Source organism: Mytilus galloprovincialis, chromosome 9, assembly GCF_965363235.1.
Source record: "Mytilus galloprovincialis chromosome 9, xbMytGall1.hap1.1, whole genome shotgun sequence".
NCBI lineage: Eukaryota > Metazoa > Mollusca > Bivalvia > Mytilida > Mytilidae > Mytilus > Mytilus galloprovincialis.
Genome location: NC_134846.1, coordinates 71532010 through 71809017, shown reverse-complemented (window position 1 = coordinate 71809017; position 277008 = coordinate 71532010). Strand labels below are relative to the sequence as shown.

Below are 277008 nucleotides of genomic sequence, written 5' to 3'. Positions count from 1 at the left end.
TTTACACATAAAGTGATTTTTTAAGGATCACCACTTAGTGGTTAGAGCTAATAATGTGGCCAACCCATGCAAATCATTCAATTTTTGGGTGGCATTATATGGTTATACATATTGAATTTTACCTAAATCTATATGCGTGAATACAAATGGCATTTACATTTTGCACCTGGAAACAAATATGAATCAATTAAGCAATTTGACAGAAAAAGGGTTTGGGGGAAGGGGCAAAATTCTGGATGAGGCTTAGGTGTGGGTTGAAGAAATGCTAAAATTGTCGTATTTGGAAGATGAATAATACCCTGGTACGGTATATTTATTTATTTACATTCATCCATTCATATGGATGTGTTATACTCATGTTACGAATTTGATGTTTTGTTGAGATTGTATTGGTGCACTCTGTCTAGGAATGACAGAATTTCTTAAACTCAAGATATCAAAGATAGTTCAAAACCTATTAATATTTAATATGTGTTATTGATGAGCCTTCTATCATACAAGACAATTTATGAATGAAGAGGAATGTTATTTTTCTTAATCTCCACTTGCAGCACATTGGTCTTTTTTTGTAAATACACAGTGTGTTGATTGTCTATGAATGGTGAGATCTGTGATTGAATATTTAATAAATTATTTATTTTAATTTATTTTTTGTTTTAGTTTTTACTTGCATTGTAATGAAGCCAAAATATTTTGACTGCATATTCAAAATCTGTCCATTAACAAATATTATACTCGATAGTCTTTGAAGCGTTAATGCTTTCTCAACAATTATCAACTTTGTCGTATCCATTTCAATTGGCCTGAAAAAATGAAAGGCATGTTTCACTCAAGTGTTATGATCAAAAGTATGTCAGAACCTTTACTCTAATCAATACCAGTATCAAAATATTGAAAATTGTATCTACTTTTCAGGTCTTCATTTAATTTATTGCTTGCTTACTTAACATTAAAAGTGGAATACAAAAGATTACATAATGAACAAGAGAAAAAAACACTTTTCTCTTATACAGGTATAATAGACCACAAGAAAAGCAATGCAGCGCTTAACCATATCAAAAAATGCTCCTGCTCACTGAATGCAACAATTGAATTAAATATTATCTGTTTGTACTATGCTCTTAACTATAACAAGAGTATTGAGTCAAAACATATTAGAATTTCATGCATACTATGAAATTAAGTTCCAAGTTCTTAATCCCTTGATGAATTTAATTATATAATTCAAACTAGAATTTTTATGCCCCACATTATTTTTATTTGGTCTGTTTGTCAGTTCGTTTGTCCATCCGTAAGTCCATCTGTCCTGCTTCCTGTTAAATTTTTTGGTCGGGGTAGTTTCTGATGAAGTTCAAGTCCAATCAAGTTGAAACTTAGTACATAGGTTCTCTATGCTTTTATCTTTCAAATTTTAATGCCATGATAGATTTTTTGATGACCCAAATTTCATGGTCTACTGAACATAGAAAATGATAGTGCAAGTGGGACATCTGTGTACTACCTTTAAGAGTCTTAGTGCTACTTCATACAATCATTGTAAATTCTAGTATCCAAGTGTCCAATGTGCATGTCTGTGATTACAGTGGCAGAGTCAATATATGAACGAGGATTGAACTCTTCAATTCAGGGTTGGCAAAAAACCCGGGTATTAGGAGTATTGCCTAGCCCAGTGGGAAATACTTGGAAAACCCAGGTTTTACTGGGTTTTAGTGGGTAATACTGGGCAATACTGGGTAATATAAAATACTGGTCTAAATTTCATAGAGGATTCAGTGATCAAACACAAATGTAATACATTTAAGATATATATAACTTGTTTTAGTTGTCTAGATTGGTCAGACTGTAAATATAAAGCAAAAAAATCATTTTTTTCAAATAAGTACAACTCTTATTAAGAAGTAAGAAAAAAATACATTTAGATTTATGTATATGTACTGTCACTAATTAATAAGTAATTATTCAGATTACAACACAGATTTGTTTATGTAACAATAATCAGCCCTTTCAATTCTATAAATTTTAATGGCATGACCCTTAGGTTGTTTATTTAGCAATATGAATGTATAAAAATTAAAATAACAATTCACTTAAAAAATTGCATTTTTATCAAAGATTTAATTATCAAAACAATGCTTGGTAATTAACACGTTATCCTTAAATGTGCAAATCTTGCATTCTGCTTACATATAGAATTAATGAAGAACTAAATCAAATTGAATTTTTCATTCTTCTAGAAAGGACTCAATAGTTATCTGTATAAAAAGTATATATTGAGCTGTAATACTATGAAACTACACCAAGTCTTAACTATTTTGTGTTAAAATGAGCTTAAAAAATCATATTGCCCACTAATGCCAGTATTACCCATTTCTGGGAGTATTGCCCAGCCCGGGAAAACCCGTGTTTTTACACCCGAGAATTCACGGACGGCTAATACTTTGCCAACCCTGCTTCAGTTTCATACCTGGATCTCGGTAATGCTTTTGCAATTGATGGCGGGTTCAATTCTTTGTACTACCTTTATCTTGTACCACTTACTCCAGCTTCCATTTGAAGTGAATATATTTAAATGTGTCTGGCTGGCTCAGCAACATTTCACAGTTATTGTAAATAACCAAAAATTATTTTCAATAGTGTTTATATTCGGTTGGTCAAACTAGAATTTATTTGTTGAATCAGTAAGCTCTCACATCAGCTTTATTTAGTTCTAATCAAATAATCCCATCAACCATTTTAAGTAGTTGCTAAAACTTTGATTCAATGGGTTATGGTATTCTTAGTCTTCAATCAAAATTGGAAATGATTGCAGATTTCTCCTTGCTCAAAAATCATTTGTGGTAATGTCTAGAAGTTTAGTTTTATAACTAGAACAATATAGTAAGTAGTATATTGGTCTTATGTAATAACCTCCATTTCACAGATAATCATCTTTATCTCGAAATTGACATATTTTTTTGTTGATTGTTTTGTATCTTTGTCTTGTAGTCACATTCTGTGAATTGACATGCAAGCCATATACAAATTCGTTCTTCAGATAAAGAAAGATAATTCCTACCTTCGTTTCATAATTTATGATGTTGCTTTCATTTGCACAAAATCTAGACTCGACAATTTGATTTGTAAAATTCCAACTGCGTTTTTAGCTCACCTGGCCCAAAGGGCCAAGTGAGCTTTTCCCATCACTTTGCGTCCGGCGTCCGTTGTCGTCCGTCGTCGTTAACTTTTACAAAAATCTTCTCCTCTGAAACTACTGGGCCAAATTAAACCAAACTTGGCCACAATCATCATTGGGGTATCTAGTTTAAAAAAATGTGTCCGGTGACCCGGCCAACCAACCAAGATGGCCGCCATGGCTAAAAATAGAACATAGGGGTAAAATGCAGTTTTTGGCTTATAACTCAAAAACCAAAGCATTTAGAGCAAATCTGACAGGGTAAAATTGTTTATCAGGTCAAGATCTAGCTGCCCTGAAATTTTCAGATGAATCGAACAACCCGTTGTTGGGTTGCTGCCCCTAAAATGGTAATTTTAAGGAAATCTTACTGTTTTTGGTTATTATCTTGAATATTATTATAGATAGAGATAAACTGTAAACAGTAATAATGTTCAGCAAAGTAAGATTTACAAATAAGTCAACATGACCGAAATGGTCAATTGACCCCTTTAGGAGTTATTGCCCTTTATAGTCAATTTTTAACCATTTTTCGTAAATCTTAGTAATCTTTTACAAAAATCTTCTCCTCTGAAACTACTGGGCCAAATTAAACCAAACTTGGCCACAATCATCATTGGGGTATCTAGTTTTAAAAATGTGTGGCGTGACCCGGCCAACCAACCAAGATGGCCGCCAAAGCTAAAAATAGAACATAGGGGTAAAATTCAGTTTTTATACGACCGCAAAAATTTTAATATTTCATCGTATATTGCTATCACGTTGGTGTCGTCGTTTGCGTCGTCGTTGTCGTCCGAATACTTTTAGTTTTCGCACTCTAACTTTAGTAAAAGTGTATAGAAATCTATGAAATTTTAACACAAGGTTTATGACCACAAAAGGAAGGTTGGGATTGATTTTGGGAGTTTTGATCCCAACATTTTAGGAATTAGGGGCCAAAAAGGGCCCAAATAAGCATTTTCTTGGTTTATGCACAATAACTTAAATTTAAGTAAATAGAAATCTATGAAATTTTGACACAAGGTTTATGACCACAAAAGGAAGGTTGGGATTGATTTTGGGAGTTTTGGTTCTAACAGTTTAGGAATTAGGGGCCAAAAAGGGCCCAAATAAGCATTATTCTTGGGTTTCGCACAATAACTTTAGTTTAAGTAAATAGAAATCAATGAAATTTAAACACAAGGTTTATGACCACAAAAGGAAGGTTGGTATTGATTTTGGGAGTTAAGGTCTGAACAGTTTAGGAATTAGGGGCCAAAAAGGGGCCCAAGTAAGCATTATTCTTGGTTTTCGCACCATAACTTTAGTTTAAGTAAATAGAAATCTATGAAATTTAAACACAAGGTTTATGACCAATAAAGGAAGGTTGGGTTTGATTTTGGGAGTTTTGGTCCCAACAGTTTAGGAATAAGGGGCCCAAAGGGTCCAAAATTGAACTTAGTTTGATTTCATCAATAATTGAATAATTGGGGTTCTTTGATATGCCGAATCTAACTGTGTATGTAGATTCTTAATTTTTGGTCCCGTTTTCAAATTGGTCTACATTAAGGTCCAAAGGGTCCAAAATTAAACTTAGTTTGATTTTGACAAAAATTGAATCCTTGGGGTTCTTTGATATGCTGAATCTAAAAATGTACTTAGATTTTTGATTATTGGCCCAGTTTTCAAGTTGGTCCAAATCGGGTCCAAATTAAACTTTGTTTGATTTCATCAAAAATTGAATAGATATGCCAAATCTTACTGTGTATGTAGATTCTTAATTTTTAGTCCCGTTTTCAAATTGGTCTACATTAAAGTCCAAAGGGTCCAAAATTAAACTAAGTTTGATTTTAAGAAAACTTTAATTCTTGAGCTTTTTTGATATGCTGAATCTAAATATGTTCTTAGATTTTTGATTATGGGCCCAGTTTTCAAGTTGGTTCAAATCAGGATCCAAAATTATTATATGAAGTATTGTGCAATAGCAAGAAATTTTCAATTGCACAGTATTCAGCAATAGCAAGAAATCTTCAATTGCACAGTATTGTGCAATAGCAAATATTTTCAATTGTACAGTATTGCGCAATAGCAAGAAATCTTCAATTGCACAGAATTGTGCAATTGCAAATATTTTCAATTGCACAGTATTGCGCAATAGCAAGAAATATCTAATTGCGCAATATTGTGCAATAGCAAGAAATTTTCAACTGATTGGAGTTATCTTTCTTTGTCCAGAATAGTAGTTGAATCAACTTAAATCATTGTTTCATACAATATACAATGTATATTCACTTTTACTACCAACTGATAAATTAAAACAATCTTTACCATTCAGTGATAACAAGCACCTTTTGTTACATTTTATAATTTTATGATGTATTTAAATGAGTAGTTATTGTTGCAAACTCCATTAGAAATTTGAATTGAGATCAGTTTTGGAAAAAGGGAAAGGGGGATGTGAAAAAGGAAAAAAAAAATATTTTAAGTTCATAAGACCACATTCATTCTGTGTCAGAAACCTATGCTGTGTCAACTTTTTAATCACAATCCAAATTTAGAGCTGAATCCAGCTTGAATGTTGTGTCCATACTTGCCCCAACCGTTCAGGGTTCAACCTCTGCGGTCGTATAAAGCTGCGCCCTGCGGAGCATCTGGTTGGCTTATAACTCAAAAACCAAAGCATTTAGAGCAAATCTGACATGAAGTAAAATTGTTTATCAGGTCAAGATCTATCTGCCCTGAAATTTTCAGATGAATCGGACAACCTGTTGTTGGGTTGCTGTCCCTGAATTGGTAATTTTAAGGAAATTTTTCTGTTTTTTGTTATTATCTTGAATATTATTATAGATAGAGATAAACTGTAAAAAGCAATAAATGTCGGCAAAGTAAGATCTACAAATAAGTCAACATGACCGAAATGGTCAGTTGACCCCTTTAGGAGTTATTGCCCTTTATAGTCAATTTCTAACCATTTTTCGTAAATCTTAGTTATCTTTTACAAAAATCTTCTCCTCTGAAACTACTGGGTCAAGTTCATTATAAATAGAGATAATTGTAAGCAGCAAGAATGTTCAGTAAAGTAAGATGTACAAAGACATCACCATCACCAAAACACAATTTTGTCATGAATCCATCTGCGTCCTTTGTTTAATATTCACATAGACCAAGGTGAGCGACACAGGCTCTTTAGAGCCTCTAGTTTTTTTAAATCTACACACAAAAAAATACAACGACCATGATTTTCCATTAAAGATAAACCTCATTATAAATGAGACATGATTTATAAATACATCTTTCCCGTTACCAATTAAAATGTCCTCATTTGGACCTAAACACAAAATCCTCCGTTCTCATAGTTAACGAAAACCTGCATACTAAAGAATTGCATATTTCAGGTATCCTTGACTTTATCTTGACGATTCAATCGTTACCTTAACTAAATCGTTACCTTAACTAAATGATAATGTTGGTTTGTCAGTTATTTTTATACGACCGCAAAAATTGAAAATTTTTTGGTCGTATATTGATATCACGTTGGTGTCAGTGTCGTCGTCGTCCGAATACTTTTGGTTTTCACACTATAACTTTAGTTTAAGTAAATAGAAATGTATGAAATTTAAACACAAGGTTTATGACCATAAAAGGAAGGTTGGGATTGATGTTGGAAGTTTTGGTCCCAACAGTTTAGGAATTAGGGGCCAAAAAGGGCCCAAATAAGCACTTTTCTAGGTTTTCGCACAATAACTTTAGTTTAAGTAAATAGAAATCAATGATATTTTGACACAAGGTTTATGACCACAAAAGGAAGGTTAAGATTGATTTTGGGTGTTTTGGTTCTAACAGTTTAGGAATTGGGGGCCAAAAAAGGGCCCAAATAAGCAGTATTCTTGGTTTTTGCACAATAACTTTAGTTTAAGTAAATAGAAGTCAATGATATTTTGACACAAGGATTTATAACCACAAAAGGAAGGTTGGGATTGATTTTGGGAGTTGAGGTCCCAACAGTTTAGGAATTAGGGGCCAAAAAGGGATCCAAATAAGCACTTTTCTTGGTTTTTGCACCATAACTTAAGTACAAGTAAATAGAAATCTATGAAATTTAAACACAAGGTTTATGACCATAAAAGGAAGGTTGGGATTGATTTTGGGAATTTTGGTCACAACTGTTTAGGAATAAGGGGCCCAAAGGGTCCAAAATTAAACTCTGTTTGATTTCATCAATAATTGAATAATTGGGGTTCTTTGATATGCCGAATCTAACTGTGTATGTAGATTCTTAATTTTGGTCCGGTTTTCAAATTGGTCTACATTAAGGTCCAAAGGGTCCACACTAGATGTTTAACAAAATTAAACTTAGTTTGATTTTAACAAAAATTGAATCCTTGTGGTTCTTTGATATGCTGAATCTAAAAATGTACTTGAATTTTTTATTGTTGGCCCACTTTTCAAGTTGGTCCAAATCAGGGTACAAAATTAAACTTGTTTGATTTCATCAAAAATTGAATAATTGGGGTTCTTTGATATGCCAAATCTAACTGTGTATGTAGATTCTTAATTTTTGGTCCCGTTTTCAAATTGGTCTACATTAAAGTCCAAAGGGTCCAAAATTAAACTAAGTTTGATTTTTACAAAAATTGAATTCTTGGGCTTCTTTGATATGCTGAATCTAAACATGTACTTAGATTTTTAACCGGATTTTTGTGACAAAAATGTCGGTTATTGATTTGGGGATGTACGGCGGGCGGGCGGGCGGCCGGGCGGGCGGCAATCAAATGTTGTCCGTGCATTAACTCATGAACCGTTCAACTAAAGCTTTTAAAATTTTAATATGTTATTACTGACAACTATACGAAGGTCAAGTTCAATAATGGCGATTTTGACTTTTACCGTTCATGAGTTATGGTTCTTGAAAGATTGAAAAATGGAGTTGTCCGTGCATTTACGCATGAACTGTTCTACCAAAGCTTCCCAAATTTTAATATGTTGTTACTAATGACAGAATGGAGGTCAAGTTCAATAATGACGAATTTGACTTTAACCGTTCAGGAGTTCTGGTTCTTGAAAGATTGAAAAATGGAGTTTCCAGTCGTGTCCGTGCATTTATGCATGAACTGTTCTACCAAAGCTTCTGAAATTTTAATATGCTGTTACTGATGACAAAATGGAGGTCAAGTTCAATAATGACGATTTTGACTTTTACCGTTCAGGAGTTATGGTTCTTGAAAGATTGAAAAATGGTGTTTCCCGTCGTGTCCGTGCATTTTCTCATGAACCATTCAACCAAAGCTTTTGAAATTTTAATATGTTGTTACTGATGACAAAATAGAGGTCAAGTTCAATAATGACGATTTTGACTTTTACCGTTCAGGAGTTATGGTTCTTGAAAGATCGTAAAATGGTGTTTCCATTCACGTTGTTGCATTTACTCATGAACCATTCAATCTAAGCTTTTCAAATTTTAATATGTTGATACTGATGACAAAATGGAGGTCAAATTTGATATTGACGATTTTCACTTTCACCATTCATCAGTAATGGTTCTTGTGATATTGCCAGGACACAAATAAATGTTAATAAATCCGGTTTGCTGTCGTTGTGACAGCCTCTTGTTGATTATGGGCCCAGTTTTCAAGTTGGTCTAAATTAGGATCCAAAATTATTATATTAAGTATTGTGCAATAGCAAGAAATTTTCAATTGCACAGTATTCAGCAATAGCAAGAAATCTTCAATTGCACAGTATTGTGCAATAGCAAGAAATCTTCTTGATTGCACAGTATTGCGCAATAGCAAGAAATCTTCAATTGCACAGTACTGTGCAATAGCAAGTATTTTCAATTGCACAGTATTGCGCAATAGCAAGAAATTTTCAATTGGAGTTATCTTTCTTTGTCCAGAATAGTAGTTGAATCAACTTAAATCATTGTTTTACACAATTTATAATGTATATTCACTTTTACTACCAACTGATAAATTAAAACAATCTTTACCATTTAGTGATAACAAGCATTTTTTTTACATTTTAGTATTTTATGATGTATTTAATTGAGTAGTTATTGTTGCAAACTCCATTAGAAATTTGAATTGAGATCAGTTTTGGAATAAGGGAAAGGGGGATGTGAGAAAAAAATTGGGGGGGTCAATTTTTCTCATTTCAGATTTCTTAAATCGAAAGATAATTTCTTCAAACATTTTTTTGAGAGGATTAATATTCAACAGCATAGTAAAAAATAACTTCATTAGACCACATTCATTCTGTGTCAGAAACCTATGCTGTGTCAACTATTTAATCACAATCCAAATTTAGAGCTGAATCCAGCTTAAATGTTGTGTCCATACTTACCCCAACCGTTCAGGGTTCAACCTCTGTGGTCGTATAAAGCTGCGCCCTGCGGAGTATCTGGTTAATCATATATCTGCTTTATATAAAAAAGAAGATGTGGTTAGCAGATCATATATCTCTATGACATGGTCCAACTGACCATGATCTTACTTTATGGTCATTGATAAACAGTATGTTTTCATGATTATAAACTCATCATAGATACTAGTGCTGAGTTCACACGTAATTCGAATTAGTTTAATTCACATTCGAAACGTTTAACGTCCTAACGGCAATTCTAATTCGAATTGGAATGCGCGTCAAATTCACTGTCCTAAAGACGTTAACTTTTAATTCGGATTAACAAAAACGTATTTCTAATGCGAATTAGTTATTCGAATTAGCTAATTCGAATCAATCGAATTAAAAAAGTAGAGTGTGTGAACGCGATTAGCGAATTTGATTCGCATTCGATTCGAATTCAATTCAAATTAAAGGTACGTGTGAACGAGGCATCAGATTAAATTTTATATTTACGTCAGACACGCATTTCGTCTACAAAATACTCATAAGGGAGGCTCGAATAAAAAAATAAAAAAGTCCAAAGTACGAAGTCGAAGAGAATTGAGGACGAAAATTCCTAAAAATTTTGCCAAATACTGCTAAGGTTATCTACTCCTGAGGTAGAAAAGCCTTAGTTTTATAATCAGTTGATTTAGTTCAACTATATATAATCTTTAGAATCATTGCTATGTACATGTCTGTCCAACACACACGACCTGACTCTTACAGTAGTGAAGTAAAGATAAGTTATCTTTATTCAAAGTCGGGCTGCAATATATACTTCGCAAATAACGTTTTGCAAGAATTTAAAAAGTAAAATCACAAAAATACTGAACTCCGAGGAAAATTCAAAACGAAAAGTCCCTAAATGGCAAAATCAAACGACAAAACACATCAAACGACTGAGAACAACTGTCATATTCTTGATTTGATAATTGAAATTAACGGGGGTCAAACTTTGAGACCTCATATCTTTGAAGACAATGATCTGAAATTAATAGCATTCCTTTTTTAGCTCACCTGACCTGAAAGGAGTTATTACCCTTTATAGTCAATTTTTAACCATTTTTCATAAATCTTAGTAATCTTTTACAAAAATCTTCTCCTCTGAAACTACTGAGCCAAATTCAACCAAACTTGGCAAAAATCATCTTTTGGGTATCTAGTTAAAAAAATGTGTCCGGTGACCCGGCCAACCAACCAAGATGGCCGCCACGGCTAAAAATAGAACATAGGGGTAAAATGCAGTTTTTGGCTTATAACTCAAAAATCAAAGCATTTAGAGCAAATCTGACAGGGTAAAATTGATTATCAGGTCAAGATCTATCTGCCCTTTAATTTTCAGATGAATCGGACAACCCGTTGTTGGGTTGCTGCCCCTGAATTGGTAATTTTAAGGAAATTTTGCTGTTTTTGGTTATTCTTGAATATCATTATAGATAGAGATAAACTGTAAACAGCAATTATGTTCAGTAAAGTAAGATTTACAAATAAGTCAATATGACTGAAATGATCAGCTGACCCCTTTAGGAGTTATTGCCCTTTATAGTCAATTTTTAACCATTTTTCATAAGTCTTAGTAATCTTTTACAAAAATCTTCTCCTCTGAAACTACTGGGCCAAATTCAACCAAACTTGACACAAATCATCTTTGGGGTATCTAGTTATTAAAAAATGTGTCCGGTGACCCGGCCATCCAACCAAGATGGCCGCCACGGCTAAAAATAGAACATAGGGGTAAAATGCAGTTTTTGGCTTATAACTCAAAAACCAAAGCATTTAGAGCAAATCTGACAGGGTAAAATTGATTATCAGGTCAAGATCTATCTGCCCTTTAATTTTCAGATGAATTGGACAACCCGTTGTTGGGTTGCTGCCCCTGAATTGGTAATTTTAAGGAAATTTTGCTGTTTTTGGTTATTCTTGAATATCATTATAGATAGAGATAAACTGTAAACAGCAATTATGTTCAGTAAAGTAAGATTTACAAATAAGTCAATATGACTGAAATGATCAGCTGACCCCTTTAGGAGTTATTGCCCTTTATAGTCAATTTTTAACCATTTTTCATAAATCTTAGTAATCTTTTACAAAAATCTTCTCCTCTGAAACTACTGGGCCAAATTCAACCAAACTTGGCACAAATCATCTTTGGGGTATCTAGTTAACAAAATGTGTCCGGTGACCCGGCCATCCAACCAAGATGGCCGCCACGGCTAAAAATAGAACATAGGGGTAAAATGCAGTTTTTGGCTTATAACTCAAAAACCAAAGCATTTAGAGCAAATCTGACGGGGTAAAATTGATTATCAGGTCAAGATCTATCTGCCCTGAAATTTTCAGATGAATCGGACAACCCGTTGTTGGGTTGCTGCCCCTGAATTGGTAATTTTAAGGAAATTTTGCAGTTTTTGGTTATTATCTTGAATATCATTATAGATAGAGATAAACTGTAAACAGCAATAATGTTCAGCAAAGTAAGATCTACAAATAAGTCAACAATGACCAAAATTGTCAGAGAACTCCTTAAGGAGTTATTGTCCTTTATATTCAATATTGAACAACTTTTCATCATTTTTGTAACTTGTACAAAAATGTTCTTTTCTAAAACTATGGGCCAAATTTAACCAAACTTGGCCACTATCATTACTAGGGTATCTATTTTAAAAAGTGTCTAATGACCCTGCCTGCCAACCAAGATGGCCGACATCAGTAAATACAGTAACAGGTGAGCGACACAGGCTCTTGAGAGCCTGTAGTTTAGGATGTTGAATAGATTATAAAAGTAAACTACACACAATTTTTGGACGAGGGAAATGTTAGTTTCTGGTCATATATAATCGATCATGCCATCATATTCCGTTCGTTTGATGTGTGTGTGTGTGATATTTTGATTTAGCCATTTGATAAAGAGACTTTCTGTTTTAAATTTTCCTTTGAGTTTTTTATTTTTTGTTAGGTCACTTTTTTATTCACCAATTTCGTCAATTTTGCTCGTTGTATGTATTTATTTCGTTGAAATTGAAACTTTCAATTTTGACCTCTTCGTCAAAATTTGCGAAGAGTGTAGCTGTCTGAAGTTTGGCCAGCAAAACTGTAGTCAAAATAAATGATTGAAAATTAAGAAAACACAAACTTTTTTTAAAGATAAATTGAGGTTCTGTTTTATTTTTTTTTCTGTCAGATGTTGTGTTTGCTACACTTTTGTTGAGTAGTATAAACAAGTTAGAATACAATCTGAGCATTTAAGAGCTCTGTAATCGACTGATAAATAATATCGCTTTTTTGTGCATTTTTCCTTTGATCTTTTTTGTGATAATTTTTCATATCATGCTACTCGCTTAAGATGGAAAAATTATCGCTAGAAGATACGGAGGCACGTGTCGTTGCTAATGAAATTGAGATGAAATTGACAACGTCGTCATAGGTAAAATATCGATAAGCAGATTATCATTGATCATCTCAACTCAATTGCTTTTCTCGCCTTCGCCGTACCGATGAACGATAATCTATAAATATAAATAATAGATCATTGAATGGAAACAGATATATATATAGAACGTGTAATCAAAACAAGCAGTTACCTGCCTACCTAGTCCTTGTTATATCCCGAGACATGTAGGACAACGGCTAGATCGTTCAACGCATCTCTGTTCTAGGCTGGTTTTGTTTTGTTGGTCTTACGTGCATGGGCAGAATATCCTTAATATCTTTTAGGCAGCTGTTGATAAAACTGGTAAAGCATGTTGATGTCTTAACAGTCATTCTTCATCATTCTTCCCTATACAACAGCACTTATAGTAAACAGCTATTATATATCATTATTTTGGGTTCTTGCTGATGTTATTAGAGTTCCATATATGAAATGGCTTACAAAATGTAGTATTGGTGATTTTTTTCCTGGCTCGGAAGTGCATTCCGAATATGTCCCCCTTAAAGAGTCTCTAGGATGTTAAAAGTCATAACCTCGGATTTTTTATGTTGCTGTTAAGTCCAGTAATACTTATTTTTTTGTAATTTGGGGGTTTTATCTTTCATGTGTATTTCTCTAGATGTGACTTAAAATGTAAACAAATTAAAACGAGAAACTAAAGGCCTTATTTAAAATATTTACCTATTATATCTGTTTATTTTGTTCACACATGGTTGTCAATATAATGGAATTTGATGCGACTTTCATACAAGTGTGTTTATCTAGCTATAAAACCAGGTTTAATCCTACATTTTCTGCATAAGAATATGTGTGTAATAAATTAATGTATACATGCCAGTAGACAGCTATCACTCTGTAAATTGTAAATAACACGTAATATTATGTAGATTATAAAAAGTTTGCCAATGAAATCCCCTGGTTTTATTGGTTATTACCAATACTAGGCAGAACCTTAGTGCCATTTTGTAGCATTAAGAGGCTTTGTTAAAAACTATTAGTGAAATAAAGTATCTGAAGTTTGAAAAAAAGAAGAGAATATATCTGTACCAAGTCAGGAATATGACAGTTGTGATGACTGGTGATGACTGCTGTACCCTATTTTGACAATTTTACCTATTATGTCTGTTTTGTTCACGCATCGTTGTAAATATAATGAAATTTGATGCGACTGTCATACAAGTGAGATGTTTTGCGATATAAAACCAGGTTCAACCACCATTTTCTACATAAGAAAATGCATGTACCAAGTCAGGAATATAACAGTTATCCATTCGTCAGATTTGTTTTATCTTTTGATTAGGACTTATATCTAGTTATTTTCATTTTTTAGTCCAAGAGTTCCAAATAGTGAAGTTGCAATCATCACTTTATTATTACATTAGATGTATGTTTCATTATAATACGTTATTATGATTGGCTAACTGCACATCACGTGTTATTCCTTAAGGAATTGCATTACACAATAAAACTTATCATTCATGATAAGACGAGGTCCGACAATAAAGTGCACAGTTGAATTAAATAAAAAAGAAATGATAAAATTCGTGTTTTCATGATCCTATAAAAAATGTAATTATAAGTATTGAATGCTTCTTTTTGTAACTTCATTATAGGGTTGTAATAACGTTGACCGTACACACATTTTTAGAATGAAGCGCTTTCGCCCTTCATACAAAATGTACTTCGGTTAACTCTTTTACACTCCAATGAAGTTACAAAAAGAAGTATTCAATTCTTAAGTAAATTTTACGGACGCCATCACGGGCTGGTTGACCGTTGTGGAATATCCATTTCACAGATGATATCGGATATGTTCCTTCTAGCTGTCGTATCTACAATCCCGTTCCCTTTTCACGAATGTGACCTACCGAGTTTGTAAAAACATGAGCATCCCGACGGCTGTCGCGTGTTGAGCAGGATATGCTTACCCTTCCAGGGCTTCGAGATCAACCCCCTCCCAGTATTTACTGAGGTTCGTGTTGCTGTTGTTCCCCTATTTGTGACATTTTTACCTATTATGTCTGGTTGTTTTGTTCACACATAAAGGTCAATATAATGGAATTTGATGCAACTGTCATACAAGTAAGAGGTTTAGCGCTTCAAAACCAGGGTTTAATCCACCATTTTCCACATTTGAAAATGCCTGTACCAAGTCAGAAATATGACAGTTGTTGTCCATTCGTTTGATGTGTTTTATTATTTGATTTTGCCATTTGATATTGGTCTTTCCGTTTTGAATTATCCTCGGAGTTTGTAATTTTACTTTTTATGTACTAAATAATGAACGAAAAACAAAAATATTAACACAACAACAATCAACGAAATACTCTGGATTACAGGCTTCTGACTTGGGACCTGTGATCAAAGCGGGAGACTTTTCCAGGCAGTCTGTTCTTTAATGAACAAAGGATAATTCTAGAGAAGGAACAGAAATTTCCACACAAATATGAATAGATGGTACTTTTTTAATGAAAATATAAAAAAAAATTACCACTTTGTATGCAAGCAGACAACCTTTTTTCTACGACCATGTGCTCTTCATTCAAATATCTGTTTTCAACATTTTTAGACAACTTCATACAAATGACAGACACTTATTTTTTAATCCCAGAGACAATTACCTGTGATACAAATTCTAAACAACACTCAATTTGAAGTTTTAATATGTTTGCCTCATACTGATCGTCCTAAAAGGTTAAAGTAATTTGAACATTATCGATATTCAGGCAATTTGATTTTGCGTACTTTATTAAAAAGAGACAGCTTAGGGTGGTACTTCGAACAACTTGATTATCTGTATCGAATCAGATTTACTTTTAGCTGTATTTTTCTGCAGTTAAATTTCCGTAAAAGAACTGCTGGTGCCGATGTTTCCGGTTTATAATCGTGAATTGGTTTTTGTTTTATCAATTGGGGTGTAATTGCAGTATTTTTTGTATATCGCCTTGATCTGTTCCGCAATTTACTAATTATCAAAGAAATGTTGGATGACATTAGGGCCCATATCAGTTGGTACATCAAAGTATGCCATATCAAGGGTGCTTGACAATTATAAATTATTCTCAGACAATAATGCGTGGTAGTAGTGATCGTTAATATGACTATTTTGTGTCCGATTGAAAAAAGAAACACATTTTGCTCAACTTGTCGCCGTAAGAAATATGGAATACATGTTTCGGCTATCCGTTATTTTGAGTTTAGTTTTTGGTTACCTCTGCCGTGAGGGAATAAGGATATCGGGTAAACGAATGGTTGCTGATTCACAGATGGGCAACAGTCAGGTAAGTTGTTTATGCTCGATTTGTCTTCTTAATAAGAAAATTTGTTTTTGATATCTTGTAAAATTCTGCTTCAATGTTAAAAAAGCAAGAAAACGATTTTGATCTGTGGTCATTTCTGTCGATTGGTTTAAAAATTTGGTTGGTGATAGTTAAGTTGGTTCACATATAAACAATTTTTACTCGACGAGTTAGCGTTGAGATATACATTTTGTATTAAAAAAAGCAAAATCAACTTCACCTAAACTGAAAACAGGAAAATAAATGTTCTTAAATAGTAGTAAAGTTTTAAAAGTAAATGCAAGGTATGCAATCATCTGGCTTGTAATTTTTGGGTAAATTCATACTTCGTTGAAGCAACTCATTTAATTATAACATGAATCTCTATGATAGCTTATTTGTGAGTTACAATCATCATAAATATACTAGCTAGCTATAACATCAGGTTTCATCCACCATTTTCTACATAATAAAATGCCTGTACCAAGTCAGGAATATGACAGTTTTTATCCATTCGTTTGTTCTGTTTGAGCTTTTTATTTTACCATTTGATAAGGGATTTTCCGTTTTCCGCATTACAGAAAATAACAAACACTCTTGATTACCAAATTCAAACTCATCTGTCGTATTAGGACTTGTTTCATGAGTTAGGTTTTTGAAATAAATATAAAAATCATGAGACTTTGAATAACAATTAGCGTTCTTTTTTCCATTATCAAAGTCATTGAAAAACTGTTTAGGATTATGTTTTCGCCAATAGTCAATTTGAATCCCTCATATGTCATTCAATTTCATACACCGTGATTCATTTCTAGAATAATCTTCTTCATTTTACTGGGAAAGAAGATTTTTGTAGTTAAATGCACAGCAGGCTTAAATTAGCTGGTTTACTCTGAGTTGGAAGAGATATCAATGTTATTAAGTAAGAATGATACAATACATGTATTAGATTGTTCTATTAATGACGAGAAAATCTATTCTGAACAAAATCATACTTTGTGGTTTTCACACGACTTGTAGTTCATTTCAATCTTTAAGAATTTGGCGATTTAAATTATTTCTATTCCTAGAATTAGACTAGACTGATATGTAGTAGCGTTGTTTTCGGTTCGTTTGATGTGTTTGATACCTTTGATAACTATTTACACCACTGGGTGGATGCCACTGCTGGTGAACTTTTTGTTCCCGAGTGTATCACCAGCCCAGTAGTCAGCACTTCAGTGTTGACATGAATATCAATTATATGGTCATTTTTAAAAACTTCCTGTTTAAAGAAGTATGAATTTTTCGAAATACTAAGGATTTTCTTATCCCAGGCATGGATTACCTTAGCCGTATTTTGCACATTTTTTTTAGTTTTGGGTCCTCAATACTCTTCAACTTGTACTTGTTTGGCTTTATATCTATTTTGATCTGAGCCTCACTGATGAGTCTTATGTAGCCAAAAAACGCGTCTGGCGTATTAAATTATTAGCCTGGTACCTTTGATAACTATTTGAGCTTTTTATTTTGCCATTTGATAAAGGGCTTTCTGTATTGAATTTTCCTTGGAATCGGTATTTTTGTTATTTATTTTTTTCTTGCAAATTTATCTTGAAATTAAAAAAAGCTGAAAGAAATGATAATCAAAGTATAACCAGAACATTTAATGTTTTCCTGAATATTTTTTCCCGCTACACTTATAGTTACTACAGCAACGATTTTAGATGACCATCTTACCAACAACAAAAAAGTGGAACATTTTTCAAATACGATTGCATTTTTCACATTGGCAATATCTTGCAATAATTTTAGAAACAAGTGTAAGGGAAAGAGTCAGCATTTACTACAATTCCACTGATGAATTATGCACTGCGGAATGATATTTATGGCTTGGTTGGCTTAAATCAATTTTAACTAGGTCTATACTAACGTCAACAGTATCAATTTTATTTCACTGCACCAGATGCACATTTCGACATTTAATGTCTCTTAATAATATTCGGTGATGCTCAGCTCAAAATATTAAAACAAATTTATTTCAAACGTTAAAGAAGTGATAAAACAAAAATAGACCAAAACCAAATTTGCCAAGGATTCAAAGCTATTAACGAGGGAGGTCCATTCCTAGGCTTAATTTTAAAATGTTTTGCTAAAATTGTATAAACCCAAATTTCAATAAAACAGTATCCATTTAAAAGTCTACCAGCAGAGGTACTAGTATCCACCCATGCCGTGGTAATAATAACGTTAACCTTATCTTATTCACTGCATCAGAAATTGAGAAGTAGATGGCATAGTTATAAAAGATGTAGTTCAGTTTTCCATGGAAGTATGATATCAAAATTATACTTCCATGACTTAACATAAGATACATATGTTCGGTGTGTATTTAAAATTAAAGGCTGATAATCCTCATGTGAATAAACTGCAATTGGAATTAGAAAATAATCATTTTAAGTAATGTGTAAACAATAAAACTCTCAATTCAGTGTTTTTAATAAACAAACAAAAGTATGGTTTTCCCAAATTCCAATTCCTCTGCCAAAAATTTGACAGATTATTCCTATGAAAGGAAATTATCTTTATGTGTAAACGATACCAATATTTACCCCCCAAAATACGTTTTTATACGTTAAATATTTACAGACATTATCAAATCCAAGTTATCAAGCTTTACTAGAAGCGGCCAGTGATGGTTTCCCCAGTAGAGATGAGATTCAGAGATTTGCACCTGACACACCATCTCCTAATGACGTGGAATGTTATGTAGACGTTGAAACGGTAAGTTCACAAAAGAGAGACGAAGGATACATTTTATAAAGGGACATTTAAAATTCAAATCGAAAAAAAAATGACAACGCCATGACTAAAAAAGAAAAACACCAACAGACAAACAACAGCACACAAAACACAAAACACAATATAAAATTACAAAGACTAATGAATCTTAGAATTCTTGAAATATAAATTTTCTGTGATATTTATTTTTGTTTTTTCTGGCGTTTTTTTTTCCGTGTTTTTTTTTTATATATATTTTTCGTTGTTTTGCTTTTAGGAGGGGCTGCTTAATTGTCGATACCAACAAAAACGTCTTTGAATGAATTATTTGATATGAAACTAGACCATCGCAAACCCCGATGCATTGGCTCGAATGTACATGATAAATTGCTGGAATTTACAATCACAAAATGAAAATAGTTATGGTTCTTTCACAAGAATTACATATGAAACAACCAATCAGTGAATGATATCATAGCATAGACAACACCTTAAATGTATATGAAAAAACGTCAGTAACATATCTAATAACTTCTGTTGAGGTACAAAAGAGAGAATGCTGCTCTGATTAAATCCGGTTCTATGAACGTTATTTCTGTCAAATTTAAAAATGTAACTAAAAATGCACTCTATTTATATTATAACAACATGTATTGCAAAGATAGAAATAGGGAGATGCAATATGATTGCAAATGAGACATGTATTCATAAACAAAAAGGACAAAAATGAAAACAACATAAAGTCACGTACAGATTTCAAGATTAAAGCAAAACTTTTACTGTATAATTAAGGCATGACTTTAATATTTTTTCTGTCTATGAAGAAATAACATAAAAAATGTGGTGCACACTGAATAATGCGCGTTTACACATAAATCCATTTTAAACCGGAGTAAATCATGAAAAAAACGTTGATGACGTCACGGTCACATGACAAAATTATGTCTACGGGCTGATAAACAAAACGACGTCAGCCAATCAGAAGACACGTTACATCCAAAATTTAATTATTAAGCTATAATATCAGGTATGGCAGTATGTGAAACAATTCAAAATAGAAAACCAACGATCAGACGAACATTACAACAATAAACAAAAATCAAATATGTATACAACAATCAACGACAACGTCTGGATTACAAGTTTCTGTCTTGAAGTCTTAATTCAGTGTTTGGATTTATTGTATTGTTGGTTTTTTTATTCACATTGATGTCTTTCGTATTTACAGTGCCGAACACGACGAATTGGAGGACGCTGTGTAAATTTTGGAAGGACAACACTTAGAGTATGTCAAGCCGGAGAATACACGGGATTTTTGTTTAATAACCAGTGCAGTAGACAAAACAACACAAGCACTGACCCACCAACACCTTAAATCAATCAGTTTACTGTATATATAGAAATATACACAACTGACAATGTGAAATTTGCTAACAATCTATCTTAATGTAGTCATCGTTTCACTTTAAATATATTAAATGTTTATACAAACGATATTGAATTTAACTAAAACTCATACGTTTCAAAAAATATACTTTTGAATTTTGAATTAAATAGAGTTTTACACCACACAATCAATATGCTTCTGATGAATAACCTTACAAAATTAAAGGCTATATTGTCTTTCAAAAAATAAACATGGATTTGTAGACTTTCATAGAAATTATGAATTAAATTCAAGGAATCGTGTAAATATATTTTGTAAATAAAATTGAGAAAGGAAATGGGGAATGTGTCAAAGCGACAACAACCCGACCATAGAGCAGACAACAGCCGAAGGCTACCAATGGGTCTTCAATGTAGCGAGAAACTCCCGCACCCGTAGGTGTCCTTCAACTGGCCCCTTAAAAAATATGTATACTAGTGCAGTGATAATGGACGTCGTCATACTATTAAAACTCCGAATTATACTTGATTTCTACGCTGCTATTTATAAAGTAAGTTATGCAAGCACTAATTCTGTCTAGCAATTCAGATAACAATAAAAAAATTACTGTAAAATATGGAAACAACAGGTTATTTTATATCATTGTCTAACAACAAACAGCTCCTAATATTTTTAGTAGTGTACACAAAACGAATGTCAAGAATGAAACAATGTTCGCATTCGCAGCATTACTGCCTTTAGTCGCTACAAGAAAACTTGAAGTTACTGTTAGACTGCCATTGTTTGGTGCTGGTTTTATATCTAACAAATGACAGATCGTTGAATAGATATCGATACTTCTGAATGTGTCTGTTATATATTTTTCTTTGATATTTGGACCTCTAGCGAGAAATATTGGTTTCATACTATTTAGACGGTTATCATAACCATGAGCGCCTCTCCCACGATACAATGATGCTAATGTTTTGTTCTGAAATAGGAAACAACATGCAACATTCATTATCATATTATCTGAGATTGCAGTACCGGAACAAGCCAGGACTATAGATAGTCTTTTGTATTCATATTATTATACCCCCGCTTTAAAAAGGGGGGGGGGGGTATACTGTTTTACCTCTGTCTGTCAGTCCGTCCGTCAGTCCGTCCGTCCATCAGTCCGTCAGTCCATCAGTCCGTCAGTCAGTCCGTCCCATGAAACTTTCGTCACATTTTTCTCAGGAACTACACATCCACCCTTTCTGTAATTTGGTATCAACATTTATATATGTCAGTCATACCGTGTGATGCGTTTTCAGATTCATCACTTGACAACTTCCTGTTTACCGAACACTTGTCTGATTTTACACATGATAGCCAAGTTGAAAATTTTCGTCACATTTTTCTCAGGAACTACAATACAAGGATTTCTGAAATTTGGTTTCAGGATTTATATAAGTCAGCTACACCGTGTGATGCGTTTTCAGATTCATCACTCGACAACTTCCTGTTTACCGAACACTTGCATATTTTTACACTATTAATATTATCCACTTGCGGCGGGGGTATCATCAGTGAGCAGTAGCTCGCAGTTTCACTTGTTATAACTTTAATTTAGGAAAGGACTCTATCTAAGTTGTGATAATTTGTGTCTGATCCTATTTGTTATAGGCAATAAAATAAATATGTTTTAATGAACTGTATATAAACGTGGTGTCTTCTATACGTTTCAAATTTAAATCAAATATTGTATGAAAGCTTGATTTCATAATTGCAGGACAATTAATTTCAACTTTATTTTTAGTAAACAAAGCCGTTAATGTTCCTAGTAGTAAGTTGGTCATGATAAATATAGTTTATTCGCTGTAAGAGAATAAGCCATATCTAAGATACACTCGAGGAAATACTCTAGCATTGTCTTAATAATTTTTTGGTAAATAAAGGCAACAGTAGTATACCGCTGTTCGAATGTCATAAATCAATTGAGAGAAAACAAATCCGGGTTAAAAACTTAAACCGAGGGAAACACATCATCTATAAGAGGAAAACAATGAAACAACAAAAACAATGAAGTGCAACAAAAATCAAACGACAATGCAACATTACCTTAGCTGTATTTTGCAAAACTTTTAGGAATTTTGGTCCTCAATGCTCTTCAACTTCGTACTTTATTTGGCCTTTTTAACTTTTTGGATTCGAGCGTCATTGGTGAGTCTTTTGTAGACGAAACGCGCGTCTAGCGTAAATACAAAATTTGATCCTGGCATCTATGATGAATTTATTTACACACACAGAAACGAACTATAAGATAACAATTGTAATTTACTGACTTGGTACAGCACATATTATGAAAAAATGGAAACATAGACTTTTACACCACTAAGGTGGATATTTGTCTCTTTACCAGTTGATACTATATTGAACTCATTGTGAGACCGAGTAGAAGCAGTACAGACAGTCCCTACTTTTCAAGGAAATTAACTTTTAATTGCTCTTTTCTAAATGCCATATGTACCATCATAAAATAGTTTTACTTACTTTTGTGATTGACCATCCTTCTTCGGCAAGCAGAAATACTGGCATAATGCGTCTGCTGTTTCTGTAGTGCCAGTGATCGGGTATTTCTTCCTTCTTGAAAACTGAAATATGTGAAACCTTCCGAAGACTTCGGACACCATTATCTATCTGTCCTAAAATAGGTTGGACTTGCATTATTGGACCGTTATCCACAGTAAACTGTAGTTTGCTCATATCCACATGATCTGTAATGTCCACTACTTTGTTAGCAGTATCTATAGTTGTCATTCCATGATCGCTGGTCAATATCAAATTCACCTTGTTCGTGAGATTATGCGAGTCAAATTTATCCAAAAGATATCCTAAAATCTTATCCATAGCTTTAACCTTGTCAATAATCTGAAGCGAATCTGGACCATAGGCATGTCCAGTGGCATCCGGTTCATGGAAATACAGAAGTACAAGATCTATTTGTTTATCTGTCAACCATTTTATAGCAGTATCAATACGATTTTTGAAAGGCACTGATTTTTTATACGGCTTGCCTTCCAAATGTTTGGTCTGTAACCCCTGATTTCGGCCTCACTTCCTGCCCAGAAATACGTGGCACTTGTCAGGTTTTGACGACGTGCAGTTACCCATATAGGTTCTCCACCATTCCACCATCTCGTTTCGTGATTTCTCAAGTTGAAAGTGCTGTTGAAAACTGGATCATACATTTTATTCCCAATGATCCCATGGCTGTCTTCATATAGACCTACAATTTAACAATATCATTGTTTCAAAGACAGAACTTTGTCAACGAGTGAGAAGTTTAACTAGCTATAAAACCAGCCATTTGCTACCAAAAAATGCCTATACCAAGTCAGGAATATGACAGATCATATCCATTCGTTTGATGTGTTTGAGCTTATGATTTTGTCATTTGATTACGGACGTTCATTTTAATTTCAGTTTTTCTCGGAGTGCGGTTATTTTGTTATTTTATTTTTTTTTCCAAACATTTAGCAACGTCTAAAATACAGGAACATGAATATCAGTACAACTACAGATAACCATTATAATTCCAACAACCCACAAAGACCTATACTCTACAGATTAAAGTGTTCGCGCTAAGCTTCACTAGGAAAATTCAACAGACTTTTTATTTAGTTTGCATTCTTTGATTGGTATGATATGCATGTGTTTGCAATCTATTTATTTTTTAATAAGAGTAATACTTTCATGCCAATTTTGTTGCAATATATAACAATTTTAAAGGTGTTTCTTCATTCATTTATTAAAAGCACAGACACTTATCTCAGAAAATATCATATATACCTTAACATAATATAAAGGTATATAAAAAGAAAACAATTGAGACAAGTGCTTGTGAATAAAAGTTCACATTTAATACGGTTTATCTCATTTAAAAGATAAACCAATTTAATGAAAGAGCCTTGATTAATTGCGTTATTTTGCCGCCAAAGAACTATTGCATCATTCGGATCCGTATCTTGTTTTTTGCTATTTAACTTCAAATGACTCTTCAGCCTTACATTTAACTAGCCGCTCTTGCATGTAGACTAGTGAAAGTTTCAAAAATGAACTAGTACCAGTTTGCGCTTTAAACTGTTTCGTGACATCAGCTTTCGAAGTGAACTGTTGTCGTTATTTTCCACATAAATTATTTGTTTGTTTTGCTTTGCCTTAAACTTGATTCCTTAATCAAAATTAATCCTATTGAATATCGCTTTTCAAGTAGTAATTAAGGGCGTAATATAACAGTCGGAAACCAGGTTGAAATAGAACAAAAGAATCGAAGCTCTTTGTTAGAGAAGGCGATAAATGTTTACTGTATTGTTTACTATAGTGACAAACTTTTTAAAAGTTAATAGAAACAAACAAAATTGCAATTTTCTTCTCAATTACGAGGTGTTTTATTTCAAAAACACCATTTGCATAAGTTTTCAATTTATCTAGTTCATAGTTAAGCAGAACAATTAGATATCAAGTCGACGACATGGGTATCTTTCAAGTTGGATGACAAAAATGCATAACCTCCGATTTTTTTGAAAAAATTACTACGGACGGAAACCATATCAATCTATTACTTCAGTAATTTTCGTGTCTGCCCTTCCATTATGTGACTAAAGAAAAAAATTCAAAAATGGGTAACAATTGTATCGAAAAGAGAAAATCGAGTGCACCGTTTTATGTTAGGGCGTGTTTGAGTTGAGTATTTTGTCTTGATATCGTACAAAGCAAGAATATTTCATACATCGTCTCGCTTCAAATTCTATCATTTTTATACATTAAAGCTACAGGTTGACGTTAAAACACAAAAAAATCACAGTACTAAAAGATGAAATATATAGGTCAAGTGAAATACCTATCTAATGAGTCACAAAAACAGAGAAGGTGTGTTCGGATAGCTATTTTTTTACTGAAAGTACTTGACGACAGTCTTTCAAGTTGGATGATGAAAATGCATATCTTCGAAAAATTCCAATATTTTTGTGTGTGATAACTAGAGTTTATAGTCTTCATACACTAAAAAAATCTAGTCTGCCCTTCCACGAAATATTTATTTAGAATTTTTTTAAATGTTTATGAATTTTCGAAAATTCCACCTGACAACCGATCAGACAATAGTTTTAAGTTGAATCAATGCAGACAAGATTATTAACTGATGCTCATTAGCTAGTTGATACATTTGTCTTTAAAAATACAACTGACATATAAGGATCGTAATGGTGCAATATGGATAAATTTATCGGTTTCCAAGAGCAAAATTGGTAGCGCGTCATCCCTACAATGGCCTCCGTTTCTACGACTGTGAAAATGAACTGGCGTAATGGGGAGATAATTTTGACGAAGTAGGATCCTGACTGATAAGATGAAATAAAAAAAAATAACGAATTAAAAATTGATACTCGAAATTGGAAGAGCATTTGTTGCGGAACCAAATAAGCTACAAAAATATTGATAGGTTATGGAGCTCCTTTTCAAGTTTTTATATCTTTTTCTAAATGGATGGGAACAGGAAAACAGTTAATATCCCTGCTACAAACAATTTTCAGTTATGTAAATATTGCGTTAATTGCAACCTGGAACGTCATTTCAACCCCACGTATATATAAACACGTCGATCTTAACTATCAACATCGGATCAAGTAAAAGTAGGTTGAGGCGGATATTAAATCATTTTTGTATACGAAACAGCTGGACTGTTAATCAACAGTAATTTCCTCTGTGGTAAATATTTATTCGGTGATGTTTCTTTACATATGCTGACTTGCCATAATCAGAATAAGATTAAAAATTCTCGATAGAAAGCCGAAGCAGTTATAGATATAGGAAGATGTGGCATGAGTGCCAATGGGACAAATCTCCATCTTAGTCACAATATATGAAAGTAAACCATTATAGTCTAGTCTAGTATTATTTTTATTATAGAATTGGGATATGAGCAATACTAGGTCACCGTAAGCAAAATAAAACGTAAATTATAGCTTTAAATGTCATCGGCGTGACACAATGTGAAATAATTCACACGAAAAAATCAACGGCACCGTTTATGCTTGAATAAAAAGGCGAAAATCACTACAGGTATAGCAGACAGAAACCATGCATCGACAATCACTGCATTACAGATGTTTGACTTGAGATATGTCCAATTAGTTTATTTTGTAAGTCAATTGCTTTGAAGGAGTTATAATGAGTACAACAGATGAAGTCACGTCCAAACTTATCGAACAATCGAATTATCAATCAATTATTATTACTTTACAAGGAGTGTTTGTGATAGTTTAGTATGTATATGTGATACATATATAATAATGTTCAATAGAAACAAAGTAACTCTCGTTCAAAACTTACGACGCTTTTGTTTAACACTCCACAAATGTCAATACTGTAATTTTGAATATATAAGTCTTGTCACAGTATCAACTCTAAGTACACAGAACTGAAACGTGAGGTACAGAAACAAATACGCAAGGCATACTGGAGATATATTGAAGACAATCACATAGTCACACCACGCAGTGAAAGTAATGAAAACCCAAATTGTATGAAGCGCTTCTGGTCATATATAAAACATAAAAAATCTGATGGAAGTAACATACCACCACTAAAATCAGATGGCCTGCTTCACGAAGATTCATCTGATAAAGCCAATATATTAAACCAGCAGTTCAAAGATGCAGTTTCCAGTAATCAGAATTTACCAGCTCAGAATACAAACAGAGATGCAAAATGACTGGGAACTTTGAAACAGCAGCAGACATAAACATAACAGAAAATGGAATAAAAAAGCTACTGTTAGCACTCACCCGCTTAAAGCAGCAGGCCAAGATATCTTGACAGCTAGAGTACTTAAAGAGATGGCTTTACGTATAATAAGTAACCCCAATCGTAACAATGATATATCGAAGATTATATAAAAAATGGTACCAACGATATGGAAAACAGCAATGTATGCCCAATTTTTAAAAAAAGGAAAAAAGATTTGAAGCCATCAATTATAGACCTGTATCTCTTACCTCAATCTGCTGCAAAATTATGGAGCATATTGTCACCAGCTACATAATGAATCATGCAGATAGATATAACAAACATCCTATACAAGATGCAGCACGGTATAGAAAACAATTGTCATGCGGAACCCAACTAGTGGAGTTCATTGATGACATAACGAGGAACCTTGCAACAGACTACTTCATCATAGATTTCTCGAAGGCAATCGACAAAGTAAGCCACAGCCTCCTGATCCATAAACTTGACCATTATGGAATTAGAGGAAAAACAAATACTTCAATAAAAGGCTTATTCTCTGATAGAACACAGTGCGTTGTCATAGAAAGGGAGAAGTCTGACTCCATAAATGTAGAGTCCGGAGTCCCACAGGGATCTGTACTAGGACCAAGCCTCTGCCTCTTCTACATCAATGACATGCCGGAAAACGTTTCATCAACAATGAGGCTATTTGCAGATGACACCATTGCGTACCTCACTGTATCATCAGAAAGCAACATCCTACAAGAAGACCTAAATAAGCTAGCCACATGGGAAGATCAATGGATGATGCAGTTCCATCCTGACAAATGTGCTGTTCTGCCAATAACCAAAAAGAAGGACCCTTTACATAATAATTACATTCTCTACGGCCACAACTTAGAACATGTATCATCAGCCAAATATCTAGGAGTCACCATAACATCTGATCTAAAGTGGGGTTTTCATATAAATAACATTTCTCAGAAAGCGAATAGGACAATATGATTCCTTAAAAGAAACTTACATATAGCTAACAGTGAGATCAAGGAAAATGCATATACAGCTTTAGTAAGACCAACAATTAAATATGCGATTTCAGTTTGGGATTCTCACCTTCAAAAAGACAAGCATAAACTATACATGATTCAGCGAAGATCAGCAAGGTATGTAACAAACAGGTACTACAACACATCATCAATTGAATCCATGCTACACAAACTAAAATGGCCAACACTAGAAGAGAGAAGAAATAATGCTAGACTAACCCTCTTATATAAAATCTCAAATGAGGAAGTAAAGGTTGATGACGGCGACAAACTAATACCACCAGACAGATTATCAAGACATGAATGTTCACTCTTTCCAAATATCAGCATGCAAGTCCAGCATCAGGAAAGAGTCCTTCTATCCACGTACAATAAGAGATTAGAACACCTTGCCTGCCTCGGTGACCGATGCAGAAAGTCTTGACTCGTTCAAGAGCCTACTACATGCACGTTAAATTTTAAGTCCCATGTTTTTATTTGCACTATGTATAAATGTAATGTACAGCATAAAATTTTTCATTTTTGTTTAAATTATTTTTTAACTTATTAAGTTTGCAAGCACACACCAAACAGTGACAGGATAGCCAACCTAATGACGGTGGTCACTTAGTGGTCACTTAGTGGTCACTTAGTGGTAGAAGTAGAAGTAGAAGTAGAAATCACCATAACAGCTGTAAAGGCAGTAGCCAAAGAAATAGAAATATATGCAGATGGACATTTTTTATTGGCAGAAAATTGTTTTTACAGCTTAAGAGTGTATCCTAGAACATGTTGATGCGTATATATTTTATGTTTTCATCATGTAGTTAGCTTGTATCCTGCATGGCGTGTATGCTTATATGTCTAGAATTATAGAAGGACTGAAACATAAATTGAAAAAATAAAAAAAATGGAAAAAAATGAAGTCGATCTCCCAACAACCTCATGCGATCTTTTATCTTTAAAAGTCTTCTAATCAAATATCAACCTAATTAGAAAAACAAACTATTCTTTTAAATAACATTAAAAAAACACGTCTTTGAATAGTATTGGTGTTGTTTTAGTTCTCTCGAATATAATCCACACAAACACAAATTTTACACATTTTCCTTCTGAAACTCTTTTTGATTGATTAAGGATTAAATAATTCAATTTACAAAAAAAACAAACATTTACACAATTGATGAAAGTTCGATGACTTACCTTCTAGCCCAATGTTTCCAAATAACCCTTTGTAAAAGCAAAGATTGTTCTCAATATAACTTACCTGTAACTATAGAATAATGGCTGGGGAATGTCTTCGTTATAAAGGTGTTATTAATGTATCTGGCTTTAGTTCCATGTCGAGCAAGGCGATCAAAGTTTGGAGTGGAAACTTTCGTCAAATAGTCCCATCTGAAGCCATCCATAGAAACTAATAACACTTGAATACAGTTAATATTAATGACGAACATGGACGCAAGGACTAAAAGCACAAGTTTGTCCATCTTTGTTTCTAGTATACACGTTACCTTGAACATTCATTACATACTATAAACAATCATTACATATCCTATAAACATATACACTTAATTCAGATTAAACTGTTCGGTGCCATACATATTATACATACAGGAAGGATATCTTGTAGTTTTCGCCTCTTTTGCATAATTATGCAAAGTAGAAATGTGATGCGCCTTACATGACTAAGTGTTTCTAGTGCCGGGAAAAATCTTTTAACTTATTAAACATGTTCATTTACTATTACAAGAAGGCATTTTAAAAAAGAAGAATCGTTAACCTGCTAAAATGAAGTAAAATACACCAGACATAAAATACACTAAATAAAGGCAACAGTAGTATACCGCTGTTCGAAATTCATAAATCTATGGAGAAAAAAAAATCCGAGTTACAAACTAAAACTGAGGGAACACATCAAATATAAGAGAACTACGACACAACAGAAACACTACATTAAAATGTAACACACACAGAAACGAACTATAATATAACAATGGCCATTTCCCTGACTTGGTACAGGGCTTTTAAGATAAAAATGGTGGGTTGAACCTGGTTTTGTGGCATGCCAAACCTCCAGCTTTAATGGCAATGTTAATTATAACATTAAAATGGCAATATTACATTACAAGACTACAATACAAATAAATGGGAAAAAATATAGGACAGAGAAACAAACGATTAATAGCCAACAACCGGTGCCTGGTTAAAAATGTAATACGCTAGACGCGCGCCACGTCCATACAAGACTTACCAGCGACGCCCAGATGAAAAAAGTTTGAAAGCCAAAACAAGTACAAAGCTGAAAAGTACTGAGGACCAAAAGCTCCAAAAAGTTGTGACAATACGGCCAGGTTTATCCATCTGGGACAAGAACATCCTTATTATTTAGAATAATACATACTTTTGCAAACAGTAAATTTTATAAAAAGACTATATAATAGATATACTTGATTAAACAGAAGTGGTGACTAGCTACAGAACAAAAACGGATAAATTACAAAAATTCACAGCCTTGTTAGCCATAACCAGTGTTACGCTCAAAATGACGTCACATTTGAATTTCTAAAACGAGTTCCCAAAATTAAGAAAGAATTTGGATGAAGTTCAAGATTAGATTTTTATGACTTCTCTTACGTTTGTTATAAACAGTGAAAATTACAATACTAATTAATATCAAATTGTTGTGTAAATAGATAATTAATTGTATTATTTAGCTATGTCGGTGTTCTTCTGAATCAAACTGTAAACCAAATATATAGTGTAAATTACGTTGATCCAAACTAAAATCTAATAAATAAACTGGATGATCAATTGTCTTTACCATAACACACGAATACAACAGAAAAAATAAAATGTATAACTACAAACGTTAAAACATTTGACAAAATCCGATGACAATATCAAATATAAAATCAAAACTAAATAAATGAATTTGGGATGAAAAAGTACCGTGACACGTCTTATAGCAATGCGAATTCACACTCAGCAAAACAGTCACAATCGGGAATAAGTCACGTTCGGTAATAAAAAGATCAGACGACGTAATGACAAACCGCAATCTAACATGTAGTAAAAATGTCCATAGTTAGTTTGGACAAAGATACATTGTATGGATCAACCAATTCGTGATGGTGTCCGTAAAATTTGCGGAGTGTCATTTTTAATCTGTCCTCCTCATAACTTTGTTGGAGCAGTTTCTGCGTTAGGAGCACACTCCTGTATATGAAGTCCGTATAGTGTGAACATGCACGAGAATAACGTATCAATTGAGACATGTAAACACCATGAATGAACTCTGCTTCATACGAGTAAAAAAAATCGGCTAGTAGGGGTGCACAATAAGTACCCATTGGAATACCGACTGTCTGTTGAAATATGAATCCTTCAAACTCAACAAATATATTGTCGATCAAAAAGTCCAGCATTTTGATAATATCATCTTCAGTATATTTCAGGTTGATTCAGTGTGGTTCTTCACAAAATATGAATTATTGTAACCCAAAACAAGAAATTTGTATCTACGGTTCCAATTTTTATAGAAAAAGCTCTGTTTAATGAGATGGTGAAGTCAATCTTTCACATGAGCATGGGGAATAGTAGTGTAAAGCGTAGAAAAATCAAAAGTCTTAATGTTGCTGCAAAATTGCAAAGACTGTGATCGAAGATTAAGCAGTAGATCTTTCGAATTTTTGAGAATCCACATCTGGTTAACACCACTGGTAGAATATATCTCATCACAATATTTTTGAAGCCCATCTTTAACTGTAGAAAGAATAGTAGTCAGTACTTTAGAAAGATGTTTAGTCAAACATTTTGATGATCCAGCTATGTATCGTTCTTTATGTGGTGTTTTGTGTAGTTCTGGTATCCAGTATAATGATGGTAAATTTTCTTCGTTTTCTTTGATGTTGATACCAAAAGAAAGAAGGACAGATTTGTGATTTTGTAAAATTTCGTCCTTGGTAAATGATGTTAGAGAATATGTAAGGTTACAAGTTGTTCTATTTATTCTAAGCTGTGTTGTGATACATTGCAAATAATGGTTTTTACATATGAAGACAATGTTATTAGAGGCTTTATCTGCTGGAACAACGACATGTTTGTCATGCAAAGAGGATAAAGCATCCAAAACATCCGGATTCTTGAAAGGGTTCACGCTTTACCAATTTTCTTGCATAGTCGTCAACTGCATCCATCAGTAACTTGAAGTTCTTTTTCCAGTTGATGGGCTGGGGAATTCTATATTTTGGTCTCTTGGCTAACAATTCTCTCATTGGGAACGATGCCAATGTCACCACTAATAACATGACCAGCTGGACTATAATTGTATTGGGATGATGCCCACATGAGCAATCCGGAGGCTTGAATTTCACATCTTTGAGGTCAAAGACCTCTAAAACCCTCTTGTGGTTGAAAATCTTGGATGCAATAGACTTGGTGTAAGTATAAGAAATAACAGGTGTAGCTTTATTTTTGAAGTATCAGGTAAAGTTTTTTGTACAGATTTATGATGGGAAATATTGCTAATATTTACAGCATCTAAACCTTTATTGGCAAATTCTAACTTAAAAAAAATATGTTACTCCTCATTTTTTGATGTAGTTGATACTGGTTTGAATAGTCTATGGTTAGCAATATCCATGATTATTGCAACTAATCTATATAAAACAGAACGAAAATCAGTAACAGAAGTATTTTGGGCCTCTTGAAATAGTAAAAAAAGTTTTGACAATGGAATGGAGTATAATTTAGTTCTGATATGAATTCCTTAAGGTTTTTGAACATACGTTAACAGACTATCAATTGTCACGGTGTGCATAGTAGGTGGTATATATTTTCTGTGACCATGACTTCTATTCCGTCGAGCAGAAGTATTAAATAATTGTAATGTATTGACAGTACTACACCTGGGAATAGACAAAATATCTACACCATCAATTTTGTCATTGCTTCCATAGGAAATGGCTGTTTCCAACTCTCTTATCCAAAGGTTTTCTCTTTGTAAACGATATGGTGTACTCAATATGGGGTCATTTGTTGAATGATATATTTTCTCTATAATCCGGACTTTCATTGAAACAATAGAATGGTCAGGCTGATTGAAATGTTTATAGAGAAAATTGTTGTTATTAGAATCATTTACATTAGATCGATGATCATTTATTCTAAAATTGAGTCTTTGTCGAGTTTCCCCGACGTAGATCAATCCACATAGAGTACATTCAATACCGTACACAATGTTGGAAGCAGTGCATTTCAAATCATCATGACTGTGTCCATTGTAACTTTTGGTGGTTAAATTACTTTGAAAGTGGGTATCAGATATTAGTATATCACAAGTTTTACAATTTTTACGGTTACATTTGGAAATAGAGCAATATTGGTGGTTGTCATTAACTCTAAAATATCTGAAAGTTGAACAGTACAGGGCCGAATAAAATAAAGATAAACAAACTTGTCTGAACTTTTATAGTACAATAATTCTTATATGATTTGCATATCTATAAATACTTGAATTGGATTGGTCAATTAGAATTTTTCTCTAAGTTTACACTTCGATAAACCATGTTCCCGAAACTACTTTTGTAATCTATTCATGCGCGATACACAAGCTTGCAGTGATTCCAGGATTTTCAGCAATTTGAGATTTAAAAACAATTGCATAACAGTTGTGACTATTCTAGTGCAGATATAACCAAAAAAAAAGAAATAATTTAATTCACTAAGCTTCGAAAATGTATAAAAATAAAATTTAATAAAACTCCGCGAAATTTCATGAAGGATTTGGCAAATTTATGTCATGGCAAAACACGACGTCATGCGAATAGAAATTTTCAAGGGAAAGATTATTTCGTTACGTGTACGCTTCAAATTCAAATAACATTTAATTAAAATGAAGTTTTTGAGGTAGGTGCTATTTTATTTAAGATTCCGTTGTATTTATCTGACATTTATGGTTTTTAGAAAGTCAAGATGGCGACTTGCCATTGTGCTTTTGATGGTAATACATATAGTAGCCATCATAAAAAAAAAATGTTTATTAAATATCACAAATGTTTGGCTGAAGAATTATAAGGATTAAACACATTTTTTCTACAGGTTATTGATGTGTAAACCGGGGCTCTTACTCACAAACTCAACATAAAAGTCCTTCGGACTTTTATTCAGTTTGTGAGTTAATCGCCCCGGTTTACACATCAATAACCTCTAGAAAAAATGTGTTTAATCCTATAATGAGGATTCAGAAGACTGCACATGTGTTAATTTCTATACCATGCTAAAATTGTTACCCCCTTAATTTAAATAACATTAAGCAAATTAATTTTTTGTACATGAATATAATATTCATCAGAATTTTCATTCTTAATCGTACGTCAGTTACATCAATTGTCATAAAGAAAAAAATGCTCCTTCACCACGAGTTAGTGTTACAATCAAGGTTATGAGGATCCTTATGGTGATGTTATTACAGATACCTTAAAATCGTCGAAGACAAAAGGATTTTAAACTTGTAAATTTTCCTGAAAGGTTGTACTTATAGAATCCTTATTAATTTACAAACGGGTTCTTATGTTTATGTTGATGTTGTTTATAGACCTCGTACATTTAAAAGAGGGACGAAAGATACCAAAAGGGACAGTCAAACTCATAAATCTAAAACAAACTGACAACGCCATGGCTAAAAATGAAAAAGACAAACAGAAAAACAATAGTAAACATGACACAACATAGAAAACTAAAGAATAAACAACACGAACCTCACCAAAAACTAGGGGTGATCTAAAGATACGATCAATGTAGACTTATTGCTTTGTTGCGTAAGCTCGTTATACTCATCTTCGAAGGCACTTGTTTATTAACTTGAAGGTTTATAGATAAATTATTTTAGACTAGAATACTTCAAAGTTTTATTGGATTGTAACTTCATTTGGATATATAGTGATATACGCATGTATAATGATATTGATGTTGAGGTGACCATATAATTTGTAAAGGTCTTACTTACTAAAGAGAGATCGAAATATATGTGCAAATAAGAGCTTTGCGGACGCTTAACCAAACACTACATATATAATTGCAAACCTAATTGTGACGTATAATGAAAGGAACATCAATTTTGCAGTCAATAACTCAAACTTGGCTTTATAACTATTTTGATCTGAGCGTCACTGATGAGTCTTATGTAGACGAAACGATCGTCTGGCGTAATAAATTATAATCCTGGTACCTTTGATAGCAATTTACACCACTAGGTCGATGCCACTGCTGGTGGACGTTTCATCCCCGAAGGTATCACCAGCTCAGTAGTCAGAACTTTGGTGTTGACATGAATATCAATTATATGGTAATTTTTATAAATTTCCTGTTACAAAACTTTGATTTTGTCGAAAAACTAAGGATTTTCTTATCCCAGGAATAGATTACCTTAGCCGTATTTGGCACCACTTTTTGGAATTTTGGGTCCTCAATGCTCTTCAACTTCGAACTTGTTTGGCTTTATAACTATTTTGATCTCAGCGTCACTGATGAGTCTTATGCAGATGAAACGCGCGTCTAGCGTATTAAATTATAATCCTGGTACCTTTGATAACAACAAATACCTTAAAGATTAGGTTCATTGTTACTGAAAATAGACGGATTTTTTTTAACCAAAACTAGTTTCCGTATGCTTAGTAATGAAATAGGCACGAAATTGCATTCCTGATTGTAAACATTGTGATTTTTTATTAGAGAAAGTTCCATTTCCTATGTGCAAGGTTATGGTCAAAGGTTCTACAAAAATACCGAAATATACGGGAAAACTGGTTTCAGGATGCATTATATATGATTGCAATCTTACTTGGATATGTGGTCACATGTAATAAGACGATGAATAAATGAAAACTATAGCAGTAAACCGGTGTTCAAAAGTCATATTAGTAGTAATTCGATTGAGAAAAATCCGGTTCACAAAGCACTTAAAATAAAGCCTGGAAATCTTCATCTAATTATACACCAGTTTGAATTTCTGTTTAAAACCTGATAAAAAATATTGTTTAAGTAAGGTGAAAACAGTAAGACTCTCAATCAGTCGTTGATTTTTTAAACAAAGAAAAGTATAGTTTTCAAAAAAAAACTTTCTTAATTAAGTGTGGCCCTCGACAATAAGCTAAACATTTACAACGTAAAAGGTCCCGATAAGAAATAATGAAGAACAAGTTACAAGAGAAGACAAACGAATAGAAAAATTGCTACTACAATGAACGAAAAAAAAGGCAGACAGAAAACTAGTACAACCTCTGGATAAAGGGCCCTACCTTAAATGAGACAGACAAGGTTTAATGTCGTGCGTGTGTGTGTGTGTGCGTGTAAGTAGATTTTTCTTTTCCCCAGAACTGAACGCAATTGATTGGAGGACGTTGTGTAAATTTTGATAGGACCAAAATTAGAGTATGCCAAACAGAAGAATACTTTGTGCCTTTATTTGATAGCCAGCACATTCGGCAAAACTACACAAGAAATAAAACACAACAACTAATCTACCAACGCCTTAGTTCAACCAATGTATTGTATGATGAAAAACCTGTATACACAACTGACACTGTCAATCTGCTTAGCAATGCGACAGTCAAAATGCTTCTGATCTTAAAGCTTATAAAATATAAGGCTAAGATTTAGCTAGCTATAAAACCAGGATTTATTCACCTTTTTCTTCGGAAAACGCCTGTAACAAGTTAGATATATGGAAGTTGTTTTTCACTTCCTTGTTTTAAAGTTTGATAGCGTTTTATTTTTTTAGTTTTTATGAACTTCTCCTTTTTAATCTGACTTAGAGTTCAGTATTTTTGTTATACGTTTTCAATAGTTTACATATTGCATGGAATTCGATACTGCTTTGATGTTAGCTAGTTTTCTCACAATGCATCAATTATTTTAAATGAACCTGGTTCATATGATGTGCCTTTATTGATTTAGCATTGCTCTCTGTAAATATGTTATCCATGGTTATCGTAAGCACTTGCATTCAGATGAAAATTAATATTACAATTGTAAATTGTGGAAATAATAGTTATGTTCTTATCATTTTTGTAAATATACTTAATGTGTTTTACATTATTACTAGTAGTGTACATAGAATAAATGTCCAGAATGAAACAATATTTGCTGACGCGTCATTAGTACCACTCGTTATAAGAAAACTTGAAGTAGCTGTTAGACTGCCGTTGTTTGGTGCAGGTTGTATTCCCAGTATATTACAGATCATAGGATAGATATCAATACTCCTAAATGTGTTGGTTGTATAATTTTCTTTGATATTTGGACCTCTAGCCAGAAATATTGGTTTCATACTATTTAGACGGTTGTCATAACCATGTGCGCCTTTCCCATGATACATTGCTGCTTTTCGTTTGTTCTGAAATGAAAAAAAAAGCAAGTGACTTTCATTACTGTATAACCTTGTGTTGTACAGACAAATGACAGCGAAAAATACAGACAGCGTTTGTCAGCTGTCTACCATACGTGTCAATCTGTATTCAAATAATGTTTAAAATCTATGTTTTATAATTTCATGTATTGTATTGGATGCAATTATTTCTTTCTTTCTTTCATTTTTGTGTGTGAAACCGTTTAAAAGTGTATGTAAACAGTCTCCAAGGATGTAGGTTTGACATATTGTGATTTCAAGACAAAAGCATAAGAATAAACAGGCTACTTTGTTGTGAAATGATGATAATCTAATTAATGAAATCTCCAATTGTTGCTTCAAATGGAATTCGTAAGACAAAAAGCTTTTGATGTTAATATAAATGAGATTGCACACAAATTGCTATATACTTATATTTAGACATCACAAGCTCTTAATTGCCTCTCATTCGAAAAATATTGAAACATTTGACGAGAAACTTAATTTTATTTAACGGTATAAATTGTCAAGTAAAAAATCCCCAAACGGATCAATTTTTTTTTACATATGACAAAATACTAATAACGAGGTTTCTGACTTTGGACTGATATACTTTTATGTGGTGGATTGAAATCTATATTCTTACTATCTTAATCACATGCACTTGTCTCCCCTTTATAAATTGATACAATGTTGTTATTCCTCATTCCAAACTAAAAGACAAATCGAAAGAGTAGGTATTGCTTTGTTTTCTAAAAAATGAATGGTCAACGAGTATCTTGTCTTAGGGAGGGATAAATTCTACTTTGTAAGGAATCACTCTGATTCAAACAAAAAATTATCTGAAACTGACATTATCAAGATAAAATTGAGAAAGGAAATGGGGAATGTGTCAAAGCGACAACAACCCGACCATAGAGCAGACAACAGCCAAAGGCCGCCAATGATCTTCAATGTAGTGAGAAACTCCCGCACCCGTAGGCGTCCTTCAGCTGGCCCCTCAAAAAATATGTATACTAGTACAGTGATAATGGACGTCATACTAAACTCCGAATTATACACAAGAAACTAAAATTAATAATAATACAAGACTAACAAAGGCTAAAGGCTCCTGACTTGGGACAGGCGCAAAATTGCGGCGGGGTTAAACATGTTAATGAGATCTCAACCCTCCCCCTATACCTCTAGCTAATGTAGAAAAGTAAACGCATAACAATACGCACATTAAAATTCAGTTCAAGAGAAGTCCGAGTCCGATGTCAGAAGATGTAACAAAAGAAAATAAATAAAATGACAATAAGACATAAACAACAACAGACTACTAGCAGTTAACTGACATGCCAGCTCCAGATCTCAATTAAACTGCTTGAAAGATTATGTCTTAATCATATGAATATCAGGCACAATCCCTCCCATTAGTGGTTTAGTATCATACTATCATAAAATATATGAGAAGAACATAAACCGTGTCATGCCAACAACTGTTTTTTTTTTTAATAAATGTGTTTAGTTCCGATGCAAAGACCCTATAAGTGAATCAATATTAAAGGCAAAATATGCAATCTTTAATGACCTGACAACAGTATCGTAACTATATCCCTTCTTAATAAGTCTGTTTATAGGTTTTGTAAGCTTTTGAGGTGAATACTGACATTTTTGTGCTTTGTAAAGAATATTACCATAAAAGATTGGATGTGAAATACCTGAACGTATAAGATGTCTGCATTTTGAGTTATATTTACGAATTATTTCCTTATACCAATGATAAAATTTAGTAAATGTTTTGACTAGTTTGTGATATCGAAAACCCTGGTGTAATAATTTTTCAGTAATACATAAATTTCCCTAGCTAAATTCTAAGACGTTGTTACATACACGAGCGAATCGTACAAGTTGAGATATATAAACATCATAAGATGGTGACAAGGGAACGTCACTATCTAAAAATGGATAATTAACGATAGGAAATGAAAAATCATCTCTTTGATCATAAATTTTTGTATTAAGCTTCCCGTTAATGATATAGATATCAAGATCGAGGAAAGGGCAGTGGTCATTGTTATTATTAGCTTTATTTAAAGCAAGTTCAACAGGATAAATTTCTTTAGTATACATACTGAAGTCGTCATTATTGAGAGCCAATATATCATCCAAATATCTAAAAGTATTGTTAAATTTTTGTATCAAATGTTGTTTCGATGGGTTTTTGCTAATTTTAGTCATAAATTGTAACTCATAACAATACAAAAACAGGTCCGCAATAAGTGGTGCACAGTTAGTCCCCATTGGAATTCCAATAACTTGACGATATACGGAATCTTCAAAGCGAACAAAGATGTTATCAAGTAAAAATTCAAGCGCATATATAGTATCAAAGCATGTCCAATTGACATAGTTCTTTTGTTTATTGCTACTAAAAAAAGACCTAAAAGAGTTTGAACATATGTACTCGCATTCTGACTTTTTAAATTTTTAAATGCCCAGTTAATTAGGGATGTGAATTTTTTCTTAATAAAAATATGAGGCAAAGTGGTATATAGGGTAAAAAAATCAAAACTTTGAACTGATTCAAAATCACAAATATATGCATGCAATTTATCAACAACCTAATTAAAATTAAATCTCTTACTCGATCATTTTTTAATGCTTGGTCGCTGCATGGGAGCGACCAAGCATTAAAAAATGAGCGAGTGAGAGATTTAATTTTAATTAGATTGATTTATCAAGTACTTCCAACGAGTTTTTGACACTCCAAAAGTAATTAATTCCAATATTTTCAAAGGTCTTATTTGAACAATTTATTATCAGGTTTTTTATTGTACCAAGTGTACTAGTAAGTAGAATAGACAATTTAGTAGTGAAACAATCGCTTGAAGATGAAATAAATCTATATTTGTAAGGTTTTTTGTGTAGCTTCGGAAGCCAGTACATAGTTGGGACTTTCATTGTATTTGGTTCTGCTTGTAAAGAGGTAGATGCTTGATTTCTTGATTGAAAACATATTTGGTACGTTTGGAGGACGTGTTTTTCAACAGACTGTCGGCATTCCAATGTGCTTCTCTTCTTGCCGACTTGTTTCTTTGTTATTATGAGGCTGGCTTCATACAGGAACTTCTTAGGGAGAAAGATAAGAAGTTAGCAACATCCTTTAACTTTACGTTCCGCTATATAGAAGATGTTCTCTCACTAAATAATACAAAATTTGGTGACTATGTCGATGTCACTGCTGGTGGACGTTTCGTCCCCGAGCGTATCACCAGCCCAGTAGTCAGCACTTCGGTGAATATCAATTATATGGTCATTTTTATAAATCTCCTGTTTACAAAACTTTTAAATTTTTCGAATAACTAAGGATTTTCCTACCCCAGGAGTAGATTACCTTAGCCGTATTTGGCACCACTTTTTGGAATTTTGGGTCCTCAATGCTCTTCAAAATTGAATTTGTTTGGCTTTTTAACTGTTTTGATCTGAGCGTCACTGATGAGTATTATGTAGACGAAACGCGCGTCTGGCGTATAAAATTATAATCCTGGTACCTTTGATAACTATTGAACGAATCTATCCAACCGAAATAGAGATAAGGATACTATAGATACAGTTAAGTATGTCTCATATTTTGACTTACATCTAGAAATAGACAATGAGGGTCGGTTGAAAACAAAACTTTACGACAAAAGAGATGATTCCAGCTTCCCAATTGTGAACTTTCCATTTCTATAAGGCAACATTCAAGCAGCGCCTGCATACGAAGTATATATCTCCCAATTGATACGATATTCCTGGGCTTGTATGTCCTATCATAATTTCCTTGATAGAGGGTTGCTACTCACAATGAAGCTATTAAACCAAGAGTTCCAAATGGTGAAGTTGAAATCATCCCTTCGTAAATTACGGACACCATCACGAGTTGATTGAACGTTATGGAATAATAAAATTAACGGTACCAATTTTCTTGCACCAGATGCGCATTTCGACAATACATGTCTCTTCAGTGATGCTCGTGGCCAAAATATTTGAAATCCAAAGCTTATATAAAAGATGAAGAGCTATAATCTAAAAGGTCAAAAAAAGTATAGCCAAATCCGTGAAAGGAATCAGAGCTTTGCATGATGGAGATACATTCCTTAATTTATAATAAGAATAACCGTTTCACATATATCAGATATGTTCATTATGTCGTAACTAAAATCCCCTTCCCTTTTCATGAATATGACCTACCGAATTTGACTATTTACCGGGTTTGTAATAGCATGAGCAACACGACGGATGCAACTCGTGGAGCAGGATCTGCTTACCCTTCCGGAGCACCTGAGATCACCCCCAGTTTTTGTGGGGTTCGTGTTGCTCAGTCTTTAGTTTTCTATGTTGTGTGCTGTGTTCTATTATTTGTCTGTTTGTCTTTTTCTTTTTAGCCATGGCGTTGTCAGTTTATTTTCAACATATGAGTACGACTGTCCCTTCGGTATCTTTCGCCCCCTCTTGTATATAGAAAAGAAATTATGAAACAAGTGCCTTTCATTTCAATCCGCCCTTTTTATTCTCGATACGAGTAATTATGAAATAAACAAACAAAACTAACATTCAAATGCACAACAGGAAAAGCACATAAGTCTATAATAACGGAAGAATTGATAACAAAAACAACCAATATCGCGTTGAGTAATGCATAGAGCTTCTACATTTAAGAAAGTTGTATGTATCTAAATGTTTGCTAATTAGCTAGTATAAAGCAATGTACGATGACCTAGCACATTAAGACATTATCATGTGCAATGAGCAGGTTTGTGTATAACTATTTCTTTCAAAATAGAGGTGAAAGATACCGAAGAACCATTCAAACTCATAAGCCGACATTAAATGACAACACCATGGTAAAAGACTAAAGAACAAACAACACCATACAAATAATAACTAAATACTAAATACCGAGCAACGCAAACCCCACCAAAACCCAGGTGCTACAGTAGGGTAAACAGATCCTTCTGAACGTTTGCTCATTTTAGTAAAAACTCAGTTATGAGTATAACTTGGTACATCACTAAGAGAGGATATGATTGTGGTTACGACAATTGGAACATGTCCGTCGTATATGTGAAACACGTATTCCGTAACGGTCAACCAACTCGTAATGGCGTCCGTAAAATATTCGAGAAGTTGATTTTAACTTCATCACTTGGAACTCTTAGATTAATAGCATATTTGTGAGCAGCAAGCCTATATCAAGGTAAAACTCCATATGCAGGCACTGCTGGAGTGTTCTACATAGAAATGGAAAATTTACAATTAGAAAGCAGAAATCATCTTTTTAGTCGTAAAGTTTTTTTCTCAACCGACCCTCATTGTCAATTGATCTATTGTCAATAAATGTAAGTAAAGAAATGAGACAGACATACCTGTACCTGTTGTATCCTTTATTGTAAGTCACCAAACTTTGAATTATATCCTGAGAGGTCATCATCCTTATAGCAGAAAGTGAAGTTAAAGGATATTGCTATTTTCTTTGCTTCTTAAGAAAATTCTGTGTGAAGTAAGTCTCATATGAATAAAAAATACAAGTCGGCAAGAAGAGAAGCATAGCTGTTTCCTATGAGAGTGCCGATTGTTTGTTGAAAAAAAGCCGTAGCAAATATGTTGTCAATAAAGAATTAAGCATTTTGATGATGTCAGTTGCAGATCATTTGCCAAAATTGAACATGTTTCATTCGTTAGCAATTGATTGATAGATATGTGATCGATCTTCAACTTTTCTTGACAGAACATCTATCTGCTAACTACATACAGTGTATTCTCAATTGGTATTAGTGCATAAACGAGTGGCCCAGGATGCAGTACAGGCACAACTACTCTTTTTTTTCGGATATTAACTTTGAATTGCATTTTAATTATCACGTATAGCTCATATATAAAGGCAACAGTATTATACCGCTGTTCAAAAGTCATAAATCGATTAAGAGCAAATAAATCCGGTTTTCATAAAACAAAATAGTTTCACTTACTGTTGTAATAGACCAGCCTTCTTCGGCAAGCAGAAATACTGGCATGATGCGTCTATTGTTTCTGTAGTGCCAGTGATCGGGTATATCTTCCTTCTTGAAAACTGAAATATGTGAAACGTTCTGGAGACTCTGGACAACATCATCTATCAGTCCCAAAGAAGGTTGGATCTGCATGATTGGTCCGTTATCCACAGTAAACTGTATTTTGCTCATATTCACATGATCTGTAATGTCAACTACTTTGTTAGCAGTATCTATAGTTGTCATTCCATGATCGCTGGTCAATATCAAATTCACCTTATTCATGAGATTATTCGAGTCAAATTTATCCAAAAGATATCCTAAAATCTTATCCATAGCTTTAACTTTGTCAATAATCTGAGGCGAATCTGGACCAAAGGCATGTCCAGTGGCGTCTGGTTCATGGAAATACAGATTTACAAGATCTATGTGTTCATCTGTCAACCATGTTATAACCGTATCAATACGATTTTTGAAAGGAACTGATTGGTTATAATGTTTCCAGATGTTTGGCCTGTAACCCCTGATTTCGGCTTCACTTCCTGGCCAGAAATACGTGGCACTTTTCAGGTTTTGTCTACGAGCCGTTACCCATATAGGTTCTCCACCATTCCACCATCTGGTTTCGTTATTTTGCATGTTAAACGTGCTGTTGAATACTGGATCATACATTTTATTCCCAATAATGCCATGGCTTTCTTCATATAGACCTACAATTCAACCATAATTTTTTTTTATCAATCACAAGAAATGGTGCAAATGGATATAGGAAGATGTGGTAAGAGTGTCAATGAGACAACTCTTCATCCAAGTCACAATTTGTAAAAGTAAACAATTATAGGTCAACGTACGGTATTCAACACGGAGCATTGGCTCACACCGAACAGCAAGCTATAATGGGCTCAAAAATTGACATGTGTAAAACCATCTAACGGAAAAACTAACGATCTTATCTATAAAAAAAACACGAGAAACGCTTATGAACCACATCAACTACGACTGAAACGAGCTTAGATTTAATATAGACTATAAGACAAGAGAATGAATATTGGTACGACTATCTCTTCAACTACCGACAAAATACTTCCTTCAATATAAGCGGAAATGAAGGTCTCGGTAAAGTAAATCTGAATAGTTCAAAAGATATCTGTTATGCAGTAAACGTTTCTTATGCGGTTTTATATGCACCTATTTGAAATCATAATTCATCTTTTGATAAAATTAGATATGTTCATCCATCATTTTTCTGAATTTTATCACAAATTTAAGAATATGTTCTGGAAGTATGATTTGAATCCCATTTACAACCAAGCCTTTTTGTTATTGTTTATTACGTATTGAAAAGGCTTGTTAGAAATGAATGTTTTGTCCTTCATAGGCATTGCAGTCATATGAATCCAGGAAAGATCTTTATGAAAAGGGACTAAAAGATTGCTTCAGAGATCTAAAATCATCACAATCGGTTTGTACTTTTCTTCATATATTTGACGTTACTATAAAACCTATGTTACTATATGGGTGTTAAAATTGGGGGGTAATAATTATAACGAAAAAAATGGAAAATATTTCACTTAATGAATGAAATTCTCACAGACTGGAAACATGGTGTATATAAATGTGAAAGAAAACAGCATAACTGTACTGAATTATAATGATATCTACTTGGAACAAAATAAAATGTAAGAAATTATAAAACTTTGGAGTAATCTCTCTTTATTCACGAATTGAACCTATCTATAGTACAACATGACTTGTGTGCATAGCTTTAATATATGAATTGTCTTAGAACTTGGACATAACACATGTGTCCTTGCAGTGGTTGATACAAGAACACTCACCAAATGACTTATTAAATGTTGCCTATAATGAATATATGAATGGGGATCGCAGAGACAACTCCTGGTTCCCTTATATGTCCTTGCACTGGTTAATACAAGAACACTCACCGAATGACTTATCAAATGTTGCAATTAAATGAGTATTTGAATGGGGATCGCAAGACAACTCATGGTTCCCTTATATTAAATTATTCAACAAAAAATTAAACGTAACAAAATTGTACTGATGAAAAAACGACTAAAAGGTGATCTTCTAAAATTCTGGTAAAGTATAAAAGATTCTTTACCTAATAACAAAGGCAAATTATACAATTACTTTAAATTTAAGTCTACATTCCAGTTCGGAAAAAAAATAATAGAAATAAAACATAAAACATAAAGTTAATCGAACAATGCTCTCTAAATTCGGAAGAAAGTAATCAATTTCTTAGGGAAGAAACTTGAAGACGTGAGAAAAGATACTAGTCTACTCTTTTGGAAAATCAAAGCCATCACCAAGATGTGAAAGACTTTCGTAGTTCTATGATCTAAACCAAGTAGAGGACAAGGTACTTGTTTTGCTTCAATGTCCAATATATAACCATAGGAGATCAATTCTTTAATATAAAGTATCTAAGTACAAGTAGGTCGTTTATATGAATAATGCGTAATGAAGACACCATCTTTCTATCTCTAATGCGTGAATATTTGAAGCTTAATTTTGCTGAAAGAAAACAGCATTAATGTACTGAATTATAATGATTATATCTATTTGGTAAGAATTAAAAGGTTTGTAAGAATTTATAAAACTTAGGAGTTATCTCTCTTTATTCACGAATTGGACCTATTTATTTGTGTTGTGCTTAAGCGGAATGGGAATGGTTGAATGATATGAAAGTGTGAATGATCGCGTCAAATTCTATAATGACAGAAAGGGCACATTTAGAATAAATTTGAATTTGAAACGAGATTCTTGAATTCATAACTGTTACAATGCATGCATCTACATAAAAATAAGTACTGCATGCACGTATTTTACAATAATTTCGAATCTATAGCAGGCTACTTAACTTTCGAGTTTGCTGCCGTAGTTAACCGAGTCTTGACATTAATAAACAATCAACACAGAGCACGCGATAATAGGTGAATTAAGTCGGAGAACTATGATTTATATTTTTTTAATTTTCCATGCATTCCAATTTTTTTCATTAAAAGTTCATCGGGCCCTTAAACAATTGTTATATGATTTGGTTATTGAATTTGTTCTTTACTTTTTTCTTTCCAGCTAGTGCATGTGTGTTTACATTCTTTCAACTCTGTTTTCCCGTCTGTGTTTTCCTTGCTTTGTGTGGTGGTCGAAATTCTAACGAAAGGTTTCGTAGTTAAGATCACTGCATACGGGAAAATATCGTCGAATTAGTGTACGGTCACACAATAATGCAATCGCTTACACTTATGAAGATTTTGATATTCTAAAAGAATTTACTTTTACATGTAAGTTCACGTTAATTTGTTTAGTAGTACTTTCAAACACATTTAACCTTATTTTTAATTTGAAGTTTTATAGGACTCTAGGCTGAGTTAAAAATAAATAACAATAAGATGACTACCTCAATCTTGACCACAAACCAGACCCGACCTACATTTTTTTGGCTCAGGACATAGGTTTTTTTAACATTCTTTTATTTCTTATACATTTGAATTACCAATATTTGTTTCGAAATCAGTATATTAAAAAAAAAGATAGATTTTTTTTTCAATTTCCTATTAAAAAATGTAATAAATTAACATGCAAATTTATAAGCAATATGTCATTACACTCTACACTTAATATTTCTTATATAACCCTGCCGAAAGCAAAGGTTTTTCTCAATACTACTTACCAGTGACAATAGTATAATGGCAGGGGAATGTCTTCGTTATAAAGGTGTTGTTAATGTAACTGGCTTTAGTCCCATTTTGCGCAAGGCGATCAAAGTTTGGTGTGAAAACTTTCGTCAAATAGTCCCATCTAAAGCCATCCATAGATACTAACAACACTTGATTACTATAAACACTAACACACATGAATGTGAAGACTACAAATACACGTCCGTCCATCTTTGTTTCAACCTTAATTGTTCAATCATTACATATATACAGATAAACTAAATTTAGATTGAACTGTTTGATAGATACAGGAAGGATAAGATGTACAAATCATAGTAACCTAATTAGTCAAAATGTGATGCACCTTATCGGTCTTGATATTTCTAGTGCCTGGTAACGACTTTAAGCTGATTAAACATTTATTTTCCTAATAAAAATGCAATTTCTTTTTAATTCAGAAAACTGATAACATGAATTGATAACCGACAAAAATAACTAAAGAAAAAATATAAAATGCACTGAAAGCAAATTACATAAACTGAGTTTTGGTTTGTCATGTTATCTAGTTTGTTTAATGACTCAAACTTTATACCTTCCTTGTTTGATAACATATAATTTATAACAAGAATGTGTCCTAAGTACACGGATGCCCCACTCGCCTATCATTTTCCATGTTCAATGGACCGTGAAATTGGGTAAAAAATCTAATTTGGCATTAAAATTAGAAAGATCATACCATATAGGGAACATGTGTACTAAGTTTCAAGTTGTTTGGTCTTCAACTTCATCAAAAACTACCTTGACCAAAAACTTTAACCTGAAACTCCCACTTTCATTTTTTATGTTCAGTGGACCGTGAAATTAGGGCCAAAAGTCTAATTTGGCTTTAAAATTAGAAAAATCATATCATAAGCAACAAGAGTACTAAGTTTCAAGTTGATTGGAGTTCAGCTTCATTAAAAACTACCTTGACCAAAAACTTTAACCTGAAGTGGGGTGAACGGACGCACGGACGGACGAACGAACGAACGGACGGACGGACGGACGGACGGACGGACGGACGAACGAACGGAAGCACAGACCAAAAAACATAATGCCCTCTACTATCGTAGGTGGGGCATAAAAATAACCAGCAGATTTTGATTTTAAGTACACACCAGTTACATTAGAAGTCATACAGTAAATCTAAGTTTAAAGTTTAGATTTCTATATGGTTCTTATTTAGTACAGCTAGAGACGGAAACAAATGTTAAGTCGGGGGATTTCCGGTTACCACAAATTCCTTTACCTAATTCTTTCAAAAGAACAAATAGTCTATGTGTCATAGAAGTTAAGCTGTCTGTACCTTTCAATCGGAAGCCATAAATAAGATAAGATTGTAAAATTCTGTAAAATCCATATAGACACAGAGATAATTATTACAATGAAATAGCCGGCACACTAAATTACTGTTATTAAAGCTTATGATATCTTCGTAGCTGATGCCACACCGAAATAGGAAAATAAATCTAAAACTTCTACGACGATGACGTTATTGGTCCTTTGAATAAACGGTACTATAAAATTGATTATGATAATTAAAGCAACACAAAATATGTATTGCTTTACAGTTATACACGTTGATGGTTATACTTACTGGTGATACTTATGTTTTGGCATGCACAAAGCCATGCTTTCCTCTGTCTTTACAACAGAAACTGTTTGATACACTTGTACTGTTGATATCCGAGTGTGTAATTTAAATGATTTATTTAAAGGTTGTAATTTGCTTTTAACTACCAACTGCTAGTACCCTTTGGTCAGTAGTTTGTGTCTTTTATCATATTTTATTATATTTTATTATTTGTGTTTGTGCGTGTGTCTAAAAGAGGGACGAAAGATACCAAAGGGACAGTCAAACTCACATGTCGAAAATAAACTGACAACGCCATGGCTAAAAATGTAAGAAGACAAACAGACAAACAATAGAACACATGACACAACATAGAAAACTAAAGAATAAGCAACACGAACCCCACCAAAAACTAGGGTTGATCTCAGGTGCTCCGGAAGGGTAAGCAGATCCTGCTCCACATGTGGCACCCGTCGTGCTGCTTATGTGATAACAAATCCGGTAAATAGTCCAACTCGGTAGGTCACATTCATGAAAGGGAAAGGGATTGTAGTTACGACGTAAGGAACATATCCGATATCATTTGTGAAACGGTTATTCCATAACGGTCAACCAACTGGTGATGGCGTCCGTAAAATTAATGAAGGGATGATTTCAACTTCACCATTTGGAACTCTTGGTTTAATAGCTTCCTTGTGAGCAGCAACCCTCTATCAAGAAAATCATGATAGGAAATGCAAGCACGGGAATATTGTATCAATTGGGAGATATGTACCCCGTTGCTGGTGCTGCTGGAATGTTGCTACTTAGAAATGGAAAGTTCACAATCGGAAAGCTAAAATCATCTCAATTGTCGTAAAGCTTTGTTTTCAACCGACCCTCATTGTCAATTTCTAGATGACGAGTGACGACGTCTAAAAGACGAGTGAAGCCCATTCCAATTATTTTTTAGTTTGTTCGTACATCGATATAACAATATTTTAGTATGTAATGACCAACATGAAGTAATCTCCTAGTGGAGCAGGAACTGTTTGCCCTTCCAGGACACTTTACCTGTAGAGGTTATCATGATGCTGTTTACCACTATTTCCTATCTATGACAGTACACGAGATTTAATGCAAAAACCAAGAGAATTTAATTAGCCAATTAACTGTTGACATAGACATTTGCCTCGTATGTATGTAATTTTGATAGTAAAATGCAATCGGTTAAATTGCAATATTTTAAAATGAAACCATGCAAATTATTCTAAATTTAAATAATCTCTCTGAAATGAGAAGTCAATGCAGATACACCAAATATAATGACATCAAAGGTGGGGTCCCCCTAAACTGACAGAATCACAAACATGTAAACTACCGGTATGTAAAAGTTCCGAAGCTAATGCATCAATACTAAGAGGACAGGGTTGTATAATCTACAAGAAGATATCATGATATGTACTAATGGTAATACAACTGAATACCAAATGTCATTGACTTACCATTAGTGCTTTATCTTAAAGTAACCTTATCTACTTTAACGTGTTAACTATTCAGACCGTGCGAGACCTTCATAGGTAATCAAGGTCGTTAAACACCCCCTCGTATTTTGTAAACTTTGCAAGAAATTGTGCCAGTAGTCTAGGCCATGACTGATGGTGGAAATCGTCATTTAAGGGCAATATATTAGTTATTATGTAGATCTTGATATTGTTCATCTATTTTCATGGCTACAGTTTCTGTCTATCTTATAAAGTTTTAAAGATACTAGAAGAACAAACTAGAGGCTCTAAAGAGCCTGTATCGCTCACCTTGGTCTATGATCATACCAAAAAAGGACATACATAATAGATGAGAATAGAATTCATGAGAAAATCATGTTTCCAAATTGGTGATGATGATGTGTTTGTCAATCTTACTTTACTGAACATTCTTGCTGTTTACAATTTTTTCTATCTATAATGAACTTGGCTCGGTACTGTTTTGGTCAAGTTGACTTATTTGTAGATCTTACTTTGCTATAAATATTTGTTGTATACAGTTTATCTTTATCTAAGAAAATATTGAAGATAATTACCAAAAACTGAAAAAAAATTCTTAAAATTACCAATTCAGGGGCAGGAACCCAACAACGGGTTGCCTGATTTTTCAAAAAATTGCAGGGCAGTTAGATCTTGACTTAATGAACATATTTAAATGATTGAGATTTGCTCTAAATGCTTTGAATTCAGATATATTAGCCAAAAATTGCATTTTACCCTTATGTACTATTTTTAGCCATGTCAGCCATCTTGGTTCGTGGACGAGGTCATTGGGTTTATTATTGAAACTGCATATCCTTAAGATGATGGTTGCCAAGTTTGGTTAAATTTGTCTAAGTAATTTCAGAGACTAAGATTTTTTAAAAAGATTACTAAAATTTTAGAAAAATGGTTAAAAATAGACTACAAAGGGCAATAACTCCAAAATGGGTCAACTGACAATTTTGGTCATCTTGACTTATTTGTAGATCTTACTTTGCTAAACATCATTGCTGTTTACAGTTTATCTCTATCTTTTATAATATTTAAGATAATAACCAAAAACTGCAAAATTTTCTTAAAATTATTAATTCGGGGGCAGCAACCCAACAACGGGTTGTCTGTTTTGTTGAAAATTTCAGGGCAGATAGATCTTGACCTAATAAACAATTAAACCCAGTCAGATTTGCTCTAAATGCTTTGGTTTCAGAGATATAAGCCAAAATCTACATTTTACCCCCTATGTTCTATTTTTAGCCATGGAGGCCATCTTGGTTGGATGGCCAGATCGTCGGACACATTTTTTAAACTAGATAAGCCAAGGATGATTGTGGCTAAGTTTGGTTATATTTGACCCACTAGTTTCAGAGGAGAAGATCTTTGTAAAAGTTAACGGACGACAGACGACAGACGACGGACGACGGACGCCAAGTGATGAGAAAAGCTCACTTGGCCCTTTGGGCCAGGTGAGCTAAAAACAGGAAAAGTTTTCAAAAATTGCCAATAATAACTCCTGATAGTTTCAGTGACATAATAATTAATAAGCTATTGTTTTCTAAACATTGTCAACAAAAATGATCATGCAAATGCGTGTTTGCCTATCTATTTATGAAAAAAATAGTCAAAATAGCAATTAAAGGGATATTTCACTATTGTAGACTATATGAGAGTCATCTGATGTTTCCATTTCTTTTCAAATAGAATTGAGAGTGGAAATCGGAATGAGTCGGTGACAACAGTCCTACCAAAGAGCTGAATTCAGCCGAGAGCCACCAATTGGTCTTAAAAGCAGCAAGAAAATCCCGCACCCAAAGGTGAGCTTCATCTGACCTCTAAATTGTAACGTGTACCAGCCCATCGAAATGTTTGCTGATTATAGTTTGTGAATATCTTTCAAAGTTTTTGAGATAATTGTCAAAAACCTCAATAAATTTATTTAAAATCACCACATTATAAATATCCAATAAAGGTACAGTTTTTGATGGACCCATTCTTTCCAATAAAGGTACAGTACTTGATGGGCCTATTCTGTCCAATGTACAGTGATTAATGGGCCCATTCTTTCTTATAAAGGTACAGTACTTGATGGGCCCATTCTTTCCAATAAAGGTACAGTACTTGATGGGCCCATTCTTTCCAATAAAGGTACAGTACTTGATGTGCACATTCTTTCCAATAAAGGTACAGTACTTGATGGGCCCATTCTTTCCAATAAAGGTACAGTACTTGATGGGCCTATTCTTTCCAATAAAGGTACAGTACTTGATGGGCCCATTCTTTCCAATAAAGGTTCAGTACTTGATGGGCCCATTCTTTCCAATAAAGGTACAGTGCTTGATGGGATCATTCTTTCCAATAAAGGTACAGTGCTTGATGGGCCGATATTTTCCAATAAAGGTTCAGTACTTGAAGGGCCCATTCTTTCCAATAAATGTTCAATACTTGATGGGCCGATATTTTCCAATAAAGCTACAGTACTTGATGGGTCCATTTTTTCCAATAAAGGTACAGTACTTGATGGGCCCATTCTTTCCAATAAAGGTACAGTACTTGATGGGCCGATATTTTCCAATAAAGGTACAGTACTTGATGGGCCCATTTTTCCAATAAAGGTACAGTACTTGATTGGTCCATTATTTCCAATAAAGGTACAGTGATTAATGAGCCCATTCTTTAAAATAAAGGTAAACTGTTTGATGAGTCAAATCTTCCCTATAAAAGCACAGTGCTTAACGGGCCCATCCTTTCCAATAAAGATACAGTGCTGGATGGGCCTATCATTTCCTATAAAGGTACAGTGATTGATGGGCCTATCATTTCCTTTAAAGGTTCAGTGCTTGAAGGACAATTTCTTTCCAATAAAGGATCAGTGCTTGATGGACCTATTCTTTCTTATAAAGGTTCAGTGCTTGATGGGCCAAATTCTTTCTTATAAAGGTTCAGTGTTTGATGGGCCAATTCTTTCTTATAAAGGTTCAGTGCTTGATGGACCTATTCTTTCTAATATAGGTTCAGTGCTTGATGGGCCTATTCTTTCTGATAAAGGTTCAGTGATTGATGGGCCAATTCTTTCAAATAAAGGTACAGTGCTTCATGGGCCCATTCCTTCCATTAAAAATACAGTGGCTGATGGCCCGTTCTTTCAAATAACAGGTACAGTACTTGATGGGCCAATTCTTTCAAATTAAGATACAGTGCTTGATGGGCCAATTCTTTCAAATTAAGATACAGTGCTTGGTGGACCTATTCTTTCCAATAAAGGTTCAGTGCTTCATGGGCCTATTCTTTCTTATAAAGGTTCAGTGCTTAATGGGCCAATTCTTTCTTATAAAGGTTCAGTGTTTGATGGACCAATTCTTTCTTATAAAGGTTCAGTGCTTGATGGACCTATTCTTTCCAATAAAGGTTCAGTGCTTGATGGGCCTATTCTTTCTTATAAAGGTTCAGTGATTGATGGGCCAATTCTTTCAAATAAAGGTACAGTGCTTGATGGACCCATTCCTTCCATTAAACATTTATAAGGGTTCCACGGAACCCAGTGTCTCGCCTACTTTTGCTGTAAATTGCAGGCTCAACAAAAGTGAGGAAAAAAATCAATAAAAATATTCCTCTTGATACTATCTTTTAATTGTAATAAGCTTTTGTCCAAGTTTGGTAAAAATCCAGGATAGTTTTTGAATCTAAGAAATGTTTTAAAATCTTAAACTGCAGACTGTATGTAATGTTAACTGGAAGAAAATCTAAGTCCATTTAAAAGTAAAATACGGAAAAAATGGATTTATTTTTTTACAAAATTTACTTCTGGATACTATCTTATGATCGTAAACAAGCTTCTGTCTAAGTTTGGTACAAACCCAGGATAGTTTAAGAAAGTTATTAAAATTTTAAAAACTTTAACCACAGAGTGAATGTAATGTTTCCCTGCAGAAAAACTAAGTCCATTTATAAGTAAAATACGGAAAAAATGGAATTTTATTTTTACAAAATTTACTTCTGGATACTATCTTATTATCATAAACAAGCTTCTTTACAAGCTTGGTAGAAATCCAGTATAGTTTAAGAAAGTTATTAAAATTTCAAAAACTTTAACCACAGAGTGAATATTTGTGGACGCCGCCGCCGACGACGGAATGTAGGATCGCTTAGTCTCGCTTTTTCGACTAAAGTCGAAGGCTCGACAAAAATACAGTGTTTGATGGCCCGTTCTTTCAAATAACAGGTACAGTACTTGATGGGCCAATTTTGTCAAATACAGGTAAAGTGTTTGATGGGTCCATTCTTACCAATGAAAGATAAAATGCTTGATGAGTTCAGTCTTTCCTATAAAGGCACAGTGATTGATGGGCCAATTCTTTCCAATAAAGGTTCAGTGCTTGATGGACCCATTGTTTCGAATAAAGGTACCCTGATTAAAGGGCCAATTCTTTCCGATAAATATACAGTGCTTGATGGGCCTATTCTTTCCAATAAAGGTTCAGTGCTTGATGGACCCATTGTTTCCAATAAAGGTACCCTGATTAAAGGGCCAATTCTTTCCGATAAAGATACAGTGCTTGATGGGCCTATTCTTTCTTATAAAGGTACAGTGCTTGATGGGCCCTTTTTTTTAAGATTCAGTGCTTGAAGGACAATTTCTTTTAAATAATGGCACAATGCTTGATTTTTCCCTATAAAGGTTTGGTGTTTCAAGAGCCTATTCTTTCACATGGTACAGTGTTTGATGGGCCAATTCTTTCAAATAAAAGTGCAGTACTTGATGGGCCTATTCTTTTCTATAAAGGTTCAGTGCTTGATGGGCCAATTATTTCAAATTAAGGTACAGTGCTTGATGAGCCCATTCTTTCCAATAAAAATAAAGTGTTTGATGGACCATTCTTTCAAATAACAGGTACAGTACTTGATGGGCCAATTTTGTCAAATACAGGTAAAGTGTTTGATGGGCCCATTATTTCCTACAAATGTATGACGCTTGATTAGACCATCCTTACCAATAAAAGTACAGTGCTTGATGGGCCTATTCTTTCCTAAAAGGTACAGTGCTTGATGGCTTAATAGTTTTCTTTTATAGATTGTGAATTGGATGGAGAGTTGTCTCATTGGCACTCATACCAAATCTTCTAATACCTGTATCTATTGATTGTCACATGTTTTTCCTATAAAAGTACAGTGATTGATTGGCTCGTTCTTTCCAAAAATTGTACAGTGCTTGATGGCCTCATTATTTCCAATGAAGGTACAGTACTTTTAAATAGGCCTATTCTTTCCCATAAAGGTACAGTGCTTGAAAGGCAATTTCTTTTAAATAAAGGCTCAGCACTTGATGGACCTTTTCTTTTCTATAAAGATACAATGCTTGATAGGCCCATTCTTTCCTATTAAGGTGCTGTCAGGGTTATCATGGTGTCACAAATATTAACTCTTCTTTTTTATTTTTGATAATGCAAATATTCAAACTCAATGAAACATGACTGAAGGTACCCCTGTGGAAGGGGGAAGGGACAAATAATATCCATGGAAATGAGATCTGCCAAAGCTTATACAATAGTATACCAAAAATGATTGACAACCACTGGTGGTTCCCCTTAAACTGACATAATCACAAACTAACACATGTAAACTAAGCAAAAGTTTCAAAGTCAATATACAATGAGTGAGGGGGAGGGGCTAAATAATCTTCATGGAAATGAGATATGCCAATGCTTATAAAATTGCAAACCAAATATCACTAACCTACCTATAGTGGTTCACCATTAACGAGACCTAATAAAAAACTAATACATTTTTGATCAGCCGCCAACGCCAGACACAGCATACCTATGTCTCGCTTTTTGAAGCCGTCAATGACTCAATGCAAGACAATAAGGAGATAATTTCCAACAGGGTCAGAATAACTGGTATGTAAGCAACTAAAGGTCACAGTAGTAATGCAGGTTTACAACAGAAATTCATAAAAATACAGTGTAATCAAGATGATTTTAATATTTCAATGAATAATAATAACAATATTATATTACAATGATAAACTCTAATTATTCAAATGTATTCAATTGAAAAAGTTCTTGAAATCATATTTTGTTTAATAAAATTTAAAAGGAAAACTTCTTTTTTAACAGTTACAACTTTCCTCAATAAATTAAAATTCCTTTTTTCAGTTTTGGCAAATGTTTGTAAATTCAAACTTCAACTATATATACTAAGTTAATTTTTCTTTATTAATTTTTTTTGGCTGTGGTAATATACCACTATTTGTGTTTGTAATCTGGCAAAACAATGATTTTTTTTTATCATAAAATGAAATGGCTGCAATTTACTATGTCCCACATACCCGGTAATCAAAATTATTTGTTGCAAACTAATTCATCCATTCAATCATGATCTTGATATATATAATAGGCAGAATAAAATGATGCCCAGTCAGTGGCGGATCCAGGGGTCAGAACCCCCCTATTTTTTGGACAATCAATGCATTTGAAAAGAGGACAAATAGTTAAACCCCCCTTCCCCTTTGTTCTGGGTTGGGAAGCCCCCTTTTTAAAATGGCTGGATCCGCCCCTGCCAGTGTTTTTCATTTATGGACAGAAAAGCAATTAACAGTCAATAAATGACCTGGTGCAAATTTAGGGAAGGCAGGTTTAAAATTTGATTTTACAACTTAAAATTAAATTGCATTGTAGAAAAGAATGTCGATTGAATGACACCTTATCTTAGTAATGGCTTTGTAACAGTCAGTTTCATTAATGTTATTATAATTTGAGGGAGCTGATAATAAAATCTTTATAATCATATAACTACCAGTATTATTACCCTTTAGCCCAGTGACCCCTATATCATTCCTAAGATCTTGGCTGACTTCAGTCGAAAATTATGATATGACATACATGTAGCTTCTACGGTAATAATAAAAAAAAATTGTAACCAGATCTATAGACCTTATGTAAAAAAATATCATTTCAAAGAAATTAATTTATTATTCTATTATACCTTGCAGAAACAATTTTCATAATACATGATAAATAATAAACACATGCTTTATTTCTTTAACCTGTTTTTTAACATTCACATATCAACAGTGGTAGTTTTTCACTGAACTCAGGTTTCAGCAGCATATTCAGGTGGAGGATTCCGGGGGTTGGACCCCCCCTCCTTTTCTAAATGGCTGGATCCGCCCCTGAGGCTTATGACTTCTCAAGAATGAGACCTTTTACTGCGAAGTGAAATGATAAAGAAAAACATGTCTTTATTGGCAAAATTGAAATGTGACACTTTTACTGAAAGCATATAATTTAAATTCATTGGCCACTTATTTCTCGAATACACATGAAGTTGACTGCATAAAGTATGCTAATTAAAACATTTTTTTTAATATCTTGACTGACAACTTAAAGACTCTAATAAAGAGTGTGACAAAGCATTTCAAATTACAATTTTTATACATTTAAGTTGAAAGCAAAGCACGCTTAAATTTAATGACCAGACCTTGATATTCATAATACTCATAAATAAAAGAAAGCTTTCATATTATCCTACTTTATAATCTAAAATATAAAACTGAGAAAAAATTTTTAAAAAATCACAACCCTCATATAAAGGATACATATCGGAAACATTTCTAAATATATAGGATACAGAATTATGTATTATGAGTCAAAGAAATCTGAAAAATTCTGGGAAAGACAATTAAAAACAGTTATTTGGCTACTTTTACACGATATATCAACCCATTTCATTTCCCTTGTTGAAAGCTTATAAGGAAATCATTCATTCATAAAGTTTTCCTAGAGAAAAGATTTTACTTTCAAAGTTTGGTTTCAACTTACAGAATATAAAACTAACAGGAACAAATACAACTTACACTCCATGTGTATTCTATCCATCAGATACTGCACTTTCTTGTCACACAATCTGTTATTCTATCTTTCAAGATTTTTATTCATTTAAAAAGTGTTTTTTTATAATTTTAAATTTCTTTTTGTTTTTTTATAATTTTAAATTTCTTTTACTATCCAACAAAAAATAACAAAAATAGTAAATGAATAAGTTATACTAAGTACTGTACACAGTACAATATACAAGGATCCTCTCTAATTCTTTATTTGAAACCCAAATCAGTAGGTATCACATTTCAGCATAAAACAGTAATATATGTGACTGTGTGGCTTTTACTTTTTAAATTTCTTATTTGGATGTATTCAAAAGATTTTCAATAATTTAACTAACATGAACATGTCAAAAACAATATTTAGCACTAGAATTTAGCCTTAATAAAGACATTTTGAAGAAAGTTATAAATAGGACATCCGTGACAGAAATGAAATGACTTCCATTTAATTATTACCTTTGTTATATATAGATTGCCTCCTTATTTTGTTTAACTTTTCAATTTAATATTTATAAAGATAATTATCTATCAAAATTGAATTTTTGAGTAATTTAAAAAAAAAATGTGACTTGCTCATTCACAATATAACTGTTTTAAACTCAAAGTACATACACGAATTAACCTGATACTGTGAATTATAATAACAATTATAATGATTTTCATAAAAATGTTCCTGAATTGAAATATTTCCAAAAGAAATTACCCCTTTGAACTTCTTTACATGTCACAATCTAGTCAATGTGGTGATAAATGTTGGATATATCTATCATACAAACATTTAGAATATCTCTACAATAACAAAAGTAGATTTATACCATGAAAAAGTCAAACTAACTATGCTTCTTAAACAGTAGAAGTAAGGAGTAGGATGGACAAGTAAGATAGTAAGATGGAAAAGTATGAACATCCCAGACAAAAAGGTTATGAAATCCTTAAAAAAGAAAGCTTCTCAAGTCTGATTATTTCTTAGGTGACCACAATTTCCCAATAAAATAATTAGGATGGACATATTGTCACAAGGGCAAACAAGATCAAGTTGTATTGTAATCATAAATTAATAACATTAAAATATCTTGCCTAAACTTTTTTTAAAAATTTTATGCATTTCCTTAAGTTGTGTGTATTTTTAACATTGTTTTAGAAGTAAATAACTGAACTTTTCAAAAATAATTTAAAAGAAACCCATTTCATTTCTAGTGTCCTACTCCTTCCTATTAGACAAACATGTACATCAATCATCAATATAATAAAAACTAAACTTGTACCAATAGTAAAAACTTTCTAATTAGGAGACCAAGTGTCATCCGTTCCTTCAGAATCAACTTCATCAATCAGTTCTAATACGGTTTTAGGAACTTCTACGTCATAGCTGCTTCCACTGCTGGCTTCATCTGATATAGTGTCATCTGTCTGTCTGTCATTAGCTGAAGGCACCCATGATGTATCTGAATCAGATTGTTCTCCATTATTATTATCCTGGTTACGCATCCTCTTTGTATCAATATCACAGTCAATAACACTAGTTTTACGCTTCCTATCGTCAGAACTTGCACCATTATTTACATTACTATCTCTAGTATCAGAATTTTGGTTTTTAGATAGATCTGTATTAGATGATTCAGTCCCTATTCCACTATCACTACAGTTACTGTTTTTCGACCTTCTTCTCTTAAAATTGTACCCTGCATCACTATCTGTCTCTGTACTATCAATATCTGTGGTAATATTTAAATGTCTAGAATTTCCAGCTGTTTTATTTGATTGGTTTAGATTTTCATTGTCATTTTCATGTGCTGGACTGGATTGAGATATGTGTCTATCATGTGTTTCATCTACAGGTGTTTCACTCCTGTCAGAATCTGGTGTACAGGATCTGCTGCTTCTGGAACCGGATCTACTCATATATGAACGTAATGTAGAACTACTTGAGAGTGATTCATCAGAATGTGATATACTCCTTACATGATCTAATGACCTTGACCTACTTCGTGATAGTCTCTCTATTGACCTTGACATACTTCTCGATCTTGATCTACTTCTTGATATTCTGTCTATTGATCTTGACCTACTTCTTGATAGTCTGTCTATTGACATTGATCTACTTCTTGATAGTCTGTCTATTGACATTGACCTACTTCTTGACCAAGTTCTGTAATGTTCACCTGACTGTGAAGATCTTGAAGATGCCCACCTCCTTCTTACATGTGGTCTCCGTAAATTATCATATGATCTTGATCTACTTCTATTTGAATCAAATGATCTTGATCTACTTCTTGAATAATTGTAAGACCTTGATCTTCTGTGAAAGTCATATGATCCACTTCTTTCTGACAGGATAGATCGGGATCTATTCATGTGTGAATGATAGCGTGACCAAAACCGGCTTTCATCTGAGTCATATGACAATGATCTACTTCTGTGCGAACCACGTGATCCAGATCTATTTGAGTCAAATGAATGTGAACGAGACCTGCTAGACCTCTGTATATCTGACTGATGATCAGAATGATGTGACATGCTTGATCGACTTGATCTCCACCAGCGAGTTGGTGTATGATCTGAATCACTGTCAGAGAGACTGTATACAGTGTGATCACTATGGTGACTCAAATCGTCATTGTTGTTACTTTCGTCTTGGCTGTCATGATCACCCTCATTAAGATTTAAGCTAGTACTACTATCCGTGGCAGTGCTACTTCCTGTGTTACTATGGTTATTGTTGATTGGAGTTGGAATGTATTCCATGATATTGTTTAAATTTACATTTGTACTTGGAGCAGTGTCTGAAATTCCAGCAGATAAGCGATGGAATATTCCCTCTCCCATTGGTAATTGTTCTTGGTGTGTATGGTGGCTCAAATCTAATGCTTGATCAGTACCTAAATGAGCATCTGTAGCGTTACGGTTAGGACTTGGTGAGCGTATATCATACACATATCTTGATGATCTTGTTTCATAACGGGGCCATGGAGCATGAATGACAGGTGTTGTTGGTCTACGACTAGGGTAAATAACGTATTCTCTGAACCCTCCATTGTCTGCACTTGATGATGTTGTTGTAGTAGTAGTAGTATTTGTAGCAGTAGGATGACTAGTTGCTGTCAGTACTAAATCAGGCTGGGAGAAATGACTGTCTTGATCGTCACTGTAAGAACTTCCTGACAGGTAATTATACATAGAATCATTGTAATCACTATCAGAGGGATCCCAACTGGTTCCCCAAGCATCTGGAAGATTCCATCGGTTACGAGCTAACTGTTGCTTTAATCTATCAACCTCTTTCTGTAACTTTTGTGTCAAAGCATTTAGTTCTTTTACTTTTTCTTGTAGTTTGTCTACTAATTCACTCTTTTCTGAAAAAATAAGCATAAGAATATTTACAATACATCTGATAAAGTTAAAATGTTTAAAAAATTTCCTCAGTAAAAAATTCTTGTTATACTATGTTATTAAGCTCAAAAACTTTTGGGATTTTTTAATATACTTGCAACTAGGTACTTCATTTGAACTTTGAAGGATAATTGTCTCGCTGGCAATCATACCACATCTCCTTATTTTTATATCCATTCTATTTAGAAAAATTGTGCTAAGTTTTTATTATTGCAAAACATCATTTGGACAGGTTTTTGCCAAAAAAAAAAAAATGATTTTAAACTTTGATAGTATTATTTTATTTGTCTTCAGCATTTCTTGAAATCATATTTCTGTCCATTGCACAGCAATCGAAATAATAAATGCATGCATATCATTTCTGTATTAATTTTAACTGCAATCAAAATGACCTAGCAATGTTATCACTGTTTTTGTAAAAGGTTATGTTGAGTATCTGTCATTGAGATAGCATATTCAAGGACTTACATGTATACAGCCTGAGATTTTACATTTTTTAATGTGAGGGATGAGCATGATAACTGACAAATGTAACTGATTAATAATCGATAACATGAAGGTATTTTGTGTAATCGATTAATAATCGATTACTCAGATTTCTGTATGTAATCCATTGCAATCAATTACTTTATCAAAAGTTATTACATTTTTCAATTAATGTCAATTTCATGCTTTAAAATTTTAATAACAGATGCCCTGCAGGGTGCAGCTTTATACGACTGCAACCCTGAACAGTTGGGGCAAGTATGGACACAACATTTTAGCTTGATACAGCTCTGAATTTGGATTGTGATTGAATAGTTGACACAACATAGGTTTCTGACACAGAATGAATGTGGTCTAAGAACTTAAACTTAAAAACTTAAAAAAAATTAATTTGACATTTACCTACACAGCAAAAAATGCATACCCGTTTTTCATGCGTAAAACAGGCGTTTTACGTATGTTATAAAACCAATGTAAAATGCATATTGAGGACCAGGCATGTAAAACACCTGTTTAAAACGTATGTATAACGCATGTTAAACGCACGTAATACGAGCGTGAGCGTAAAACATGCTTTAAATAATTACATATTACGCCTGTTTTACGAGTAAATGCATGTTAAACGCCACTTGAGATCGAGCAAATCATGCGTTTTACATATATTTTTTGGTCCTCTGACAACACCCGTTTTACGTATGTTTTTGGGGTCCTCAACACCTGTTTTACGTATGTTTTTTTTAAATGTCCTCAAGACCTGTTTTCAGTATGTTTTTCTCTGCAAAACCTATTTATACATGTTTTTGTAGTCTTCAAAATCTGTTTTACTTGTTTATTTTTTTCCACAGGACCCATAATATATTCTTGGTTTTTTTTGGTCATCTTCACCAGTTTAATGAGAGTTTTTTTTGTATGGGGTAACACATCATCTGTTTAACATTTTTTGTTGTCCGAAACATCCAAAAAAATTCCAAATACATTATGAATTTTTGGGTTTTTTTTTCTAGTTGGTATAAATAGATTTATGAGCCAAAGATATTTGTCTTTTCTTACGTTAAACACTTTAAATTTGATTTTTTTTACATATCTTCGTGTATGTATATAAATCAGACTTGGGATAATTGTAAGTGTAATCGTTAATAAGCTGTTATTGATTACAATTCAAGTAATTATTAATCAGTCAAAAATCTGATTACACGTAATTTAATTTAATCAATTACTTTTCAAATGACCTGTAATCCTGATTACATTTTGATTACATTCTGATTACAATGAAAAAAATCTTGAACTGTGTTTATGGTCAATAAATTAACCTTTTTGTTATTCTTACTTAATAGATATTTAACAAGTTAAGATAGTTTGGTTTACTTTATCAAGCATGTTAATTGATTTGTATACTTCAGTAAAAAATAAACTGTTACAATATTAAAAAGTCATCATTAGCCTAAGAAGGCCTTAGTAAAAAATATTGTACATATATTCACAATTTATAAAAGATGTACATATATATATTTGATAAAAAAAAAACTGTTATATTTAAGCAAAATTATATTTTTCTTTAACCCTGAATAATAATCTTTTGTTAATATTATGATTATTGTAAACTTTGAATTAACAGGTAGGAAACCAATTAAGGTTTGTTTTCATTGTAATTTCTAATTAAGTATAGTGGTAGGACAATACAATGTATATATGATAAAAGATCAATCAGACATGTGAAAATTACTCAAAACTAAATTAAAAGTTGGACAAATAACTTGTTCAAAATAAGCAAATTGTGTATGTACTTAGACTGGACAAGTAAAATGCATTGACTTAAAGAACTTGTATTTTGTTTAAAATTTGTTAAAACAATTCTATTAAATTTTTACATAATTTTTATCTGGTAACTTTATTTGATCCATATATCAACTTCCAAAAACTGCATCTTGTAATACATATAAAGTCTGGAAGAGGTCAGAAGACTAACAGCAAACTCTTTATAAAGGCTTTAAGCCATATTCAATTGAAGTCAATTTTTTAATTGTACTAATGAACTCAAAATCATTCAATTTTTTTTGTCGTGTTTTTGAATTTTCGGATCTGCGCAGAAATATATTCCCGTTTCCTGTCTTGTTTACATGAGACTTTGAATAAAATGTATATTTATCAGTCTAAGAAAGGAACTAACACTAATTCATTTAAAAAAAATGTTTGTTATTAAAAAAACGTTACCTGATGACAGCGTTTCTTTGTTTACATTGATATGACGTCATAACTTAAATAACGTCACAACTTAAATCCCTAACAACAGATCTACATGTAGAACCAATATTGGAAACGTTACTGTATTTCCGTTTCTCTTTTTAACATAGTTGATTTAAAAAAAAATCATAGACTTCGTCCCCATTCACAGGTTATGCCTGCCTCATATCATGGGGACGAAATTCCCAATTACGGTAGAAAAATCAATAAAAAAAAAAACAAAAAAAAACAAATCGGGAAAATTTCCTGAATTTTTCATTCTACTAATGAACTCAAAATCGTTACTTTTTTTTCAGATCTAGTTCCTGTCACGGTTTTCCTGGCATTTGTGCATTTCTGTCTTATTTGCATGAGACATTGAAAAAAAAATATTTATCAGTCTAGTAAAATAAGATTGGAACATGTGGAACTCAATACAATTTCATTGTTCGATTTGAAAACAAAAGGCTCTCAAGAGCCTGAATCGCTCACCTTAATTCTTTTGGTTAAATCTCTCATCAATGATTATTTTGGCTTTTCAATTTATTTAAATGTTTTTTGGATCGTCCTATTTTCTTCAAAAGCAAAAAAAAAAATTATTTTCTCCGATGTTCTATTTTAGCCATAGAAGCTATGTTTCTTGACATACAAGGAAATAAAATATAAAATTTATACTAGATACTATGAAACTCATTTAGCCTAAGTTTGGCTGAAATTGATACAGCAGTTTCAAAGGAGAAGATTTTTTAAAGTAAGTCAACATGATGAACAAATTGTGAAAAAAATCTTTAAAGGGCAATAACTCCTTAAGGGGTCAATTGACAATTTTGGTCAGATAGACTTAATTGTAGAACTTACTTTGCTGAACATTATTGCTCACTTTAAAGTTTATCTCTATCTATAATAATATTCAAGATAATAACCAAAAACTGCAAAATTTCCTTAAAATTATCAATTCAGGGGCAGCAACCCAACAACAGGTTGTCTGATTCATCTGAAAATTTCAGGGCAGATAGATCTTGACCTGATAAACAATATTACCCCATGTCAGATTTGCTCTAAATGCTTTGGTTTTTGAGTTATAAGCCAAAAACTGCATTTGACCCCTATATTCTATTTTTAGTAATGGCGACCATGTTTGTTGATAGATCAAAACTTCGGATACAATTTATAAACTAGATACCCTAAGGAACATTCAGTTAAAGTTTGGAAGTATTTGGCCCAGTAGTTTCAGAGGAGAAGATTTTTGTAAAAGATAACTAAATTTACAAAAAATGGTTAAAAATTGACTATAAAGGGCAATAACTCCTAAAGGGGTCAACTGACCATTTCAGTCATGTTGACTTATTTGTAAATCTTACTTTGCTGAACATTATTGCTGTTTACAGTTTATCTCTATCTATAATAATATTCAAGATAATAACCAAAAACAGCAAAATTTCCTTAAAATTACCAATTCAGGGGCAGCAACCCAACAACGGGTTGTCTGATTCATCTGAAAATTTCAGGGCAGATAGATCTTGACCTGATAAACATAATTACCCCATGTCAGTTTTGCTCTTAATGCTTTGGTTTTTGAGTTATAAGCCAAAAACTGCATTTGACCCCTATGTTCTATTTTTAGCAATGGCGACCATGTTTGTTGACAGATCAAAATCTCGGATACAATTTATAAACGAGTTACCCTAAGGAACATTCAGTTAAAGTTTGGAAGTATTTGGCCCAGTAGTTTCAGAGTAGAAGATTTTTGTAAAAGATAACTAAGATTTACAAAAAATGGTTAAAAATTGACTATAAAGGGCAATAACTCCTAAAGGGGTCAACTGACCATTTCAGTCATGTTGACTTATTTGTAAATCTTACTTTGCTGAACATTATTGCTGTTTACAGTTTATCTCTATCTATAATAATATTCAAGATAATAACCAAAAACAGCAAAATTTCCTTAAAATTACCAATTCAGGGGCAGCAACCCAACAACGGGTTGTCTGATTCATCTGAAAATTTCAGGGCAGATAGATCTTGACCTGATAAACAATATTACCCCTACCTGATGGAAGCGTTTCTTTTGTTTACATTGAATATGACTTCATAACTTAAACAATGTCACAACTAAATCCCTAACAACAGAACCAATATCGGAAACATTATGGTATTCACGTTTTTTTTTATCAAAATGTTTTAATTAAAAAACTGGAGGCTCTAAAGAGCCTGTGTCGCTCACCTTGGTCTATGTGAATTTTGAACAAAGGACGCAGATAGATTCATGACAAAATTGTGTTTTGGTGATGGTGATGTGTATGTACATCTTAATTTACTGAACATTCTAGCTGCATACAATTATCTCTATCTATAATTTACTTGGCCCAGTAGTTTCAGAAGAGAAGATTTTTGTAAAAGATTACTAAGATTTACGAAAAAATGGTTAAAACATGACTATAAAGGGCAATAACTCCTAAAGGGGTCAACTGACAATTTTGGTCATGTTGACCTATCTGTAGATCTTACTTTGCCAACATGTATTGTTTTTTACAGTTTATCTCTATCTATAATAATATTCAAGATAATAACCCAAAACAGCAAAATTTCCTTGAAATTACCAATTTAGGGGCCGCAACCCAATAAGGGGTTGTCCGATTCATCTGAAAATTTCAGGAAAGATAGATCTTGACCTGATGAACAATTTTACCCCCATGTCAAATTTGCTCTAAATGCTTTGTTTTTTGAGTAATAAGCCAAAAACTGCATTTTGCCCCCATGTTCTATTTTTAGCCATGGCGGCCATCTTGGTTGGTTGACCTGGTCACCGGACACATTTTTTTAACTAGATACCCCAATGATGGTTGTGGCCAAGTTTGGTTACCTGGTGATAACGTTTCTTTGTTAACATTGCATATGACGTCACAACTTAGATAGTGTCACAACTAAAATCCCTAACAACAGAACCAAAACCGGAAACTTCACAGTATTTCCGTTTCTTTTTTTTAACAAATATTTAAGTTACAAAAAAACAATTCATACAGACTTCATCCCCATTTACTGGTAATTCCTGCCTCATATTAAAGTGTAATGGGTGACATAATGTTCATGTATGTCTCTAGTGAACTTTTGTGGTTTATTAAATAGATGAAGTTGGAAGTTATCATTTTAAAATATACTAGAACACACCCGTGATATCGCGGGTCCGTGACTGAATTAAAGTATATAACTATGCGCAAGACTTATTTTTGTATTAGTATTGTCATCTGATAAAGTCATGCCAATTATAAGATAGTTATCACAATTTTCTCTGCTTTCAAATCTTTCTGTTTGAAACCGTCTAACTGGAACTTATCAATTATTGGTAATATTAATTATTTGGAAAACAAAAGGTCCTGAGATGGAGTATTTTTTTAATCAACAGCATGGTCCTATATTAGTTATATATAAAGTTGAATTCTTTGATTCGCTGTTTTACGTCATGCCCGCTAACAAATTGAAAACTGTACATATACGCCTTATTTTTAGTATTTGTATTGTTATCTTATAAAGCCTTACTGATTAAAATACTACAATAGGTAAAATTTTGACAATTTAGTAGTGTCAACCCTGTGATTATGACCCGTGCATATAGCATATCCTGACACCGTTTGGTGGTGCGCCTGTCATTTGAAGAACATACAGATAAGGTAATAGGTAACAGATGAATATACTATTGGTATCGGTATCGGACTCGACCCGGAACTTCTTAATTATTGGCAATATTAATTACGTGGAAAACAAAAGGGCCTGGAGTGGTGTAATTTTTAATCTACACCTTTGTACTATATTAGTAATATATAAAGTTGAATTCTTTGATTCGTCGTTTTTACGTGATGACGGCTGACAAATTGGACCTCGTAATTTTAGAATTATAGATATACAAAAATCCTTTTTAATTCATTGAATTCAGATGTAATCATGATTACTTTGCCAATGTAATCATCAATTTAATCAGACACTTTCAGAATGATGTAATCATCAATTTAATCAGACACTTTCAGAATGATGTAATCATAAATTTAATTTAATCGTACAAATGACAAAGTAATTGTAATTGTAATTGTAATTTAATCAAACCGGACCCATCTCTGATATAAATCAATGAGTATATCATTGTAGTAATTAGTTGGAAATCAAAATGGCAACATTTAAATATGATGGTGTTGTCTGTCCTTTTCAACCTTTGCCTCCCTTCCACAACTGTTTTTAGCAAGGCATACATTTACTGTGCGCTATATTACAATTAAAATTGAAGCTTAATATTTTACGACAGCCATGACAAAAGCCTCATGGAAAAGATTATCAATTACCATTTAGAATGAACTATTCGCCTTAAACATGTTAAAGATGTCTTTTGGTCTTTATGCTGGTTTAACCAATGTTTACGCAATATCTCCTTTTTTCTATTTATGTTATACTCAGAATATAATCTACTGAAAAGAATTGGTTATACTCAAGCCAATGTGAAGAAGAAAAGGTACATGTATTAAGGATAAGACATCATCTTTTGCTGTTGGTCAATGGAAATTTTGTTGACTACAATTGTGATTTGAATTAATGGATTGTTGGTTGGTTGGTTCTTTGATAGAATTTGAAAAAAGATCTCAAAATATGATGGTCATATAAACACTTCAAATTTGGTTATTTCAATTCTATTTATTTAACAACTACATTTCTTTTGGGACCCGATATTCACAATCATACAAAATGTGTGTACCATAGTTCTTATTTCATTCGCATTATGTGGTATTTAAATGTACTTGTGGTTGACAAGTATATATACACTCCAAGTTCACTCTGCCTTGCTCTTGGTCTCACAAAACTGTTTAAACTGTTAGTATTATTTAAACTATTCTCCTGTTTACAATATTATAATTTTTGCACATGCATTCCTTCATTTACATGCACTTCTCCTTGTAAGATTCCAAGGTCATGATCAATTAATCCTGTTGTTCATAATCAACAATCCTATCCTTTGAAAATTGTCTAAGGCAGCTGTAATGTAAAAACAAAAGAAAATGTATTTTGGTGGACCCTGGGCAATCATTTTTAGCTCACCTGGCCTGAAGGGCCAAGTGAGCTTTTCTCATTACTTGGCGTCTGTCATCATTAACATTTTACATTTTGAACTTCTCCTAAAGAATAATTTTTACAGGCCAGAGAGCAATTTTACTAGCCTGGGCTGCCACTCAGCGTGAAGACTGCAGTCAGGACCCCATGGGAAATGCATACAAATGACTTCTTTTAGAGAACAACTGAATGGAATGAAACCAAACATAGCATAAATGTTCCTTATGAGGTGTTGACCAAGTGTTGTTACTTGGTAGCCAATCCATCATCCAAGATGGCTGCCAGCGGGGGACTTAGTTTAACATACATGTAGGATCCTATACATGCATACAAATGACTTCTTTTAGAGAACAACTGAATGGAATGAAACCAAACATAGCATAAATGTTCCTTATGAGGTGTTGACCAAGTGTTGTTACTTGGTAGCCAATCCATCATCAAAGATGGCTGCCAGTGGGGGACTTAGTTTAACATACATGTAGGATCCTATGAGAAATGCATACAAATGACTTCTGTTAGAGAAACTGAATGGAATGAAACCAAACATAGCATGAATGTTCCTAATGAGGTGCTGACCAAGTGTTGTTACTTTGTTGCCGATCCATCATCTTAGATGGCCACCAGCGGGGGACTTAGCATAACATAGGACCCTAAGGGAAATGCATACAAATGACTTCTTTTAGCGAACCACTGAATGGAATGAAACCAAACATACATGTAGCATTGATGTTCCTTATAAGGTGCTGACCCAGTATTGTTACTTTATAGCTGATACATCCGTTTTGGTACAGCCTCAACGGATGGTGAGCCAGGCCTTTAAAGCATGCTGGCTAAAACATGCTTTATCCTTACATAAAAGATACGTTTTACAGACTTTTCAAGCGTACCTAAAACATGTGTTTCACTGTTTGCTGTGTATTATGGTCCAATATCCAAAATCTAAATACATGGTTAGATTCAGCATATCATAGAACCTCAAGAATTCAATTTTTGATGAAATCAAATATATATATAATGTTCAATTTTATACCCTTTAATACACCTCAATGTGGACCAATTTATAACCAGGCCCAAATATTAATAATCTAAATACATGGTTAGATTCAGCATATATATATTGAAGAACCCCACATACATGTATTCAATTTGTGTTGAAATCTGGACCCATCATCAAAAATCTGAGTACATGTTTGAAAACTGGACAATACTGTGCAATTGAATATTTCTTGCTATTGCGCAAAACTGTGCAATTGAAAATTTCCGGCTATTTAAGGAATGACTGTAATATTTTTTCTGTCTAAGAAGAAATAACATAAAAAATTTGGTGCACACTGAATAATTTTAAACCGTAGAAAACCATGAAAAAATGTTGATGACGTTACAGTCACATGACTAAATTATGTCTATGGGCTGATAACAAAATAATGTAAGCCAATCAGAAGATGTGTTACATCCAAAATTAAATTTTTGAGCAATACTGTGCAAATGAAAATTTCTTGTTATTGCACAATACTGTGCAATTGAAGATTTCTTGCTATTGCGGAATAATGTGCAATTGAAAATTTCTTGCTATTGCAGAATACTTAAAGGGACACTAGCTAAGAGATATATAAACTAGAGGCTTTAAAGAGCCTGTGTCGCTCACCTTGGTATATATGTGAATTAAACAAAGGAAGCAGACAGTTCATGACAAATTTGTGTTTAGGTGATTGTGATGTGTTTGTACATCTTACTTTACTGAAATTATTGCTGCTTACAATTATCTCTATCTATAATGAACTTGTCCGTGTAGTTTCAGTGGAAAATGTTAGTAAAAATTTACAAATTTTATGAAAATTGTTAAAAATTGATTAAATAGGACAATAACTTCTTAGGAGGTCAATTGAGTCTTAAATTGCTGTACATTATTGCTGTTTACAGTTTATCGTTATCTATAATAATATTCAAGATAATAACCCAAAACAGCAAAATTTCCTTAAAATTACTAATTTAGGGGCAGCAACCTAACAACGAGTTGTCCGATTCATCTAAAAATTTCAGGGCAGATAGATCTTGACCAGATGAAAAATATTACCCCTTGTCAGATTTGCTCTTAATGCTTTAGTTTTTGAGTTATAAGCCAAAAACTGCATTTTACCCCTATGTTCTATGTTTAGCCGTAGCGGCCATCTTGGTTGGTTTGCCAGGTCACAAAACACAATTTTTAAACTAGATAGCCTAATAATGATTCTGGCTACGTTTGGTAAAATTTGGCCCAGTAGTTTCAGAGGAGAAGATTTTTGTAAAAATTGACTAAGATTTATGAAAAATGGTTAAAAATTGAAGATAAAGAGGCAATAACTCCTAAAGGGGTCAACTGACCATTTTGGTCATGTTGACTTATTTGTAAATCTTCCTTTGCTGAACATTATTGCTGTTTACAGTTTATCTCCATCTATAATAATATTCAAGATCATAATCAAAAACAGTAAAATTTCCTTAAAATTACCAATTTAGGGGCAGCAACCCAACAAAGGGTTGTCTGATTCATCTGAAAATTTCAGGGCAGATAGATCTTGACCTGATAAACTAGTTTACCCCCATGTCAGATTTGTTCTAAATGCTTTGGTTTTTGAGTAATAAGCCAAAAACTGCATTTTACCCCTATGTTCTATTTTTAGCCATGGCGGACATCTTGGTTGGTTGGCCGGGTAAAAAAACACAAATTTTAAACTAGATACATCAATGATGAGTGTGGCCAAGTTTGGTTTAATTTGGCCCAGTAGTTTCAGATAAGAAGATTTTTGTAAAAGTTAACGCCATACGACGGATGCCAATTGAGGAGAAAAGCTCACTTGGCCCTTCGGGTCCGGTGAGCTAAAAATCTAAATTTTTATTTTTTTCTGTTCAATCAATAATGAAAGTGAAGTAGTGAAATAACAATTCGCTTTTTGCAGCCAAAATGGTTCAATTTTGTCAAATTAGGCAAAGAAACATTGATAATTACTGATTCACTTGCAAGTGAATGAGTCGACCTCTTTAAATCCATATTCATGTGCACTTCAATTTAACCCCTAGCTAGAGATTGACAACGCATGGATTGTACATGTACTGGTTATTTAAAGAAAAAGAATGTCAACAATGAAAGTGAAACTACGGTAAATCATTTGATTACTAATTCGATGCACATAAAATCATTCTTATACTGTTAAAAACAATGAGAAAAATCTATTTTTAATCAATAAAACAAAATCAAAAAGACCTAAAAAAATCCAATTGCACGTGTTGATTTAATCTATTCATATCTTTATTCATGTTTACATCGCTTATATGGTCATCTGAGATCAAATAGACAGTTAATTAGATGGTGTCTTGACTAAAATACACACGAACCTATATATTATCTACCACATGCTCTGTAAACTGTTTATTTTATACTTTTGATAGTTCGGATAAATGTTTTACACTGTCATAAATCAAATATGAGAATTTGAGTCAAATCTGTGACCATGAATTTGACAGCTAGTGTCCCTTTAATATAATAATTTTGGACCCCAATTTGGACCAACCTGAAAACTGGGCCCATAAATAAAAATATAAGTACATGTTTAGATTCAGTATATAAAAAAAAAACCAGAATTTATGTTTTGTTTAAATCAAGCTTAGTTTAATTTTGGACCTTAATGTAGACCAATTTGAAAACAGGACCAATAAAGGGCTGCGCTTTAGCGCATGATATGCCCGTTTCTCTTTTAACTTGTCTTTTATGCTTTAAATGAATTTATATGATCAACTAGGAATAGTGTGAGCCTGTCAAATACCCCCCCCCCCCCCAAATAATAAATAAAAATGCACAAAAAAATTGTCACTATTAAGGCTACCTCAAATTTAACTAAGTTTGTTGTCTTAATTTTTCATCCATACATTCTATCTTGTTCATTACTTAAGAAAACGTAAAATCTAAAATTTATAAAAATGGAAAGGGAGCTTATGTCAATAGATATAAACAATTTATCAAAGTTGCATAAAATTTTGTGAAAGTGTTAGTTATTGTCCCAAAATTGGAAAATCCCCTCTTTTTTAAGCATAAAAATTCATAACACGGAAATGTAAAATCGGAAATTTATAAAAATTGAAAGGGAACCTACATCAATAGATAAAAACAATTCACCTAAGTTTCATGGATATTGGTGAAAGCCTTTTGGAGTTATTGTCCGAAGAGTGAAAAATCCCCCTTTTTTTATGAATAAAGCCCCATAAATCCAAAACTTAAAATCTGAAATTTATAAAAATTGAAAGAGACTTACATCAATAGATATAAACAATGGTTTACGTCAATAGATATAAACAATTCACTTAAGTTTCATGGAAATTGGTGAAAGTGTTTTTGATTTATTGTCCGAAGTGTGGACGACGGACAGACGGACAACTGTATACCATAATACGTCCCGTCTAAAAGACGGGCGTATAAAAATTAAGAATCTGAATACACTGTTTGATTTGCCATATCAAAGAACCCTAATAATTCATTTCTAGATGAAATCAAACAAAGTTTCATTTGGCCCCTTTTTCATTGGGACCAAAACTCCCAAAATCAATCCAAACCTTCCTTTTGTGGTCATAAACCTTGTGTTAAAATTTCATAGATTTCTATTACCTTATACTATTGTTATTGTGCAAAAACCAAGAAAAATGCTTATTTGGGACCTGCTTTTGACCCCTAATTCCTAAACTGTTGGGACCAAAACACCCAAAATCAATCCCAACCTTCCTTTTATAGTCATAAACCTTGTGTTTAAATTTCATAGATTTCTATTCACTTTTATTAAAGTTAGAGTGTGAAAACCAAAGGTCTTTGGACGACTTTGACAACAACAACGACAAGGCCAACAATGAAGACGCCAACTTGTACCAATATACGACCAAAGAATTTTCAATTTTTGGGTTCGTATAAAAAATATAGTAAGTTAAACACAATGATGTTGCTCTACAGCATTTCAAACACTACCCCATCCCTAGGGCCAGGATTTTTTAATTTGTTGGTTTACGGATCCGCCGACCCGATTTTGCCGAATCCTAGAATAAAAATAAAATTGACTTTTCATGCTTTTTTATTCCCGCCAACCCAAACAAGTACTTTATCCCTGAAAAATAATTAAATTCTTCCTTTTTTATTATGAAATGCATGAAACACTAACAAAATTGATAACACTCTCTGTTGTGAAAAAATAATTACATTAGATAGATATAGGAAGATGTGGTGTGAGTGCCAATGAGACAACTCTCCATCCAAACAACAATTCAAAAATTAAACCATTATAGGTTAAAGTACGGCCTTCAACACGGAGCCTTGGCTCACACCGAACAACAAGCTATAAAGGGCCCCAAAATAACTAGTGTAAAACCATTCAAACGGGAAAACCAACGGTCTAATCTATATAAACAAAACGAGAAACGAGAAACACGTATATATTACATAAACAAACGACAACTACTGTACATCAGATTCCTGACTTAGGACAGGTGCAAACATTTGCAGCGGGATTAAACGTTTTAATGGGCCCAAACCTTCTCCCTTTTTCTGAAACAATAGCATAACATCACAATATATAAAAACATACGATAAAATATCAATTGGCAGACTTAACTCAATCAAACTAGAGGGTCCAAGGACCCTGTGTCGCTCACCTGATATTTTTATTTACAATTGTTGCATGATAAATGCAACTGTTGTACTGTCATTTAGTTTCAGAGATATAATACTAAAAAGTGCATTTGAAACCTATGTTTTATTTCAGCCATGTGGGCAGGCAGGGTCATCATACACAGTGGTCCCTGGATATCCTAGTGGTGATTTAAACCAAGTTTGTTTAAATTCAACAGTTGTTTCAGGGGAGAATTTTTGTAAAATTTATCTAACAAGAAATGCAAAGTAATGAGAAAGGTGTGAAGTAGTTTTGTTGTTGCGCAACCCCCCCCCCCCCCACTTTGCCAAAACTAGAGGCTCTAAAGAGCCTGTGTCGCTCACCTTGGTCTATGTGACTATTAAACAAAGGAAGCAGATGGATTCATGACAAAATTGTATTTTGGTGATGGTGATGTGTTTGTACATCTTACTTTACTGAACATCCTTGCAGCTTACAATTATCTCTATCTATAATGAAGTTGGCCCAGTAGTTTCAGTGGAAAATGTTAGTAAAAATTTACAAATTTTATAAAAATTGTTGAAAATTGACTATAAAGGACAATAACTCCTTAGGGGTCAATTGACCATTTCGGTCATGTTGACTTATTTGTAAATCTTACTTTGCTGAACATTATTGCTGTTTACAGTTTATTTCTATCTATAATAATTTTCAAGATAATAACCAAAAACAGTAAAATTTCCTTAAAATTACCAATTCAGGGGCACGAACCCAACAACGGGTTGTCCGATTTATCTGAAAATTTCAGGGCAGATAGATCTTGACCTGATAAACAATTTATCCCCCTGTCAGATTTGCTCTAAAGGCTTTGGTTTTTGAGTTATAAGCCAAAAACTGCATTTTACCCCTATCTTCTATTTTTAGCCATGGTGGCCATCTTGGTTGGATGGCCGGGTCATCGGACATATTTTTTAAACTAGATACCCAAAAGATGATTGTGGATAAGTTTGGATTAATTTGGCCCAGTAGTTTCAGAGGAGAAGATTTTTGTAAAAGATTACTAAGATTTACGAAAAATGGTTAAAAATTGACTATAAAGGACAATAACTCCTATATGGGTCAACTGACCATTTCGGTCATGTTGACTTATTTGTAAATCTTACTTTGCTGAACATTATTGCTGTTTACAGTTTATTTCTATCTTTAATAATTTTCAAGATAATAACCAAAAACAGTAAAATTTCCTTAAAATTACCAATTCAGGGGCAGCAACCAAACAACAGGTTGTCAGATTCATCTGAAAATTTCAGGGTAGATAGATCTTGACCTGATAAACAATTTTCTACTAGTCAGATTTGCTCTTAATGCTTTGGTTTTTAAGTTATAAGCCAAAAACTGCATTTTACCCCTATGTTCTATTTTTAGCCATGGCGGCCATCTTGGTTGGTTGGCCGGGTCCCTGGACACATTTTTTAAACTAGATACCCAAAAGATAATTGTGGCCAAGTTTGGATAAATTTGGCCCAGTGGTTTCAGAGGAGAAAATTTTTGTAAAAGATTACTAAGATTTACGAAAAATGGTTAAAAATTGACTATAAAGGGCAATAACTCTTAAAGGGGTCAACTGACCATTTCGGTCATGTTGACTTATTTGTAGATCTTACTTTGCTGAACATTATTGCTGTTTACAGTTTATCTCTATCTATAATAATATTCAAGATAATAACCATATAACGGCAAAATTTCCTTAAAATTGCCAATTCAGGGGCAGCAACCCAACAACCGGTTGTCCGATTCGTCTGAAAATTTTAGGGCAGATAGATCTTGACTTAATAAACAATTTAACCCCATGTCAGATTTTCTCTAAATGCTTTGGTTTCAGAGTTATAAGCCAAAAACTGCATTTGACCCCTATGTTCTATTTTTAGCCATGGCGGCCATCTTGGTTGGTTGGCCGGGTAACCGAACACATTTTTTAAACTAGATACCCCAATGATGATTGTGGCCAAGTTTGGTTAAATTTGGCCCAGTAGTTTCAGAGGAGAAGATTTTTGTAAAAGTTAACGACGACGACGGACGACGGACGACGACGGACGACGGACGACGACGGACGCCGGACGCCAAGTGATGAGAAAAGCTCACTTGGCCCTTCGGGCCAGGTGAGCTAAAAAGCAAAAAGGTAATAAAAAATTATCATATAAGGGCAATCTATCCTATTCATGATTTCTGCAAAATTCAGTTGATTGTGCAAGGGTTGTATAGCCAGCTGAGGTCGTTAAAAATTCTCTTTCTTTTGTTGTTGCAGATAGATCTTGACCTGATAAGCAATTTTACCACATGTCAGATTTGCTCTAAATGCTTTGGTTTTTGAGTGATAAGCCAAAAACTGCATTTTACCCCTATGTTCTATTTTTAGCCATGGCGGCCATCTTGATTGGTTGGCCGGGTCACCGTACACAATTTTTAAAGTAGATACCCCAATGATGATTGTGGCCAAATTTGGTTTAATTTGGTCCAGTAGTTTCAGAGGAGAAGATTTTTGTAAAAGATATCTAAGATTTACGAAAAATGGTTAAAAATTGACTATAAAGGGCAATAACTCCTAAAGGGGTCAACAGACCATTTTAGTCATGTTGACTTATTTGTAGATCTTATTTAGCTGAACATTTTTGCTGTTTACAGTTTATCTCTATCTATAATAATATTCAAGATAATAACCAAAAACAGCAAAATTTCCTTAAAATTACCAATTCAGGGGCAGCAACCTATCAACGAATTGTCCGATTCATCTCAAAATTTCAGGGCAGATAGATCTTGACCTGATAAACAATTTTACTACATGTCAGATTTGCTCTAAATGCTTCCGTTTTTGAGTGATAAGCCAAAAACTGCATTTTACCCCTATGTTCTATTTTTAGCCATGGCGGCCATCTTGGTTGGGCGGGCGGGTCACCGGACACAATTTTTAAACTAGATACCCCATTGATGATTGTGGCCTAGTTTGGTTTAATTTGGTCCAGTAGTTTCAGAGGAGAAGATTTTTGTAAAAGATATCTAAGATTTACGAAAAATGGTTAAAAATTGACTATAAAGGGCAATAACTTCTAAAGGGGTCAACAGACCATTTTGGTCATGTTGACTTATTTGTAGATCTTACTTTGTTGAACATTTTTGCTGTTCACAGTTTATCTCTATCTATAATAATATTCAGGATAATAACCAAAAACAGCAAAATTTTCTCAAAATTACCAATTCAGGGGCAGCAACCTATCAACGGGTTGTCCGATTCATCTGAAAATTTCAGGGCAGATACATCTTAACCTGATAAACAATTTTACCCCATGTCAGATTTGCTCTAAATGCTTTGGTTTTTGAGTTATAAGCCAAAAACTGCATTTTACCCCTATGTTCTATTTTTAGCCATGGCGGCCATCTTGGTTGGTTGGGCGGGTCACCGGACACAATTTTTAAACTAGATACCCCAATGATGATTGTGGCCAAGTTTGGTTTAATTTGGTCCAGTAGTTTCAGAGGAGAAGATTTTTGTAAAAGTTAACGACGGACGACGACGACGACGGACGACGGACGACGGACGCCGGACGCCGGACGCCAAGTGATGAGAAAAGCTCACTTGGCCCTTCGGGCCAGGTGAGCTAAAAACGTATGATTACACAATGAACGAATAAATTTGATCTGCGATATCTGAATACAAATGCACAGTTAATTAAATATTAGAGACAAACATTCATGACCAAAAGGCTAACAAACAAATTCAAACACACTGAGAAATATTTAACCAATCAATGTTCACTTTAGAAAAAAAACGGTTTTTTATAATCTTGAAGTTTATACAAATGTTGTAAGAATAAGTGAAAAATTGAAGATATTACAAATAATCAAAGCTGGTATACAGCAAAGATCCATATAAATAAAAAATGATGTATGTTTCATTATAATACGTTATTCTGATTGGCCAACTGCACATCACATGTTATTCCGTAAACAGTTGCATGAGACAATAACATTTATCATGCATGATGACACGAGGTCCCACAATAAAGTGCACAGGTGAATTAATTAAAACTGGATAAAAATCGTGTTTTCATGATCATAGCTAAAAAAAATGTAATTATAAGTATTGAATGCTTCTTTTTGTAACTTTATAGGGTTGTAAAAGCGTTGACCGTGCGTACATTTTTAGAATGAAGCGCTTCCGCGCTTCATACAAATGTACTTCCGTCAACGCTTTTACACCCCAATAAATGTACAAAAAGAAGCATTCAATTCTTAAATAAAACTTCCAGTTTACGTTTCTAAAAATAGACAAATCAATTATAACTGACCTTGAAATGTCGTTTACGCAAATAATTTTGCGGAACGAAATCTGTGTTTAAAACCCATTACACAATAAGTTTGTTTCCCTTATTTGTCATCAGCCTGTAAGATGCATTATCTCATAGAAATAGACTTGTCCAAATGTGGACAGGTGGAAAGCACCTTGGAAGTAAAAGTTCTGAATATCAACAAGTCATTTAGAATTTTCTTGTTTCATGGATAATAAAAAAATAAATGTCGTCCATTTGGATTAAAAACGGGAATGCATTACACTAGATTAACCCGATATTCTCGTTTTTTTCCCCGTAGACGAGTCTATTACGTTTTTGACACGTGTGTTGAAATTTATTTTCGTAAGACGTTTTTTTACATTTTTTTCTTTATTAGTTTTCGTTTTTGAAGATCATTACTCACTAAGTTTTCTGGAATTGATTAAGAGCTACGCGAATTTGTTTTTCTTGTTTGTGAAAAGACATTTTAATTTCGTCTTTGACTGTGAACACACCAACCCCCCTTTTTTACGGCAAATCATTAGACAATGTCATGCGATATTTATGACAGCTGAGCAAGAATATTTCATCGAAATAAAATTTGAAATGATGACAAAATAGCATAAAAAACATTTTGTTAGGAAGGTGAAATGTATATTTATTTTGCATTTTTTTTCTGTCCTGAAAGATATTTTTTTTCTTTTTTTTCCCGACCGACGAACCTACTTTTTCATGGGGAAAATCCGTAAACCAACAAATTAAAAAACCGTGGCCTAGTGTTTCTGTGTCAGAAGGTACATCCAGAAAAGTGCTTCAGATATACTGGCACATTATTTATAATTACAGCGTTAATTTCACTTCCTTCTTTTTTGTTCTTATCTTCTACACCTACATTTTTTATTCAACTTTAAATTAAAGAAATACCTTGATTGAACTTTTGTAATTCTTCATAGCAATCATGTGTGTCATACACACATACAGGAATCATTAGTCCACAACGACCAATACATAACTTCTCCCTGAATTCACAGACTTGGTTCTCATGTTGGTCTTTGTCTTTTTTAAGTATCATTTTATCACAGCGATTAAATCGACACTTTAGCTTCCTGTATCCACAACCCTCAACATGGTTAACATAAATTTCTAACATTACTGTTTCTGCACAACCATTATCTTTAAAATCACAGAACATTAGCAAACGATTTATCATGTTTTGTACTATTGGAAGGACTGGTTTGAGTTGTCTTTTCTTGACTCTCCTACGACAGGTTGGACAGTTACGATGATTGTTCAGCCATGTTGTTATACATACATTACAGAAGACATGACGACAGGGGCTCTCCACAGGAGACTGAAGGACACACTGACATATACAACATATTAAATCTGGGTCAGGCGGCTGACAAAACTTTTCTGTATCATACTGGGACATCTTTAATGGTTCATCTACAATAGAACAAAAATATTTACTATGTATAATATTTCAGCTTTATTTGAATAAAAAGAGAGCTTTTCAATCAGTGTGAAACACATCCCCTCTTTCATGTGGACTTCTAGATAGCCCTATATATTTACATGTTACTGTACGTAGATTTCGAATTCAATTTTTTTATCAGAAACAAGTTAAATTCCTCTATAAGAATATTTTTGGCTTGTACAAAATTATATAATAACATACATGTATCTGCAAATTTGTATATCAGTGCAATTTCAATAAGAACATTGTAATTAACATAATACTTATACAATAGACCACTTTTGAGTTTGTCCGTCCGTTTATCTCAAGAACTTAACATGTACACAGAAACCTGATATGCACAGATCTTCAAAGTCTTACAAAATTGTTCCACAGAGGCTTGTAAATGAGCGGTATTTTGAAGATTACAGACAAATGATATTTTCATAGTTGGAGTCACTTTATTAACACTTTATCAGAGCAATAAGTCAAGAAAAGCAGAAAATATGTACCAATAAATAATAATCACTTGTTTAGGTATACTTTTACCCCTTACTGATTGAATAGTATTAAAAATTTCAATGTGCAAAATGGCTTAACTCTTAAAGATTATTACAACAGACCAGGATGCCTTTTTATTACTGTACATTTTTGTACCAGCATCTATCATCGTGTGATGTGTTTTCATACTTATAACAATTTTCACTTCTTACGGTTTTCACTGAACATCAAATTGAGATTTTATTCCTGTGTGTACTAAAATTTTAAAAGCATGTTCTGTCGAATGTTTTTAGGTTTCTAGATTTTTTTGTCAAGGCTTACTACGATTTTTTTCTGTTTCTGATTATTTTGTGATTTTCGTGTCAAAAAAAGACGTCATATGTTTTCGAATGAAGTAAAAACTGAATCATTACAAGGACAGGAAATGACTATAAAATCAGGAAATTAGTATTTTTCAAAGTCGTGGTTCTGGTAATTGCTTGAATCATAGAAAAGGTTGTTTAATTCTTTGCAGTACTAAAACTAACTGGCAAATAGTTTTATGTTGATGTTTCATGTGCTGAAATTCTAACATTTTGTTTTTTTTTCAGATTGACACTGGGTTTCTACAAAAGACCTAATTTTTCTTAATTTAAAATGCAGTTTTCAGATTTGTTATTAAATGTAAAAAGCTTATAATGTTTTCATCTTTATGTATCAAGGTTGCATAAAAAGAATTGTCAATAGAATGTTGAATGAATGGAGTTTGAACAACCATTTTTATATAAGAACCCAGTTAATTTTCACTGGTTGGTTTGTAATAAAAACTACCAAAAAAACACATGACAGTCACATGTATGTCTTGAAGTATCTGACAGACAAACGGCATAGCTGTGTTTCATGTAACCCTTCAGACTTTTTCTCAACAACTATTCTAGTGATGCATATTTTTGGCATTGAATGAAAATGGCTGGAACAGGTCAGTTTTATTAAATTTGTTCTAACGTCTTTTAAAGCGATTTTTGTAGTTGTAGTGTGGTTGTTGTTCCAAATATAGAAACCAAAAAACATGTAACAATATATGCATGTGCAATTGAAACCGATGAAATATGGATGATACGAAAACATATATGACACGACGATATATGTAAGGATCTCACAAAATTATGTACAAATTTTTTACTAAAGTTCACAATCTAATGAATGTTGGAGGAGTTGTATCCACAAAGCACATACAAAAATGTACAGTATTACTGAATACAGATCAGAGCTTTGACAAACTAAGCAAATACGTACATGTAAATATAAACAAGATGTTTATTGAAAAGACATACATGTATGGCTGAATATAAAATTAATATTAGAAATAATTTTAAATATGGTTGTGGATAGTTCACTTGTTGTTTAAATAGAGGTTTCATATTTGCATGTCAAAGTATGAGGGTCTGCTCATTTCAAATCCTAAGCTGTAGACTGCCCATAACCCAGTAAGTGACGTCATACTTATAGTTCGGATGTCAATAATGTGCAAGAAACAGGAAGTCCTGACAAGAATAATAACATGGCCAGTCTCAGGAGAAAGAGTTACGAAGCTATAAATAATACCAACATTAACTAATTTCCCCAAATAAAAAGAACAATTAATAAGTAAACAAAGTGACCACCATTTCAGTATGTTGACTGTTGTACACAGTGACTAAACCCAATAACATATATATTAACACTGTTCCTAGTCCAAATAATTATGACGTCTGGACGTAGAAAGGCATCCCAGAAAAAAAAATAGCCTTTGCCAGACGTCATAATTATTTGTGGACTACCCTGTTCCCAGCTTAACCCTAAGATTATGCAATTTCGTAATTATTATATGTTCCAATAAAATATTTGATATGATTTAATTTTACTAATAAGAGGTAAGAAACTGATGTATAATAAAAATTAAAAAAATCAGGGACTTAGGTGAGATACGCTTTGTATAGCAAGATAGAGCAATAATCCCAAACTTCAGATTTACAGAAAATCATGTCAGATAAACTTTACAAAGAGACTAAAATACTCAAAAAAGGGAGTTTAATCAGTTTTCACAGTGAAAAGTTATCAAGCTTATTCTTATAGTTCAATAATTTTAGGATCTTACATGGTAGTATAATAGTGATTATATTTATTTCATAGCAGATGCTGGAAGGTTTTGGTTTTCATCCGTCAGTCTTCATCTGGTTTGATCACCCTTACTTTGACAGGGAACCAGTTCAAGCAAGGTTGTCGCCCTTCGGTTTATTTCCTACACGTGTGGTTCATAAACATTGACTACTAAATGATATGTCAGTCTTAAAAACAAGGTAATGATCCCACTACCATTGCCAAATTGGTACTTAACATGAGCAACATGATGGAAGGCACATGTGGAGCAGGAGATAAATACTGTTTCAGTGCACCTGCCTTTCCTGATTTTTAGTCCCAGGCAAAATTTTTAGTGTTTCTAATTTTATCAGTATTACTATAATGTTGTGGATCGTCTCCCAAAATTATGGGATATAATACAAATGGAATATAAAATTACATGGGCTTGATAATATGTAGCTTCGTTTCTTCTTCTTCTTGTCTCCGTATGAGCCTCCTTTAAATAGGAGCACCACCATAGTTATGGCGTATAAAGGAGGACATTTGGAGCCTGTATCGGTACAGATTAATGTGAGCATTTGCCTACCCAATTCCCCAGCCAGGCCGTGACGGGTCTTATTACCAGAAAGTGAACCTTCCCAAAACATAAATACAATGCAATCAAATAAAACATACGAACTCACACATTCACCTGACTCGCTCAGTCCTCAAAGTATAAAAAGTGTATTTTTTCTATGTATCAAATATCCTTTTTTTAATATCTGTGTGTTTTGAATGGGAGAGGGTCACCCCGGATGCCCCACAAATGCCTTGGCAAAATACGTCTAAGGTAATAACGAGGAATCGGTTAGGACAAAATCTATCAAAACCGACACTACCAAATGCCCTGCTGTATCAAGGTAGAGGAAAGCCGAAAATCCTACTGAATAGGATCTCGGAAAGAAACTACCGAACCATTAGGAGAACAGCAAGAACTCTCAGACTTCAAATGATAGGTCTGATAGTTTCCAATGGAAACTACTAATGGTTCCCATATGGGCAGAGCACGTGTCTCAAACATACCTGAAAATATCTGCAGAGGTTTTCCTCAACAAGAAAATAATGACCGAAATTGAAAGTATATAATCTATGGATGATAAAATGCATCCAAGAAAGCAATTTAGAAGACTAATTTGGATGATGTTGATGGATTCTCTCTGCAAAAATTTCACGTCCGTTCTCATCGACACCCACTAGGCCACCATGTGTATTTTAGTCTAGACGCTATCTATCGAGATGACCCAGTAAACAGTAGCAAGGAATAATTGTATATTTAAAAGGAATGGAAACGTTGCTCAAGATCAATTGGAATACCCACAGAGTTATAATCCATATCTGACTCAGGCGAAAGTATGATGAATAATATAACAGTATAAAGAATCATGACAGAGGTCCATTTCCTGTCATATAGATCGGTCTTTTAATTCACTGGGTCATCTTGCTTGAGACGATATAAATGAGAGAAACCAAAAATCAAGAACATACTTTTATTCCTTGAAAAACGTAAGGCCTTGGGTATCATTTTAAGGTTCATGTGGACCCTATGGCTAAAATGGCCGTATTTTCACCTCAAAATTTACTCTGAGTACAGACAAACCTGTGCATCTGTAAAAAATTTCAGGCATAGCATGCCCTAGATAAATAAATTTCAAATATGTTTTGTGTTTTAGAAAAATAAAAACTTACCAGGATTTTGCCGTGCACTTTTTTTCATTTCTCCAGAAGGTACCAAAATAAACTAAGTTGGGAAACAGGTTTGAGAACTTCCCCACAGGTATTTATTGAAGTGTCAGAGCTGTTTTGTTTGACATGGACATGAGATGGACAATAGATACCTGACAATAGTTGGTTATTTAAACTGTGTACCTGAGTGGACCATATCAAGGTAAACTCAACTGTTTGTTTATTTTGTCATCTTCTGCAGGGACGAAACAAAGTGTACGGTAAAATTCAGTTAAGTTATGAATTTTCTAAATCATACAATGCATTTGAATTCTATTTATCTAGGGCATGCTATGCCTTAAAACTTCTCAAAATGCACAGGTTTGCCTGTACTCAGATTAAATTTTGCGGTGAAAATACGGCCATTTTAGCCATAGGGTCCACATGAACCTTAATGCCTCATCAAACATACGTTTGTAATATTGTATTGAGTAAATTCTCATTAAAATAGACCTCGGTCTTGAAACTTTAGGGAGTTTCATCCGGATTACAGAACAAAAAATATTGTGCTTTGATTTTTTCTAAAACTCGACAACTACGAAGTGCAAAACAAAACAGCTGATACCATTATGAAGCTGAAACCTTATTCTATCGTTGAGCCCTTTATGAAGTTTCTGGTAACTTTTCTGAATTTTCTACGAGGCTTAAATTAAAATATTGTTTGTTTGCAGTTTACCGACCGACCCTTGAAAATCCTTCCGACTGTGAAAATTTTATTGCTTTAAATTTGAAGAATTTTTTTTAATACTTCTATTGACGCGATCCGGAACTTTGGGTCCTTTCCGGAAATTATTTAAAGTCTGGGTCAATTACGCATTTCAAGTTTGGTTTTTCTTAGCTTCCCGTCAAGCGTTAATGTTACCATTTAATGATAAAGCACATGGAAATTGTTTACAGGTATCCATGAAGTCATGGAGTAGTACTTTACGCTGTCGTCTCGTGTCAATTTTAAGACAAATAACAAACAAAAAAGTTTATTAGTAAACTGTTTATACAGATTCAGGCACATGTAATGATGTGTGATCATATCATTGACGATGATGCAGCGGATATTCATAACTGACACGATAACCATTCTGTCTCAAACAAATCGGGTACAGAATCTGTGGAGCCTGACTTTATGGAACCAATTTCAGTGGTTAAATAATTCGACAGCAGCTTGAAGTATGGCATATTTTCTACAAATCGTTGTGAAGACGACAAAGATGAAACCACTTCTCTGTGACTTAAATCTTCATGGATATCTGTAAACACGCCTGTACGTAGAAATTTTGGGCTCATTTGAAATGTTAATGGATATAGATCATGCCAAATCAATAAGAAGCAACCCTAACTACACAAAGATGTAGAGAAAATGAATGGTTTAATAGCTTGAAAAATAAATATACTCTCTATATTAAATCTATCTTCGATTGCAATGAGTATGCTCCTTTAGTTTAAGGGGGGCTGCCCCACTCATTGCAATTATTCTCTTTCTTACAGTATTAAATATACCCAAACTGTGTGGCCTGTGTGAAATCAATTAAAACATGTCCTTAGGAGCTATGCTGCCAATTTTTTTTATGCATTAAAAGCATTTCAGTACAGACCATTTACTTTTAATGGGGTGGTATGGATTTCACCCCAAACTTTAGATTTCTTTGGTTTTCATTAAAGCCTGGCAAAAATATAACCTTATCACATATAATTAAATATTGTTAGAAATATGAAAACAGTCGAATGTCTTAATAATTTTGTTTCAAGTTGCCTTTTTTTCAATTGTCAGAGGAAGATTCAATGGTTATTTTTTTTTATTTATTAAAAATACACTCTTTAATACATTGTCTTATAAATCTTTAATATCTACATTTTTCTGATGAAAATACTCTACTCATGAAAACATTCTAGTCAAGAAGCATACATGTCTGAATATATTTCTTTAAAACAGTTCTAGTCATAATGACATTCCTTGTTTATAAGTGTTCCAGTATTTAATAATTATACCATATTTTATGTCATAAATTGGATAATGACACTATGTTAAAGTTTCAGTTTTGGTTAAAAAGTTTTTTATCTGAAAATGCCTGTTCATTTGATGTTGGTTTTCAGCATGTCCAGTGTTTGTTGTTTTAAAATGTTTTTTTTTTCTTCACAAGAAACTTGGTTTAGTGTAACTGCTTGTTTAAACTGTATTTTGGCTGATAAAATAAAATATTTTTCCTACCTACCGACCATTCAGTCTGAAGGTACAGTCGGAAAACTGCAAACAAACATATTTTTAAGGTTGGCCCGATTTTCGAAATTTCAGTTTTCAGTTACATCATGTACATTATTCTGTCAAAATATGTCTATCAATCTGGGAGTACACTAAGATTTCTTTTAAATATTGGAAAGTAGAAAGAACAAAGTGAGAAAATTAGATATCATTTTAAAGAAGGAATATTTTCCTACAGTTTGGTCTAAATTACGAATGCTAAATGTAATTGCTACTACTTTCGCCGCGATATAGCCTTTTTGTGCTAATGCGGCGTAAAGCAACCAACAATCAATCAATCAATGTAATTGCTACTATGTAAATGATTTATTTCAAAAACATGTTGAAAATTTCAAGTTGTGTGTCAATAAATACATCGACACTTTGTATTTTGGTATGGGTTAAATAACTACTTGAAATAGATGTGACATTGAAATACAATTTAAAAGCTTAAACTTTTTTCACGTTTAGTGTTGGTTTTATGAAAATGGTGATAAAAACGAATTTGCTATGATATTTCAAAATCCCATGTTTATAGTTCACATTGACTCCATTTTTATGCCCCACCTACGATAGTAGAGGGGCATTATGTTTTCTGGTCTGTGCGTCCGTTCGTCCGTTCGTTCGTCCTTTCGTTCGTCTGTTCGTTCGTCCGTCTGTCCCGCTTCAGGTTAAAGTTTTTGGTCAAGGTAGTTTTTGATGAAGTTGAAGTCCAATCAACTTGAAACTTAGTATACATGTGCCCTATGATATGATCTTTCTAATTTAAATGCCAAATTAGAGTTTTGACCCCAATTTTACGGTTCACTGAACATAGAAAATGATAGTGCAAATTTCAGGTTAAAGTTTTTGGTCAAGGTAGTTTTTGATGAAGTTGAAGTCCAATCAACTTGAAACTTAGTATACATGTGCCCTATGATATGATCTTTCTAATTTAAATGCCAAATTAGAGTTTTGACCCCAATTTTACGGTTCACTGAACATAGAAAATGATAGTGCAAATTTCAGGTTAAAGTTTTTGGCTTCAGGTTAAAGTTTTTGGTCAAGGTAGTTTTTGATGAAGTTGAAGTCCAATCAACTTGAAACTTAGTATACATGTGCCCTATGATATGATCTTTCTAATTTAAATGCCAAATTAGAGTTTTGACCCCAATTTTACGGTTCACTGAACATAGAAAATGATAGTGCAAATTTCAGGTTAAAGTTTTTGGCTTCAGGTTGAAGTTTTTGGTCAAGGTAGTTTTTGATGAAGTTGAAGTCAAATCAACTTGAAACTTAGTATACATGTGCCCTATGATATGATCTTTCTAATTTTAATGCCAAATTAGATTTTTACCCTATTTCACGGTCCATGGAACATGGAAAATGATTGAGTGGGGCATCCGTGTACTTTGGACACATTCTTGTTTTCAGTCAAGTTCGACACCGCGGAAGTTGGAAATTACAGGCAAAAAATGTATACAAGACTTCCGATTGGGATTGATTGTGTCGTTTTATAAATGATTTTATTCATTTATTTTTTTGTCAAACACTATTTTTATACTTAATGGATGTTTGATATTGCAATTTGTCATTATTAAAGGTTACCGCAAATTTTTATAATCTTAGCAGCAAAACAGTTCCTTCCTTTTTTATGGAGGGCAGTAGTCTAGAGGTCGCAAAATATTCCTTCGACGTTACAATAAATAATATGTGAATGTGTAAAAGTTTTAACTTATTCTAATTAAATTTTGGATGACACCACAGCATAATTTAGCATTAAATTAATTAACCGGTGTGTTCGCCGTTTTTGACACCTTAAATCAGGGACAACCTATAGTTTATAGTATACACTGTTCCTGCTTAAATATATATATGACAAAAAATAGCTTATTAATGATACATGATAGGTTATACCTGCAATATGGATATCCCATACTGGTGTTTTTTTATAACATATATAATCTAAGTTCTTTTATCCAGATAAAAAAATACATCTGTTAACGTTCCTTCCTTTTATACTTTTCTATACAAGTCATATTCCAAAATTGATAAAACTTAATTTTTTAACTTTTTGTGTTACTTTTCTTTTAAAAAAAACAACTTGTATAATGTTGAATTTCATCTTTTAATTGATCTTAATTGCTGCATACCTTCGTGAAGTATCTAGACGAGGAACAAGAATAAAAATGTTTTCAGAAGCAACTTTGTTTAAGATTGTAGTTTTTGTTTATTTCATTTAAGGAATTGTATATCTGCAAATGTAAATAAACAATTCCCTGTTTCATATCATGATTAAATGACCAAGTTTGATAACTGCTACCAGATAAGTAATGAGCCAGTTAGAGCAATGGGGTGTAATTAACACCCGGTCTAAGTCAGAGATGCATCATAATATTTTCTTTGAAGTCGGCCGCGTTTCCATTCCTTTTAAAATTCCTTGACAGTAGTAAACAACTGACAGTCACATTACAAATTCAACACATAAACATAAATATGAATAGATATATGGGCCTCTTGCCTCTTGATTTTTTTCTATGTCTGTTTGATTTCCATTTTAATACACCTTTCCACTATCTACTGATAAGCCCGCCCCCCTTAGCAACACATGGCAACCCAGCATCTTAGGTCAAGCTAATCAACAAAATGGCGGTTATTATGAACATTGGATAATAACAAAGTAAAGAAAATGTTATAAAAAATATAAAGAAGAGCAATATATATATGTTTTTGTGTTAAAATATGTTAAAATAGTTACTCTTCAAGAGTTGAGAGATAGATTAATGAAATTCTGACCATTTAAACTAAATTAAAAGAAACAAATAGAATATTGAAATTTGAAGCTATACTAGATTATAACTTTCATTCACAAAAATTTAGTTTTCACAACAAGATATAGAATATGATAAGATTGATAAGATAAATTATCATGATAAATTACAGGTTTAATTAAGCATGGCTAAATATGTTTACTATGTAGACAAACACTGCAGTGGGTAACTTGTAAAACAAGCATCATTGATCCAGTACCTAATAATTGTTTATTGAATAATTTTTAACCAATTTTCCTTTTTTATGCCCATAGATAACTTATACTGATAATTAAAATTCCTATCACTAAGTAAAAAGTAAAGAACAAAAGAAAATTCATTCATTTTTTGCTTACATGTATATTTGGTCATTGAAGTTCGTCTTGGCTTTAATTCATATAGACTCTTATCCTTTTAAAACAGAAATCTTTGCACATTGTACCTTTTTAATTTCAAATTAAGAAAAATAAAATATATCCAAAACTTCTCACTACTTTTTTTTTCTTTTTATAAAATATATAATAATAATCCCGTTTAATCAGTAAATATTCCCACAGAAGACCAAGTCGTATCAAAATAACACTTTATTTTACTAATGAAGCATCTCATTGAAATATATCTTTTTATTGTTATTCAAGTTTCCCCTACCTTTTAACAAAATTCTAAGAATAACAGTACAAACATAAATACTTTCATTTCTATATTCAATTCTTTAATTGCTGAATCTTTACATTATGATATATATAATGTAATTTCAAGAAATAACACATTCTAACTTGGATGTTTTATAGTATAATAAATTCTTAAATGAATGAAAAAAATATCAATTTGAATTCTAATTCAATTTGTAAACCAATCGAAATCTTGTGTTTCAAAATATATATTTTTTTATCATTTTTTTTTAAATACTATTAGCATGTAAACAATATTTTAAAATCAAGCACTTCCATCCTATTCCTTTTTAATTGATTTATTAATTACTTTCATTCATTGGAATAACCTTTTATTTTGTTGGAAATTGACAACTTGACCTTCCTCTACCCTCCTACATTGATTACTTTCCCTAAAACAATATTATTAATGATTTAATTGCAAAAATTTCAAAAAAATTCTATCAAATTAACTGTTCAGATAAGAAAGCTTGACCGAGGTTATGTCCGACACCACATGCTACTATCAAATGTTTACACATGTGGTAAATTGACCACATGTGATTGGTCAATTAACTGATGATTGGCAGGAGAATGGATAGGTGTATTGTTAACATGGATAAAGAAATCAGTAAATTTTCGATTTTACTCGATAGGAAAGATTTTTTGTGTATCGAATTTCAACAGTCAATCAAATGATTTACCTTTGTTTCACTTTTAATGTTGACATTCTTTTCTTTTAATAGTCTAACACACATCAATCTATTATCCTGCATAATCCATTTATCATTGTCTATATCTAAGCATAAGGGGTTATATTGAAGTTTACATGAATATGGAATTCATGTAGGTCGAATTATTAGGGCCCCGCCGACTAAGGCGGGTCGCCCTATAGTGATCAGTCTGTCCGTCCGTCCGTCCGTCTGTCCGTCCGTCCGTCTGTCCGTCCGTCCGTCCGTCCGTCCGTCCGTAACACTTTAACTTTGTGTCCGCTCTATATCTTAAAAACCGTTATGATTTCAAAGTTTATACTTGACATCCATTTTAACCAACAGCAGAGGGTGTGTCATGATGTATGTAAAACTTCCTAGGTCAAAGGTCAAGGTCAAAAACTTTGGTTTCAGTTGACAACCCTGTGTCCTGTGGTGAAGATCGTGTCCGCTCTATATCTTGAGAACCGTTATGATTTCAAAGTTTAAACTTGACATCCATTTTAACCAACACCAGAGGGTGTGTCATGATGTATGTAAAACTTCCTAGGTCAAAGGTCAAGGTCAAAAACTTTAATTTCAGTTGACAACCATGTGTCCTGTGGTGAAGATCTTGTCCGCTCTATATCTTGAGAACCGTTATGATTTCAAAGTTTATACTTGACATGTATATGAACCAACACCAGAGGGTGTGTCATAATTTATGAACGACTGCCTAGGGCAAAGTTCAAGGTCAAAAACTTTGGTTTCAGTTGACAACCCCAGATTGTGTCCGCTCTATATCTTGAGAACCGTTATCATTTCAAAGTTTATACTTGACATGTATATAAACCAACACCAAAGGGTGTGTCATAATTTATGTGCAACTTCCTAGGTCAAAGGTCAAGGTCAAAAACTTTGGTTTCAGTTGACAACCCCATGTCCTATGGTAAAGATCGTGTCCGCTCTATATCTTGAGAATCGTTATCATTTCAAAGTTTATACTTGACATGTTTATAAACCAACACCAAAGGGTGTGTCATAATTTATTTACAACTTCCTATGTCAAAGGTCAAGGTCAAAAACTTTGATTTCAGTTGACAAACCCATGTCCTATGGTAAAGATACAATTTTTTAATGCACATTATTCACAGCGGGGCCCACAGAGATGGCTCCCATCTCAATGATATCTAGTTCACTTGCTAGTGAATAATTCATCATCATTGTTTCTTATCTTATTTTAACAAAATTGAATCATACTGGATGCTAATCATGCTTATAGCGAATTAGTACTTAACACTTTCACTAAAATTAATTTGGCTCGTTTAATTTTCATAAAATTTTGTCAAAGTATTTACTTTGACACTTTTATAACAAAAATACAAAAATATTTTTTTTTTTTAACCAACTGTTTTGTCAGAAAAATTACACTGGTTATATAGGTGTAACACCACTAATTCAGGCCCGGCCAGAAAGCACATACCAGAAAGTAGTACATATTTAACACAAAATAGTTCCTACGCATGAGTGTAACTTTCAAAATATGTAGGCTATTTAGGTATTTTTGGCATCAAATTAAAGCTGAAGGACTGGTGATCATTGTAGAACACTTTTGGATTTATAAATTTGAATATTGAAAAAACTGCACTAAATATTAAAAAGAGGGTACATTTTATCTGTTTGTCCGATCTGAAGTACCTGTTTTGGTACATTCGAATTATAAATACAGTATTACAATAACAATAGATCCTAAATTTTGATCCTCCAATTTTTCCATACTACAACATTTGATTTTTCACAAAACAAGGAAGATTGAAAATTCAGTATACAGTATCTGCTTAATTCCAGCAAATTTACTATACCATATTGTCATTAAATCATACATATAAGGGCATGTATCTTTTTAAAAAGACTTACCTTTTTCGTTTCTATTCGTGGTTTGTATATACTATATTAATTTGCATGTAGTAATTCGTGGTTTGTATATACTATATTAATTTGCATGTAGTAATTCGTGGTTTGTATATACTATATTAATTTGCATGTAGTAATTCGTGGTTTGTATATACTATATTAATTTGCATGTAGTAATTTACAAACACTCACTACATGTATCCAGAAATTTAAAATTAGCTTTAATTTGTCATGTCTATTTCTGAAGGCAAAGTTGAAGGCATTAGCACAAGCTGTATAACTCCTAATGCATGCAGTCCAAAAAGTTTCAAAGTTTAACTACAACAATTTTTTTTTTAAATACTGGAAACCTGTCAAAACTCTCAGACTTCAGGATTCATTCCATCCAAACCAAATCAATGTATAGACATTGATTGATGAAAGAATCAATTTATCAAAGGTTTTTAAAAATATTTATTTTTTATTGATATAATCTAGAAAAATCTAGAATTTTCTCCAGATGTGGTAATTCATGCATGCTTAAAAGAAGTTATGAAATACCCAATGTTATGACAACTTTTCACTTATTTTTTGTCAATTTTATTATACTTTTAACAATTTAGTCAGCCAACGAAGTTTATATTTAGCAACTATGTATATGTACTATTTGAAAGTTGACTCTCTCTTATAAATATCTTTTTCTGTTTTAGTTTTGCAGTGAGTCAGAAGCATGAAGCTTTTTATACGGGTGGAAAAATACAGGTAAGACTTTGCTCTTGAAATTTAATCAATGTTTAAGTAATATCAGCTAGTTATTAATATTATGATTTTACAGATATAAATAGTTATAAAAGTTGTTTTAAAAAGAAATTGCAAAATGAAGAACCAGTAAAACCTCCCCATATTTGTTTTTAGCTCACCTTGCCCGAAGGGCCAAGTGAGCTTTTCCCATCACTTTGCGTCCGGCGTCGTCCGTCGTCGTTAACTTTTACAAAAATCTTCTTCTCTGAAACTACTGGGCCAAATTGAACCAAACTTGGCCACAATCATCATTTGGGTATCTAGTTTAAAAAATGTGTGGCGTGACCCGGTCAACCAACCAAGATGGCCGCCACGGCTAAAAATAGAACATAGGGGTAAAATGCAGTTTTTGGCTTATAACTCAAAAACTAAAGCATTTAGAGGAAATCTGACATGGGTAAATATGTTTATCAGGTCAAGATCTATCTGCCCTGAAATTTTCAGATGAATCAGTCAACCCGTTGTTGGGTTGCTGCCCCTGAATTGGTCATTTTGAGGAAATTTTGCTGTTTTTATACGACCGCAAAATTTGAAAAATTTTTCGTCGTATATTGCTATCACGTTGGCGTCGGCGTCGTCGTCGTCGTCGTCCGGCGTCCGAATACTTTTAGTTTTCGCACTCTAACTTTAGTAAAAGTGAATGGAAATCTATGAAATTTTAACACAAGGTTTATGACCACAAAAGGAAGGTTGGTATTGATTTTGGGAGTTTTGGTCCCAACATTTTAGGAATTAGGGGCCAAAAAGGGCCCAAATAAGCATTTTCTTGGTTTTCGCACTATAACTTTAGTTTAAGTTAATAGAAATCTATGAAATTTTGACACAAGGTTTATGACCACAAAAGAACGGTTGGGATTGATTTTGGGAGTTTAGGTTTCAACAGTTTAGGAATTAGGGGCCAAAAAAGGGCCCAAATAAGCATTATTCTTGGTTTTCGCACAATAACTTTAGTTTAAGTAAATAGAAATCAATGAAATTTAAACACAATGTTAATGACTACAAAAGGAAGGTTGGTATTGATTTTGGGAGTTTAGGTCCCAACAGTTTAGGAATTAGGGGCCAAAAAGGGACCCAAATAAGCATTTTTCTTGGTTTTCGCACCATAACGTTAGTATAAGTAAATAGAAATCTATGAAATTTAAACACAAGGTTTATGACCATAAAAGGAAGGTTGGTATTGATTTTGGGAGTTTTGGTCCCAACAGAATAAGGGGCCCAAAGGGTCCAAAATTAAACTTTGTTTGATTTCATCAAAATTGAATAATTGGGGTTCTTTGATATGCCGAATCTAACTGTCATGACTGTGTATGTAGATTCTTAACTCTTGGTCCCGTTTTCAAATTGGTCTACATTAAGGTCCAAAGGGTCCAAAATTAAACTTAGTTTGATTTTGACAAAAAATGAATCAGTTAGGTTCTTTGATATGCTGAATCTAAAAATGTACTTAGATTCTTGATTATTGGCCCAGTTTTCAAGTTGGTCCAAATCAGGGTCCAAAATTAAACTTTGTTTGATTTCATCAAAAATTGAATAAATGGGGTTCTTTGATATACCAAATCTAACTGTGTATGTAGATTCTTCATTTTTGGTCCTGTTTTCAAATTGGTCTACACTAAAGTCCAAAGGGTCCAAAATTAAACTTAGTCTGATTTCAACAAAAATTGAAATCTTGGGGTTCTTTGATATGCTGAATCCAAAAATGTACTTAGATTTTTTATTATGGGCCCAGTTTTCAAGTTGGTCCAAATCAGGATCTAAAATTATTATATTAAGTATTGTGCAATAGCAAGTCTTTTCAATTGCACAGTATTGCGCAATGGCAAGAAATATCTAATTGCACAATATTGTGAAATAGCAAATTTTTTTTTAATTAGAGTTATCTTTCTTTGTCCAGAATAGTAAGCAAGAAATATCTAATTGCAAAATATTGTGCAATAGCAAGATTTTTTTTTAATTGGAGTTATCTTTCTTTGTCCAGAATCAACTTAAATCTTTGTTATATACAATATACAATGTATATTCACTTTTTACTACCAACTGATAAATTATAATAAATAACATTCAGTGATAAGCAGTTTTTTTTACATCTTAATATTTTATGATGTATTTAAATGAGTAGTTATTGTTGCAAACTCCATTAGAAATTTTAATTGAGATTAGTTTTGGAATAAGGGAAAGGGGGATGTGATTAAAAAAATTGGGTTCAATTTTTCTCATTTGAAATTTCATAAATAAAAAAGAAAATTTCTTCAAACATTTTTATGCCCCACCTACGATAGTAGAGGGGCATTATGTTTTCTGGTCTGTCCGTCCGTCTGTCCGTTTGTTCGTCCGTCCGTTCGTCCGTCCGTCTGTCCCGCTTCAGGTTAAAGTTTTTGGTCAAGGTAGTTTTTGATGAAGTTTAAGTCCAATCGACTTCAAACTTAGTACACATGTCCCCTATGATATGATCTTTCTAATTTTAATGCCAAATTAGAGTTTTTACCCCAATTTCACGGTCCACTGAACATGGAAAATGATAGTGCGAGTGGGGCATTCGTGTACTGAGGACACATTCTTGTTTTGAGAGGATTAATATTCAACAGCATAGTGAATTGCTCTAAGAGAAAACAAAAATTTTAAGTTCATTAGAACACATTCATTCTGTGTCAGAAACCTATGCTGTGTCAACTATTTAATCACAATCCAAATTTAGAGCTGAATCCAGCTTGAATGTTGTGTCCATACTTGCCCCAACCGTTCAGGGTTCAACCTCTGCGGTCGTATAAAGCTACGCCCTGCGGAGCATCTGGTTGGTTATTATCTTGAATATTATTATAGATAGAGATAAACTGTAAACAGCAATAATGTTCGGCAAAGTTAGATTTACAAATAAGTCAACATGACCGAAATGGTCAGTTGACCCCTTTAGGAGTTATTGGCCTTTATAGTCAATTTTTAACCATTTTTCATAAATCTAAGTAATCTTTTACAAAAATCTTCTCCTCTGAAACTACTGGGCCAAATTAATCCAAACTTGGCCACAATCATTTTTGGGGTATCTAGTTTAAAAAATGTGTGGCGTGACCCGGTCAACCAACCAAGATGGCCGCCACGGCTAAAAATAGAACATAGGGGGTAAAATGCAGTTTTTGGCTTATAACTCAAAAACCAAAGCATTTAGAGGAAATCTGACATGGGTTAATATGTTTATCAGGTCAAGATCTATCTGCCCTGAAATTTTCAGATGAATCGGTCAACCCGTTGTTGGGTTGCTGCCCCTGAATTGGTCATTTTGAGGAAATTTTGCTGTTTTTGGTTATTATCTTGAATATTATTATAGATAGAGATAAACTGTAAACAGCAATAATGTTCATCAAAGTAAGATTTACAAATAAGTCAACATGACCGAAATGGTCAGTTGACCCCTTTAGGAGTTATTGCCCTTTATAGTCAATTTTTAACCATTTTTCGTAAATCTTAGTTATCTTTTACAAAAATCTTCTCCTCTGAAACTACTGGGCCAAATTAATTGAAACTTAATCACAATCATCTTTGAGGTACCTTGTTGGAAAAATGTGTCCGATGACCTGGCCATCCAACCAAGATGGCCACCACGGCTAAAAATAGAACAGGGGTAAAATGTAGTTTTTTGCTTATAACTCTGAAACCAAATCATTTAGAGGAAATCTGACAAGGAGTTAAATTGTTAATCAAGTCAATATATATCTGCCCTGTAATATTCAAATGAATTGGACAACCGGTTGTTGGGTTGCTGCCCTCCAATTGGTAATTTTTAAAGAAATTTTGCTGTTTTTGGTTATTATCTTGAATACTATTATAGATAGCGATAAACTGTAAACAGCGATAATGTTCATCAAAGTAAGATCTACAAATAAGTCCACATGACCTAAATGGTCAATTGACCCCTTAAGGAGTTATTGCCCTTTATAGTCAATTTTTAACAATTTTCATTAATTTGGTAAATTTATGTAAATTTTTACCAAATATTTTTCTCTGTTACTAATGGGCAAAGTTCATTATAGATATAATTGTAAGAAGCAAGAATGTTCAGTAAAGTAAGAACTTCAAACACATCACCATCACCAAAATACAATTTTGTCATGAATCCATTTGTGTCCTTTGTTTAATATGCACATAGACCAAGGTGAGCGACACAGGCTCTTTAGAGCCTCTAGTTTTTCTTAATTTAGCATTGAGCATGCCTATTTAATGCTATGAAATCATTTCAAATATGTCAGTCCTCCCAGGAAATACCATTGAGTTGTGCAAAATCAGTAAAAATCAGTAAGAATCTCTGCAGCCTGGCAGTGTGTTGTAAAATTTAAAGTAATCTTTTTGTAATTGCACACTTCCCATTATTTCCAGCTGTGGAGTTGATTTCATAGAAAAATTTACGACTATGATTGGTCTTTTAAAAGTCATGAACAAATTAGTATACTTTAACGATCAATCTTAGTCGTAATTTTTTTTGTGAAATCGACTCCAGGTATCTACCAACTTCTCACCACTGTAATCAGTAACATCTGTACAGGATGGCTCATCCAGATTGTCTAAAAGTCAAAAGTATCTTATGGATTCTTCACCTATGTCTTCTTCGAAAATAAATGAATAATCTTGAAAAATCCTTGAATATTTTTATGTAACTAGAATAGTGGGAACCATATATACCTGTAAAATCATATAGAAATGCTTGATATGATAGAATTGAGAATGGTAATAGAATGAATATGTTAGTAATGGATAATATTTTTTTCTTCTTCAGAGAAGTAAAAATGGAGAACTTTTATTTTGTGGGTGTGGCAATAAAGTGAATGTCCTTGATATAACAACTGGGAAAGTAACAGAAACATTAGAGCAGGTTGGTATAATATATAGTTCTTGGATGCTACAACAGGAGAGATCTCGGTCATAATCAAAAATACCAACACAAATATTATAGAATGAAATTCAAAACAGTGTGGCTGTGGCCATTGATTGACACATTAAATTCATCCATTGACTTGGACAATTTAGGTGAACGTTTGTATGTAACGACCACTGCTTACTATGTACTTTTTAAAGACACTTAAACTATGGGGTCACCAAAGGTTCTCAACACCTTGATAAAGTAATTCGAAAAATTAATCAGAAATAACACGATGTTTTGATTTATATCAATTATATAAATCAAAACATAAAGGTTATTCCTGATTAATTTTTTCGAATTATTTTATAATTAAAGGCGTTAAGAAACCTTTGGTGACCCCACAGTTTAAATGTCTATCGTAGGTACGTCGTGAACAGTGGTCGTTACAGACAAACGTTCACGTAAATTGTCCCAGTCAATGGATGAATTTAATGTGTCAATCAATGGCCACAGCCACACTGTTTTGAATTTCATTCTAAATGTAACAAAAGGAAAAATCACAGACAAGTCACAAAAAGTTGGTTCAAAATTATCCTTGATAAAACAGGAATTGGAATTAAAGGAAAGTTATTTTATTTCCTGAGAAAAATGGAATGGTAATGAATAAATTCACAAAATAAGCATACAATGACACAGTTTTTCAAAATTAGATACCTTTATTGAAGTATAATTTGCATTAATAACTGGTCTTTCAATGTCTGGTAAAATGTAAAGATTTTATAAGAAAATTGGTCAAATTCCTGCATGAAACTTAAAAGAATAAGTAACAAAAGTAACCCACTGACCAGGTATGAAGTAACATACATTTGTGTTGCTCTTTCTTAACAGTCATACATGTATACATAGTACATGTAATAAGAAAAACTATATGTTTTAGGAGGAAGATGAAGAAATCACCTGTTATTGTATCACACCTGATGACAAGGTAAATATTTTTCAAATAAGATTCACTGGGAAATGTTTACAGAACATTAGCCAGAATGTATTTTCTTTTTTAAGTTGCTTAAATATTTGTAAAACGCGAATACTTCAACATTTATTTCCATATGATTTGAATGTGACAGTAAAGTGATTATTAGCCTTCAAATATCTTTATCCAGCAAACTGGAAATACAACAATCAATGACAAAGTATTTTTTGATTCTTAGAATTTAAAATTTAAGTAGTGATTGTATCTACATTAAATATGCATATACTGTGGATTCATTTATTTTCATGTGTATCAATTTTCATGGATATTTGGTTTCGTGGTTTGCCAACCACTGCATTCAAAGCCTATTTTAAATTTGTTATTTGTTGAACATTCAATTTGTGGTTCGCCTATACCCACAAAACCCTCAAAAATTGGTATCCAACTAATAATAATTAATCCTCAGTAGATGAAAATTGAATTGTAGTTTAGTACCTTAAGCAAAGTGTTTGTTATTTTAGCTTATCAATTTATTCAGTGTTTTGGAGTGAAGTTTTTGCATTTCTTGGATAAATTGAACTATAAATTTTGAACAGTGGTGCACAGAACACTCAACAGAATTAAGTTATATTTTTGTGAAGTTAAACTTAGATTCATATGATCAGAGCTAAAAATTGTATGTGTCTTTTTTTCAGTATCTGATTGTTGCTACAAGACATTTAGTTCTTAGACAATGGTTATGGAAGGAGAAATCTATAACAAGAACATGGAAAGTAAGATATATAAGTTCATTAGTTTGTCAGAATCCTTGTTTGTGCAAACAAAAATCTCCTTGTTTTTATAGAAATCAGAAAAACTGTGCTTCTTACAAAGTAAGAAAACACTGTTTAATTAAATAAAACACATTTAGTTATATATATATATTTGATTTCCTGCTCAAATTATTTTTAGCTTTATTATTACCAATTACTATCATTACTATGAAGTTAGGAAAGCATTTTAATGGATTTTTTTTTTTTTTTTTTTGACAAAGTACAATGAAATTTCAAAGATATCTGTTGGCATTGCTCCAAGATTGCTCTAAAAAATGGCTTACCAGTAATGTATTCCAGTAATATCATGGTATATTTGCAAAGCATTCATATTGATATGAGATGTTTGTTTTAAGATGATCAATCTTTGCTAAGAATTGAGAGATGTAGGGTGTTTAGGAATGAACATGTTACACAAAATGTACTATAAAAGGAAACCCAGCTGGTTCAACAAGTTGTTGTTTTAAAGCCTTTCTCATTGTGATTTAAAAAAATAAATAATAATTCTAGAATACTGCAGGTCTCTCAGGCTTATGATTGGACCTAAATTACAAATACTTTTTTTTTTAAAAGAATCCAAGAGGTTATAGTTTTTAACTTTTATATGAAACATGCTTATTTGTAGGCAATACATAACTCTGCAGTGACAGCAATGACTTTTGATAAGACGTCTACATTATTAGCCACTGGAAGTTCTGATTCATCAATTAAATTATGGGATATAGAAAGACAATACTGTACACATAATCTTAGAGGTCACCAAGGGGTTGTCAGGTATTTATAGATAGAATATTTTGCATGTAATATTTCATTCATACATTGTAATCTACAATGATACATATCTATATATATCTATAATACTAAAATTACGAGGTCCAATTTATCAGCCGGCATCAGGTAAAAACGACATATCAAAGAATTCAACTTTATATATAGCTAATATAGGACCATTGTGTAGATTAAAAATTACACCACTCCAGACCCTTTTGTTTTCCACATAATTAATATTGCCAATAATTAACAAGTTCCGGGTCGAATCCGGTACCGATACCAAAAGTATATTCACCTGTTACCCATTACCTTATCTGTACGTTCCGCATCTAACAGGCGCACCACCAAATGGTGTATTTGATTTTACTATATACACGGGTCATAATCACAAAGTCGACACAACTAAATTCAATCATTGTCAAAATGTTCCCTATTGTAGTTTTTTAATTAGTAAAACTTTCTAAGATAACAATACGAATACTAAAAATTTGGACTAAGGCGTATAGGTACAGTTTTCAATTTGTTAGCGGGCATGACGAAAAACAGCGAATCAAAGATTTGAACTTTATTGGACAATGCTGTTGATTAAAAAATACTCAATTCCAGGACCTGAATATTACCAATAATTGAAAAGTTCGAGGTCGACGGGTTCAAACAGAAAGATTTGAAAGCAGAGAAAACTGTGTATCTTATAATCGGCACGACTTTATCAGATGACAATACCAATACTAAAATAAGGCTTACGCATAGTTATATACTTTAATTCAGTCACGGACCCGCGATATCACGGGTGTGTTCTAGTATACTTTAGAATTATCTGTAATCCTTCCATATGTTACTTATTGTTCTAGGGAAAGCAAGATATCACCTGCTTTAAAAACACTACTTAAATACAGCTTAGATGAAGAAAAGAGAATGGAATTGATAGACTGAAGATTTTTTTTTCTATAAACTAGTTATTCATGAGTTAAAGTGAGCAAATACAGAAAGATTCATAGGCGGAATCCAAAGGGGGGGGGGGCAGGGGTCCAGGCCCCTCCCCTTTTGTGGGAAATTTTGTTGTTGTTATATAGGGAATCACTGAGCATGACGGGAGGGGGCCCCAACTTATGAAAAGTTTTGGATCTGCTACTGCGACTGACTTTTAAAAGTCTATATATTATTTCGTAGTGAGCAACTCCCACATATAAATTCATTTTGATCTCTAGTATGTTCAAACTACAAATGACAATTGCAAATTTAATTGTGACATAAATCAAGTGGAAAAGCTATGTTTATTAACAACAACAGGTAAATCTTAAATTATGTTTACAGCGTTGTAGAATTCCATCCAATTCAAGAGAAGCTCCAGTTATTTTCTTCAGCCAATGATAACAAAGTAAGGGTCTGGGATCTAGTGAAAAGTACCTGTATAGCTGAAATAGAGGCTCATTTCAGTGTTGTTACCTCCCTTTGTTTCTCTATTGATGGGAAGACATTATACAGGTATGTACAACACTGTTGTCTTATTAGAAAATTTTAATTCTATATGTTTGAATATAAGTAGGTCATTTGTAGGGGGAAAAAAACAGCATTTTCATAAAAAGCACAAAAGAAATATGTTGAAAGGTGATGACTTTCAAATACTAGAAGGAAAAATCTTTATAATTTTTATGCCCCACCTACGGTAGTAGGGGGCCATTATGTTTTCTGGTCTGTGCGTCCGTTCGTCCGTCCGTCTGTCCCGCTTCAGGTTAAAGTTTTTGGACAAGGTAGTTTTTGATGAAGTTGAAGTCCAATTGACTTCAAATTTGGTACACATGTTCCCTATGATATGATCTTTCTAATTTTAATGCCAAATTAGAGTTTTTACCCCAATGTCACGGTCCACTGAACATGGGAAATGATAGTGCAAGTGGGGCATTCGTGTACTGGGAACACATTCTTGTTAGTTTATGATGTTACTTTAGATCCTTGAAGGTCTTTCTTAATCCTGATATTCATACTTTAAAATCTAAGAAATAACCCAAAACTAGAACATCATAAAAGTATTATGATAACACCTATTTATTGAACTAATATTATTGAGAATTTCTAACACATGTTTAATATATTTTCAGTGGTGGAAGAGACAATATACTGGCTGTATGGGATGTAGAAAAATTACAAGTTATCAAAACTATTCCTATTTTAGAGGTAATTTTTACTTTCATGCTAATGGTAGAAATTCATTTATTTTATGTGTTTTGTGATAAAAATATCTTTCAGGCATTATTTAGATATTAATACACATAAATTCGATCAATTTTCAACAGAAAAATTCATACACATATCATGCTTATTTTTTAAGATCTTGTATTTGAAAGCGCTTTTAGATACAGCTGAATTAATATGGAGACTATACTTAACTATTTTATAGAATGTAGAATCAGTGGTACTACTGCCAGAGAATTCAGAATACCCAAATTTAAATGTAACAGAAGATGGAAATCATGTTATTACTTTTGGAAGTAAAGGTAAGATAGTAAACTGAGGCGGGGTCGGAGGGGTCCTGATCCTGAAATCCCGGCTTAAAAACATGAAATCCTGAGGTCCCAAATTTAAAGAAATTTAAATCTCAGCATCCCAAAACTCGAAAAAAGAATTCTCGGATTCTCGAAAAGATCAATCCCAAAATCCCAAGCTTAAAAACACCTGATCCCAGAGTCCCTATAAAGGTCTGACCCCCTCTAAACTGCTTACAATATTGTCTAATGTGAGATTTGGATTTATTTCTGCTCAGGGATAACTACTGGCATGATTTCTTATTCTAAATTTAAAAATAATCAGATTTTTCAGAAACTTCCATTATCAATAGATGACTGCTGATTGTTTGAGCTAGTTTATAGTTTCTTTTTGTTTTATGGCTTTCAATAAATTTATACATCTTACTTACTAATTAAAAATCCTAAACAAACCATCAAATGAAATACTTTATTGTAACACCCCCCTCATCTTTTCTGAAATTGCTGTAAAGTGCAGTGACAAGGTAGTCCATCTGATTTTTGTCCAACTACCTGTCGGTCTGTATTTCATATTTGGACATCAAATAGCATTTTGACCGATAGTAGTGATTTACTGTATTTGACTGTAACTGGTCACTTTAACATGCTGATTTGTTCTTAATTTTTCTCTAATTAATTTCAATTAATAATTTTTTTCAGGATCTATGAAAATATGGAATGTTAAAAAATCAAAATGTGTATTTTCCAAATTTATGGGACTTGGATTAAAGTCTGAGACAGAAACTGGTAGCCAAACTATAACACAAGCATGGTTTACTGAATCAGAACAAAACTTGACAGTCGTTGTGGCTGACCATACTATATCAATGTATAATATAGAAAATATTGAAATACAAAAACAGGTAAATGCATTTTATAATAAACACATTAAACCATGTATATAGGAATTGGGAATATCAAATTACAAATATCAGTAGGAATATTACTAGGAATTTTAAATATTTATAATTGTGGACAAAAGTTGTTTGATAATAACCCATATCTTCATTTAATTTCCCATTTTCCATAAATACAAGAAAGAAATACAGAATTTCCCGTTATTATATAACGATGTAACAGACCTTTTATGCAAAGGAATAAATTATATCAGTTATTCATTCTGACAGAAAAAAAGAAAACTATCATATAGTCAATTGGATTAGTGAACATTCTTCATCTACTCTGCAGAGCATTCAATAAAAATATTTACAGAACGGTTCTTGAATACCATACACTTATATTGTAGTTCAGCACAATCAATATTATATTTTCTCACAAATGATTATTTGTTATGTTGTTTGAAGTCCATGTCTTATGAACAAACTACGCTTTTGTTATTTACATGAAAAAATGGTACTGAAGGCTCAGATTTTCCCAATGCTGATATAATAAAATAAAATAACAGAACAAGATCTTTAATCAGTTTTGCTCTAAGTATTTATAAATCTTGTTTAAAAAAATGGTTGGTTTGTATTGACAAATATCTTCCTCTATTCATAATAAAAAATACCATTACTTTTATTATGTTTATGTATCCAATAACAGATTCAAACAATGTTACAAACAGAATTTGAATTTAATCATGGCATCGACAGTTTATTTTTGTATAATTGTATCAATAAACCAATTTTTGGAGATGTTTCGGCCATTGGTCTTCTTCAGTTCTTTATTTTAAGTTTATTTTGGACTATGGAGTTTGAATGTACCGCTGGTATCATTTGCCTTTCTAGCTCTAAACTGTTCTGAGTCTAGACAATTTGTGGATGAACTTAACACAAATATCCCATTTTTCTTTCAGTTTTGTGGCTATACAGATGAGATATTAGATTTGCAGTTTATTGGTAAAGATGACTCTCACCTAGTTGTTTGCACAAATTCAGAAAATTTGAAAGTTTACAATGTGAAAACTTGGAGTTGCCAAATATTACATGGTCATACAGATATTGTACTGAGTATAGCTGTCCACAAAGATACAAATATGATAGCTACTGCATCTAAGGTAAGTACTTAATTAGCTCACCTTTAATCGTTAGTGTTAATGTTAAAAAAAGAGGACAAGTATGTTTTATCTTCAGGTAATCAAGAGATCTTTATAGAATTAATTAGATTTATCATATACTTAGCATTGATATGATATCTTTTGCATATGTGTAATGAGCGGAAGTACACAAGCCATAATTTCCCACCCGGTCTGATAACCCATATCAGGGGCGTCTCGTGCAAAAACCCATATCAGTGCTTTTCATGCAAGTTACTTCCGGTGTTTCTGGTATCAATTGTTGACTTTTCCATTGTGACGTCAGATATTTTTTATAGCGATGTCAAAATTTATGGGAACTTTTGTCCCCAGTTTAGTACTTGCTAACAAATGCCCTTGACAATTTGAATCATTTTATAGTACAACAAACATGGAGTAATAATGATCATAAAACTCTTCCAAATTTTCAATGTTTCAAAATGGCTCTATAGGAAATGTTACCATACATAGATGTAGTGATGCTGTTGTTGGACAATTATAGTATATTTGATTCATAATTTAACTTCTTTATAAAGTTTTTGACTGTTTTAGTTATTGCATTTGTTTATTTGCCTTATTTAGTCCTGGTATCTATGATGAGTTTATTTACATAAAACTATTGTCGGAAGTATATGATAAAGCGATTAATACATGGCCTTTTCCATATCAGCCTGGGTATCATTCCTTGACCCATATCAGCACCTTGACTCCGTCTCAGGCTGATATGGGGGTCTCGAGATGATACCCAGGCTGATATGGAAAAGGCCATGTATTAATCTCTATATAATCATTGTTCTTATGTTAAATAATAAGGTGTTATGGTTTATAAGATATATTGTTGTAACTGAATGCTTTCATCTGAATAAATATTTTATTGGCAGATATAAGCAGTTTTCATAGAAAACACATCTGTAAATATTTTGTCTTTTAGTAATCCTGTTCCATTGTAAAATTATTGTTTCCCCTTTAAATGTACATTAAACAGAAATATTGTCATTAAAAAAGAAACTTTCTAAATATGGTCTAAGTTAAGAAGACATTTCAATATTATAAGTTTCCAGTTTCACATTTTTAAATTAAATTATATCATTCCAGGATAACAGCATAAGGATGTGGAACCTTGACCCCGAAACAGGGATGGTTCACTGTTGTGGTGAAGGTCAAGGTCACACAAGTTCTGTAGGGTCTATAATCTTCTCTAGGTGAGTTTAAAAGATGAGTAAGACTGTTACATACATTAGAGAAGGAGAAATTATTTCTTGGCAAAAAAAAAAGAAGTCAAAATGATAAACAGACAGGGGAAAAATTCCACCTAGAAATTGATTACCACAAACCCTACAGAAAACCCAGGGTGAAATCCAGTTCACCGGAAGAGTAAGCCTTTTATGCTCCACTATTGACTCCTGTCATGTTGCTTAGGTATACAGGAAAACTCCTAGTAATTCATAGTATTTGGTATTGTAAGGAAAGAACAAGAAAGGAGAACAGGACTGGCTAGGACAAATCAAACACACCAATGATAAGCAGTGTTTCATATTTTGTCTAACAGTCAACCAAAAAATGATTGCATTGATGAAACTTTTTGAGAGCGGACTACAAGCTTACCATTTTTGAAAATTTGTAAATTTATCAAATTTTTTTCAAAACTTCACAAATTTTCTGGTACAAATTACACAATGGCAAGAATAACTGTGTTGAAAATAAATCTCTGACTTTTATGTATGCATTTTTGATAATAGAATTGTGCCAAGAAGATCTGTTTGAACTTGTTTTAGTTTAAGTGGAAAGTTTGTTGTAAGTGGTGGAGAAGACTGTACAATTAAAATGTGGGATGTCGGTGATGCTAAATATAACCTACACTGTCGAGCTACAGAACGGGCACATGACAAAGATATAAATAGCATTGCAGTATCACCTAATGATAAATATATAGTCACTGCTTCTCAGGATAAAACTGCCAAGGTATTTTACATTTCAAAACATGGGACTTCACTGCATAGTTATGTTGCATCATAAAACATAGAAATTACCAAATTGATTATCACAAGACTGCAATTAGCAGCAGTATTCACTTTACCCCCTGCAACATTTAAGTTCATGTTGTTGTAACCTTGTCTGTTCATCAACTAACTAGCAGGGTATTTAATGTCCTTACTCCTCTTTTATATTTCAAGCTGGAAGCTTTTTTAATTTTTAGAATATTTATAAATACTTAAGATACATGCATTTTATCAGGATTTAATTTCTTTACTAAATAATTATTGATGAAGTTTTACATTTAAAGCCAATCTTTTTTTCAGCTTAATATATTTTACAGTTTAATAGCCAGAACTGATCAGTCAACCGTAATGGAAGCTTCATTTAATTGTTTATTTCAGTTATGGGTCAGTAAAGATTTATCCATGATTGGAGTATTACGAGGCCACCGGAAGGGAATTTGGTGTGTCCAGTTTTCACCTGTTGATCAGGTAAAAGAATTTATTTCATAATGATTTGTAAGATATTTGAAAATTCAAATAGTGAAATTTCTTTGTGTTCATAGACACATTTTTTTTATTTATAAATATCATGTTTTCCTCTAATCATTTGAGTATTTTAAGATAAAAAAAATTATGCTGTTGTAGAAAAAATGAAAATTTGAAAACAGTACATGTTTTCAATCACAGATTTTATTTTTTTACTTTAACATCAGTTAAATTAAATACTTAAAGTCATATGAAAAGAGTGGCTGGTGAAAAATAATGTTTATCCAATTCTTGAACTAATAAACGTAAATATCATAAACTTAGTCTTCTGAGCACAATTTTATTTTTCTCTGTCTGTTATGATTAAACAAATATGGAAGTTCATTAATTGCCGTGTTTTGAAGCAGAAGAAGATTGTCACCTTATAGTAAACAATCAACAAAAAGCATGGATATTGAGCATGTGTTTAACATATACAATCAGATAATTGTTTATTTTATTGACAGATTCACGAATGCGTATTGCAATCACCGGATTTTTACAAGACGGGTCACGCTAAGGTCACTTGCATATACGAAAAATATGTCGGCGAATTGCTTCCTGGAAGCAAGCAATTAAAATAAAGTAAACTTTTTCTGAATGTGAACAAATTAAAAAGTATATGCACTTTTATAAGTTTTATAATGAAAACTATCCATTTAAGTAAAAAAAATCATCAAGCATAATTTTTTCAATTTTAGGTTTCATATGACTTTAAATCTTTTGTAATATAAAGACAATAATGTCGTAGAATTAACTAAAATATTCAGGTCAAATATGCATAGTGCAAAGGTGATCTATGGAAGGAATTTGAATTATTTATTTCTGTAAAATTCCATTATATGTTTCAGTGTGCTGTTACCTCATCAGCAGATGGTACCATCAAGATTTGGTCATTATCTGACTTTACCTGTGTCAAGGTAAGATATTCAGGGTTATTAATTACTGTGTATCATTATTAATCATAGAATACCAATTATTGTGGTTTTTGTGGCTACAGGTACAAATTTTCTATAGGCTTGTATGCAGACATTTTTAAAACCATTAAAATTAAATATCCGCAAAAATACATTTTTTACTTTATCCACAAAAAAATAAGTGCACCTACAGTTTCTGACTAAACTTGTATCTGGGTGAGAACTTTTAAATCATTAAGAAATTACCAAATTAAAGTGTGTTATCACAAGACTGCAATTAGCGGCAGTATTCACTTCACCCCCTGCAACAGCAAGTTCAAACCATGAAATTGAACATCTGCAAAAAATAATTTTTTTTTTCATCCACAAAGAATAAGTGAATCTACAGTTTCTGACTAAATTTGTATCTGGGTGAGAACTTTTAAGATGGCAGGTACTTAAATTATCTGACTATACCTATGTCAAGATAGAACAAATGATGGATGGACTCATTTCACAAAAAATCATATGGTGACTTGAGTAACACCGGTATCACTCAGATTACAATTCTACCTTGACAGCTGGTAAGTTTGTATTTAGCCTATAAAATACTTATTTAGCCTTGAGAATTGAAAGGTCAGTTTATCCCATTCATACAATAGAAGTTTACCTATAAGGGTTAGAATGGGGTTTACAGAATAGAGAACACATGTAATAGCAACAAAAAATAGAGAATAGAGAAAATGAACAACAAAATAAGGAATAGAGAATAATTTAATGCGGTGCAAAAATATAAAGAATAACTGTGCAAAATAAAAAGGTAACTTAGGTAACTGTAATGCAATGCTGATTAAATAATGATCAATGTACAGAATTGATAAATAATCTTGTAACAGAAAGACTAAATAGTAAAATCATTTAATGAGAATTTTACAGAATGAGAGTTATTTTTAAGGCTATTAAAAGAAAAATGCCTTAAAAATTTAAAGAATACAGATTTAAAAAAAACCCATGCAGGTCCTCATGTCATTTACATTGTCGAAATATAGGACACATCTAGTCAAACTGGTTTTAAACTAGACATCTAGTCAAACTGGTTTGGTATACCTGACTGTTTCTTGTCCTAGATGTCTATTTCACAGTGACCTTATGTGTTTGTGCTAAGAGTACATTGTACTGTCATATTTATTGATTTTCTGTTGGGACATGTCCTACATTGTTAACATGCAAAACAGTGGCTTGAGATTTCAACTGATATATTAGTATAATAAATTAATATTTGGAATGTTATATCCTGGTTGATGATGTTTTTTAGGGGAATGTGTCAAAGAGACAACAACCCGACCAAATAAAAAACAACAGCAGAGGGTCACCAACAGGTCTTCAATGTAGCGAGAAATTCCCGCACCCGGAGGCGTCCTTCAGCTGGCTTCAATATTTAAGATAGAAAAAATTTCAGCTCTCATTTAAAATATTTTGCAACTAAATAATTATCTGGCTCAATATCTTTAATTGTTTTTCCATAGGCGATAATGGTAACGTTTTTTCCTGTAGCTCAGTCCATATCGTAAACTTGGATATGTATGATAGCTCGTTTCGAAGCTGTGACATTTTCACATATGTGGTTAAATTTTCGGGGTACGAAGTGAGATTACTTTTTCCGTAAATTAGCAAACCCCGAACATCCTTTTGTGATGCGGCTCCTTGTGGTAAAATATCCCCTTTTTAACACAATAAGTTCTATGAAAATTTAATACTTTGAACACATTCAATAGCTCCATAGTTTTTACACATTTATTCTATGTTCCTCTACTTTCCTAATCACCACAAATAATTAAGTTCAGTCATTTGTTAAAAATAGAAACATGTCCAATATCACTACACAGAGATTTTTTCTTTACACGTGACTTTTGAGTTCCTCATTTCAAGGCGCATTAGGGATGTTGTCCCATATTGCAATCCATAGTTCTGATTTTTCCAAATATTTTTATGTGATCTTCATCGGTATGACATTCTGAATAAATCTGTGTCTTTTTGTCCATTTCTGAAAAAAAATAAAGTTGTTTCAGCACTATAAGGCAATGACACTTTTATCGCTATATTTATTTATTTTGAATACAAAGTGTATGCATAATTAATTTCTTACAGTATACCTTCACTAGTCAAAAGAAGGACAAAACATCTGAATGTAACCTTAAATTACAACACACAGACCCTGTTAAAGCATTCAATAAAATTTTCTGGTGCCTAAAAGTGCATTTTGACAGAGAAATTATGCAAAAATGAAGATTTCATAAAAAAAACACCAAAATACTTAATTATTCTAGCCAGTGGAAACCTGGTATTTCATACTGTAGAAACCACTATAAACTACTGTAAAAGTCATTTGAATCATATAATTAGAGTGCAATGAAGTGCAAATTTTCAAAACTTGTTCTTTCACATAATTGTATTTGAGAAAAAATGTTTTTTACATGTATTTCAGTGAAAATCTTTTATCAGTGAGATATCGGCATGAGGTTTTAAAGGAAACATCGTGACATCACACGTAATATGGCGTCATTAAATAACGACATATCAAAATAATGCTAATTATATTTTGCAGTGTTACATGAGGAACAGTTGCCGCAAGGTTTAACTTGAAATATGGACTTGAAAAGATCAGTAACCAAGCATTTTCATTTAATGCCAAGACCATAGCAACAGTTTTCATATCAGTATATTTTTAACATACCGACTGTAATTTGAATTGCATAAATACTATAAATAAACAATTTAGAGCTTGCCAAATAAAACAAAATGCTTACCAGTTATTCAGGACCTTTTAAAACCTCTAGTTTGTCATCTCAGGTTAAAAAGTAATGATATGTCTGGAACTGAAATAAGACAAAAAAAATTACTCAGGCTGTGTTATTATTTGGTTTAAATACATAAGTATTATTGAGAGAGAAAAATCAAATTCTAGAACGTTTTATCACAAAGAAAGAAAAATACTTCTCCCTTGTGGCTTATCAACCTTCATTTAAATCTTTTAAATAAGAAGCAACGAGTGGTAGCTAACTAGCTTAATAGTTGAAAAGGTGCAGCAATATTGTTTTCGAATGGCTTGTTGACCCTCCCCCTTTTTCACTGAGAAAAGACAAAATCTTGTGATTTGCTAGTGTGAATTACAAATAATAATTCATGATTTCTTTAATACATGTACATGTTTGTCTGTTTATTAACTGCATATGATATCTACTGACTGACCATGGGTCAAATTATTGGATAAAAGCACATGATGATGATGTATTTCACTTTACTCGTATGGAGTGTGTTATCTCCCTTGGTTATCAGGCATTCCTGTAAACCGGAGTGATAATTACATAACAAAGACTGTATTGTGTCATGTTTACTTACAGATAAAACTATTATGTTAGTTCATGCCTTTTTCAATTCATAAACAAATTCCTTTCGGATCTCTCGGGGGTGTAAACAAAGTTAGAATTGTGCTAAAAAAAGTGTTCAGCCCCGTGCCTGTAATGCTTTCTTAAAGCGAAAATTTCATTGAGTATCTGCTGGTATTTATCTATAATGGTTATCTGAAATCATCTGGGATATCTAGGTATAAATAAAAAAATACTTACCATCATTTTCACAATTTTCCCGGGTGTACAAGGTGAAATCATCCATAGATCACTCTGAAAACTTTTGATTTATCTTTTTGTAAATTGGCTCAATATCTTTAATTGTTTTTCCATAGGCGATAATGGTAACGTTTTTTCCTGTAGCTCAGTCCATATCGTAAACTTGGATATGTATGATAGCTCGTTTCGAAGCTGTGACATTTTCACATATGTGGTTAAATTTTCGGGGTACGAAGTGAGATTACTTTTTCCGTAAATTAGCAAACCCCGAACATCCTTTTGTGATGCGGCTCCTTGTGGTAAAATATCCCCTTTTTAACACAATAAGTTCTATGAAAATTTAATACTTTGAACACATTCAATAGCTCCATAGTTTTTACACATTTATTCTATGTTCCTCTACTTTCCTAATCACCACAAATAATTAAGTTCAGTAATTTGTTAAAAATAGAAACATGTCCAATATCACTACACAGAGATTTTTTCTTTACACGTGACTTTTGAGTTCCTCATTTCAAGGCGCATTAGGGATGTTGTCCCATCTGTCAGATTTGGTTTAAACAAAAAACAAGACAGTGTTATAGATAACCTGCAAGCATAGTCTATTTTTAAAAAGTCAAGCAGATAGTTTTTTTATTAGATCTGAAAAAAAAACTACCATGTAAAGAAATATGCAATTAAAAGGCTGAAATAACCCCAAAAATTCAACATTAACAGATTTTTAACAATTAAATCAAGATGCACAAAGTTTTAAGTATTGGTCAGAATATAGGGTTCTTTTGTACTTTAACAATATCACAATAACAATAAAGTGACCTTAATTTTGGACAAGGTAAATGGCATGAAGCCAAATTTATCAACTTCTATTGTATGAATGGGATAAACTGACCTTTCAATTCTCAAGGCTAAATAAGTATTTTATAGGCTAAATACAAACTTACCTGTCAAGGTAGAATTGTAATCTGAGTGATACCGGTGTTACTCAAGTCACCATAAGACAAAAAACTTGCATGTCATGAACATTTCAGTTTAACCTGCGATAATTTTTTGTCGTAAGATTTTTAATTGTAAAGAACCCTTGGTACGTGCATGATCATAATTTTGTTTAGCATTCGCTAGAAATCATTCAGTCAGAAATCAAACTACTATCTCAGTACAATAGATATCAATACCAACAAAAATAAAAGATAAAACTGACACACACAAAGACATTTAATATGTTTATTTTATTACATGTTCAGGAGAAAATAAATGACAATGTCTATTATAATGCATACTTTATTTCTTAAGGGCATACGATACAGAAGAGATCCCTCGTTGATTTTTTCTTGTAATTTTGATAGAAGGTAAATTTCAATGTGTACTTTTCAAATATGCAAAGGAAAAAGTACCTTCATGACTTACTTTTTGAGATAATTTGGTTCCAAATTTGCATATTTGGAAGAAAATCCCTGAAATTTCATAAATAATGACTTTTAAAGAAAGTAACAATACTTTTGAACGAAAAGTCATAACTTAACCGGGTTTTTTGTAAAATATTCCCTTGTTCCATTTCATCAACATGCTGAAACAAGTTTAAGGTTAAATCAAATCGTCATGTTCCGGATTTAGATTGCTATATCCGAAATATTGTAATTGACCATATTTTTGCGTCTTTTCGGAAGTGCAGAAAAAATTTGATCGTTGATTTTTTCCTGAAATTTTGGCGGAGTGTTCTTGAAACAGTACTTGATTGATTGCAAAAGAAAAACATTGAGGTTGATGTGCTTGTTTTTCAATAAAATTCATATACCTTAATTTTTTACGATGTCTGTCAGTATGGCGCTAAATTACGTTAAATTAAGTTTTAATCGCAACAACGTCGTGTAATCATTCCCACCGTACACGAGTATATGCAGGTGCTTTTTTTAAGCCTTTATACTTATCATAAAAATTTATAAGATGGTTAATCATAAAATGGAAAAACATTTGTGCTAAACATTTACGAAACGAAATTTGGACAGGAACCTTTTCATAATAAAAAAAAAAGACTATGAGAAAGGATTCTAGCAGATTGCTTTATCAGATGTACGGCACAAAGGAAAATCTGATAGAAGTATAAAGGTGCATCTCTTTCCGACATTAGTTCTAAATTGTTTCATGTACTGTACGAGGATAGACAACATTATTGACATGAAAAAATGTGAACCAACTATACATTAAGTGAGGCGATACCATAAATTGACAACAGTATAACCTTCAACAATGACAAAACCGATACCGTATCGTCAACTTTAAAAGGTTCCGACGTACTTTGATTTTCTTTTTTTTTTTAAATTCAAAAGATAATCATCTTTCAAATTTAAATTATAAGCAGTACTTCTTGTTTTATAATAAGAGCTGTTTTGTGCAATTTAAATCATGCCATTAATGCCTCAATCGACCGAAAATGAAGTTGTAATATAATATTTCATAGAAAGTACAGCAGCCGGTATAAGAGAATTAATATTGAACGATGTCTTTATCAATTGATAAGTTACATAACTTTTTTTACGGCGTATACATATGCATATTGGCGTACTTGTTTGTCTAGAAGTAGAGCTATATTGAAAACACTTTGTTCGTTTGTCCGATCGTCTAGCTATACGACAAGTTTTAACATGTGTACACTTTCTGATCTGTCTGTCTGTAATTAGTGTACACTTGACGATATTCAATTTTTATCTCTCAATACATTGAAGTACAATAAGGACATGCTTATACAAATAAGTAGACGTGGTATGATTACCAATGAGGCAAATCTCAATCAGAGACCAAATGGCTAAACGACTATATGACATCGGACGGCCTTCAACAATGAGTAAAACCCATATCGCATAGTAAGCTATGAAAGGCCCCTACATGACAAATGCAAAACAACTCAAACAGGAAGCTTACGGCCTGATTTAGGTACAAAACAATGAACAAAATACAAATATGATGAACAATACCAAAGACACCATTTAAATTTTTCTCATTAATCACGGGTTCATACATTTTCTCATTTCTTTAAGTTTCATTAAAAGAACATTTGAATCATAAATATGCAATTATATATTTGCCGCTGGATGTTAAGCAGCTACCAAATACTCATTACTAAATATTGCAGGTCGTTTTGTTCCTAATTGTGTTATTGGTAAAATGTTTTGCAGTATGTTACAGTTTAAGCAACGAATAGTAAGATAGACCCTAATTCCTTGCAATTTTTCTTTCTCTACGTTAAGCAGATTCCGCTGGGCAGTGCAGTTTTGGCAGTTATTCAGTGCCAGTCTAAAAAGCTCGAGCCACAATTCTTCTTCCGTCTTTCCATGTTATATTGTCAGTACTCTCTTCTGTGTCAATCACCATTTCTTCAATATCGTCATGCAAAATTGTATTTGATTTATTGTATTTCCTTTAATCTCACTGCTTTTCGGCAGATTTCTCCGTCTTTTAGAAATGGCATGACCACTTTTTAGCAGGTATTTTTTTGAAAATCGCGCAATTAAAATTAATGTCGTCAGTGAATATCCCGTGAAATGTTAACGTTCTTATTAGAAACATTGCGAAATTACAACGTTCTGGTTACCAACATCGCGAAAACAACACGAACAGTTTTGAAAACGTTATTATCTGACCCTGCTACTGTATCGTATTCCCTTAAGCCGTTGAGTATACAATTATGGTAGGGATGCAAATGTTAAAAAAGAATTACAAATTATATTAAAATTGTTTTTATATGTCTTTTCAGACTTTTGAAGGACATGACAGTTCTGTTTTAAGAGTGGTCTTTTTAACTAGAGGCATGCAGTTATTGTCATGGTTTGTATATATGTTTTCTTACATTACATTGTGTAACATGTGTTGCACATATAGACATGTATAGATATAAGAAGATGTGGTATGAGTGCCTGTGGTATGGGTGCCAATGAGTCAACTCTCCATCCAAGTCACAATTTTTAAAAGTAAACCTTTATGCAGGTCAAAGTATGGTCTTAAACATAGAGCCTTGTCTCACACCGAACAGCAAGCTATAAAGGGTCCCAAAAATGACTAATTTTTTGGATTTACACTCTAATATGTCTAATATCAGTTGCTTTACTTCTGAAAATATTTATTATAAAACTTAACTAATGACAAAATATTTTAAAAGTACACTCATATATAATGTCTATATTTTAATGATTTTTTAGTGGTTCAGATGGATTATTAAAAATCTGGACAATAAAAACAAATGAGTGTGTAAAGACATTTGATGAGCATGATGATAAAGTTTGGGGGCTTGCTGTCAGTTCTGATGAAAACCGTGTTATCACTGGTGGTGCAGACTCAACTATTCTGGAATGGCAAGTAAGTCAAGAATAGTGCAATACTAAGGAGCAGATACAGTCATACTTCCAGCGTTGATTAGTTTTTACCGGATTTTTGTGACAAAAATGTCGGTTATTGATTTGGGGATGTACGGCGGGCGGGCGGGCGGGCGGGCGGGCGGGCTGGCGACAATCAAATGTTGTCCATGCATTAACTCATGAACCGTTCAACCAAAGCGAGTTTCCAGTGGTGTCCATGCATTTACGCATGAACTGTTCTACCAAAGCTTCCCAAATTTTAATATGTTGTTACTGATGACAAAATAGAGGTCAAGTTCAATAATGACGATTTTGACTTTTACCGTTCAGGAGTTATGGTTCTTGAAAGATTGAAAAATGGTGTTTCCAGTCGTGTCCGTGCATTTTCTCATGAACTATTCAACCAAAGCTTTTGAAATTTTTATATGTTGTTACTGATGACAAAATATAGGTCAAGTTCAATAATGACGATTTTGACTTTTACCGTTCAGGAGTTATGATTCTTGAAAGATTGTAAAATGGCATTTCCATTCACGTTGTTGCATTTACTCATGAACCATTCAATCTAAGCTTTTCAAATTTTAATATGTTGATACTGATGACAAAATGGAGGTCAAATTTGATATTGACGATTTTCACTTTCACCATTCATCAGTTATGGTTCTTGTGATATTGCCAGGACACAAATAAATGTTAATAAATCTGATTTGCTGTCGTTGTGACAGCCTCTTGTTTGTTTGTTGAACTATTATTTAGGAATAACAATGATGGGTTATCTTCTTTTCTTCTCACAAGCTTATGTTATTGCTCAAATATCTTTTAGGTAATCAATAGTCATTTTCGAAGAACCTTGTAAAACATGCTTGCCTTCTGTTTAACCTTGTTTTGCACATGGTTTGATCATATCGCCTTCTCCAAAATTTTACCTGCCAACTATACCTTAATTTTGAGCTCACCTGGCCGAAAGGCCAAGTGAGCTTTTCTCATCACTTTGTGTCCGGCGTCCGTCATTGTCCGTCGTCGTCGTCCTGCGTTAACTTTTACATAAATCTTCTCCTCTGAAATCTACTGGGCCAAATTTAACCAAACTTGGCCACAATCATCATTGGGGTATCTAGTTTTAAAAATGTGTCCGGTGACCCAGCCAACCAACCAAGATGGCCGCCATGGCTAAAAATAGAACATAGGAGTAAAATGCAGTTTTTGGCCTATAACTCAAAAACCAAAGCATTTAGAGCAAATCTGACGTGGGGTTAAATTGTTCATCAGGTCAAGATCTATCTGCCCTGAAATTTTCAGATGAATCGGACATTTCGTTGTTGGGTTGCTGCCCCTGAAATGGTAATTTTAAGGAAATTTTTCTGTTTTTGGTTATTATCTTGAATATTATTATAGATAGAGATAAACTGTAAACAGCAATAATGTTCAGCAAAGCAGAGCTCCAGATGAGGTGCGTATTTGCGTGATCACGCAATACAAATAATAAAAAACCCAATGCAATTGCCCATTGCAGGGTTCAATAACCCAATTAATTCAAAGGAAAACCCAATTATATTCCAAAACCATGGGTTCTCAACCCTTTTATTGGCTACCATTTGCGTTTTATACCCTTATCTGTTTACAGTGGTCGCGTAAACTATTTTTATAATATTTATAATTGGAAATTTCCTTTCGTTCTAAAAATAGATCCCTGCATCAAGTAGCTGAAATGGGTCCCTGTTAGAGTTTTCCGTTGCTCAATAGGTACACATGTTTTTGAAAACATTTCGATCTTCTCGGCGTTTATCCAATAAGCGTGTGTCATGAAGTCATATTTTTTTCGCATTGCTTGGGATTTATCATTACATACATTGAATTAAAACAAAAGTGAATGTCCGTTAAAAATATTGAATAGAAGCATGTTTTCTGCTTCCTTTGAAAAGCTTAGGGAAAGTTATGATGATAACAAGACCCAGCCAGTGTTGGAAGCGTCCATCGAACACAAGGGCGTGTGTACATACCTTAACGAGAACATTGCTAATAAAAGCAGGGTTTCCTCAAAAACGAAATCAGTTGGAAAAAGTGAAAGGCCAAATTAATTTTGACATGATAAAGCATCAGAAACCAAAAGTTCTTATAAAAGACAACTAAACCCAGATTTATGAAAATTGGAATAAAACAAAAACATTCAAGTATAATTAGAGTTTATTTACTATTTTTTTTCATTTACGGTTAATTAATGAATACACACACAGGCACTGGTCTCAGAATTTATTATATAAAGGTATAAGACGAGTGCCTGTGAATACACATATTCGTTTTTTTACAGTTTATATGAGAAAATACAAAACTGGCAGAAGGGTTGAAACGGAACACAAATTAAACCTACAATTGCTTCTCAGTCAATAAACCAAATAAAACAGCTAGCAAATAACCCTAACCCTAACCCTAAACCAAATAAAAAAGCTAAACAAAGAAAGAAACATATTTAAGATGGAAAAAAAATCTGGGGTTGATATTGCCTAAATATTCAATATTGTGTTGATGAAAAAACCCAATACATTAAGGAGCTTGGTGGTGAAAAACCCAATTTGATATTAACATGAGGGGTGAATTGGAATTGATAATGCAATCAAAAAACTTTATCACCCAATTATATAAGAAAATGGTGGGTAAAAAACCCAATTTGTGAATTCTTATTTGGAGCTCTGGCAAAGTAAGATCTACAAATAAGTCAACATGACCAAAATGGTCAGTTCACCACTTTAGGAGTTATTGCCCTTTATAGTCAATTTTTAACCATTTTTCGTAAATCTTAGTAATCTTTTAGAAAAATCTTCTCCTCTGAAACTACTGGGCCAAATTCAACCAAACTTGGCCATAATCATCATTGGGGTATTTAGTTTTAAAAAATGTGTCCAGTGACCCAGCCAACCAACCAAGATGGCCGCCATGGCTAAAAATAGAACATAGGGGTAAAATGCAGTTTTTGGCTTATAACTCAAAAACCAAAGCATTTAGAGCAAATCTGACCGGGTAAAATTGTTCATCAGGTGAAGATATATCTGCCCTGAAATTTTCAGATGAATCGGACATTTCGTTGTTGGGTTGCTGCCCCTGAAATGGTAATTTTAAGGAAATTTTGCTGTTTTTAGCTCACCTGGCCGAAAGTCCAAGTGAGCTTTTCTCATCACTTGGCGTCCGGCGTCCGCCGTCGTCGTCCGTCGTCGTCGTCCTGTGTTAACTTTTACAAAAATCTTCTCCTCTGAAACTACTGGGCCAAATTTAACCAAACTTGGCCACAATCATCATTGGGGTATCTAGTTTAAAAAATGTGTCCAGTGCCCTGCCCAACCAACCAATATGGCCGCCATGGCTAAAAATAGAACATAGGGGTAAAATGCAGTTTTTGGCTTATAACTCAAAAACCAAAGCATTTAGAGCAAATCTGACATGGGGTAATATTGTTCATCAGGTCAAGATCTATCTGCCCTGAAATTTTAAGATGAATCAGACATTTCTTTGTTGGGTTGCTGCCCCTGAAATGGTAATTTTAAGGAAATTTTGCGGTTTTTGGTTATTATCTTGAACATTATTATAGATAGAGATAAACTGTAAACAGCAATAATGTTCAGCAAAGTAAGATCTACAAATAAGTCAACATGACCAAAATGGTCAGTTGACCACTTTAGGAGTTATTGCCCTTTATAGTCAATTTTTAACCATTTTTCGTAAATCTTAGTAATCTTTTAGAAAATCTTCTCCTCTGAAACTACTGGGCCAAATTTAACCAAACTTAGCCATAATCATCATTGGGGTATCGAGTTAAAAAAATGTGTCCGGTAACTCGGCCAACAAACCAAGATGGCCGCCATGGCTAAAAATAGAACATGGGGGTAAAATGCAGTTTTTGGCTTATAACTCAAAAACCAAAGCATTAAGAGCAAATGTGGAATTTTCAGATGAATCGGAGAATCAGTTGTTAGGTTGCTGTCCCTGAATTGGTAATTTTGAGGAAATTTTGCTGTTTTTTTGTTATTATCTTGAATATTATTATAGATAGAGAGAAACTGTAAACAGCAATAATGTACAGCAAAGTAAGAACTAAAAATAAGTCAGTATGACCAAAATAGTCAATTGACCCCCTAAGGAGTTATTGCCCTCCATAGTCAATTTTTAACAATTTTCTTAAAATTTGAAGATTTTCAATAACATTTTCTACAGAAAGTACTGTTATAGATAAAGATAATTGTAAGCAGCAAGAATGTTTAGTAAATTAAGATCTACAAACACATCACCATCACCAAAACACAATTTTGTCATGAATCCATCTGTGTCCATTGTTTAATATTCACATAGACCAAGGTGAGCGACACAGGCTCTTTAGAGCCTCTAGTTGGTTATTATCTTGAATATTATTATAGATAGAGATAAACTGTAAACAGCAATAATGTTCAACAAAGTAAGATCTACAAATAAGTCAACATGACCAAAATGGTCAGTTGACCACTTTAGGAGTTATTGTCCTTTATAGTCAATTTTTAACCATTTTTCGTAAATCTTAGTAATCTTTTAGAAAAATCTTCTCCTCTGAAACTACTGGGCCAAATTTAACCAAACTTGGCCATAATCATCATTGGGGTATCTAGTTAAAAAAATGTGTCTGGTAACACGGCCAACAAACCAAGATGGCCGCCATGGCTAAAAATAGAACATGGGGGTAAAATGCAGTTTTTGGCTTATAACTCAAAAATCGAAGCATTAAGAGCAAATCTGACAGGAAATAAAATTGTTGATCAGGTCACAATCTATCTTCCCTGGAATTTTCAGATGAATCGGATAATCGGTTGTTAGGTTGCTGCCCCTGAATTGGTAATTTTGAGGAAATTTTGCTCTTTTTTTGTTATTATCTTGAATATTATTATAGATAAGGATAAACTGTAAACAGCAATAATGTACAGCAAAGTAAGAACTAAAAATAAGTCAGTATGACCAAAATAGTCAATTGACCCCCTAAGGAGTTATTGCCCTTCATAGTCAATTTTTAACAATTTTCTTAAAATTTGAAGATTTTCAATAACATTTTCCACAGAAAGTACTGTTATAGATAGAGGTAATTGTAAGCAGCAAGAATGTTTAGTAAAGTAAGATCTACAAACACATCACCATCACCAAAACACAATTTTGTCATGAATCCATCTGTGTCCATTGTTTAATATTCACATAGACCAAGGTGAGCGACACAGGTTCTTTAGAGCCTCTATTTAAAATGATAAACACATGGCTTTCTATTTCTTCTGCAAAGATAAATGTTGTTTAATTTTTCTCCCATGTATTGTTAATAGTAGCTTATATAGACTTCGCAAGTATGTTTAAAATCTTGAAACTTTTACAGGATATAACACAGGAAGTAGAAGACACCACAAGGAAAGAACAAGAACAGTTTATTATCAGGTAATATAAATATACATGTTAAGCATCTTTAATTATGTTTATATATTTGATACAAGATTGAACATAAAGAAAATTCTTCATGATAGATATTGTTTTACAATGAGAATTGTTAATACTGTAGATAACTTATTATTCATGGGATATTAACTTTTGTGGATTTGTTGGTATAGGTGAATCATGAATTTAAATGTTCGATTAAGAAATGAAGTCTTAACTTGAAAAATTGTGTTGTCTCTTGCTTTTTAGCTCACCTGGCCCAAAGGGTCAAGTGAGCTTTTCTCATCACTTGGCGTCCGGCGTCTGGCGTCCGGCGTCCGTCGTCCGTCGTCGTCGTCGTCCGTCGTTAACTTTTACAAAAATCTTCTCCTCTGAAACTACTGGGCCAATTTTTACCAAACTTGGCCACAATCATTATTAGGGTATCTAGTTTAAAAATTGTGTCCGGTGACCCGGCCAACCAACCAAGATGGCCACCATGGCTAAAAATAGAACATAGGGGTAAAATGCAGTTTTTGGCTTATAACTCAAAAACCAAAGCATTTAGAGCAAATCTGACAGGGGTAAAATTGTTAATCAGGTCAAGATCTATCTGCCCTGAAATTTTGAGATGAATCGGACAACCCGTTGATAGGTTGCTGCCCCTGAATTGGTAATTTTAAGGAAATTTTGCTGTTTTTGGTTATTATCTTGAATATTATCATAGATAGAGATAAACTGTACACAGCAAAAATGTTCAGTAAAGTAAGATCTACAAATAAGTCAACATGACCAAAATGGTCTGTTGACCCCTTTAGGAGTTATTGCCCTTTATAGTCAATTTTTAACCATTTTACGTAAATCTTAGTCATCTTTTACAAAAATCTTCTCTGAAACTACTTGGCCAAATTAAACCAAACTTGACCACAATCATCATTGGGGTATCTAGTTAAAAAATTGTGTCCGGTGACCTGGTCAACCAACCAAGATGGCCGCCATGGCTAAAAATAGAACATAGGGGTAAAATGCAGTTTTTGGCTTATCACTCAAAAACCAAAGCATTCAGAGCAAATCTGACATCGGGTAAAATTGTTTATCAGGTCAAGATCTATCTGCCCTGAAATTTTGAGATGAATTGGACAACCCGTTGATAGGTTGCTGCCCCTGAATTGGTAATTTTAAGGACATTTTGCTGTTTTTGGTTATTATCTTGAATATTATTATAGATAGAGATAAACTGTAAACAGCAAAAATGTTCAGCAAAGTAAGATCTACAAACAAGTCAACAAGACCAAAATGGTCTGTTGATTTCTTTAGGAGTTATTGCCCTTTATAGTCAATTTTTAACCATTTTTCGTAAATCTTAGTTATCTTTTACAAAAATCTTCTCCTCTGAAACTACTGGGCCAAATTAAACCAAACTTAGCCTCAATCATCATTGGGGTATCTAGTTTAAAAATTGTGTCCCGTGACCTGGCTAACCAACCAAGATGGCCGCCATTGCTAAAAATAGAACATAGGGGTGAAATGTAGATTTTGGCTTAAAACTCTGAAACCGCAGCCTTTAGAGCAAATCTGACATGGGGTAAAATTGTTTATCAGGTCAACATCTATCTGCCCTGAAATTTTCAGATGAATCTGACAACCTGTTGTTGGGTTGCTGCCCCTGAATTGGTAATTTTAAGGAAATTTTGCTGTTTTTGGTTATTATCTTGAATATTATTATAGATAGAGATAAACTGTAAACATCAATAATGTTAAGCAAAGTAAGATTTACAAATAAGTCAACATGACGAAAATGGTCAATTGACCCTTAAGGAGTTATTGTCCTTTATAGTCAATTTTTAACAATTTTCATAAAATTTGTAAATTTTAACTAACATTTTCCACTGAAACTACTGGGCCAAGTTCATTATAGATAGAGATAATTGTAAGTAGCAAGAATGTTCAGTAAAGTAAGATGTACAAACACATCACCATCACCAAAACACAATTTTGTCATGAATCCATTTGCTTCCTTTGTTTAATATTCACATAGACCAAGGTGAGCGACACAGGCTCTTTAGAGCCTCTAGTTTCAAGTGAATGTCAAATATGATATTTCACCCCTTTTTTTCCAGAGAACAGGAATTGTCAAACTTGATTCAGCAGAAGAAATATCACAAAGCAATTGCATTGGCAATTAAGTTAGAACAACCCTTTAGAGTTCTGACCATTTTAAAAGGTTTGTCTAATTAGAATGTCAGAAAATAACAAATAAAATAATAGCCATGTAAGACTTTGATCAAAGCTTCAACTTTCACATATTTTTCCACCTATGATAGTAGAGGGGCATTATGTTTTCTGGTCTGTACGTCCGTCTGTCTGTTCGTTCTTCTGTACGTCGGTTCGTCCAGATTCAGGTTAAAGTTTTTGGTCAAGGTAGTTTTTGATGCAGTTGAAGTCCAATCAACTTTAAACTTAGTACACATGTTCCCCATGATATGATCTTTCTAATTTTAGTGCCAAATAAAAATTTTGACCCCAATTTCACGGTCCACTGAACATAGAAAATGATAGTGCCAGGCTCAGGTTAAAGTTTTTGGTCAAGGTAGTTTTTGATGAAGTTGAAGTGCAATAAACTTGAAACTAAGTACACATGTTCCCTATGATATGATCTTTCTAATTTAAATGCCAAATTAAACTTTTGACCCCAATTTCACGATGATACTGTGAGTGGGGCATCCGTGTACTATGGACACATTCTTGTTTTTATACGACCGCAAAAATTGAAAATTTTTTGGTCGTATATTGGTATGACATTGGAGATGTTGTCGTCCGAATACTTTTAGTTTTCGCACTCTAACTTTAGTAAAAGTAAATAGAAATCTATGAAATTTTGTCACAAGGTTTATGACCACAAAAGGAAGGTTGGGATTGATTTTGGGAGTTTTAGTTCCAACAGTTTAGGAATTAGGGGCCAAAAAAGGGCCCAAATAAGCATTATTCTTGGTTTTTCGCACAATAACTTTAGCTTAAGTAAATAGAAATCAATGAAATTTAAACACAAGGTTTATGACCATAAAAGGAAGTTTGGGATTGATTTTGGGAGTTGAGGTCCCAACAGTTTAGGAATAAGGGGCCAAAAAGGGGCCCAAATAAGCATTATTCTTGGTTTTTGCACCATAACTTTAGTATAAGTAAATAGAAATCTATGAAATCTAAACACAAGGTTTATGACAATAAAAGGATGGTTGGGATTGATTTTGGGAGTTGAGGTCCCAACAGTTTAGGAATAAGGGGTCCAAAGGGTCCAAAATTAAACTTTGTTTGATTTCATCAAAAATTGAATAATTGGGGTTCTTTGATATGCTGAATCTCTGTGTGTATGTAGATTCTTAATTTTTGGTCCTGTTTTTAAATTGGTCTAGATCTACATTAAGGTCAAAAGGGTCCAAAATTAAACTTAGTTTGATTTTAACAAAAATTGAATCCTTGGGGTTCTTTGATATGCTGAATCTAAAAATGTACTTAGATTTTTGTTTATGGGCCCAGTTTTCAAGTTGGTCCAAATCAGGATCCAAAATTATTATATTAAGTATTGTGCAATAGCAAGAAATTTTTAATTGCAAAGTATTCAGCAATAGCAAGAAATCTTCTATTGCACAGTATTGTGCAATAGCAAGAAATTTTCAATTGCACAGTATTGCTCAATAGCAAGAAATCTTCAGTTGCACAGTATTGTGCAATAGCAAGTATTTTCAATTGCACAGTATTGAACAATAGCAAGAAATATCTTAATTGCACAATATTGCGCAATAGCAAGAAATTTTCAATTGGAGTTATCTTTCTTTGTCCCGAATAGTAGTTGAATCAACTTAAATCATTGTTTTATACAATATACAATGTATATTCACTTTTACTACCAACTGATAAATTAAACAATCTTTACCATTCATTGATAACAAGCACTTTTTTTTACATTTTAATATTTTATGATGTATTTAAATGAGTAGTTATTGTTGCAAACTCCATTAGAAATTTGAATTGAGATCAGTTTTGGAATAAGGGAAAGCAGGATGTGAAAAAAAAATTGGGGGGGTTTCAATTTTCTCATTTCAGATCTCATAAATAAAAAGAAAATTTCTTCAAACATTTTTTTTGAGAGAATTTATATTCAACAGCATAGTGAATTGCTCAAAGGCCAAAACAAAATTTTAAGTTCATTAGACCACATTCATTCTGTGTCAGAAACCTATGCTGTGTCAACTATTTAATCACAATCCAAATTTAGAGCTGAATCCAGCTTGAATGTTGTGTCCATACTTGCCCCAACCGTTCAGAGTTCAACCTGTGCGGTCGTATAAAGCTGCGCCCTGCGAAGCATCTGGTTGATTGATAGAAGGACAAAAAAATCTTGAAAATACTTTTCCCCCTTGCTTCAAAGTTACAGCACTACATTTAAACAATTTTAACAATTAAATATACTGTGATGGTGGCAATAGAATGAGAATCAATCTATCATTTCACAAGAGGTCAAACATATAAACGATTTCAACTCATAAGTACCATGTACATGATATATTTAATGTTTCAGAAATATTAGCTAGCCAGTCTGGAGTAGAAGACTTACAAGCAACTTTACAAAAATTAAGACAGGACCAGTTGGGTAAGCATTTGTTATCACATCTTTTGAGATTAATATAGGTTTAAAATGTCCAGTTGGATCTTAATATCCAGGCCCATTCAGTTACTGTTTGTTTGTTTATAAATTTTTTGGTACTTTTCAGTAGTTAATGAAGTTTGGGTAAAATATATATGGCATTTCTTGAAACGACATATTTCTTTCATTGTCTATATAAAACTTGCCTTGAAGCTGAAATAAAGATACAGATACCAGTATTGTGTGTATTATTGATTTAAAAAAAAAAAAAATAAAGTAACACAATTTTTTTTTTAAATCAAGATAAGTATATGAAACGTTTTTTGTTTTCAGATGCTGTTTTGAGATTTTGTGGTCAGTGGAATACAAACAGTAAAAACTGTCATGAAGCACAGTTTATATTGTCTATAGTGTTGAAATCTTACACAGCAGAAGATCTTCTGAAGTTTCCTAATATGAAATCAACAATAGAATCTTTATTACCTTACACCGGTAAGTAAATGACAGGTGCTCTAGTAATTATAATGTGCTAGTAATTACAATGTAAGCTTATAATGGGATGGCAAATTGCTATACTGTTTTTAAAAACAAATTTTATGATTATTTTAGTTTGATGAATCAGACAAAAGTTTTAAGTTCACCAATACAACATATTAAAAGTTCCTAAAATTGTCTAAATCTTTATAAGTATTTAAAAGCAATAAAACACCTGCAGAAGCTAAATGATATTTCACTAGTAAAGGCTGTTCTATAAAAGCATACATAAAACTAGGGAATAGCAACATAAATTTACCACAATGGGTGGGTATAAAACATTATGTTGTATGGGTTTGAATGTACGCAGCACTCTAAAATGGTTTCTATGGGTTGTCACTCTTTTTTTCAAAATGCCTTTCCTGGGTGCAATGTGTATTTTAATGAAACGGCCCCATGTCTGCCATTGTAACATTTGAATCCTAAAAGTGTGCATACATAAGTATATGAATATAAAACAGATGAGCACCCTATACCAAACTCACATATATGGAATTTTTATGTGTTTAATCTATTTTCAGAGAGACATTTCAACAGATTGACAAGACTACAACAACAAGCCATGTTTGTGGAGTACACATGGCAGTGTATGAAAGGAATAACTGATATAAACAGGTATTCATACACAATTATATTTATAAAGCATTTTATCCTTTATATGCTAGAGGTTTTTTTAAATACAGAAGACACACACATAAATTATTATGTGTGTGAAAGAAAAGAAAAATATTATCTGACATAAAGGTATTGTTTCTTTTACTATGCTTTGTTTAAAAGATTTTGTAAACACAGTGTTTTAAATCAAAATTCTAGCCAAAAAGCATGTAGAATACCCTGGTTCTGATAAGATATTAATATGAACAGTTTCTGCTTGCTGCTCTTTGGTTGGGTTGTTGTCTCTTTGACACATTCCTTAATTCCATTCTCAATTTTATCTTTTTGTATGACAAAAGATTAACATCAAAACATTATGATTGCAGTATAACTAAGCTATTTTTCACTGTGTGGTTTTCAAGACCTGCAAAATAAATCAGTACTTGATCACATTTTTATTTTTGTCTTTTTTAAAGCAGTGAAACTGAAGACAGAGTTGGACAATTTGTTATTGACAAAAATCCAAATAATGTTGATGACGATGAAAATATGGAAATGTCTGATGAAGATGAAGACAAAATGAAACACAGTAATTTGGTAAGTAACTAGATAGTAATGGCAGCCCTGCAGCATGTAAATAAGTAATGGATGATGCCAATAGGGTTATTACACAGAAATGATATTTGTACAAACACACAGGGATGTTTTAGTTGAGTTATGTTTTTGACCATATCTTTCAATGTAGGGTTTCCTTCTGGGTACATGACACACCAATTAAGTAGTGGTAAACTCCAGGTAGTTTAAAGTAAGGCAGAAAAAAGGATTTTAGGAATATTCACACCAAGTTTCAACGCTGAACTCATACCATGTTTATTGTTTTAATGAGGGTTTTAAAATTAGAGTTTTGAAATTATTTGTGACTGACAGATGCACGGAAGAGCAAGTGATTACTATAGGCCTTCCATTTCTGTATCTGTACGGGACTTACGAATTCAGAATGCTCACAGCATTCATACATGTTACAGGTTACTTGTTAGCTGTCAATAAAGCATTAGGGCTTTCCTAAAAATCATTAACAAGTATTGATTATACTGAAAGAAAAGACAATTAGTTGTATTATTTCTTGTAAACTTTATTTACTCATTTGTTGTAAAAAAAAAAAAAAAAAATTTTAATTAAAAAAAAAATTCTAAATTTCTATTTTGACAGGTTAGTAAAATGGAGGAAAACAGTAAACTGTCTTTGAAAAGAAGAAAAATAAGGAAGAAAATAGACAGCCGTAAAAGAGTAAAACAAGCTGTCAACAAAAAGAAGAGGAAATAAAAAATATATTAGTTATTATCTATTTGTTGAGTTCTATAACACTATTGGCCATTATATGTAAACCTATTTTATTTCTAATGGTAAATTCCTTTTTTGCAAGTAATTTGTTAGTTGTGAATATCTAATTTGCTGACTAGTTTCTTTAAGAGTCCGAACACAGCTGACATTATGCAAAAAGATTTGTTTCCCTATATCAGTATAAATATATACACAAATTTAAATAGACTGAATGGTTTAGAGCTTGAGACATTGTCTATAGTTGACCTAGATGCTTGAGACATTGTCTATAGTTGACCTAGATGCTTGAGACATTGTCTATAGTTGACCTAGATGTCTTTTGGTTGTTTGTTTCAATGTTCTATAAAAATCAGGTCACTGTCAGATGAACCATACCAGACAGACATGTATGCCTTACAATCATTCAATACATCAAATATAATGGCATCTACTGTGGATTCATTTATTTTTTCGTGGGTACCAATTTTCATGGTTTGATTAAAACTTGTATATTCGTGGATATTTAATTTCGTGGTTTTGGCAAAGTCTGCATACATTCCTTTTGAAAATTTGTAATTTGTTGAACATTTAAATTTGTGGTTCTCCTGTACTCACGAAATCCACAAAAATTGGTATCCAACGAATATTAATGAAACCACAGTGTTGCTTATAAAACCTGAGAAACCTATCAAACACCAAATAATAACATTAACAAAATGGACCATACAAATAAGGTCACAGTAAATAAACCCTACACCTACATGTAACATTCGTTCAAACAAACTAGACCAAATAAAATTTACCTATTGCATATAGATTGTAGAATTGGTAAATTTTATATGTTCTCTTTTTATTTCAAGCCTTCAACTTTTGTCGCAAAATCAAGACATAGCGATCCTACATGCGTCCAAAAATATTCACATTGTGGTTAAAGTTTTTGAAATTTTGATAACTTTCTTTAACTATCCTGTATTTCTACCAAACTTGGACAGAAGCTTGTTTATGATCATAAGATATTATCCAGAAGTAAATTTTGTGAAAAAAATATCCTATTTATCCATAATTTACTTATAAAGGACTTAAGTTTTTCTGCCAGTTAACATTACATTCACTCTTTGGTTAAAGTCTTTAAAATTTTAATTAATATCTTAAGATCTCCTGGATTTCTACCAAACTTGGACAGAAGCTTGTTTATAATTTTGATCGTAAGATAATAACTAGAAGTAAAATTTCATCATTTTTGTTGAGCCAGCTGCATCTAACAGCAAAATAGGCGAATTTTTTACCCAATTTAGGTTCTACTTAAATATAAACCATGTAATTCCCCTTAGGGACTCCTATTATGGCTACAACTGTGAAGTTTCCTCGAATGGAAAGTTCATAAGTTGAATTTATAAAACCATGAAAACTTATCACTGACCAATGAACCATGAAAACCAGGCCAAGGACAATTGACATCTACCTACAGAATGTACACCTTACAATCATTCCATAGACTAATTATAGTTGACCTATTGCTTTAAGTATTAAAAAAAAAACAGACCTGAAATTTTGTAAACTAGTTCTTTTAATGGTAACAAAGGGAATGCCCAAAAAACTGAACATTCCCCATTCCCCATTTCCATTTTCAGTTTTATTGATCAATGAACCATGATAAGAGATCTTGGTCGGATGACTCCTATCCGACAGTCCTGTACATCATATATCCAATCCATAGAACATGTAAAGTTTATCTTACTATTACATTACAATAGATCCAACACATATGAAGCACATAATACTATTTCTCACTGTAAGTAAAAAATCTAATCCCGAAACAACATCATTTACAGGAGGTTTATTGAACCATAAAAAAAGACATTAAATATACCAGACTTGCACTACTGGGCTGATGATACCCTTGATACCCTACAACAGCAGTGGCAACCAATAAAACTTATCACAGATACCAGGCTGAAAATTTTGTATGCCAGATATGCTTTTCATCTACAAGACTCCTCAGTGATGCTTGAATAGATGTTAAAACAAAAAAGCAAAATCAAGTATAAAGTTGAAGAGAATTGAGGACCTAAATTCTGAGAGGTTTTGCCAACTACAGCAATTGAGAACCAAGAACAAGAGAAATGTGCCAAATGGAAACTTAACATCATAACCCATCTATCTACAAAGTATGAATTGGCAAAAAAATTTAAACGTATAAACAGTTTTTTTTCGACTTTCATTAGTCCTATCAAAGAACTGTAGTAAGCGAGTTGTTTATACATTGTAGTTTATATATATCCATTTCTATACCCATGTCAAAGCACTAGTTTAGCAATTAAACATGAGTAGAAATCTGATGGTCTACTTCTATCAATAAATAGAAAATTTTATATCTGAAAAATTAGTATACCATTTGACAATTTCTATAATATAAATTTGCAGCTTTTCTTGAAACACCTTTTCTCTAATTCTTCATCAATTTATCCCTTTCTGTACCCATTGTATAAAAAAATTTGATCAACGTGTGGTTTGTTTGATCTCAGTTCTTCATTGGTTAAAATCCAATTATGACGTCCAATTGTATTGTTTCCTCTGAATTTCCTAATGTGACGGCATGAAAAAAGGCAACCATACCCGATGATGTCACATAGAAAGAACACATCTTTTTGCAAATCAGTCGCAAAGAAGGAATACGTTTGCCTGCGTATTGCTTGAAAATCATTAGAGAAACAGATTCTACCACCAAATTTCGTGTGATATGATATTTATCCACTCTCGACAGTTAAATTTAAAAATTTTTAACCGTCTTGAGTGGATAAATATCGTATCACACTCGATGCAGTGGTAGAATCTATATGATGATATACCAAAACAGACATATGTTTTTGCTGTCATTAAATTTTTTGAGGACATTGAAAGGTAGTTGATATCGACCACACATGGTCAGCTCAAAGAAGTATCAAACCATTTAAAATTCTTTATTACATTTTATTTTCAAATAAATAACAAAGATAGCAAAACTTCAAAACATATTTCATAACATGTCATGATATAACAGACCTTTGCCATGGTTACTCAACAAATATATGGTTTAAGGATGTACTTTGGTGAGGTTTTGAAATTTGTGTCAAATGTTCGGACTCCTTGGTGTTTTTCCATATGATACAAGGTAAAATATTTTGCCCCATAACACCTATTTATCTTTTAATATAGAAGGTGCATATCTACGTATAGGTCAAAAAGCCTGAGCGTACACTTGAATTTTAATAAAACAAAATATATTTTAATCTAATTATAATAAAAAGAATGAATTAAAAGCATATCGGTCTTGATTTGTTCTTCAACGGCTTGTTATTGCACAAATAAAAATGACCAAATTTACTTTTCAACCAAATGTTATCATATTATATATTTGTTCTGCTGAGATTTGTTATGTGGTTTGCATTTTTGTTGAGTCTGTGACATAGCGATCCTAAATTTCGTCGGCTGCGTCAATATTTAGTTCAGTATGTGAGTAAGTTTTCATGAAATTTTATGGAAGTTTGACAGAAACTGTTTATGATCAAAAGAGTATCCAAAGCACAAGAATGAAATTTTATACAATTATATCATGCTTACAAGGGGTATTTGCCAAACACCGGTTCAGAGATAAACAAACTTTCAGATCCATTAGGCGAAAGGATTTTTTTTATCTTTCAACCGGTATTTTTAGCAAATACCCCTTGTAAGCATAATATACTTGTTTAATTCCACTGAATGCTCTTTGGTTTGAGATTTGCTAGCAAATAGAGTAGAAGTCACAAATGGAATTCCCTAATGACAAATACAAAGGCAGAGAAAAGAAAATCTCAAGATATGGAAATTTGTAAAAAGTTTCATTTCTCTCATCCAGTGAAAATACAGCATTATTACATAAGACAGAATTATATGTTTAATTTTCCTGTATTTTACTGATAAAAGGATTTTTTTTTGCAGTTAACAAGTAGTTTAAGTCTGGGGTTAAAGTTTGTTACACGTCAGTTACTTTGTCAAACCTTCACCAAATTTTATGAAATTTTAGCAGAAGCTTTTTATGATTTTGTGTCTGGAGCAAAATTTTGAAAGTAAATTTTTTTGTGTTCATTTTTCAGTATCATACTGACAAACAAACTTATCTTTACGCAATTACCAGATGGTCTAAGATTTGTTTTACATGATAGTTTTATAAACCTTCATAGATTGGCATGAAATTAGGGCAGAAGTTAATATTGCAGATCAAGAACAAATATATAAAAAAAAAATGTTTATTTTTATTTAAATCCTGTAATGGACTGATAAATGGATTCACGTTTTGAGGGAAGAAATCCCAAGCCAGAACCAGGAACCCTTTACCAATTTTAATATTGCACCTGAACATATTAGGTATTTCATGTTCATGTCATCGAAAAAACGAACGACAGGAATGGTATCATTCTCGATAACTTGTTAGCTTTCGGGTGCTTCACCCACTTGAACCCACTTCCACCCATTGCTTTGACCTGGACCCACTTTGGGTCCTAAGACCTTTGTCGAGGGTAGGGCGAAAAGTTAAAATGACCTAGCTACGCCACTGTAAAAGACTTAATAGCTCATAAAAGGTAATTTGACAACATTTAAGCATATTCTTGATTTTCTTTCTTTTGATTTGAGACCCAAATAATACCAATGCAAATATAGAGTAAAAATATAAATCAATTATCTTGAAAAGGAGCTCCATGACCTATCAATATTTTTAGCTTATTTTGATCCTTAACCAATACTCTTCCAGCTTATTTACTTACTAAGTCCTTGTTATGCCTTTTGGCACATAGGGCAAGGACAAGTTGCCGCCACTCCTCATTCCAGCTTATAGTATCATTTTAAATTCTTGATTTATTTAATTTCACCTAAGTACATCCTTAAGTGGTGATAATAAAATATGTATAATAAATCTTGTAAAATGAGAAATCAAATTTAAAACAAAGTGATTTCTTTGCTCCCATAATATCAACTGGCACAGTCTATTTGGAATTTAAAAAACAACATTTAATTTGTAATTACAAGAATAAATACTGTATGCAAATTATGATATATTAACCTTATGTTAAATTCAAATCTACATAGAAAAACGTTTTTGGTAGGTGCAGGGGGCATACAGGTCACAAGAACTTTTCAAGGCTACTACTGTGTCCCTTAAATAAACTACTCATGCTTTTTTAAAATCTTCTGTCAATTTTTTGTAACCACTATTGAAGCACACAACAGGGAATCAAACGGAAAAAATCTAGTAGTGTTTTGAAAAAATAAAAAGGATGCAAATATTACATAAAAAATAGTGTTTTGACTTATTTTTTAGATTTTTTTCTATATTGGCACAGTTTAAGTAACATTCAAAATAGGGTAATGCAATGATACTACAAATATCTTTTAAAAAATCTCCATGATGTGAACTGTAAAAACAGTTCAATGTACATCAAGTTTTGATATTGTTCTTCATATATTATATATCATCATAAATATCACAATGCTGAGAATTCCTGGGCTTTACTACACAGTTCTTTTACTCGAGGTGATAATTTTTCATGTTGTGAGCAGTTCATTCCAACAATACTGGCCAAGTCACACATCTGTAACACAAAATTTCAAGTTAGAAATACATGTTATATTTATCTTCTTGTTTCTCTATTTCCTATAGTGTCTGATTTAAAACAAATAATATCATGTCACCCTCATTGCGTAACTCAAATTCTAAAGAAATTATCAAGAAGGCTGTACAGTGACATATACATGTACATGTAGTTGTTACTTTCTGTGACATTTGGTCTCTTGTGGAGAGTTGTCTCAATGGCAATCATACTACATCTTATTTTTATACTTGAAATGTTTTCTGCATTAGATTATATGTTAAAATTTAAGCTTAAAATTTAATCATAAAGTTCTGTAGATTTTTTTAATTCTAAGTAAAATCCTATGGAGTGTTTGATTTAATTTAGCTTAGTGTTGAATATTTTTAATGCTAGCTTAGGGCCAAGTGATGAAAAAAAACTCTTAGATACTCCTGGCAAAATAAGATATATACCTCTGCATTATTCTTCATCAACAGCAACAAGGATGTTAAAAGATGGAAAGCTAAAAATAGAAAATTAAACATCATTCAAAATACAGGCGAGACAAAACTGGACTCTGCATAAGACACAACTAAACTTACAAAATACAGGCCAGACAAAACTGGACTCTGAATAAGACACAACTAAACTTACAAAATACAGGCCAGACAAAACTGGACTCTGAATAAGACACAACTAAACTTACAAAATACAGGCCAGACAAAACTGGACTCTGCATAAGACACAACTAAATATCATTCAAAATACAGGAGAGACAAAACTGGACTCTGAATAAGACACAACTAAACTTACAAAATACAGGCCAGACAAAACTGGACTCTGCATAAGACACAACTAAATATCATTCAAAATACAGGAGAGACAAAACTGGACTCTGAATAAGACACAACTAAACTTACAAAATACAGGCCAGACAAAACTGGACTCTGCATAAGACACAACTAAATATCATTCAAAATACAGGAGAGAGAAAACTGGACTCTGAATAAGACACAACTAAACTTACAAAATACAGGCCAGACAAAACTGGACTCTGCATAAGACACAACTAAATATCATTCAAAATACAGGAGAGACAAAACTGGACTCTGAATAAGACACAACTAAACTTACAAAATACAGGCCAGACAAAACTGGACTCTGCATAAGACACAACTAAATATCATTCAAAATACAGGAGAGACAAAACTGGACTCTGAATAAGACACAACTAAACTTACAAAATACAGGCCAGACAAAACTGGACTCTGCATAAGACACAACTAAATATCATTCAAAATACAGGAGAGACAAAACTGGACTCTGAATAAGACACAACTAAACTTACAAAATACAGGCCAGACAAAACTGGACTCTGCATAAGACACAACTAAATATCATTCAAAATACAGGAGAGACAAAACTGGACTCTGAATAAGACACAACTAAACTTACAAAATACAGGCCAGACAAAACTGGACTCTGCATAAGACACAACTAAATATCATTCAAAATACAGGAGAGACAAAACTGGACTCTGCATAAGACACAACTAAATATCATTCAAAATACAGGAGAGACAAAACTGGACTCTGCATAAGACACAACTAAATATCATTCAAAATACAGGCCAGACAAAACTGGACTCTGCATAAGACACAACTAAATATCATTCAAAATACAGGAGAGACAAAACTGGACTCTGCATAAGACACAACTAAATATAATTCAAAATACAGGAGAGACAAAACTGGACTCTGAATAAGACACAACTAAACTTACAAAATACAGGCCAGACAAAACTGGACTCTGCATAAGACACAACTAAATATCATTCAAAATACAGGAAAGACAAAACTGGACTCTGAATAAGACACAACTAAACTTACAAAATACAGGCCAGACAAAACTGGACTCTGCATAAGACACAACTAAATATCATTCAAAATACAGGAGAGACAAAACTGGACTCTGCATAAGACACAACTAAATATCATTCAAAATACAGGAGAGACAAAACTGGACTCTGCATAACACACAACTAAACTTACAAGTTTTGACAAAGTCTGGAAAAATATCTGAAAATTTTTAAATTAAAAAGAAGCCAGTCTAAAAATCAATCATAAAAATATTTAGTGAAAATTATCGATACCACACTACATTTTATATGTAAATGACTTTTCATTTGGTCTTCATGGAAGATCCACATGTATAATACACACTGTGGGGGTTATCATAATTAAGTACTTACTGAGAATACTAAATTCTAGCTGAATAAAATATCTATTCCTTTATTCTTTTAAATTATAACCTGCTTCCATTTTTCTATGATATTCTCACTAAGGGAGTCACATTTTGTTAGTAAATATGTTAAAACCTTAAAGTATTGCAATTATGTTGGAATTAAAAACATCTAAATAAATGATAGCAGTATCCAAACATTTATACAAACCTGTTTGTTCTGATAAATCTCTCTGTAAACATTCTAATACAGCACTACCTATTTCTATCTGATGTGCCTCTGGTATCTGAAAATAGCAAATAATTGTGTAAAACATATATATCGCCTCCATAATAATCTAAAACAGATGACGCAACAAAGGATATAATCTATAATCTCTAAATAACACTACTGGTAGTATTTTCAATTTTGAAAATTTATCTAGAAATTTAAGCATTTTTGCTCATATATTGAATATTTACGTAAATGCCAAACTTAATTCTAACTTGCGGTCTCTCATGATGAGGGCCTCAGGGAAGATTAGTTATATAGCTAATTGTGTAACCCTCTTAAGATAAAGTATTGTTGTTGTTGTTGTTATACAATAATGTTTAGTAAAGTGGCATTCAATATGGAAGCCACTGCCAAGAGAACCATTATTCATGGTATAAAGATTGAGAATTGAACATAAAATGTTATCCAACAAATCCCCCCTCCAAAAAAAAAAAGATTACTTAGATTATCAAAAGTTTTGCTATTACTGCATGTTAGCTGTTTCATTTTTATGGATCTTTTTTTAAGTTGTTCCTGTATGTATTATGTACATACCACTGCTGGGTTTCAGAATTTTACTACAACTGACCTTTAGACATTTACAAACAAGAATGTGTTCATAGAAAAGATCATATCATAAGGAACATGTGTACTAAATTTCAAGTTAATTGCACTTCAACTTCATGAAAAACTACCTTGAACAAAATCTTTAACCTGAAGCGGACCACATGAACGAACAAATAGACGCACAGACCAAAAAAAACAATATACCCCTCTACTTTCTTAAGTGGGGCATAAAAACTTTTGATCTGTGGTATCCAATGAATTTTGTTGTTACTTTACAAAACTATGACAAAGCATTTGTAATTCTTTGAAGGAGGAAGAACTCAAAATTGGTGTTTTAACATAACAGTTTTTTAAGAGGTCTAATTCTGACATTTAAAGAAAAAGAAAAAGCAGCAGAATGTACAACATACAAACCTGATATCTACACAAGTTATACACTGCTGTAGCTATTACAGACCTGGTATCTACACAAGTTATACACTGCTGTAGCTATTACAGACCTGATATCTACACAAGTTATACACTGCTGTAGCTATTACAAACCTGATATCTACACAAGTTATACACTGCTGTGGCTATTACAAACCTGATATCTACACAAGTTATACACTGCTGTGGCTATTACAAACCTGATATCTACACAAGTTATACACTGCTGTGGCTATTACAAACCTGATATCTACACAAGTTATGCACTGCTGTGGCTATTACAAACCTGATATCTACACAAGTTATGCACTGCTGTGGCTATTACAAACCTGATATCTACACAAGTTATACACTGCTGTGGCTATTACAAACCTGATATCTACACAAGTTATGCACTGCTGTAGCTATTACAAACCTGATATCTACACAAGTTATACACTGCTGTGGCTATTACAAACCTGATATCTACACAAGTTATACACTGCTGTGGCTATTACAAACCTGATATCTACACAAGTTATACACTGTTGTGGCTATTAAAAACCTGATATCTACACAAGTTATACACTGCTGTGGCTATTACAAACCTGATATCTACACAAGTTATACACTGTTGTAGCTATTACAAACCTGATATCTACACAAGTTATACACTGCTGTGGCTATTACAAACCTGATATCTACACAAGTTATACACTGCTGTAGCTATTACAAACCTGATATCTACACAAGAGCTATTACAGACCTGATATCTACACAAGTTATACACTGCTGTAGCTATTACAAACCTGATATCTACACAAGTTATACACTGCTGTAGCTATTACAAACCTGATATCTACACAAGAGCTATTACAGACCTGATATCTACACAAGTTATACACTGCTGTAGCTATTACAAACCTGATATCTACACAAGTTATACACTGCTGTAGCTATTACAAACCTGATATCTACACAAGTTATACACTGCTGTAGCTATTACAAACCTGGTATCTACACAAGTTATACACTGCTGTAGCTATTACAGACCTGATATCTACACAAGTCATACACTGCTGTAGCTATTACAAACCTGGTATCTACACAAGTTATACACTGCTGTAGCTATTACAAACCTGATATCTTCACAAGTTATACACTGCTGTAGCTATTACAAACCTGGTATCTACACAAGTTATACACTGCTGTAGCTATTACAAACCTGATATCTACACAAGTTATACACTGCTGTGGCTATTACAAACCTGATATCTACACAAGTTATACACTGCTGTGGCTATTACAAACCTGATATCTACACAAGTTATACACTGTTGTAGCTATTACAAACCTGATATCTACACAAGAGCTATTACAAACCTGATATCTACACAAGTTATACACTGCTGTGGCTATTACAAACCTGATATCTACACAAGTTATACACTGCTGTGGCTATTACAAACCTGATATCTACACAAGTTATACACTGCTGTAGCTATTACAAACCTGATATCTACACAAGTTATACACTGCTGTAGCTATTACAAACCTGATATCTACACAAGTTATACACTGCTGTAGCTATTACAAACCTGATATCTACACAAGTTATACACTGCTGTGGCTATTACAAACCTGATATCTACACAAGTTATGCACTGCTGTAGCTATTACAAACCTGATATCTACACAAGTTATACACTGCTGTAGCTATTACAAACCTGATATCTACACAAGTTATACACTGCTGTAGCTATTACTAATCTGATATCTACACAAGTTATACACTGCTGTAGCTATTAAAAACCTGATATCTACACAAGTTATACACTGCTGTAGCTATTACAAACCTGATATCTACACAAGTTATACACTGCTGTAGCTATTAAGTTGTTGACTTCTGACTTATCTGACAAGATACAATTAATACAGAACTGGCTTGTCAAATAAGATAGACTACTCTCATCCTCCGATTCTGTCATTACAAATTCTTGTCCTTTCTGTGTGCTGGTTAAATTGGTAAGCTGAAAAAAACATCCTTCATTACTACCAAATCTATATAAGTGTTTTAAACTAACAAGTTTGTGTTTGTTACATGAAAAATATTCCAATTATAAATGCCTTAACCATATAAAATGTTAATCCTGGTATCTATAATGAGTTTTTTGTACCACTAAGTTGAAGTTGATCACTGACATCTGATGATTAATTGTAAACTTCACATTTTAAGATTTTGTACATCAGAGCATTTATGATGTCAAAATGTAAACCCATGAAGCAATAACTTCAATGATAATTTGTCTATAAATAACATGTTTCCATATTTTTGAAATGCTGGTTTATATTTGTCTCTTTTAATTCAACCAGCATGATGAATTAGAATTTTTATAGGACACTTAAATTACTTCAACCTGACTTTTAAGTGTAACTTACTAATTTTAGTATGGCTGTATGTACAGTGTCTGTCAACTGATCATAATGTTGTACAATATTCTTAATCATTTCTGTTGGTTCATGTTGTAACAATGTAATAAAATCCTCGAATAGAACAAGAGATTGTAGAAGTTTATACACGCCCACTCTGACATCATCTCCCATCCTCCCATCACCAATCACTGTATGTATGGACTGTATATGATCTTTACCCAGGGACCACTGAGATTTATCTTTTAGTGATAAATATTCATACATATCATCTAATGATTCTAAATTTTTAGTGGTCAGTTTACTCCCTATTTTATCTTTAAGAGTCTGTAAATCAGGTATTGGCTAAAATAAAAAACAATAAAAATTACTGTTCTTTGTGAAGAGAGGTGTTTCTAAATCTCTTTATTTGGTTTGATTGTGTTTTAAAGGTGATTGCTGTCCACCCACCATCTTCTTTTATTAGTATTATCAACAACTTAATAATAATGAATAGTGAGCAAACTTGGCACAGTTTTGAGGTTTCTAACCAAAGTTTTATATCAATTCATGCATGCAGTGTGAGATCATCATCGATAGTCAAGGTTGTTAAATACCTCCTAGTATATAATTTATTTGTACATTTTGAAATGTAAATTAGTACAAAAATACTTTTAGTTGTCTAACTCTATAATGACAAAACTGGTTATTGATATGGCTTCACTAATAATTTGACCTGAATGTGCAGTTTTTATATAGAAATACCTTCTTTGTGTCACATAATTTTTATTTCCTACAAAACCATGATTATTCATGGATTTAAACTTTTCTGTATCTATGACAGTATGTTACTCTTTACAGTAATACATTTAGAATTTTCAGTAATTTTAAATTCAGTATGATAAACAAAGGTACTAACCTCTGTGTAAACATATGGCTCATACATGTCCGTCTCTTCCTCAGAGGAAGGATCAAAGTTTGATGTATCTGATCTACTGCTGTTTGCAGATCCTGGTAAACTGTTCCCTGCTGTAGCCTCTGGTACTGTTCCCTGTTGACTCTTACCCTGTTGGACTGGAGGAACAGGTGCTTGTTCCACTTTCTGGGATCCAGATGACATGGTATTCAATTCTTGTTGACTGAACACAGAATGTCCTCCACTGGGCTGGACTGACATTGTATCTATCAGAGGTTTTATCATCTGTCCTAGTGGTCTAATTATAAATATGTATATATTTATCAAAAATTTAATATATATTCATGCATGAAAAATTTCAGCTAGCCCTCATATTTTACTTCATTGTATTAGTAGTTTAAAGGAATCCTTAGAAAATAGAGGATTTTTTATAATATAATTGAAACACTGATATTTAAACCAGACTGGTCCAATATTTTTTAGAATAAGCAACTTCACTGAATATTTCATGAGAATGCATCGGTAAAGCCAAAATACAGAAATAAGGAGTAATGGAAAGATTGTCAATGAGACTGCTATCCAGAGTCCAAATGTAAGGATGTAAGCAGTTATAGGTCACCAAAAGGCTTTTAACAATGATTTTTTCAAGGGGTCTCTTATGAATCTTTGTGGCATCATTGCAAGTCAATAACTGCAAATTTTGAATCTTTTAAGTTTGAATGATTGATTGATAAAGAAATGTTTAATGTCCAGCAGGAAATATTACATGCAAGTTCATGATGATAATATACCGTATATATATATATATATTTTTTTTTTTTGTGCATTATTTTGACTGGTACACAGCAAATACCAATGTTAGAATTTTTTGGTTGGTTCAGAACTAAATATAAACTTACGTGCTCATAACTTCTGCAGGAAGTGATGTAATATGTGATGGAATGTCTTGTCCTGTCAGAAACTGAGCAACCTCAGAACTAAAGTTATTACAGTTATGTTCTAGGAGATGATAATCATGCGGTCTGAAAATAATTAGAACTTACTTTTATTATGATGCAAGATATTTTTAGTGAAAAAAATATGCAGAGACTTCTAAATCACTTTTTAATTTTTTTTAATTTAAAAATGAAAATAGTTACTAGTTTTAACTGATTTTATAGAAACTTCTTATAACTTTAAATACCTGAAAGTTGACTGTCCTAACTCTAGCAAATAATTATGGAACATTTCTTTAGGTATCTGTGTTGTTCCCAAATGTTCTATTTGGTCTGGTTGGCCTAACACTGTTCCTCCCTGTCAAAATTTAAGTATACTAAAATCAATATGCACAATCTGTTCAATATAAAAACTGATTCAATTATAAAAGTTTATTTCAGAAATTTTTTTTACTACTGTTTCAAAGAATTTGCATATTTTTTGGTTGTTCAGTTATAAAGAATACATTTATGAAGACATTTATTCAAACATTATCATTTTCAAGTTTTTATTTGTGAAAACACAAAAAAGCAAATTTTAATAGATAAAATATTGAAATTTGATCAGAAATCAACTTTTAAATTTTAAATCAGTTTATATTAATCAAATTGAAATTGTGTTATTAATATTGAATAAATACAACATTAAATATTTACGTGGGTGAAATTTTCATCGAGGAGTCGCACATTAGACGCTGGCGAGCTACCGCGGGTCTCTCGACCATCGAGACCGGCAAACTATACCCTCGCATGCAGTTTTGTGATTCCTTATTTGTACATGTATTTTCATCATTGACAGATCAATTTTTTGTTCAGGTAAATTAATCAATGAGTGATAGATTTCTCTTGAAAGAAATTTAAAGGTACCATTGAATAAACTACACAGAGAACAATAGCTGTTTTCTTTGTTAGTTTAAATAGACAGGCAACTTGCATGTGAATATGTGGAAAAGTATCATTGGGTTCACAATAATTTATAAATTTTAATTATGCCATTTTTTTTTTGCATGCCGAATTGATGTGCACGCAACTGTGTGTTGGTGTATAGGGAGCTACATGCCTGACTGTTCCATTATAATTTGGCAAAGCATTAATTTGGTAATAATTAGAGAAAGAGCTATACATGTACTTACTGGTCGGCAAGATTCTATTCCTCCCATTCCACCAAAATAATATTCCTGACCATAAGCTACAATTCCTGTGTGCCATACACCATTTATCTGTTTTCCTGGAATATATTTTTGTTTATTATAAGATATGCTGTAATAGTTATGAACTTATCATGGCTATATAAGAGTTAGACACATGATGTGTTAGGCTCTGATCCTGTCCATAACATGATAAAATTATATTAGGTTCTTGTTTTTCTTTTTTCAAATCATATTGTGCATATTGTTGTTGTTAAATGATGCCCTTCATGGGTTCTTGATTCAATTTTTGAAATTCTTATATAGTTTGATATAATAACTTTAAGCAATAAATCTTTAGCATGTGGATAAGAGACTTTCATTTTTCAACATTTTCCTTTTATTCTTACAAATTTGTAAAAAAAATTACTTAGAAATCCTTTCTAAAACGATTTTTCTGAAAATTTTCATAATTCGTTTCAATCATTGTTTTCAAGAATTCATTAGTTAAACATGAACTATTAGTAAAATAGTATTTGATGTTGGGCCAACATTTTCTGTGTTTTAACTTTTATGTGACTCTTTTCACTTGTAGTGTATTACCTCTTGATATATAGCAGTTGTACATTTGACCATTTCTTTACTTTTGTAATATTATTATTTATAGTATAACTAATCGCTGTATTTGAATATCAAAAATAAGACAACGTGTGACTGAACGACGCATGGATTAAACGAGTGCGCAGCACGAGTTTAATCCATAGCGGCGTTCGGTCACACGTTGTCTTATTTTTGATATTCAAATAGGGCGATTAGTTATACTTTTTATTACATTGGCTAATGTTTTTTTGTATGAAATTAATGTAGAAAATGTAAGGAACTATATGTTTTTCCAACACATTCACAATTTGTTTTGATCCGACGTTATCGACGTCCTGACAACGCCTATTGTTGTATGACGTCAGAGAGTGAAATAACCACGTTTATTTCACATGTGAAATTATCGGTTTTTATTTAACTGGGAAATCAATGTAATTTATTGCAAACAATGTAAGAAAAGGGTAAACCCTTTTCTTACATTGTAAACTTTTACTGAGAAGCTCACAACTGAACAAAACACCATCTGAGACCTGGGTGACTGGACCTCAGCAAATTAATACTATGCCATAAACATTTACTGGACAGCTTAAAATTGAATGTCTATAACATTAGCATTCTTTTAAGTAAATTATTAACTTTCTACTGACTAACTTACCGATGAAGGCCTGTGACAAAGACCTGGCCATTCCTTTACTTATGTCATAAATATAAACCTTCACTGGCCAATTTTCTTCAGCCATTCTTTTTGAATATACTCTGTAAGAGAAAAATCAGTTTTATTGCAGGAAAAATACTACATTGTAATGACACATTATTATTCCATCTAAAGGTTTATTAAGCGCCAGTCACATCTTAACAGATAGTGCAAATGGATGCTGAAGGGAATTCTTTTTCAATCCGTTCATGTCCTTTAGGTGTCCCTTCTTAATATCCGTTTAAAGAATTCCTCCATGTGCTTTTCATGTACATTCAGTGTCAGTTTTATCTGTCAACATCTGATCTTTCTGGTGGAAAATTTTCAGCATACTAAAACTTTCAATGGACATCCAGTTGGCGTCCGTGCTATACAGTATTCATTCTTTCCATTTCCATTTTGTATCTGTTACTTGTCCGTTATATATCCATTGAAGATCTGGAAGACCAATTCACCAACAGACTTATACCAGACATATAACGGATAAACTGTTATCACAGAGATATGTCTCGCCTTTTCGTAATTTTGATTATGCAAAAAGGAGAAATCAAAATAGCAATACTTTAACATCTTACACAAGTAATGCAAATATTCAAAGTCAATGAACCATGACTGAGTTACATGGCTAAACAATCTCCATGTAAATGAGATGTGCCAATGCTAATACAACTGCATACCAAATACCATTGACTTATTATAAGTCGTTCCCAAACCTAAATACAAACATTAACTTGTAAACTATGTAAAAGTTTCAAAGTCAATGAACCATGAAGAGGGGGTGAGGCTATACAATCTCTATGGAAAATAAATTTGCATACCAAATATCATTGACTTACCATTAGAAGTTCATCTTAAAGTGAACTAATCACAAACTAATACATGTAAACTAAGATAAGTTTCAAAGTCATTAGACTGTGACTGAGGGGTGAGGCCAAATATTTTCCATGGAAATGAGATGTGCCAATGCTTATACAACTGAATAATAATTAGCATTGGCCTACCACTAGTGTTTCCCCTTTAACTGACCTAATCACAAACTAATACATGATAACTTAGAAAAAATTTCAAAGTCAATAGACCATGACTAAGGGGCGGAGCCAAATTATATCCATGGAAATGAGATATGCCAATACTTATACAACTGCATACCAAATATCATTGACCTACCACTTGTGGTTCCCCATAAACTGACCTAATCACAAACTAATACATGAAAAATAAGAAAAAGTTTTCAAAGTCAATAGACCATGACTGAGGGGGCAGGGCCAAATAATCTCCAAGGAAATGAGATGTGCCAATGCTTATACAACTGCATACCAAATATGATTGACCTACCGCTTGTGGTTCACCATAAACTAGACCTAATCACAAACTAAAACATTGTTGACGCCATCACCGCCGTCGCCACCGCTGACGACGGAAACAGCATACCTATGTCTCACTTTTTGACTCCGTCAAGGCGAGACAATAAAATGGATGAACAGATGTTAAACAGACATGAACAGAAGGATAAAGGATAAAACGATACAATGTACATACTGAATGTAAAACAGATAAATGCCAATTGAAAATTTCTCCTCAGAAATGCCAATTATTGGTATGCCATATATATTTCTTGTGTTCATAAATGTTTATTATTCATGATGGATCTAGCAGTAAGAGCACATCTTCACTATCAAGCAACTCTTTTACAGGCGGAATATTACATGGATTTTTTTTTATTATTTTATGGTCATTTATATGTATTATTACTCAATACTGCCACCTTTACTTTTCTGCTTATCTTGTACATTCCTTTCATCAGGTACGCTTCCCTTAGGTGTCCATTTCATGCCTGTTGGACAATGTTGGATGTACGTAACTTGACATCTGTTCTGTCCAGTATGTTTCTGTTTCTCTTACATTGTACGTTGCATATCCTCTGTGTGTCCATTTGGCATTTGTTACTCGTCATGTTTAATTTGGTCAAGAGAAAACCTTTTTTTCAAGTTCAAGTTTACGCCAAGGTGTGACCACATCTTTATATCCCTCTATGGTGGTAAGTTGTTCACCTATGAACATTTTTTTTTCTTTTCTGTAGACTTAGCTTTGATTTTTTTATTACCGTGTATTGTCAAGCTTGGTTACTCATAAATGTTTTTCAGTCACTGAATGTACGATGTTGTTCCATACTAAAAGCTGCTGACCCTGTTTGTTAGTATTCAAATTCCAATGGCGTCAACACCATGCGATGCTTTGACTCGTTATACCCAATCAAATTGTTCTATTGTCAATTAGGTGATTTTTTTTTAGTCTAAGGCAATTATATCATTTGTTTGTGTGATATTGTTTTGAAATAGATTGCAATAAATTGGGAAACCTCATTTTTAGCCATGAAATTGGACATCAATGGAATTTAAAATGAATATTTACCTACAGTCATGATAGTCAGAATATTTGATCTTTTTATATTGAATCAATTTTTTTTTTTATGAAAAATATATGTACATAGATATAGGAAGATGTGGTATGAGTGCCAATGAGACAACTCTCCATCCAAATATTAACAATTTACAAAAGTAAACCATTATAGGTCAATGTACCTATATATATATATATATATATGTATATTATTTTTTATTAACCTACTCTATATTCCTAAACAAAATATGGTATGAACATCGTTTTTTACCAAAGTTTTCCTTTCAATTGTGAAGTTTTTTTTCGCGGGAAAAATCTTGTAAGACGTACATGTGTAAGGTGCTTCTTAAAAGTATGATTTGCTTGGCCTGTTTTGTCTGCCACTAAGATTGACGACGCTGAATGGCATGTACACAAAACAATGGAGGCCAGAAAAGGGATTTTGTGAATTTCTGAAATGTTTTTAGGCAATGGGATGTCAGGTTTGAAATGGCCATTAGAAAATTGGCATTTTTGTACAATATATATACCTTTGAATAACAATGAAACATACATTTAGAAATGTCTTTTTTATTTAGAAGAGCAGAAAAAACATATTATGCACTAATTTTGAACGCTAGTATTAGCGTAGTGACTTCATGGCAAAGTTTTCTCGTATGACAAGTACAAACACAAATACCGAACGAACCAACAAGATGACTGATTGTACTACGGTAGGATACACATGTATCCACTACTCTATTCTCTAGATTCTAGTACTGATTTTTTTCTACTGAATGATTCCAACTCATTTGGGGATCTCTTACAGTGTTTTATCTGAAGAATACGTAGGTTTCAATCACTATAACCAAAAGTCAGTATCTAATGTGACATGAGTTAGCATGTTAGGTGAGGGATTTCAAGCAAATTGCATAATTAACAGTTTTTTAATGTGTCGGTCCAAAGGGAAAACTTAAATTCTTGCTACTCCAAAAAGGCAAAGATGCCTGGTGGTTTCTTACCTATGTTTGTTTTTTGAATATCAGAATCGTTTTCAAATGTAGGATGAGAAATGACACTAAAGTTTTGATTGGCAACACTGTAAACATGGAAAGTCGAGAGGAGTTCCGGAATAATTTATAAATATGCTTCAATAACGGACTAATGCCGAAATTCCGGAAATTTGGGGGATTATCTCAAAGTGGAAATTACTTTATTTAAATTGATGCGCTACAATCGGAAACATGACTATTAACATTTAGCTGTGTTTTTGCTATCGAAGTATCCCTTCAATTTATTATTAATGAAATCTGTAATATTTTTATTTATAAAATAAGATGTTTTATAAATTATTTCCATAGGCGCTTGGGAATGACCCCCCCCCTTTTTCTAAATATTTTTTGTTAGGGTTAAATTATTTAAATAAAAATTCCCGACTGTCACAATTTTATCTTATTTTCAGTTATATATTGTGCTTTTGCTTTTATCCATACAATTTTTTGATAACAGTAATTTATATATGATGTCCATCTGTTTTTTTCCCCCACTTATTTCCATTGTCGGCATACACAATTTGTATACTGATAAATTTAAAAAAGAATTTATTTGTTGCTTTGGATATTCATGATTATGAAAAACTTCTGTCCAATTGAATGTTTAATTCCATGAAGGTTTGACAAAGTTATTGGTGACTGAAAAAATTCAACCTTAAACTGTATCTTAATGTTAACTGTAAATTAGAGGCTCTAAAGAGCCTGTGTCGCTCACCTGAGACTACTATAACACAGTTTTATAGTAGTCTCAGCACTCACCTTGGTATATGGGCATATCATAAACAAATAAAAATTTACAAAATTTACAAAATTTATGAAAATTGTTTAAAATTGACTATAAAGGGCAATAACTCCTTAAAGGGTCAACTGACCATTTTGATTATGTTGACTTATTTGTAGGTCTTACTTTGCTGTACATTATTGCTGTTTACAGTTTATCTCTATCTATAATAATATTCAAGATAATAACCAAAAGCTGCAAAATTTTCTGAAAATTACCAATTCTGGGGCAGCAACCCAACAACGGGATGCCTGATTAGTCTGAAATTTTCAGGGAAGATAGACTTAGACCTAATGAACAAATTAATCTCGTCAGATTTGCTTTAAATGCTTTCAGTTGGTTTCTGAGATTTTAGCCAAAAACTGCATTTTACCCTATGTACTATTTTTAGCCATGTCAGCCATCATTGTTAAGCAGGCAGGGTCATCGGACACATTTTTTAAACTACATTTTTCTAATGATGATTGTGGACCAGTTTGGTTAAATTTGTCTCAGTAGTTTCAGAGGAGAAGATTTTTGTACAAGATAACAAAAAGTTACGAAAAATTGACAAAAATTGACTATAAAGGGCAATAACTCCTTAAGGGGTCAACTGATCATTTTGGTCATGTCTGACTTATTTGTAGATCTTACTTTGCTGAACATTATTGCTGTTTACAGTTTACCTCTATCTATAATAATATTCAAGATAATGACCAAAAACGGCAAAATCTCCTTCAAATTACCAATTCTGGGGCAGCAACCCAACAACGAGTTGTCCAGTTCATCTGAAAATTTCAGGGCAGATAGATCTTGACCTGATGAACAATTTTACCCCCTCTAAATGCTTTGGTTTCAGATATATAGGCCAAAAACTGCATTTTCCCCCTTTGTTCTATTTTTAGCCATGTTGGCCATCTTGGTTGGTTGGCCGGCTCAACGGACACATTTTGTTAACTAGATACCCCAATGATGATTGTGGCCAAGTTTGGTTAAATTTGGCCCAGTAGTTTCAGAGGAGAAGATTTTTGTAAAAGTTAACGCCGGACGCAGGACGACGACGGACGACACAGGATGACGACGGACGACAGATGCCAAGTGATGAGAAAAGCTCACTTGGCCCTTCGGACCAGGTGAGCTAAAAATGAAGTCCATTAATCAATAAAAAAATTTTTTTTTTTTTAATTTTCTCTGAAGTCTATTGGTTATTAAAAAAAAGTTGTCCAAAATTTTATTAAATTAAATGCAGGTTTAATAAAGTTATTGATGACTAAGGGACAACATCAAAAGTCCAATGAAGGATAAAAAAAATCAATTCATATAGTTTTTCCACTGACCCCCCTACCTTAACTTAATTTGAGAAAAATTGATTGACCAATAAGGATATATGTAAAATCGATGTCAATTTATACAAAACTTGCAGCAAATTGACCCCCCCCCCCCCCCCAAAAAAAAAAAAAAAAAAACTATTTGAATTCAGTTTTTTATCCTTCATTGATTTTTTGGATGTCGTCCCTAAATAAGTTTGACCGTAGTCTGTTTCTAAAGGTTAATTGTAAAAAAAAAGACTGGTCAATTCTTCAGTATTTAAATATGGAAAATGAAAATAAATTTTCAAAATTTTGCTGTGGATACAGTATTTTAGTCTTTTTGTCCAAATAGTTTGAAGTTCCAGAGAGGTTTGACAAAGTTATTGATTTTTGAAAATCTTTAACCTGTCAGACTGAACCTAAATGTTAACAACAATGACACCACTGCTCCTGACAGTATTTAGGATCACTACATCTTGACAATTTGGTTCCATCATGTTACAAGTATTGTCTGCAGTGGGTTTTTTTTAATTATTTCTCAGATCATCAGGAATAAACAGCTGCACCATGAGCGCATGATACGCCCGACGTTTTGTGTGGGAGTTTTATGCAATAATCATAAATAGTTTCTGAGAAAGTTTTAAGCAGTAACTATTTATTGTTTTTGAGACACTGCGGGACTCCCCCCAAACCCTGTTTTATTTTTACAAATATCACTAAAATAAAATTTTGAATCAAACCAAAAAGTATACAGATCTTTAGATTAATATAACTAAGAAGTGTGTACAGTTTCAAGCAATAATCATAAATAGTTTTTGAGATACGGCGCGACATGTAAAAAAAAAACCTCCCCGTTTTTACAAAATACTCAATAACTAAAAAATCAAATTTTGAATCATCACCAAAAAGTATACAGATCTTTAGATTAATATAACAAAAAAGTGTGTAAAGTTTTAAGCAATAATCATAAATCGTTTTTGAGATACGGCACGACATGTAAAAAAACCCTCCCCCTTTTTTACAAAATACTCAATAACTCAAAAATTAAATTTTGAATCATCACCAAAAAGGATACAGATATTAAGATTAATATAACTAAGAAGTGTGTAAAGTTTTAAGCAATAATCAAGAATCGTTTTTGAGATACGGTGCGACATGTGAAAAAAAAACCCACCCCTGTTTTAGTTACAAAGTGCCGTAACTCAAAAAGTTTAAATCTTATTTTCACCAAAAAGTATACAGGTCATTTGACCATCATAAAAAACAACTATATTAAGTTTCATGAAATTTAGATATTTCGTTCTCAAGTTACGGTGCGACATGTTTACACCAGACAGACAGAGGGACAGACAGACGGACAGACAGACGGACAGACACCGGACATTTGTATGCCATAATGTGTCCCATCAAAAATTTGACGGGCGTATAAAAACCAAACAATGTGAATTAATTAGATATAGGAAGATGTGGCATGAGTGCCAATGAGACAACTCTCCATCCAAGTCACAATTTATATAAGTAAACCATAATAGGTCAAGGTAGTCTTCAACATGAAGCCTAGGCTCACACCGAACTGCAAGCTTTAAAGAGCCTAGGCTCACTGTGCAGCAAGCTTTAAAGGGCCCCAAAAATTACTAGTGTAAAACCATTCAAATAGGAAAACCAGCGGTCTAATCTATATAAAAAACGAGAAACGAGACACACTTATGAACCACATAAACAGACGACAACCACTGAACATCAAATTCCTGACCTAGGTCAGGTGAAAACAATTGCAGCTAGATTAAACGTTTAAATGGTACCAAACCTTCTCCCTTTTCTGAAACAGTAGTATAACATCACAACATAGAAAGTCACACTATAAAATATCAATTGGAATGGCTTAACTCAATCAAAAACCGTAGTAACACAAATTATAAACACACAATGAACAAATAAATTTGATCTGTGATACAATGTAAATACATAGTCAATAAAAATAAGGGATGAATAATATAAGTAAAAGTATAAAACGTACCACTGTGAAATGTTTAATAATTTTAGAAAAACATCAACTTTGGAAAAAAAATACGTCATATTGTACACAGCTTAGTTTATTTACAAACGAGAAATTACTGTGTACTTTTTTCTGTAACTATTATCGATCTGCTGATATTAAAAGGAAATAATTTACATTTTCTGTAATCAGCAGCATCTTTTTGTTTTATCAAGTGTCAACTTCCATCATAAGGAAATTTATAAGTTATTTGTTTTAGATATCTTTTTCATGGTTACTAGAATAATACTACAAGTTCTGAAGAAAAAAAGACCACTGAACTTTGAGTAATTTTTTTGAAAATAATAATTGAAAACATGATTTAAAGGGAAATAATCAAAGTTGTATATGACATTAAATTTCATCGGATTAAATAAAATGTGACTTATTAAGACAAGTTTTAATATCAAAAGATAAATTCCTTTTAGAAAATAAAAGAATTTAGTGGACAACAAAACTCTTTTTAAAACTAATAAGATCTTATTATCTATAAAATGTCATTGTATAGAAGTTTTCATATCCAAGTAAAATTTCTTGACACCCATGTTCCTTATATTTATTATGAGTACGATTATTTTATTCCAATTTCATGCCAGTGGCTGATCCAGGGGTTGGAACCCCCTTTTTTTGGACAATCAATGCATTTGAATGGGGACATTAAGTTGGACCCCCCCCCCCCCCCTTTTATGTCCTAGATTGGGAAGCCCCTTTTTTAAAATGGCTGGATCCGCCCCTGCATTCATCACTCATTCTCTGGAATTCAATGATGATTTTTTTTTTTTTTTTATTACACTGTACTTGCTTATTACTAACAACCTTTGACTTAAGCAATGAGCTAAAATGTTTTATCAGTTTATCAGTTAGCAACAGCCAGTAAGGGTTGTTTAAAAAAAAACAGCATTTGGTATTGTGGAAAGACCAAGGACTTTTGAATATGCACTGTAAATGGTATTGTTCTTTTACAATTAAAGTTTTGTGACTTGATTTTTAGTATTTTTTCTCTAAACATATTATGGATCATTTAAAATTCTGACCCATAAAATCAATAGTCCAACTGGTTAGAAGCTTCAACTATAAACTGCTGTAGAATAATTAAATTGCAACAAAATAAAGCATACTTACCTTCTTTTACGTCTTGGTTTCCACATTATGAGATAGATTGTTAGTTAGGGTCATTTGATATCTAACACAACCACTCAGTGCTTAAATTTGGACAAATTTCTAAGAAAATATTATATGTAATAAAAACCACAGTCAATTCTTTAAAGTGAAAAGAGATAATGAAAGTGAAAGCTTATATTTACTTAACATATATTTATTGTAATACGAGTCATTTGAAAGATTCATGAGGAAGTATTTTTTGAATTGCTATAAATAAAATTGCTATATTCCAGGGGTGCAAATTCTATAACAAATGAGACTCACACAGTTTCATGCATCTTTGGCAACATTTTTATTTGATCTATTGTATTTTCTCTCTGTATAATTTTGGCCAAATCTTACATATTTGCTTCATGAAAACTTGGCAGTACATTTTTTGTACTAATATTCAGATAAGCTTCCATGAGGAGGAGTAGGAGGGGTCCTGATCCCGAAATCCCGGGCTTAATAACACGAAATCCCAAGGTCCTGATTTAAAAAAAATCTAAATCCTGAAGTCCCGAAATTAGAAAAAAAGAATTCCCGGATCCCGAAAGGGTCAATCCCGAAATCCCGAGCTTAAAAACACCCGATCCCGGAGTTCTAATAAAGGTTCTATCCCCCCTCTTCCATGGGGAGAAAATCTAAAATCATCTATCCCCCCTTCCTTTTTTAATAAAATTTTGATTGGACTTTTTTTTAAATCTCCCTCTGAAATTTCATGGAAGCATATTTTAGCTTCAAGTATATTTCACTGAGAAAGTTAATGAAAAGGCAGCTTTGTAACATGTAAAACATCAGTTAAAAGAGATAAATCAATTTTTAATTGAACTTTTTTTTATGGCAATTCAAAAATCTTCCTTACCTTTCAAATAACTCAATACAATAAATATATGAAAGAAATTTTATGGTAACACTTTTTCATCCCTTTACATTTTGAAGACTTGACTGTGTTTCTTCTACAGCAGTTGGTTAAAATGAGTGACCATTTGAACTGCTTGATTTGATGGTATAAGTATGCAGTTAACTGGGACATTAAGTCAACAGAATGGTTTAGTAGAATGCCAAGCTTTTTGCCCATTAAACATAATCGATAACTCATGGAGGGTTCTTTTAACTATCTTATTTATTCTCATGTCTGGTCCCATCCCAACTGTTATCTCAAAATCCATTAAATGTTCATATTGTACTTATTGATGTATTGTGAACTTGTTCTTGTCCTGAATATACACCCATACAGAGAAGAGCTTAGCTTTTGTCCATCTGATGAGTCAAGCCTTTTTCAACTGATTTTTATAGTTCGCACTTATGTTGTACTAATATATCACTGCCCCAGGTTAGGGGAAGGTTGGGATCCCACTAACATGTTTAACCCTGCCACACTATGTATGTATGTGCCTGTCCCAAGTCAGGAGCCTGTAAATCAGACTCAGTAGTTGTCGTTTGTTTATGTGTTACATATTTGGGTTTTTTTTGTTAGTTTTTTGTACATAAATAAGGCTGTTAGTTTTCTCGATTGAATTGTTTTACATTGTCATTTCGTGGCCTTTTATAGCCGACTATGCAGTATGGGCTTTGCTCATTGTTGAAGGCCCTACTGTGACCTATAGTTGTTTTACATTTCTGTGTCATTCTGGTCTCGTGTGGAGAGTTGTTACATTGGCAATCATACCACATCTTATCTTTTTATAATTTTATTGAAATAAATAAATGGTCCCTCATTTCAAAATATTTCTGATTATCAAAATCATCAAAGGTGCTGATGAGTGAAATCTTCATACAAATTTGAAGTTGATCTAGAAAATAAAAGAGTCTCTATTCTGGCAACATGAGTTAATCATGGGATATTTTAACAAGATCCCTACCTGAAAGAATAGTTCCGCAATTTTAAGAATGTTTTTATCACATTACAATACTCTCAACTAAGTTCTCCCAATAAAATGGTCCTCATTTATGTTTCAATATGGTAATCAAAATTATTCAAGGATTTGATAATTGGAAATCTTCATAGAAATTTGAAGAGAATCTTCAAAAACTTGGTTTTCAAAGTTAGTTCTTATGTTTTGCTGTTGCACGACTACCCAGTCATGTGGAGGGTTGAGTGTTCGCAAGTATGTTTAACCCTGTCCCATTCTAACTGTGCCTATCCCAGTTTTTGTTTTTTTAATATTGAATTGTCATAATTCAGGCAGTTGACTTTTTTTTAACGGTTTCACATTTTGTCATGTTAGGGCCTTTTATAGGTAACTATTCCGAATGGATTTTGCTCATGACTGAGAGCTGCATGTGACCTATATTTGCTTAAATTCACTTCATTTTGATTCTTTTGGATAGTAGACTTCTTGGCAGTCATACCAAATCTTCTTATTTTATACTAAGTGAAAAAGAGAATAATATATAATGTCTGGCAATCAAACTTCATTGACTGAAATGTAAAACCAAAGTCTTTTGTTGCAGAAGTGACAAAAACTAACAATGATTTTTCTTTCAGCATAATTTAATAACAATTGATTTCATAACTTGTGAGGTATTAAAAGGTCAAATTTATTCAATAGTTTAAAAATTAATATAAAACAATAAATATTTTAATAAAACTTATCACAAACTGTTCGTAGAATCAGCTGATTGAACTCCGCAATGTTTCACACTATCTTCTAATGTCATGTTGACTATTGCTTGTTCTTTATCTTCTGTGTGTTTACATGATAAAAAGTCATAGGAAGAATTATTCAAACACTTTTCAGAATCTGATTTATCACAATCTTCTATTTGGTTCGTAACATTATTTTCAGACAGTCTTTCCAGAGCCGACTTTTCAATATTGTTTAATTCTTTTTCTTTTAGATCATTTTCCATCTCTTTCTCTTTTCGAGTTTTCACTAAAATATTATGTCCTGAAAAATATTTAAAATGTTGTAAATAAATCAAATTACAAAAGAATTGATACTATATATCAACCATAAAACTTTGAGAACTGATACTATTTCAACCATAAAACTTTGAGAACTGATACTATTTCAACCATAAAACTTTGAAAACTGATACTATTTCAACCATAAAACTTATACTCAATATCAAATTGATATAGCACTTTCTGAAAGGAAAGGGGATTTTTTTTTTTTTTAAAGATTATAAGTACCGGTATGATAACACATTTCCAAAATTTAGTTTTCAAAGTAAATGGATCATGACTTGAGGGAGGAGGGCCAAATCTCCACGGACAAATGAGATGTGTCAATACTTATACAACTGCATACTAAATATTATTGATCCAACATTAGTGGTTCCTCATAAATCTGACCCTGTCACAAACTTATACATTGTTGAAGTCACTGCCATTGATGCAGGAAACAGGATGACTAAGTCCCCCTTTTTCTATGTCTACCAGGCACGACAAAAAAATCTGAGACTGACATGAAAGTACAATTCTATGAGTTGGGAATGGAATGAAAACAGTGAAACTGTGAGCTATTAAATTTTCAACTACTTCGATGTCATGTGTTATAAAATGATGCAAGTGTTCTGTATTTTTTTATTTTTTTTTTAATAAACAGGAAGTTGTTACGTGATGAATCTGAAAATGCATTACATGCTATAACTGACTTATATAAACCCTGAAACCAGATTTCAAAAATCTTTCTGATATAGTTCCTGAGAAAGAAGTGACGAAAAATGTTCATGGGACGGTTGGACTGGGTGACATACGGACAGACAGGGAGGGGGGGGGTATCAGTATATACTTTGCTTTGGTATTAAAATATTACCTATACAGTCTAATGTTTCTGTCAACACTTTCTTCTTACAACAACTTTTACACAACTGGAAGTCGCATCGCTTACCCTACAATACAATCAGACTTTTACTTAAAAAACAGAAAAATAAAAATTTCTTTTGTGGTCTCAAATATTTGGAATACCAGAAATAACATAGTGAATAATATTCCTTTCTAATATATGTACTTTAAAGAAGTTTCAAATATATTTGGTTAAAGGTCATTTTATTCTAAAAACCCAGATATAAAATATTTAATTTTTTCATCGAGTATTTTTAAATTTCTGATTTTATATTCAAACTTTCCTTTTTTTAATCATTTAATAATTTTTTGTGATGAAATAGTTTTTATCATTCATGCTGCATCAACAAATGCACAAAAAATGCAATTCTTGAAAACTATAGTAATATAAAGCATATCATTAAACTGAAAATAGCAAACTGAAAACATAAACTGAAATAAAAAGCTGTATAACTTATATGCTGGTAAAATTAATACATTTACAATAAATGATCATACCCTTGGATTTGTGCATTCTACACATCTATCAAAACTCTCCCTCCCTGGAGTTCTATCAAAGTTTTTATATGGGTTTCTTAATTTCTTTTTTAACTTATTTTTCGACAGTCCTGCTAGTTCGGGTGGAGGGTTTTCCATATGTATCTGTCTCTTTGTAGGAACTTTCTTGGCAAGATTCTCTTCTGCTTGTTCAGGTCTGTAATGGAACACAAATTGTTGAAGCATATCTTAAGTCTGTTTGATTTAATTTCATATCATTTTAATAAGTCACTGGTAGTTAGGTTTATAACTATTCCAGGCAAAAATATTAAATAAGAGGGATGATTACATTTTTTATATCCACCCATTCATAATCTTTATTTTCATTTGCACACAATTGTGTTTGCCTCCACCCTTATTACCCACAGAAAAAAATATCATTTTCTGATCAACCCTTCAATATTTTTTTTCCAGGAATAGAACTTATATTTAAATTAGGTGAGTTTGAACAAAGTTGTAACATTGATTTTACACATTTTAACAATATGTATGCACTTATTATTACCTTACTCAATTTCAACAATCAGAGATTAACAGTGAGGTTTAGGCTACTTATATAGGTCTAACATAAGGGTACTTACGTAGGTCTAACATAAGGCTGACAGATCCAATATGGGTGAGGTAGATCAGATTTATATTCTTCTTTTCTTTCATTGTATTTTTTTATGTCTTCCTGAAAAGATAACTTTTAAGTCTTATTTTCGGTTCTTTTATAATCCTTTTGCATTTGAAATATGATGATAAGGTTTAGTTCTGTAATGGTTAAAAGTAGCTTGCTCAATGTTAAACATGTACTTTTATTTCTAAAATCTTGCCTTTATAAACATGTGCTTATATTTCTAAAATCTTGCCTTTATAAACATGTGCTTATATTTCTAAAATCTTGCCTTTATAAACATGTGCTTATATTTCTAAAATCTTGCCTTTATAAACATGTGCTTTTATTTCTAAAATCTTGCCTTTATAAACATGTGCTTATATTTCTAAAATCTTGCCTTTATAAACATGTGCTTATATTTCTAAAATCCTTGACTGTATCAAAATTTACAAATTTACAAAACTGTAACTGTGTTAATCAAATACCTGCACCAACTTTTTGACAATTCTATTGAGCAACTTAACAGACATCTTTCCTTTAACATCAACATGGCCTTTTTGGCCTCATAACAGAAAAACTTACTAAACATCTTTCTTTTAACAGCAATATACTGTGGGTTCATTTATTTTCGTGGATTGGGGTAAACCTGGATATTTGATTTCGTGGGCTAGCAACCTCTGTATACAAAGCTCATATGAAATTTGTAATTCTTTGAACATTTGCATTTGTGGTTCACCTGTACACAAGAAACCCACGTAAATTGGTTGTTGAGAATATAATGCAAATGTTAACGTTATGTTTCCCTTATTAACGTCTTTTGTTTTTGATGTTACTTTGTACCTTTGTATGGGCACCTTTGATATATAGATTTTGAGCATACAAGTAACACACTGCAAAGTATCTAGTTTTATTCGTTTATTACAATACATTGGTATCCAAGGAATAATAACGAATTCACAGTAGCCTTTTTGGCCATTCTACAGAGAAACTTACCAAACATCTTTCTTTTAACAACAACACAGCTGTTTTGAAACATTCAACAGATTTACCACTTCCTATCATTTCTCTGATATCTAAATGAACCTGTAATCTGAATATTACAAGGGAATAAGAATGTGGCCTTATTGAATACAATATAAAATAAAGCAATAATTTCAGTTAAGAATTCTTCTTTGATTTGATGTGAGAAAGGATAAAATGTCAAGTCATATTTAGTACTTGAACATATTGTTTTGATTTCTAACATTAGTGTTTTGTTAAAAAGATGTTTAAAATTTAGCATATTTTAATTTTTTGAAGAGGCAAACAGTTTTTGGTTTCAATCCATTAATCTATATCAGAGAAGATTTTCAAAGAAATGTTTTCAAACAATAGAAGAATGGATGCAAAGTGATTGCAATAGCTCACACTGTTTTCCTGGCAAGGTGAGCTCAAAAATTTTGAAAAATGCCATTCCTCCATCTTCAGTATAAGTTCAACATGCAAAAGTTGTCTACAAAATCTTTGAATAATATGCCATTGCCCATGATTGTAACAAATTTGCTCCTATGTCTAGCAGAAACTTCCTTAAATAATTAATGATTCTGATTTTGGAGCTATTTTCCTAAGACTTGTAGTTCAAGGGTTTGATTGGCTTGCTTGCTTAGTTTGTATGAATGTTTGCTCAAGCATTGTTATTAAGATTCAGTCAAGGTCATTAAAAACTTCCATTTTCATAATTTAGATTGACATCTACAATTAATCAATAGACAGGGCTTCATCTTGTATACATTAATTATAAGTTTATGTTATTTGAGAAATGACTGTAATATTTTTTTCTGTCTATTCGAAATAACATAAAAAATTTGGTGCACACTGAATAACCCACGTAGCGGGTTATTTAACAGTGTGCACCACATTTTTTATGTTATTTCGAATAGACAGAAAAAATATAACAGTCATTTCTTATAATTTAATTCTAAATTCCATTTTAAACCATAGAAAACCATGAAAAAACGTTGACGACGTCACGGTCACATGACTAAATTATGTCTATGGGCTGATAACAAAATAACGTCAGCCAATCAGAAGACGTGTTACTTCCAAAATTAAATTATTTGAGGTTAATTTAAAATTCTGAATATAATATTCAAAAGTTGGTATACATACACCAAAAGCAAACCAACCAAACTTTTAAACTACAAGCATGAGGAAAATAGCACTAAACAAGAATCTGTCCCCAGTACACGGATGCCCCACTCGCACTATCATTTTCTATGTTCAGTGGACCGTAAAATTGGGGTCAAAACTCTAAGGAACCATTCAATATTTATCAGATGGATGGGCCGGTACAAAATGGGGCGGGGCAAGCACTTTTTTTGTGGAAATATTTGGATGGGCCAGAACTTTTTTTTAATTATTTAGTGAATGGGCCAGAACATATTTTATAGGAAAAATTTTGCTATCAATTTTATTGGTGTGTAGGAAATTTCTTTTGTCTCAAAACATGTCTCAACAACTGGTAGCTTGTTTTCTGTCAATTTTAAGGATTTAATTAAGGAATAAAAAAGCTAGAATTTGACTTTATAGAATACCAAGTTGTTTAAAAGTTTGGTGTATTGCTGTTAAATTTATGGATTTAATTAACATGATTAATAGGTAAGAAAAAAAAGCTCAAATTTTCAGTTAAGGCTAAATTCAGATAGTCAACTTTAAATTTGTTTATAACTTTTTCTATCAACTTGGATTTTCATAAAACTCTAGAGCTATCTCATTTATATATTGATCTTATAGAAAGCCAGGTTGTTTGGTAGTTAGGTGTATATATATTGCTGTTAAATTTATGGATTTAATTAAAGGTAAGAAAAAAAAAGTTCAAATTTTCATTTTAGGCTAAATTCAGATAGTCAACTTTAAATTTTTTCATAACTTTTTCAAATCAACCTGCATTTTCATAAAACTCTACTGCTATATCATTTTTATATTGACCTTACTGAATGCCAGACTGTTTAGTACTTTGTTTTTGTTTTTTTTTTTGCTGTCATTTTTATGGATTAAGTTAATAGGTTAAAAAAAGATACAATTTTAAGTTGACTAAATTCAGATGGTCACCTTTAAATTTTTGTATAACTTTTTCAAATCGACTTAGATTTTCATATAACTCTACAGCTATCTCATTTATATATTGATCTTACAGAATGCCAGGTTGTTTGATAGTTAACTGTTTATCTTTCAAATTTAGGGAATTCATTAATAGGCGAAAAAGGTTGCATCAAAGTCAAAAAGATGTCTGCCTATATTTGCTTAAAAAGACCATAATTTCTTTTTGAAAAGTAGAATAGATAAAGGAACATTGATATTTGAACTATAAACAAGCTCTGTTATTAGGACAAAAATGGTAATTTTTGAAATCTCAAGAAGAGATTTTATATGAATTTATAGGGTTAAATATACTTACCATGAAATTACATTTATATTATATAGAATATGTTTGCTTTCACAACATGTTCTCATCGCAATTAACTAGATGATTAAAAATTACATCCATGAGATGTACTCACCTACGTCATAGTTCACCTGTGTAACATACACTAGCTTTAGTTTTAATTTGTCGTTTAATTGAATAATTTCAATTAAGTGAACAAAAAACTGAATTTATTCCAGGGGTGGTGGTGGATTGTGGTAAGTATATTTAACCCTATAAATTCATATAAAATCTCTTCTTGAGATTTCAAAAATTACCATTTTATATGAATTTGGTTAAATATACTTACCATGAAATTACATTTATATTATATAGAATATTTACTGATTAACAAGCAGTATTTCATTTGGTGGAGGATAAATTCTCTCACACACATACAATTTCAACATATAAAAAAATTATGTGAAATTTTTTAAAAAGTAACTCCATTAAATTTTGTAAATACGGATATTAGTAAAAACCGAAATTACTGAATTTATTATACAATGAAGCTATGCTGCATAACTATATGTATCAATGGCAAACTTTGCAGATTGTATAAATACAAGTATGCAAAATTAATAGACTTGATGTAGAGTTGTCTCAATGGCACTCACATGTATATATATACCCCATCTTTCTATATCTGATGAATAAATAATCTGCAGGTCAGTATAGAAATAATTATATTAAAGCTCCTTCATTATGAGCTAAATGTGTTGTAATATTTATGCAACAGTAAATAAGCATTTATTTCTGAATAGGTTGTTCTTGTTGCTTGTACAAATCAACAAGAACTAATCCAACCTTAATTTCATTACTTTCCACTTTGAAACTTAAGTTTATTTGGAAACATTATTACCTTTCTTTAACTTTCCATTGTTTTCTCTATATTAATATAATAACAGATAATATATGATTGCTGTCGTCTTTTGATAACCTGATCAATATCACCTCTTTCGAAATAAATTCTTTTCTACTTAATTAAAGAATTATAATCAATTAAAATATACTTTGTAAATAGGTGTCCTTAATACAATCAAAGTTTATTAAAGACTCAAACCAAAGTTGTTTCATGATTATGCTAAATCTGGATTAATCTTTAAACTTTTTTAAAGTTATAGTCCCTGATAATTTGCTTCTCTGCTAGATATACTACTTTTAATATTTTATAGATTTAGAATAAAATATTTTTATCAAGAGAAGTCTTGTACTATTGTATAATGACAATTCTCTAAACTGACTAAATTTTAAAAATCTGATAAAATTTCTATGAGTGGTAGAGCCTTTGAATACAATGTCTACCATTTCAACCATGAACAATATTTTTGTTTTGTATTGGACTACTCAAGTGTAAAAATACAGAAATGGACAAATCAGTGGAAAAGTTTCAGTATACATGTTTCCATTGATATACTGCTTCCACAGAACATTTGGATGTTGAGCTGAATTAAAGCCATGATTGTTGTCCTTATAAGTCCAAAAAGAATGCTAACAGATGATTTTCTCCAGCTATGAAAAATCTGTCTAAAATAAAATGTTTTGATATTTCTAATTAACATTCACAACGGTTAACTTTCTAGAATATCTTGCCATGTACAGTTCCAAATTTAAAGAAACAAAAATTTGACATAATGAACAACTCTTGTATGTTGCTCTTGACAATTGTTTATATTAATTTCAGAAATTATTTCGCTATCAGAAATACTAAAATGCAACTTGTCAAATATAGTTCTATAGTTGTATTTAAAGAAAAACACTTGTTTGGCAATATGGAAAACACTTGTACCAACTTGCAGTATCCTTAAGTGTTCTTAGTTATTTCAGAAATGGTTTCACTATCAAAAATGCTCATTTTATTTCTGTCTTGGTTCACCTCATCTGAATCCTATACATTCTGATATGATTCAATATATATCAACCAAACAGCTTTTGGTAGTATTTTGTGACTTCAACCCAGTCATTTGGTTAACTTAGTCACTCAGAAGAATTTTGCATTTGTCCCCAGATTTGGCAAAAACAAAATTAATGTGATTTAAATAATCACATCTTTCAAAACAATATTGAATCAAAATTCAAAGTAATTGTTTAAAATAAACACATTTCAATTTTGTGTAGCATATTCTTGCATAAGATACTAACTGTATGCTATATATTTATATTATTCTGGCTGGTAATATGGAAATTGAAAAGTGAATAATTACCATAAATTCCGAGGTTAAAAACACATGCATTCGGAAAACCTTCCTGCATATAGATAATATACAACTTGACTTTGACCAGACTAGATTTTTGTAACTTTATGCTTATAATGAGCAAAAATAAAAATAAACAGTGACATTTTAATATTTAGGTATAATATTAAGAAAATGTCTAGCATTTGATTTGATATAATCATGGAATTATCATACTATATTTTACTTCCATGTACTATTCTTAGACTATTGAAAGCTATTTGCTAACTATTAATCAGTCTTTTAAATAAATTGCTTTTCCTACATTTTGCTGTAAGATTAACTGCTTCTACACTGGTGCTAAAATTTGAGAACCAATTGAAATGTATATATATTATATGTTTATATTGGTACATCATGTGTTACTCCAAAAAAAACCTCTTCTTTTTTTCTGCATCTCGTAAAGACTGACTAAATAAAAGGTTTATATAAAGAGCTGTATAATAGATAGTTTCAAATCTTGAGAACTACTTCAATTTCCTAGACCATGTCTAGCATTTTAAATAAATCCTGCATCCACAATGCTTTAAATCTTATTTATTTATTTACCAATATTTTACTAATTTTTTTTTTTTACAAGATCTAAATTAATGATAATCTTGTTTCTATAAATCAGCATATTTGAGTCCTCTATACTTCAGAATTCTGAATCAATATTTAACTCTAGGAAAAACAATGTGTAGCCATTGCATAAACTGTTGGGTTCTACCAATCTCACATTAAGAATAAAACGGACCCAATGAATGAATCCTTATAGCAGAAACTTGCCCATCTGTTGGCATTGCTTAGAAAACTTAAGATGTAAATTAAGGCATAATTTTCTATCTTTAAAAGAGCATCCAAACTCCTTTTGCTTTCATGATTGGAAGATATATGTATAATTTGACAGTGATTCCCATATAGTGAAGGTAAGATAGTCTCTTAAGTCTTACGTTATCACCTCTTTTTTTTTTTTTTTTTTTTTTTTTTTTTTTTTTTTTTTGTACTCAAAACAAAACAGAATTAGTACATATTATATTTAATAAATGCATTGGCAATGTACACTCTGAATTATGTAATCAATATATAAGCCATTACCTTGAATGAGTCTTTGTGAAATGCATCATGGCATCCCCTAAATTCTTTATTCAATAGACAATCTAATGTTTACATAAAAACATAAAAACCTTTGTTTCCTTACTGCCGACAAAAACAAACAATTGGTTATAGCAGTTCATACTTATAATATTCATGTTCTTCTTGTCATAAGTAAACTGACCATGAAATTTAATATAAGTAAAAAGAGTTGTCACAAGCTATCAACTGTATTTAGAACAGTGCTCCATTCTTACTGTCTCCATGTCTGTTAGAGCATTGGAGAATTATTTATCAGTAAAAAAAATAATTAAATATTTACAGCAATTTGCTGTTCTGGAAAAATATTTCAGGCTTCTACGAATTACTGTCCTGATTTAAACTGGACATATTTAAAAGAAGTATGTATTGGTATGCTTAAACTACAATCACATTTGTATTGTACTAGATAACAATGTATCATTTTCAGTGTCTTTAATATCTGTCTTGACTATTTCCAGACACTTGTTCAATATATTATCAATATGAGCAAATATGTTAATTGACTAAACTGTTGGTTCATCACAAAAAACAATGTGCAACCAAATATTAGCTATGCTTGTGTTGTTTTAAAATATAATAAAAGTAGACATAATGTTCCCTGGGTGGAAGGATGTCTAGAAAAGTCAGATAGACCTGGACTTAAATTCACTAGTCTGATTCTAATTTATTCTATTTGCAACAATCATCCACGTGCAATTCTATGCTCCATAAATATCAATGGGCAATAAATAAATAGTTATGTATTTAATTTTATGTAAGATATCAAATCTGTATTTTATTAGAATGGATGCAACTTACAGATTCTAAATCATGCATGTTGTTCTAGTTCCTATGTTTCCTGTATGAAACATGTCAACATTAATCAAATAGACTTGGGCAAAATCCCTATTCTATTTTAAGTCTATAGTGATCCATTGAGCACGTTTTATTTTCAATAAATATGGTTTATGTTCCCTGAATGGAAGGTTAACCAAATAAACATCATCAGTTGTGGGCAAAATCCCTATTCTGATTGTGATGTATTTATCAACTGTTAAAACAGTATCACTGTTGGTCTACGCTCCCTGTATGGAACGTTTTCCAAATAAAACAATCAGAAATGGGCAGATTCCCTTTTCTGATTGAAATCTATTGAACCAATTGAGGTTCTAGTCACAATAGTGGTATACGCTCCCATACAGACGTTATCCACATTAAAATAATCAGATCTGGTCAAAATACCTATTCTGATTTAATAGTTATGTGTTTACACAGTCTCGTGTACCAGGTGTACACGTAACAGACTGCAAATTGTAAACAATCGAACCAATTGAGGTTCTAGTGACAATAGTGGTATACGCTCCCATACGGACGTTTTCCACATGAAAAACAATCAGATCTGGTCATAATACCTATTCTGATTTTAATATAGTGATGTGTTTACACAGTCTCGTGTACAGACTGCAAATTGTAAACAATCGACTTTATCCAAACTTTACACTCGACCCGTTTCGTAGCATTGCTCTAATGCAGTGAAAAATCCGGTCAGCTGAGCGTAAAAAAAAAAAATAAACATCCGTTTAAATATATATCTTTTTAAAAACGTAGCACTCACGTAACATGTCCGATTTTGACAGCTAAATTCTGCCTTTCCTCGGACCCGATTTAATGTTTGAAAATGGCGGCTAAACAAAGGTCATTTTCTATGTCGTCGTATTTCCAGACTCGTAAGCTGTAAAAATGACGAAAACGTGCATATCAGAAACTTGGCAGAAGCGCTGTATTCTGATTCACATTAAATTAATCGTATATCGATATTCCGAAAACAAATAATGTCTTTTATAAAACATAAGGATTTTCAACAGTAAACTGTTAAAAATCCTTGCCGACGAGAAACATGCGTTCTCTTGAACGCAAAAATTAAAACTAAAGCTAGTGTATGTTACACAGGTGAACTATGACGTAGGTGAGTACATCTCATGGATGTAATTTTTAATCATCTAGTTAATTGCGATGAGAACATGTTGTGAAAGCAAACATATTCTATATAATATAAATGTAATTTCATGGTAAGTATATTTAACCAAATTCATATAAAATCAGTAATTCAGTATATGATAATATGTTTACTAGTCAAAGAGTTATTGTCCCTTAATCTAAATTATTTCCTTTATTTTAAATCAATATTGTTTTTGAGGCTGCACATATAAAATCAAATCTGTACATGTATATTCAAACTGGTTAAAAAAAACAATAAAATGTATGGTTCTGATACACACATAAATTTATACATATATATGGAATTAACTAGCACATTTCAAATTTTGTATTGATTTCAAGACACAAAAATTTAAAAACTTTAAAATAGAAAAAGAGCCTAAATCATTTTTGATTGTACAGTTTAAGAGGGGCAAGGACTTTTTTATAGATTTTTTTAGTTGGGCAAGGACTTTTTTCAGAATTTAAAAGGATGGGCATTAACTTTTTTAATGAAACAATATTAAGAATGCACCGGCCAATCCATCTGGTAAATATTGAACGGTCCCTTAAATTTGGCATTAAAATTAGAAAGATCATATCACAGGGAACATGTGTACTAAGTTTCAAGTTGATTGGACTTCAACTTCATCAAAAACTACCTTGACCAAAAACTTTAACCTGAAGAGGGACAGACGGACAAACAAATGAACAGACCAGAAAACATAATGTCCCTTTACTATCGTAGGTTGGGCATAAAAAGATAATTTTTGAACTGTAATGAAATATTCCAAATTGAACAAACTTACGCATGCTGGAACATTTTAAATAGATGACCTCTGACATAAGACACAGGGCATGGATATTTATCTACAAGTTGAAGGTATTCTTCACCCATCTGATAAACTGGTGGATCTATACCTTTGAATAAGGCAGGGTTGTGCAAATTTCCCTCTATAAAAAGGAAGTTGACAATATAAATTATCAATTAGTTTGAAGACTAAAGAAAATATGGTAATGTTATAATAACCTTAAGTTAAATTTTTTTGTGCTATTTTGGTTGAATTTTCATTGTGATAAATCACACATCTATTTTTATCATGAATATTAGATTTTCTGTTTAAAATTTCACCAAAAGAGAACTAAAATAACAAAGCTCTATCTAACCAACCAATGAAGTTATTACCATTTGATATTCTGAATAACTCCTCATTCATTACATACTAATTTAACATTTTTATTCTTTCTAAAAAGAACAAATTTGTCTATATTTGAGAGATAAATCACATTGTTTTAAAATTACATGATAAGGGGAGACAATTTCCATTTTACCTGCAGTCATCACACCATGTACACCAGTGTCCTTAATACATCTGTCCACATCTGGCAGGTACTGGATATTACCATTAGCATATACAGGTATCTTTAAATGCTCTCTATAACACATTTATCTAATTTAAACAGGCATATGCAAAGGTTATGACATATAATTGTTACATGTTTGTTTATTTTCTAAGAGAACTTTGTAATGGGTTTTTTCATAGTTTTTTTTTACAGAAAATCAACATTTTTGATAAAATTCTTTCAGCAAGGTAAACTGTAATGAATAGGTTATTCTCTTGTTCAGAGCTATGTTAAATTCCGAGCAATGTAAAATACTCGGTACTAAATGACAAGTTAATAATGACAGCAGCTGTAGTTTTAATGAAGTAGTATCACACATTACATAGTTCAGCAGACATAACACGGCTTAAATGTTTGTCCAAATACATGTACAGCTATACAGATGTAAATTAGGATTTTTGTGGGTAAAATCCTTGTTCATGAAATATGCCTGAGGGCGATATGAAGATTTGTTCACCCAAGAATATTCATATTTCACGAGGGCTGTGCCCGAGGGAAATATGATTTTTCTAGGGTGAGAAAATCTTCATATCTCCCGAGGCCAAGGGAAATGAATGTTTTATTCCACTGCCTATACTTTTTTTTACTTCTGAACAAAAGATATTAGTTTACATTATTGTTTTCTTATCCGTTTTTTTTTTTATATATATAACTAAACACAACATACACAATGATTATAAGAACTGATTAAAAGTTAATTATTCATTTACTTCTGTTTTAAGATCTGAAATAGTTTTAAAAAACGAAATTATTTTACTATCTTTAAACAAAAATTAAAACATTAACTGTGGGTAACATTGCTGAAGGCAATCCCGACGTTCATAGGTGAATATGATATTTAGAAGGAATATGAAGTTTTGTTTCATGTCACGTGCAATCGTTTCAACCAATCAGACATTGATTCCGCTATCAAAATCAATATGCAGCGGAATAATATCTATTATTCCAAATACATGCAACTATTTATATAGATGGTACAGAACACGAGGAGGTATAATATGGCAAAAGAAATCTGGTTTGACTCTAGGTCACTGTTTTGTCAAAAAATCTGTAAAAAAAAACCATTTAAGCAGACCTGGCTTGCTAATAATATTTCGCTAGCAAAACAATCAAGACACATTTACTTCCAGTCAATATGAATGGACTGCTGTAACTATAGGGTAATACTTGAATGACAAAGAAACACAGTTTGGTCAATTTTCACCTCTCAAGGTTGTATCAAAATGGAAAAAATATACCATTTTTCAATAGGGGTTGGTTCCACCAGAAAATAATGCAAGAAGTTGTGGTCTCATTGGCTTTTACTATGGACTTGCCAGTGAATTGGAAACTGTGCTTTTAACCATAAGAATGGACAAGTATAAGTGTCTTGTTGACTAAAAGTCTAAATACTTTACAAAATCAGCTACCTGACAGAATTTTCATTTTCATATTTGATGTTACCTGACTGCCTTTATATGTTCCCAAGTTGCTAATCCAGTATTTAATCCTTTCTGTTCTCTTGTTCTACCATGGACTGTTAACAGCTGAAATATAATGCCGATATAGTAGTCTTGTATAAAACTGATGAAAATTACTGGATTCCAGTAAGTATCAAAGTAAAATAAAATTTTAGATTTTGAGAATTATGGTAGCAGTTTCATACAAAATAAATGTTATCAATCAAAGCATCAAATAGTGATTTAAACTGTCTTTATTAAGAACATCTGACTCAAATCAATTGCCTGTTCCAATTATAAAATATTCCGGGATAAGGACATCTCATTTAACTTCAGGAACTTTGAAACCTCTATCAATGAATTGCCTGACATTTTTTTTGATCATCTATTAGTATTGTTGTTTGAAGTCCAAATTAATACAAGGACATACTGTAAATTCTGAAATTATTGCAAGCATTTATTATTGCAATCTTGTCAATTCAAGAGTAAAATGCGATTTTTTTATCTTTAAGATATTGACCAAAAATCCTGTTTAAATCATATAAAATTTTTAAAAATGCGAGTTTAAATTATTACAATTATCACCCTGTTGCTTTTTTTACAATAATTTCTGAATTTACGGTAGTGACCAAAACTTACTTGACATCCAGCTTTCTCTAACATCTGTGCATATAAAACAGTCTTCTGTATACTTTCAAATATTCTCACTTTACAAGTTATTGGTACTTTTAAATTTTCATGGCAGACTTTTACTGTAAAAGAAAAGATTTTTTTTAGTATTTTTTTTCATTTTTAACAACTTTTACACAAAATGAAACAAGCAGAATATTCCATCAATATTTAACACTGTCAATCTACCTTACACTTACATGACTTACCCATTTTCTCTATAAGGTCCCATTCATCCTGTAGAAATGCCCCATAGTGACCACGCTTAGCAATGACCTGTGGACAGCCTAGGTTTAGGTCAATTGCATCACAGTGATCCTGAGCCAACAAACCTGCTTTCAGTAAAACCTCAGGATCATTGGCACAAAACTGTAAAAAAGAACACAAAAAAAAAGTGGAAATGACACAGCTAGTTCAAGATTTGTCACCAGTAAATGCTGGATGTTCAGGAAATGTTTATTCAGCCTCAACTTTAATTTTTTTTTATATCAAAATATTTGAACCAATTCAATACAATGTAGTTTTAAGTACATTAATGGATTAAAATTAAGTGATTTTTCTTAAAGACAAAAATTTGATCATGTTGATACATTCAGATTCTGCTCACCTTAACCATGTTTGGAACAAGTTTGGAGTTTCTTCTAACCTACAGATATATAAAATATTGATTCCCTACAATCATGGAGGGTTTCTTCTCACTTAGAAAAATGGTTTAATTTTGGCACAAACAAAAAGACTTTCTGCTCACCATGACAAACGATAGTCAGCTATGGGACAAAATGATAATTTTCTGCTCACCTGGATAATTAATGGTCTATCTTCAGGGCATGATTGGAGAGAGTCTGCTCTGTAATTAGCATCTCTGCAAAACACAGACGAATGGAGCATAGGAGTATAACACAATTCTGCTCCATATCTTCTACTCAACATTCTCCAAGCCAATTCACTCTGGTCCACCATTGGAGCAACAATATATTTTGCAGACTTTAGTGTCTTTTTCCAAAATTCAAAACCTTCCAACTTTTCCATTTTGCTTCTGAATAAAAATAATAATCAAAACATATGTTAATTTTATACAAAGTGTATCTTTTCTGTATATAAATTTTATTCAATAAAAAAGTTGTTGGATAATTGAGTGCACTTGAAAGTGAAACAAAGGTAAACCATGTGATTGACTGATTCAATCAACAAATTATACATGTTATACAGTTAAAAACAATCATTAACATGTATTTTACACCTACAATTTTACAAAAACAAACCAATCTGAACATAAATACATATGCACGAGTTCTTTACTTATATCTTTATTTATTTTAATATTGGGTTATATGACCATTTGCAGTCTTCGGAGGTCACCTCAATGGTGAAATTAGATAGTGTCTATGATCCAGACCATATGAGTATTTGGACCATATGAGTATAATATTCGTTTGGTTATTAACTGGCCGGACCATATGAGTATTTGGACCATATAGGTATTTTTTTTCTTCAAATTACATTATAATCGTTTCAATAATACAAAAACTTTTATCTAAAAAAAACAGTGATGGTTACATGAAAATTTATTAAGCTAGCCTTTATGCAGCTGCGTACGCTGATACCGAGATCTTTGGCCATTCTAATGTATACAGTGTTTTTAAGAAGCTCTAGATCTCAAATATCGTAAAATGACTGCAATACACCCTATTTACAAGACAACTTAAATAAACTATGTTACTTCCCAGTGACTTCTTGTGTAACAGTTCATTAAGAAATTTTTGTTTTTTTATTTTTTTTAGTCCACATATTGCCATTCACTCGTAATAACAAATCGGTAATGACCATCGGTAATGACCATCCGTATAAAATGAGTTTACTATAAATTTGACAATTAAGTAAAATTAACTCTGTGTCTAGATCTTATTTTTATTTAGCTTATCTTTTTATTATAATTTAATAATAAAATTACCTATATGATAGCGTCTTTTTAATGAACGGTCATACCATATTAAAAATTAAAAGTAAACTGTAACAGAGTGTTAATTACCCCGACCATACACGTACGGTCGGACCATACGCGTATGGTCAGACCATATGAGTATATACCCATATGGTCATGACCATACGTGTATGGTCAAAATACTCATATGGTCTGGAACATCTACACTAAACTGCACATGAAATGCTGATACATATTATTTAGTCTTTGCATTATAAATTATTTAGCTTAGACTTTTCATAATTCAGATGTCATTTTAGTATATTATAAATCATAATCATGAGAATTTGAGTCAAATTGGTGAAAATTTGAATCAAATCAGTGAAAATGCCCCTTAATAAAAGTGAATGAGAATATAGGTGACAGACTCTTGGCGACAACAGGTTTGTGGGCACATGTGATTGTTGGCAAACAGACCTGTATTCCATTTATACAGGTTTCATTACTACTTTTAGTCTGTGCCATCATACATGTATATACACCTTATCGTTATTCCTGGCTGACCCGAGAATCTGTCCCGCATGAACGATTGACGTCATACAACAATCACTATTCCCTTGTGGCATCAGATATTTTATATCATGACGTCAAAGTTTAACGGGAACCTGTGTGATGTCCAGTAATAGCGATAAGGTGTATTGGGACATAACAGCTGTTCCCGTAAAATTTTGACATTCCCCCCAAAAGTGAGTTGTATGAGGTGACATAAATTCTAGGTTAAGTGTCACATATTCTCAAATATCTGTGAGGTTTAATATAGTAAATTTCAAATTAATCAGAGACTAACTGCATAAAATACGTAAGTAAATTGTGTAAATATAATTATAGTCAAGAAATCATCAATGAAAATATAAGCTACCTGTGTCTCTAATCTAAAAGGAATAAATTAGGGTTTCCATGGGAGATTGTCTCATGTGAATAATACTTCACATAACTTCAATTTTGGTTCATGCCTTTTGTTTATGATTATATCATTTACATTCACTTACAAAATATTACAACGAAAACGTGCAATCTTCTTCAATCTATAAAGCCCTACGAAAACTCGAGAGAAGTTACGTATGGACAACTGGGAAAATATCAAAATGTCAAACATGTCAAAATCAGCTGTCATTTACATTTTTGTTTTAAGCAGTAATTAAACATTTATATATATTTTTTTTTTTTTAAATATTAAAGTTTCGTTCTTTTTTCCCAATTCGATAGCTATAGATTGTTATAAAGACGAATTAGAATATTTTTTCAAGCATTTTACTAGTTTCCGAATATTTTCCGTTGTTGTTTTTTTCATGACATATCTGGATTTTGATCATTTGGGGCATGAGATTACTCACATGATAATATTGGGAAGTTGAGAAAGTTTCAGTCTAAGAGGTGGTAGGTACTCTATTTTAAGAATTTGAATAAGTTAAGCTTACAAATGAATAATCAAGAAGGAGAATACTTATTTAGTAAGTTGACTTTGAAGAAATGAAGATCTTGCTTGATAGGCAGAGGAATATTTTGGTATTTTTTTGCTTTTCGTCCAGTTGCAAATATTTCAGGCATAAAATTCATGACTGGAACTTATTAACAATAAACATGATATAATACAATTAGAAGATTTTTCAAGTAAGGGATGGACTGTAATTAAGGGAAAGACATATTTACTGCCACTGAGAGTTGTTACAAGATGTTTTTATTTATTTTTAATGTGCAGATGAAGAGTGTGGCAATTTCTTTATACAAGTCATTGGATTAATTTGTTATTGTTTTGTGACGTGTTGTCTTGCTTTGTTTGAGTTTGATTTGGTATGCCCTATTCAGATAGTACAAGGTTGCAGTATTATACATCTTGGACAGTTGAGTGGACGCATCACTTTAGCTAGTTATATGAGGGAGGGTAGGAGGGGTCCTGATCCCGAAATCACGGGCTTAAAAACACATAATCCTGAGGTCCCAAATTTAAAAAAACAAAATCCAGACATCCCGAAATTCGATAAAAAGAATTCCCGGATCCCAAAAGAGTCAATTCCGAAATCCTGAGCTTAAAAACACCTGATCCCGGAGTCCAGATAAAGGTCATATCCCCCCTATCATATATAGGAACTGTAGATGTCCAAAAGACAAGGATGCATAATTCTGTACCCAGTCAACCAATGGAGTAGAATAATATACATTGTACTGTTCATGTATGAACTATATTTTAGTATTTGCAAACTATAGTAACATTCTGTCAGAGCTAATTGGCGGCACATGCCATATGAACTTTCTAGGTTCTACTGTTGCAGACAGAGTAAGATTGTCCAAAGATAAGTTTATAGGAGCATCTGGTCCTTTTGCTCTCTGATACCAGAAAATGCTGCTTTACATTGCTTCAAAAACATTGGCTGCTTCGTTGTTCTCACATTAATGGCCATGTAGCAATATCAATAGCAATATTTCAAAAATGAATTGAACCCCAAAAAAACATCTGTTGGTACAAAAAATTTGGGGAAGGGGGATTTACTGCTGAAGTCTCTTTCCTTTTTGTCTAATGTATATATGTTTAGTTTAATGTCCAGTGGAAAATATTTAATTTCAGGATTTTTTTCATTCAAATTTACTTACTTTCAATGTTATCATAACATACATGAATTAAACAATGTTAAAGGCTTATGGACTTATCAAATTATTCAGTTGTCGTAATTATGCTGAGTTAAAAGTATGATTCAGGCATTGTGTCAGGTAATTTATGAGTCATGTGAGTATAACCTTTGATTTTAAAAAAGCTAAAAAAAATTGTTGATATCAATGTTCATCATGTTCATGGTCTTTGTGAAAAAAGGCACTTCTTTAAGTTTGATGAGATCATCTACAAATTTTGATTATATTTTGCAGGTAACTAACAAGAATTCAAGATGTCTGGTTCACTCTTCCGCAGTGAAGAGATGAGTCTTTGTCAGATCTTCCTTCAATCAGAAGCTGCATATGCATGTATATCACAGTTGGGAGAACTTGGACTTGTACAGTTTAAAGATGTGAGTACAAGAAGTAGAAAATTAGTTACTTGTGAACAGGGGATTTAAAGTTATAAATCAAACCTTTAATATTTCCTTAAATGTGTTATTGGTATTTATTAAAAGGTAAGATGGATACATTAAATACTTCCTTTCAAGTTTAAGGGTTAGTGCCTTGTGCAGTATAATTTAAAGGATGTTTTTTTTTTTAATGTTCTGATTTCCAAAATTGCCATCAGACAGCCTACATTACATGTATATGATCCATTTTACTATTAATTAGTATGATTTGATGGTATGCAAATGATAAATGAATTGAGATTAAGTTAGTATGATATTTTGAAGAAATTAAAATAATGATACACATATATAATTGATTTCAGCTGAATCCAGATGTAAATGCTTTCCAGAGGAAATTTGTCAGTGAAATTTTGAGATGTGATGAAATGGAAAGGAGATTAAGTAAGTACAACTTAAAGTATTGTGAATTCATTTATTTTTTGTCGATACTGATTTTTGTTTTGAGGAAAAGTTGTATGTTTGCCAATTTTTAATTTTGTGTTGTAGCCAAAGTCCCTATACAGACCTATAGTAAATTTGTACTTCATTGGTTGCATTACTGCTTTTCATATGTTCCTGGGCAACAAAATATTTCAAAAATTGCATTAAATATGATATATTTGAAATTTAAGGTGTAATGAATTTTCATGGCATTCACTTTGCTGATTTCTGAATGTTAAGTATACTCATTGAAATTCAGTGCAGGGTAAAGGTGAGCTCAATGCATTCACTTTTTTTTCTTTTGCTGTTTACAGGGTACATTGAGAAGGAACTGAAGAAAGAAGAGTTGAAAATCCCAGACACTGATGAAAATCCTACTGCTCCAGCTCCTAAAGAGATGATTGATTTGGAGGCAACATTTGAGAAGATAGAATCAGAGTTGAGGGAGGTGAACACCAATGCAGAGGCTTTAAAACGGAACTTCTTAGAGCTATCAGAGCTAAAAGAAGTTCTGAAGAAAACACAGGTTTTCTTTCAAGAGGTATATACTGGTCTTTTCAAAATATAATCATGTATTTTATCAGTGCAGTGCTTAATAAAAGAAGGAATATTGTTTGTTGTTTCACTTTCAAATATTGAAAGTCAAGGACCTTTTCCCCATGGTTGACTTAACACAGCAGAAAGAAAGTCAGGGCAAGGTAGAAGAGGGTGTGATCTTCAGTTTAACAATCAGACAAATATCTTGATTTTTATTACAGCATATAAATGATAGACTTTAGGACATCCAGCTGACTTTTTGGTAAAATGTTATTATCTTACAGTAGTGTCTATATGTTATTTAATTTTCAGGCATGATCAACATGAATGTTATTGTCTATGGGACAATCAAATAATAATAATAATAAATTCTTTATTTAAAATTTAAAGAGGATAAACACAGTTAGTTACAATTACTAATCTTCCCTGAGGCCCTCATATACATGTATACAATACAAGTAAAAAAAAATAATAATAATAATAAGAGAAAGAAGCAAACATACAACATATGAACACAATTGTATAGACATAATATTTCAGTGTACATGTACCATGATTGAAAGATATAAAACAGTTACAGATTGCATGTAGCAATGTGTAGTAAATAGATATATAATATACAAATCATTAAAATCATACATTCTAAGAGTAATAGTTGCAATCATTTCAGACTGAGTATTGGGACTGTCTCAAGTATTGTTTTATAATTTGTTTAAAAGAATACATGTTTTGCACTTTATGCATTTCATACGGTAGTCTGTTCCATAAAACTGTTCCAGAATAAGCAAAAGATTTTTTAAACAGTTCAGTTTTTGGCTTTGGAACTATCAAATTACCTTGAGTAACACCCCTTAAGGCATAAGGATTATTAACAGATATAAGTTGAAACTTTTGAGATAAGTACTGTGGTGCTTCTTTCCGCATACATTTAAATAGCAATAAATATTTGTGGTATTTGATTCTGTTTTCTACTGTCATCCATCCAAGTTCTTTAAATAAGGGGGCTGATGGGGATAATGGGTCTGCATCAGAAATTAATCTTGCTGATCTTTTTTGAAGTTTTAATATTCTTACTATCCCTTCATTTTTACATTCTCCCCCAAACAATACAGCAGTAATCGATGAGCGGCAGAATATACCCATTACATGTATAATATGCTTTCCTGGCATTGATATCTAAAAATTTCTTTAATTTTATTTTAGAAAAAAGGTATGTTCTTGATGAAAAGCTAGCACAAATTTGATCAATTTGATTTTTCCAGCTAAGTGTGCTGTCAATTTTAACACCTAATATGGCTACTAAAATAAAGACACTGCGAATGTATTATATCTGATTATAAGATTTATATGATATAGGTTCGTAAACAGGTTCATGCATATACACTAATAAACAATAGCTGACTAACATTCCTTAATCTTTTTTCCTAAGCATGGACAACATAACATTATTGGAGATGCTCAACATGCTCTAGGACAGGGGGAGGATACCCAGACTGGTAATATACAGTTAGGATTTGTAGCTGGAGTCATTCCCAGAGAAAGGATGCCAGCTTTTGAGAGAATGTTATGGTTTGCTTGTCGTGGTAATGTCTTCCTTAGATATGAGGAGATTCCTCAAGTCCTTGAAGATCCTGTCACTGTAAGTTATTTCCCTTTTAACTTGATGGATTTTTCGTAACTTATTGTCCATTGGCAAATGTTACAACATATTGAAGACGATAACTTATAAATAATGCTTCAATGTAAGGATCTGAAATGTTAGCTGAATTCCTGAATGAGTATACAATAGGCATATTTATTTGTGAGGGTCTGAAAGTAACCATACAAATATCTCTAACAGTCTATTTTGAACAGCTGTTGTTTTTTTATGCATTTATATAGCATGGAATTTTCCAACAATCTTTATTTTTACTGTCATTACTTATCAGACTTGACATGTGTATTTATACAGCCAAACCAATATTCCAACAGCACAAACTGCATTGTCTTCTCCCTTTAAGAGACAAAAGGAAATGAAAAAAGTACATATAACAACTATGATATCTTATCTCCTTCTGAACTAGTTCATTTGATAGAAAATAAAGGATATACATCTATGACACAAAATAAGTACAAACTAACAAAAATGATAGGAAAAGTGCTGTTATCCCTATTCTTCATCTCAAATCGGCCTTCTACACAGAGCAAAGAAGAAAAATAAAATTAGAGATACATATGTATAAGGTAAACATCAATTATGATGATTTTCTGTCCTTTTTCTTTACCTTCAAGAACTTGAGGGAGATTATATGTTTATCCTGAGTTATTGTTTTGAGAACAAAATTTGTCTTGAGTCATGTGAGTGGTATGTTTAAGAAAGGTTTCACTGTAAGACTCAGAATTAGTAACTGTCTTTTGTTTGTTTTAGGGAGATGGAATCCACAAGTCTGTATTCATCATTTTCTTCCAAGGAGACCAGCTGAAGTCTCGAGTTAGGAAAATCTGTGAAGGGTAAGTCAGAATAATAAGTTACAGTTTTAAACATAGTTTAGGAACTAGTTTTGATGACTAAACATCATCTTCATCATGATTGTGAAGAAACGTTGGAAGAACAGAATACATTGAAGACAGGCATTGCCATTCAAGATTAAAAAGGATGAATAACCTTTGTAGGTGGCTTCTTTTAAAAAAAAATATGTGACATTCCATGAACTTTTATTTTTAAGCCATCTGCTTAAAAATAAACTAAAAGAAAGCACTTGTTATCATTGAATTTGAAAAAATCTTGAAAGATTAGCCAATACAATTTAGTCATAATGAACAACTTTGCAAGAAAAAATATGTGTAATGGGACAAAAATATAAACTATAATTTTACATTTTTAATCAAGACTTACAGAAAACAAGTTTTTTTTCCTGATATTGACTGTGGCATTGATGTTGTATAACTTGTTTATGTAATAATCATATAGTTAAACTCATATGTCATGAAATCTTTTGATTGATTGATTGTTGGTTGCTTAACATCCAGTGGCCATGAGATCTTTTGATAATAAGAAATAGGATACAGGCAATTTCTGAAATTGTTATCATTATCCTGATTATTCATTTGATTGAATATTTTTGCATAAAAATGCTTAAAAGGTGCATTAAAAAAAGCTAAAAGTGTATATACATTTTAATTGAAATGTTAGAGATGCCTTGATAGCTAACATGTTTTTCAGATTCAAGGCAACTTTGTATCCCTGTCCAGAAAACCCACAGGAGAGAAATGAAATGTTAAATGGTGTATCAACAAGACTTGAAGATCTTAAAACAGTAAGAACTGACCTGTATCTCATAAAATGCGAAAAAGGTTGAATAATGCATTACAAGGTTAACAATAAGGACTTCAAGAAAATGCATTCCCTTCTAAGGATAAGTACTTTCAAAAGAAAGTTGTGAATTTGACATATCCAAGCTTCACATGCTATTTATAATTAGGTATGGCTATGATTTTAAACTGAACGTTTGATTAGAAAGTTCTAAATACTGTTAGATATTCCATCCATACATTTGAGCATTTCGTAATCAATAATTTAGCTTGTGTTTCTTTGCTACTTATGAAGCAGAGTGTGATTAAACAGAAAGTAGATGTGTTTAAAATTATTTTGTAGGTCTTAAACCAGACAAAGGACCATCGTAACCGTGTTTTGGTTGGAGTTCAGAAAGAGATAACAGCCTGGATTATCAAAGTCAAGAAAATTAAAGCTATCTACCATACGCTCAATATGTGTAACTTTGATTTGTCACATAACAGTCTGATTGCTGAGTGTTGGTGCCCTGTTATGGCTTTAGAGGATGTTCAAAGAGGATTAAAACATGGAACGGTATGTATCAACCTCATTTCAAAGATTCAAAATATTGATACAACTTTGCAAATATTATCATCATATATATATATTAAATGCTTAAATTCTAATAAAAATATACAATATATAGTTTCATATATAAAGATAAGAAGTTGTGATATGATCGTCAATGAGACAACTCTCCACAAGAGACAAAAAAACACTGCATTCACACAGCACGAGTAACTAACCCTGCAGTAGATATGGAAATAAATAGATGCGGTATAACTGCCAATGAGACAACTCTCCCAAGAGAACAAATAAAGTTTACAAAAAAAACAAAAAAAAACAAAAAAAAATATTTAACATTTTATTTTACAACTGTAATATTTTCTTGGTTAAAGTTTAATGTTGAAGTTTATATTTTTGGTATGTAGGAGTTAAGTGGCAGCACTGTCCCATGTATTCTTCACCGTATGGATACAAAGGAGACACCACCAACCTACTTCATCACAAACAAGTTCACCGTAGTTTTCCAGGACATAGTTGATGCCTATGGTATAGCTACATACCAAGAAGTCAATCCAGGTAAGTACATTACAAACAAGTTCACTCAAGTCTTCCAGGTCATAGTTGATGCCTATGGTATAGCTACATACCAAGAAGTCAATCCAGGTAAGTACATTACAAACAAGTTCACTCAAGTCTTCCAGGTCATAGTTGATGCCTATGGTATAGCTACATACCAAGAAGTCAATCCAGGTAAGTACATTACAAACAAGTTCACTCAAGTCTTCCAGGTCATAGTTGATGCCTATGGTATAGCTACATACCAAGAAGTCAATCCAGGTAAGTACATTACAAACAAGTTCACTCAAGTCTTCCAGGTCATAGTTGATGCCTATGGTATAGCTACATACCAAGAAGTCAATCCAAGTAAGTACATTACAAACAAGTACATACCAAGAAGTCAATCCAGGTAAGTTAACTCTCATACAACATTTTTGTTGACAAGTTTGGTCTTTATGTTTAATACTGTGGATTCATTAATACTCCTGGGATACCATTAATACTCCTGAGATACCATTAATACTCCTGGGATACCATTAATACTCCTGAGATACCATTAATACTCCTGGGATACCATTAATACTCCTGAGATACCATTAATACTCCTGGGATACCATTAATACTCCTGGGATACCATAAATACTCCTGAGATACCATTAATACTCCTGGGATACCATTAATACTCCTGGGATACCATTAATATTCCTGGGATACCATTAATACTCCTGGGATACCATTACTCCTGGGATACCATTAATACTCCTGGGATACCATTAATACTCCTGGGATACCATTACTCCTGGGATACCATTAATACTCCTGGGATACCACTAATACTCCTGGGATACCATTAATACTCCTGGGATACCATTACTCCTGGGATACCATTAATACTCCTGGGATACCATTACTCCTGGGATACCATTAATACTCCTGGGATACCATTACTCCTGGGATACCATTAATACTCCTGGGATATCATTAATACTCCTGGGATACCATTAATACTCCTGGGAATTAATACTCCTGGGATACCATTAATACTCCTGGGATACCATTAATACTGGTATACCATTAAATACTCCTGGGATACCATTAATACTCCTGGGATACCATTACTCCTGGATACCATTAATACTCCTGGGATACCATTAATACTCCTGGGATACCAATCTAAGTTGATTTCATGTGTTTAGGTGAGCCACGAATTTCAATACTTAACAAAGTACACATTTTCTTTTAGCTAATATGTAGACATTGGCAAAACCATGCAATCAAATATACACGAAAACACAATTTTTCAACAATCCACGTAAAGTGGTACCCACAAAAATAAATGAATCCACAGCATAGAGGATATGGAATGGACTACTAGCAGAAAATAAAAGTCCATGTGAAAATTCGATAGAATACTGCTGTAATTAAAATTTAGACTCGGCTCTATGAAGACAATTATATGTACATTTTCTTTGCTCTGAACATGACAATGTATAAAAAATGGATTTTGATGTCCCATTCTGGCAACAGAATTTTCTGAAAAGGGAAAGCAAAGTTAAAACTAATTAGTTTCTGTCGACAGCCAGTTCACCCTATATTATAGGGTGAATTAGTGTCCTTTGTCGACAACCAGTTTATTGATGATTTATAGCATAATCTTATACTTTTCATAATTTTCTTTCAGCACTGTACACGATTATATCTTTCCCATTTTTGTTTGCTGTAATGTTTGGGGATGTTGGTCATGGTACTATCATGTTCCTGTTTGGACTTTGTCTGGTGTTGATGGAGAAAAAACTGATTTCCATGAAGGTCAAAGATGAGGTAGGTTAGGTTAAAGAAGACATATATAGATACAATCTACAATATATCAAAAGAATGTGTTATCCTATGAGGTATCATACTTTTTGGGATTGTATACACTGGAATAATTGATAACAAATTTCTGACAGCTAACATTTTGATGTTATAACTGTTAACCAACTTATTTTTCATGAGCAATTTATTTTCTTGACTTTGGCAAGTAAAAAGTTTCGTGAATATGTTAAACTTGGATTTTTCCTTCCTCAACAACATCAAATATATTTGAGAAGTGGTCTAGAAAGGGCTAATTGCCAAGTAAAGTATCCGTGAAAATAAGTTGGTTTACAGTACTTAATATGACAAGTGCAGACTATTTTGAAAGAAATTGTAAATGTTTGTGCTTATATTGTAACACTCATTGACTCATATGTTCCTAATTAACAAAAGAAAAAAAGTAACTAGAAATGAGAAAAAAGAAAATAAATATTTTCATTGTTTTATTTCAAAGCTTCGCCAATAATAAAAGAGGGTCGTTTTCTGGTCTATACATGGTTAATCTGTCATTTCAATATTGGCTAGAGATTCTGGTTAATGTAGTGTACCAATAAAAATTGTGACTACATCAACTTAAAACTTAATTCAGATGTTCATCATGATGTTAGTACATTTTAATTATTTGCCAAATAACTGTTTTGACCTCTATTTGGCATTTTAACATGGAAATATTAGTGTGAATTCCAGTACCTCTTCAGATTTAAGTTTTTGGTTTAAACAATTTACTATTTAGTTGTGGTCATATCAGCTCAAAACCAAACACGTTCATACAGATGTGAAGCTTTTTATACGACCGCAAAAATTTTAATTTTTTCGTCGTATATTGCTATCACATTGGCGTCGTCGTCGTCGTCGTCCGAATACTTTTAGTTTTCGCACTGTAACTTTAGTAAAAGTGAATAGAAATCTATGAAATTTTAACACAAGGTTTATGACCACAAAAGGAAGGTTGGGATTGATTTTGGGAGTTTTGGTCCCAACATTTTATAGGAATTAGGGGCCAAAAAGGGCCCAAATAAGCATTTTCTTGGTTTTCGCACTATAACTTTAGTTTAAGAAAGTAGAAATCTATGAAATTTTGACACAAGGTTTATGACCTCAAAAGGAAGGTTGGGATTGATTTTGGGAGTATTAATTCAAACGGTTTAGCAATTAGGGGCCAAAAAAGGGCCCAAATAAGCATTATTCTTGGTTTTCGCACAATAACTTTAGTATAAGTAAATAGAAATCAATGAAATTTTAAGACAAGGTTTATGACCACAAAAGGAAGGTTGGGATTGATTTTGGGAGTTGAGGTCTGAACAGTTTAGGAATTAGGGGCCAAAAAGGGGCCCAAGTAAGCATTAATCTTGGTTTTCCCACCATAACTTTAGTATAAGTAAATAGAAATCTATGAAATTTAAACACAAGGTTTATGACCAATAAAGGAAGGTTGGGTTTGATTTTGGCAGTTTTGGTCCTAACAGTTTAGGAATAAGGGGCCCAAAGGGTCCAAAATTGAACTTTGTTTGATTTCATCAAAAATTGAATAATTGGGGTTCTTTGATATGCCAAATCTAACTGTGTATGTAGATTCTTAATTTTTGGTCCCGTTTTCAAATTGGTCTACATTAAGGTCCAAAGGGTCCAAAATTAAACTTAGTTTGATTTTAACAAAAATTGAATCCTTGGGGTTCTTTGATATGCTGAATCTAAAAATGTACTTAGATTTTTGATTATTGGCCCAGTTTTCAAGTTGGTCCAAATCGGGGTCCAAAATTAAACTTTGTTTGATTTCATCAAAAATTGAATAATTTGGGGTTCTTTGATATGCCAAATCTAACTGTGTATGTAGATTCTTAATTTTAAGTCCCATTTTCAAATTGGTCTACATTAAAGTCCAAAGGGTCCAAAATTAAACTAAGTTTGATTTTAACAAAAATTGAATTCTTGGGCTTTTTTGATATGCTGAATCTAAACATGTACTTAGATTTTTTTATTATGGGCCCAGTTTTCAAGTTGGTTCAAATCAGGATCCAAAATTATTATATAAAGTATTGTGCAATAGCAAGAAATTTTCAATTGCACAGTATTCAGCAATAGCAAGAAACCTTCAATTGCACAGTATTGTGCAATAGCAAGACATTTTCAATTGCACAGTATTGCGCAATAGCAAGAAATCTTCAATTGCACAGTATTGTGCAATAGCAAATATTTTCAATTGCACAGTATTGCGCAATAGCAAGAAATATCTAATTGCACAATATTGTGCAATAACAAGAAATTTTCAATTGATTGGAGTTATCTTTCTTTGTCCAGAATAGTAGTTGAATCAACTTAAATCATTGTTTTATACAATATACAATGTATATTCACTTTTACTACCAACTGATAAATTAAAACAATCTTTACCATTCAGTGATAACGAGCACCTTTTGTTACATTTTAATATTTTATGATGTATTTAAATGAGTAGTTATTGTTGCAAACTCCATTAGAAATTTAAATTGAGATCAGTTTTGGAAAAGGGAAAGGGGGATGTGAAAAAAAAATGGAGAGGGGGGGTTAAATTTTTCTCATTTCAGATTTCATAAAGAAAAAAAAAAAATTCTTCAAACATTTTTTTGAGAGGATTAATATTCAACAGCATAGTGAATTGCTCAAAGGCAAAAAAAGTATTTTAAGTTCATTAGACCACATTCATTCTGTGTCAGAAACCTATGCTGTGTCAACTATTTAATCACAATCCAAATTTAGAGCTGAATCCAGCTTGAATGTTGTGTCCATACTTGCCCCAACTGTTCAGGGTTCAACCTCTGTGGTCGTATAAAGCTGTGCCCTGCGGAGCATCTGGTTTTAGATAATATTCCAAACTAACTTTTGACCCTAATTTGACAGGCAACTGAACATGAAAATCTGATAGTCTGAGTATGCATGATGTCCTTTCCAAATATACTCTTGGTTTTTAATGAAATTACAGATATGTTTATAAAAGACAATTATTTTTTTTCAATTCCAGATTGCCCTCACTTTCATTAATGGACGGTATATAATTTTGATGATGGGAGCATTTTCAATGTATACAGGACTTATATATAATGACATTTTCTCTAAGTCATTGAACCTGTTTGGATCCTCATGGTACCCATATTACAAGTAAGTACCTTGTCTGTAATAATCTTGTTAGTAACTGTGACAGCATCATGTTTTTTCATGAAATTAGGAAATATCTTTGATAATGGTTTGCTGTCTGGTGAAAAACTACATTAAAATGGAGGCCCTTCAAATGTCTTCTCCATTCTTATCATTTGAAATAGTTTTAACTGTTAAATATCACAGCAACAGATGTTTCTTAAAATTATTTGAATCACAGTTGATTCAGATATTTTGGCGATTTCAAGAAAAACAGTTGTGATTAAACTTTGGTAGTTAAAAGAAAAGTAAAACAATATTGGAGTATGTTGACCCTTCAAATTATACAATATGTGTAAAGGTTTTTCGCTCATTTGATTACATTAATTTGTAAAATTATTTTGATGACATTTTGGTGTGTTTTAAAAATTTTGGCACTTTTATTTTAGGGTCCAAAATTAAATAAATGAAAGCGTGACTAAAGCTTCTTTATAAGCTTATTATACATGCGAGCATAAGAACAAATTTAAAAAAAAGATATGATAAGAAATTTAGTCAAGTTAAACAGTATTAGTGTTAAAGCAAACTATATCATTAATGTCAAGCAGTTACTTCAGCTTGTTATTTTGTATGATATAGGTGTAATACCTCCATTGATTTTCCCCTATCGCCTTTGTTATATTTGCACTTTTCAAAAAATTGTGTAGAATTTATCTTTGTTTCAAAAAAGAAATACTTGGCATGAGTAAAGTGTTATCCTGTTCCCTACTATAGACACCATTTTACATAACATTTGATTGCAAATAAGAAAATAATCAGCTTTTGAAGTTAGCCAATCAAATTTTCATCTCTTATTTACCTGTGTACAAGCTTTAGAAATCATGTAACCTCAAGTTCCAAATTATTTTATAGAAACCCCAAATATAAAATTAATTGTGCTTTGAAATACCCAAGATATGTTTATGACCCAGAAATTTGTTACTGCAATGAAATGTAGGATTAACTACTGTCAACTGTCAAATTCAAGGGAATATATCTTTTCGACCCTTTTTCATATGCAACCGGATGTGACGTATAATGATTTGGTGTTATGACACCTATAGATGAATTTTGAAACATTGTTTATCAAATTATGTGAACTTAGGAAAGACATCTTTATATCTTTGTAGGAATACAACATTTGAAGTACAAAAGTCCTTTGTTTTGGACCCAGGAACTATGTATGATACTGAAAAAGGACCATATCCACTTGGTTTAGACCCTGTAAGTTATACTGATAGGGAAAAGATTAATGTTCATTCAATATATAATATCTCACTGTAATTCTCACAAATGATATGACCGTTTGCCCAAAAGAATGCATAAAGTGATCATGAAACATCATTCAATTCAAACTTTAATTTTATTTTCAATTTTACCTTGTTACGTTTAGTTTTTAAATCCCAATAATGTCAAACATAATATATGTTTAGAAAAACTATATTCTTTTCTAGAAGTTCTGGCAAGGAAGTAGCAAACATGTTAAGAAAAAGAGGAACAGAATATTTAATGAATGTTATTAAATGAATGTTTTTCTTTTTTAGATTTGGCAACCAGCAACCAATAAGATCACATTTACTAATTCATTTAAAATGAAACTATCAGTGATTCTGGGTATATCGCAGATGACACTAGGTGTACTACTAAGTCTTGTCAACCACGTGTAAGTACAATAACATATCAAAAGCACCAATTTCCAGTTCAGGGATTTTTGCTCTTGAGTTTGCAAAATAATCATTTTTGGTTTGTGAAGTAGAATATTTTCTACTGTGATGCCACAAACTGTTTCAGTTCTTTTAATTACAGACAATCTTGATATTGATATATATAAATAGCACACAGCTGAGAGAGTGATAGAGCAGATTGGTACTCTGAGAAAACATTGTCAACTCAGATGAAATCACTGTTCTAGAGTTATCCCCCTTTATAACTTCGAAAAATTGCTTTTTTTTTTGTTTCAGCACTTTAAATTAAAATTACCACATGCAAATGTTATGAAATTCATACACAATGCTAAGAACCAAAACTCACAGAAAGAGTTCAAATCTGGGCAGTGGATCACCTTAATAACTTGGAAAATTGCATTTCTTTTTTTGTTTCCGCTCTAGCAATTGAATCAAATGCACTTAAAAGCATTTGCATGTATTATAAGTAAACTTGAGCATAGGCATTCATATCCTTGGACTTTTTTTTCTCTTTTAATGTACTTTTCATATTATTAGATAATGATATCTTCTATATTACAGATATTTCAAGAGAACTTTAGAAGCTTTAGTAGAATTTGTTCCATCATTGCTGTTTTTACTGTGCTTGTTTGGATACTTGGTTGGACTTGTGTTCTATAAATGGTTCTTGTTTAATCAGAAATGTACACAGTGTGCTCCTTCATTATTGATTCGTAAGTTCTATCTCAGTGTCAATATTATATGTTGTTTGGGATCTTTACCATTGTTTATAGGGAAATGAGCCCACATCTGATGTGACTAAGACTAAAAAGTCAATATTATATGTTGTTTGGGATCTTTACCATTGTTTATAGGGAAATGAGCCCACTTCTGATGTGACTAAGACTAAAAAGTCAATATTATATGTTGTTTGGGATCTTTACCATTGTTTATAGGGAAATGAGCCCACATCTGATGTGACTAAGACTGATTATTAAGTGTATCAAACCAAAATGTCCTGATTTCAACATCACTTACCCCTTTGCTTTTTGCTTTTTTTCACATGATATGTGGGTTTATATACTCTGTCAATGTAACCAATCAAATTGCAGTACTAGCCAGTATAATATAATTCCTTGTTGATGCTGAGTGATAAAAATAAGGTCAGTTGGATTACGATAAACACATTTTTTTGGGGCCTGATTGGTTGAATTCTGAGAAAGAAATTGTTGAAGTCTGCTGATAACATAATCTTTTTTGACACAATTTATTTGAAAAATTTGAATATTGGTTTGAATTGTCATTTCAGACAAATGAAATAAAGCAGTTTTAAGACTATAAAATAACCAGTTTTAAAACATCTGGAACATTTGTTATAAAAGATTCTACTTTATGTTTTGGGGTGCCACTCAGGATTTCTATACCCATTTAGGGAAACTAAATGATAGATTTGCATTTGCTCTGATAGCTTTAATGAAAAAAAAATTACAGTTTGGTTGATTTAAGTATGATTATAGAGCTTATAAGATGTACTGGGTGAAATTAAACAAATTGAAACAGTTTACAACGTATATTCAGGAAAATAATAAAACAGTAAAGAAATTCATTATTTGAAATGAGGTTGAAAGACAGAAGGCTCATATTTGTAAAATATTTAAAAAAAACATATTTTAAATTTATCTAGATTTTATCAACATGTTTTTGATGAAGTATCAGCCAGTGACAGAAATACCAGGGACTAATACAACTACTTTTGAATGTATAGAATATGACAAAGGTTTGGAGAAGCTACCATGCTCTTCACAGACTGTATTCTTTGATAACCAGGTTTGTATATTCCTGACCTTGACCAGATATCAAAATCTAATTCCAGTTTATACAACTGTAAATTCAGAAATTATTATTATTGCAAAAAATGCAACAGAGCTATAATCCCAATATTTAAACTCGCATTTTTGACATTTTTAATATGACTTAAAAGTGATTTTTCAAAATATTGCAAAAATTAAAATCTCATTTAAGTTCTAAAATAGGAAAATCGCAATAATGAATGCACACAATAATTTGTGAATTTATGTGGTAATTTGACAATTTTAAACATTGATTGATTCATTGAGGTCTTATCCAGTAAAAGGAATGTACAATTGAGGAACATTATAAATTTACTGTTTGACTTGTATATCATTATGGTATTGTTAGAAAGTATTGATTGGGGGGGGGGGGTCTGTCTCTCTTATGAAAGTAAAGGCTAAACTTATTGCTAAAACTTAATTCTGTTAATATTTATTTTGTTGTTATGATATTACAAACATATGTATATTTTATTAGTGTAACTTATTTTATGGCATTTGACAGATACATAAAACATTGAAAATAAATTTCTATTCAATCTGTACTGTAAATTTGAAAAATGTCATAAAGGGTTTATTTTTACTAACTCCTCTATTAAGATAATGATAGACATGATGGCCGGATTTACTTTTCAATATTGCATTTTATTTTATCATCCATAGTAATAATTGGATCATTGTTTTTTATTTGTATAAAATATTTAAACCATGTCTTTTTATTTTGTAGCAAATGATCCAAACTATTTTACTAGTAACAGGTGTGCTTATGGCTCCCATAATGCTGTGCGTAAAACCATTTGTTCTGAGGTCTAAACACAACGCTAAAGAAAGAGTTAGTATACAATAGAAAGTTTTTAAATTGTTTTTGTGATTGATTGCCTCGAAAAGAATAATGTAAATCTATTTTCAGGTGTTATAAAGCCATACATTTGTACAATTGAACTTAATCAATTTTTTACTGTTTTTGATGTATCCGATGCTTTGCTTATTACGAATAAGTAGTATTTATTTTTATCCATTCTTACTAAAAATGTAGCACAATGTTAATAGTCTATTCAGGATTTGACATTGTTTTCTTTAGATATATTTCACAATTGGATTTAAAAGCAAAAAATTATATACACTAAAATATAAAAACTAATTTCTGATTTCTATTTCTACTTTTAATTGATGAACGTATGTAGTCATTTGGTGTTATTATTTTTAGGTGTTAAATATTCAAGAATAAAAAGAGGAAACAAATTCTTACATTTAATGTTTCTAATATCATGTTGGTTTTTTTTTTTTTGAAAAATGATGAACCATCTAATATTACTAAAACATTCTATAAGAAAAGCACTAATGAACTATCTGGCTTCTTGAAGAATACATTTGTAGTTTGTATACATAAATGAGGCTATAAGGTAGCATATATTGTAAAGACAGCTATATGTTATACATAAATGAGGCTATAAGGTAGCATATATTGTAAAGACAGCTATATGTTAAAACTTTATTATGATTTTAACTGTTCATGGCAATGCTATTTTAGGACTTGGAAAAAGTAAGTATAAGCTGCTGGCTAAATTAAATATATTTATTTTAATTTCTATGAAATGATGTACTACAAATTGTTTTGTCTGATAGTCTGAGACCTTACGTAAGAAAGTGATGTTGACTTACTTGTTTTATAATTAAGCTTGCTAACTAATATAGGCAGTTCTTTTAGTGCAGTATAGGTATTCATATACATTTCTTCGTGGTGATACATGATTTGGATAATCCCATTACATATAGGAATATATAAGCATGATAAGTGAATATGAAGTAAAAGACTTGATAAGAACCATTCTATAAAGATTCAATAGTTTCATCAAAGGTTTGCTTTCTGATTGAAAATTTTGAATTGAACTCTATGATTTCGCAGAGGTCCACATACTTGACTAAGTCAAATTTGTGTCCTTAATTATGTTACTTAAAGAGACGGTTATGCTCATGATACTGGACATATAGTTTGGAGAGTTTTTTTATTTCAAATGAACAGAAAAAGGTGTCAGTTTTGATCTTTTAAGAAATAACATAGATGTGTAAACATTATTTTATTGTAAAAGGGTGTATTATGTGTGGGAAGCTTATTTTCACTGGTCTTATTTTGGAAGCTCAAGAACAAAAGTCACTTTATTAGGAAACATTATTTTGATTCTGAGCCTGCAAATGATTTCATGCTTGGTAGAGAAGCAACAAAGCAACAACTTCTAGTTTAAAAGTGTTTGAATAACCAAGATAGATTGGAAGCATATGACCTCAAACAAAAATTGTTAGCAAACTTCCATTGAACTAAAATGTTTGATCAGATTATTCAAAATGTACAGATTTTATAGATTTATGGTAGTTTTTAATTACATATTTAAACAATAATCAGTATATATATATTTCTAGAAACACAAGTTGCTTTGCCTTATATTTTCTACTGAAGTCTTTATACTGTAAATCAATGTTGGATACCATGTTGAAGTCAATTGCTAGTCTACTAGTTACCTCCCTTGATAGCTTAGTTTGTGATGTATAAGAGATAAAAAAAATTGTTTGTGTTTTAAAAAAATACAGTATGACTTACAGCAATTTTCTTAAATGGTATTATAGAATCTGTATCTAGTCTGTGACATTCAAATATATCACTTGCATGTAAGGCCATGAACAAATTGTTATAAAGCATCTATATCTTTGAAATGTTTGCACATTGACTATCTTGTTTAAAAACTTAAAAATACAGTTTGAAAATAAGAAAAGCATCAGGTTTGAGTTATTTTTACCATTTTTCAGAATCCATTATGATAAGGAATTCGAAATAATTCTGAAAGTGAAGTGATAAAAATAGGTGTCTACATAAACGTATTTACACTTTTGGTATTTAGCTGTATTTTGTCTCACCATGACCTTAGATCTGCTCTCGATAACCTTCTGATGTCAAGCAGTTTTTAGTTGTGAGGCCAAATTATATATAATACATGAAGTGAAACTGTGAACAAGCTAAAATAATCCTTTAGATATTATCTTCAAATAACTTGATTGTTTTTGTTAAATATTCTCAGCCTTCAAAGATTTCAATCTGATTAGTTATGGTTACAACCTAATTTAGTGGGAAAAGAAGCTGCTGCTAATGTTTTTGATATTGCTTATGTTTGCCTTTTCCCCTTCCATACAATCACTGCTTTAGGTGTTGGTTTACTATATATAATTGCATATGTTTGTCAGATGAGAAGTTTAGACTCCTAGGAGCCTCTGGTTCATTCGTTATGCTGGATGTCTTTTCCATACAGAAATTAAACTGGAACATATCTTGAAATTTACTACCCATTAACATTCTATTGGAAAAAATGCACAAGCATGATTATCATAGAACAAATTTTTTCTGTCAATATATTGTCAGATAACACAGCTAAATAACTGTAAAAAAGAAGATGTGGTATGATTGCCAATGAGACAACTATCCACAAAAGACCAAAATGACACAGACATTAACAACTATAGGTCACCGTACAGCCTTCAACAATGAGCAAAGCCCATACCGCATGTGCATGTTTTAACTGGTAAAGAGTTTTCTTAAGCATGTTTTTTTTTAAAAGAATTAAAATTAAACATCAATAACATTTGTACTACACTATTCTACTTTTTCATTTGCTAGAAGGTCTAATAGAGATCATTCAAGATACGTAAAAAGTATATATTCTCATTTCTTGGTCTTGAAATGTAGATTTCTATTCATCAGTCCATAAACATATACAGAAATTTCACTGTAAGAAATAAATGTTTGGGAATGTTTCTTATAGTTTTGTGACAAAATTGATATTACGTCCCTGTTTATAAAATTTTACCTTTATCTGCACCAACACCTGTTTCAAATGATCATACTTAAAACAGGCTTATCATGTAGTCATAACATAACATTTTGTGGAACATCAGCTTGCAGTGAGCTTTCTAACATCATGCATAAATAATTACAGTAAAATTGATAATGAATATTATAAACTACTGCCACTGGGTACATGGTTATTGTAATACATATACGTGTATATCACTTATACTTGCAGTGCACATAATATTCATAAAGTCTAAACTAGACAATAGACCTAATGGCTATTTGGGGATCTATGACACTTGACGTGAGAATTTGGACACTTCAACGATTGACATCATACAACAATCACTTTACATTTCTGGTGTCAGACATTTTCTTTTTTGATAGCAAAATTTTACACACACTTCTATAATATCCAGTAATGGTGGATAAATAACGATATGGTGTATAATGCTTAGTCAAATTTCCAGTGAATTGAACAGTAGAACCACTAACTGTTAATAAAGCATTTTTGCTGATGGGTCAGTTATGGTTTCTAGATTGACACTCCATTCCTATTAGACCTGTCTGCGAAGTACATTTATTGTTGCCCTTTGTTATCCTGCATGGTTTGTTGATATACAATAAAAAGACTGGTGTGGAAGTTTTCATTTAAACTGGATGTCTTAGTCTAATAAATTATTTTAAAATTTATTGCCTTGGAATACTTTTGACCCAGTCCAGAGAATAACATCTGAAAGACAAATAACAAGAGTTGTTCCTAAAGAGATTCTTTTTATTACAGAGGAAGCAAGGTTTGGGAGCCGTATCAGAAAGAGCTTTGATTTCTCAGGAGGAAATGCCAGATAATGTAAGTTTCCATAGCAACAGAGTAAAAGAAAATAGCAAATGTAACAATTCACCCCTGTACCATTGAATACTTACTATTGTTCACTAAAATAGATAGGTATAATACATGTATATATGTTTTAATTTGACTTTACTGCTTTGCTTTAATGACTTTAATTATAGCTCTTTATTATGTAATTTTAATTAGCTAATAATTTTTTATTTGAAATGTTAAAATGTTTGCTTTGAGAAAAAGGCATGACAAAGATCTAACATTCATTTACTACATATGTACATGTATATATTGTGTTTTTTTGTGTCTTTGCAACTTGCAAATATAAAAAAAAAACAGAATTGCATGGCTTAGATGCATGTTTTCAATAACTAGTTTAAAGTATTATTTCATGCCTTTTAACAATTGTGATATACGATTTTAGCTTGACCTTTAGTTCATTCGTTTGCTAATATTATAAAGAGTTTTTGTTTAACATAATTTTAGAATGAGTTATTTTATAAAGAGTTGCATGTATCTACAACATTCAAATGAACATTTCTAGGTAGCGTGTAAAAAATTTGCATCTATATGAAGTCTGTCCTAAATCTTTGGCGATTACATTGAAACTCTGTTACTTTGTGTGTGTGTGTGTGTTTATACTCAGATATGAATACTAACTGTGTGTTTTCTCTAATCAGTCATCAATGTCTGTTGACAAACCGACCAAGTCAGACATTGAACTTAAATCGGTAAGTCTATCGTGCATGCTATATACATATATATTCCAGAATTAGTATGACTGAGCCATGGATTCCATTGTTTTAGTTTGCTCAATGAATATGGTTGTCCATGGTTCAGTACATTATTTACAGGGACTATAATGTTTGAACCACAATAAGAATGATTTTGCATTATTATCAAGTAGTAATTCCTAGGATCATTTATAGTTATCACCTTGTACTTTATTCAGATAGTTCATATTTTTAATTGCAAGATATTTTGCTTGATATAAGATTGCAGTGCATTTCACTTGTAGATTATCTAGTCTTTGATCCTTTAAATTGTCTATGGATCTATGGCTGGTTATTCCTTTAGCTCCTGGATGAATGTATACATTGTAGTTCAACAGTTTGGCATCAAAATTAAGTAAATTGAGACATATCTTGGTCCTCTGTTATAAGACTTTACTCAGTCCTCAAGAGTACAAAATTTGTGCTTAAAACACCAAATCCAGTATTTTGATTGGTTGATTACTGAGTCGGAAAATCCCTTGAAAGTTTTTTATACACCACTGGGTGGAAGGGACATTAAGTTTTACTCTTGTTCGTCTGTATGTCCATAAGTCTCAAAGTTGGTTTCTGTTCTCTAACTTAAGATTGCCTTAACCAAATGTTATGAAAGTTAAACACAATGCTTATTACCACAAAAGTAGATTGATTTTGAATTCTGGTGGCGTCAACCGTTTTAGAGTTATGCCCCTTCACAAATGGAAAAATGATGATTTTTTTGTTTCAATTCTCTAACTTAAGTTTGCCTTCAAATGTATTAAATTTACCATACACAATTGTTATTATCACAAAACTCAGATCATGTACAATTACAAATTTGGGTAGCATCACTATTACGGTTTTTCAGTAATGTCCCTTTATAACTTTATATGATAGACGAACGGGGGCATCATCTGTGTTCCATGGTCACATTCCCCCATTTATTTGCCCCTAGGACAGATGACTGTCATTTCTAATGTCACCCTTTATTGAGACCATATCTTGATTGAAGAATGAGTTTTTGTGAAGGCTATAACAGAATGACTGTTTATTTTTTTTTATAAAAATATAGTATATATACCAATACACATAATTAACAGCGCCTGATGATGTTTCATAGCCTTTTTGGACCGAAACCGGTCAGGCTATGAAACATCATCAGCGCTGTCAATTATGTGTATTTGTATATATACTATATTTTTATGCTTTTACATTTTTCTCACTGATACACATAGTTAATATGGCTTCTACTAACGAAAGCTCCATTTGGAGTTAAATGTGTTTAGAGACCACTTCTGTCAGTACACCTTTCCTATACTGACTATTTATACCCCCGCTTTAAAAAAGGGGGGGTATACTGTTTTACCTCTGTCTGTCCGTCAGTCCGTCCGTCAGTCCGTCCATCAGTCCGTCCGTCAGTCAGTCCGTCCCATGAAACTTTCGTCACATTTTTCTCAGGAACTACACATCCACCCTTTCTGTAATTTGGTATCAACATTTATATATGTTAGCCATACCGTGTGATGCGTTTTCAGATTCATCACTTGACAACTTCCTGTTTACCGAACACTTGTATGATTTTACACATGATAGCCAAGTTGAAAATTTTCGTCACATTTTTCTCAGGAACTACACATCCACCCTTTCTGTAATTTGGTATCAACATTTATATATGTTAGCCATACCGTGTGATGCGTTTTCAGATTCATCACTTGACAACTTCCTGTTTACCGAACACTTGTATGATTTTACACATGATAGCCAAGTTGAAAATTTTCGTCACATTTTTCTCAGGAACTACACATCCACCCTTTCTGTAATTTGGTATCAACATTTATATATGTTAGCCATACCGTGTGATGCGTTTTCAGATTCATCACTTGACAACTTCCTGTTTACCGAACACTTGTATGATTTTACACATGATAGCCAAGTTGAAAATTTTCGTCACATTTTTCTCAGCAACTACAATACAAGGATTTCTGAAATTTGGTTTCAGGATTTATATAAGTCAGCTATACCGTGTGATGCGTTTTCAGATTCATCACTCGACAACTTCCTGTTTACCGAACACTTGTATGATTTTACACATGATAGCCAAGTTGAAAATTTTCGTCACATTTTTCTCAGGAACTACAATACAAGGATTTCTGAAATTTGGTTTCAGGATTTATATAAGTCAGCTATACCGTGTGATGCGTTTTCAGATTCATCACTTGACAACTTCCTGTTTACCGAACAGTTGCATATTTTTACACTATTAATATTATCCACTTGCGGCGGGGGTATCATCAGTGAGCAGTAGCTCGCAGTTTCACTTGTTATTTTTACTTTAAGCATGAACTAACTAATTTCTATTATTCTAAAGTCAAATTTAAACTATGAACTAATCCTTTTCAATAGGGTACAAAGAGTTGATTTCTTACATAAAATTTTAAAATACAGCACTTCTAGACATACTTACGTGTAATTCAAGTGTAAAATCTGTGTAGCCTCACACCTCATTATAACTATATCATACTCCTTTTACTGGAAGCTAGAAGGTGTAGGATGTCTTTTCAGGAATATATTTGTAGTGTTAGATATATCAATCTGTTATAATGTTTTCTTTAATTTCGTTTTGCCTTAGTAAAGGGAAGTACAGTCAAACCTATTTATAAAGGTCACCTTTATAACCAGAATAAAAATACTATATACCGGTAATAGAGGGTACCATTGAATTGAGGTAAAAGATGCGAATAAAAAATTCAAGAACCATCAAGCTAGTGAAAGTCATGAGAATTGGAATCTTTAGATGAAAAAAAGTTAACATTACTCTAGTTAAAATTTGACTTATACCTTGCTAGTTATGTTTGATATACTTTTGATTATAGACTGGATCTTATCAACCAAGGATTTCAAAGGTTTGATATCCCGCCAAAACTATATGTATTGATCGATTCCCAAGCTGATAATTAGCACAAATGATTACCATTTTCCCAACGTCAGAGTATCACATATCAGTCTTTGTTTTAGAGGACGAAGTCCTCACTACAGTAGAAAAATCTAAATATTCAGGTCAAAATTAGTAATCCTAAGCCTTTCTTATTTTGCATATCCTGTAATGAGGTTTCTCAGGATTATATTACAATTCATCATGGAGTAAATGTTCTGGAAATTAAACGGGATGACCAAAATGTGATATACCTATATAGAATAACTACTAAAATGGACTTCGTCCTCTTTAACAGATTCCACTTTCTCCTTTAAATTAACCTTATTATGTTCCTTTCTTTTTAAGAATTTGGCTTTAATTGTTATTGCACCATATGTCATATTTTTAGCCATGCAGAGTCGCAATGTTATAAGTAAATAGTTATGCTTTGTAGAGGATATAATGTTTTAGCCAGCTGTCAATCCCTCCATCAATACTGTGTTGTTAAATCGACTAAACCCTCATTTCTTGTTAGTTCGTGTTCTGAAATTTTAGCAAAACCTTGGACTACAGTAGTTGAATTACCCAAAAAATCCAGACTAGGGCCAGTTTTTTTGGGGGGGTTGGGTATTGTCCAAGTACATATGTTTATGCTTCAGTTCTGTTAAAAATTTACCTTTTATCTACAACTTTCATACGTTTATCATATGTATAATGTTTATTTAAGGAGGCTCGAGGGTTTAAAAATTTCAGAAAAAAATTAAACAGTTATTTTTCATTACAAATTTTATTTATTACCTTTATTAGATGTTGCTTTATCATTTGGTACAAAATCATTCAAAAATATCAATTTGTGTTGGTCCCAGATGACTTTCAAAATGTATATATCATTGAAAAAGCTCCAAATTATCTCCCTTTGGTGCAAAAATGCTACTTTTTGGGCATTAAAATTGAAATATCTTTTTTTAGCTCATCGGTGACCTATATTTTTTATTACAGTGACTTGACTGTAAGTGTTGCTATCCACCAATTGCAGCTTATTCAAAATTCTAACCCAATTGCAATTTGTTTTATAAAATCAAATTGTTCAACTGGTCAGAAATTTGAACTAACTGATGTAGAAAACCACAGTCAAGTAGGTGATAAAATAAAACATACTTACAATCCTATAAGACTTTAACTCCACTTTAATGATGTTGTGACAAAATCAGTTTATCAGTTTGTATAGATATATTATAGTCATTTCCATGCTGAAGGAACTGTTATTATTTTGAATTGCTATAAAAATGTCCAAACTAAGTTTTCATATAGTTTTTCTTTCTAAAAGTATTCTATATTCATAAGAATCAGACATTATGTGAATTAAAACATTTCATATTCAGTAAAATATGTGTAAAATTGCAATATGTTTGTAGGAAGTGTCCATGGGGAGATAATAATTTTTTCTTTCAAAAAGTCTTTATTCAAAAGAATAATATTTTCGGTTATCTCCCCATGGAAACTTATCAAGAGCATATTGTTATTTCACACATATTTTACTGAATATATGATGTTTTATTTAAAATGATATCTGATTCTTATGAATATAGAATACTTTTAGAAAGAAAAACTATATGAAAGCTTAGTTTGGATATTTTTATAGCAATTCAAAATAATGACAGTTCCTTCACCATGGAAATGACTATAATATACCTATACAAACTGATAGAATCCTTTTTTCACAACATCATTAAAGTGGAGTTAAAGTCTTATAGTATGTTTTATTTCATCACCTTGCACTTTCAAATTTTGGCTAAACAATTTGTTCAATATTTTGACCAGTTGAACAATTTGGTTTAATAAAACAAATTGCAATTTGGTCAAAATTTTGAATGAGTTGCAATTGCTGAATAGCAACGCTAACAGTCAAGACACTGTATCATTTTCAAATAAGCTGTACTTAAACTCAACTTTTGTAAAATTTGAGCTTGAATGTTGTGTCCATAATAGCCCCAACCGTTCAGGGTTCGACCTCTGTTGTCGTATTAAGCTGACCCTGCGGAGCATCTGGTTCTATTAGGTATAAAATAAAGTTCATTTGTAGAAAAATAGCGAAATCCTATATTAAAAATAAAATTTTGATTTAGACCCGCGAGCCACCTTAAGACAGATTTCTGGCAGCAAAAATATATATCAAATATCATTTTAAATCGTGCTGTATTTTAGACACCCTTCTACGTGTAGTATGAAACTGTGTCTATTTGAATATAAAAGATGTGTCACAGAAGGATATATGTAACAGAAAACATTTCAGATATAGTTACCTTTATTTTCACAAAAACTGCAAAAACCTATGTTTCTCAGGCAAATATTAAAGAAAAATCTATTACAATAATTGGTTCAATTGAACTATTGAATGAAAGTCACACACATAATATGTAACTTCTTACATCTCATTTACATAATGGTAATTAGTTTAAAATTTGTATGGGAAAACTACAATTTTAATCTATGTTCTGTCCATCATAAACAACACCAACATTGGTTGGTTAGATTCAAAAAGTGACACAATTTTGTATCTAGACATCTTAGGATGATTTTTGCCAAGATTCCTTTCTAAGAGTAGTTTCGAAATTGACAGTTGCATAAATTCCTAAATTCAGTCATTATTTTATTTTAAGTTTAAAATTTTTAATCGCATATCATTGTTTGTCTACAAAATCATCTTGTGTTTATTATGCATTTAGAGTATCATTCAATTGATGTTCTTTTTTCTACAGAGTGTGAATCACAAGGATGTTGATGTAGAAGTTGAAGGTCATGCAGTTCATGATAAACCTGAAGATGAAGTAGAGGTAACCAATCAACAAGTTTTCTTAACTATTCTATTTTATTGTATCAACTTCAATCAAGTGCATTTCTTCAATTAGTTGACAAAGGGAGAAATCTTTTAAGATCTGGTTTAAATGTTTTTTTTAGCCAATAGGAACAATTAATTTATTGAAATTGGAAATAAAACCTCAAGAGTGTTGTTATAATATTCTATGATTTGTGTAAGAAATGATAGGCTGTATATTCAAAATATGCTTGCATGTTTGTGTGGTTGCAGATGACCAAGTTCATATGGCCTCTCTAAAGATAAGAAAATTCATAAAAAAAAATATTTTTTTTTTAGAATTTTCAATTCACAAGCTTTATAACACATATTATTGCAATATTCTGCATCTAGATTGATTTTGTTACAGTTTGAGTTTGGGGAAGTGTTTATACATCAAGCTATCCATACTATAGAGTTTTGTCTAGGATGTATTTCTCATACAGCTTCATATCTCCGACTCTGGGCTCTTAGTTTAGCTCATGCACGTAAGTATCAGCTTTCTATTCTAAGTATATTAAACTGCCTCTGTTGTCCAATAGTACCATGCTCACCTCAACAAGGATAAGTTAGGGATTTGATCTCCTGCTTGATAACAAGTATTTTAACTGCCTCTGTGGTCCAATAGTACCATGCTCACCTCAACAAGGAGAAGTTAGGGATTTGATCTCCTGCTTGATAACGAGTATTTTAACTGCCTCTGTTGTCCATTAGTACCATGCTCACCTCAACAAGGATAAGTTAGGGATTTGATCTCCTGCTTGATAACAAGTTTTTTAACTGCCTCTGTAGTCCAATAGTACCATGCTCACCTCAACAAGGATAAGTTAGGGATTTGATCTCCTGCTTGATAACAAGTTTTTTAACTGCCTCTGTAGTCCAATAGTACCATGCTCACCTCAACAAGGATAAGTTAGGGATTTGATCTCCTGCTTGATAACAAGTATTTTAACTGCCTCTGTTGTCCATTAGTACCATGCTCACCTTAACAAGGATAAGTTAGGGATTTGATCTCCTGCTTGATAACAAGTATTTTAACTGCCTCTGTGGTCCAATAGTACCATGCTCACCTCAACAAGGATAAGTTAGGGATTTGATCTCCTGCTTGATAACAAGTATTTTGACTGCCTCTGTTGTCCAATAGTACCATGCTCACCTCAACAAGGAGAAATTAAGTATTAGATCTCCTACTTGATAACAAGTATATTAAACTGCCTCTGCGGTCCAATAGTACCATGCTCACCTCAACAAGGATAAGTTAGGGATTTGATCTCCTGCTTGATAACAAGTTTTTTAACTTCTCTGTGGTCCAATAGTACCATGCTCACCCCAACAAGGATAAGTTAGGGATTTGATCTCCTGCTTGATAAGTATTTTAACTGCCTCTGTGGTCCAATAGTACCATGCTCACCTCAACAAGGATAAGTTAGGGATTTGATCTCCTGCTTGATAACAAGTATTTTAACTGCCTCTGTGGTCCAATAGTACCATGCTCACCTCAACAAGGAGAAGTTAGGGATTTGATCTCCTGCTTGATAAGTATTTTAACTGCCTCTGTGGTCCAATAGTACCATGCTCACCTCAACAAGGATAAGTTAGGGATTTGATCTCCTACTTGATAACAAGTATTTTGACTGCCTCTGTAGTCCAATAGTACCATGCTCACCTCAACAAGGATAAGTTAGGGATTTGATCTCCTGCTTGATAACAAGTTTTTTAACTGCCTCTGTGGTCCAATAGTACCATGCTCACCCCAACAAGGATAAGTTAGGGATTTGATCTCCTGCTTGATAACAAGTATTTTAACTGCCTCTGTGGTCCAATAGTACCATGCTCACCCCAACAAGGATAAGTAAGGGATTTGATCTCCTGCTTGATAAGTATTTTAACTGCCTCTGTGGTCCAATAGTACCATGCTCACCTCAACAAGGATAAGTTAGGGATTTGATCTCCTGCTTGATAAGTATTTTAACTGCCTCTGTAGTCCAATAGTACCATGCTCACCTCAACAAGGATAAGTTAGGGATTTGATCTCCTACTTGATAACAAGTATTTTAACTGCCTCTGTAGTCCAATAGTACCATGCTCACCTCAACAAGGATAAGTTAGGGATTTGATCTCCTGCTTGATAAGTTTTTTAACTGCCTCTGTGGTCCAATAGTACCATGCTCACCTCAACAAGGAGAAATTAAGTATTAGATCTCCTACTTGATAACACTAAAGATGTTGTGTTTGCTGCTCCTCTATTAAGCGAATGGCATTTAGAAGTAAAAACAATGACCTTAAAATTAAGGAAATGTGGTACGATTGCCAATGAGACAAATATGCATCAAAGAACCAAAACTATTTGGCTTAGATTCAGATGTTATATCTGGGAATGCAACTAGTCTACACGTCAGCTATTTTCTTGAAAATCTGACTGGTGTCAAGTCTAGTAATGTACAAATCAGGATTCATTAATGCCTCATTCACACGTACATTTAATTCGAATTGAATTCGAATCGAATGCGAATCCAATTTGCTAATCATGTTCACACACTTTTCTTTTTTAATTCAAATTGATTTGAATTCGCTAATCGCGTTCATACACTTTTAATTCGAATTGATTCAGTACGCTAATTCTTATTATCCAATTCGCTAATTCAAATTATCCAATTCGTATTAGAAATACATTTTTGTAAATACAAGTTAACATCGTTTGGACAGTTTAGCGAATTTGATGCGCTTTGCAAATCGAATTAGAATTGACTTTAGGACGTAGAACGTTTCGAATGGGAATCATACTAATTCCAATTACGTGTGAACCCAGCATCATATCACCTTATCAAGATATCTTAAAGAATACATTTAATTTTCATTATTAGACATTGATCAACCACCACTCAATCATTGTACGTAACATGTAAAACTTTAATATTTCCTGGTGTACATAATATTACATAACAAAGTAGATTTTAGATCATTTTGAAACAGAAGAAAGAATATGCTGTGGATTCATTTATTTTTGTCTTTTCGTGGATATGTAATTTCGTGGTTCTGCCAAATTCTTCATACAACATGTACAATCTGATAGTAAATGTGTGTGTAATTCGTTGAACATTCAAATTGGTGTTTAACCTGTATCCACAAAAACCATGAAAATTAGTATCCAACAAATAATACTGAGTCCACAGTAATTAAATTAGCTTATTATACTATTCCTTATTTTTGTAGAACACTATATAAGTCTGATATTTAAAAAAAAAATAGATGGTAGGGTTATTATTTTCCTTTACAAAAACATTGTCAACCAAGGTGATGTCGAGAAACAATCAAAACCCAGACAGTATTATCAGTTTATCAATCCTATAGCCATTTATTTTCTTTCTTTTTTGTAGAGTTGTCAGAAGTATTGTGGACCATGTTGCTTCGTCTTTCTTTGAAGATGGACATTCCTTATGGTGGATCAGTTATTATATTCTTTGTGTTTGGTGCCTTTGCCTGTATTACTATAGCAGTACTACTTGTCATGGAAGGGTTGTCTGCCTTCCTGCATACCCTACGTTTACATTGGTAAGACTTAGGTCATGTAAAGGTTGCTGACATATTTGCATACCTTACTTTTACATGTGGTTTTTTGTTGAGCCTGCGAGTTTTATCACAGAAAGCTCGACATAGGGATAGTGATACGGTGGCGGCGGCATTAGCTTACTTCTTAAAAGCTTTATATTTTAGAAGGTGGAAGACCTGGATGCTTCATACTTTGTATATGGATGCCTCATGTTACAAAGTTTCTGTCAGTCACATGTCCAATGTCCTTGACCTCATTTTCATGGCTCAGTGATTACTTGAAAAAAAAGTTCAGATTTTTTGTAATGTTAAATTCTCTGTTATCATAATTAATAGGATAACTTTATTTGTTATGTGCGTACCTTGCAAGGTCCTCATGCACGTCAGACAATTTTCACTTGACCTCCACCTCGTTTCATGGATTAGTGAACAAGGTTAAGTTTTGGTGGTCAAGTCCATATCTCAGATACTATAAGCAATAGGTCTAGTATATTCAGTGTATGGAAGGACTGTAAGATGTACATGTCTAGCTGGTACTAGTCATCCGACCTTGACCTCATTTTCATGGTTCAGTGGTCAAAGTTAAGTTTTTGAGTTTTGGTCTTTTTTTCTAATACTATATGCAATAGGTCAACTATATTTGGTGTATGGAAATATTTTATGATCTATATGTCAGTCATGCAGGTTTTATTTGACCTTGACCTCATTTACACTGTTCATTGCTCAGTGTTTAACTTTTGTGTTTTGGTATGTTTTTCTTAAACTATAAGCAATAGGTCAACTATATTTGTTGTATCGAAGAATTGTTAGCTGAACATGCCTGCCTGACCTGGTTCATCTAACCTTGACCTCATTTTCATGGTTCATTGGTCAATGTTTAGTTTTCTAGGTTACTGTTAAGTTTATATGGCAGTTGTAATAAAGCTTTATATTTAGGACTATCAACATAATATCAATGATTAGTAAAGAAGGCGAGACATTTCATCGTGTGCACTCTTGTTATTCATGCTCTTAACTCTAGATTATATGGTATAATCTTTGTCTAAAGAACCTTCCTACCTGAATGTTACATAGGTTTGAATTTAGATAAGTATGTATGCCAGCAGTATATGCCAGTAGTATGCATTTTTCATGAGAGCCTGTTAAATATGGTGAAAACAGAAGTTGAGATTGAGATTATTGGACTTCCAAAAAAACAAAAGTGCACATGCTTAAATGTCTTCCCTGCTGATGTTAAATAAATTTATTTTGAAAGTAATTTAGGTAAATGTTTAGGGCCTTGGTGGATGAGTTTATTACTGTTGTCTAAGTATTAAGAAAAAATATTAACTGGTTAAATTTTTTTTAACAAAATTTCATTTTAGAATATCTACGCCATGTATTGTATGAACAAATTTTTACATTTCAATTGAGCTCTTGCCTTTTATTTTTCAGGGTTGAATTTAACAGTAAGTTTTATAGTGGTCAAGGATATGGTTTCATTCCGTTCAGCTTCAAATCACTGATGGAACCAACACTGGATGATTAGTGCAAGGCTTACATACATGACTATATATATATATATATCTACTTATACATGGACATTAATACTAAGGAATTTTAGAAAAAAGGAAAAGTTACACAATGTCATTTGTCTTCCAGATGTATTTTTAGATGTATTTACCAGGGTATCTTGAAAATATTGTATTTATTTTTTCAGTTAACAAGATTATGAACAAAATTTACATATATACAAAAATTTGATTCATTTTGTTGATAGAATTTAGTTGTTTTTTTTTTTTAAGTTTAAATACCAGGGAACATGAATAAAAGGGTTCATATTTTATTTTTAAGTTTTAATCATGTTAAAATCAGGGTACATGAATAAAGGGTTCATCATAATGTCATTGCTTTCGCATTAGAAAAGGTTTAGTTGAAACTAGAAATATGATAAATAGTAATATATTCCTTACCAAGTTCTGCAAGTGATGTATACAGATTTTATAAATTTTTACTGTGTTTGTCTACTTCTAAAAACAGTCCTGTAAAATACAATGAATGGAGGTGTTTAAACAGATTTAAAATTTTTTCAAAATAATTTTTTATTTACTTCATTTCTTACAGTTACTTTATATTATATTTGGCATGCATATTTGGAAAAACAAATGTTAAACCAAGTATCATTGAACAATACTTTAAAGAATTATTCAGTAGACTTAACATTCCTAGTTTATTAGTTTCTCTAATAAAATAATTCATTAGGTAGCTTTGTTTAGTTATATTTTCTTTCCAAATGAAATTTCTTTTATAGAAAGTTAAAAGCAGTTTAAACACAGAATATAGTTTAGTGGTTGTGGTTGGTTCATGTTTGTCATATTTGTTTTGTCACAAATTAGGCTGTAAGTTTTCTTAAATAAATTGTTTCATATTTTCCATGTCAGGGCCGTTTATAGTCTCTCTTCAATATGGATTTACTCATGATTGAAGGTTGTACAGTTGCCTTAAATTTCTAACATCAACATCATTTGAATTTGGGTCGAAAATTGTCTCATAGGCAATCATACCTTATCTCCTTATTATGTATATGGTACACAAAATTTGATTGTGTAATAAAGGGACACCTTTTTGTCTGTACCATACATTTCTTGCTACATGCCACCAGCTTACAATAGTTGAAGTTTGTTGTTGATAGATTTTCACAAGTTTTATAAATAGCATTGTGTGAAGAAATTGAGGTCACTCTAGGTTTTGTTGAGCCTGCAACTTTTGTTGCAGAAAGCTCAACATAGAGATAGTGATCCGGCAGCAACAGTGTTAGCTAACTTCTTATAAGCTTTATATTCTAGAACCTAGAAGACTTGGATGCTTCATACTTTGTATATAGTTGTTATACGACCGCAAAATTTGAAAAATTTTTCGTCGTATATTGCTATCACGTTGGCGTCGTCGTCTGCGTCGTCGTCGTCGTCCGAATACTTTTAGTTTTCGCACTCTAACTTTAGTAAAAGTGAATGGAAATCTATGAAATTTTAACACAAGGTTTATGACCACAAAAGGAAGGTTGGTATTGATTTTGGGAGTTTTGGTCCCAACATTTTAGGAATTAGGGGCCAAAAAGGGCCCAAATAAGCATTTTTTTGGTTTTCGCACTATAACTTTAGTTTAAGTTAATAGAAATCTATGAAATTTTGACACAAGGTTTATGACCACAAAAGAACGGTTGGGATTGATTTTGGGAGTTTTGGTTTCAACAGTTTAGGAATTGGGGGCCAAAAAAGGGCCCAAATAAGCATTATTCTTGGTTTTCGCACAATAACTTCAGTTTAAGTAAATAGAAATCAATGAAATTTAAACACAATGTTAATGACTACAAAAGGAAGGTTGGTATTGATTTTGGGAGTTTAGGTCCCAACAGTTTAGGAATTAGGGGCCAAAAAGGGACCCAAATAAGCATTTTTCTTGGTTTTCGCACCATAACGTTAGTATAAGTAAATAGAAATCTATGAAATTTAAACACAAGGTTTATGACCATAAAAGGAAGGTTGGTATTGATTTTGGGAGTTTTGGTCCCAAAAGAATAAGGGGCCCAAAGGGTCCAAAATTAAACTTTGTTTGATTTCATCAAAATGGAATAATTGGGGTTCTTTGATATGCCGAATCTAACTGTCATGACTGTGTATGTAGATTCTTAACTTTTGGTCCCGTTTTCAAATTGGTCTACATTAAGGTCCAAAGGGTCCAAAATTAAACTTAGTTTGATTTTGACAAAAAATGAATCAGTTAGGTTCTTTGATATGCTGAATCTAAAAATGTACTTAGATTCTTGATTATTGGCCCAGTTTTCAAGTTGGTCCAAATCGGGGTCCAAAATTAAACTTTGATTTCATCAAAAATTGAATAAATGGGGTTCTTTGATATACCAAATCTAACTGTGTATGTAGATTCTTCATTTTTGGTCCTGTTTTCAAATTGGTCTACACTAAAGTCCAAAGGGTCCAAAATTAAACTTAGTCTGATTTTAACAAAAATTGAAATCTTGGGGTTCATTGATATGCTGAATCCAAAAATGTACTTAGATTTTTTATTATGGGCCCAGTTTTCAAGTTGGTCCAAATCAGGATCTAAAATTATTATATTAAGTATTGTGCAATAGCAAGTCTTTTCAATTGCACAGTATTGCGCAATGGCAAGAAATATCTAATTGCACAATATTGTGAAATAGCAAATTTTTTTTTAATTAGAGTTATCTTTCTTTGTCCAGAATAGTAAGCAAGAAATATCTAATTGCAAAATATTGTGCAATAGCAAGATTTTTTTTTAATTGGAGTTATCTTTCTTTGTCCAGAATCAACTTAAATCTTTGTTATATACAATATACAATGTATATTCACTTTTTACTACCAACTGATAAATTAAAATAATCTTTACCATTCAGTAATAACAAGCAGTTTTTTTACATCTTAATATTTTATGATGTATTTAAATGAGTAGTTATTGTTGCAAACTCCATTAGAAATTTTAATTGAGATTAGTTTTGGAATAAGGGAAAGGGGGATGTGATTAAAAAAATTGGGTTCAATTTTTCTCATTTGAAATTTCATAAATAAAAAAGAAAATTTCTTCAAACATTTTTTTGAGAGGATTAATATTCAACAGCATAGTGAATTGCTCTAAGAGAAAACAAAAATTTTAAGTTCATTAGAACACATTCATTCTGTGTCAGAAACCTATGCTGTGTCAACTATTTAATCACAATCCAAATTTAGAGCTGAATCCAGCTTGAATGTTGTGTCCATACTTGCCCCAACCGTTCAGGGTTCAACCTCTGCGGTCGTATAAAGCTACGCCCTGCGGAGCATCTGGTCTTATGTTACGAAGTTTCCATATGTCATATTTCCATTGTCCTTGACCTCATTTTCATGGTTCAATGACTACTTGAGTAATTTGATAACTGTATTTAATATGTGTATACTTTGAAAGGTCCTCATGCCCAACAGACAGTTTTTATTTGACCATGACCTCATTTCATATACCAGTGAACAAGGTTAAGTTTTCTTGGTCAAGACCATACATTAGATACACAAGTAGGTCTACTATATTTGGTACATGTATATGGAATGATTGTAAGGTGTTTATGTCCAACTGGTAGGTTCATGAGGTTTCATGGTTCAGTGGTCGAAGTTTTTGACTTAATGACTTTTTATGCCCCATTTATGGGCATAATGTTTTCTTGTCTGTCCCGATTCAGGTTAAAGTTTAGGTCAAGGAAGTTTTTGATGAAGCTGAAGTCAAATCAACATATACATGTTCCTTATGATATGATCTTTCTAATTTTAATGCCAAATTAGAGTTTTTAATCCCATTTTCAAGGTCCACTGAACATAGAAAATGATAATAACGGATGGGGCATCCGTGTGCTAGGGACACATTCTTGTTTTCTAATACTTTATGCAATTGGTCAACTATATTTGGTGTATGGAAATATTTTATGATGTACATGTCTGTCTCATAGGTTTTATTTGACCTTGACCTCATTTTAACTGTTCATTTCTCAGTGTAAATTTTTTTGTGTTTTGGTCTATTTATCTTTAATTATAAGCAAAGATACAACTATATTTGTAGTATGGAAGGATTTTAAGGTGTATATGTCTGTCTGGCAGGTATCATCTGACCTTGGCCTCATTTTTATGGTTCCTTAGTCAATGTTAAGCTTTCATGGTTATTAGATATAGGAATATGTGGTATGAGTGCCAATGAGACAACTGTCCAAGTCACAATTTATAAAAGTAAACCATTAAAGGTCAAGGTACGGTCTTCAACTCAGAGCCTAGACTTACACTGAACAGCAAGCTATTAAGTTTGTTTCTTAGATACTATAAGCAATAGGTCAACTACATGTATATTTAATGCATAGATTGATGTAAGGTCTTATAAGCAATAGGTCAACAATATTTGTTTTATGGAGTACATGTCTGCCTGGAATGGTTCATCTAACCTTGACCCCATTTTCATGGTTCACAAGTCAATGTTTAGTTTTCTTGGTTAAGTCTGTTTCTTAGAAACTATAATCAATACCGGTAGTGAATTAGATGATTGTAGGGTGTACATGTAATTTTTGTTTGGATTATATGACCTTGACCTTATTTTCTTTGATCATGTTAAGTTTATTTGATAGTTGTAGTAAAGCTTTATGTTGAGGAGTATCAACATTATATCAATGACTAGTAAAGAAGGTGAGACATTTAGGTGTGTGCACTCTTGTTGCATTGACAGTAGTTTAATATGGAACAGTGGGGAAAACTTGGAATTGTATTCTAGATGGTTATGAAGAAGCATCCTTAAAGGTCCATGATGGTTTGAATAAATGGTTAATAATGTTTTAAAAACTTTATTTGTAGACTATAGATAATAACACTAACGAAACGAAGTGCATTTATCAGCAAAATATAGCTGTCAAATCGTCAGCAAACTGTGTTTTCCTTTTGGAAGGTGCTTTCATGCTTTTTTTACCTGCTACATTCTATGTCTTTTTTCAAATCCATCAAGGATGTTTTTGTTATCAGTAACAGCATATTAAAATTTTAAGAGGTAAAAATATCCATATGGAAGTGCTGACAAGGGTAACTTGAGATACCATTCAGAAACCATTGGTTCAGGACATAGACAGATTAAAGGACAGACAAATAAATTTCAAAATGTCATCAATTGTTTTAGCACAATCTATCTATATAATACATATAAAATAGATTAAGTTACCTCTTGTAAATTGTTTTGTCTAAACATAAGTTTGATTAAATTAGGTCATCTTCAGATCTTTGGAATGAACTTATAAGAGTTGCTGTTCGAAAATATATAGATATGGTATGATTACCAATGAGATAACTATCATCCTGAGGACATGGATGTAAAAACAACAAAAGGCCACCTACCATATGTCCTTCAACACTGAATAAAACATGTAAAGTGGTCATTTAATCACAGATTCTAAACATCAAATTAGGTAGACTTGGTCAGGTTTCAATTCAAAAGTAGATGTCCAGCAGAATAAGATTCTGATGAATAAGTGTCCAACAGAATAAGATTCTGATGAACAAGTGGCAGAAAAATGCAAATAAATGAAATAAAATAAACTTTTTTGGCTGATGAGCTATTCTGTCCTGGTTAAAAAGACATTGCTGTGAGGCCTTTTCAAAAGACTTGATGCCTACCAGTATTCAAGTATGCTAAGACAACACAAAATAACATAGGTGATCTATATGTGTCCATACACCTTGTGTCAGTTGAATGAATAAAATAATAAAATAATAATCTTACACAAATTATATCTTTATTTAACTTAAACCTCTTAAATTCAGTCTTGTATAAGATTGACATACATAAGAGATAAAATTCATAACTAAAATAATTGGAACTTGAAAGTTTCCAAATCTGGCATTCTACAATACAACCATCCTTCTGCCTGAAGCAATGTCTAAAACTGGAATATCAGATAAACAATCTTGTTGAAATTTTTGAATTCGTCAAAGGTTAATTTCTCATTTGTTTTTACTGATTTTCTTGTAAAGTACATAGCTAACATGACATGCCTAAAGCAAATAGTCTGTGAAAAATCTGATTGTTTTCCACTGAATAATGCCATACTCATAAGATGTTATATATAGATGGAAAAGTACTAGAACAGAATATAAACTTGCAATAGCAGAAGGAGTGTTGCATTAAAACAATTATTTAGATTTATTAAATGTCTCAATTACTGTGAATATCTAAAAACCTTTATCTGGTTCAGTTGCAAAAAGTCCATTACATTATTTTCCTACATTCTCATTCATTCAGATTTTTTTTTAAACTGATGCATGTGGAATTCATTATATTTATCTGTTTCTATGCTGGAAATGAATAGAATAATTTAAAACACAAAGTTGAGAAATATATTTTTCAAGGAAAATGTTATTTCTTCATTGGGCTAAAATTTTAGCTATCCATCTGTGATATTGTAATGGTCCATTCTTTTTTTCCTGAACTGCTTCAAACAAAACTGTACATTCAGTTTTGTAAAATATTTTGTGACAAATAAAGTTCAATAGACTAAAACAAACTTAAATCTACAATATTCTTTGGAGTAAATTTCACTTAAGTTATAAAAAGGTTTCTAGGTATGGACAGTAAATGAAATATAGACTATCGTTCCTGGTGTGTTTCTAATATAAAAAGGGGTACAAATTTGACAATTTCATGAAGATACCTTAAATTGATGCTAAAATAAATGGCACTACATAAAATAAAGAATTTATTAGGATTTTCTGAGTACAGAACATGATTCATTAACCATACAATGACAACATGTGAAATCAGTAACATGTTTTAATGATCACTCATCACGGAATCTCTCGGAAGCTAAAGCTAGCACTTAATAATCCCCCTTTACGGTGGTAGCACTGTAGCAATCACATGGTCCTGAGTCCAATGTTTATCACAGAAACATTTATTTGACACATTTCTCAATTCCTTGCCGAGGATGCTGAACCTGGTGCTATTGACATTTCTCCACCTTGGCCTCCATCTCTGGGCGGACTCTGAATTATAACAAATTCTGTAAAGTTGTTGATATCTAATTATAAAGAATAAATCTACATCTCATATAACCCTTGTTTTCTACACAAACCATAAGAGTTTAACGTTACAAATGCGACAAACAAAGACAATTTATTAGTCTAAGATATTGGTCTTCCATAATCAACAATAAAAAATTTTCTCATACAAGGCCAAAATAATGCCATAAATTCTTTTCACATTATCATTTCTGTAAACCTTGCCTTATCAAGATTGTTATGTTACTTCAGTACACATAATATAAGAATGGCACATAAATAAAACATGAGAGGCACCGTAGTACAGGTCTAAGCATAGAAATATGAAGATCTTAAATAACTAACAATTGTTTTCGGTCCTTAACTTTTTTGTGTTGATGCCATCTTTATAACTTTAATTTACAGTCTGCACCGTAAGCCACTAGTCTGATGCCCTAGCCTAGTAAAATTTTATTTGGTACTAGTGTTTGCAAATAATTGTTTATACATGCAAGAAGATTGTTAGAATATTGGTCTTAGGGATAGTAGATTTTGGTGATGACTAAATTTTCACAAGTTGATTAATGAAAACTCCTGGGTTGTCTAGTATCTTTTAGTTGTTTATGTTGCTGTTTTCTTGACATATAACCCATACCTTTTATTTACATTTGATATTTATTATTAAATACAAAATGTAATCAGTTAAACCATATTTGCTTTTCGACCATTCCCTCAACTTGCTAACTATATGACTATATTTGTACTCACTTTTACATGTACCTGGTTTTTCAGTATAGCTGATCGCAAAATCAAAGCCTGAAAAAAAATTCAAAACAGAATGCAGTGTATCAAGTAAGTGATAAATTTTCCTCAAAACAAATCACTGGTAATAAAATGAAGGTAAAAGTAGCAGGAAAATATAATAAAATTTACACTAAATTCATTTACAGTGCAACTTGCTTAATCTGATCCCCATTGATTTCTATAGTAATCTTTGTTGAAAAAATCCTTGTGTATTCTGAAATCTGTCACTTCCGCAATCTGACACGGTTTTTTATTCCTGATTTTATAAGTTATACCTAATTAATACAGTCTAATCTCATCCTTTGATCTGCTAATCAATAAATTTAGAAAATTAATTATCAAGTGTTACTGTGAATAATGATCACTGAACCGTTAAACTAATTGACACGATTTTGTACATTTAAATTTAAAGACCAGAAGGTAAGTTGAGGCTTGTTAACAGTAACAAGTAAGTTAATGAAAAATATTTTTTTTAATGCAAGTTATTTTCAGTTTCTTAGTCAAAATAATTCAAATATGATGCAACCATGCTACGACACCTTATGTAAATAGTTATCAAAGGTACAAGGATTATAATTTATTATTATATAGATGATGGTGATTTATATGAATTTCCCCTTGTGATAAATTCCGATAATCTCACATGTGAAATAACTCGCCAGACGCATGTTTCGTCTACATAAGACTCATCAGTGACGCTCATATCAAAATATTTATAAAGCCAAATAAGTACAAAGTTGAATAGCATTGAGGATCAAGTAAAAAGATATTTTAGGAAAATGACTCTGGTTCGCCTTCACTAAAACAGACTAGAACGGATTTAAGCTTTACCTTGGACAGTAAAACTACAAAATTATCACAAAAATTAATTTGCGAGTAGAGTGGAATCCGGGTTGCAACAGTGTTGTATGTTTTAAAAAAGGATTTTATAACAAGCAGTATCATACTATGTCGATATTTCTTTAGGAAAAAGTTGTGTTGTTTAAAAGTGAAACCTGAGTATTCTGACACCCTGTACAATCAGACACAATTTGCTGGTCCTTTAGTGTTGGATTAGACAGGTTCCACCAGCAATTTTCCAAAAAAATATTAAGTTTTACACAATTCAGTCACAGATGTTATATATAATATATTTTCTCCTTGTTGGTTCTCATTAACCCCCACTCCTACTTTTTTATCAATATGTGACCTCACAATGCGAAGGTAAATATTAAAATATATTTGGAATATTTACTTTATTGCAATGCAGGAACTTTTTTTCTACATGAGAGGTGTTTGCTTGTAAAAGAGACTTTAAAGGAGAAGGTTCATGAAGGGTTAAAATTGGTCCTAAATTTTTGACGTTTTTAAAATGGGACCAATAAATTACAAATTTTGCATAGAAATACTTGTGATAATACTATCAATACAAAAACATATTTTATTGGCACCTTCCTTTAAAATTTATGAAGCTATGACCCCTGAAGTATACATTATTTGTATTTTACGTCAATTTTGGTCAATTTTTTTCCACAATTTTAATTGTTTTTAAAATAATTAACCTTGGCCTCCATCCACGATCTGAAAAGTCTTTATATTGATGAATTCTATCTCAAAATTGAAATCTTTTGCCTACAAAACATTTTGGATCGTAGGTGGCGGCCAATGTATTCCTAAAGCTTTTAGATCTGAAAATTGCACTAAATCACCATATTTTAACAAAATGTCCAAAATGGCCTCCTTTGAAGAATATAATGTACTTTTTTAAAAAGAACTGATTTATTTAGCATTAAGTCTTTTGAAATAGACCCATTTACGAATCAAATCGTGACCTTTTTGGTGTTTAATGAAATAGTTGATATTTAAGGCCATATTGTGCCATTAGTGAACATTGTCCTTTAAGATGCTATAACTTAATTTGACTTCAACCAATTCAACATCCCCAACCAACGTCATTTTATAGGAATATAGCCAAGCACACACTATTGCTTTGCCTCAACTACAAGATTGTATACCTTTGTTCTTCGTTGATATTCTTTACCCATAGCTAAAGATTTTTCGAATGTGCTACTTCGCTGATCAGTATCTTTGGCATATAGAATCTGAAATTGGTGACAAATCAATCAATGATTAACACAGAATAGATTTAACTAAAAGTATTTTTTTACACAAAAATATACCTTTAGACTCTCAACATTATCACTGACACTTCCCTAGATTTAATTCATGTATAACATACAATACCATATACTACAGACATAACATTTTTCAAATTAAGAAAATAACTCTTTTATTATGCGATTTGAAATGCCCTTAGCAAGAGTGAGTCTTGTGAAAGTATGTGAATAGGTCATAGATTTCATATTATAAACTCCAATGGTTGTTACCTGTTATCTATCTCTTGCAAGAAAATATATCTTACAGAGTGTGATATGAAAATTGAACTAATTTCATTGGCTTATCCAGCATCATGAGAAAATATCATAAGTTCATTGATGACCTTCAAAGGTTAAGACAATGTACATTTCGTCCATGGCAACAAAAATATGTGATTTCTTCAATAAAATAAACAAAACACTCACACTTTTCACCTAAATATCTCTTTTCAATCTAATTTCAATTGTTTGAAGCGTTCAAAGTTTTAAATGTCTGAAGTATAATTTTTATATAAATCTCAAGATTAACTTATCATCCCAAGTTAGACTTACTTTATTATGTGAATCTATCCTAGCATTTATCTGACCATCTAATATTAATTGCATCAATTCATCTTCTAAATCAGTTATAGTTGTATTGAATGCCTCCGCCATCTTCCTCATGTCAGCCGATAAATAAGGACTAAAATACTATAAGTAATAGATACTCAATAAACATCTTTATTCATCTTTCCTGACAATTAGCAGTTAATACAAAATTCAACTGAACATTATATATTGATCAATACTGTGTTCAGTATTTACTTTTAAATGTTTCTCTAAATTTTGATCATTTTGATTAATCTATTCGTCTATTGCTTTGTGATCCTTCTAGATGCTCTATCCGTTGTGTTTGTCTATGTTATCTTTGTTTGGTGTCTTTGTTATATTTTTTGTTGTGATGTTTTGTGTTGGAAAAGATTTTCTATTTCATTCTTATAATCATTAACAATCAATCTAGTGTGCTTTTGTTTTGTTGATCTAATTTGGGGTGGGTGGGATTGGGAGTGGTTAATTATTTGGAATAACTTTTCGATTGTACATGTATCTACCAAATATCTTTCTATTTTCTTCCTTTACAATTATTGAGGTTCAAAAAAGGAGATATCAAATTCACCATCTTAAACTGTATGTTTCTTTTAATCAATAAAGAAACAAATTAAACTACTTGGCCAGTTTACCAGGATATATATATATATAAAAGAGTTTATCTAAAAATGAGGGTACTTGTTATATGGCCTTCCAAATACCGTTTCGATCCCTAACATCACTGAAGAGACATTTATTGTCGAAATCCGGATCTGGTGTACTTAAAAAATATTGACACCGTATGTTTGTGGCATAACATCGTGGCCACAAGTTAAACTTTTATTTCTGTTTAGTATTAAATTTATATTAAGATCCATTTTGTTACATCTTGTGATCAATTTTATTTGGCAATCGCCAATGGCAGTCAGCAGGGTTAAAGAACATCAGTTGTTCGACCTGTTAGTCAAATGCGTTTTGTTTAAATATACTTTTTCACCTTTTTGGTCTTTTGGAAAATGTTGTTTGTGCTGTTTTTTTACCCTTCTACAAAGAAATTTGTTTACATGCACACTTATAAAAATTGCGGTTTTTATCCAACGCAATCATAGGTTTGAACGTAGTTTTCAATTTAGACTCGTTTATATATATATATATTCACACTAGTTACCTTTACATATGCATGCAATATGCTTCAAATAATAAATGTAACTTTTGCAATTAAGGATCTATGATGGAAGATTCTATTTTAATGTGTTATTTCATGTTATTATATCACGTCTTACAATCATGACAGAATGTATAGTTATGTCCTACCTGACATAAAGCTCTGTTTCGTATCTGTGTATAAAGTGTATTCACATGTGATGCTAGGTACATATCTAGTAGTAAGGTATCCTGCAAACAAACAAACAAAATCTAGTATATTATCTTTAAGACATCCTTCAATGTTCTGCTTTTTAAAACTATGTTTCAGAATTTCAAAGCCAAGAATTGAAGAACTATGTAGGAAATATATCAGTAATATTGGATCACCCTCTTTGATATTCAACACTAACACTATTGGTATGACAAATAAACTGTTTACATTTGTATGTAATTTTGGTATTAAATGCAACTGTCTAAATAAAACTTGCAATACTTTAACATTAATCGTACATAAGCAATTTTTTTTAAATCAACAGTTTGAACAGCAATTATGACAGAATGGTTATGATTGACAAATCTTCACTAACATCAGTAATTATTTCATGCATTTTCAAAATGATAACTTGAGAAATAGTTTATCTAGCTTTATACAAGATATGGTTCACTAAGTACAATTTTTTATTTGTTAATTTGGAAGTCACCCTATTATTTTAACTTCCAGTCAACAAATCTTTGCACTTTCTTTGATATACTAAGGTGTGTATCAGCAAAGTAAAATATCAATTTCATATCAAAGCATTGACTTAGAAATGTATTAACCAATACCTTACATTATAGAGGTGAACATACCTCACACTGTTGTAGGCTGTATGGTTACCTATAGTTCTTAATTTCTGTGTTATTTAGTTTCGTGTGAAAAGTTGTCTCATTGGCAATCATACTGTATCTTCATATTATATTTATCAAGACCACAAAGACAGTTGATTGAATTAAACAAATTAGCATGCATGATGCATCTCATTATTCATTTAAATACATTCTGACATCATATTTTCTTACCTTTATTTCTGTTAAAAGTCGTAAACACTGTGCATAACTAGATTCATAAAATTTGTGTATAATATCTCTAAGTTGTGGCTCTAATTCTAAGAACAATTTAAATGAACTGAAATAAAAGAAATATTGATAATATATTATTTTCAACATTAAACTACTTTTTTTGGGACTAAAAGAAACTTTGATTTTTGTTTTTTTTTGTACTCTTTAGGCAAAGTTACATTATTTACCTATGACAATACATTGTATATTTTATTACCATAACAATCATTAAGTCACAATATTAAATAAAAAATAAAATGTAAATGACTCACTGCCTAAATTCAAACCGTGTCTGTGTGTTGTTTTTCTAAGCATTGTGTAAAAGTATAAAAGGGACATAACTTCAGAACAGCAAATAACTCACTGCCTAAATTAGAACTATGTCTGCAAGTTTTGGTTCTCAGCGTTGTGTTTTAGTTTAATTAAATTTGGATAAGAGGGCTGAAATGAATATGGGATGGATGGAAAGAAGAACAGACAGTTCAGGATATTACTTAATGCCTTCATTGCCTACTGCGGAAGCATAAATCTGTTATTCTATACAATACATACCCACTAGATATAACATTTTTCTGTAATTCTGACCTATCAAATGATGCTAACGCGCACAATGCACCATAAGTGGCTACACTACTAGGTGATAATAACTCGGGGAAATCACAATAATCAAAGTTTGCTTGAAGGAAATATTTGGCTGCTGATTTGTATTTCTTTGTAGCCAGATCTGCTAGTCCTGCAGCACACTTTAATTTTGTTAACACTGATTGTCCACCATCTTTAGCATGTGCATGCTGGAAAAAATAAAAGAATTTTTTTTTATGACTTATTCATTAAATAGGTAGTTACAGGAGGCAAAGAATTTGACACTTCATAATTTCATTGTAGATAAAATGCAGAACTCAGAAAAAAACAGTTGTTTGCAAAAAATAAATCAAACACTTATATGGAATAGATCTGATAGTGTACAATGGTTCTACATCTTCACAAATCATTATAATTACTAGACATGTCATCAAGTGACTAACAGCTTTTTTCTTTCTTTCTTTGCATATTATTTACTATACTAACCTCCGTCATTTCTGGGGTGCTCTCTGCTTTGTTCACATAACTCTGTACATGGGACCAGTTCTGTAAGTATACACTAACCTGTGGAAAGAAAATGATGAAATGATATGTTTGTACAAATGTATGGTGTTATCAAAGGTGATCATATTAAATAAACAACCTAACATCTCATACTTTTCATACTCCTTTGCTAGTGCAGACTAGAGCTCAGTGTAGTGGTTGTTGCATTTGCGAATCTAGATTTTTTTTCTATTTTCTATTCCCAAGTCACAGTAAATAGATCATGTCAGAGAGTATTTTAAGATTTTGCATTTAACTGCAGTATGTACAAATATGAACTGACGATCTAATACTATTTTCTGAAATATGTTTGAATAAATTGTTTTAAAATAGATGTAGATTTCTATAGAAAGCATGTGTAATTGAAGAAAAACATTCTTGAAATCATATAACTTCTTGAAACCAATAAATAGATTTTTCTTCAAAATTGAATCATTGTTGCTGAATAATTGTTTTGTTTGATTGGTCTAGTAATAAGAGGGTCAACAACTTGGTAATTGAAATAAAAGATCACACTGACGACATTACAAATCAGTTGAATTAGCATGTCTATTTATAGTCTGGATTTTAATATTTGTGTTTTTATTTTATGAAATCACACACTGAATCAAGTGTACATATATCTCTGCATGCTATGTCTTTCCTTCTGAATCTGCTGTCATTTTCTTATTGTTTTTTTTTCTAACAGACTATCATGTTAGCAGCTAGAAGGCTGTCAGACTAGAGAGTATAATATTTTCTCAGTTTTATTGATGTGTTATTAACCACTTTAAAACGCCACAACATGACACTTATTGGGATATTTTGTTGTATTTTTTCACTAAGAACATTACTGATATATAAACAAAAAGTGAAGTTAGTGAACCTATACTTACATGCATTAAGCATCATTAAAATGTTTACCTTTATAACATTTAAACACATGTTAACGACATGTTTAGGACTGGTACAATAATCTCTAGCTCTGGAGTAACATTTTAATGCATTACTTAAATCTCCACAATCTAAATAATGGTCTCCTAAGTCATCATGGCCACGTCTAAAATAAAAGAAACAAATTACTGATGCTTATAAGAGTAGGATGTTTAAAAGTTCAATTAAAGGCATACATGTATGTTATCTATGATGTTTTTGAATATAAATATAATCACATGTAAATGGTAGTCTTTTATCTGTTGATATTTTTATAGATCATTTTTGTCAACTTACTGAATTTAATAAATAAACCTCAATGAATAAAAAAAAATTTGAAGGTAAAAATACAAGACTAGGCAAATATCCTTCTATTCTTAACCAGACATCTACTGCACTTACAAACTAATATAATCAGAATGAATGACTCTACAAAATGCTCACACATGTCTTTTGACCTTTGATCTTGAAATTTACTAAGTTGCAAACTCTCCTTCAAGACAATCACTTGATGTTGTTAGATAGTGATTATATGATCTTACTTCTTAATTTTATGTTCTTATCAACAAAGCAGAAAATCCAATTTTAAAGTCTTAGTTTTTAATAGGCTTTGTGTCGAATCACATCATGCACAATATTTAGAGTAACTTTAAAAGGACCATAAGCAATGTTTGTAAGATAGTTTAGATGTAATGGACAAACTTTGATATTAGATTTTATGAAAGATGAGAACTCAATTGTTCATCTAGCAGTTTTACTCCCATACATACAAATGGACAGATATAACATAATGCTATACACTATAATGGAGATGTCAAAAAAATAGTTGTGATGTGATTAAATATTAAAAAAATTCTCCTCTAACCACTCTGTAAGATACTGACCTTATGCTTTCTTTGATGGAATTACTTTTGTAGTTTTTAAGATCTGTATCTAGTTTTTCCAATTTGAGAGCAGCTTTCTTTGATGTTATTTCTATCCACTGTGTATCTAGACCAGGAACATTGTGAACAATACCTGCCACTGCATCTGGTAAACTGGATGATCTAGAATTTAAATAACATAAATATACATGAACTTGAAGAAATGCTATATACATGTACATGATTAACATTTTCTGAGTTTTTCACTCAACTTAATCTCAACAAGAACGTGTCCATAGTACACAGATGCCCCACTCGCACAATCATTTTCTATGTTTAGTGGACTGTGAAATTGGAATAAAAACTCTAATTAGGCATATAAATTACAATGATCATATTACAGGGAACATGTATACTAAGATTCAAGTTGAGTAGACTTCAATTTCATCAAAAACTACCTTGACCAAAAACTTTAACCTGAAGCGGGACAGACGGACGGACGAACAGACGGAGGAATGAACGCACAGACCAGAAAACATAATGCCCCTTTACTATCGTAGGTGGGGCATAAAAATGAAAACCGTTGTAAAGGAAAAAGGTATTGTAAGGCTACTTTACCTCTTGAATTTGAATATCACATTTTTTTTTAACAGTTCACTGTAATTAGTTCCAAATAAATAAATTTGGTATAAAAATATTCTTAAATTTGATGTAACTTGTTGAAAGAGATATTTTTAGGTTGGTTCTTTTCTTTTTATTTATTTGTTGTCATACGACTGTTTGACATTGTTGTAAAAGATACTAGGAAATCAAATAAATCTCATAACATTACCATGATTACAATGTGATAAGACATTTTTGTTTGATGTTACCAGCATGGCTTCCTTAAAAACAAAACCTCTTTGTGATCATGGAGGTTTATCTGTCTCTTTGTTCTTTGGACCCCTGTCACAGGTTTTGGTCAAGCATGAACAAAACTTTTTGCAAATACATCGCCCTTAACTAGTGTATAGAAATCAATGATGTGAACTTGTTTAAGGAAATATTTTGTCATGGTTGATCATTATGAAACAACCACTCAAATAGCATCTGTTCTGGTTCAGACCTAATCTTTTTTCAAGTAAATTTAAATCCTTACTCCTGACTATAGAACAAGATCTTTATTTAAGCTGAAGTTGAAAATGTAGGTTAAACAATTGTAGCACAAAATATCCTAACAGTATAAATAGAAATTTCTTAATTCAGCACAATAAATTTGCTGATGAACAATAAGTATGAACTACTATCTGGTGTGCTACCATTGCTTATAAATGCCATTATACTTACGAAGATACTGCCTCTTGGAGCTTTCTATGAACTTGTTGATAAAGATTTGTATTGTATGTTGTGAGGACATAAGACAAAGCCATTCTAAGTGCTTCAACCTTCAATGGTGGACAGTGATCAGATATAAATAGTAATCTATTAAGTTTGGCTAATCCTGAATACTGACTGGCATACTGCTCTAGATCCTTCAAAATATAACAAATAGACATGTATGTTACATGTGCCTAATTTATATGGTTTACAGATTATGAGGTTATTGTTTTTACCCTGCAGTTTACTTCAGAACTGTAAACCTAACATTCAGTAATCACTAAGTTTTAACTGATGTGGCTTTTAAAAGTTTTCTTAAAAAAGCAAATAAATAATGAAGGTGAGAAACCAAATTATATTTCATTTTGTACTGTTTAATTTGTTCAAATAATAAATGCATAGTAATAATTGATTACAAGCTAATCCTTACCAGATAGAACAGCAAAAACTTTGACGCTCAGTAAATTGTGACATCTGTACATCATTGTACATGTAAGTGCATATTGAACATTTGTTAATTACTGAAAGGTATTGAAAGGTGCTTTCATAAACTACCAAGCTTAAAGAATTGGATCTAAATCAGATTTAATATTCGTAACTCATTGGAATAACAACATATCAATGATTGAAGAAACATTATCCATTTACAATACATGTACATTTAATTTGTAGACGATAACCTTGTTGCCAAAGCCTTTTGGAAGGACTCTGTATATTTTGTGTAAATGTAATTTTGAAAAAATATATGTCCTTTTCCTATCCCTGATAAAAACACTATGTAAATAATCAATGAATTTGACAAATAAAGTATTGGTAAAAGTTTACTTACTATAGAAGAATTTTCAACAACAAACTGATCCTCCTCTACGTTATCATTTTCTTCCACCTGTCCATCTACCTGCATTGGTTCTGCAGCTCCCTAAATTAAAGAAAGGTTTATATTTACATTAGATGTTTTGAACAAAACTAAGATATTATTGTAACTGTTATCCAACTCATTTATTATAGGCCGCTTCTTATTTCATGTTTCTAACCTTCCAAACCCTGATGATTTTGACTGTTTGAGAACAAAATTTTGAAAATCTACATGTAGTTTGAATGAATAACAGTGAGTTGGGTTATTGGTCAGTGAATATTACTAGACCGACAGGATAAACTTAAGTGATACAAGTAGTCATAAACAATGTCAATGAAAATATATTCAAGAAGCCACACTTATTATTTAATGTTCAAAGATATTAAATTCTAGATTCGGGGAGAAACAAGTCTAGGGCTGAGTAGGGCAATTAATGAAATAATCGATGTCAACAAACTTTGAGTTGCTAAATTTTCAGGGGATCTGATCATCAACTATAAGAAGAAGTCAAGTTTCTAGAGAGCTGCTACAGTTGTACATGTATTCAAGAGTTGCCTTTTTTATACATTCTTTTAATAAAACACAAAATTCAATATGTTAGCATACTAAAAATATTTCAATTAAATTTTAAATGGTGATTTCAGGGCTCACACTACTTCAGAATTATAGGGAGAAGTGACTTCTCTTTTTGAAACTGATAGGGAGAAGTGGTGAGATTTGAAAGAGAAGTGCTCATTTGCGCAGTTCGCTACAATGTTTGGATTTTACAATAGTATAAAGGGCCATGTGTAAATAATGTTCTTTTTATATTGTTCAATTCATATCTGAGTAAAAAAATTACAATTAAAGTAACATTTGAAATTAAAAGATGTTTAAGTTTTACTAAGGTTCTTGTGAGAAACTACCACCTAAATATCTAGCACTAAAAAAAAAAAAAAAAATATTTTAGAAAATGTAAAGAAATTATAATATATCAATTACAATTTAATTAAAATTTATCTTGTGTATGAAATTCAGTGTTTTTCTTAAAAAAAATATAAAAGTTATTAAGCTGGGCCATAATATATTGATATTAGTATAATCATGATAATGGTCTCAGAGTTAAGCAACTTTAATCAATAGTTTGAAACAATCCATAAAAAATATAGGGAATTATATACACCAATCAATTAGATGTAACCAAAAGTCTCTTAATGAGTGTGGAATGCGTAATTTTTCCCTTTGGGATCAATATTCTTCTGTCAGCTGTTCCATCCGTGCGTCTGTAGTAATTATTGTAAATGTACGGATTTCGGTCATAGCTGGTCCGGTTCAGATCCGTAGTTAAGAACTCGGTCAATGGGCTGGCGGACGAATGCAAGAAAATTTACAAAAATAAACGATGTTTGACATAATTACGATACTGTTGTCAAGTCATTAAAGATTGCATATTTTGGCGTTAATATTGAGTCACTGATAAGGTCTTTGCATCGGAACTAAACACATTTATTCTAAAAACAGTTGTTGGCATGACACGGGTTATGTTCTTCTCATATATGTTATGATGGTATGATACTAAATCCCTAACGGGAAGGATTGTGCCTGATGTTCATATGATGAAATCATAATCTTTCAGTCAGTTTAATTGAAGTCTGGAGCTGGCATGTCAGTTAACTGCTAGTAGTCTGTTGTTATTTATGTATTATTGTCATTTTGTTTATTTTCTTTGGTTACATCTTCTGACATCAGACTCTGACTTCTCTTGAACTGAATTTTAATGTGCGTATTGTTATGCGTTTACTTTTCTACATTGGTTAGAGGTATAGGGGGAGGGTTGAGATCTCACAAACATGTTTAACCCCGCCGCATTTTTGCGCCTGTCCCAAGTCAGGAGCCTCTGGCCTTTGTTAGTCTTGTATTTTTTTAATTTAAGTTTCTTGTGTACAATTTGGAAATTAGTATGGCGTTCATTATCACTGGACTAGTATATATTTGTTTAGGGGCCAGCTGAAGGACGCCTCCGGGTGTGGGAATTTCTCGCTACATTGAAGACCTGTTGGTGACCCTCTGCTGTTGTTTTTTAATTGGTCTGGTTGTTGTCTCTTTGACACATTCCCCATTTCCATTCTCAATTTTATTGATGTTTGACAAGTTATTTGGAAAGGAACATGACGTTTTTAATGCAATAAATGGATTAAACATTTACTGGAGGCAACTTTTGTCAAGTTTAAATGAAGTAACAAACTTATTTTGCCGCGGAAATTTAGGTTGATGTATGTTTTCGAGTAACAAGCACCGGAACTTGCGGATATGCACGAAGTGATAAAAAGTTGTATTTTTATCAAAATACCTGCTACACACTGCGAAGACAATGCTTCAACCTCTTTTCTAAAGATAATGAATCGTTTATGTCTGAATTTCTTTAATTATCAATAAAAAATTGATGTTTCATCAACTTGGTAAAAATTGAAAATGTTCGATGACGGAAGCGACTGAAAGCGAGTATCGTCAAGAACAGGGCGACTTGTTTTCGCTTTTGCGGGTCGGGGAAAGCGAAGTGACGGTCGGGAAGGCAACTTCTTCGCCAAAGTCGCCTGGTAGCGTGAGCCCTGGATTTATTCCAATAATTTCACTAGTCATATTTATGTAGTCACTTCCAAAAAATTCTCTGTATAGAAAAAGGTATGTAAGGCCAAATAAAACTAGAGGCTCTAAAGAGCCTGTGTCATGTAAAATAAGGTTAAAATCATAATTTATAGTATAAGATATCATTAGATACTATAATAATATCTAAGATAATAGCAAAAAACTGCAAAATTTCCATAAAACTACTACATGTAACTCAGGGGCAGCAACCCAACAACAGGTTCTCAGATTTGTCTGAAAATTTCAGGGCAGATATATCTAAATCTGATGAACATTTTTGCCACCAGTCAGATTTGCTGTAAATGCTTCAATTTCAGAGATAGAAACCAAAAACTGCATTTTACCCTATGTACTATTTTAAGCCATGTCTGAAATCTTGGTTCGCAGGTAAGGTCATCGGTCACATTTTTTAAACTAGATACTCTTATGATGATTGTGGAGAAGTTTGGTTACATTTGGTCTTAGTAGGTTCAGAGAAAAAGATTTTTGTAAAAGATTACAAAAATTTAAGAAAAATTGACTATAAAGGTGTAATACCACCAAATCATGGTACGTCACATCCGGTTGTATACGAAAGTAGGTCTAAAAAAATATTCCCTTGAATTTGACAGTTGTAGGTAATTAATCCTACATTTTATTGCAGTAAAAACATTTCTGTGTCATAAACATACGTCTTGGGTATTTCAAAACACCATTATTTTTTATTTGGAATTTCTATAGAAAAGTTTGTAATCTTGAGGTTACATGGTGACTAAACCTTGTACACAGATAAAATAAGGGGAGACATTTGATTGGTTAACTTCCAATGACAGTGTTCTCCCCAGGATTTTTTTAAGGTGCAAAATTCAAGGGCGCGTAACTCTATTTTTAGAGTGAACTTTTGTGATCTGAAGCAATCAGTCATTAATCCATGACATGCAATATGAATTATAATGCTTTGTGTTATGTGTTTGATAATGCAGAGTATTTAATAATGAATTACAAGAATATATATATATATATATATATATATATATATCAAATAAATTGATTTTAAACACAAAAGTTATTTATAAGTCAAAATATAAATATATATTCATCTCTGTACTCTCTGCTCCTTCTAGGGATAATGTTTCAAGAAAGTGTTATTTTGTTGGACAGTCTGTTCCTCAATTTTGTCTTTGTTTATCCTCTTTAGGGTTGAAAACCCCCTCTCACAATAACTTTTGCTAATTATACCCCTTTAACATTTGTAAGCCATGCAAACTCAGACAGCCACTTCTATACTATTAAACGAGAAGACCTCATTTTGGGTGTCGCTTCTCTTCTTTCCACAATAAATTAATCAACACACCTCTGTGTCCTATAGGTACAGTGTATAGTCGTATTTGTCATCCATTTATATGATTATTCAGATTGAGTTATTTTGGGAGAAAAACGAGAAAAAAGGCATCCGGATATTGTCCCGTCTTTGGACGAAATTTTAAGTCAGATTAGACTTCCGGTTTGCGTTTTTCTGTATACTTTGAACATACATATACTACGAATAAAGTGTATTTTAATTCTATCTGCTATCATTTTCAAGTTTACTATCCACGGCGGTCACAGAGTTTATTAAATGGAGAGGGTCTGTATACTATATCAATTGACCACCATGGATCGATCAGTAAACTTGGAATTGAAAGTAAATACACTTTATTTATATAGCAATGAATGTTCATAATATACAGATAAGCGCTAAAATTATTCATGTGAACTTTTGATACCTTTTCTGAAATTCTCCAGTCATTAAATCTTTTACAAAATTCATTTATTACAACAACAAAAAAAGATGTGGTATGATTGCCATGTTGAGACAACTCTCCACAAGAGACCAAAATGACACAGAAATTAATAACTATAGGTCACCGAACGGCCTTCAACAACGAGCAAAGCCCATACCGAATACTCAGCTTTTAAAGGCCCCGAAATGACAATGTAAAACAATTCAAACGAGAAAACTAGCGGCCATATTTATGTACAAAAAATGAACGAAAAACAAATATGTAACACATAAACAGAGACATATAATACTTTTATATATCTCTGACATAAACAAACGACAACCACTGAATTACAAGTTCCTTACTTAAATGATCATAACATACTAAATGTATGTTCATATTGAAATTGATAGAAAACCAAAAATTGGGAATTTTGGAAATGAAGAAGGAGGGATAAAAAAAACATTTTCCTGTCCCCAATAACCTATGACTTATGATACATTTGCTGAAATTCTCCAGTCATTCAATATTTTACAAAATTCTTCCAACAACACTTTACATACTTTAAACTACGGTATGAATGCCTGCGATTTCGCGGGTGTGTTCTAGTGTCATTGAAACCAGAAACATGGTGCTTGCTGTTATCACTTGCTAAAACTTTAGCTAGGTTGAATTGGGATTAGGAGAAGCAATGACATCTGCTTATACTGACAGTGAAGAGGAAGGTGTATTCCCCTTTTCATTAGAAGTCATTAGGCTGAAAAAAAACTTCTACTTTGTCTTCCATCATCTGCCTTTTGCTTAGAAGTCACCCTTTTGTTATTTGCAGAGAACATGTTCATTCAGAATTCATAAAATTGAATATGGTTAAGATATTTGATCATATTTGGTATACAACTTTTTAAAACAAAAATATGTTAATGAACAGCTGACAAGTTTCCGTAGTTTTACATTACGCTTCCGTGTGTATTATTGTTAAAACCTATCTCTGGCAGGTAGATATAAACGAAACTTTGAAAGTTTTTTTTTAAGTTAAGACCATTGAAATTATCAACTAGTGACATTATATAGAAGCTGCAGCAATTCCGTACCCGTGTTGATTGTCACATATTTCCCGACGAACGGAATTTTATTTTTTATTTCTAAAAACACGACAGTTTGAGACAATTTACCTTGCAAGTAACATTTTTTCACTTTATATTAAAATAAATCACTTCTCTTTATCTTTAATCAAAGTTTATTTTATTTTTTTCAATTACAAATACTCTCATTCACAAAAATCGTTATTTAAATGGTCAAGTGATCACACACACAATGCGTAAATACAATGTATTTGCGATCTATTTCTTCAATTTCTGCACTGAAGTTTTTATTTTTTTTTATTTTCTTCTACAAATATCTATCTTCTTGATGATCATGTACGCTATTACATGATAACTTAGTCCGATAAGGCTGAGATAAGCGTGGCTCAGGTAAAACTAATTATCAGTTATTGCGTAACACTGACCGACATCTCAGCGGTGATCAGCAACTTGACAATTTTAACCAACATTTATAATGAAAATGTGAAAATTAACATGCTGCGAAATCAAGTATTAAGGAACAGCGGACAATTAAGACGCTGCAGGATCTTCGAAAATATTATGACATATATTAAAACATATCGGCCTGGGGAGAACACTGAATGATGGTTATTTTCTTATATGCAATGAAATGTTATGTGAATTTTTTCTATACATGTAGTACTGGACAGGATAAAACTTTACTCATGCCAAGTATTTCTTTATTTAAAACAAAGATAAATTCTGCACATTTTTTTGAAAAGTGCAAATTTAACAAAGACTAATAGGGGAAAATCAATGGTGGTATTACACCTAAAGGGCAATAACTCCTGAAGGGGTCAACTGACCATTTTTTTACTTATTAGTAGATCTTACTTTGCTGAACATTATTGCTGTTTACAGTTTAACTCTATCTATAATAATATTCAAGATAATAACAAAAAACGGCAAATTTTCCTTAAAATTACCAATAAAGGGGTAGCAACCCAACAACGGGTTGTCTGATTCATCTGAAAATTACAGGGCAGATAGATCTTGACTTGATAAACAACTAACCCGTGTTAGATTTGCTCTAAATGCTTTGGTTTCAGAGTTATAAGCCAAAATCTATATTTTACCCCCATGTTCTATTTTTAGCCATGGTGGCCATCTTGGTTGACTGGCTGGGTCAACAGACACATTTTTTAAACTACATACCCTAATGATAATTTTGGACATGTTTGGTTATATTTGACTTAGTTCAAATGTAGGTTCAGAGGAGAAGATGTATGTAAAAGATTACAAAAATTTACAAAATTGTTGAAAATTGACTATAAAGGGCAATTACTCCTTGAGGGGTCAATTGACCATTTTGATCATGTTGAATTATTTGTAGATCTTACTTAACTGAACATTATTGCTGTTCACAGTTTACCTCTATCTATAATAATATTCAAGATAACCAAAAATGGCAAAATTTCCTTAAAATTACCAATTTAGGGGCAGCAACCCAACAACGGGTTCTCGGATTCATCTGAAAAATTGAGAGCACCCTGAAAGTAATTATGTTTTATGGCCTCAACAAAGAACAAACGACATATAAATGTAATGTTGGTGTGCTACTCGCTATACATTAACTTTAAATTCTATATATTACATGAATGTATGTATCAAATACAAACATAACTAGAGGCTCTAAAGAGCCTGTGTCGCTCACCTTGGTCTATGTGAATATTAAACAATGGACACAGATGGATTCATGACAAAATTGTGTTTTGGTGATGGTGATGTGTTTGTAGATCTTACTTTACTAAACATTCTTGCTGCTTACAATTATCTCTATCTATAACAGTACTTTCTGTTGAAAATGTTATTGAAAATCTTCAAATTTTAAGAAAGTTGTTAAAAATTGACTATGCAGGGCAATAACTCCTTAGGGGGTCAATTGACTATTTTGGTCATAGTGGCTTATTTTTAGTTCTTACTTTGCTGTACATTATTGCTGTTTACAGTTTATATCTATCTATAATAATATTCAAGATAACAAAAAAACAGTAAAATTTCCTCAAAATTACCAATTCAGGGGCAGCAACCTAACAACCGATTATCTGATTCATCTGAAAATTCCAGGGCAGATAGATCGTGACCTGATCAACAATTTTACTTCCTGTCAGATTTGCTCTTAATGCTTTGGTTTTTGAGTTATAAGCCAAAAACTGCATTTTACCCCCATGTTCTATTTTTAGCCATGGCGGCCATCTTGGTTTGTTGGCCGAGTTACCGGACACATTTTTTTAACTAGATACCCCAATTATGGCTAAGTTTGGTTAAATTTGGCCCAGTAGTTTCAGAGGAGAAGATTTTTCTAAAAGATTACTAAGATTTACGAAAAATAGTTAAAAATTGACTATAAAGGGCAATAACTCCTAAAGTGGTCAACTGACCATTTTGGTCATGTTGACTTATTTGTGGATCTTACTTTGCTGAACATTATTGCTTTTTACAGTTTATCTCTATCTATAATAACATTCAAGATAATAACCAAAAACAGCAAAATTTCCTTAAAATTATCAATTCAGGGGCAGCAACCCAACAACGGGTTGTTCGATTCATCTGAAAATTTCAGGGCAGATAGATCTTGACCTGATGAACAATTTCACCCCTGACAGATTTGCTCTAAATGCTTTGGTTTTTGAGTTATAAGCCAAAAACTGCATTTTACCCCTATGTTCTATTTTTAGCCATGGCGGCCATCTTGTTGGTTGGCTGGGTCACGCCACACATTTTTTAAACTAGAAACCCCAATGATGATTGTGGCCAAGTTTGGATTAATTTGTCCCAGTAGTTTCAGAGGAGAAGATTTTTGTAAAAGATTACTAACATTTACGAAAAATGGTTAAAAATGGACTAAAAAGGGCAATAACTCCTAAAGGGGTCAACTGACCATTTCGGTCACGTTGACTTATTTGTAAATCTTACTTTGCTGAACATTATTGCTATTAACAGTTTATCTCTATCTATAATAATATTCAAGATAATAACCAAAAACAGCAAAATTTCCCTAAAATTATCAATTCAGGGGCAGAAACCCAACAACGGGTTGTCCAATTCATCTGAAAATTACAGGGCAGATAGATCTTCACCTGATAAACAATTTTACCCCATGTCAGATTTGCTCTAAATGCTTTGGTTTTTGAGTTATAACCCAAAAACTGCATTTTACCCCTATGTTCTATTTTTAGCCATGGCGGCCATCTTGGTTGGTTGGCCGGGTCACGCCACACATTTTTTAAACTAGATACCCCAATGATGATTGTGGCCAAGTTTGGATTAATTTGGCCCAGTAGTTTCAGAGGAGAAGATTTTTGTAAAAGTTAACGACGACGGACGACGACGACGGACGACGGACGCAAAGTGATGGGAAAAGCTCACTTGGCCCTTCGGGCCAGGTGAGCTAATAACAATAATATAATAACAATTACAAATTCACATTAAATCATCTGTGAATACACATGTCTCTTCTTTAGGCTATAGCGAGAGTCGATGGTCAGAAAGATGACTCACAGGTTTTAAGTGCAAACAAATGGTCATGAATATTCATGAACGTACAACCAACTAAATTTTATGATTATTCAAACACAATTGAAGTCTTTTGTCTAGATATGATCAAATAGGATTTTCTAAATTCTGTTGTCAATAATTTCTTAAACTTTAGTTGTAATTTTTCTTGTTAAATAAAATTTATCATATATTTATTATGAGGAAACAGAATAACACAGGAAAATGAGGTTCTGGTCTGTCTATGTCCAGAAATGTCTCCAGTGTCGCAAACTTTATATTAAACATGGAGCAGATTTGTTTCTGTGTCGAACTGTCATGTTACCATAAATACAATGTACATGGATATAAAGCCCACCATTGATTCTGATTGATAAGACTGGCTTCTCAGAAGAGTGTGCCTTTTATGTGTTATAAAGTATAAATCTGACAAAGAACCAGCTTGAAATTATAGATCGCAACTAAACATGTCAAATTAATATTTGTTTCTAAATTCTATCTTCTTTCCTTGTTGTCTGTTTATTTCTTTGATCATCAAACATGTCAAACTTGGGATTTAATTTATTTTCTACAGAATGATTTTACTGGACTTGTTGGACAAGCTTAGTATGGCTTTTTTGTCTGACCTTTTTTTTCTCTGGTAACGGACAATACACCTTATCGCTATTTGTCAGCCTTTACTGGATATCACACAGGTTCCCGTAAAATTTTGACGTCATAAATCAAAAATTATATCTGACGCCACAATAGAAAAGTGATTGTTGTATGACGCCAAAGTTCAAGTGGCCGGGTTACCTGGGAATAGCGATTAGGTGTATCAAACAAGCGTTATTTTTTAGCTCTTCAAATTTCCCAAATTTCTTAAAAGTTAATTTAGTATCAATCAGAAAATATACTTATACCTAAATTTAAGGTTAAACATGCTTTGTCTCTTTCACATGCAACAGCTGCCCAATGTATTGTTTCTTTAAAAAATATAATAACACACATTATTTCAATATTTAGCTGTATTTTGTTGATATTGTAATTTTTTTTGAGTATGATACCTCGTGCAAGCTTGGTAAACATATAATTTGCAGTTTTACCTTTAGTTTACGAACCATGGCATAACCAGAAAGATTTGGCTGATAACAGACCTGTTCTACAATCATTTTGTTTGCTGTAAGTTACAATTTACCTGCAGTAAACCTTGCTGAAATGACAGCGGCATTTTTCCGGAAGCTTATTGTGTAAACCGGAAGTGAAAATGCGCATATTCAAATAAAATCTGACCACTAACCAGCATATATTTTTATTAAGTTTCAGAAAATAACGGCCATGTAAAAGCGAAACAACCAAAAGATACATTATAATATTTGATTTTGAAAACTTCACATATGCCAAAAACATTATGAGACTGTCGGTTTTTGTGCTTTTTTGTGACATACAATGTATTTATTTTGTTGAGTCTTTTTTTATGCCTTTCTTTGCATTTTTTTGTTACATAGATATGTTTGTTTTTAGAGTGATTAAGATTATATAAACACAATGTTGACTGCTGAAACACCATTTTTTACATTTTTACCTTTTATGTCTGTTTGAATTGTTCACACATCATTGTCAATTTAATGGAACCTGAAGCGACTGTCATACCGAATTGAGAGGCAAGTTAGCTAGCTATAAAACCAGCAACTTCCGAAGCAAGGTTGTCGGCTCTCCGGACATTCCCGAAGTCCTGCATTTAACACATTGATTACCGAGTTTATGAGCTTCGATCCTTGCTTGGAAGTTGTAAAACCAGGTTCAATCCACCATTTTCTAAAATAATAATGCCTGTACCAAGTCAGCAATATCACAGAAAAATTTTGGTTGGTTATATAGAGAATCACTGAAGCGTGACGGAATCCCCCCCCCCCCCTTTATGCAGTCAGTGGGCCCCCTCATATGAAAATTTCTAGATCCGCCACTGCAGTTGTTATTCATTCGGTTGATGTGTTTGAGCTTTTAATTTTTCCATTTGCTTAGGGACATTCCGTCTAGAATTTCATTGGAGTTCAGTATTTTTAGTTGATTTACTTAATTGCTGTAACATGAGAGGTTTGAGTTTGCCGATTGTTCCGACGAAAATTTAATCAAGTCGGTGAGAAAACACATTTGGTTTGGTTCGTTATGTTCTGTCTTTATATTTATTTCTATGTGATGTGTTTTTAAACTCGTTAGTCTTCTTCGTCTATCGATTCTAAAATAGCGTTGCCAGTTTTTTCCACTTACGAGTTTTTAGTTTGTATGTCACCCTTATAAATTTTGTCTTCTTTTTCAAAACCTGTAGCAAAGTTTTGTCAGGTATACGTCTGTAGATAGAAATAGAAGATCTGGTTTGAGTGCCAATGAGTGGTTCGGTGTGAGCCAATGTTCCGTTTTGAAGGCCGCACTTTGACCTAAAATTGTGTTTAGTTTAAACATATTTGTTTATAGTGGATTAGGAAACAAGATTTGCAACTTATGTTAATCCCTTTCAACTTTGCGGGTGCCAGTGCTGCCTTGTAGTGGCATTAGCCTACTCTTTTTCGAAATCTACAAGGGTGTCTTTAACGTGCAAGAGATATGGCTCTCTCTCTTAACACGGGTCAGCCATTCGACGGACTATCATCGTTTCCTCAAGACCATACTCGCAAATGGTGTCAAGGGAGAGCCGGGAATCGAACCAGGAACCTTTGTGTTAGTACTGAGTCCGATGCACTAACCACTACACCACGGCTAAAATTGTGTGTTTTTTCACTGATACATTTTGACTTGGATGGAGAGCTGTCTCATTGGCTCTCATGCCACATCTTCTTATTTCTATAAACGACCAATATTTTACTGATATTGTAATGTTAAAGTTGCCTCAAAAGCACCACAATCTTCAATTCAAAACCATGAAAACAAACCTAGAAAAATGAAGATATTTACTACAACATATTGCAATTATCATTTTACTGCATTAATTATCTCCTTAATATATGAATTTAAATATGACAATAATGATTTATTTAAAGTAAATTCCACAGTAGCGAATTACAATCATCTCATTCAGACTAGGTTTTACTTCAGTCTAGAAATATGGTAACTCATTCCCTGACGATAGAAGAAGTAAGTTTAAACATATTTTCTTGTTAAAAAAGGAAAAATGGATTAGGCACAAGTTTTCTAATAAGCAACGTCTTCTATACTTTAAAAATAGTGCGCCCGCGTCGGCTATGCTGGATGTATATTTACACAGCCACATCCCGGGCCCGATTGAAAGGGGTCGATAAATCCGTTGCCTCACGTAAGCTGAATTCCACGTTCTTTGGTTGTTAAATTATGTTCGCAACAACACTCTGGCATTCCGTAGGTGATATGCTTAGTCATGCTACAAGGATAATTTCTCTCCCATCCAACAAGGTGGCAGAACCTACGCAATGTATTAACTTAAAATGCATAGTATAATTCAAACTAGACGTGAAGCAATGATTAATCAATCAATATTATGCTTATATCTATAGCAACCTTAATGTGGAATTTTAATCAAGCGACTGTCATACAAGCGATAGGTTTAGATAGCTATAAAACCAACTTCAATTCACCATTTACTACATTATAGAAAATGTCTGTGCCAAGTCAGCCGAATATAACCGATGTTATCCATTCGTTTGATGTGTTTGAGCTTTTGATTTTGCCATTTGATTAGGGACTTTCCTTTTGAATTTACCTCTGAGTTCAGTATTTTTGTGATTTTACTTTTAACCTCATGTACACCACTGATTCAAAAGATGCTCCAAGAGGAATAAGATGGAACATTTTATCAACATTAGAAGATCTCGATTTTGATGTTGATCTTGCTCTTTAATCTCACACACACCATCATTTCCAAGAGAAGACAAACCGCCTTAATACTTTTGCCAGTCAAGTTGGACTTAAAATTAGCCAAACGAAAACAGAAGTCATGACCCTATAAATATCAATAACACAGCACCTGTCTTAGTAGATGGGAGATCTTCCCATCACAGAAACATTTAAATACCTAGGAAGTACAATCAGACCTGCTGAGTTATCTATTTTCAACTGATACATTGCAAGTCAGGTAATTTATTTTCAAACTACCACAGAACAAACCATCTATTTTTGTGATTATCAAGGCTGAGTTATTTATTTTCAAAATCCTCCTGGCCCCTCCCAGAATATCAAATGGTTGTCCCCTTACCGACTCGCCCCATTTTGAAAAAGTGTAAAATCAAATTGAACAATCAGTCTGATAACTTACTTACTAACGAAAAGGGTTTAAATTCCACTGAATAAAGGTCTCCAAACTCGCCCCACTTATAAAAATATCTTGCTTTCTTTGAGTATGTTTAATTACTAATAGTTGGAATCCAGAAGTCCTAGTGTAGTGGATGAAGATGTGTCGTGGGTTGATATGCTAAAGGTCTTGAGTTCGAAACCCAGCATAGACACTGGATTTTTTTTACGTAATATTGAAAAAAAATATTTTATTGCTAGCATCGTAAAAAAATTGAATAAAAACGTAGTGTGCTTACAGACGAAGCTCGAACAAGGATTGAGATGTTAAGGATCACTACATTTCTATCTTTTTTGTTTGTTTCAAATGATATTTCTTCTCCAAGGAGTATTTGGCAAAGGGAGGGGGTAATTTTTTTATTATGATTTCTAAGTGTATTTTAACGGATCGGAGATACTAGACATACAATACAATTTACCTCACACTTTTTTCAGTTATGCATTTATGAGTGAATCGTTGTTTGAGTAAAGACCATTGGCAAATGTTTCTGTGTACGTCCAGTCGATTCGGGAAGACCTTTTCTAAATGAATTATGTGTTCTGCAATGGTGATTCTTTAAGTCTTGAATGAATGATACGTAAAGGTTTTTTCATAACAAATAGATATATGTCAAGTTTTGACAAATATTTCTGTAAAGAACTTTATTAATAATTGTTAAAAATTTCAATTTTATTCAAAAATCGTTTCTTCCTTAAATATACATGGTAAAACAATACCGAGTTTAGGTCAATGTGAACACGGCCTTAGATAGTTAGTTTATACATAGATTGTATAGATCAACCTATTCTTGATGGGGTCCATAAAATTAACAGAATGTCAATTTTAATCGTTTCTCCTCAAAACTCTGTTTGAACAGTTTCTGCGTTTGTAGATGAATTCATTATGAAATAAACATGAACGGGCATAATGTATCAACTGAGATATGCACACACCATACGATGGGACAGAGAGTATGTTTCTGCTGAGATATGGGAAATTGATAATTAGGAAGTTGAAATAGAAATAGATTTTAGTGTGAAGTCGTCCATTTGTGTCAATATTGAGGGAAAACATCACAATCTTAACAGTGATGTTCACTGTTAAGATTGTGATGTGTTATATCATTATAATGAGACAGAACAAAAGAGTTTGTTTTTGTTGTTGTGATAAACAATACTTGTATCTGACATAGCCGTGCATGAAATTGTATTTTTGCATTTCTCTTTTTAAAAAAATGACCTTTTAGGTCGCCGTATGGCATTCAACAATGAGCAAAACCCATACCGCATAGTCAGATATAAACGGTCATTTGAATTACTGTACACATTCATGCATGTGTAAAAAAAAGTTTGAAACTAATAATTATTCAATCCAATCCGAGATTCAACAATGACTAGTCCACATCATAATAAGTAATAGAGGTAAACTGCCTGGTAGGGTGAAAATGACACTACTGTTAAGTTAATTTTTTTTAGCAATAACGAATAAAAGTTTGTCAACCAAAAGTTTTGCTATAATTTCCCAAAACATGTTGTTTTGTATTGGTACAGTTTTCGGAACTTTCATTTGCGTATTTGAGGCAAAATACATAATTATTGACTTTATACAAAATATAAACCCTTGATAAACATTCAATGTTTCAGAAATGATACATAGATACAAAGTAAAATCATTTATCAAAACACTGCAAAAAAATCCTTCCATTGCAATTGTTATAGTGGTATAGTCACAAAACGCATTGAAATTGACCGTGGTATAGCAAACATCGAATACTCTTATATTTAATGCGTTTCCCTCAGTTTTAGTTTGCTACCCCGATTTTGTTTTTTGTCCATAGATTTACGAGTTTTGAACAGCGGTATACTACTGTTGCCTTTATTTATACAGGTCGTTATTGTATGCTACCGTTAAAGAGTCCTTTTGGTGATTGGTTAGGTAATTTTTGCATCTTACAAACGATTATTTTCAGTCAGACGCTTGTATTGAAAAGGAAAGTAGAAAACGTGTTGTTTTGTTTTGAAATCTCCCCGGTTGGATCATCGTTTGTTTACTTTTTAAAAACAAAAACAACCAAGAAGTTAAATAGATTTGCCATATTTTACTTAAGCAGGTTAGACTTAAGTGTTTTAATTTGATGTATGTATGTTTTCCGTGTTAGATCGGCTGGTTTAAAAAAAAATATAAAAACCTTTATGACTTATCATGCTTATAGTAGGGGCGAATGCTCCAATCCAGCAATTTTTTAAAGAGGGGGGAGGTTCGAAAAACAGGCGGTGTTCCAATTACATGTCCCTATTTAGATGCATCGATCATTAAAAAGGGGGAGTTTCTAACACCTGGACCCCCACCCCCCCTTTTATGGATCCGCCATTTGTAATAGCATAGTCTTAGTAAGATGCATTCCCTTTTGTTATACAATCATAGTAATTGTCAAAACATTCAGGGAAGATAGTAGTCCGAATTGGTCCCAGCTTGTCTGTCAAAACAGCCATTGGACATCAGAGTAATCTCTGACTAGGAAGATAGTTGATCATAGTTGATTCTTGATAGTTATTGGGACTTTCCCATTTTTCTGTCAAAAGACCACAGGCACTTGTCTCAATCTAGTTTTTATTGTATATTGTTTCATTTATTACACCATGTTATATTTACATTACTGTGGATTCATTGTCAATGGGATACCTATTTTTGTGGGTAAACTAAGACAAGTTTAGATTTTAATAAAGTATACATTTTGTAAAGACTTGTATGCAGGCTATGGAAAAACCACAAAATCAGATTTCTATGGAATTACAAGTTTTCCTCAATTGATGAAAAGTGTATTATGTAACCCACTAAAATAAATAAATCCACAGAAATAACATGTACAGTGATGTTTTTCCTTATAATTCTTGGTGATCATCACCAATAACCTACCAGTCAACTCTAGGCAAATTGTATCACAATATACATACATTGTTCTAATCTATAAGAGTCTCTTTGTTTGGATATAGTTGATACCAGAATTAGATGAGCACCAAAACATCTTCATGGAAATGATACTGAGGTTTTAAAGATGTCTTAAAAGAATTGAAGTTCTGATTTTCATATGGATCATGGAACATGCCAATTTTACAAGTTTTCTCTTTATTCCATGGAATTTAAAGCATGCACCATTTCTGGAAACATTACTAAATATTCTTTTTATATTTGTTTTAGTTTTTTAGGCAATGATGAACAAAATCTTGACACTTGTTCTAGTTAGAGATGGAAAAAGAATTTTACTTGGAATGAAAAAAAGAGGATTTGGTGAAGGAAGGTGGAATGGATTTGGTGGAAAAGTAGAAAAGCAAGAAACTATTATTGATGGTGCAAAAAGGTAAACATTTGTAATTGATCTTTTATCAACATTTATATATCTTTCATTTAATTTTGCCAATTTTCTACTTCAAGAAACAATCATAAACAACTGTTTATAATAAAATTGCCTAATTTCAAAATCCATTGGAGGTCCAATTTCGCTATAATTTAGGGAAATGATGCAAAGATGATGCTTGTTGATAACCTACTGGACTGTCAAAAAGTTGTATGCCATTGTTCCCTGAAGCATAAGCTTACAAAAATTTGATGAGAGAAATTTATATAAACTTTGGAAAAGATCAATTGCTGACAATATGGAAATGATAGAGTTACAATCATTTGTTAAAAAAAAGAATTTTCAACTCGGTTCATCAGAACAACACATGCATGGCTTGAACTATGATTTATAGTTGAACATTTAATGGAAACAGTTTGTTAAGTTTAACTTCTACAAACCTACAATGTACATGATTTATAAGGAATTCATAGATTTTATGACACTGTAAGAATTTGGGTTTACAGCCTTATCTTTAATTATCAATTGCTTCCACTGTTTATGGATTTAGTGAGGCTACTGTTAGTTTTTTCAAGTCATACCTCAATAACAGAAAACAGCAGGTAAACATTTGTAATGTTTATTCTGAACAAAAACATGTAAAATTTGGTGTCCCTCAAGTTTCTATACTTGGTCCCCTATTGTTTGTACTATTTATAAACGACCTCCCCTTATGCAATGAAAATTGTGAAACAGACCTATATGCGGATGACACCACTCTTCATAAATCTGGGAAAATCATAGAAAATATACATGATGATGTTCAAGAAGATTTATACAGGGTTAAAGAGTGGTGTAAAATGAATGACATGTTCATTAATGCAAATAAAACAAAATGTTTGGTTACTGGAACAAAACAGAAACTATCAATTCAGACTTATCAACCAAACTTGTATTACAAAATTCTTCATGTGAAAAATTATTAGGTGTTAAAATTGACAGCACACTTAATTGGAGAAATCAAATTGATCAAGTTTGTGCTAATATATCATCCAGAATATACCTTCTTTCTAAAATAAAGAAATTTTTAGATATAAATGCAAGGAAAACATATTATCTACAATCTGTCGATACCTGTAACTGGCATTGCACAAGGTCATGTTTTTCTCTGACTGTTTATGATGTCTTTACACTAAATCCATTGGATGTTGGATGTGTACGGATTGATAGTTTAGTCTGAGATGCATGATTTTTGTATTAGTTGTTAGTGGCTTTGAACTAGCTGTCAGATAACTGCGAGTACTCTCATCAAATCTGTTCCTAGTGTCTTTTTGTTGTCGGGATGTACAAGTACCCGGCATCGTCCACTTGTATTTTTGTCCATCTGATGAGTTAAGCCTTATTCAACTGATTTTTATAGTTTGTTCTTATGTTGTACTGTTATACCACTGTCCCAGGTTAGGGGGAGGGTTGGGATCCCGGTAACATGTTTAACCCCGCCACATTATTTATGTATGTGCCTGTCCCAAGTCAGGAGCCTGTAATTCAGTGGTTGTCGTTTGTTTTTGTGTTACATTTTTGTTTTTCGTTCATTTTTTTATTTAAATGAGGCCATTTGTTTTCACTTTTGAATTGTTTTAAATTGTCATATCGGGGCCTATTATAGCTGACTATGCGGTATGGGCTTTGCTCATTGTTGAAGGCCATACGGTGACCTATAGTTGTTAATGTCTGTGTCATTTTGGTTTCTTGTGGACAGTTGTCTCATTGGCAATCATACCACATCTTTTGTATGCAATGGGTATATTTTGCCCTTAATTGACTACTGCTGTATTATTTACGGTGAATGTAAAAATGAAGGGATAACAAGAATTTTAAAACTCCAAAAAAGGGCAGCAAGATTAATTCTAGATGCAGATCCTTTATCCCCCTCAGCCCCTTATTAAAAAATCTTGGGTGGATGACAGTTGACAACAGAATAAAATACCACAAATATTTACTTCTATATAAATGTATGTGTATGGAAGTACCAATGTACCTAGTTCAAAAGTTTAAACTGAAATCAGATAATAATCCTTACTCCTTGAGGTGTCGCTCAAGGTAATCTGATAGTTCGAAAGCCAAAAGCTGAGCTTTTAAAGAAATCCTTTGTTTATTCTGAATCAATGTTATGGAATGAACTACCACACAAAATGTGTAAAGCTCAAAACACTTTTACTTTTAAGCAAGAAGTACCTAACACAATCTTGATAAGAAATGTTTTCTACAATGTTTTTGTTTATTTTTTATTTTCATTTGATTATCTGATGTTAATAACAATACTTTGAATTACATGACTGTAAATTAACTATGTGTAAATATCTGTTTTTGATTGTATTGTAATTTGTATGTGAGGGCCTCAGGGAAGATGTTTATTGTAACTAACTCAGTTTACCCTCTTTAAATAAAGAATTTAATAATATTATTATTATTATACTGTTACTAAAAAAAACTAAGAGAGACAAATACATCAGCATAATGATTAAAACCCAGGAAAGGAGAAATTGATACCGAGTTTTTGGGAAATATGAAGATTATCATATCATCTAACATTTATGTATATAACTCCACCTGTCACCAAATAAGTCTTATCTCACCCCCATACTTTGAATGTTGATATCCAGTTTTATAACTGACTTTACTCATTTGACCTTCAACTCTGTTCATTCTATATACAAATGTAATTAAATCCCCTGCTACAAATTATACACCACAATATGAATTAAAGTGACAGGGTGTATTGTTTTTGCCCCCAAAAGTCATTCCATTTGTCAGTCTGTCAAGTCAATTTTAGTTCCAGATGCTGAATACTGTATAGCAACTTGCAATCTCACTTGAATATGTGATCACATTTGAGAGAAAGATCTCTATTGGTAATGAGTCAAATATCAAGATTAAAATGTGTGCAGAAAAATGGTTCTTGATGCTGAATCAAATACAACATATGGTATTGCAACCTTATTTGTATCACATATATTAATAAGAGAAATTTCCCAATAAATTTTTGATCTCAAAGGTCAAGGACAAAGTTTCAAAAAATTGGCCAGGATTTGTTCTATAAATACAGGTAAATCCCTATTGATTTGGGGGTCAGTATTTCAAAGGTCAAGGTTGTAGCTACATAAAATATAACACTTTTGTACAGATGAGTGGTTTCTAGGTACTTATACAAATAATAGATATGACATTGAAACCTTTCTTGGATCTATGGTCACATATAATGAGAGGGGAATCTTTATTGATATGAATTTGAGGTCACTTCATGTATGTCCTATCCATTACTATGTCTTAGTTCAAGGTCAGGGTTACTGAAATAGATTTGTGTAAGATGATATTACTGTTTTGAGGAATAATCAAATAGAAGAATACTTTAAGGTTAGCAGAAAAAAACTATGCCATCTGGTTATTAAAAGCTTTTCCCTTTTACTTGAGGGAAGGAGATAAGTGAGCTTGCTCACCAAAGGCTCTTTAAATGTTAGTATATTTGTATATTTTCACAAGTTATGGCAAGATATTTTATCTTTTAGAGAATTAAGAGAAGAATGTGGTCTGGTGAGTAATATCCTGGAGAAGATAGGTTTGTTGAAATTTGAATTTGTTGGAGACCCACAGCTATTGGAAGTCCATGTGTTTACAACAGAACAGTTTACTGGTACAGTAGAAGAATCTTCAGGTACCTGTCCATATTTTATCCCATAATTCATTTTCCTGACAAATATATTTCATATTTTTTGCATGGTAGTTGATGCATAGCAGAAGACACTTGCCCTGTTACATCAATTCATTAAGAGTTTTTTGTTTTTACCATTTATAAAATATTTTATATCAGTAAAAAGTAAAACCACAAAATTATCAAACTCCAATAAAAATTTAAAACAGAAAGTCCCTACACAAATGGCAAAATTAACAGCTCAAACACTTTAAACAAATGGAAAACAACTCATATTAAATGTACTTGGTACACGCACTTGGTACAAACATTTTCTTTTGTTGAAAATGTATGAGAAATGAACAGAATCACGTCCATTATATCGAAAAAACAAGAACACAGTTCATTCATTATATCTAAAAAAAAAAAAAAAAAAAATATCTCCATATCTTGGTGAATGTGCTTCTTAAAAATGCAATATTGGATAATGCCTTATCTGGCTGATTTGTGTTTAGCAGACTGTAACTAATTACTTCTGTTCAGATTGCCTTTGGTTGAGTTATTTACTTAAGATTTTTTTCCCATCTTGATTATCAAAAAGATCAGATTTCATTCCTTCAAAATCATGCGGAAAACACATTGAACCCCTAAATTCATAATATATCAATATGTACAAATGTAATAACATTTTTTATTCATTTTCAGAGATGAGACCAGAGTGGTTTGATACCACTAACATTCCATTTGATAAGATGTGGCCTGACGATAAATTATGGTTTCCACTGTATCTTAAAGGTCAAAAGTTTTCCGGTTACTTCCTGTTTCAAGGTCATGACAATATTCTTAAGTACAGATTAGATGAAGTTGATGACCTCTGATATTTAATCAGTCCGAAGAACAGTTATGTGTTTAGCAAACTACCGGTAATGAATTTAAGATTCAGGTACAAAAATGCCATGATGTGAAAGATTATGTTACATAATAAGAAAACGGGAAGCTTGAAGAACCAAACAATCGTTACATTACTGTTATACCAAAGTGATAAACAAGCTGAACAGTATTGTGAAATAGCTGTCTAGGCAACATGTACATGAAAAGAGAAGGTCTTTGAAATAAATGTGTAAAAGTACAAAAACTTTAACAAATTTTATCTTTATTTTTTCAAGCCTTGGAAAGGAAATCTTGCAATAATAATTATGATATGTTTTGGCGTATGTAAACCAAGCTTGCTACATTTGTCACCAAGGTTCACTCCAGAGCACTGTTAGATAAGGGGGAGCTAACTCTAACTCGTATGTGCTGGAACCAAGGGACAGGGGGTCAGTCTATCGCTAGACTTAATGTTCTGATAGGCATAGCTTAAACGCAAGGAAGATTTTCATAATTAAATTACTATAACAATTTAGACGAAAAATGATAACAAATCAATTAGTAAACAATTCCAAATAATAATAATAATAATCTAATCAAAGTACAAAGTATCAAATCTAAATATCAAATCCAAAGTTAAACTATTGCTCCTTAAAATGTAAAATATAAAATAAATGCCAAAATTACTAAATCATAAATTGAACTTAATCTCAAAATCAAATATAAAAAGTCTCAAAATAAAAGTATTTTTCAAAGTTAATTTATGAGTCTGAGATAAATTTGTCTCAACACTACACAGCCAACTGGTAGGCATTCTTAAAGGTCCAGTATAATGACATGAGTAGTGTGAGGTTACGCTTCCGAAACACTGACTGCTTTTACAAAATTTCCCAACGATATTTATACTAAAATCCAAAATAACTCAATTTGTCCCAACATGTTAATAGTACTCTTATTAGCAAAAATAGACGTTATTAACAAAGCCTAATCCTATAATGTTTTGATAAAATCTTAAACTTTCAAAGTGACATATGCTAATTACAATTAATATTTCAAAATAAAGTGCTTTGAGCAAACTGTGACATTTCGAGTACTAATGCCACAGCATAGGTAAAATTAAATAAACAAATTAATTAAAATTTTACTAAATGTAAACATAAAAAATTTTCTTTCTTAAAATAAAACATATTTTTTATCCCAAATAACACTAACACAAATATAAGCCAAATAACACACCAGGAGTCCAGGACACATTACTAGATCCATGTAGAGTAGAGATGTACATTTGGTAAGATGCTTCTTGAAGTAGGAGGTTAATACTTAACAAATCAACAAACAGTTCTAGTTTCATGTATAGTTCAAATGTATTAGAATAAGTTGACACATTGTTTTAGATTACTTGAAAAAGAAGGGCGAAAGATACCAGAGCGACATTCAAACTCATAGGTTAAAAATAAACTGAACACCATGGCTAAAAAAGAAAAAGACAAACTGACAAACAATAGTATACAAGACACAACACAAAAAGCTAAAGACTAAGCAACACAAACCCTGCCAATAACTGGGGGTGATCATAGGTGCTTTGGAAGTGCAAAGGAGATCTTGCTCCACATGTTGCACCCATTGTGTTGCTCATGTTATTACAAACCTGATAAATAGTCTAATTCGGTAGGCCAAATTGGTGATAAAAAAACATGATTGTAGTTGCAACAAAATGAACATATCCGATATCATCTGTGAAAGGGATATTCCATAACAGTCAATCAACTCGTGATGGCATCAGTAAAATTAACGAAGGGATGATTTCAACTTCACTATTTGAAACTCTTAATTTGTTAGCTTCCTAGTGAGCAGCAACCGTCTATCAAGGAAATCATGATAGGAAATACAAGCCTTGGAATATCGTATGAAGTTGGAGATATATACTCTATATACAGGCGCTGCTGGAATGTTGCTACATAGAAATGGAAAGTTTTCAATTGTGAAGCTGAAATCATCTGTTTTATAAATATCTTAAAGTTTTGTTTCCTACCTACCGTCATTGTCAATTTTATAAACAGATGTAAGTCAATATATGAAACAGACTGTACTGTATGTTCACAAAATCACAAAAATAGTTAACACTGAGAAAAATTCAAAACGGAAAGTCACTGATCAAGAAGTCAAGAATGGATAACAAATGTCATATTCCTGACTTGATACAGACATTTTCTTATGTAAAAAATGGTGCATTAAACCTGGTTTGATAGCTATAGATAAACCTCTCACTTGTATGACATCAAATTCCATTATATTGACAATGATGTGTGAACAAAACAAACAGACACAAAAGGTAAAAATGTCACAAAGAGGATAGATTCATTCAACATAGTCACCAAATATTTAACTTTTAAGAGACAGAACATCATCTATATAGCAGAAAGTAAAGTTAAATGATATTGCTAACATCTTTTTTTCCTTCCTAATAAGTTCCTGTTTGAAGAAAGCCTCATAAGAACAAAGGACCAAGTCGACAAGAAGAGGGAAACAATTGGATCCCAAGGGAATGACGATAGTTTGTTGAAAAACACGTCCTACAAACGTAACATATATTATCAATCAAGATTTTTCATTTTTATAAGCCCGTCAAAATTTTGACGGGACGTATTATGGTATACAAATGTCCGGTGTCCGTCCGTCCGTCCGTCTGTCTGTCCGTCTGTCCGGCGTAAACATGTTGTACCGTAACTTGAGAACGACTTATCCAAATTTCATGAAACTTAATATAGTTGTTCCTTATGATGGTCAAATGATCTGTATACTTTTTGGTGAAAATAAGATTTAAACTTTTTGAGTTACGGCACTTTGTAACTAAAACAGGGGTGTGTTTGTTTTTTTCACATGTCGCACCGTATCTCAAAAACTTTTCTTGATTATTGCTTAAAACTTTACACACTTCTTAGTTATATTAATCTTAATATCTGTATACTTTTTGGTGATGATTCAAAATTTCATTTTTGAGTTTTTGAGTATTTTGTAAAAAAGGGGGAGGGTTTTTTTACATGTCGCGCCGTATCTCAAAAACGATTTATGACTATTGCTTAAAACTTTACACACTTCTTTGTTATATTAATATAAAGATCTGTACACTTTTTGGTGATGATTCAAATTTTCATTTTTGAGTTATTGAGTATTTTGTAAAAAAGGGGGAGGGTTTTTTTTACATGTCGTGCCGTATCTCAAAAACAATTTATGATTATTGCTTAAAACTTTACACACTTCTTTGTTATATTAATCTAAAGATCTGTATACTTTTTAGTGATATTTGTAAAAAAAAAACAGGGTTGGGGTTGGGGGGGGGGTTCACATGTCCCGCCGTGTCTCAAAAACAATAAATGGTTATTGCTTAAAACTTCCTCAGAAACTATTTATGATTATTGCATAAAACTTCCACACAAGACGTCTGGCGTATCATGCGCTCATGGCGCAGCTGTTTATTGTCATTTTCAGAGAATTTTTTGTTTGAATCATTTTTATAATTTTTTTTCAAAGTAGGATTTTTCCCTCCCTAAGACAAGATACTTGTATTTACATAGGCCATTCTTTTTTTTATGAAACAAAGCATTACCAACTCTTTCAATTTGTCTTTGAGTTTGTAACATGGGGAATACTCGTGTAAAGTGAAAGTTTCGATTTGATGTATACATATTAATCACAAACCCCTACATACACTTATCAAACCTTAAGAAAGTTAACAGTGATTTTATTCCTGTTATTCATCTGTTAGTATATATGAAGTCTCCCACAGAGAATAAAAACTAACACCTCATTGAATGCAATGGCTGGGGTGGAATTCTTAAATTCTTATATAAGTAAAGTTTCTCTTTTGCCTTGGAGATTGACACTGAGGTTGGTAATTTTCAACAGGTAATTGACATATTTCAGTTTACAACAATGCAGTATAACTAACACTTTCATAATTTGTGAAACAATATCTTCATAATAAATAAACAACATTTAGACAATCGCAGGGCACATCAAGATATATATTGGGTAACTGTAAATTAAGTAGATGGACCACATAATTACAATGTGTGATGTCATGTTTAAACGTATATACAAAATTTAGTCCTGGTATCTATGATGAGTTTATTTACAACCACTGGGTCGATGCCACTGATGGTGGAGATTTATTTCCCCGAGGGTATCACCAGCCCAGTAGTCGATTTTTTTTGTGCTGACTTGAATTATCATTGATATGGTTATATTTATAGATTAACTGTTTACAAAATTTTGATTTTTGAAAAACTAAGGATTTTCTACCTCAGGCATAGATTGCCTTAGCTGTATTTGGCATAACTTTTAGGAATTTTGGTCCTTAATGCTCTTCAACTTTGTACTTTATTTGGCCTTTTTAACTTTTTGGATTCGAGTGTCACTGATGATTCTTTTGTAGACGAAACGCGCGTCTGGCGTATATACAAAATTTAGTCCTGGTATCTATGATGAGTTTGTTTACAGATAATGGTACCAATAACGTTAATAGTTTTTATTCTTTTGCAACTATGTTATACAATAGTATAGGTGTATAATATGAATGAACAATAACTAATAAATAGATACAAACAAATAAGAGGTATAGTTATATATATATATATATATATATATAAAGTTAGTAAACATAGTAAGTTTCTAGAGTGAAAAATTGTAATGCTGATCATTCGTTTGCTTCAACAGGAGACAATTATCACACAGATTCACCAAATTCATTCGCTTTCATGATATCCAGACATGCATCCAGGCTGATAGTCTACTTTTCCACAAAACTGACATGTCTGTAAATGGAATATAAATGCTGGTTAATGCATTTCTTAAAATAGGTACAAACGATTCGTATTACATGTATCTGTTCAAAGCAATGTTATCTCAAATAAAACCTGTAGAGACTAAAACCAGTTAAACAGGCAGCATTGTTTAAATATGATAATTGCATGTGAATGTTCATTTTACATTCTTTAGGTGTAAAATGAAGTAAATGGGGAAAAATTGGATAATGAGCTAAAACATCTTGTTTAATATGCAAACTATTATGTGTAAAGTACTACAAATAATAGTATCAAGAGGAAAAATGTCATTTATTGATATCATAACATAATGATGTTCTGTTGAACAACAGTAGTCTGAATATCATTTAGTTGTTCGTAAAATTCAATCGATGTAGGAAATCGTCGGTCTTCTACTAATACTAAGCTTGTGGAATGAATATAAAAGGTAACCCACAAAAGAAGAGTGACTGCTTGTTGCTGTCTTCAAAATTAAAGAGGATAATTAATACTTACACCCTGATTGGTTGTAATGGTGAACAGCAGGTGATATGAAAAAAAGAAGAAAATATAGTGAAATTGAAATTCATATATAATAGATTTATGTTAACAATCAAACAATATAGAATATACTGTAAACCTAACAATATTTTGAACAGGTATGTGAACTACTGCTATATTTTGGTAACTGTTATCCCTCATCGCATACCGACATCTTTTATCTCTTTATTTGAACCAGATTAGAATAAATCACCTATTTTTAAACCCTCACATTTAGAATCGATCATTATGTATCCGTTTCTTTATGTGTATTTTTGCCAAGTTAACCATATGATGTGAATGTATAAGACAATGACATTGAACGAGTACCCAATTAATGAGGGCCCTCATGGGGTTTTTGATTATGTGATTACTTGGCCGTTTTTTTAATGATTATTTGATTATTAAGCCAAATATTTCATGATTATTTGATTACCTAGGACTGTATTTTTAGTTTATGATTATTTGATTACTAAAGATAAGCAAATATTTAATGATTATGTGATTATATTGGCAAAAAAATGGTGATTATGTGATTACTAGGACACCCCCCCCCCCCATGAGGGGCCTCATTAATTTACCTATTCAATGCAAATTATGCGATACACATCTTTATAGGCAATATTATAGAAACAAATTAACAAGTGATCTGCAATGCTGTCTATCAAATAAACATCACTCTAATGACTAGTATATTATGTTCATGTATTGCCCCTTTACCTCTGATATGGAAAGTCATTATTTAAATACACTCATCATAGATACAAGGATTACATTTTGTATTTTCGCCAGACGCGCGTTTCGTCTACAAAAGACTCATCAGTGACGCTCGAATCCAAGAAAGTTAAAAAGACAAAAAAAGTACGAAGTTCACTTCTTCATAGCTATTAAGGGCATACGATACAGTTTTGAACCTGTATTTACAAGTTGATGAAAATTTGCATATCGGCTATTTTTTACCTGATTAAATCAAATATATAATAAAAAATATACCTTCATGTGCTACTTTTTTAGTAAAATGAGGTCGAAATTTTGTATATTTGCTCAAAATTCAGATTTGTGTCCGTATTTTCTTTTTCGAAAGAAAGACATAACTTTTTTGTTTTAAAAGATAAACACAAATTGTTTTTTGTTAAATAATGGGTAATTTCTTTATTTTATATGTATCATTAAAAATTATGCAATTTTTATTCCGAAATAATTCTATATTTATCAAATGTTCATAAATAGAGGAAAAAACGTCATTTTTTGCTGCATGTTTATCGAAATTTAAAAAATTGCGCTATTTACAGTTTTATAAAATTTGGGTCACATAATCTCCTTGCAAAATGAAACAAATTGCTGTTTTAAAAAATAGGGGTCCATGCACTCGTTTTAAAATTAAATCAGTTTGAATGATAAAAATCAGTCGAAAAATGCATCTTTTACCGATATGTCATAGTTTGACGTCGCGAAAATAACATTTTACGTTAGCAACGTCATTACCTTCCCTGTAACTGTATCGTATGCCCTTAAGTTTTATCAAAATTCCCCAATAATCCTTAACCTTCGTTTGTGGGTCATAACCAAAAGTTTTGGTTACATGCATCCCAGGGCTTTTTTGTATTTCATCGTTTGAGAAAACATTTTAAATTACAGCTAACCTGTTGTATAATACATACTTGTATACTAGACTCGTAATAGAGGAAATGTATAAAAAGTGTGCGTATTTAAACTATTTCTTTACAAAGTATGACGATGTTTAACATTTTGGCTATTTTCACAAAAAGAATATGATGACTCCTGTATGATTAACATATGTGTTGGAATGCATATTGTGTTTAATTTGACGTTTTGTGTATTCTTCCTTTTTTTTTATGTTTATGATGTTTTCATCAAATTGAATATGTTAATTCAATTCAAATTTCGTGCTTTTCCTGTACTTATTATACAATTTTAATTTTAAAAAGATTTGCATATAAATTTCAAATGACGTAAGTGGAATTTTGTATGTTTAAATATGATTGAGAAAAAGATCACATAAATGAATAAAAACTTACCCCCTATTGTTGAATTTATTGGAACAGCATATGAAAAAAAAAATGAAATAAATGTCAGTGACATTGTATTGATAGACAGTTACACTTGTTACACCAAGAAACTTTTAAATTATTTACAGATCATCTTTCCAAACTAATGGAATGTATTTTTTACTGTAAAAATGTTTGTTTAATTACATTTTTGAATTTTGTTTAAATTGCACAGTTGTTTCATAAAATAAATTGCATGTATTGTATTGCATATACATGGTTATATTATTTGTCAAATATGATATTTAACAGAATGTTAAAGCTACTCACAAAAAGCTGTTTCGTCAGTCAGATTCAGTAGATTATGAAATGAAAAAAAAGACATTTATAGACATATTTACTAAATACTATGTTAGATACTATATAATGGAATTTTATGCGACTGTCATGAGAGTGAGAGGTTTAGCTAGCTATAAAACCAGGTTTAATCCACAATTTTCTGCATAAGAAAATGCCTGTACCAAGTCAGGAATATGACAGTTGCTATCCATTCTTTTGATGTGTTTGAGCTTTTGATTTTGTCATTTGATCAAGGATTTTCCTTTTTGAATTTTCCTCGTTCAGTATTTTGATGATTTTACTTTTTACGTTGTAGTTTCACATTAAGGTAAAACATTCAAAATCATTCTAGTGATAAACGACAAGAAATCCATGAACCTATGTATTATATTATTTTTTTGCAACTGCAAAAACTATAACGATATTATTTTTTTTATATAAATTTTTACTTATTTTTTTTATAAAAGAGACTCAGCAGATACTAAAGAGACTGTCGTAGTCGACAATAGACTGAAAACGCATGACATAAAAACGACTTTAAAAACTTGAATGTCGATCGAGGGTTGGCCAAGTGGTCTTTGTAGTAGAATTACTGTTTCACCAGCCTGTCAACACTAGGGGTGTTAGTTCGAATCCCACAGGTGGCAGGTGCGTTCGACTCTAATCTTTATTTACTTGGATGATCATTTTTGTAACCAAAGGTCTGTAGTTATTTCCGGATACTCCCGTTCCACTAATAATAAAAACTTACCACCACGAAATAGAACACCAGTAATGATAGTTATCAAAGGTACCAGGATTATAATTAAGTACGTCAGACGCGCGTTTCGTCTACATAAGACTCATCAGTGACGCTCATATCGAAATATTTATAAAGCCAAACAAGAACAAAGTCGAAGAGCATTTAAAATCCAAAATTCCAAAAAGTTGTGCCAAATACGTCTAAGGTAATCTATGCCTGGGATAAGAAAATCCTTAGTTTTTCGAAAAATTCAAAGTTTTATAAATAAGAAATTTATAAAAATGACCACATTATTGATATTCGTGTCAACACCGAAGTGTTGACTACTGGGCTGGTGATACCCTCGGGGACGAAACGTCCACCAGCAGTGGCATCGACCCAGTGGTGTAAATAGTTATCAAAGGTACTAGGATTATAATTAGGTACGCCAGACGCGCGTTTCGTCTACATAAGACTCATCAGTGACGCTCATATCGAAATATTTATAAAGCCAATTAAGTACAAAGTTGAAGAGCATTTAAAATCCAAAATTCCAAAAAGTTGTGCCAAATACGTCTAAGGTAATCTATGCCTGGGAGAAGAAAATCCTTAGTTTTTCGAAAAATTCAAAGTTTTATAAACAAGAAATTTATAAAACTAACCACATTATTGATATTCATGTCAACACCGAAGTGTTGACTATTGGGCTGGTGATAGTGGCATTAAACAACAATCAACCAATAAACCAACGTTGATAGAACAAATCATCACTTTGTTTTGATGCACTAATAATTTATGACCTAGATATGTATTTAATACTTTCAGCAGTTAAGATTGTTTTCCTTTCCAAGTGATTGGTCTCAGGTTATTCTAAAGAACTTTATAGTTGAAGGAGGACATGTATTTAACATCATAATTCCTGTGCACTCTAAGTATGACATTTCAACATTAGATGTTAAAACAGGTTATTGGCAAATATAAATTGAATGCCACTGCCAATCATATTATATTATCATATATATCTGGGCGTCTGGCATATCATATTATAACTCTGGTACCTTTGATAACTATTTTAAAACTTTTTATGAAAGAGGGACGAAAGATACCAAAGGGACAGTCAAACTCATAAATCTAAAACAAACTGACAACGCCATGGCTAAAAATGAAAAAAGACAAACAGAAAAACAATAGAACACATGACACAACATAGAAAACTAAAGAATAAACAACACGAACCCCATTTCAATAAACATTCTTGTTGTCAGAGACTACAGTTAGCATACAATTTTTGTTTTCAAAGTTTACTTTAGCGTATCCATGTCAGAAAAATATTGAACACCATAAAGTAATACCTATCATTACAGATTATAAAGACTTTGTTTTTAATTGATAAGTGTTAGCTTTTTAAACATCGTGCTTATATAATATCTTACTTTAGCTTACCAATTTTATTAAGTTGATTCAGTGGTGTTATATATATTTTTTTTAATGAAATCTCACAATATTTACAGCTAACTTGATTATATATTACTAATACATTGACTTACCGGTACCTGTTCATAGTAGGATATGAAAAAGAAAATATATTATTTATTACCTAAATTTGGTATAACAATATTTCATATAACATGCTCTATAAGAGTTTATTTCTAGTACTGGAAATATGACAATTTGATTGATAATTAATTGCTTACACTACGGTCATTAGACTAAATGTATATTTACCAAAAGTAAGAACGTGTTTCCATACGACACCTTTCAACGCCAACACTAACAAAAATGTAAATAATTTAGTAAATTATCGTTCAATTATCCTGAGTAAGCATCATCTTTTCAATCAAGCGAAAAGAATAAATTCGTTTTGTCTGCATCATTTGATACAAGAGTACTCTTATGTAAAATCTCATGTAATTAGATTACATAACAATTATGGATTTTTGTTAACTTAATTTACAGGTTCTAATACAACATGTAAAACTTAAAAGAAGTATTAAAGAACACAATTTCATCAGCGTTTACACTAGACGTGATATTCTCTTGTCAGATGGAATTTGCACAATTTACAAGATGGTTATAATTTTTTATGAAAGACAAGATATACGAGACTTGTTAAAATACTTACAATCTGTATAAGTCGCCATTTCAAGTCACATGAAAGAAAAAATACACGTTAATATACATTTTCTTTTTTAGCAAGATAATATGCTAGCTAGTTATTTTACCAGTTATTCTATTTAAGTTAAGAAGCTATTGTATTAATAATTCCTATTATCAGTATTGAAGTTTTATAAACGTCATGCTGAGGTGTTTGACAGTTTTGGAATATCTGTGTCACAGATGACGACTGCTAAATTAGACGATGTAGCTATTCTCCGGTCCTCTTCTCCTCATTCGATTGTGACATACATACTCAGTTTTCTTTTTTTTATATAAAGAAGAGTGGCCGAATTTCAAGTAGTTTATCAACACTGAGGTTGTAAGTTCAAACTTTCATGTGTCAGGTACGTTTGACTCCAATTCTAATTGACAAATATGACAGTTAGGTCGGTGGTTCGCACCGGGCATTCCGGCTTCCTCCACCAAATGAGAACTAGCCGCAACGATATAGCCAATAGTGCTATTAATATTAGTGGCATTAGCATCAACAACCAATCAAGGTACAACAGTGTTTTGGATGTAAAAAAACGTATAATCTAACACTTACACACATTTGGTCTGTAGATATCATAGTTCCAAGTGTTATATGGTCCGTGAACACAGTTATCGTCCCTTGATATTGTCCATAGTGTGGACAGTGTGTTACTTGCCTAATGTTTTTTAAATCCCTTCCAAATGTATTTATTCATGTTTTATGCCTCAAATAGCAAGTAGGGGGATGACATTACACTGTGAAGAAATTTGGGTCATGCATTTTAAAGTAAAGTAGTGATTTGGTCCATCTGAAAAAAGTTGAAAATTAGGTATTTGAAACCTGTCAAAAGATTTCAAGACCCCCCCCCCCCTTAACATAAAATTGTCCATATTTTGAGGTAGAGCCTATGAAGTTTTCTATAATTTTAATATAACTTGTCCCAAAAGTAAAACAACACACTGTAAAAATATCACTGAAAAAGCGCAGATGATTTTTTTAAATTCCATTTATTGTCTAAAAGAAATGCACTACGACAGAACTGTGGTCTCGGACCATATGTAATGAATTACCAAGACTTGTATTATTTATACTCATTCTCATTACAGACGCTTATTTTTTTTAGTATAGAATAAATATATGTTTGGTAAATTTATAGATAAACTTCTGTGGTCTAAATGTATATGGGTTACTTGAATCGTTATATGAGACTTCAGACAAAGCATACTAGTATCTGGTTGTATTAAGTTTTGATTATGGAAGGAAATCAGTTTAAACATACTTAAAGAAACCAAATAAAACAAAGGAAAATGATAAGATAAGTAACCTCATAACTAAATAAAGATGCTCATAACTACTTAGTTTGAATAAGATAAACATATACTTACAGGCTGTAGAATGCATGAAAAGAAAAAGAATGAAAATTTTAAATCTATGTAAACAAGTTTTAGATCTACAAAAGAATCCATCTGGGATATCTTTCAATAAAACAGTCCGAATTCGAAAATTTATAAAACCACACACACACTTATAACAGTTACTGTAAAATTGTAAATAATCAAATTGACATGAGTGACAAAAAACGTCTTTGTTCAGTTGTTTGCATTCTCGCCCTCAAGTCGATAGTTGTCTCTTTGATATTCAAACAACATCTGCTTTTTTTTAAAACTTGGGTAAACTCTCATTTTTTAAAGTATTTTCTCCGGATGAGTTATAAAAATAAGAGGCGGTGAATATCAAAGTGTTAGTCAAACTCATTAGTCGAAAACGAACTTACAATGCCTTGCTAAAGAAAAATAAACAACCAAAAGAAAAACAACACTCTACACAATACGACATAGAAATCTAATGACTGAGCATCACTTAACCCACTAAAACCGGGGTGATGTGAGGTACTCCATTCGTTATCTTTTATATAAAATTTATGCCATTCAGATAATTTGTATATATATTTTTATTAATCATAAAGCCATATGCAACATTGCCACTGTTAACTTTCTGAGTATCTTTGACAGATTCATCTTAATTAACACCTGCATTCATACAATCGTTAGAGAAAATAGTTTGCACAAAAGACTTATAATGGTGGTGCTTTCAGTATGTATTGTTGGTTGAAAACGACACTCACAAGTTTATACTTGTTTTTTTTTTCTCTTATTTAATTTGTGGTACTTTAACTCGAATTATCACAGAACTAGTATCATTGTGTAAGAACCAGGATGTGTACTGAATGAGTCTCGATTCTCAGTCCCCTTGGTATCTTAAAATACTTTTGCATAGTACCTATATTTCTACACCCAATAACTGTGTCTCCCATAGATTTTATACAGTCGACTGGGGGCTGCAGATTAAACACTCAAGTAATGAATAGTTTTCTTCCAACAACCATAAAAATAATTAGAATTATCTTCGCTAGGCTTTTTACAAGGCCGTCAGATCAAAAAACATAAGAGTTGTTACTTAAAATTTAAAATGAACAATAGAACTGTCACAATAAGACAAATTCTTAATTTTGCATCTTTTTCGAAATCGTCCCATTTATTCATTCTGAAACCAACAATTGAATGGCTTGTCATTCGACAACTCGAAACATAGTATCGGAAGGTAGTATTTGAACCGTTAAGTTTGTTTTTCTGACAAATACCAATGTGCTAGATGTTCGACCATAATTACATTCTTTGTCGATATTAATACATACCCCTTCATGCCAACGACAAGATTTTCCATGGTTCTTTCCTGGGAAGAAATGCTTAAGGCATCTATCACACTGCTGGGATCCAACCGTAGATCTAGAGTGAACAGGAGTTGATGATAATGAAGTGTCTTTGTTTTTCAATTCTTCTAGATCGGTTAAGAAAAAACTGTCTCCAGATTCACTGTTGATGGCATCATTATTGTTTTGTGAAAGCAGTAACTGATGGAGTTTTTGTTTTCGTTCTTGCAGATAACGGGCATGTTGAATTACTTTCTTAGTTTGTTCTATGTCTAGGCGTATATGATCTCGTTTGACATTTGACCTGTGGTTTATCACTTCCTGATGAGCATGTCTTAATTCCCTTATAACTTGTTGTTTAAGCTTACGCTCTAGACATTTTTTTCTACTTTGGTGAGTGAAAAGGTCTTGGAAAATAGTTACATGCCCACATGCTTCACAAGTTACTACTCGAAAATTGCATTCGTCAATGTGCTTATTCAAATCACACCGCTTCACCTTTTTCTTGCACCCTTTGATCGCATTAGGACACGGCACTGGTGCTTGTTGACATTCGTCTTTAAGATGTTCTGGTAGATGCGCCATTTTAATTTTCATGCCACATTTGTAGTTACATATAGCATTAAGGTTCAGTAGTTTTCGCTTGAATCCCTCGTCAGCTTGTCTACAAGAAGATCCATGGTAAGGTGTCTCGCATGTTGAACATATATCAGCCTTTATCCTTGCAGATCTGCGTACTAAGCAGGCGCTGCAAAACATGTGGTTGCATTGTAAAACTCTTGGGTCGAGGAAAACTTCGTTACAGAGAGCACAGATGACGTCATCTGGAAGTTCTTCAAAAAGCTTTTTAAGCAGTCCCATGCTTGCTTCTTATCTTCCTTTCCCTAGATCAGAAAACAATGCTATACAAATAATTTGATATAAGAAAACAACTACAAGTATATACCAATACAAATAAATGGCGGATCAAATGTACTGTCCTTATAGACTTTTTTTTTATCTGCTTCTTGTCGATCTCATAAGTAAAGCATTTTCCGAATAGTTCTAACGATTGTATTCATTTCTGTACCAAAATATAAATGCATGGTTTGATGCAATAATCGAGTTGCTTCTTAATATGGAGGTACACTCATAATATCAGGAAATGAATATGTTAATAGCAATATGAATGCTTATAATTTGTTTCGCCAGATGCGCGTTTCGTCTACACAATTAAAACTCATCAGAGACACTCAGATCAAAATAGTTAGAAAGCCAAACAAGTATAAAAAGTAAAATCACAAAAATGCTGCACTCAGAGGAAAATCAAATCGGAAAGTCCCTAATCACATGGCAAAATCAAATGACAAAACACATAAAAAACGAATGGACAACAACTGATATATTCCTGACTTGGTACGGGCATTTTCTTTTCAAATGTAGAAAATGGTGGATTAAACCTGGTTTTATAGTTGAAGTGTTTTGAGGACCCAAAATTCCAAAAAGTTGTGCCAAATACGTAAGTATAGACGATAAAACGTTTGGTTAGGATGATTGATACATTAGTTTTGGAAAAGATTATTTATTTATTTGATGTAATCTGTTTCGAACTAGCTTTTAACTGCGGTTGTCTTAGATGTGCCCTTTTATACTTTTGTTTCGTGTGCTTCTTGTCGATCTCATGAGCAAAGCCTTTTCAGAATAATTTTAAAGATTGTATTCATCTTGTCGCTTTACGTCATTTTTACAGTTCTTAAACTTATTTATCGAATTATATATGCCTCTGTTGTTAGTCGGGAGTCGCTGGTGAGTGGGTGTTGTTGGATGCTATATGCCAAATTTGATTTAGATGTATTGTTTACATATGATTTTTTTTTCTCATCAGCAATCAATCATACATCTACTTTTTCTATATAGATTACAAGGAAAACATATTTCAACCAGGTAGTCTACTCTAACTCATCAGACATGAACACAGAACGCACAGAAGAGAGCAGGACATATCCATGGGTGTGTCAGTGGTTTTCGAACTCAACCAAACGTGGTAACAACGAGACCAAGAAGATGATCCCCAAGTAAATATGTGAACAAAGATCATTTTGGGTCTGATTTGTTCTTTGCAAAACATACAAACTATTTCTATATGGTACCTCAGCGGAATAAACTGCAATATGTTATTGTATTCATTCAGTAATGATGGGTGCCATATGGAACTCCTGCCTTGGCGGGATTAAAGACGGTTTTTTCTGGTAAGACAACAAGTTCTACACTCACTTGTTTTTACCAACTCATATCATAACTTGAATATGTACATACACGGTCTGATTCTTTCTTAAACTTATATCGATCAATCCTTCATGTCTACTATGCTTAATTCTCTCAACCTTGATTTCAATATACGCATTAAAGTTCAAAATAAGACATATTATGGGTACGAGACCTCTTAAAAATATATTAAAGTCTATTGAAAGTTTAAGTAGAATTAAAGTACTTATTATTAAGTACTGTAAAAGGTAAATTGAACTTTTATTCCATAGAAAATTAATCATATTAACACTTTGCCAAGAGTCATGTTATTTCTAAATGAATTAATTAACGACTTAGATTACACAATTCATTTACATTCTAATATAAAAATCATTCTACATCGGGAAATATATGTAGCAAATCAGGAATATGACAGTTGTTTTCTGTTCGTATGATTTGTATTAACTTTTGAACTAGCTATCTATGAAGAACTTTCCGTTTTGAATTTCCCTTGGAGTTCGGTATTTTTGTTATTTTACTTGATATCATCCGCTCTTGCAATTTGCCCTAAATACTTCCCTATTTCCTCGATTAATTTTCCGATCAATGTTTTTGCCGCTCTTTTACTCTTATCCCCCCACCCCAAAAAAAGTTTCATACGTGAATAGAAGTGTCTAGGTCAATTATATGGTCATTTTTATAAATTTTCTGTTTACAAAACCTTGAATTTTTCGAAAAACTAAGGATTTTCTTACCCCAGGAGTAGATTACCTTAGCCGTATTTGGCACAACTTTTTGGAATTTTGGATCCTCAATGCTCTTCAGCTTTGTATTGATTTGGCATTTTAACTATTTTGATCTGAGCGTCACTGATGAGTCTTATGTAGACGAAACGCGCGTCTGGCGTATAAAATTATAATCCTGGTACTTTTGATAACTATCTAGGATCTGTGTATAACACACATATTTTTATTTACCAAATATGAAAGATATAAAAGTGTTTATGTCTATATCTTCATGTCTATATCTTTTTGTTACATTTAATCATCTTTTTTTGTTTCATATTATCTATTTCTTCAAATTTCTATTTCTTTTTAACTGTCCTAAAGGACTTCGGATGTGAGTGTCCGTCTCAATATTTTAAAACTGAAAGTCAATACAAAGTTGAACCGATTTCTTAATTGGTCAATTTATTCTAGCTTCGGAATTTCAAGATACATAAATTCATAATTTATAATCAAAATAATCAGATTCTTATATGTTGTCCATTTGAAAAAAATAAAAGCAACAGAATAATAATTCTCATTCAAAAAGTAGAAATAGATATGGTATAATTTCTATTAAGACATAAACTATGTGTTAACAGTAATAAAGGTGTAAAACATTAAGTACAATGTCAGTAACATACCTTCTGTTCCTAGTGACTGTTTGCTCTGTGCTATCCTATCATAATTATGTACATAGAGACTGTATTACACCTGTATAAAATTACCGTGTAAACAGATACCACAAGTTTACCTGGTCAAAGGTAAAACTATTACTGGTATCAATACCCAATTTAAAACCGTTAGTCTTCGCTTCAGTAATCTGCAGAAAAAATAGAAAGGTTAGAATTTCAATCTAAAGAATGGAGGATCGTAAATACAAACAAACTTTAATTCTGTCAATTGATATTAAATGTTGAAATGAAAACTCTTAATTTGAGGTATTTGTCATTGAACTGAAGTGTTTAAATACCATTTTAACTCAAACATGGACAGGTACATAGAAACTGACAAAATATTGTAAATAACGTAGAAATTGTTGTACTACACGGGATTTAAATACCTAGCTCTAATAAAAAGTGCATTTGTTTTTAATTGATACCAAAGATCGAAGCGTCAACAGTGATGTAACTCAAGTTTCAAATAATTGTCAAACATTTTTAAATAGTGTTTGAAGTTATTGATTGTAGGGACATTAAATAAGAAATGTACTTCACTATTTGTCCCTGTTGCCAAATTTAGGCATTTGAACATTTTATATTGCTTGACATCCTTTTATGTCATGTTACAGTAAAGGGTTGTGTCACATATTTTAACAAGATCTTCTAAGAGGGCCCTCTTCTAACACATAAAGTTAAATAAATATTCCATTTACATTTGTACACAATGTCAGGAATATGGCAGTTGTTTTTTAATAGTTCGTTTCTATGTATGTTGCATTGTAGTTTGTTTTTTTGTTACACTTCAGTGTTCTGTTGTTTTGTTGTTTTCCTCTTATAGTTGATGGGTTTCCCTCGGTTTTAGTTTGTAACCCCGGATTTGTTTTCTCTCAATCCATTTATGACTTTTGAACAGCGGTATATTATTGTTGCCTTTATTTATTTAACTTCAATTATGCGTGAAAAAAAACTTGAATTGTCTCACGTTTCCATATTCCCATTGACGCAAACTTATTTAATATATAATCATAAAAAGATAGAGTATGATTGTCAATAAGACAACTATCCACCCACGGACGAGAATGAAAACAAGTTTGATAGATAAATGCACGGCTTTGATCAATGAATAACCCTATAACGTTAAACTTGCATTAACAGGCTGAGAAATGACAAAAATGTAAAACAGTTCAAAGAGAAAATCAGATATCTAATTAACAATAAAAAAAACACAAATTCGACAAGCAGCAACCCACAACACCACTCAATCAATGGAAAATAATGTGGAAATTAAGAAGGCTTAATACTACTCATATCGAATGGGTTGGAAAAAGTATTCCAGATATGTTGCATATTTCACAAAATTACATCGATCAAATAATTTATGGGTATATAGGATATCATCAATCAAGTTAATTTGTAAAACTTAGGCAATAATGTAATGGTATTTGAAAATAAGAGGATGTGGTATGATTACCCATGTGCTGTACGACCTTCAATGAGCAAAACTTATACTGTATAGCAAGCTATAAAAGATTCCTATAAATGAACAGCAAGTCAAACGAGGAAACTGACGGCCTGATTTATGTACTTGTTATCTTTAGGAATGCAACAATCCAATAATTCGTGCATTAAAAAATAATGTATCAGTCATTTGTTACAAGGAAAACAATAATATAAAATTTAATCTTTTTATTCAAGTTTTTTTCTCCAACTGCAACTGTTTTATACCTGTTTATGTATAGTTACATATAAATATAGAATGTTCTCCCGATTGTTTTATAAACATTTTATTGATATTAATTGTTATGTTATTGGTTCGGCTCAACCAATAGCAAATGTCAAAATGTCATTATAAACAATGAAACGCTGTGGAAGTATATTAAAGTATTTTGTTTACAGAATTACGGATAAAATTTAAAAAAAAAACACCATTAAAAAATTCGTAAAAGTTCTGCAGAACCCAGTGTCTTGTGTACTCAACAAAAATGAGGAAAAACATCAATAAAAATGTCCCTCTCGATCCTGTTTTTTGATTGAAAGAAGCTTCCAAGTTTGGTAAAAATCCAGGATAGTTTATGAATCGAATAAATGTTTTATAAACGTTAACTGAAGACTGTTTGTAATGTTAACTGGAAGATAAACTAAGTTCATTTATAAGTAAAATACGGACAAAGTGGATTTTTTTTTACAAAAATTTACTTCTTGATACTATCTTATGATCATCAACAAGCTTCTGTCCAAGTTTGGTACAAATCAAGGATAGTTTCTGAAAGTTATTAAAATTTTGAAACTTTAACCACACAGTGAATATTTGTGGACGCCGCCGCAACGACGCCGCCGACGCCGACGACGGAATGTAGGATCGCTTAGTCTCGCTTTTTCGACTAAAGTCGAAGGTTCGACAAAAATGAAAAGGCAAATAGTATATTATGGAAAACAATGGATTATATCCAGATATTTCATAACGATACCGTCAATAATACTTTCAAAGAGGGACGAAAGATACCAAAGGGACAGTCAAACTCATAAATCTAAAACAAACTGACAACGCCATGGCTAAAAAGGAAAAAGACAAACAAACAAAAGCACACACGACACAACATAGAAAACTAAAGAATAAACAACACGAACCCCAAAGAAATGGTCGACTTCACATTTCTATTTGGAATCCTTTGTTCATTAGTTTTCCCTATAATCAGCAACACACTATCAAAGAAACTATAATAGGAAACGCGAACTCTTGAATATCGTATCAAAAAGTAAAATTTTTTTTAAAAAAATACCAAAATACGAGAAAAAGTCAAAACTGAAAGTCTCTAGTTGAAAGAACAAAATCGAAATCACAAACACATCAAATGAACGAATAACAACTGTCTTATTCCTGAGGTAAGTAGGCATTGATGCAATATGGCTACAGAGAGAATAGTAATCTAGAAGATTTAAAAGACAAATGATTTTATATTATTGCACGAGGAGAGGATTTAAAATTTTACTCTGACAGATTTTAATAATTTTTTTTATAGTTTGTTTCTGTGAGTGTTGCATTGTTGATTTTGTTTATTTGTGTATTTCTCTGTCCTGTATGTTCTTCCATTTATTTGTATTGTAGTCCCGTCATGTAATGTGTTCATTTTAGTGTTATATTTAACATTGCCATAAAAGCGGGAGGTTTGCCTAGCCACAAAACAAGGTTCAACCCATCATTTTTTTCTTAAATGTCCTGTACAAAGTCAGGAAAATGGCCACTGTTATATCATATAGTTCGTTGCTGTGTGTGTTACATTTTAGTGTTGTGTTTCTGTTGTGTGGAAGTTCCCCTCTTATATTTGATGTGATTTCCTCAGTTTTAGTTTGCAATCCAGATTTTGAAGGCACCAACTCTTATATAGAGACATCTTAACGTTTTGAACTTATTGACGTATTTATCATGTTGACCATTTTCTGTTAAGCGTTCCCCTTTCCAAATGTACGATTTTCCAAATCACTGAAAAATATGAAAATAAAAAAAAAATAAAGGATAAACATTTTCATTTAAAGAGCAATAACTTCTTTAACAGTTCATTGAAAATTAATTTCTTGCTAACTATAGGCGGGATTTGTCTTACTGATTTATTTGACTTGTAAATTTTCGTATTTTCAATATAGTTAAAACTAACGAAAATAGAATAACATTCTCATCAAAGGGCAATAACCCTTATAAGGAGTCATTTGACGATGTTGTTCCTTTAACCACTTTGAAGATTAAGTATTGCTACTATGTAGGTGTGCGCCGATCTGTTGAAAGAAAGGAAGTCGATGACTCAAAATCGGTCCGATGACGGAAACAATATTCGAACGCCTTTTTTTACGTTTTTCTCCCAAAATAACCCAAACTGGAAAATCATAAGAATGGATGACAAATGCGACTATGCATGGTACCCATAGGCCACAGAGGCATGATGATATTAATTTATTGCGGGAGGAAGAGAAGCGACACACAAAATGAGGTCTTCTCGTTTAATAGTATAGATTATGTTGTTGTGTAGATCCTTTATGTTTAATGCGTGGAGCCTTTTACTGGTCAAGGTTGTCTTTGAACTACTGTTATCTACACCAATAAAGCAGCATTAGTATTCCACTGTTCAATTGCCATATATCGTGAAAGTGAAAACAAATTCGGATCACAAAACATCATCTTTAAGAGGAAAACAACGGAACAACAGAAACACTGAGCTGCAACAAAAACAAACGCCAACTGAACATACATAGAAACGGGCTATTTGATAACAGCTGCCATATTCCTGACTTAGTACAGGGAATTTTAAGAAAACCTGGTTTTATGGCTAGCAAAACCTCCCGCTTATATGACAATGAAAAATTACTACGAAGATAAAAAAAATTACGTGACAGGAATACAGAACAGATAAATGCAAGAACACTCAGGACGGAGAAATACAAAAATATATAATATAATCGTGCATCACATCCTGTAACAACGAACATCTCCCATGAATTTACGACAGTACACCAGGAAACCACAAACGAAATATAAGCTGTGCGTCAAACAAGTGTATCAAAAAGTGACGTATTTTTTGAGACGTTTTGTATTACACAGTTTGATTTAGAATAAAACCGACATAGTTGGATAGTACAATTTATTACACAATTACTTATACAATTTTATACATGTATTAAAATTCTTGTAATTGTTATAAAAAACATCAAATAACATAATTACAAGTCTGATTTTGAATTATATCCAAATTTTATAAATTTACCTGTGGCGTTGCAACATTTGCGTGACGCACATGTCGTTATTCTATTATGATGTTTTTGTGTACTATTCTAAATTTATTATAGGTATTTGCAATTATTTCCATTCTGTCGTTTATCATGTCGAAATGTGCTATTAATCCTATTATATTATGTATTTCCATGTTCTGTGTGTTCTAACATTTATTTGTACAGTATTCCTGTCATGTCATTTTGCGGTGTATTTAACATTGTCATAAAGCACGAGGTTTGGCGTGCAACTAAACAAGGTTCAACCCATCATTTTTTCTTAAAATGTCCGGTACCAAATCAGAAATATGGCACTTGTTATCTAATAGTTCGTTTCTATGTATGCTGCATTGTCGTCTGTTTTTGTTGCAGTTCAGCAGTGTTTCCGTTGTTTTCCTTTTATAGTTGATGTGTTTCTCTCATTTTTATTTTGTAACCCGGTCTTGATATGTTCATTATTATAAATTAACTGTTAACAAAACTTTGAATTTAAAAAAAAATAAGGCTTTTCTACCTCAGTGATAGATTATCTTAGCTGTATTTGGCAAAGCTTTTAGGAATTTTTGGTTCTCAATGCTCTTCAACTTTGTACTCTTTTTGGCCTTTTAATTTTTTTATGATTCGAGCGTCACTGATGAGTCTTTTTTTAGACGAAACGCCTGTCTTGCGAAAATATAAAATTTTGATCCTGGTATCTATTACGAGTTTGTCTACCAGTTTGTTTTCGCTCGATCGATTTGTGACTTTTGAACAAGGTTCATAGGTTCATATATAACAAGAATGTGTCCCTAGTACACAGATACCCAATCCGCACTATCATTTTCTATGTTCAATGGACCGTGAAAATGGGGGGAAAGTCTCTAATTTGGTATTAAAATTAGTAAGATCATATAAAAAGGAACATGTGTACAAAGTTTCAAGTTAATTGGACTTCAACTTCATCAAAAACTACCTCGACCAAAAACTTTAACCTGAAGCGGGACAGACACACGGACAGACGAACGGACGCACAAACCAGAAAAACATAATGCCCATTAATGGGGCATAAAAATAAAATAGATTATATCCATATTGGAATTTAATTACAGCAAGGGGATAGGGAATAAGTACATGATTTTAATCCACCAATATACTACGAGTATACTTATACATATAATCGATTTTGGGTACCTTACCTTGACAAGACATAAAGGCAGAAGGTGAAAGCGGAGATCACATGGAATATGTTCTAAGGAAGGGGAATTCGTAATGTGATAAGACAATTAATACTAGTACTACATAATTAATGAAGAGCACACTATATAGAATGGTTAGCCGTTCAAAAAGGTCTAATTCAGACAGTATTGTTTTTACATCTAGACACATTGGTACAGCGGAGTTTTGATACTCCATTCAACATGGAGCCTTGGTTCACATCGAACAGCAAGCTATAGTTTCTAAAAGTACATTTTTGTCTTGTAGCTTGAAAACTTCAAAGAAATAAGTAAAATATCATCGTATTTCCAAATGTCCGACGAGAAAGGGAAATTCACCAACAAGTCTTTTAACCTTCATATCATCACAGAGGATTGGCTGGTGGTTCTTGAAAATCTTCCTCTTTCGCAGGTGAAAAAGCAAAAGTGCCAAAGAGAAGAAGAAATTTAGTATATGATTTCTGTACTTTTCAGCAGTACAACCACCGATTCATACTCTGTATGTAGTTTGAGTTTGTTGTCTATTTATCTTTGAAATCAATTAATTATATTAGAATATCGGCCAACTACTGTTTCACTTAATTCATCATGCTGTGTAAATGCAATTTTGTCATCAACTTTATTCAATTTCAGTGGAAAGCAGACTAACCAGGTTCATAGATCAATGATATCGGATTACTTTTTTTTTTGTACTGGTAGAGGGTCTTAAACCAGTTTCACAGTTTCTCCAGTTCTTCCTCAGGGCAAATTTCATATGAAGATTTCGTTTTGAAGAAACACCATCTAACATCTGGTTTCCCTCAGAGCATTGTTTTACTCAGTTTAATCTACTCTATTTCTGCCACATTCTGTATGTACCTGTCCCAAATAAAGAGCCTGCTTTATATCAGATTTGTTTTTCTTTCATTCTTTTGTTCATAAATTTTGTCCTTTCTAGCTTTTCTACCATTTTCTGCAGCTTCATCAGTATTTGAAATATAAGACACTTTTATTTATCCAGTGTTCTATTTTGCCAAGAAACATTTTGAAACTACATACTGAAGGGATGGATTTTTCGAAAAAAAAAACTAAGGATTTTCTTATCCCAGGAATAGATTACCTTAGCCGCATATGGCACAACTTTTTGGTAATTTTTGGTCCTTAATGCTCTCCAACTTTGTACTTGTTAGGCTTTATAACTATTTTGATCTGAACACGTCACTGATGAGTCTTATGTAGACGAAACACACGTCTGGCGTATTAAATTATAATCCTGGTACCTTTGATAACTATTTGTGTTTCAAAGATTGGTCCATGCTAACCTATTGATTTCAGAGGATTTTTTTAATTTGTTAACCACAAAAGAAAACAAACGTAAAGCCAATAATTGAAACATGAAAATGAGATAATAGAGATACAACCAATAATAAAACCTTATACTCACTGCATAAACATCTTTGGGCATTCACATATTAATTGAGAAAATATAATCCAATCAAGTTGAGATTGATCTCCTGAGTATGGTAGTTTAACCAAGATCATGTGACACATGTTAAAAGCATATAGCTATTCAAACATTTATATGCACTCTTTCATGCCAATGAAATATGCCTAAGTCTAAATTGTAAAACTCGTTATTCAAGCATAAAATCAAGGTTATGTAAAATTAAGAAAGTTGCATTCTCCCGACAAAGTTTAGCCGAAGTGCCAAAGGGAATAAGATATACAAGCATTTGCTTTGCACATTGGTTTGACAAAGTAATTACAGTAGGAAAGATAATTCAAATCTGTCTCATCACAAAAGTTTCAAGAAATAAGAATTTAATATAGTGTTTATTTTCCACTTTTTATTATATTTATCTATAAAGCATAACCAGATCTGATCAACAATAAGAACCAAAAAAGAATACAACAAACTGATGGACTAGGACTGTTCCAAAATTATAAATAAGTATCATTGATATTTATCATACAGTGTGTACTAATATTCACCTAAGTATCTGGTTCAATTTTTTTTCTCTGGCAAGCATAATGGGCCACAAACCATAATTAAATGTACATATTGCATTTTCTTAATTTTCTAAAAATTCTTGTATTTTAAAGTTTTGGATCAGACACTGTGTATATGTATATCAATGATATTTTTCATATTAACAAAATAAAAAACAAAAATAACAATAGAGTTCACAGTATAAACTGACTACTGGGTATATCTTATACCAAACTCATTAGAAAGTAACTCTAGCATCATAATAACTAATATCTATCTCTGAGTAATACTGTATACTTAATTGGCATCTGTCAACTCAGTCTAAAAATTAACCAAAGGTTTAACTTGAAATACAGATGCATGCAGTAAGGTTCAATAAAAAAATTCCCAAAAAGTTTTTGTACCATCTGTCTTTAGCCATTTTTTTTTTATATCTTTCAATTTCTGTCCATTTTTTTAACTATAAACTCACAAATAAAATCATACACTAACTTTTCTAGTTTTATGTGAAATAATGAATAAAAAATTACTAATATCAAATTACAAATGTGTCTTTAAGAAAATGCTGATTTACAATCTTATGGCAAACAAAACAGACGAAAACAAAATTCATCTGACTTTATGAAAATAGAAAATAAAATGCTTTGTGTAAATAAAAAGGTTTCTTTTTGAGATTTGACTAATTTAAGCCATTATATTATTTAGTTGATAACTTATCTTATTGTTGTACAATATTAAATCATTAGATAAGAGTTAACAAATCTTAACAACCAATATTTAACTCATTAGATCCTTCTTAAATTATTAACCATATCAAAAATGGTTAGTTTTAAAAAATGAAACAAACTTCAATGTCGTATGATGTATCCTATGTCAGTCGGATTACAACTGTGACATTCTGCAATACATGTACTATCAACTTATGCTTAATGACTTGACTACACTCTATTTCACCCATTCAAGGTGTACTTAAGATATGATCCAGTCTATGTTATTTCATAGTTTTATCTCCTTTCGTTAAAATCAAAGAAAAATTTCCCTACCATTGGTATGACAGGCAACTAGGCCATTTTGTTTCTCAATTAGTCTTTTTTTGCACACTTATAATGTTTGGGAAAAGTTCTTTTTACCAATATAAGCTTGCATATGATATTAACTTTGAACTTAGTAGTATGTGCATAAAAACTATTTAAAAACATGCAAACAATGAAAACACCCAAAAGAACAGAAAATATATAACTGATGTTTTCAAAATATGTTTAAATCAAAATATTTTCGTGCATTAAATCTGTTTTAAAAGTGAAAATCATGAATTCTGAAAGGTTGATTTTTAAAAAAAAATTATCAAAATCATTTTCACAATGTTTGGAAACCTATCTTCTACTATTTAACCAATAACTCTGATACAGAAAGTTTCATGACATGAATTTGTGGATAGATGGCAAGGCAGAGTGAACAAAAATAATGAAGGCCAGGGTTCTAAATGACAATCAGCAAAGCTCTGATGTTAACTTGGTCAATTTCTAAAAAGGGCCTTTTTATAATTAAGAACAAGAGGAAACCTTTTCCATATCAAAACAAACATATTATCAGTCACTATTTCTGTAAATGTCATCAAGGTGTCTGAGCTTTGAAATCTATCAAAATATAATGTTTAAATGACAACAGTATAAATTCAGTCTTTTGCATTTCATTTTGGTTCATTTTTGTATTAATGAAAAATCAGATGGTTTTCTGTTTTTACTTTCTAATGCCTATTTCCTACAGCACTTTCAAACATTTTTAATTATTATCTATAATTTGTTAGATATATAATTCTAATGGATTAAGGAAATATGATCTTAATAACATGCCTAAAAAAGTTCAAAACAAATTTAAATTCTATCAAACTTAGTAACTCATGTATATCTTGTTTATTATAAAATTTAACTTTTGATAAACGTTTGGACAGCTTTTCCAGAAAAATTGTTTTTTTTTAGTTACTATATCTGCTTTAGTGGATACTCATCAAAGCAAAGCTGACCTATAGGTATCTGAATGAAAGTTTTAAATGTATGTTGGTTAGCGACAGGATAATAAGGAACAAATTAAGCTAGTGGTTTTACCAGAGAATTCAACATATTTGTCAACAAACATGACAAAGGACAAATTGTAGATAAAAAAAATCTTGCAGAAACACTGGCTCTTTAAAGCATGCATTATCAAGAAAAATATCTAAAAGTAAGATTTGCACTTCAAAACTTGCAAAAACAAAACAATCAACAAACAACAAAATAAAAATAACAAATGCAATTGTCAATGAGTTTCAACAAAAGAATATCTCTCAGTATTTTACAAGTAAAGAAACAATGAGCTTATTTTGGGGTAAAAATTACCAACCCGAAATAAAATGTATATTAGTATTTAAAATATGTAAATTTTGATATTTTCATGCCCTTTTGTCTAAGCAAATATGTTTAACTTAATATGGTGGAAAAGAATACAAAACTGAAAAAGACTCTTGACATTTTTAGAAGAAAAAACATGTTTTGTTTAAGGGATATGATAAAATGCAACACCTGAAATGTATAAATTTTGTAGAAGAATCTCTTTCAATTCTTATAAGACATATTTGGTTTCTTTTAATTAACTTAACTTAAAACTTGCATTTATAAATGAGAATTACCATAACACACAATGTCAATACCACTTTCTTCAGGTTTACATATATGCAAGTCATTTAACTTACAGATAAAACAAGGTTTGTAATTATTTAAGACCTTGAAATTGAAATTATTATTCATAATAGTAGGAGGCAATCATGACAAAATAAGGCTTATACATAAACATTTCTCCTTGAAGCCTCTGTTTATTTACTAATCACATTAGAATATCTGACATTCACAAGTCATTTTTTTTATACTGTTGACAATGATTCTCTTTAATACAGTTTTCAAATCCATAAGACAAAACTAGATCTGATACTCATGATCAATACAAGAGAAAAATGAAACACTGTATGTCCACCTTCATTGAGAGAGGATAATAATTAATTGTAACACTGTATATCCACCTTCATTGAGAGAGGATAATAATTAATTGTAACACTGTATGTCCACCTTCATTGAGAGAGGATAATAATTAATTGTAACACTGTATGTCCACCTTCATTGAGAGAGGATAATAATTAATTGTAACACTGTATGTCCACCTTCATTGAGAGAGGATAATAATTAATTGTTGACATACTAATAATATTCAACATCTCAAATCAAAATCAAGTCAAGTCATCACTTATTTCCACCTTAATTACAAACAATTAAAAATAAGCGACTATATATAGCGAATAATTATTTGGTTATATTAATTATTATACTATATTTAACTATATAGAGACATTGAACAAGCACCATGTATAACATACACTGAGGTAAAATCTGTTAATAAAATATCCAAACTATATTGGTCAGACCAATATATAACCACACAAAAAAATAATATTGATATACATGGCAATGAAAGATCTGAAGAAGAAATTTTAATTATAGAATCTGAACTGACATGCTAGTTTTGATTTAAAGATGAGTATTACCGTTATAGGAACAAAAGTTCACTCATTCTATGATGCAGTGAAATCAATATTATAAGCCAAGTCTTTACAAAAGAGACATAAATTTTACAAAAAAAAATCTCCTACTTAATAGTTGATAATTAATGAAATACATATCAGGCTTTGAGCTCAGTTCCCAATTTTTCCAAAGATCTTTCCAAACCAAAAACTGATAATATATATATATAAGCTGGTTCTCCAACACTCATCATGCTCATATCATTTCTCACAACGGCTTGGTTTCATATCTTTTCTTTTTATTTTTAGGAGGGAGGAGGGGGAATCCAGACTACAAGACTTTGACCTATTACATAAACAAATCTGAAGGAATCAGATTTTGTATTCACTGTAAAAATTTAAGATGTTCCAATTTTGAATGAAAGAAGTTAAATTGTAGCATCCAAATCTCATTAAAAATAAATTGTTAGTGCAATTTTAAAGAGGACACAACAATATTTTTATTTTGTCTTTAAATTTTATGATTATTTCAGAAAATATTATAATTCGATTTTCTTTGATGGTCAATACATGTTAATTATGAAGATTATATTGAAATGACATAGAAGGCTTGTTACATGTATGTACAACTTGGCAAAATGTGGTTGTGAAAATTTGATTCAAATATGCAGAAAAACACAAATCACAGGAAATATGCAATTATAGGCAAAAAAAGGTGCCATTCAGGACTTCTTGTGGTAACGCACTTCTCTACGATGTTTGTGACTGGACCGATTCTCATTTGAATCATTACTGGAGTATGAACCACTACGATGCCTTCTACCATTACTATTGTAGTGATCATGGCTGGATCTTCTGTGCTTATGCTTCTTGTTACTCTTTCTTTGGCCATCATCACTCTCAGAATCTGAATCAGATGCATGTTTTCTTTTCTTGGATGAGCTTGAAATTGCGGCTGGCAAGCGTGGAGCATCATCTAGAACTCTGATGAGAAATAATTCAATTACCAATTAGTAATGCTATTTTATATGTTCATGTAAGTTTTCTTATAAGTCATGTGAGTGTTGTCCAATTGTTTCACAAATGATATCGGATATGTTCCTTACGTCGTAACTACAATCCCCTTCCCTTTCATGAATATGACCTACCGAATTAGACTATTTACCGGATTTGTAATCACATAAGCAACACGACGGGTGCCACATGTGGAGCAGGATCTGCTTACCCTTCCGGAGCACCTGAGATCACCCCTAGTTTTTGGTGGGGTTCGTGTTGTTTATTCTTTAGTTTTCTATGTTGTGTCGTGTGTACTATTGTTTTTCTGTTTGTCTTTTTCATTTTTAGCCATGGCGTTGTCAGTTTGTTTTAGATTTATGAGTTTGACTGTCCCTTTGGTATCTTTCGTCCCTCTTTTGTATTAACTTTAAGTATTTTTTTCTATCCAGATTAGCAAAAAGTGCTGGTGAAAAGTTATATACAATTTATAATAAAAAGATCATAACCTCTATAGACATTTCCTATCATTTTACCACTATTCTAAGACCAAGGAATATTTTAGCTAAAGATTGGTGTAAACATGTTAAAGGAGAATTTCTTTAAAGGTATTTCCTATCTGTCTCTGCTTTTCATCCTATGATACGTTACAAATAATATGTAACAAAAGGCACAAGTTACATAACTATTTTAACCTGTTTGGATGGTTTCCACTAGTATTTTAAGGGGCCCTTCATAGATTGCTGTTTTTTTGTGAGCCAAGATACTGTGTTGAAAATCATACTTTGACCTATAATGGTTTACTTTTACAAATTCTGACTTGGGTGGAGAGTTGTCTCATTGGCACACATATCTAATATTCTTATACCTACTAGCTAAAATACCAGGATATACTTTTTAGTATGTATAGCCATAGGAATATTAAAGTGATTGGTGACTTTTCAAATTTAAAAATATGCACAAAGAAGGATATCTATCTGGATCCTTGCATTTTGTGAAATATAAAAGATAAAACATTGTACTTTTATTGATTTGGTAATTAATTACAAGAATGACAACATGTATGCATGATCTGTTTGAATGTTCCATAAGTGTAGTGTCCATTAGCTACTAATTATTATTTTTATGGCAGTACATTTTGTACAACATCATTGAACTTTACCAATCAAACAAAAATGAACATATTTATTAACCAGGACTCTTCAAAGTATAAGAAAATATCGAAGGAATCAGAATTTATTTTTTACTGGAAATTCAAACATGCATAATGAGGTAATCAATACAATGTACATGTAAATAACTTTTATACATATACTGCATGTAATACAGGCCTACATATATATATACTACCTATACTACATGTATGTACAGATGTACAGGACGTAGGGTGACCTTTAGTTGTTAACTTCTGCGTCACTTGGTCTCTTGTGGAGAGTTGTGTCATTTGCAATCATACCACATTTTCTTTTTTATATTTTTATACTACATGTATGTATACATTTTGTGTAAATAAAACTTGTGTAAAAAAATATAGCATACCTTCTTAGAATGACAACTGCTCTTCTCTCTTTGATATCTTGGGGTCTGATACAATGAGTAATTTCGTCTGCAGCATAACCACTGAAAAATAAATGTTAAATCATAAGAAATATATTGCTACAATGTACATTTTTAAACAATCTGGACATGGTATTGCAAATGTATATATAATAATGTGCATTCATAACATTTACATACGAGTACAAATGAAC

General features: G+C 32.2%; 10 protein-coding genes, 1 long non-coding RNA gene and 1 pseudogene across 22 annotated transcripts in view; 4 read left to right on the top strand and 8 right to left on the bottom strand.

Moving 5' to 3' along the window:
- The first annotated feature begins 16062 nt into the window (after positions 1–16062).
- On the top strand, positions 16063–20500 carry LOC143045844 (uncharacterized). Its single transcript, XR_012969033.1, has 3 exons — positions 16063–16249; positions 18875–19009; positions 20235–20500. It is a non-coding gene; the product is annotated as an uncharacterized LOC143045844 (long non-coding RNA).
- LOC143045843 (ectonucleotide pyrophosphatase/phosphodiesterase family member 5-like) lies at positions 20433–29804 on the bottom strand (annotated as a pseudogene).
- A 7294-nt stretch (positions 29805–37098) lies between these two features.
- Positions 37099–47573, bottom strand: LOC143045845 (bis(5'-adenosyl)-triphosphatase enpp4-like). Its single transcript, XM_076218642.1, has 3 exons — positions 47274–47573; positions 43553–44283; positions 37099–37565 (listed from the first exon to the last, which is right to left on the bottom strand). The coding sequence occupies exons 1-3, from the start codon at positions 47488–47490 to the stop codon at positions 37260–37262; spliced, it is 1254 nt and encodes a 417-aa protein (XP_076074757.1). The 5' UTR covers positions 47491–47573; the 3' UTR covers positions 37099–37259.
- An 8761-nt stretch (positions 47574–56334) lies between these two features.
- Positions 56335–83583, bottom strand: LOC143045842 (uncharacterized). The gene is made up of 3 exons (XM_076218641.1): positions 83462–83583; positions 80313–80834; positions 56335–61605 (listed from the first exon to the last, which is right to left on the bottom strand). The coding sequence occupies exons 2-3, from the start codon at positions 80818–80820 to the stop codon at positions 59534–59536; spliced, it is 2580 nt and encodes an 859-aa protein (XP_076074756.1). The 5' UTR covers positions 80821–80834; positions 83462–83583; the 3' UTR covers positions 56335–59533.
- LOC143045841 (transducin beta-like protein 3) lies at positions 83511–130094 on the top strand. Of its 2 annotated transcripts, none has more exons than XM_076218639.1 (24): positions 83511–83663; positions 94171–94222; positions 99027–99122; positions 100048–100095; positions 100776–100853; positions 101518–101666; positions 102978–103148; positions 103763–103838; positions 104062–104158; positions 104846–105048; positions 105984–106184; positions 107298–107404; positions 107978–108164; positions 108581–108670; positions 109558–109626; positions 116977–117047; positions 117419–117575; positions 122949–123007; positions 125104–125207; positions 127560–127631; positions 127959–128117; positions 128681–128774; positions 129233–129350; positions 129963–130094. In XM_076218639.1, the coding sequence occupies exons 1-24, from the start codon at positions 83644–83646 to the stop codon at positions 130074–130076; spliced, it is 2592 nt and encodes an 863-aa protein (XP_076074754.1). In that variant the 5' UTR covers positions 83511–83643; the 3' UTR covers positions 130077–130094. The 2 variants fall into 2 exon arrangements, with proteins under 2 accessions (XP_076074754.1, XP_076074753.1); XM_076218638.1 differs by having other exon boundaries at positions 129230–129350.
- Positions 130095–133022: 2928 nt separating this feature from the next.
- LOC143045840 (uncharacterized) lies at positions 133023–154624 on the bottom strand. 2 transcript variants are annotated; one of them, XM_076218636.1, is made up of 11 exons: positions 154506–154624; positions 145809–145909; positions 144560–144654; positions 143636–143745; positions 143352–143474; positions 142456–142750; positions 141567–141902; positions 140984–141157; positions 138111–138186; positions 136132–136181; positions 133023–135679 (listed from the first exon to the last, which is right to left on the bottom strand). In XM_076218636.1, the coding sequence occupies exons 1-11, from the start codon at positions 154529–154531 to the stop codon at positions 135572–135574; spliced, it is 1494 nt and encodes a 497-aa protein (XP_076074751.1). In that variant the 5' UTR covers positions 154532–154624; the 3' UTR covers positions 133023–135571. The 2 variants fall into 2 exon arrangements, with proteins under 2 accessions (XP_076074751.1, XP_076074752.1); XM_076218637.1 differs by lacking the exon at positions 154506–154624 and adding an exon at positions 149249–149348.
- A 2375-nt stretch (positions 154625–156999) lies between these two features.
- On the bottom strand, positions 157000–174833 carry LOC143045839 (tRNA-dihydrouridine(16/17) synthase [NAD(P)(+)]-like). 2 transcript variants are annotated; one of them, XM_076218634.1, is made up of 12 exons: positions 174682–174833; positions 172510–172747; positions 171921–172080; positions 171682–171794; positions 171047–171129; positions 169532–169635; positions 169009–169153; positions 160445–160541; positions 159435–159526; positions 158815–159010; positions 158288–158363; positions 157000–157417 (listed from the first exon to the last, which is right to left on the bottom strand). In XM_076218634.1, exons 1-12 carry the CDS (start codon positions 174804–174806, stop codon positions 157122–157124), a joined length of 1725 nt encoding a protein of 574 aa, XP_076074749.1. In that variant the 5' UTR covers positions 174807–174833; the 3' UTR covers positions 157000–157121. The 2 variants fall into 2 exon arrangements, with proteins under 2 accessions (XP_076074749.1, XP_076074750.1); XM_076218635.1 differs by lacking the exon at positions 174682–174833 and adding an exon at positions 174552–174675.
- Positions 174834–174976: 143 nt separating this feature from the next.
- LOC143045838 (V-type proton ATPase 116 kDa subunit a 1-like) lies at positions 174977–207593 on the top strand. Of its 4 annotated transcripts, XM_076218629.1 has the most exons (23): positions 174977–175069; positions 176552–176691; positions 177054–177132; positions 177486–177712; positions 179138–179347; positions 180116–180198; positions 180911–181004; positions 181343–181555; positions 181954–182104; positions 183768–183907; positions 186939–187075; positions 188221–188314; positions 188635–188753; positions 189337–189488; positions 190439–190581; positions 191332–191436; positions 195227–195292; positions 195964–196014; positions 198906–198935; positions 201706–201780; positions 202171–202288; positions 205178–205352; positions 206784–207593. In XM_076218629.1, the coding sequence occupies exons 2-23, from the start codon at positions 176572–176574 to the stop codon at positions 206875–206877; spliced, it is 2676 nt and encodes an 891-aa protein (XP_076074744.1). In that variant the 5' UTR covers positions 174977–175069; positions 176552–176571; the 3' UTR covers positions 206878–207593. The 4 variants fall into 4 exon arrangements, with proteins under 4 accessions (XP_076074744.1, XP_076074747.1, XP_076074746.1 ...); XM_076218632.1 differs by lacking the exon at positions 195964–196014; XM_076218631.1 differs by lacking the exon at positions 198906–198935.
- A 6009-nt stretch (positions 207594–213602) lies between these two features.
- LOC143045836 (COP9 signalosome complex subunit 1-like) lies at positions 213603–234963 on the bottom strand. 4 transcript variants are annotated; one of them, XM_076218626.1, is made up of 13 exons: positions 234900–234963; positions 224731–224820; positions 223872–224056; positions 222567–222728; positions 221674–221809; positions 220714–220791; positions 220198–220436; positions 219607–219712; positions 218716–218796; positions 217387–217524; positions 216694–216780; positions 214664–214711; positions 213603–213901 (listed from the first exon to the last, which is right to left on the bottom strand). In XM_076218626.1, exons 1-13 carry the CDS (start codon positions 234930–234932, stop codon positions 213827–213829), a joined length of 1458 nt encoding a protein of 485 aa, XP_076074741.1. In that variant the 5' UTR covers positions 234933–234963; the 3' UTR covers positions 213603–213826. The 4 variants fall into 4 exon arrangements, with proteins under 4 accessions (XP_076074741.1, XP_076074743.1, XP_076074740.1 ...); XM_076218628.1 differs by having other exon boundaries at positions 213603–213918; positions 234808–234951; XM_076218625.1 differs by having other exon boundaries at positions 234808–234951.
- Positions 234964–239958: 4995 nt separating this feature from the next.
- LOC143045835 (oxidized purine nucleoside triphosphate hydrolase-like) lies at positions 239959–246168 on the top strand. 2 transcript variants are annotated; one of them, XM_076218624.1, is made up of 4 exons: positions 239959–240111; positions 241208–241359; positions 244902–245047; positions 245729–246168. In XM_076218624.1, exons 2-4 carry the CDS (start codon positions 241211–241213, stop codon positions 245899–245901), a joined length of 468 nt encoding a protein of 155 aa, XP_076074739.1. In that variant the 5' UTR covers positions 239959–240111; positions 241208–241210; the 3' UTR covers positions 245902–246168. The 2 variants fall into 2 exon arrangements, with proteins under 2 accessions (XP_076074739.1, XP_076074738.1); XM_076218623.1 differs by having other exon boundaries at positions 239970–240111; positions 241200–241359.
- Positions 246169–250406: 4238 nt separating this feature from the next.
- Positions 250407–262955, bottom strand: LOC143045834 (uncharacterized). 2 transcript variants are annotated; one of them, XM_076218622.1, is made up of 3 exons: positions 262780–262955; positions 251212–260023; positions 250407–250707 (listed from the first exon to the last, which is right to left on the bottom strand). In XM_076218622.1, exon 2 carries the CDS (start codon positions 260004–260006, stop codon positions 259005–259007), a length of 1002 nt encoding a protein of 333 aa, XP_076074737.1. In that variant the 5' UTR covers positions 260007–260023; positions 262780–262955; the 3' UTR covers positions 250407–250707; positions 251212–259004. The 2 variants fall into 2 exon arrangements, with proteins under 2 accessions (XP_076074737.1, XP_076074736.1); XM_076218621.1 differs by having other exon boundaries at positions 251212–260029; positions 262780–262953.
- A 7589-nt stretch (positions 262956–270544) lies between these two features.
- Positions 270545–277008, bottom strand: part of LOC143045833 (RNA demethylase ALKBH5-like) — a 7637-nt gene continuing 1173 nt past the window's right edge. The window contains exons 2-3 of the mRNA XM_076218620.1: positions 276797–276877; positions 270545–275248 (exon numbers count right to left, since the gene is read on the bottom strand). Of these exons, the coding sequence (XP_076074735.1) occupies positions 274987–275248; positions 276797–276877 (343 nt within the window). The 3' untranslated portion in view covers positions 270545–274986. The remainder of the gene's footprint in view (positions 275249–276796; positions 276878–277008) is intronic.

Excerpts from the sequence above, each read along its gene's own strand:
- LOC143045845 (XM_076218642.1), bottom strand. The coding sequence starts at position 47,490 with ATGGACGGACGTGTATTTGTAGTCTTCACATTCATGTGTGTTAGTGTT. Across the intron at positions 44,284-47,273 it reads CCATTATACTATTGTCACTG|GTCTATATGAAGAAAGCCAT; the intron begins GTAAGTAGTATT and ends GTTGAATTGTAG. Across the intron at positions 37,566-43,552 it reads AAGGCTGGTCTATTACAACA|AACAAACGAAAAGCAGCAAT; the intron begins GTAAGTGAAACT and ends TTTTCATTTCAG.
- LOC143045842 (XM_076218641.1), bottom strand. The coding sequence starts at position 80,820 with ATGTCCCAGTATGATACAGAAAAGTTTTGTCAGCCGCCTGACCCAGAT. Across the intron at positions 61,606-80,312 it reads ATTACAAAAGTTCAATCAAG|AAAAGAGTGAATTAGTAGAC; the intron begins GTATTTCTTTAA and ends TTATTTTTTCAG.
- LOC143045841 (XM_076218638.1), top strand. The coding sequence starts at position 83,644 with ATGTCAGTCTTAAAAACAAG. Across the intron at positions 103,149-103,762 it reads GATGGGAAGACATTATACAG|TGGTGGAAGAGACAATATAC; the intron begins GTATGTACAACA and ends ATATATTTTCAG. Across the intron at positions 109,627-116,976 it reads CTGACTTTACCTGTGTCAAG|ACTTTTGAAGGACATGACAG; the intron begins GTAAGATATTCA and ends ATGTCTTTTCAG.
- LOC143045840 (XM_076218636.1), bottom strand. The coding sequence starts at position 154,531 with ATGTGGAAACCAAGACGTAAAAGAAG. Across the intron at positions 143,475-143,635 it reads TTAGGACAGTCAACTTTCAG|ACCGCATGATTATCATCTCC; the intron begins GTATTTAAAGTT and ends AATTATTTTCAG. Across the intron at positions 138,187-140,983 it reads ATAACTTGTGTAGATATCAG|ATACCAGAGGCACATCAGAT; the intron begins GTTTGTAATAGC and ends TGCTATTTTCAG.
- LOC143045839 (XM_076218634.1), bottom strand. The coding sequence starts at position 174,806 with ATGACAGCTGATTTTGACATGTTTGACATTTTGATATTTTCCCAGTTG. Across the intron at positions 160,542-169,008 it reads TTTAAAATGTTCCAGCATGC|ATTACAGGTTCATTTAGATA; the intron begins GTAAGTTTGTTC and ends TGTAATATTCAG. Across the intron at positions 159,527-160,444 it reads TGTTAAAAGAAAGATGTTTG|GAAGACATAAAAAAATACAA; the intron begins GTAAGTTTCTCT and ends TTATCTTTTCAG.
- LOC143045838 (XM_076218629.1), top strand. The coding sequence starts at position 176,572 with ATGTCTGGTTCACTCTTCCGCAGTGAAGAGATGAGTCTTTGTCAGATC. Across the intron at positions 183,908-186,938 it reads CCATGAAGGTCAAAGATGAG|ATTGCCCTCACTTTCATTAA; the intron begins GTAGGTTAGGTT and ends TTTCAATTCCAG. Across the intron at positions 190,582-191,331 it reads CTGTATTCTTTGATAACCAG|CAAATGATCCAAACTATTTT; the intron begins GTTTGTATATTC and ends TTTATTTTGTAG.
- LOC143045836 (XM_076218625.1), bottom strand. The coding sequence starts at position 234,873 with ATGATTGTAGAACAGGTCTGTTATCAGCCAAATCTTTCTGGTTATGCC. Across the intron at positions 216,781-217,386 it reads GGATAGATTCACATAATAAA|ATTCTATATGCCAAAGATAC; the intron begins GTAAGTCTAACT and ends CACCAATTTCAG. Across the intron at positions 213,902-214,663 it reads AAAACCAGGTACATGTAAAA|AGTCCGCCCAGAGATGGAGG; the intron begins GTGAGTACAAAT and ends GTTATAATTCAG.
- LOC143045835 (XM_076218624.1), top strand. The coding sequence starts at position 241,211 with ATGATGAACAAAATCTTGACACTTGTTCTAGTTAGAGATGGAAAAAGA. Across the intron at positions 241,360-244,901 it reads ATTATTGATGGTGCAAAAAG|AGAATTAAGAGAAGAATGTG; the intron begins GTAAACATTTGT and ends TTTATCTTTTAG. Across the intron at positions 245,048-245,728 it reads TACAGTAGAAGAATCTTCAG|AGATGAGACCAGAGTGGTTT; the intron begins GTACCTGTCCAT and ends ATTCATTTTCAG.
- LOC143045834 (XM_076218622.1), bottom strand. The coding sequence starts at position 260,006 with ATGGGACTGCTTAAAAAGCTTTTTGAAGAACTTCCAGATGACGTCATC.